This window comes from Betta splendens, chromosome 1 (assembly GCF_900634795.4).
Source record: "Betta splendens chromosome 1, fBetSpl5.4, whole genome shotgun sequence".
In the NCBI taxonomy this organism is placed as follows: domain Eukaryota; kingdom Metazoa; phylum Chordata; class Actinopteri; order Anabantiformes; family Osphronemidae; genus Betta; species Betta splendens.
The window spans coordinates 3,989,473-4,195,087 of NC_040881.3; the positions used below are offsets into that span (position 1 = coordinate 3,989,473).

The 205,615-nt window shown below is 46.8% G+C and overlaps 5 protein-coding genes across 12 annotated transcripts; 1 reads left to right on the forward strand and 4 right to left on the reverse strand.

The window, feature by feature from the left end:
* Positions 1–587: 587 nt before the first annotated feature.
* On the reverse strand, positions 588–4,534 carry LOC114858446 (cytochrome P450 3A40-like). Of its 2 annotated transcripts, XM_029155716.2 has the most exons (14): positions 4,443–4,534; positions 4,096–4,275; positions 3,912–4,005; positions 3,477–3,529; positions 3,278–3,377; positions 3,080–3,193; positions 2,896–2,984; positions 2,660–2,808; positions 2,375–2,502; positions 2,221–2,287; positions 1,977–2,137; positions 1,472–1,698; positions 1,206–1,368; positions 588–901 (listed from the first exon to the last, which is right to left on the reverse strand). In XM_029155716.2, exons 2-14 carry the CDS (start codon positions 4,164–4,166, stop codon positions 812–814), a joined length of 1,506 nt encoding a protein of 501 aa, XP_029011549.1. In that variant the 5' UTR covers positions 4,167–4,275; positions 4,443–4,534; the 3' UTR covers positions 588–811. The 2 variants fall into 2 exon arrangements, with proteins under 2 accessions (XP_029011549.1, XP_040928121.1); XM_041072187.1 differs by having other exon boundaries at positions 3,080–3,377.
* Positions 4,429–8,055, forward strand: LOC114858441 (cytochrome P450 3A30-like). Of its 2 annotated transcripts, XM_029155692.3 has the most exons (14): positions 4,429–4,727; positions 4,805–4,898; positions 4,979–5,031; positions 5,215–5,314; positions 5,542–5,655; positions 5,747–5,835; positions 5,964–6,106; positions 6,193–6,320; positions 6,512–6,593; positions 6,668–6,828; positions 6,916–6,983; positions 7,091–7,249; positions 7,476–7,638; positions 7,723–8,055. In XM_029155692.3, the coding sequence occupies exons 1-14, from the start codon at positions 4,657–4,659 to the stop codon at positions 7,834–7,836; spliced, it is 1,539 nt and encodes a 512-aa protein (XP_029011525.1). In that variant the 5' UTR covers positions 4,429–4,656; the 3' UTR covers positions 7,837–8,055. The 2 variants fall into 2 exon arrangements, with proteins under 2 accessions (XP_029011525.1, XP_029011535.1); XM_029155702.3 differs by lacking the exons at positions 4,429–4,727; positions 4,805–4,898 and having other exon boundaries at positions 5,009–5,031; positions 5,215–5,369; positions 5,471–5,655.
* A 924-nt stretch (positions 8,056–8,979) lies between these two features.
* On the reverse strand, positions 8,980–11,116 carry gpank1 (G patch domain and ankyrin repeats 1). The gene is made up of 4 exons (XM_029155772.3): positions 10,363–11,116; positions 10,139–10,280; positions 9,986–10,061; positions 8,980–9,680 (listed from the first exon to the last, which is right to left on the reverse strand). The coding sequence occupies exons 1-4, from the start codon at positions 10,798–10,800 to the stop codon at positions 9,239–9,241; spliced, it is 1,098 nt and encodes a 365-aa protein (XP_029011605.1). The 5' UTR covers positions 10,801–11,116; the 3' UTR covers positions 8,980–9,238.
* A 298-nt stretch (positions 11,117–11,414) lies between these two features.
* On the reverse strand, positions 11,415–16,807 carry LOC114856391 (zinc finger protein 569-like). 2 transcript variants are annotated; one of them, XM_055508737.1, is made up of 3 exons: positions 16,571–16,807; positions 14,839–16,110; positions 11,415–13,856 (listed from the first exon to the last, which is right to left on the reverse strand). In XM_055508737.1, exon 3 carries the CDS (start codon positions 13,820–13,822, stop codon positions 12,356–12,358), a length of 1,467 nt encoding a protein of 488 aa, XP_055364712.1. In that variant the 5' UTR covers positions 13,823–13,856; positions 14,839–16,110; positions 16,571–16,807; the 3' UTR covers positions 11,415–12,355. The 2 variants fall into 2 exon arrangements, with proteins under 2 accessions (XP_055364712.1, XP_029008158.1); XM_029152325.3 differs by having other exon boundaries at positions 11,415–16,110; positions 16,571–16,806.
* Positions 16,808–17,235: 428 nt separating this feature from the next.
* Positions 17,236–189,543, reverse strand: LOC114856379 (protein sidekick-1-like). Of its 5 annotated transcripts, none has more exons than XM_055508735.1 (48): positions 188,005–188,133; positions 181,993–182,129; positions 177,761–177,887; positions 126,071–126,227; positions 123,775–123,881; positions 122,495–122,642; positions 104,740–104,873; positions 88,789–88,815; positions 83,691–83,793; positions 80,917–81,092; positions 78,280–78,363; positions 76,577–76,771; positions 75,487–75,603; positions 75,211–75,378; positions 74,588–74,690; positions 74,336–74,509; positions 71,843–71,979; positions 68,133–68,280; positions 63,417–63,557; positions 60,599–60,780; positions 57,559–57,674; positions 54,614–54,809; positions 53,648–53,746; positions 52,379–52,570; positions 49,525–49,646; positions 49,239–49,351; positions 47,602–47,752; positions 44,158–44,398; positions 43,790–43,905; positions 41,327–41,513; positions 40,436–40,534; positions 37,314–37,508; positions 32,218–32,419; positions 28,947–29,050; positions 28,765–28,835; positions 28,038–28,179; positions 27,480–27,536; positions 27,293–27,394; positions 26,524–26,639; positions 23,456–23,642; positions 23,232–23,369; positions 22,995–23,156; positions 22,762–22,887; positions 22,093–22,257; positions 21,489–21,626; positions 20,078–20,198; positions 19,869–19,998; positions 17,236–19,717 (listed from the first exon to the last, which is right to left on the reverse strand). In XM_055508735.1, exons 5-48 carry the CDS (start codon positions 123,815–123,817, stop codon positions 19,412–19,414), a joined length of 6,174 nt encoding a protein of 2,057 aa, XP_055364710.1. In that variant the 5' UTR covers positions 123,818–123,881; positions 126,071–126,227; positions 177,761–177,887; positions 181,993–182,129; positions 188,005–188,133; the 3' UTR covers positions 17,236–19,411. The 5 variants fall into 5 exon arrangements, with proteins under 5 accessions (XP_055364710.1, XP_040928005.1, XP_029008135.1 ...); XM_041072071.2 differs by lacking the exon at positions 188,005–188,133 and adding an exon at positions 182,551–182,772; XM_029152302.3 differs by lacking the exon at positions 181,993–182,129 and having other exon boundaries at positions 188,005–188,144.
* Between the last annotated feature and the right edge of the window lie 16,072 nt (positions 189,544–205,615).

The window sequence follows — 205,615 nt, forward strand, 5'->3', positions numbered from 1 at the left end:
GTTGGTGGAAATGTATGTAAACTGTGGGACAAAATAACCTGTTGAGCCACCTTTCAACAAAAAACAGACACAATGCACCTGCAGATTAGAGCTACACAATGTTCCCAAGGTATTTTTTCTAACTCGTAGAACTGGTTTACCTGATATTGTGGAGTAAATGTCCCTCTTGAGCTATTACACAGCAAATATACTGGGCAACAGTTTGGGGCTGCTTTGCTGCCTTGAGGCATGGATAGTTAACGCAATAGAAAAACAGAAATGCTGTCAAGTGACTTCAAGAGAGTCATTCATACCATGCATCATAAAAATCAAACATAAAGAACTATCCAAAATGTCTTCTTATTAGGCAGCTTTCATATACAGCTACTGGAGGTGTTTGGTCGAGTTTATTGGTGCCAAAGGTGGTTCAACTGGTTATAATAAATCTAAAGGGTTTAGCTTATTTGTATTTTATGAGTGTGAGTCATGACAACGTAAAAGACAATAAGTGTGTTTTAAGCTGAAGTGCATAGTGTGTCTGTATAGTCTAAAAAAATGCCTAATTTTTGACAAGTATAATGTACAATTTAAAGACAACGTACAGAACATAGGTCCACTCTTTAGTTTATTGTTACCATAAGCTTTGAAAATGAGCTTGTTGACACTCTGTTAAGGGTTGACATTGATAAAAGCTATGACAGTAACAAAAAAGACAAGTACAGAGGAAAATACAACCGCATAACTGCACTTTAACAGTAACATTGTGTCTTTGTTTTCATTCAGCACATGTCTGCGCAGCTCGGTTAGAATGATAAACTGTCATCCTGCCTTTTTAGCAGGAGGTCTCAGATCGTGGCACCAGCTTGAGTTTGATTGGCTGCTTAGGTGTAAGCAGGCCCTGGATGTCCATCTCTAAGGGGATCTGGTAGGAAAGCACATGGAAAATAGGTGTTAACGATGCAAATAATTCAGTATTATTATTGTTAATGTGCAGGTTCTTATATAAAAGCAAAATGCTAAAACAGATGGATGTGTTATTTGTGGTGTTACAGCAGCAATAATATACTTGTGAGAGCTGTAGCGTGTCTTGTGCTGTGTCAGGAAGTGACTTTGATCTTTGGACAACGGCGCATGCTGCACATCTAATATTATGCAACTGTAGCGCTAGCTGTAAATAATAATTGAAATGAGCAATAACGGACGGTGAAATAAAAACCAGGACTCACCGGGGTCTCTTTACAAACGGAAAAGCTGTAACTCTGCAGAATCTCCACCACAGCAAGTTTCATCACCACCAGAGCAAATCGCATCCCAATGCAGTTCCTGGGCCCTGCCCCAAAAGGCATATATGTGTATGGATCTATGGTCTCCTTGTTTTCCTTGCTGAACCTATTTGTAACATACAATAGATTAACAAAAGAAATGAATCACAGATGAATGCAGAAACGTATTAAATGTTCAACCAATGCTTTGGCCTAAATTCATTCCTTACCTCTCAGGTCTGAACACCTCGGGTTCGGGCCACACGTCGGGGTCCCGGTGCATGGGCCACGTGGGGATCATGACAACCATATTTTTTGGAATCACAAGGCCATTTATTTCCACGGTTGCCTTGGTCACACGCTCGAGACGGGCAGCAATGGGGTACAGACGGAGAGACTCATTGATGACGCTGTCCAGGTACTCCATCTGCATCAGCTCCTGGTACTCAACGGGAGCCTGAGCAAACACACGACACACAAACTCAAGATGAGCCGAAACCTGGACTCCAAAATGTCACAATGACAGGACCCTAACTGTATATTTTTTTTTTATTTTGGTGCAAGTTTCTTTGTATGATTGACATTTTTCCTATCAACAGCTGCTGTCAGTAAAGACGTGTTCTGCAGAGGTTTGTGCTGAATCACAGGGTTGGGTTGTTGTGGGATTCTCCTGACCCCCTAGAGGCCACAAACCAAACAGGTACAGCAGCTTAAATGAGCTGTTTGCAGACGGACCTTGTTGGGGAAGGTGGAGTCAATCTCCCGCTGCAGCTTCTTCATGACATCAGGGTTCCTCGCCAGGTTGTAGGCCAAGAAAGACAGAGAGCTGCTGCTTGTTTCATATCCAGCAAAGATGAAAATCATGGCTTGCGAAAGGATCTCGTGATCGGTCAAACCTGAGAGGAGAGCGGTGAGCTGTGATTAAGGAATGTTTTACGGCGTGGAGTCGTGTGTGTGAACGCGTGGCGGAGTAGCTCACCCTTTTCCTCCACCCCCCCATTGTTTTTCTGGGAGTCAATCATCAGCTGAAGGAAGTCCACTCGACTCTGAAAGCATAAACAGTCTGTATTATTTTTCTGAATCTGCTGATGAAAGCATCAGTACGTTTGGTCAGAGGCCACTAAGAGGCGTACTGTTTGCTTGCTGCTTTCCCGGTTAGACTTGATCTTCTGCAGTGCAGCGTAGAAGAAGTCGGTCACAGACAGTGGAAAGAAGGAAAAGTCAAATTTGGTCAATATGGGACCCATAAAGGGGAAGAAGGCTGTGGAAAGACAGACAGTAAGACATTTGTCAGGGACAGAGAGAAGTCAACCGCTGCATTCGCTGATGTAAACGTCCACTAGGGCACATTTATATTTCCAGTCAGTAAAATGACAAAATTAAAAATAACAAATGAAAACCTAAACATTGAACCGTACCAACTAAGAGGAAAAGAGGGTTGAAAAAGTCAAACTTCAGCATCTTCTTGATGTTGGCGACGAACGGGTCCGAGGGGTTGTTGAGTGAGTCTATGTCAACGCTGAAGGCTGTGCTTGTCACTACATCCATGCTGTAGGGCCCAAAGAACCTAAGAAGCAGGAGATACAGGCCACACGTCACATTACACGTCACATACACATCACGGTTCATTCAGTATCTGGTGCTAAAGTCTCACTCCTTCAGCTCCAAGGGCTCATCCCTGTCGGCCTTCTTCTTCATGCTGCTAACCAGGTTGGCGGAGTGGTGCTTCATTATGCTGAACATCTGAGACAGACATGGATGGAGAAAAGAATGGGGATAAAAACTTTGTTTTTACAAATAAAAGACTTTTCCCAAATATTGGGAGAGAGCATTTGCACCTCTTTCAGTCTCCCAGAGGTAAAGGATGGAGAAAGGACGCTGCGGATCCTCCTCCACTGGTCGTCCTCAGCGATGGACACGGCGTCGTACAGCGGCCCGTTCAGCTGGAAGTTCTGTAACAGGTTTGAAGCATTTAGTTCAACTAAAAAAAAAGCAGCAATAAAGGTGTTATTGATGGCGTGTGTGTGCGTACGTACTCTTCGATTGGTGAACAATGAGTAACACTCTTTTATCAGAATAGTTTTTATCATGGCAGGGTCTGTGATACACAACACAGCCTGGCGCCCGTCAAAAATGCTGAATATGAAATGAAAAAGAACAGATGGTGAGTCGTAAAATAATAAATCACCAGTAAGAGACCTGTAGACACAGTTACTGTACAACAAACACACTCACCCCCATGTTTTCCCATATTTGTCGAAGCACTCCTGATCAAAGTTAACAAATCCCTAAGAACAAGAGAAGTAATATTATTCAATAAAAATAAACTCTTTAATAAACCAACATACTTAAACAGTCTTCCAAACTTTTATCATTTAAAAATATAAACTTTAAAGCAACCTACTCACAATAAAGTAAGTTAACACATAACACAGACTTTGGAATATTTTATAAATAGGACAAAATACTGTATTGTTGTATTATTACATCAACATGTTTAATAGAATTTCTAAATGAAATTTAATGAAACTAAAATGTTGTCATTGTAATTTTATATAGGTTTAAGTATGGTTTACAGTATTTACAAAGTCAGTTTTATATTCATTTAAATGTTAGATAATAAGTATATTAAATAGCACAAGTAAATTGTAGAATACAACATTTACCAACCTTTTTATACGCCAGCATTGTGCCTATAAACGGCAGAGGTTTGGGACCAGGGACGCCCATCTTTTTAAACACTCCATAGGGCCAATAGGCATACCTGTAGAAAACAAACGGAGATGGAAGATCAGACGACAGAGAATGCCGGCAAACTACAAATATTATACAAAGCCAATTTCCATACACTTACACAATTATTAGTGTGATTAGGGCGACCAGGAGGGTCCATGTCTCAGCAGAGAAATAGAAGAGGGGGCCCATGTCTGCTTGCTTCTTCCCGTTGATGTTTGTCCTCTTCTTGTCAGCGGTGTTGGGAGTGTCTCTGATTTCTCAAACCACGGCCGGAGCTTTTATGTCCTCCTGCTCCAACCTGTTGCGTGAGTAGGGCCAGTGTGTGAGAGTTGAACCAATGAGCGGAGGGGTTGTGAGGTGAATCATTGACAGACAGAACAGACGCATTAACAGTCTAATAACTTCAAAAAGCTGTGATGCTTTTCAGACCTACATACAAACATTTGATTTCCAGGCTGTACTCACACAAGGACATGTCCAGGCAAAACTCCACTGGATATTTCAAACTCCAGCGTTTCAGCTCTCGTCTTTCTTCTTATTTCTTTCTAAATCTAAACCAGAACAGGAAGAACAGGAAGTACCCGACCACACTCTTATGTAACACAGGGAGACCCCTCCTCCAACACAGGCACAGAAAGCAGGACAGGGATCATCTCACTTCGGACCAACACAGAGAATCATGGGGTTTCTTCCTTTCTTCTCTTTAGAAACATGGACTCTGCTGATCACATGTTTCTGCCTGTTTGTAACGTAAGGGTTGGAAAAATGCACTAAGGAACCAAATCTGTGCTGACTTTAAGGCACGTTCTCATGTTTGCTCTGCACAGGTACGGCTACTGGTCATACGGAGTCTTTGAAAAGTTGGGGATCCCTGGTCCAAAGCCAGTCATGTACTGGGGTACATTTGGTCGACTCAACAAAGTATGTATCACTACAAGTATAGACACAGCTCCCAAACACAATTACTGTGTGTACAAAGTAATATGTGTTCTCTGTTAAAGGTTTACTACTTAGCCGACGTCGCGTGTGCTCAGAAGTATGGAAGAGTGTGGGGGTGAGTCTACGCAGCTTAGAATAAGTCAGAATATGAGAAGCTACACATTATTAATGTTCCAAGGGACATTGTTCATCCTGTTTTGGATGCTCTCTCTGCAATGTGTCATCTGGAAATGCTCTATCACGTAGAAATTTACACATAACGCCCACAATCTGAGTGTGTGTCTATGTGAATGTCCAGCCTGTATGAGTTCAGGACGCCTGTGATGGCTGTGATGGATCCCGACATGTTGAAAACCATACTGGTGAAAGAATGTTTCACCTACTTCACCAACCGGAGGGTGAGAACACGCAAGATTACGCAGACTCAAAACAAAAAGTTGGAGTCGGAGTCAGGTGAAAAGTCCTCACTGATGTCGGTCTACTGATTTAATTAGTGATTTAATTGAATTAGTTACAATGAGCTAACTACACATAACCTTCATTTCCTGCTTCAGGCTCGACTGTTAGTTTTACTCCAAATGCTACTTAGCCAATACAAGACGCTACCTCCTCTATGCTCCTGCAGAACCTGCCTCTCTCAGGAGACCTCTCTGATGGGGTGTCTCTTGCTGAGAACGACCAGTGGAGGCGGATTCGTAACACCCTCTCTCCTTTCTTCAGCTCTGGTCACATAAAAGAGGTAAAAGTCTGCTCAGATGTGAGTGGATTGAAATATTTCGCCCTCAGCTTTAATGCATTTGTGTTTATTTTGCACTGTTCTTCTTCTTAAGATGTTTGGCATTATGAAACATCATTCCAAGAAACTGACCCTCAGTCTGCGGTCCAAGGTGCAGGATGGTGACACTGTTACTATGAAAGAGTGAGGAATCCACCCAGGGACTAGTTCCACACAACTTAAAAACTTCCATTATGTTGAAATTACACTACAGTTACAGTAAAACCGGACTGAAACAACAACTTCCACTGACTTGTCTTGACGTGTCTCAGCTTCTTTGGACCCTACAGCGTAGATGTGATGGGAAGTTGTGCATTCAGTGTGGACATGGACTCGATCAACAACCCGACAGGTCCCCTCATCACCCACGCCTCCAATCTGTTTAACATCTCCAAACTGCTTGTTATTGCTATAGGTACTGTTTCTGTTGACACGTCTTTCTACATATGAACAGTGATGCTTTGGAATTAAATGAATTGTGAGCTCTCTTTTTCTGTCCAGGCTGCTTTCCCTTTGTTCTTCCTCTCTTGGACCTGCTGGGTGTCTCGATTTTTCCCAAATCTTCCACCGCTTACTTTAAAACACTTCTGGAGAAGGTGAAGGGAGAACGAAATGACGTCTTGAATCAGGTTCGAACAAAACACATTTATCGTAAGAAAAAATGGTTTAATGTTCTGTCTTTGGCTGCATAAACCAGGTTTATAACCTAAAATATGAAAACGCTGTGAAGAATCAGCAACAATGCATTTAGTCCAAACACACCTCAATCTAAAACGTACAGTAAGAAGCTAGTAATTAAATGTATATCGCCTGCTTTCAGAAACTGGGAGACTTCCTTCAGCATATGATGAACTATCAGAGCACCAAGATGCATGAACCCATGAATGAGAAGCAGAGGAACGGTAATTCACATCAGCGATTTGACATTCACTGTCGTCTGCCAGCGTGTTTGAGTTCGTCCTGTCTGGGCCGACAGGTCTCACTGAGCACGAGATCCTCTCTCAAGCAACACTGTTCGTGTTCGCCGGATACGAGACAAGTGCCTCCGCTCTCGTTTTCCTGGCCTACAATTTGGCCACAAATCCTGAAGTCATGCAGCGTCTGCTGAGGGAAATAGACTCCACCTTCCCGAATAAGGTGTGCTGCTGTTATTTCAGTCCAGAATGAAACAACCTTTTAAAATTAGTGCCAGAAATCAAAGTGTGATTTGCTACAACGTTCTAGGCTCCAGTTCAATATGAAGCTCTGATGAAGATGGAATATCTGGACAGTGTGGTCAAGGAGAGTCTGAGGTATTTAAATCTGGTATCTGGTATCTGGTTGCCCACTGCATATGTGATGTCCATGTTAAACAAATACATTGAAATTAAATAATGACACTAACTGACCTTGTGAACAGGCTCTACCCTTCAGCTACACGTCTGGAACGAACTGCCAGAGAAACTGTGAAGATCAATGGAATCACAATCCCAAAGGAGATGATGGTCATGATCCCAGTGTTCGCTCTGCACCGTGACCCAGAGTTGTGGCCCGAGCCCGAAGCCTTCAAACCCGACAGGTACCGGCAGGATGTGTGCCTGGTGAAACCATACTATACAGTGAGGCTGAATATTGGTTTTTATAAACTTAAAAACACGTGAGCTGTTACATAATGATCTCATGTGTCTTTTCAGCTGTGTAAACAGAAATCTCACCTTTGAAGTGACACTTTTCTCAAAGCGCTGAACGATGACTTTGCTTTCCAAGATGTGGGTTGATTTTGACTTATCTGTGTGTTCTTCCAGGTTTAGTAAGGAGAACAAGCAGAACATTAATCCATACACTTACCTGCCCTTCGGTGCTGGGCCCAGGAACTGTTTGGGGATGCGCTTTGCCCTGGTTGTGGTCAAACTGGCCCTGGTGGAGGTTTTGCAGAACTTTGTCTTTTCCGTCTGTGAGGAGACAGAGGTGATTCATTCATACTCATATCGACACCGTTCACATCTTTGCTGTTATTTAACAAAGCACTTACCAAGTCTCTGTGTGCCATAGATCCCCCTGCAGATGGCTGCCACAACATTTATTAGTACTGCACGACCCATTAAATTAAAGCTGGTGACACGATCCAATGTCTCAGAGAACGGTGAGAAGAAGAACGAAGAGTGAGCGTCCTTTTTTTGTGTGAAAAGCTTGTAAAACCATGAAACAAACAAGTGATAGAAACACGAGATCATGTTAAAAGCGAAATAAATAAGATGAAAAATACTATGAACTGGGGGTGCTCAATAAACACATTTTGTGGCATTTACAGACTTATAGAATAGTGATAAGCCTTTGTGAAGAGGTTTGTAATGTTTAAGGAAATAAATCATTTTAAATTTAGAAGTTTCAGTGGTAATTACTGAGGAACAACACTCTTTAAAGAGGTTTCGGCCACAAATGATGACAGTACAACAGTTCCATGAAGGCATCATACAAGACTCAGTGTGATGCGTCACAACTGTGATGACTCAGGCGTTTTATGGATCTTGTTGCTGTACTTTGCCATAGGGTCCAGTTGGGTTGGGTCTTGGTTTGCTGTATTTCCCTTCAATCTGTGAGGGTGTAATAAAACATTTACAGTATATAGAGCAAATACATTATATGTACATGGATTCTAAAAATTAATATCCCCTTTAGAAAGCATTGTACAAACAAGTTTTATTACATGCCTGTTGAGGTACAATAAACAGACATTTTCATTATCATGATGTAAAAAGCTTTAAGTAATTATTTTAATGAGGGTGTTTATTTGAGTAGATAAAGCTACAAAGGGTGTCACGCAGTAGTCCTGGAAATTTCATGGGCTTATCTGGGTCACCGGTCGTCTACAGCTGGCCTTTAAAACACAAATGTGGCACTTGTCTATAATACTGAACTCAGTTGAGTTGATTGTATTTGACCTTTAATAAACTTGCTGAAATAACGCTTTTAAAAGCACGTCTGATCCCAACATGGAACCACAGGAAAAGTCCAGATTATAGCACTCTGCTTTGGCTGAACGAATGGCTGGTAATGTTTTCCTTTGCTAAATGTAAGGAAGCAAGATGTCGTGAGAAGGCAGACGTGTGGAAACATGTGACTCACTGGTCACATGGGATTTTAGGCATGTGCTACAGTAGGTGAGAAGGTATCTGCAGCTGCTATGAAGAGAGCTCACAATTGATTTGGATAGTTATGTAACATCATCTGCAAAAAACACAGACAGTCAGTTACAGCAGTTAGTGCTATGAATTACTCCTGATTTACTTTATACAAAGGCTCAGAAAATAAGTGGAAATGTTTTCTATTTTTATTATCATATAAAACAATCTGTAGAACATCACCCAAGTCACAGAGTAAACACAGGTGTGATAAAGACTGAAGAGACCAATGACATAGTAGGACATTACATAAGAGTTGGTGCACTCTTGCCTTAAATGGACTCAGTAGCAGCTTTAGCCATAAACGTTATCAGGTTTCCTCCAACGAAAAAGTCTCACAATAACCTTCAGCCTTTATAAATAAGTTGACACAACATAGAAAGAGTTCAAAGATAAAAAGAGGCACGAAAATCTCTTTCCCAGTTCTTATCTCTCTGCTCCTTTAGCCTACCTTCCTCCTTCCTCTTCCCTTTCCCTAGCCTCTCCTCTTTATCCTTGAATGGTAGTTCGACAGCATCATGATCTCTGGCTTGAAAGTGAGTAACTTTAGCCCTTTTTGTCTGTCCATACCCCAGACCTTTCTGATCTCTCTTCAGCACAGTTGGCACAGGCTGTTTTGGTCCCACTCCCTCTGGTCCCAGACCTGTCCCTGGTTTCCATCCACATCGGACCATCATCTTGTAGCTTTTGCTGGAAGGGGGAAGACAGTAGTACGGGGTGGGAGGAGGGCGCCGCAAACTAAACTGATGCAGAGTAGATGAGTGATGTGATGACAGGCTGCCGTGGTACTCACTACAACACACACTGCACCACTCAGGCTGTGGGGTACTAAAGTCAAACACAAGAGAAGATGACATGAGTGAGGGAACAGATGACAGTTTTTTTAAAACACCTTTGAGCTGACGAAGCAACTTAACACAGCACGAATTAAAGGAAAAACTGGAGCAAGGACAAACTGCCTCAGTACTGATTGTGTGGTTTAATACAGCTGATCAAATGCTATAATTACCCTCGTGAAGTTGAAGCTTAATTAGAAGTTAGAATAGTGACAGGATGAAAGCAAAGGTTGATTTAACTTTATTAACCCTCACGTCATGTCCCATTTCAGTTTACTTCAACCTGGCTCCTCTCACCTGGAATCGGTTTGTGTGTCTCTCTGTGTACTTGTTCCCCAACCGTCCAACTCCTCCAGCACATCACCGTGACCAGCTATGGAACAAAACAGAATGAATCAACTCGCCTGTGCGCTGCATGTTGACCTACTAATGAGAGCTGCGTGGTTTTACCTTCTACGGCCAGGTCTCGGGCATCCCTGCCCTGTGTATCCACCACTCCAACCCAGGCCGCTCCACGCTCCAGCAGCAGCCTCACCACCGCCCTCTGTCCTGACCAGCTGGCACACATCATGGCCGTCCAGAAGAACGTATCCTAGTGGAGAAAACACAAAGCGATTACAGTAATGCTGACCGTATGCAGTTCATATGGAAGTGACACAGCGGCAATATTGTACCTGGAAGTTGATGTTGACTGCCTTTGTGAGCAGCTCTTTGACCCCAGAGACGTCCCCCTCGTGGGCGCAGCGCAGCAACCGAAGCCCCTGGAACTCCTTCAGCCTCTCGGAAGAGCTGCTTTCTCCTCTCGGTCCACCTTCACCTTCACCGACTCCTCGTTGCACCAAAGAGTCACGTTGATCCTGATGCGTCTCAGTCCTGACTCTCCTCCTCCGTCTGCTACACACGGTGCTTCGTTGTCTCCGCTCTCTGCCGTTCACTGTCTTGATAATCGCACCCGAGGACGCGCATCGCTTTTTGTCACAGTCTGTTACGTTTTCGTAGAACAGCCTGGCCTCTTCGCCGCTCAGAACACTGGTGGGTTTACAACGGGATTGTTCCGTTTCAATACAAAATACATCCTGCTGGCTGGCAGGAGTGAAGCCTAACGTCGCCATCAAGTCAGTTGCGTGTCGAGTGGCTTAACTGCAACAATTTCACATTTCAACTAAGACTATATTTGTTAATGTAGCAAAGTTAGCTACAAGCTAATGTGGCTAAATAGCGACTTCAAATTTACTTTACTGTTCAATAAATTCGGCTGGTGAGGGCTAACGCTAACTAGTAGCGTAAGCTAACGAGCTTCAACATAGCGTAGCCTCTTTTAACATCGGTATTATACTTCAAATACACCAAAGCCTCGTATATCAACAACAATACAAATAGTCACCTCCACAAGCTGACACTACGCTTCCGGTTTATGAAACTAAGAGGAGCAAAACATGCATAACTGTGAATGCTGCCACCTGTCGGCCTGGATGCTGTACAGCTACCGCTAAAACAGAAAATAATATGGTGTCATAAAAGGCCTTGTTAGACTGGATTTTTCTGTTATACTGTGAACCAGGGAGTCTGACCCACAGCTCTGCTTTGATTATATTGGACTAACTGATGACATGTCATCAGTCCATCCCAGGGTCACATATAGTACAGTTGTACAGTATAATAGTAATTACAACACAGATTCTCACCTGCCTGAAGGTAAGAAATGACATCACCTTACATGAAGTAGTCGTGTGAATAACTGCTTTATTTTATAGAACAGTTACAAAATGTTTGGTTACATTGAAACAAAAAAATAAATAAAATAAAAGAAAGAACACGACAACTAATCAATTAGTGTCACTATGATTGTATTGGCGGCAGACTTTTTGGCAAAATTTGATGTGAAAATTCCACATGCTGGCCAGAGGTGAGTGAGATAAGCTGCACCCTCATGCAAGAGCTTGTGTTAAAGAGGACTGAAGTGTTTTGTTGATTCAGGTAATGAAGCTTGCAGAAAACAGCAAGGCAAAATAATTTAGTAATACTGCACAACCTTTGACACAATACAGCATTTTACACGTCCTCCCCCAACAATCATTAGGTACAAAATGCACTGCTTTCCTTGGCTTTTCAAGTCATACAAGACATTAAAATCATAAATCACAGTTCTTATTGGACAGTCTGCTGCATTAGGTGGCTGATTTACTTCCTGCAAATTCACAAAGCAGTAAACAAAAAAATCACCTAATTTAGGAAAATTCCAGAATGATAACTTTACATCTGAAACTTCAATGTCTTTTACACATAGCTGGTTTTTGTTTATGTTAAATATGTTTGTAGCACCAATAATCTAAAATGATCAAGTGTGGAAAGCAGATTTATATTTCAACTTGCTTCATGTGTATTGGAAGAGATGTTGACTGAACATTCTTCGTTTTAGTAAATTTAAGAACAAACATCTTTATAAATGTAGTGCTTAAAGTAGGTTACATCTGCTTATGTTAGGCTTTCAGTATAGTTTGGACTCTTATTCCTCCTTTACAATATGGCAAATTCGCATCTGAATATATTCTTATGCTACTTGCCCATATAAACATGCAAAAAAGGCAGTATGATTATTTAAAAGCAACATCATCTAGAGTAACACTTCAATTGGAAATGCAGTGACTGAGTTAGTGTGGTATCACATTAGTGGCATTTACTTATGTGTCTATTTCTGTCCCCAGTCTGTGTAAATGTCTGGCCACAGTGAGGGCAGGAGTACGGTCTTTCCCCGGTGTGAATCCTCATGTGAACATTCAGTTTGTCTTTGCTAATAAAGCGTTTGCTGCAGCAGGTGCATGCGTATGGTTTGTCTCCAGTGTGGTACCGCTGGTGCATCTTCAGCTCGGTCATGCGGCCGTAAGTTCTGCCACAGTCGGGACACTTGTAGCTGGGCCGCACCTCCCAGTGTTGTCTGCTGTGCAGCCGCAGACTGCTGTTTGACCTGAAACACTTGCTGCACTGCGGACACTGGAAGGATTTCTCGCCTGTGTGGACGTGCATGTGGAGCTTGAGGCTGGCGGCTGAGGGGAAGCCGTTGCCGCAGATGGAGCACAGGTGGCGTCGCTCCCCGGTGTGGATGGTCAAGTGCTTTTCTAGCTTATTCTTGTTCAGGAAGGTCTTCCCACAGATGGGGCAGTTTTGTGGCTGCTCTCCCTCGTGCATTGTCATGTGCTCCGTTAGCTCCATCAGTGTAGCAAAAGCATAATCGCACCTGGTGCATGAGTACGGCCTCTCCTTCTTTAACTTCCTGTGTTTGAGGCAATGTTGCTCCAACATGCCCTTGTCTTCGAAGGTCTCGATGCAGCAGGTGCACTGGTAGGGTCTCTCTTCTGTATGGGTCCGCAAGTGATATTTCAACGCTGTCAGCTGTAGAAAAACGCTGTCGCAGTAAGGACACTTGGATTCTCGCCTGTCGTGGACCAATATATGCCTCTTGTAGTGTGAAAGCTTAATGAAGTGCTTGCAGCACATTGCACAATAATACTGTTCGTGTTGGTGGCTTTGCTCATGTTTCTTCAGCGCATACTCCACCTTAAACTTCTTCCCACAGGTGTTACAAGCGTAGGACTTTTCATGAACTCCCATGTGCGCCTCCAGTTCCTCTGGGCTGTTAAAGGTTTGGTCACATTTTGGACAGGTCCCATTGTTCTCCTTCAGATGAATTTCCATGTGTTTGTTAAGGTCTTGTGGAAAGGCGAAGTTCTTCTGACAGTCAGGGCACTTGTAACGTTCACTATTTGCTGCTTTACGATGGGTCATTATGTGTCTTTTCAAATGATACATGCGACCAAACACTTTGCCACAGTCTCCACAGATGAGGCTTCGAGGACTGGACTGCTGGACCTTCTTGTGTAATTTAAGATGATTCACAAGTGTTGCTTTGTCTCTGAACTGTTTTTCACACGCAAGACATGTCAGGCCTTCCACTGCATGAGTCCTCTTGTGAGCTTTCAGTTCTAGCCAGCTACTTAGATTTTTCCCACATTTGGGGCAGATGTACTGGCCCAAGCCGTGCTGCTTCCTCAGGTGTCGGGTCATGTGGTAGGACTGGCTAAAGGTTAGAGAACAGACAGGGCAAGTAAACGGTTTCTCCTTTGTGTGCGTTCTCATGTGTCTGGCAAGTTTGTTTGATCCTCTGAAGCACCTGTTGACACAGATGGGACAGTAATGACCTTTTGTTTTTCTCTTAGAAAAGACCATTTTAGCCTTATTGCCTCCAGATTTAGCTTTATCAGATCCTTTGTCTTCTGTCTTAATAACGTTAGACTCGTCATCTATAGAATCGCCTCCACCAGAATCTGCATCACCTTCAGCAACATTGTCATTGCAATCACCACCCACATTTTTACTCAAATGAATTACACCTTGATTTATTTGCTGGAAGCTCTGTCTCCCAGTCTCTGATTGAGTTTTGTCATGTGTTTTGATGTGGCTTAAAAAAGCAACATCATCAGTGAATTTTTCATTACAGTTTGGACATGACAAAAACTCAGAAATGTGCTTCCTTTTGTGACTTTTTAGCTCTGCAAAGCTCCCAAAACTGATCCCACAGACAGAGCAGACATGTTGGTCTGCACCGTGCTGGTTCCTCAGGTGGCGGGTCATGTGGTACGACTGACTGAAGGGCATCGCACACATAGGGCAGCGGAACGGCTTCTCCTTCGTGTGCATCCTCATGTGTCTGGCAAGTTTGTGGGCATTTCTGAAGTGTCTGTTACAGATAGGACAGTGAGGACCTTTGGTTGAAGTACTGACTAAGTCTTCATTATTGTCACCCTCAACAACCACATTATTTCCACCACTGTGCTTACTAGATTTATCACAGGTTTCCTCAACCACCGTTTGTGATGATGATGATGATGAGGCCTCATTACTATCACCATCAAGATAATTGCTGGTTTCATCCAGACTAGTCTCATCCGCACTCTTGGATACATCTTCATTATCGTCACAAAACAAATTATCACTGCAAGGATTGTCTTTGTGTGACGACGGTTTTGTTGGCGCTTTTGTCAAGCTTGGTTTTGCTTTTATCCTCTTCTCTCCACGCGGAGGCCGTCCTCTCTTTCTTTGTAGGGGTGTGTCTGAATGGTCTCCAGTATCTGCACCATCCAAAGATGACATACCTTGAGGCATATGCGTCTTCTTGTGACTTTCCAGCTCTGCAAAGCTTGCTAAACTCATCCCACAGGCGTTGCAGATGTGCCGCTCGGCACTGTGCTGGTTCCTCAGGTGGCGACTCATGTGGTACGACTGGCTGAAGGACATAGAGCAGATGGGGCAGCTGAACGGTTTCTCTTTTGTGTGCGTCTTCATGTGTCTGGCGAGCTTGTTCCCATCTCTAAAGTGGCGGTCAACGCAGATAGGACAGACGGGCCCTTTTGAGTTGGTGTGGGATAAAACAAAGTCTTCATCATCAGAATTACAATCACCACAGGTCTCGTGAAAGCTTTCTGACGTTACCCTCTGAGGTGTTGAAGAGGCCCCATTATGAACATTATTTCTGGTTTCACCCAGACTAGGGTCGTCACTATCACTATAATATAACATATCGTTGCTGTAATAGTAGTTGTCTTTGTAGCTGGAGGGTTTTGTGGGAGCCTTGTTCAAAGCCGGTTGTGTTTTTGACCTTTCCTCTCCACGCCGAGGCCGTCCTCTTCTGGATTTTTTTTTGGCAGGAGGATCTAAATCATCTCCAATGTCCACACTGACCTCATGAACACCTAAGGGTTCGGATTCATTTAAAGCAGATTCAACCTCTTTACTGATAACCAATGCCATAGCCAAGGTCAGAGTGTCTTTCTCTGACAGAAGCCTGTCTCTGAGCTGTGGGCAGTTTGTTTTTGCAATCAGATGATTCAGTAAAAGTTTTTCTTTCAAGTCTCCATAGTTGCAGTGAGTCAGCAGTTCTTCTAAGGCAGAAACAAACTCATCCAAAGTCTCTCCAGGCATCTGGGCTCTCTGATGAAATTTGAGACGAGACATCTGAGATCTACCATCAGAGCTGAAATAATCTGTCAGCACTGAAATGGCTGCTGTGTATGTTGTTTCACCCTGGATCAGTGATGTGAAGATACGCTGCCCCTCTGGGCCCAGGCAGTTCTGTAAAAGCGCACACTTTGTGGAGTCCACAAGCTTGTTCTCACCAAGTACTTCGACGTACTGTTCAAAAGCTTTAATCCACTTATGCCAAGAGACAGTTGGTTCCCTGGGCACAGGTAAATAAGGAGGAGGTGGGGACATGATTATGAGCAGTGGCTCTGGGAGAAGCTCCAGAGAGCCGTTGTGTTTTGTTTTTTGTGTATTCTCATCTTGCTCCAGACTCGCATCACCCATGTTTGTGCTGTATGGATTTTTCTCCTCCAGCAATAGTCTTACTATTAGTCAGCCCAGAAAACCTGTAACACAAACAAACAAACACAAGGTCAATTGAACCAATGCTCAAACCCTATGCTGTTCAAGTACCTACAAGTCTAATTACTGAAGAGATGTTATTCTAACCCATAACATGCAGAACGGAGAGATATTATACAACGTATACGTCTAATACTGCTACTGTGTTCTGGAGAAACTACTCAGTGGAGCATGTAGTGGCTGGGCCCCCTTCAGGGGGCGGGGGCTCCGGGGCAGACGCGCTTCCTGACCGCCCCTGTCAACGGACACAGAAACGCCAAACTGCAGTATTATAAAAACAAAGCAACCACGTGACGTCTCTTCCGACGCGTTCAGCGCTTTCTAACAGTCGGTCCAGCGCACGTGACAGCGGCCTCTCGCCAACACCGCACAACCGCAAGGTGTGTTTACACACGGAGAGACACCGTTTGACGCACAACCGAGGAGGAGGAGACGAAAACTCACCGCAGCCAAACGGAGTCACAAGTCACACACGCGGAGCGGCGTCAGCGGCGGCTGCAGGTCTGCGCCGGGACGGGGCTCATTCCAGCGCCGAACTCTGATTTTATGACGGACGACGCTGCTGCGTTGCACCCGGACTCGCGCAGAAAACACAACATGAGGAGTAAATACACCCACCATGCTTGCAGTCCTTCTTCCGGACCCTACAAGAGCTCCGCGGGGTTTGTTACGCCGACCCACAGCGCCCCCTGTGGCAGGGAGGCGCAGTGCACGCGCGTCTCTTCATACAGAATTACATGCCACATATTTCTACGGGATTTCTTTACCACCATCACCTTTTTCTGTTTAATTATTTCGCTCGCGGTTATTTGATTAATACTACACATATTCAACTTCAATTTATTCCAGTCTGCTGCAATGGTAATCCGTCGAAAACTATCTGTCAAAAAATAGCTTTCAAATCTTTGTGTACATTTTTATTAATTCAATGAAATGAAAGCTTATTTAGTACTGCAACAAACAACCCCCTGAAAAAGTCCAACGCTGCCCCATTTAAGGTTTCTGTAGTTACGCCACTGGTTTCATCAGGTCTGAAAAACTAGAATGAAAAAAGCAGATACAAAACAAATGTTAAACTGCAACAATAGAACAACAACAATGAAACATAATCCTGTGAGATGCCATTTTATTACAATTGGACCGACAAGTAATTAGAGATTTTATGCTAAATAGTCTGTCTGTTATTAGCCAACATGTAATCAGGATCTGAGAAGACGCCTCTGTGTGAAATGAAGGATAACACAATCTGAATCTTCTTTACATAAATTAACTTCATTATTTTAATTTCTGCTTCGGGCTGAAACATAATGTGCTCTATTCAGATCATTATTACAGTCTGTCAGTGAGAGAAACATGTTTATCATTAGAAGGTCTGCATGTTTGTATTCAGCATATTGTAATGTTTTCATTCACACACGACTAAAAATACCCATAAACCCACTCACCAGTGTCTTGATTGTTATAACTTTGCACTGGAGATTAATGCTGGGGGCCTTTTGACTAAACACTTTCTCCACCACTCTTCTCATCATGCGCTTGTACATCTCAACATTGCAGTAAATCACTCACTCTGCTGAATTATCTCTGACATCACTAATTAATAAATCAACTACCTGCTGTCATTGCTTTCCATATATTTACAGCATTAAAATGATCTCACAAGCACTTAACACTGTGAAAATAAACATGAAATACTTGGCGATGATTAACAGACAAGATCTGATACAGAACTGATTAATCCTGATTGTCCTCAGGATCAGCTCAGGGCTTGTCATGTTAATGTTGGTAACACAGACCACACAGACACACGGCTAAACAATGACCATTTATTCACACACTGTATGGGACTCAAAACAAGCGTGACGGAGTGAGGGAGGCTGCTGGCGGGCTGGTTGCGTGGGCGGAGGACCGATAAATTAGACATGAGCATAAACTCACACATGACTTTAGTTTGCACTTGAACACAAGCACATGTGTGATAGTGTCTTTGTGGTTCAAAGTTCAATCACACTCCGTTTGAAGGGTTCTCTTACTCTTGTAATCGCATTCCACACTTCCCTCCGCTGCTGCTTTTACCTTTGAAATACACAGACGTGGGCAAACTACATCCAGCACATGTAAAAAGGGTGTCTCTGTACAAAATCCATCTCAAAAATACAAACAAAAGTTTAATGGCACACTTTTTTTGAACAACCGAGACCCACGAACAGGCTTCTGAGCTGAGCGTAAAGCCATTTAAACACACATGCTTCTGTGCACATGTGTCACACTCGCACACACGCGCGTGCTTGAACTGGTAAAAAATCACACTTCAACACAATCGAGATGAGATGTGTGGGGTTTGGCTCAGTGCAAGCATTATGGCTTGGGAGGCTGCGGTACAAGGAGCACTGACGACAGGCAGTAGAGCGTAAAAAACACGTTTTCCTATATTTCAAACCAGACCCCAAACATCACACATTGCTCTTAGGAAGCAGTGAAACCAGGCAACACTCTCACTGAGAATGTCTTAAGTGCTGAGGAACCCCCCGCCCGGACTCACTCGCCCTTATCAAGTTCAAAAAAGTAGTAATTGATTGTTGTTTTTTATCTTCCTCTGTGTGGTGGTGTTTTAAAGCTGACAGCTCCGCGCTTGTGTTCATCAGCCAGTCTGTCAACAAGAGCTGCTCCACTCAGTGCTCTCTTTTAATAATTCTCCACATCCTTCAGGTTGCTCTCTCCCAGTGGGAGATGCTGATATAGTGGATCAGAGAGTTCACGTGTGTGTGTGTGTGTGTGTGTGTGTGTGTGTGTGTGTGTGTGCGTGTACTTATGTGTAAATACAGCAAACAGAGAAGATGGGTTGTGCACAAGTTCCACGTTGCACTAGTTCGAGGTTGAATTCTTTCCTGGACAATTACACAAACTGAGTCATCGAGCCCGTAGCTGTCAGTGGAGAGCCTCTACAATAGATGTGAGTGTGTGTGATACCACCAGCGTAATGTTGTGTGTAAGGACATGAGAACAGTAACTGTGTGTGTAAACACAGTGACACAGAGGCAGAAAAGAGAAGGAGAGCACACACTTGTCGACACAGTGAGGATCTTTGTGAACGAGGGGAGAAGGATTCATTCTTAGTGCGTGAAGGTCCGTTTATGACGCGCTCCGTCCACCGTCGCCTCATCTCGTCCTCCCTTCTCTGCAGCCGCCCGTTCTCTCTCCTTTAGTCCAAACACACCGCCCTCCCCCACCGTTTCATTTTGTGTACGCGTGTGTGTCAGCTTGTGCAGATCGGGTCTCTTAGAGTCAAACGAAGGAGGAGAACCCTGTGACTGGGGTGCGTGACCCCGGCGGGTTGGTGTTGGGGTTGACGTGCGTGTGCACAGGCTGCCCCGTGGGTGTGTATGTGCCCACTGTGTTGTGCTGGGTGACCACGGTCTGGTAGTAGGGCTCCGAGTCTGCAGTGGCACATTCCTCGTAGCCGAACGAAGTGCCGATGGCTTTAAGGCCTTTGGGCTGCCGCTTCCAGGAGTTGTAGTAGGTGGGGTCGCTCATGTAGTGGTTGACGAAGGAGTGCTTTGGCTGCTCGTCCTCATAGTCGCTGTCTGTGAGCTGGACAGAAAACACACACTAACACAGTTAGTGTTAGATTCAGCTTAGAAATAAAACATCTGTTCACATGAAGTGACATTCAGAGCAGAATCTGGAGCTGGTACTGGTACTGGTGCTGGTACTGGTGCTGGTGCTGGTGCTGGTACTGTACCTCAGACTCAGAGACCTCCGTCTGCTTCTCAGTCAGTGTGGTGCTCTCTGTGAGGACGGCTCCGTTGTAGTTGTTACAGATGTCCTCGTCAGAGTAGTGAAGACCGCCTGGACTCGGCCTGGGAGGAGACCTGCACCCACAGACGGACACTGAGGTTTAACCTGACATCATGACTCGACCTCGTTCGAGGCGCGTCGCTGACACTCTACCTGGTGCCATTCTTCTTCAGGAAGGAGTTCTTGGTGTTGAGTGTTCTGCTGTTGAGCTCCAGCGCTGTGAATCCGCCATTGTCCAGAGTTACAGACTCCTCTGCTGTGGACATGTGCTTCCCTGCAGGAAAAAAGGGAGATTTCACACAAATAGTAAAAGGTCAAAGCAGTTCTGACAGTTAGCGGCTGCTCTCTGTTCATGGACTGTATTGTTTCAGTCATTGTGTTTACGAGCAGCTCTCAGTCTAGAGAATAAGAATAGAAAGAACAGAATGTGTTAGATACTAACCAGCAACAGTACTGTCACAAAATATCAGCAAATATCCATAAACAGGAAACAATATTATACAATATATAATTTGTTTTTATTTGTCACATAAATTGTTGTATTGCGTCTGAAATGAAATATGACCTGATGCTTTTGAAAGCATTTAAACTCAACGAGCCCATTTATCGCTCCTGTCTGTTCTCTCTCCCCTCATGAAGCAGCTTCCTCACTCTGTTTGATGCCTCCACTGCCCAGAGGTTGTATCAAGCTCTTCATGGCAACTCAGATTAACACTTGTCCTCATGTAGCCTGCACTAGTTGGACTAACTTTGCTCACACACACACACACACACACACACACACACACACACACACACACACACACACACACACACACACACACACACACACACACACACACACACACACACACACAGCTACAGTGGAAATATCAAAGCAAACCTGAGAGAAGATGAAAACAGAAAAAAGCCTCAACATGAAGGAAGACCAAAGAAGTAAATCACTATTTTAGAAAAATCGCACACACTAACAGTGTTTTTTTACAACATGCAGAAAGTTTGTCCTTCGACCCTCGTTGGGTGATGTAAGTCCTACCGATACAACACTAGTCAGACACTGAAGCTTCCAGCTCCAGGGCTGCTGAGCTCACTGACTGATCTGTAGAGGTGCTGGGAGATCAATTATGAGACAGTATGAAATGCTATGTGAGTCAGTGAGTTAGCCTTTGTCCCATGGGATCTGTTCTAGCCAAAACACTGAGATGAGGCAGGAGGTAAAGGTTTTATACAACAAAAAAGCGCTTATAGCCTTTCTTGTTCCAGTTAAATCACATACAGCAGATTTACAAGTATCATTTATACTTTTGTTATATATAACTTATGTGTTGTTTAAGTGTCTCCGGGTTTGGATGGTCTTGGATCACAGTGACCATGCTGCAATCTTTCAAACAGCCCTTACAGATGGCAGAGGAGCAGTAGGAGCAGGACAGCTCCAGGCAATTCTGCTCTACATACGGCGGCAAATGAACTAAAAAGACAAAACATGGGGTGAAGTGTATCCATCCAGCGGAGGCTGCAGCTGGAGAGAGACACACACTGGCACAAATAACAAGGAGCTACAAACCGGTGCCACAGGCCTTGTACTTGGTGCTGTGTCCGTGCAGCAGCAGTGTGAAGACCAGGACCAGAATGAGGATGAGCCCCACCAGAGCCATGACCAGCAGGAACCACCACTCCTCGTAGAACGGGCGCTCCGACAGCGCTGTGGGCGTCAGAGACATGTCACGTTAGTCTGCTGTCTGTCCCGTGTCCTACAGGACCACTCCTCACAATCCGTAACTTCATTTGAGACGCTTTACTGTTAAAGAGCCGAGTTTAGGCAGATGTGATCTAATAAAGAAGAGCCATGAGCACATGAATGCTGCTTACAGACTGTTGGCTCTCTTCATTTGTTAAAATGAACCTCCTGGGTTTTTAGCGCTGCCTGTGTCTCGATGGACTGCACGATTATTGCAAGTGTATTAAAGTGTCAGAATTTATTGGACTGAATTAGGCTAAATTTGTTTATAGGCTGTCATTGGTTGGGTGGGTCCGGTGTACTTTGGTGACTCTGCCTCTAGATGGCAGCAAACTCAAAACCGCAGGTTTTGCACCACATCCACTTAACAGTCTTCACCCTGGGTTTGTTCACTAATGAGCTCCAGCAGCGTGAGTGTGGGAGGGTTTACCAGCGAGCGAAGCTGAGGGTGTACTGGGCTCCCCGTAACCATAGCGATTAACAGCAACGACCCGGAACTCGTAGCTGATCCCTGACCTCAGGCGCTCCAGTGGCACTGAAATGGACCTGCTGCTGGCGGGGAGGGGTCGGCTGAAGGATTCCCACAGGCCTTCATCTTAAAGTCAGAGAGTGAGCGAGAGAGAGAGAGAGAGAGTCAGCATTGATTGATGGGTGAACACAAACAGAGCGAGGAAGCCCCATTTGAAAATTAGCCCCTTTCAAATGTCATTGAGATTCAGGAGAATTATAAATAGTCAAATTATACTTAAGATGATAATGATGATGATAAGTGGGTGATGACTTGGTAATGATCATGTATTAATATTAGTAAAACGGAATTACACCATCGTGTACAATCACCCCTGCAGAGAGTTGAAACAGTTCCTCACAAACATCGTCTCACCGTGTCACGTCTCTGCTAATCTTTATTAGTAAATTACAGCTGACTTGATTTGCACAGCAGGTCTTAATGAATCCTGAGAACGCTGTACTAAGTAGCGAGGCTTAGAACAGGGTAGAGCCTAACCTCCTTCTTGATTAATGATGAATGGCTTAGATGATGAAAGGTGGGCGTCAGCTAAGCAATGCCTGCGTGTGAGGCGTTTGCGTGTGAACTCACCCGAGGGACGAGCTTCTACCACGTATCCGCTCACAGGGGCTGCGCCGCTGTCGCCCTCAGACCAGTGGATGTTCAGCTCAGAGGACGTCTTGGTTATGGACATGTCCACAGGTGAACCCGGAGAGCCTGCACGGTGGAGGAGGGACACAGCAGAAGGGCCCATAACTGGACTGTGTGTGTCGGCGCGTGTCCCCGCCCTCACCCGGCACCACTGAGGCCTCCAGCAGACGTACCTTGCACAGGGTGAGCAGTCAGGTTGGCCTGTAACGGGGGTCCGTAGCTGACTGTGAGGGCCTGAACACTGAACATGTACGTCGCTCCTCTCACCAGGTCCCGGACCTTCAGCGACCGCTGCCAGCTCCCCTTCACGTCCACCGTCACCACTTTACTCACGCCTGCTCCCACACAGACAAACCCAGTTACTGTCAGCATCCTCCCCGACGTTCCCTTCACTTCGTGTGCGTCCGCACCTTGCACGGGCGCCGTGGGCTGGTAGATGACCCTGTAGCCCTCCAGCTGCCCGTTGGGAGCGAGCGGAGCTCCCCAGGACACGTTGGCGCTCACGCCTGTCACCTCCGTGAAGGACAGGTAGCTGGGCTGGCTGGGAGCTGCACACACGGGGCACGACAGGCGCATTAAAGCAGATGAACCGGCCGGCGCTTGGCTTTTACAACAGCCCGCTCACCACTCGTACCGGACTGCATGGTCTTGGCTCCACGGGGCTCGCTGGGGGGTCCGTCTCCAGCCGTGTTGAAGGCGCTCAGCGTGACCAGGAAAGGCGTGAAGCTGCTCAGGTTGGTGAGATGCACGCGAGTGTCCGGGACGAAGATCACCTTCACCTTCTCAGTCTGGTTCTGTTTGTCCTTCTCCCAGTAGTGGATCTATAAAAAGAACCAGAAACAACAAACGGATGCTCCCGGTTCACTACATGAAGGATTCTGAATCTGTCCTTTGCTCTTGAGCTTTTTTTATCCTTCTATAAAAGCCGTCACGGCAGCTTCCACTCTGTGTATTTGCAGACTTCAGCAGGAAGTGGTAATTACCGACGTGACCATTAAGTTTCATGACATCAGCCAGTAATAAAGACACACAGGCTGCTTTGTTCAGCTCCTGTAAAGCTGACAGAACAAAGGTCAGCGCATTATTAAACTGTGTGACGAGATCAATATCAATATCAAGGTCTTGCAGCAAGTGTTCAATTGCTTCTTTTCTGTATAAAATGTATTCAAAACTATGATGAAGCAGACTTTGTGTTGGTTAATATTGAGGAATCGTGTTTCCATGGCTTTTTGGGCAAACATATTAAAATCTCTACGTGTGATTAAGAAAACTAACTGTGATATAAATCCGACATTGTTTTGATGAGACAGGCCGTTAATATAACACAGGTGAGTGATATGCTTCATCCTCCACCTCAGTAAACAGCCTGTATAAATGCATATTGAGGAGCAGACCCTGGCTGATGTGCTTAAACAGCTTGTGTCCTGCTCATAATGGCTGTGGACAGGTGCGCACCCACAGCAACGCTTCCTCTCCCGCCACCTGCTGTAATATATGACTCTTAACAAAGCCCTGGGCTGAATTTAGAGCGAGCGAGCACAACAAAAGGGGCCGTTTTAGCCCGGACCACCTCGTCTTCGCCTTCACATGCTGTCCAGCCGCGTCTGACGCACACAAACAGTAAAACAGAGCCTGTTGAGCCTTTTAGAGCACAGAACCCAGAGACGCAGCCAAGGGCAGCTGCTGAAGCTACTGGTTATTTTAGGCTCGAAGGTTTTTAGCTTCAAGTGCAAAATTACTGAACAGATAAGTTTTAAAACCTGCACAAGTGCAGCACATTGACTTTTTCCTTGACGAGCACTTAGTGACAATCAGCCCCCCGGGTCCCTAATCACAGAGTACATGATTCGTCGGCTCAAACCGTAATCAGATCATGAAATTGCTGCATTTATAAGCACAGACGGGCTGAACATTTTGTCCGTAAGCGCGGTTCACCGCGACAGTTCACCGGCGGAGCAGCGGTCAACCAATAACAGGGACATAAAGTGGAAAAGCGAGCGAGATAAATAAGTGCGCTGATGAGCTGACGTCACTGTCATGGGAGCCAAAAAGCAAGCGTACGGGAATACGACGTTCCCACCGACGCCCTGCATCAGCCGTCAGGAAGAGACACGTTCAGTTTGCAGCAAAGTGGGCGAATGCACAATTAGCAAGAATGGGTTTATTGCTCATCAGTTAAGAGGAAAGTTAAACCATCTGTAATGTTCTAACGCAGCATGTTTCTTATTACAGTACTGATTATTTACAGTAGTTAATATTTACTGTTCATTCAGCGGATTTCTGTCTGGAATATAAAGTCAGTCTGTGCAGTTCGAGTGATAAAGTAAAACATCAGCCAGGAGCTACTTTTTCCAAAAAGGCCCATTTTGTTATTATTAACCATAAGTTATTTTTCCCCTTCCAAACGTGGAAGCAGCAGCTTTTGAGCAGCACTTGAGGGCAGCATTAAACCATCTCTGCTCTTACAGTAATGAGATACAGGATCACTCCATCCATTGGCTCGGCTCGAAATCATAATGTCTTTCCCTCAATAGAACAGGAACACTTTGTTTCAGAAAATAAAAAATAGTCATTGTGAGAAACATTTACGCTTTATCAGACGACTAATTACAAGGCTCTGACTTGTAGAACGTATTATTTTCAACAGCTACGGATGTTTTACGGGGCGAACCGCATTTAATGGGCATAGTCCTGGATGAAGGTAAGTGAACACATATTTATGAAACAGATCTATTTTAGAGTTCACCAGCAGACTTAAACCCTGAGGATTAGTTGACAAAATCCATTTTAAGTTGCCACAAACGATTCTGACATGGCTTAAAAAGCTGATTTAGATGTGAAATGAAAGCGACACGGAGCAGGCGCATGTTTTTAATCTAAGCCATTTAGATTTGTATTTGTGTCAACAGCATTCAACAGGAAATGGGAAGAAGCGTCTGAAAAGACGAGAGTGCGTTGTGTGCATCAAAGAAAGTACGAATGCCTAATGAGAAGTGAAAAGTTGTGTTGCAGTGAGGCGCGTTTCGTCGTGAGGTTGGTTGGAGGAGGCTGCTGGAACCTCTTGCCTCGCGTGCAGCGTGTTTAACGAGCCCGCCGAGGTTTCAGTGAACTCCACCCATCAGCAAACACTCATGCACCCAAGTTTACCTTCAGTCCTACCTGCTGCCTGTGCTGCTCAGCTAACCGAGTGCAAGTGTTAACAGGAGTCAGAACCTATAAATTCATTAAACATTCTTTCTTTGCTCTATTTCCCCCGTCTTAATCTCCTTAACCCCCTCTGTCTCGCGCTCTCCTCCCGTGTCCAACCATCGCCATATTCCTTCAATCCGCTCCTGTAATCAGGATTCTGCAGGGATCGCTTGCTCATCTCATTCCTCCACTCTGCAAATATTACATTCTCTTCTTTCTTCTCCATTCCCTCTCTCTGCTCCTGCAAAAATCAATGTGTCTAAAGCAGGACAGATAACCTTGTGTTTGAAGTACTTAGAGCAAAAGGGTGGGACAGCGGCGGCTGAGAGGCACAGACAGACAGAGGAATGATATTAAAACCATTAAATGATATTCAGATTCTTCCTCTAATCTTTCTCTCGTCTCTATAGGACACTTTAAGGAGCAAAAGCCCTTAAACTACGGAGCTGAGATCATTTCTGTCCAATACCTTATTGTAGCTTATCCTTGAGTGTGTGTTTGTGTCTCTGTCACCTTGTATCCTTGGATGAGTCCGTTCTGGGTCTCGATGGGCGGTGAGGCCCAGGTCACTTCCAGGACTGAGGGAGACACGGCTGACACTCTGATCGACTGAGGGGCCACGGACGGAGCTGCAGCAGGAGAAAGGTGTCAGTGGAGCTGAGCGAAGGTTCAGCCCTTTTCAATTACAATGAGCCTAAGGCACAACCTTGTTACTGCGCTGTGCCACACATACGCATGAATACACAACAAGGTGCACCTAAGGCTAGAGAAAAGGCCCTATCTCCCTGTTTCATCATCCCCCTACAGGCATTTCCGCCTCCCGCGCCTCTCCTCAACCTCACCTCTCAACCACAAACACACACACAGCTGGAAAATGAATGCAGCACTTCCTGAAAGGAGTGTGAGATTGTTAAACAAATTAGAGAAATGTGTAGATGGTCTGCCTTGTGATTCTGGCGTGACCTGGGGTTTATACCTGTGTGTGTGTGTGTGTGTGTGCGTGTGTGTGAGTGATATAATTTCTGTATCCTGGGTGTGTCAGGGATCCATAGGTCCCTCTCTGGGGAGAGGTTAAACAGAGGTTTGGCCACTGCTGCACAACAGACGACCTTGTGCAGCGCTTCACAACAACACACGCCCTCGGCATGTCCACACATTCACCAGCACAGAGTCACGTGCGCAGACGGTCCAGAGAATGAGGACCCGCGTCTGCCTGTAGACGTAATGCCTCAGGTTTGAGTGTGCACAAACGCACTCCTCCTGTGGCCCCGCTCTCACACACCTGCCTCTCCGACAGAGACCTCCACCGGCGCCGAGGGCGGACTCTCCCCGATGATGTTGTAGCTCGTCATCACAATCTGGTAACGTCGGAACTTCTTCAGCTCTACAAAGAAACGAGCGGACGTTTGTCGGTAGCTGAGCTAGAAGGACACGTGGAGCTTCACTCCGTTCCGTTAGAGAACACTCACGCGTCAACTCGAACTCCGTCAGCGAGGCACTGCTGACGGTCTTGAAGGTGCTCTTGGCTGTGGAGAGATCAGAGAGCGAATCAGTGGATGTTGTTGAAGTTTAACAATGTATTTGCAAACTGTGATGCCATTCGCACTTTGTTTCAGTCAGTTGCCTCAGTGGACGAACACACGGTTGTCCATCTGTCAGTGTATTCAAACACACACTCTTATCGACTCTGAAGCACCTCAGGCTGCATAGTACATAATATTTTATTATTGTAGTCTTACAATGTGGGTGACCTCATAACATTTAAGAACTCTGAGTAAAATCTTTTAAAAACACTGCAGAAAGGGTTTATTGGAAATTTCAACCTTGAGCTGATGCACGAACAATTAAACACAGTCTTTTTAAAAACACTCAAGCATGATACTCTGGACACAGAACTATTCAATAACTGTAAAAACTATTCAATACAGTGGGTTCCGATCATACAGACGCTGAACAAGGTAAACCATTGTTTTCTTCATGCACATCTATTATCAGTGCATGAACGTTTACTGACTGGCAGAACTCACTGGTGATGACGGCGCTCGTGGTGGTGTTGCTTTTCGTTGCCTGTGCTTCTGCTTGGGTGGAGCTGGAGCCGTTTGCTGGAAGCTCTCGGTAATAGAGCCGGTATCCAGTCAGAACTCCGTTGGTGCTGTCGTCACTGGGCCGCTGGAAACATGCAAACAAGCAGACACAGGAACATAACGATCGATTGAGCGGCCCTGAAATCCGTCTGCATTGGGCTGCGCTCCCCTCCCTCACTCCAGCTGACTGACAGGACATTGGCCGAGCGGCCGAGCACTATTTCATCAGCACAGTCCACTTTAAGGGGCTGCTGGCCAGTCCTGGCTCCAACCCCCACAGATAGCGTGACGCCTCAGTGGGTTTGGCACCCTTGTTATAGAGGAGGAAACTGCTGGTGGCTTTGTTTTGTGATGTGTATTTCTGCTTTGACACAGGGTTATAAACAGTGAGAGATGGCATTTCCAAGCTGCAGATGAAGAGTGACAAGCACTAAAGCTGCCAAACGGCATTTACTGCCTGTTTAGATGTGGCTGTTGTTACAACCACCTTCACGCTACCAAGTCCCCTTTCCTTTTCTCCCTCCATCCCGGTTCAGGGCCCTGTGCTGACCTCTGACCTTCCTCCACACAGGGTTCAAACACTGAATTAAGGGCGTCGGTGTGGGTCTTGCTTTGAGTCTAAGCGATGTGTACATCAGCGTGCATGCTTGGATGGCTGACAGTACAGTACCTTCCACTGCACCAGGACTGAGGTAGTAGTTGTAGGCTTCACTGCGAGGATCACTGGAGGTTCATCAGGCACTGAGAGAAACAGGCAGAGAACAGAGTGAGCCCGGCTTGCTGTCTACTCTCTTATGTATAGGAACCCATGTAGCGCCTTGTCTTCCCCTGCTCCATCAGCCAGCGTCTCACCATCCTGCAGAGTTGTAACGGGCTCTGTCTCTTTGCTGAGGAGGCTGTCTCCTATGTCGTTGGTTGCCAGCAGACGGAACTTGTAAGATGTGAAGGGCTTCAGCCTGTTGAGACACACACAAACAGATTTTTATAATGCCATTACAAAACTGAAAGCATCAGCTTAAGAGCTGACTTTGACCTGTCTCAAAGCTGAGTCGGCTCAATATGAGGATTAGTAAATTCAAGCCCTAAATAACTTCACTGTAAACAAGAAGACGAGTTTTGCATCAAAGGTGCTTTTTCTGTTTAGTAACTCATTTGTAAAGCTTCCTGTTTAAATGGGGCTGTGGTGTTTTCTTTCATACTTGCAGCCCCACGATATGAAAACCCGCCAGGACCTCTGACAGTGTGGGAACAACTTCCTAGTGGAAGCATAGTCTCCTCTCAAAGACAGTTTTGTGCTTTCAGTGGACTTTAAAGATCAAAGTCCTAAATAATAATAATAATCCTATTAATCTGACAACTGTCACCCTGTCAGTATTTTGCTGCCATATTACCACAACATCTTATCTGAAATTTTCCAGAGTGGCGGCATTAACAAGAGTTACAATTTACATCAGTCATGTTGAAAACAATTGACTCTAGAGCCACTTACAATCAGGCCGACAAACACGCACCCATGGTTAAGGACTGACTGAACAAGTGTGCGGCGCGGTGCCTTATAGCATGCTAATCGTTTACAATTACCCTCTCCTGCACATTGTGGGAAATTGATTAACATTTAAAATGGACAGATGGCTGCAAACAGTCATTTCCCCTTATTTCTAATTGTTATTTCCTGTTATTAATGTGACTTCGCAAGAGCAATTTAATAATTTGTTACAACTCAACTCCAGCTTGCGCGTCTACCTGCAAGGTCCTTCTTCAGACTTTATTTACTGAGTACCCAGGAGACTGCAGAGGACCGGTTAGAAAATCAGCAGGCAACAGGAGAACTGCTCAAGTGTCTTCTTGTATAATAATGAGCCGGGACCAATAAGGGACAAAAAAAGGCCCTGTGGGGTTGTGGGTATCGCAGGAACAGCACATCAAAGGCACGGAGCTCTAAGAGGGTGGGGCAGCAACAGCTCAGGGAGGATGTTAAGGACAGTGTTGGGAAGCATGTGTGTGTCTGCGCATCAGCCTGGGGACTTCAATGTTTTGGTTCCAAAGATGTCTCAGTGGAAAACAACAATTAAGGGTAGAGAACAAGCCAGTGCGAGTGTAAGCATGCAGAGATGTGAGCTAATTCCTCCATCCGGTGCTGTAATGACAGCATTCAATGAGAGAATGAGCTCAAAAACAGCATCAAAACAACAGCAGCGGCGCCGCCATCACGGCAGAGAGCGTCTCTCCCCGAGGCGGCTTGAAAGAGGCTGAGGCAGACACGCTGAGAGGAAGCTCTTCAGCATCACAAACAGCCCTGTGATAGCTCCACAAAGCCGGAACACGCCAGCGCCGTTCTCTCGCCACCCAGACGGTAGGGGGCCGTTGCAGTAGTCGTCCAGTCTGACCACTATCACCAGCTGCCTCCGTCCAGTCTGACCAGTCTGACCACTATCACCAGCCGCCTCCATCCAGTCTGACCAGTCTGACCACTATCACCAGCCGCCTCCGTCCAGTCTGACCAGTTTGACCACTATCACCAGCTGCCTCCGTCCAGTCTGACCAGTCTGACCACTATCACCAACTGCCTCCGTCCAGTCTGACCAGTTTTACCAGCTGCCTCCGTCCAGTCTGACCACTATCACCAGCTGCCTCCGTCCAGTCTGACCACTATCACCAACTGCCAGCATTCAGTCTGACCAGTCTGACCACTATCACTAGCTGCCTCCGTCCAGTCTGACCAGTCTGACCACTATCACCAGCTGCCTCCATCCAGTCTGACCAGTCTGACCACTATCACCAGCTGCCTCGATCCAATCTGACCAGTCTGACCACTATCACCAGCTGCCTCCGTCCAGTCTGACCACTATCACCAGCTGCCTCTGTCCAGTCTGACCACTATCACTAACTGCCTGCATCCAGTCTGACCAGTCTGACCACTATCACCAGCTGCCTCGATCCAATCTGACCAGTCTGACCAGTATCACCAGCTGCCTCTGTCCAGTCTGACCAGTATCACCTTCTGCCTCCAGCCTGGCCATGGAGACGAGGACGTCACATCCACTGGATGAGTGGATGTGATGCTCTAAGTCTGTGAAGGAACTAAATGTAAGTCTGATGGTTTCTGTTCATCAGTGAATGGAGGAAGGAGAGAAGAGGTAACTACAAAAAGGTAAAAATAGAGAGATAATGGATAAACAGGACGCACGAGATGAAAGCATTAGGATGGAAGGAGAAAGTCTAAAGAGAGAAAGAGGGAGATCATTTCCTGCTGGGTTGTGATTATGTGACTAAGATCCTCCACGTTCTGCAGTAAATATGATTACGCTCCTCTTCCTGCTGTTCCTCTGCTTTGTTTTTTTTACTTCACTCACTAAATAATGTTTCCCTGCTCTAATCCTCTTTTGTTTGCTCCAGAGTTCACACCGTCCTTTCTCTGTCCACTTATCTTCCCACAGATCTGTACACTGTACAGGAGTTTATACAAATCCCTTTAACTAATTCAAGTTCAGCGTGTCGCAGCAAACACACGTTCTCCACGTTCGTCACAAACAGCGACGTGGGGCGCTTCTGTCCTCGTTTTCCAGTACGACTAAAACGCCCCAGCTGGTCATTTCCAGTTCAGAGCAACTGCAGCGCTGCCACTTAACTGCTTAGTGTCTATGTCAGGAATGCATTCAGATTTCAGACAGCACCAACAACCTGGGAGCCATCAAATGATAACCATCGCAGGCAGATTGAACCAGAACGTCAGCTGGAGGAGAACACTGTCCCCAGAAAACGTTCTGCATCCAGACTCTAATGGGTGCTTGTATATGATGCTACACTAACAGACACCGGCAGCACCCTCACCAGATGATTATATCAGAGGACAGGGAGGCATCAAGCAGCATTGTTCTTGCAGTAGTGTGTTGACTCAGACACAGAAAATGTTAAATGACACTGCGCTTTCATTCCAACCTAATCCTGATTAGCTGCTTATCTCACAGTCGGACTTTTCGCCAGTTCACATATTTGTCGCACGTTTTGCCAAACCCTCTAAACGCCTGCGAGGCTGAGCTGCGACGCTGTTGTGATTGCTTGGCGGAGGCTGTGGCGCGTGGGAGTGGGAGTGGGAGTGGGAGTGGGAGTGGACCGCTCCTACCGGTCCACGGTCCAGGCGGTCGCGTTGTGTGGGATATCGGCGGCGTGCACGCTCCACTCGCCGCTCGGCAGCTCCTTGACCTGCAGGGTGAGGTAGCGCAGGGGGGAGGAGCCCGAGCCGCCCGTCACCCAGTGGAGGAGCAGGTGGCGAGACTCAACGCCGTCCTGAGGAACCGACAGCTTCCTGGGCGGCTGCGGACGCTCTGCGGGCGAAGCGAAGAGAGGAAGGAAAGGATGGTTACAAGAACGCGCATTCACACCTGAAATGATGGGCATTTGTGGATTCTTGTTAAGAGAAAGAGACTCAATAAAGCAGTCGAGTCCATGTAATAAAGGTCAAACATCCGTCACCTTCTGTATGTGGACGTGTATTATGATGCCTTTCACTTTATGTATGTGTGAGGTGGGTGATTTCACACATGGCAGCTTCATGTCACACTAATGACTCTACTGAGATCAGAACAGCTTTACTCAGACACTGTGTTCTAACGTGTGGCTCTCGTTGCTCGAGCTTCTGTCAAGTCTTTGTCATCCGCTCCGTCTGTAAAACACTAACTTTAGATTTAAATGATAACTCTAGTTGATGAAGTAAATGCATGATGCAATACTGCACAAACTTGGCTCTCAGTTACTGCTGCACATCTAAAGAGTGGCAGAAGTGCATTGATCAGTCTGGAAAGGTTATAAATAATTTCCAGGGCTCTGGGGCTTCACAGCAAGAGACAATATCTACTAATAGAGAAGATCTGTAACAGCGGATCTTCCCAGAAGCCGACCTTCCAAAATCAGCCACACAGCGACGACTCATCCAGGAAGTCAGCAAATATTCTTTGAAAACATCCAGGGAAGCGCACCTGAGTGAAGGTCAGTTATCATGACTCACTGTCCGACAGGCGCTGGCGTCTATGGGACTTTATTAGAGCACGGCGCTACGGCCCATCTGAGCCTCGCCACAACACACGTACACAGAATGCTTCGTGGGCTGACGGAGTCAGAGGTGCCGCTACATCTGGTGGAAACCAAGCAGAGAATCGTAAAAAAGAGGCACGAAGGCGAGGATCCCGCTGGAGAAAACCTGAAGTCCCTGATTCAACCTTTTCACCAGCAAAATACAGTTATGATTAAAACTGTATTTGTTTTGTATTTAGTCTGAGGACGAGACACGTCATCATCAGTGTGAGAAAATCAGGAAGGGGTGGAATACATGGCCAGCAGAGATCCAGCTGAGAAGCGACTTTTTCCTGATCTCCCACCTCGATTTCAGAGGCAGCGTCATGAAGCATATGCTGCAAATACCTTGTGGCACAGACTTTTACACAGCATATGCTTAAATAAAGCAGAACGTCTAATCACAGCACTAGAAAGTACTTTTCATCAGACAGCCGCTGCGCGCGTGTGTGTGTGTGTGTGTGTGTGTGTGTGTGTGTGTGTGGGGGGGGTTGCTCTTCAATTAGCGGATGAGAGATGGTTCTGGGCGTCAGTATCTTTGTACAACTGCGTTGGCAGCGTCCGCGTCGTTAGTAGACGTGTGCGTGTGCTCACAAACAAAAACACACAGTTGGGGGCATAACTGTTTCATTTCAGGCCCATCAGGTTATCGATTAAGTCCAGAAATCACTGAATTATTGATTCTCTCTGAAGTTTAATTAATCTGCACTTATGTTCCTAAACAAAGGCGCTTGGCCGCCTTCCTTCCTCCTCATTGCTAGTAATTTAAGCCAAGTTTATCCATCAGTCCCGTCAAGACTTCAGTATTCTTCCACTCTTTTGTTTTCCTGATACCATCAGCATGTCCCTGTTGGCTCTCCCTTTGTTGTGTTGCTCAGTAAAGATCACATTCTGATAATAACCTCATAATGGCTGAAACAAGTGATGGCCTTTCAACACTTACACAGGCGTTCAGTGCTTCACGAGGGGAGAGGAGAGGAACGGGGAGGGAGGGAAGGGATTCACGGACTCACGGTTGCACTAGACGGAGTGTGGGGAAATAAACTCCACTAAATATGCTCCTACATGTTATCCATTAACTTATCACTTATCAGCCTCTTGGAGACAAACATCAGCGTAGACGTGTCTCTCTGGAGGGAGCTGCACTTTCCTCTGTAATACATGCATGCGTGTTCATTCAGCCTCACAGGCGTACACACCCACACACACTCAAAAAAGCCAATTTTCTTCTAGTAGGGATTAAGTTGGTCTCTTCAGCATCATCTGAAAGAAATCTCTATTAGGCTATTCTGTCTATCTCACAGTGAGAATGGGCCATTATGCTACTGAAGTGGAACAGGGAACCACTGATTTCTGTTCTAAAGAAATCCTGGTAATGATGCTGCAGATGTTATGATATCTGATCCAATTAAAATGCACTACACAAGCGGATGGCTCAGAACAGAAGCGCTGACATCATGATTCCAGGTTTCTATAAAAAAAAAAAATCACATTCACACACTGTCACATTTTAATATAGGGACTTTTGTAGCATTTCACCGCTTTAGTTGACGTACACGGTGCTGGCTGACAGAGAAAATTGGAGAGAGCGATCAGGGATGACATATATCAAAGCCTGCGAGCTGCGTTCAGACCAAAGTTATTCATGCGTTAGCCTACAGTGACACCAGCAGCACAGGAACTCTTTAAAAGTGATGTTTCACTTCTTGTACTGTACTGAAGCTCAGAAATGGTCAAATGGTTTCCTCACGCCCTGAAATTATTTCCCCGCTCCCAGAAGATACTGGACCACTAATGGAAACGCATGGACGGAGTCACGTGGAAGCAGACATGATGACAAATAAAGGCTGCCCTCACACACTCTCTTGTTATGATTTTGAGGGATAAAAGCCTGATGAATGGGACCCTGTTAAATATTCCTCCTCTTACCCAGTGATGAGGTCACCAGCTGCTAAAATGAGATGAAACGTTCAAGGAAAAATTCTTTCTGCCCTAAAAGACAAAATTACCATAACAGCAGAGCACAAATAGAACTATTGATCACACCTAATTACTTTGGGTTGAGAAGAGGAGATTTATGGCGTGCAGATCTCACTTTTCACTCCCCCCCTCCCCAGAGCAGCCGGTAGCCGGTGTTGGCAGACAGTTGATGAGAAGGGCTAATATTCAACATAACAACTTAATTCTCTCTGACCTTTCCAGTAAGTGTTGTAAACATGCTTTTATATAATGTAAACCTGCTTTGCATACGTCATTATTCACTTCACAAACCTCGGTGCCCTTTGACCTCCCTTCCATTACACAGACTATACGAAGTTTGTGAGACTGCATTCTCGTTACACCCTCGCAGGAGGTCTAATAGCTGGTTATTTCAAGACCCACTTTCACTGTCAAGCAGCTCTTCAACTGCAGTAATTTCTAAATGTCATTTTGTCTTGCTGTATGCGAAGTGTCCCAAAGATTGAAAAGGTCAGCCTTTTTATCTGGCGCAGTGTTCAGCAGTGGAGGACTCCACGTATCCAACCAGAGGCTGCCTTGGTTTGATCACCTGTCCTAACTTCGCACCTTCTGTCTCCACGTTATCGCTGCAGGGGCGTCAGTGACCACAACCTATTACGGCTCTGAGAGGAGCTCATCCAAATTTAAAACGCTGAAGTTTCACCTGACCTTTCCAGACTCTTTCACACTGGAATTATTTGAACAAATGACAATGTGGTAATAAAATACTAGGAAGCCTCCTGTAATAGACCGACAGCACCTAATGGAAAACATTATGAAGATTGCAGGTGAAATTAATGACATAAATCAAGTCAGCCCCCCTTAAAATGGGCTTATTTGTAGAATCATGTGACTAATCCAGTTTATTTAACACATTTATTTCCTTATACATCACTGGAATTGAATGTGAGCTTCATTAGAGGTTATTACATTGCTTTGGGATGAGTGTCACAAAAGATACATGACACATATTTACATGTAGCGCGTCTGCAGGAAAGAGGACATTTTACTCAGCATTAATCAAGGCCGCTGAGCTTATACTTCATTATTCGTGTTGAATTATCCAGCAATGTAGAGATGTATTTTTTATAGAAACCAAATGAACACACTACTTTTACAGATTCCATTAGAGTCTGATTTAATACTGTTTAAAAATTAAATCACACTGTTACAGTCCTTACCTTTCTCAATTTCAAGGAGCAGGCGGTGATGTGTGAACACACACACACACACACACACACACACACACACACACACACACACACACACACACACACACACACACACACACACACACACACACACACACACACACACACACACACACACACTGCAGTGTTCTACATGTTACTGTCCAAGCAACACACACTGTGGCGCAAACACAGGAGCGGTTTCCTTTTCATCCTCCGGATGTTGTGTCTCAGCGAGGCAGGAGAAGTATTGATGCAACTAATAATAGTTATGATGACTCTGTTTCATTCTGGACCATCAGCTTCACTGCTGGGTGCGTGTTCAGAAGCGTGTCAGTAATCGCAGCCCTGCTGCAGCACACGGGGACTATTGACACAGGCTCTTTGTTGGCGTTTATAACCACATCTTGCAGTTTTCCTCAGCATAACTCTTATCGATACTCTGATAAGAGCGGCGGCGTCACTCGATCGGTTCCCTGCTCTTTCTGCGTGTCCTTGGGCTAATATCATCAAAAAACGTTACAACACTACAAGGTAATGCTGAAATTAAAACGCCGAGTGATGCTGAAAGAGACTCGCTCATCAGTCCAGTCCCCTGGTGTATTCGCTCTGAAACTACTGTCAAGCCGGCGCTTTGATAAACGAACCCAGTTAGTTTTTACTCAAGCAGGTTTCATGCACTCGGAGTAACAACACACTGTAGATCTCATCAACGGCACGGAGCCTCGCGCACTTTAACCCGTCATGTTCTCCTCTTGCTTCTCTGCTCTGCCACCTCCCAGTGTCTTGAAGTACACATAAAAGACCTGACCTTAAAATACTCAGTTTTAATAATTCAGAAGCATTCAGGGTCTGATATTTTTGGGGCAGCCTGAGTGTTTTTCCTCGGAGCGGCTCAGAGCAGACGCTCAGAGCAGACGCACAGGGCAGCGCTGTTGAAGTGTGTGTGCGTGTCTTGTACCTCGGCGTTCCGTGGTGACGACCACCGCCTCCTGCGCGTCGCCCCAGCCCACGGCGGTGCGGGCGGTGAGTCGGAACACGTAGCTCTGCTCAGGGGAGAGCCCTGTGACGGTGAACTGGCGACCAGTGGAGCCCACCTCCACTGTGGTCCAACGCAGAGGGTCCCTGCTGTCGAGGCGGTAGGAGATCTGGTAGCCTGGTGTGCAGCAGAAGGAAAGACAGGAGGTGGAGGAAGACAGTTGATATTTGTGTGAAATTCCTGTGTGCGAGTGTGTTCCTGTGTTGCTTTGTGGCCTACTTTAGATCACAGAGCCCACAGGAATCAAAGGCAGCACAATATGAGAGAGGGAAAAGCCTGAGACGTAGCTGCACAATGCCCACCATACCAACCAGCCTCATTTCCACAATAAAACACTCCTGAAATGTCCAGATCCTCTTCTTTTCTTTTGGTTCCTGTGTATATACGGAGCTTTTACACTCTTTACTTCCCAAGCGTAGTACAAAGACAGGCATAAACATGCCATTGAACCCAGCACATACACACAAAGCTCCCCTTTACACACATACAGTAGGTTATACATACAACCTCTGCTCGGCTCCCTTGGCTGTGACCCATGGTGTACACAGCTCGTGTCTGTTTTTCTGCCACATGTTCAGCAGGCCATGTAATAACACTAAAACCCAAAGCACTGATCCCCAACCGAGCTCTCCACAGGCTGCTGGCCCCTCACAAAGACTCTCTATATGAAGATTGTGTTGTGCACACACTCAGACGGGCATGTGTGCTGATTGGTTTACAGTAAAACTGTCAGGAGGCAAATCTGCTCATAGGCGTTTAATCTGGCGGTGTGTGTGATAATCCCATCAGGTAGTCTGATTGTGTGCTAATGTGAGAGCGGCACATGGAAGATTACTCACGATCCTCACAACTGGGTCAGAGCGTGACATCACTGGACGATGAGGCTGCACGTCACGTCAGTTAAAACAGAGGATGAGCTCACACGTCCCCTACAGAGGCCCAACGAGACAAGCCACGGCAGAGAGCTACACAGACGCCAATGCAAATCATAACAATGACCTGTAACCTTTATGATCTCACTTAATATTCCAAGGATTAAGTGTTTAATGGATTGTTTTGCATTGCATTTCAACTGCGTTTTAAATTGAGCAAACACAGAAAACGCACTAAATGCCCAGAATATGAATGCATTAAGGGAACTAAGTGAGAATAATGATGACGTGATTTACTTTACTAATATACTCCTGTGTTTACTGCTGCAGTTTTAATTTGTAATACTTTTTTCTTCCTGCTTGTTTATGTAAAATAGCCATCCATCCAGCCCTGATTAAATTACCACACTAATAGTATTGGAACCGCAGACTAGCGCACACCACTCTCTCGTTCTTGGAGCCAACACAACCTCCATCACTGTAGCTTTTTTTCCTACCATATATAAAATATTACATACAAATGGTCTAGTTTAGACTTTCTGACAAGCCAGAGCCAAGCAGCCTTAAGAATATGGACAGCAGTGACGCCACAGATAAAGGCACCGTGTGCACAAACAACCGCATTACTCCACTAAATTATGTGAATGTGCTTTGTAGGAATGAAACCCAGACAGTTGAGACATGCAACTATGTGATTCTGGATTTGAGTCATTGCTTTTAGATCATGTGTGTGGAGTCTGTATGTTCTCTCATACACAGTCGCATCCACACTGACCAGTGCCTGGTCTGGGTGCGTATGTGTGTGTTTCCATGAGTCAGCACGGTGATGGACTGGCGACCTTTCCGGGGTTTATGCCACCTCTCATCATCTGACAGCTGGGGTGGGATTCAGCCTCCACCCCTGCAACCCTCAACAGGGAAGTGATTGAGATTGTGGATTTTCGAAATTAAACTAAAACCCAGCACAAATCAGCGGCAGCAAAACAAAGACGAAGAGTTTTTTTTTTTTTTAAACTTTAGTTTCTTACTTCGGTTTATGAACACACAACTTACAAGCATTTTATTATAATTAGGTAGCGGCATGGAAATGGGATGCAGGTCTATCATTGGCTCGTGGCTGTTACATTCACAGAGAGGGCATGAGAGAACACAAACGCCTGGCTGCCTTCCGCTAAATTAGATTGTGCACCTTCTGCAGTCTCGTTTCTCCTCCGTCCACCTTCTGTGTCAGTCCCCCATGGGTTGGGAGCACAAGGAGAAATGAGGCATTTATGAGCTCTAAAGGAAGCGGTACACTACAGCGGTATTGTATCTGCATGAACACACACACACACACACACACACACACACACACACACACACACACACACACACACACACAGCAGGACCGCGTGTCTGTGAGATGGAGGAGAGAAATTTGCCCTCCCACTCATCCTTCTGTCACACAGTGGTGTCGCACTAAATGTCCTCCCTTTACAACACAGACTCACATCACTCACAGAGTCCTGCTCCGCTCCCCCCCCCCGTGGAGCACACACACACCTGTCCCTGCTCTCACCTCCATACGTCTCCTCTATGCTGCCTCTCCCCTGTCTTTAAAGCCCAGCACCTCTCACGTTGCTCCTGGCTCTACTTCCCTCCTCTTCATTAATCTGTTCTTTCTGATTCTCTCCAAATGCTGTGATTTGCAGGTTCAGGAACAAGTGATATGTGTGAATTCCACTTTGTTTGAATATGAGCCTATGTACGCATTAGGGAAGGTGTCTTGCTTCAACAGCTATAATAGCTTTTTTCCCCAGGTATGAACTTGATGACTGACACACACACATACACACACGCGCATACTAATACATAAACACTAACAAACTAGCAGTGAAGTAGAGAGAGGAGTGAGCTGACCTCAGTTTGAAAGCTAAAAACAGAATCAGCGCTTTTCCATTTTACAGCTTTTACGTTCTTCTGTCCTTTGAAAGATCACAGTGTGCAGGCGTGTGCATGTGTGTGCGCTAACTCATTCGCTCTGCAGGCCAAGCTCTGTGTGTTAGCAATTGAAAATAAATCTATTGTCATTACAAGCATAAAACTTTGGATTATGATTTAAAGGTTCAGACAAATTGTGTGTGTGTGTTTGTGTGTGTGTGTGTGTGTGTGTGTGTGTCTTTGTTTTCTTACCCAGTATGTTGCCATTGGGCTTCGTGGGTGGCTGCCAAACCACCCTGACTGATGACAATCGAACCTCTGGGAACACCATCCTGACAGGGGGGCCTGGGACTGCAGAGGTGAACAGAGGAGAGAGATTTCAAGTGTAATAATCTATATAAAGCAGCAAAAAATAAAAATACCTAAAATAATACCGTCAGGAGAACAAAGGTCTGTCAAAATCAAGCACTTACTCCACAGATGTTAGTGTGATGAGCACGTGCTCGTCTCGCACGCACGCGCGCAAGCACGCACATACACACACACACACAGATGCTCGTCTCATAGATTTCTCAACAGCACTTCTAACAGGCACAAAATGCAATTTTCCCCCAAACTTCAACTCTGTCTCGGTTGGTGATAGAACTACATGTTCTACATCGCTTAATACATGTCAGTGTGTGTGTGTGTGTGACTGACAGACAGGATGGAGGTTCATTATACAGTGCCAGGAACTGGCTTGCCCATTCTTGTTTCATCCTGAAATGAGAAAAACTTTTCAAACGTGACACTGTTTGATAGAGGATGTGTTTGTGTGTCTGCATGCGAGTCTTTTGGTATGTGCAGCGGTGTGTTTGTGTGTTTTATTGTTGAAAAAGAGCAGAATGGGCTGCTGGCATCCTGAAAACCCCAAGCTGACGCACACACACACACACACACACACACACACACACACACACACACACACACACACACACTGTTCTCTGAGGGAGGGCTGGGGTGGGGGAGGACAGACCGATGGCTGACAGCAGAGGTGTAAAGAGGTGAAAACCATCCGCAGAGGTGAGAACAAGGCAAAAGTGTTGAACAAACTGCTGGACAGGAAGGTCAGCGTTCACACCGAGGCGCAGAGCCACATCCTACCGTCCTCTCTGGTCCAGAGCAGGATGGCGCTGCTGGGAGGGCCGTCGCCCATCCGCGTGTGTGCCAGCACCTGCAGCACATACGCCGTGTACTTCTGGAGACCCTCGAGGAGCACGGAGGAGCTGCCCTCTCCTTGTGCGTCGCGAACTCTGGGGGGACCCTCCGAGTCTTTCTCGTTGTACAACACCTAGGACAGACACGCACATGAATCCACAAGTGCAGCCATAAACCGACCGGCTGTAGCTCCGCTGCAGCTCTGTTGAGTCAAAAGTAGATCAAATGTTATATTTTAACCGACGTGAACACACACTCGCTCCAGCGATGATCCTAAGCGCAGCTTGGAGGACCACCTCCAAGGAAGGAGCTGCCGGGGAGGAACCAGAGCCCTGGCTCCAGGCTCTACAGAGCCGAATGGCACCTTTTAGCTCAGCGGGTCCATTTCCACGACCTTTGTGTTCTGCTTCGGCGTCTCCGCTTTCAGAGTGTCACACACAAGTGACACAACGGGCAGCGGTTTTTAGCGGAAGAGCTCTAAAAGCTGCTCCGCAGCGAGCCGACCACGTTAGTGAGTAAATAGAGCATTTAGCAGGGAACCACAAATCCACATATTTCTCTCACACTGTAACAGAGCTAAAGGTCCAGTTGATATTACAGTTATATCTGCCAAATGGCCAGAAATATATGTGAATAATATGTGTAAATAATCTGTCAGCTAATACAATAATAATAATTTACAAACATCTGACCAATGCAGTGTGTGTTGTTTAACCCAGAGGCTCTTAGAATGTGGATTTACTGTTTAACTGCACATTTTGGTGTAGTGGTGTGAATTCAGAGGACGACTGTATGTATCATAATCAATATGATTTCATATGGCCTTAAAATCTGCACAGCATAGAGCCGTATAATTAAGGAAATGTCTGCACTGCAGCGCTGACGTGTTTTCAACAACGACGAAGGTCTGCAGCACAGAAGATTAGCCTCTATCACTTTAGCTACAGGAGCAGAACCTTCCAGCGTTTTGGGCTTTTCATGGAATTTGTTGACAATAGGAAAATATAGATTCTCACAAGGCCCATATTTGAACTCAAACACCTCCTAAACTGGTCCTGAAATTCAAATAATCCCTCATCAGCACACACTGTAATTTCACTGACAACAGGATCCAACTTGAATATGTGTGAAGGGCTGCAAGTCTTTTCTTCACGTCCTCTCTATTTTTTTCATGTTCCTGAACTCTCAGCCACACTCGAAGCCATTTTGATGAAAAATGTCAGCGCTTAAGCGTCTAAAAACAGACGTAGTCACAAGTGGTGCATGGCAGGAAGCGGTGGAACAACGCAGCAACTAATAAGGGATGGAAGGTGCCGAAGCGCTGCTGCTGGCGCACGGCACGGCGCATCCTCAGGAGGGCACGACAAAACACACAGATGGGAGATAAGTGCGCTCTGGGTACGGTCCATGAAGACCTGGATTCAACATATTCCTAAAACCTCCCAGATCATATCGCACAGCCTGTGGCTTCTGTGCACGTATGTATTTATAACACAATCATAAGCACACCATTGAGGACAAATCCCCTCCGCTGAAGATTCGCTCCGCTGTGCTTTGTCTGGGTGGAGATTCAGAGCTCTGCTCAATACCACGTTTATTAGCGAGACCATTCTGCATCTGCTTTCCTCTATGCCGACATTGAAGGGAACGTGCTGCCTACAGGAGAAGCGACGCTGCAGAAACACGAATATGTTCCTTCGCAGTAAAATCAAAAAACAAGCCGAGTACATTGTGCTACGTAGATTATAATAAACCCCTGGGGAGGACGCATGGGAGCCTGTAGCTGGAGCCACGCTGAGTGTACAAGAAGGGGTCTACCTACACGCAAGTGCTTCAATCAGGGAAAAATTATTGCGCCTCACACGTCACCGTCAGCAGGATTTATCCAGCTTTTCTCAGAAGCCTGCAGCTCAGAGTGGGTCAATTATCTTATCATCAGTGTTGCAGCAATTGGAGACCGACGTAAAGGCTGAGGTCTAATTGGGCAGAGGTGGATCGACTGTAGGCTATGTCGCTCAAGTCGGGACTGACATACTAATGTAGAAAGTGTTTTATTGCATCCGTTCATCCTGCCTCCACATCAGGTAATGTAGGAAACATTAAATATTTTATATAATTAATAATCCAGCTATTGTTTCTTCTACAATGTGACATACAGTAAGCAGTTTGATGAAAGGTATTAGACATTAAGGCCTCAGTCAGTTTCCGCCTTCAAACACAGATATCGGAGATCAGTGCTTTTAAAACCAGTTATGCAGGAAGGATATTTCAGGACATTACATCATATTTATCTTATATCACATTTTTGCATGAATGCGTGTGTGTGTGTGTAAGGTCTCAGAAGTGTGATAATCAGTTGAGGGGTCAAGACAAAATGCCAGGACGGGGCTGTGTGTGTGTTTATTACACCTTATATCCCAGGATGACGCCATTCTTCTGGGCCTGAGGGACCGGGGACCACGTGAGCAGGATCCTGGTGGAACTCATCGCCTCAGCAGTCACATTCACCGGTGATCCAGATGGAACTAGACAACACACACATACACACGCGCTCAGTACCACTTCGCTCCCTAAACCAGCCTTCGATTTTATCTCAATCAAGCCCCCCGCCCCCCCTCTGTCCATCAATCCTACCCTGACAGAGAAGCAGGGCGAGTGTAGAGGTCAGAGAGAGTGAGGGAGTGAAAGGAGGCTGAGGGATGTTTATTTCTTCTCCATCTGTCTGCTAATGCTGCTAGTGCGGGTAGCACACGAGTGAACGACATCTGTGTTTGTACCAGATTCTGCAGTGCGTGCAGCGACAGTGCCGCTCCAGGGTCCGGGTCCGATGGAGTTGTAGGCCTGTATCTGAAGCTGGTACTGGGTCCAGGGACTAAGACCCTCCACGGCGTCCTCGCTGGACTCCGCTGCTCCGTCCACGTCCTCGGTCCTGTCGTCCCCCTGCCCGTCTGTCCTCCACACGCGCAGCCGGTAGCCCACCGTGTCCGGGCTGCTGTGGTACTCAGACCTTTGAAGAGGCTGGATCATAAAAAAGACAATGAAAGGTTTAGAACATATACAGGTGATATACAGGTGCCGTAGATGTAGTTAGAGTAAGATCAGCAGGATGCTCCACAACAGACAGAGTTTCTTCCATGTGTTCCTGGAGCTGCTAGCTGTGAAGCTATGTTTCAGGCTATTGCTGTATCCTGCTGGAGAAGCCACAGCGGTGACAGAACGCCACTGGACTCCACACTGGGCACAAAGTTTCTCTACAAATCGCTCCTGATAATCTGGTATTTTCCTTGTGCCCCGCACAGAATCAAGGGAGCGTAAGCGAATTCTTAACGCAGCCCCCTTCATGTCTCACAGTGGGGATGTTGTTATGGTCTTTGAAAGCCTCATTGTGTTCTCCTGTGAACACAAAGCTGCAGTGACTTAACAAAAGCCTCTAATTTGTTTCATCTTTCCGAAGGACACTGTCTGAGAAGCGCCGTCAACAGGCGATTCAGGAAACTCCAGTCCGTCTTCCTCTTCATGGTTCTGCTTCCAGAACCCACGCTGCCACGTGTTACTGCTGACTGTTTTATCTCCTTCTTGGAGGTCAGCGCGTATCTCTGTTAAACTTTTCCTTGTTTTTTCCTCTCACACTTTGAACTATCTTGTTCAGTCCTTCAATTTTGCTTGTCCAGAGAGGTTAGCTACGGTCCCGTGGACCTTCAGCCTCTTTATAAGAGCAGCTGTTTGGAGATGGGCTTGTACCTTCGCACTGACTCGGCCTGGCAGCTATTTTCTTTTCTGCTATAACTCTCTTTCTCGCTCTTCTTTCTCTTCTGTCCACATTTAGTGTGATTCACACAAAAACTGCATACATACATTGACAACCTTGATTTAAATGTAAAACCTAGAAGGATCATAACATTAAAGTCACCTACATTCACACCGTTTCAGAGGAACTTTTGTGGAATGAGCATTAGCGTTAATGCTATGGATGACAGTGAAACGGTAACGTTTGAGACAAAGCTTTGTTTTCAAGGTTTAACACCACCTACACTTTAACACCGTTTATGTCACCGTATGTCCTTGCTATGTTCCATTTTCACAGCAGATGCTTCATATTGTGCACTTTATTCCTATAACAGCTTAATAAATGAGGGTCAGCGTTGCAATCTTGAACTGCAAGTACTATCTCATTATGTGTCAGCACTTGGCCACACACTGCTGTCACAGCACTTCACACTTAATTTAGACCCTGATTAATGGAGGAAGATCTATCCACATACAAAAAATAAGTGAGAAATCAACTCTGGTAAAACTGTAATGAATAAAATGGTGACGATAAGACGCACAGAACCCCTGCTGCTCCGTGAAACAACACCACACAGTCTCCCACAACTTCCATGAAGGAGAGCCTCCAGTGAGTGGACTTATGAGAAATGTACTTAATATGACTTCCAGTACTTCTGGGGGGAAATTCACACTGCAGTACTCGCACAAACCCACAAGCACCCTTACAAACACACTCCTGCCTAAAAATACCACATCATACGCGACGACAAGCAGATACATACAGCACATAAAACCCTGGACACACAAACATGGCTACATTCAATATTTATGAGAAAATTGGCAATAATTAAAGCAATCTATTATTTATGAAATGTTCTACTCTTACATTTAGCAGATGAATCTCTAACACACACACGCACGCACGCACAAACGCACGCACGCACACACACACACACACACACACACACACACACACCTTGGGGTTTTAAGTGTCTTGCTCAAGGACACTTCAACGTGTGGTCATGCGGAGGTGGGAATTGCACCTCTGACCTGCTCACTGACCCACAGCTGCTCCTCTTCTCTCATCACTGGAAGTTGTATGCTATGAACTAATCTGCTTCACCAAAGCAAGCAGCTTATGATTTAAGTCCGATTGGTTCATCCAATCTAAATAAGTCTTATCTGCTTAAAAAAGGGGGCAAAACAAAAATCTGCAAAGTTCTGTGAAGTTACCAAAACTCCAATAAATCCTTCAGATACGATGAGCTGCCGCTGAAAGACAGCACAAGTAGAACACGTTTAGGTGTTCACAATGCGACACAAACAAAGACGCACAAAACAGTGGAAAAGCATTTTGCAGCTCTGAAGAATATGGGTATTTATGTTACAATGTCGATCTCTGAAAAACATCCTGGAAACCTCTTAGTGTTTTTCCCCTTTGACATCCCATCTACTGAGCCTTCTCTCTCCATCACCGTTCCTCATCTTCCTCATCATCCTCATCTCATTCACCTTCTGCCATCCTCTTTAACTTGCATCCACGCTCATTTCCTGTCACGCTCCCTTTTCTTCTGCTGTTTCTCTGTCGCCTCATCCTTTGGATCCTGAATGTGACCCACCATGTAATTATGCATTATAGCACCAGCCACCTATTATTTAGTGACCTAAATCACATTAAAGGACGTTGTTCACAGTACATGATTCCACAGAAGATTCGAACCAGCACTGGGCAGTGGTTGCTCTGAACTGTGCAACAGATAAAGGAGCAGACACCCAGTCATTTTAAATACCCCCGTGATTTAGCTCAGCTTAGCATTTAGGAGCCATAATACAGAATGTCACATTAGCTTTATTGCCCTTAATATGCAGCTTAGAATAATAGCCTTAGCTAAAACCATTGTGATGGTTCCATTACAGCAGAAAACCCAACATAGCTCAGGCTGGGCCCTAACATGCAGGTGAAATCCCATTAGCATGCTGCACAGGTAGCCCACAGCACCTCAGTGTCTGTGTCTGATTTGACAGGCTCTTTTTCTCATTCCAGCTCTTAAATGGAAAATACTCTGCTCTCCATTTATGTTATAATAGAAGAGGGGAAGGGGGAGGCAGAAAAAGAGGGAGAGACGAAGAGTAGGAACAAGAGCACGAAAAGGAAAGACAGTAAGGAGGAAATTACATTGCAGTTTGTGCTGCTAGTGGCCTGTAGGGAGAATAGGAAATGTGACAGATTAGTGTTAGCGCTGATAACCAGGAGAGACACTGATTACAGGCTGTCAGCCACTTTACCTGTTCAGCTCAGCTTATAGCAAACACACATGCTCCTATGAACACACATGCTGGTGCAAAGCAAAGGACAAACTCAAAAGGATGTAGAGAAAAGAAAACTCTTCATCAGTGATGATGATGATGATGATAATGATGAGCACAGCTTAGGCGTGCATCTGCCTCAGTACCTTCCAGCTGAGGCGCAGGCTGGTCTGTGTGGCGGACAGCAGCGTGAGGTTGGAGGGGTGCGTGTCCGGGGCTGCCTGTAGTGTCTGAATCGTCCTGGAGGGGGCGCTCACAGGACTGGGACCCACAACGTTCACCTGCTGCATCCTGAACCTGCAGAGAAGGAAACGACAAGGTGAAGGAGCATCCCACCGGCTCTGAACACGTCCAACTTACACTCCATGAGGTCACAGCGTAATCTGTCCCCCGTGGCCTCAACAGGCTGTTATCAATTAGAAATGTGGACATTAAATGGTCTTTGCTTTGAACTGGATGGTTGTTTTATTTTTGACAGTCATTGGGCACCACTGTACTTTCTGCTGTGTACTTATGTCAGCTTTAAGCACTTTTCAGAGTTTGACTAACTCAGTAGTTTAAGAATGCATTCTGTTCTTGAATCAACCAGTAATGTTAGAATAGAGAGAGACCAGTGAACTAGACAAGACTTGAAAATGTGAATTTATATGATATTTATATATGTTCATCTGCTTTTTGTTTAGATTTTACTTTTCACTTCTCTTTGTATCCAAGCGGTCTAGAGGTAAACATGAAACCATCTGATCCAAATGCTGAATTGTGCTCAAAATGGAAAAAAAAACTAAACAAAGCACCCGTATACTTGATTCAAAGTCAAGGCAAACCACATAAATGCTGTGGTAGGACCTTATGAGAGCTGTAATAAGGTGAATGTCAAATTACCTCCACCTTTACTTTGTTCTTCACACAAAAGTCACAGAATGAAAAGGAGAAACCAAGTATTGACCTGCTGTCACCCACAACCAGCAGAGTATTTGTTACTTCTCTTATTTCTAAATGCACCTATTCTTCAGCGTTGCTATGACTCATACAACGTGCGTGTGTGAGACTACACCTAGGAGCTGCCGTCCCTGCATTGGGAGATGGAGAGCAGGGTGTGAAGAGGGACTTAAAGCGCGGGATAGGAAACACAGACAAGTGCATCACTTCATCTAACGTCCCAACGGTGTCTCCTGTGACAACATAATCCCTGCGAGTGTACAAAGTGTGCGCACACACACACACACACACACACATCACAATCCCATTACAGATGAAGGTGGAGATACAAAGAAGGAGCGATAGGCAGACAGACTGATACATGCAGGAGATAGGCAGACAGATGGATGGAGGAGAGGAGCGCAGGGAGGGAACGAGGGAAGAGTTGCCGCTGTTTCGAGTGGCGACAGATCGTGTTTACAAACTGCAAGCTCCTGACGGCCCCTGAGCAGGGATTAAAGACGCCCCCCTCTCCTCCTCTAGTTCCTATTCTCCCCGTCTCTTATCCCCTTTGTCTCGTCTTCCCTTTAATGCGCGCTGCTGCCCTTCCCGCTTCCTCATCACCTTCCTTCCCCCCTGCCCTCATCCCTCTCCTTCCCTCAGGCTACTTGTGGGAGGGTAATAAGGATCTGCATGCAGCAGCTGTGGAGGTGCTGACAAACAGAAAAGTCCCAGATAGAACTGTCTCTCCGTGTGTCTGTGTGATTTATCTGACTTCACCTGATTCTTGCAGTACTGCAGAAACTGGCCAAGAGTGAAATGTGAGTGAGTCTGTGTCTGTATGCGTGCTGCACTGGCTCCTTACCGGTACTGAGTGAATGGGGTGAGGTTAGGGATCTCCAGCGTGTCAGCGTCTGGCTGATTGTCTTTCTGATACACAACTCTCCAGGGCTCCTCCTTTCCACGCTCCTTGACCACCTGTTAAGGAGGAAACCTTGTTTCTGCTGTGCTTCGCGATTTAACGGCACCACACGCACGCACGCACATGCACGCGCACACGCACGCGCACGCACACACACACACACACACACACACACACACACACACACACACACACACACACACACACACACACACACACACACACACACCTGTCCCTCTACGATCCACCGTGAGATCGCTGTCTTTCCGTCCGGGCCGGGGTGGAATCGAAGCGTCGCTGTCCGAGGGCTGATGTTGGAGATGACTAAATTATAGGGAGCGCCTGGAAGTTCTACATGTACGAAAGACAGAAAATCCATTTTAACGCACAAATCTCATCCTTGCTTTTTGCATGTTCTTACAGGTAAATAAAGCACCTACTGACACAAAGACGTATAATTGTTCCCACAGTAATTCTACTTATGAAAAGACAAATAATGTGTTTACAAGATCTGTATTGTTCTAACAGTGAAAAACAAAAAACCTCTGGCATTCACTTACAGAAAAAGAATGTTTTCTTTCAACCTGAAAATAGCCACAGCATAATAGCATGGTGAGAGGATGGAAAAAAAAAATAAATTGAAAAATATTTTATTACAGAAGCTTGTCAGTGAGAACAGCCAAAACGTGACTTCTAGTCTCTACGACAGCGAGCTTCTATAACATTAATAAAAGAAAAACAAAGTGAGGAAACTTGTGTCACCAAGTGCGATTTAAGGACCGCAGCAGGTGACCGCAGGCAGTAACTCATGTCTTTAAGGTTGTCAATACAACGCAGAGATCCGTGCACGTCAGCGGAGGCGAGAGGGAAACTGAAGGCACACTTCACCTGCGTCCATTTAAGACCTATAAACGTCTAAGTGTGGCGCACGCCGCGTAAATTAGCTCTGACCTGTTCTTCTAACATTGTTCCGTCTCCATGGCATTTATGACTGACAGGAAAAGGTCAACGTGCTGAGCAGTTGTAAGCGCTTCAACGGGGGAAGACACTCGAGAACGGACACAATTAAAGCCAAAGTTAATGACATTCATGAAATGAGACGTCTTAAAAGGTTTAACTAACTTCACTGCTGCAAGGAGCCAAGTTCAGGAGATTAGTGGTCGTAGTTAAATAGCTCTGAGACCACAACCAGATGTTGGATCCTTAATATGATTTTCCTTATTTTTAGATGATCCATTACGTGATGGACTGAAGACTTGTCCAGGATGAACCAACCACAGACTGTGGCCATTAGAGGAGTTAAGGATCCATAGACGAGTGAATGACTGGATGGATGGAAATGCGAGTAACAGAAAATACAAATGCTCCAATAAAGGACAAATATCAATGAATAAAGCTTTCTGTCAGCTGCAGCTGTCTTTTGTCTCCAGTGCCATTGAGGATGAATGATCGGATCCTTTCATCACCTGGCAAATGGTTCACACAGGAAGTCAAGTGGATGAAACAACAACTTAAAAAATCTAATAATTCCCAGAAGAGAAAAGCTGTATTAGCCACATTAGAACAAAAAGCTGCACTAGATTTGATCCACAACAAGAAACCAACAGACAGATGTTGTTTTGTTATTCTAGAATAAATTGGCTGGAATAGTAAAATGTTTTCTTTGCAGACATCAACCAGAACAAAACATCCCGATGAAAGGTTCACAACGCGATCTTTCAAATGACAAATACACCGAACAGCTGTGAACGGACGTCTTCACTGACCAGTGGCCTGACAGTGTTACTGTTCTGGAGACAAAACCTAAAAAAGGTGCACTTTTCCAGACACATCAACAAATGGAGCAAACAACAGCCTCTTTCCTGTTAATGAAATCAGCATAATCACAAATCATCACAGTCCACTTCTGTCTAAATGAGCTCGCTCACTCACAACACTCCAGTCGCGCCTCTTTCTGGATTGGGTAAGTGCTCCGCTATGATCTTCTGTAATCCATCTAATTCTGCTGGAGCATCACCAGGATCATATTTGCTGAACATGGCAGAGTACAGATCCGTAAAGCCGGTGAGTTAAATCGAACGCCGGGCGCAGCACATCAGCACACGGGGCACAACGCATTCCGCACAACATCTTTGGGGATTTTTATTGTGGAGGCACGACATAACATAAATGGATCCGGTTATTATGGGAACAAGGCAACATTTCTCCTGAATGTACATGTGTGCAACAAAAGACAAATTATAGCTATCAGCTGACATTGCTTTGTGAGTGCATGCAGCAAACTTGTAAGGGTTATAATGTGGAAATGTTGATATGAGCTGCCTCGCTCAGATGAATGACAAAATTCTCTCAACTCCATGAATACATGAATAAATAAACAACAAGAATCCATGCTCCGTGGATCTCTCTCTCTTCCTCTCCCCCCGTCTCTGTCTCTCCTCATTCTTCGGTTCTTTTTCCTAATATTCAGTCCTCCGTCTTTCCTCCAGTCTTTTGCTTTCATGAATTAATGAATAACCTCTGAATCTAAGAACTGTCTGTATCCATCTTGCTTTCACTTTTTCTGCTTTTATTCATAAATTAGTAATCAGAAAATGTTAGGACAAAAATCTTGCAGCGTGAGGCGAGTTTTTCTCTCCTCTCTGTCCCTTTCTGAGTGACTTTGGTCACTTCTTTGTAGACTGCACTTCCTTGTGTTCTCTGTTCTCCCCTCATTATGCTTCTCTGTCTGTTCTCCCTTCTTCAGTCACTTTTCTTTGATTGTCTCTCTGTCTCCCGTCACTGCTTTCTCTCACTTTACAATTTGCAGTTAATCAGCACTAATAATGATTACAACTTGGCATTTGTCCAATCATACAGACTCGTGCACAAAGAAACAAACAAACTATGTTGTTGTTGTTGTTGAACCGTTGTGCATAAATGTGTACAGTACAGTATGTTGGTTGTGTGGGTGATGATTCATGGGCGACAATAAGCGCTCATCGGTCACATTCACTCAGTTAGTACTGTAAGTTTTCTTCAAACAGCTGCTACCTCCACCTCTACTGCATGTGTACACACTTGTATGTTGGTGTCTACTGTACCTGGTGGGACGCCGGTGGAGATGGTGGAGGACGTGACCACGCCCCGTCCTGCGGCGGTGAGCGCCGCCACTTGCAGTTTGTAGGCGGTGGTGGAGGTGAGGCCGGTCACCTGGTACCGCAGAGTGGAGTTGGACAGGGAGCGTTCCTCACGACTCGACTCCACATCAGGAACGTCCCACCACAGCACGTAGCCTGCAGGGTGGAGAACACAGTCCGGGTTAATGACGGCGCTCCTGCATGTGAGCAGACATGTAAACAGTGACGCACACACGAGCACGAGAGGTGCCAAGCCAAGAAGGAGGCGGAGAGCGCGGGACGGATAAGTAGAGCCCAAATCCCTGTCTGTCCCTTCATATCTGCACAGTCATGCATCACACTCCACCACCTTCCACTGTGTGCAGGTGTGTGCGCGTGAGGCAGCCGCCGTGCAAAGCCCCAGAGAGAGCGAACGGTCCCTCATCTGTCTCACAACTCACCGGGTGCTGGATGAAAAGCAGGTTCAGGGGAAAGGAGTAAATGTGCAAGGTGACCTTGATTGAATAATCAGTTTCCCACTGCTCTGGGTGTGTGAGGCGGCAGTGAAGGAGCCTCGTGCTCTTAGACTGGGGTCTTTTGTTGGTACCTGATGAATGTTGAACGCGGTGCAGCCGCGCACACCCACACAAACACAAGGCAGTGTAATGGTTTAATTCACAGGCGCTAGTTGTGTTCACCAGCATCATTGTCTAACAGAGACACGGAGGAGCTGAGGGGGGGGGGGGGGGGGAGTGCCTGGAGGTCTGTGATGTGCCGCACTAACAACACCCTGGGTGTTGTGAGGCGTAGGATGAGGGCATGTTGGAGTTAATATGTGAAGACAAGCTGCAGAGAGAAGACATTAGCTGATGATAAATCCGCTGAACACAGACTCAGTGTTTGGAGGGCAGAGATGGCTTGAAAGGGGAAGGGGGGGGGGGGGGGTCCTATGGAGTCAGACAGAAAAATAAAACACTAAGTAGAGAAAGGAGTCTATCTGCTGCTGCTGCCTAATGAGGCTCCTTACTCACACTGTACCTGTCCACATCAGAAGAATACCTTTAATTAGAACTAATAGGGACATTATCTCTAATCACTGTGTGTTTTACCAGAGATGCTCAAGGTAAGTTAAGCTGCTCTGCTCACAACAGGTAATTAGACTTAAAATGACATGGACTTCAAATAACAGAATAAAAGTGCCTTAGTTACAGATGGAGGATGTGAGGAGATCTTTGTCAGAGCGCTCACACGTACCAGTGATGATGCCATTCTTGTCTTCAGGCTCCGACCAGCTGACTCGAAGGGAGGTGTCCAAGATTTCAGTGAAGCTGAGGTCCCGAACAGGTCCAGGAGCTGAAAAAAACATCACATCATCAACATACACATGCGCACACACACACAAACACGCCTGGCCTGTTACCTAGGTCTTCAGCTCCACACACCACCTTCTAATCACATCTGCATTGACCACCACACATGCACACTCAGGTGCCTGTCGCTTCTCATTTCATCCATGGCTCTGTAAACCTTCTCCCTGCAGAGCAATTAAGCTATTCATCTGAGACATTCAATAACCCCCCCGCCCAAAACACACACACACACACACACACACACACACACACACACACACACACACACACACACACACACACACACACACACACACACACACACACACACACACACACACACACACACACACACACAGCAGGCACAGCAGGGAGAAATCATCAAGCAAGAATTACACCCACCGTTAACCATGCAACACACCCAACATCCAATCAATAACTGTCTGCGGCTCCTGTGTTTGTAGGTGTGTACACATGGCTCCTAATATTCCTTTCCCACTCGATAATTGCAAGAGGTAATAATTGCTTGTCTACGCGCCCATAGCTATTGTGTTCATGTGATGGTGTGACTTTGTGCATGAGAGGGGCAGCTATTATGTTTATCCATGGAACAGTAGGCTTTAAATACCAGCATGCCTGAAAACATATGAATCAATTTCCCTTTAAACAGACACAGTGGAGGGGAAATTAAAGGATTGGCAGTGGATGGGAAACTCTAAACAATAAGATTGGAAAGGAGGTAAGATAAAGTATGAAAGAGTATGAGTTAGAGAGGAATCAGGGGTGTTGGTGTGCAGATGCGTCTTCAACAGCTGTGGATCACGCTGATCCTGTTGGTCTGAGCCTCTGCTGTGGCTCGGCGTGTACGAACCGTCCTCGTGCGTCTGCAGCAGCGTGGGGGGGCTGCGGGGTCCGTCCCCAGGCGTCGTGAAGCAGAGGGTGGAGCCAAAGTACCAGGTGAACTTCCTGAGACCGCTGACCAAGCCCGTGTGCCGCGAGCCGGGGTAGTCGGGGGTGATGGTCACCACGGTGACGTCCTCTGGAGACTGCTCCGGCCACACCAGCAGCTGGGTGGGCGAGAAGGAGCCAGTGAGTCATCGCTGCGCCAAGAATGTCAAAGCCCGCTTGCTTTTGAAACAAAATATATTATTTAGCTCCAGGTGACCAAACCCAAATCTCATTAGTCAGGCTTTATTTGAGAAAACTTACTTACACAGTATGGACTTCGGTGAAGCTTTTTAAATTATGTTAATACCCGAGAGGGGTTTTGTCGGGGAGGTTTACGCTGCTTCTAGTTCTAGAGTATTTACAAATTTGTCAAAGTGGTACAACAACAATATTAATGTGTCTTTCACTCCAGAAAAAACTCCTCATTCTAAATACATTTAAATGTATTTATTGATACTATGAACGTATCACTTAACATAATTCCTGCTAGAGGCCATTATCAGTCATACCATCATCTAAGGACAAGCACGAGGTGTGAATTCCTAATGAAAGGTTAATCTGCTCCTAGTGTAAGACTTCATCTGTATGCAGAGCCACAGTAGTCTGGTTTGCATTATTGCTTTAGCAATGAAAACAAACAGAGGAGAGCATATACTTGCATATTCATAATGTGAGATTAGCTCCACACTTACAGTATATGACAGAAATACTCATAACTCCTTAAACTTGATTCCTTGAGATGCTCATTAGGCAACCAGAATGTTGTGACTAGTATCACTGATGAAGGAATAATTTCTATACATGGGCAACATACAATAGTTACAAATTACAAGGTTTTTCAAAAGAAGCTTTGAAACCCTGAACTATTACACTGTGCATATTTCACGTTAGAGGATCTAGGTCTGTTCAGCATTCGCAAACGTTTGTTTTGTTGCTTGGTTGGTTTCTGCAGTGTAACTGTTTATTATGTTAATCTTTAAAGCATAAAAGTTGTGGTATGTTGCTAATGGACAGCTTCACCTCAACGCTAGAGTCGGTTCCTCCCAGACGTCGGCATGAAGCTATGCTCCGACACTGATAATAAATGTAAAAGGGAGAAGCAGGAGCAGGTTCTACAACCATTTGTCAAACTCTATGAATGTGAAAATGACCACTGTGCAAGTCCACACTAATGATGATTAATAAGCGTTCGCTGCGGACTGTCTGAACTTTAAACACTGAATGTTTGTTGCTGCGTACGGTGGGACGCGAAGGAGTAAATGAGAGAGTGAGTTCAGTAAGAGAGCTAATTAGATGTTAATAATTTGTTTATTGAGTTAATTTTATTCAAACCAATTAACCACACTGGGTTTAGGGCATTTCAGATTGCAGCAATATTATGCATTGTGCTTAAAGAGGAGAAACGTTATGTAAAAACTCCAGACGCAAGGAACAGAGGAACCTTTAGAGGTTAATGCTGTTTCACTACACGCGCTGCTTTTCATTAGCGCGACAATCTGCAACGTGAACCTAATCAAAAACACCCACGGCGCTCCTATTAGGAAACCGCCTGTGATAGCGGAGACAGTCGAGCGGCTGCTTTAAACTCTGCCTAAAGCGAACTGCTCTGCACCCAGTTTGTCATGGTGAAATAAGGCTTTCTATTGTCATTCATTATCAGCACGCTACAGTTTGGGTGCAATAAAAGAGTGCTGATCTGGCGCCCTCGAGCATCTGATGCTAGTCCACTTTTAAACAGTGCTGAGAAGATTGGTTCTGCTGTTGCTATAGTAACATGTGCATTTTAAACCCGATAATAATAGCAATCTAAAGTGCACTAAAGAAGCCATATGGCCCAGTCCTCAAATGAACCGGGCCAGTTCGGACGGAGCAACACAGGTTCAAGCGCATGGAAACGGAAACGGTTAAATGTGTGGAAGTTGCTCCCACGTCCTCAACTATATTATTACGGGTATCATATATAATCAGTGATCTGTGGGGGGATGAAATTAGGCTTTGCTTCATATCCTCATTTAATTAATATCATTATCTCCTGTCCTATAACCAGCACAACAGCCCATAAGACACACAGCAACAGCAGAGGGAGAGGCCCAACCGAGGTGGAGCCTGCTACATGGAGACAACATCAGAGCCACATCAAACAGACGGGAAGCCATATAGTATTTATCTAACAACACACACACACACACACACACACACACACACACACACACACACACACACACACACACACACACACACACACACACACACACACACACACACACACAGCCAGTGACGCACAGCAAGAATGTGATGTGTTTTCTTTGTCATGATAATCAGTTCCTTAGGGGTTGGTTGCCACTGTGAAGCCAGGAATAAATCACATAGCACAACTAGAACATATACTGTAGATCAGTCCCAGTGCTCAGGCCTGCTCCTATCATTATTATCCTGCTCATAGGATTCTTTATTATTACCTGTTTCTTCTCTCCTGTTTCATAAACACCCTGTTGGTGTTCCGGATCTAATCCCCCCTTTTTTCCTGCGCCTCACTACACTTTACTTCACTAAGTTTATCTGTAAACAGGAGCGAGGCAGCGTAGCCTGGGAGCTTTATTCCTACATCTCCACATATCTAAACGTTAATGTTAAACTGATGGAGAGAATGTTTGGAGAACCTGGATGAAAACTATCCATAGGTTTTCAGATCTAATAGTTGAGTATGAATAAAGCGACTGTTGTATTGTGTGCAACGCTTCTAATTCGTGCTTCCTGGCAGGGAATGTTTCTGTCAGAAACCAAGAGGTCTTTAGTCTTAAAATAGTACTGGAGGCATTGTAACACTGGAACAAAGATGTTTTTATAACATACACAGACAAGGATTACCTTGTAGCCTTGATTGATGCCATTAATAAACTGCTGAGGTGGAGGGTTCCATGTGAAGCGGATGGTTGTCGAGTTGATAGCTACAACTTCCACTTCCTGCGGAGGAGCTGTGGGAACTAAACACACACACACAATATTTAGATACAAAGACTGTGACACTGTGTTTACTAAGGTTACTAAGGGGAAGAGGAAACTGCTCAGATACACCGATATAAATATAAAACAGACAAGGAGCCCTCAGAAGGATTTAAGTGTTTCACTGTACTCTTACAGAGACTAGTGTGTTAAAGGCCTTTTAGTAGACTGCTTTAATATTTCATATTACACATTCAGTTCATCTTTTTTATTAAAAAAATTCTGCCTAGCTTGCAAAAGGGAAATGCCAACCCTGCCCCTCTGTTCTTTGCCGTAAAATGACCTAATTTCTCAATAAACTCCTTCCAATCAGTCGTGTTTTGCATTCCATGCATTGTGCATATTAAAGCCTTGGGAATGTTTAAGTGAGATTAGTGTGCTGACCCACCAGCGACTTCATTCAGAACAGCGGTGGATGAAGAAGGAAACTAAGATGCCCTTTGGAGAAACCTCATAGATAGAATATAAAACCAGGACATTTGATCTATATTAATATTTAATTTACAACAGGAAGCTTCTGCACTTTGTTATGGTCACAATCAAAACAGCAGAAGGCAGAATATTCTATATTTCAGCTATTAATATCCCTCAGCTAGCCTACTATGCCCCATTTCCTTTCAACAGGAACGTGAGGCACTCTACTGCTGCTGTCTTCAAACTCGACTCTACCACTTTGTAATGTCAGCTTTCCCTTAAAACAGTGTCAAACTGAAGCTGAAATAACTGCAGTGACATCACTGTGAGGCCATCACGATTATTTATTTAAACTTTGAAATCTCCCTGTAGAGGCACAGATCGCAAACAGCTTTCTATGGGGTGAGCAGGAGCAACTTTTAGCTGATAAATCTGTACCATCCATGTAAAACGCTCTTTCGTATGATGTTTACAACTGTGGCACACATGCATTAGGAGTAGGTAGTACTCACACTACGCTGTACAAAGACCATGAAGACCATTTATACTGCATGCTGTGCTGTAAACTACTGTATGATCATCAGGCTTCGTGTTCAACTTTGAATCTCAGTTCATAGATTTATCAATCAAAAATCCAATAATAAGAATATGGAGTCAAGCTGAACTAGATCTGTAATAATTTACAAAGTCAGCTTGAAGTATGTACAGTATAAAGTGGTTTATCAGCCACCCGAGACAAAGAAGAACACGTGATAAGGAATGTCTGACAAGAGACGCTGTGAAATATGAAGTGCCTTTTGTTCCAGTGTTATTGGTTCAGTTAGAAAAAAATAAATGACTAGAACACAAATGATAAACAAGAACGGAGCAGGTTGTGGTTGGATACGTTTCTCTTCACTGTTCTTTCTTTCTGTTCTACATGTGAATTTGACTGAACCCACCACTGGTCAGTGAAAGCAGTAAGAACTTAAAGGCAGGAGGGGGCGCGTGTTATGGAGATTAAACTGTAAGGGGTTTAGGTTGACGCCAGGAAGCTGCAGTGTGATCAAGCGCTGCTGGATGAGGCCAGTGCCCGTTAAATGTTAGAGTTGGGCCAAACAAGCCTCACGTCGGAGTGGACAGCAAAAAAACGCGCTAAGAAACGGAAGGGGAGTGACAAACGCCATCGAACGCCGACTCATCGAATCATCCACCTCTTCTCCAAAATCCTGAGAGAAAATGTTCAATCAATCGCAGCCACTCCCCTCAAAGCGCATTAGAATAATGAGCCCAACTTCCTCCTCCGAGTCTATAAACCTGTCCGGAACTCTTGTAATAATAGCCAAGTTTTATGTGTGTGTGTGTGTGTGTGTGTGTGTGTGTGTGTGTGTGTGTGTGTGTGTGTGTGTGTGTGTGTGTGTGTGTGTGTGTGTGTGAGAGGAGGGGGGGGGGGGGGCGGTCAATCTTTAATAATGTTAATTTACTAGTCGAATAAAAGTCACAATGAGAATAGCACATGTTTAAAGAAGATTTACCCCAACAACCACCTCCTGTCATCTCCCTTTACACTCCACGCTTACATTCTTCCCACTTTTACAACCATGTCTATGATTTATACTGGAGAGAGCTGTGTGTGTCCCTCTGAGCAGCCATGTTTATTGCGATAAACTCACTATTATGCATCATATAATATATTTATAGAGCGAGAGAACTCCCCCTTCCCCCATCCTGCAGCATCCCAAGGTGCTCCTAGGCTGACGGGAGATGTACAGTAGTCAATCCAGCATGTCCTGGGTTGCCCTGAGGGTTTTTCTCTGAGTTGGCTGAGCAGGTAAGCCTTTGAGGGAAAGCCTCGGGGGTTCCTTTAACATACAGCTGAAACACATCAACCAGCTCGTCTCAAAGACTTCCTGGTGCTGCTATTGAGAGCGTTTGCAGCCTGCGGAGATGTGTCATCCACCTGCCTTTAAATATGATCTGAGTTGTTTCATCACAACTGCAAAAAGCAAGGGGAGGAAGGTGTATCTGGTCTTATTACACTAGATACTGTACATCTGTGTTGGCCACTATGTGGCTTTAGGGATGTGAAAGTCGCTCCATCACCTCTGAAATTGCATGAAAAGCAAACGCATGGACAGAAAAGATTTTATAACCAGAAGTGTAAAAGTGTCAGAAACTAGGAAAGATGATGAAATCCAGGCTGCAGTAAAATGTGTGGTCCTCACACTTGCTCATACAAACACATGTGGAGGAATATCACAAAATCTAAAGGTGATCCACCAGCTAACCTCTATATAACAATGCACATAAAGGGTTAAAGTGTTAAACAAGAAGCTGCTGTTCTGGAAAACTAGAAATCTGACCTTCACACTTGGCCTCATACATAACTGAACACCGTGTATTATAAGTGGTTTTGGGAGGCTCCTCCCGGGCTAATGTCCTGGAAGAGCTTGCTACACTTGGCATTGGCTCGATGGGTGAGCGGTGAAGCTGTGTGCGCGCCGCTGCTCACCTCCCTGCAGAGTGTACTCTGTGACAGGGCTGCTGTAGACGCCCAGGCCCGCTCCGGTGTAGGCCGCCACCTGGATCTGGTATTGGGTCCAGATGATCAGGTCCTTCAGCAGACAGTAGTTAGTCTCTGGGCTGCTGATGTTTTTCTCCTGGTAGTCTCCTGGCAGCCCTGCAAGACGGTACCTACACACACACGCACACGCAAACACGCATGCATACACACGCACGCACACCCGCATGCACACACGCACGCACACACACAGGCACGCACACACACGCACGCACACACACAGGCACGCACACACACGCACGCACACACACAGGCACGCACACGCACAAACACACGCATGCACGCACGCGCGCGCGCGCGCGCGCACACACACACACACACACACACACACACACACACACACACACACACACACACACACACGTAAACGCTCGGTGGTCATTTTTTAAATCCTTGCTGTGTTTGTCAGGTTGTTGTGCAGATCATCATCAATCGTACTGCAAGTGTTAAAAGCTTGATCTCTGGCTGATTTGCATATTTATCTGTTCTAAGTTATCATCATTAAATCATTACAGCTCCTGATACATACGTGTTTATGTCCTGGAATAAAGTCAGCTGCTCTGACAAAAGCAGTTATTGAATTTATGTCCCTGCAGCCTGGAAATATTTTGCATATAACCTAAAGCATAACTCTGAATCTTCAAGTGGGTCTTGCAACAAAAGTTATGTTCTCTAATAAAATCAGAGTAGTTGTTTCTTGCTGTTTTTATTCCTTTGAGTGCAAAACTATTTTAATGTGTGTTTTAAAGCTAATTGGTTGTAATTATATCAGGTGAATATATTCTATTCTTATGTCCATTCAGTTAAAGTAAAAATGAGGTACATGTGCTCTAAAAAGGACACAACAGGAAATTATCAGTGAGATTTAATCTCAGCATCTTTTGGAGACTGTATTTATACGTATATACTGCAAAACCTTGTTCACTAAAAAATGAGCATCTATGTTTAGGGTATAATTAGTGTAATGTTTGTAGCCATGCACCTCTGTGTCATGTTGACAGAGGCTCTTCTTGTTGGGGTGTCATAATTGTGAAGAATAAAACCTCCATTCCCGGCTCGACTCCGAATCGTGCGCCTTCAAGGACTTCGCTTTCGTACACGTGGCATTAATGTCGGCCTAAAGGGATTTACGACCCAGCCAGACTGGGAGGCGTAATTCCACTCAGATTCTGTACCTACCTGATGGAGCTGAATGGAGTAATGTCAGCACTTTAATACAGAGCCTATTCACTGTAACAGGATATTTCAACATTTCGCCAGCTGAGTCAGCTCTCCATCACACACGCACACACCCAACGTGCCGTACGCGCAGACACAAATGGAGGGGGAGCCGCCGGCCGCCGGTGGCGAGGAGCCGCCGTAGCCCCGTTACAACCAGCCAATCCAGAGGGAGGCCAGCGAGAGGCGGGGGCTCCATCCTGTAACGCTGAAACGAAGCAGCGCTGCGTTTCTAGTTCCAGCTGGTTTCTGAAGCGGGGGCGATAACGCACTGAATCAGGATAAAGACCGGATAACTTCTACCACAATTATATGCAATTTCGTGCGAGGCAGCTGATGGGCGTTTGATTGTGCACGGTTTGTCACACTTTCGTAGACATGAAGGAGGAGAGCAGGGGCCCAAGGTCAGTCAGAGTATGTGGGAAGAGCACTTGTGTGTGTGCGACGCAGACGGAGAGTGGAGGAGACGTACAGAGGGACAATTTCTGCCTGTTACTCAGTTACAGTTCACACAGTGTGTAAGAACACGTCTGTTTATGATCCACTAAGCTGACAGCTCTCAATATAAAATATTAAATCTAAATACAAGCAAATTACAATTGTGTGTCTAACAAAGAGTTCAGTGATTGTAGCTGTTTGTTTAAGTAGTTGTTTTCCTTATTAATCACTTTTAGAAACTTAAAACAATGACTGATACTGTCACATGATGTGTTCCATGAAATTAATGGTGTCAGTGCTTTACGTACCTACAGCATCTATTAATCTATCAATAGAAACAGGTTAATCTATTTCTGCATGTATCATGGTCCTAATTTAAAAACACCCACGTTCTGGACAACAGCAAATAGGCAGACGCAGGAATAGACACAGTCGCAACTACTGAGAGACAAAAGACGCAGCTTCATTAAAACAGGTGTACGCCGTCGTGCCGTCTGTATATCTGGTTCTTGAACGCATCACAGGAGACGGAGTGTAAACGTCTGCACAGAGCGATAGCCGTCCTCAACCGACATGAAGGAAGCGCTAGAAAGGTGTGTAAACAGTGGAAGCGAAGCAAGCAGACGGTGTGATGTTATTAGCGCCGTCCTCTCTTTACTCCTCGCTGCAGCAACGTCCAGGTTCACAAAAACATTCAACGCTTTCATTTCACTTTCAAGCCGCTTCTCTCTCCAACTTTGTTTTTGTAAAAGCAGCATCTCGCTAACGCGTTCATACTTCATTTACACTGTCAGCTTGCTTTAATCCACAGCTTCAATCAAATCCATTCGTCCATGCTTTAAAATACTGCAATAACTCAACTGAGCAGGTGAAGCGCCAGCTTTAAGGATAAACTACCGTAGTTGAGTGGCACGGTTCACTTTGATTCAACCTCCTGCTGCAGCAGAAACCGCTCCACATAAGAGGCCGTTAACTGTCCATTAGCGAGCTTGTTAGCTCCGAGTGCTGCGTGATGAAAGATGACTTGCTGGGGGCCGTGGCCCTGGCTGGACCCGTGTGCTGGTGCCTGTGCCACCGGAGCCTGCAGGTTTACCTGAGTACGTATCCTCGCAGGACTCCGTTGAGCTGCGGTTCCGGCGGAGGCTGCCACTGGACCATGATGGACTGGTTCGTCCGCCCACTGGCCACGATATTCTTCGGAGGAGCACTCGGCGCCTCCTCTCGCAGCATTAATCTAAAACACAGGGAGAACGAGCAGCAGACAAATGATTTTGATTAAGTTGCTTCATGTCTTGTAATGAGCAGCGCTGAAGGAGCGCGTGAACAAACTGCTCTGGCTTTAAACAGGACTGGCAGCCTGAGAGGAAACTTTATGCTAATCCCGCGGCTGGAGCATTCGTCTTGTCTGGACCGGGGTCAGAGCGTCTACAAACAAACGAGCGTGTTTGTCACCGCAGACACGCGACTTATTACACAGCATCATCCCAGCGCTTAAGCAGCGCTGATGAATTCTGACTGGAGTCCGCGCTCATCCCTCCTCCTCCTCGTGCATCTTGCAATTCTGCAATTTCATTTAATGCATCTGTTTTTCATCTCTGGCTCTGTTCCCCATTCATTTTAAACAACGGCCGCCGCTGATGGAAGCGTTTAACACGTCGCATCCAGTGAGCCGGTGCTTTTCTCCTGGGAATGATGGAGCTGACAGTGGGTGCTTAAGACAACAAGAGCGTGAAAACTCGGCGCGAGTTGCTTTTTTGTTGCCTGAAACTCTCGGGGAGCAACAAGCGGGCGTCTACTGTCTCCGTGTTACGGGCCATTGTATGTGCTGCTCCTTTTATTAATGCGGTTTTCCTAATTATGTTTCATTTATTCTCCGCTAACCACTGTTTGGACAGTTTCTATTTCAACCTTACCGCAGTATCCCCAGCAGAGCAGCCACGAGCAACAGCAACAGCTAGTTAAATCACTATTAGTGCAGAATGAGCTAAGAGCTGCTCTCTTTATTTCCGGCGGGACACTGTGATCCGTCACCCTCTCTGCCCCAGAACCCCCCCCACCACCACCACCACCACCACCACCCTTCACCCCCCTCTTTTGTCTCTCGGAAACTTTTTCCCATCTTTCCTCTGACATTTTGAACTATATCTCATTTCTTCTCCCCCATCTGCAAACTTTCACCTTTCATCTGTCATGTTCTTTGGCCTCAATTATTTCATCCTTCTATCTTTCACTCATCTCTTTTCCTGCCCCCCCCCCCAGCACGGCCCCAGCCGTGATTAAGGGTCCCTGCCCTCTCACGGATGGCAAAGCACACAAGCTGAGCTGGTCAGCCTCTGGTTTTACAGTAAGCAGCTCAGCTCACATAATCACAAGCATATTTGCTCACACACACACACAAACACACACACACACACACGTGCACACACCAAACAAATTTCCCAGCTTAAGACAGGCAGCTACATCTGATGGTCTTTTCGCTTCCATGGATTATGTCTGGAGATTTACATTGCCTTCTCCCTCCTCTCCCCCACTTCCCCCCGCGCCCCATCTCTCTCCGGATGATTCCCTATAAGCCACTGAGCCACTAACTGTGGCGCAGCTCTCTGTATGTGCCTGAATCTGTATGTGTGTTTGTGTGAAGGAAGGCTGGTGAAAGCTGTTAGCCGCGGAGCCGCACAGACGGATATATGGCACACGCCAGTGATTTTACAGCTGTGCTTTACTTCCATTAGGTTAGACACTGTCAGACTGCGCCAGGTGTTGTGGGCATGCACGTGTACACACATGCACACAGAGGCTAATGGGGCTTGTGTGAATAAGATGGGCATTAGTGTAGCCATCTGGAAATTGGATATATATAATCCCAAACTATGCCACTGCATTCGACGCAAATTGATGATGCACATTAACACACCTACACAAACACGGCAGCCAACACACGCGGCCGTTCACTCGAGCCGACACAATTTTACTCGACGCCAGACCCTCGTTGAGAACAGCCTCAAATCTCCCCGACCATTTACGAGTAAATACTTTTTACAGTGGGTTCAGCGTGAGGACATCCGCCTCATGCGGCAGATCAAACATGCAGACCCAAGCCGGCAGCTACAGCCGCGTCACAGGCCAACACTCAGCCCTCGGCCTCACCTGCTGCTGACATACATTGTTCTGCCCCCTGTTCTGGCAGGAGATATTAATGAAAGACAGTGAAAAGGAGGGGGAGCCTGTTTTTTTGCAGTGGAAATTAGGGAAGTTTCTTTCTGTGTCATTCTGCAAAGTTTAATGCCCGCAGGCTTCCTCGCTAATTCCACACCAACTCTACAAGAGGCTCCACAAGTTTCCCTCTATTCAAACAGGATAGTATGATTGCAGAATGATGCATGAGCACGAGACTGCAGGAATAACCGGCAGAGAACGGAGCCAGATGTGACATGATGGGGTACATGCAGCCGAAATGAAAAGAAATGAGCTTATTTTGCTGTTTGACATTTTAAGTCTCGTCTTCTCCTTTAAATGGTGTGATGTTTTGCCAGAGGCTAAAAGCTGCACAAAAGGAGGAAGGTGACACACTAAAGACACTGTCGGGGAAATAAAGAAACTCTATCCTCTATTTCCACAGAGAATCGGAAACAGCTGCATCTGAGCTTGTCAATTTAGGAAATTAACATTATACATTAAAAGTGTTACTTTCATGTAAATGTACACAACACAGAAGCATACAGTGTTTTGTGATGGGGGCTTCATCCTGCCCTCAGTTCTAAAAAGTGCTTGTTTAAAAGCTTGGTCTGGTCACACCACAACATTCTAGCCACATTCTCTAATGTACTTAAATAATTTTTAATACATTCTAACAAAAGGAACAGACTGATAGACATTATGTAGCTGTGATATGAGCATAATAGTGTTTTTTGGTTCTGACTGAACATCTGGAATAAAAAAGGAAAACGGAGACAGATGCTTTAACGCTGTGTTGACGCCCGGAGTTCAAGGCATTTCTGCATAATTTGTCCTCGTTCTGTTGATGCTTCCTCTTTAATAATAATAATGGTGTGACTTTAAGCTGCGAGTGTGTGAGAGTCTGTGTGTGTCTGTGAGAGAGAAAGAGAGGCTCCAGATGGTTTCACTGCATTCTTCAAGAGAGTTTCTACATCTTGTCGGTAACGCTCTTCATCCTTGAGCACATTCTGTCACGGGCTCTTACTGGGTGTCCATCTCCCAGGACATCTTGTCCTGGTGCTTTATTCCCTCAGTGAATGAATAATCAGACGCAACAAAAGACAAGCAGGGAAAGGAGGGGAAAAAATTAATGCTGTTATGATAAAGATCCTAATCGGGAGGAGAACAAAATGAGCGAGCGCAGAAGCAGCTGGAAGTTCAAACTTTAATAAGGGCCTTTTGTCATCAATATTACAAGCTTCGTCTGTTCCCCCACTCTGTCCACATTACTGCAGTTTGTCATGGTTCTCACCCTGAGCCTTTACAGGACATTTTAGCACATGCTCTGGCATCTGTGCGTCTTCTTCAGGCAAGCGTCCAGCAGATGAAATGCAAACTGTTATGTGTAAGGCAGAGATGCCTCCGTGTGCTGCGATGCAGCGGCCAGCGATGACTGGCCCGACTGCCAGTCTTTTACTCGGGGAGCATCAATCCAATCTATTCTCCAGACTCTCTAACGACCGACGCTGGACTGTGCACTACTGTAGGAGAACGTCCTCTGAATACAAAAAAAAAGGAGAGGAGTAATGACGGAAACAAAGCACAGAGGGGAAGTGGGGAAGACTTTGAATGGGGAGAGAGAGAGAGAGAGAGAGAGAGAGAACGAGCAGAAAAAAGAGAGAACAGGAGAGAGGAAGAAGCCGAGGGGCAGGAAGCTGAAAGGAGGCTGTGAGCCGAGGTGCGAATGTGCGACGGCCGCGTGCACAGCCGAGAGTCTCTCTGGCGCCGCTACAGCTGGCACCGGCCGGTGGTCGGCCGGCGCCGCCAGACAAAGCCGTGTTGTCGTGTGCGTCCGCTACACAATGCGCTGCCGCATCTGCTGCATTGTGCCGCCCCTGGCAGCGGCCCGGTGTGCGCGTGCGTCCGGGGGCGAAGCGGTGAAGAGGCCTCCTCCAACACGCTCCTCCTCCGTCCAGGCCGTGATTACCCCCATTAGCGCTGCCTCCTGGGACAAACACGCGCACGCAGACGTGCGGCATCTGCGCGGCAGCTGCACGCGCTCACGCAGTCACGCAGTCACGCCCACGTTCGTTTCGTAATTCTTTCTACTTAGTTGACTGTGAGCAATGGGAGGGAAACGCACGCGTATCCGCACGCAGACATCTACAGCATGGATGTAATGAATATAAATTGCTCTTTGCAAAGTAAATGGATTTTAAACAAAAAAGGGGCTCTCTCTTCATCCGCCTTGTTAGAATCCAGCGCTGTTTCATCCCCATTCTGAGAACCATGTTCCTATTCATGCCCATACAGCAGCGACGCACACTCTCACACTTAGCCACACACATTAGAGGCTGTGGGGGAGCCCACACTATGTCTTTAGATGGCAGAAAGGTTCCAGTTTATTCATTCCCAGTTTGGGTAAGAAAGTGTGACCAAGTCCATTACACAGAGACGGAGCAGGCAAAAAAACTCAATTTCACACAAATCATAGCGTGTTCTACATAAAAAATTGGTTTTCATTGTGTGAAAATGGTGGTGTGGCATCAAAGGAAGCATTGTGAAATGTGTGTTTATTAAAGCTGGTAGCGGTAGGTTTGAGTCCGAAATGTGTGTCAAGAACTAAAAGCGCTTTTTGTACGTGCTCGCTCACCTCTGAGTCTCTGAGCTGTACTGACCCCGGCCCACCTGATTGACAGCACAGAGCCTGAACTGATAGGTCCGGGCCGGCGTGAGCCCGCCCACCGACACATTGGTCACAGCTGGATCCACCTCTGGTAAGTAGACCTTCCATGGGGAGTCTAGGCAGAAGACACAGAGATTAGAGGCCGACAGTCCACAGTGTCTGGCTGCTGCATGAGGCCTAAAGTCGAGCAGAAAGGAAGGAGAAGATAAAGGAAAAGAGGAGAGGGCTGGATGGAAAGGACAAAAAGACAAAGCTTGGAGTAAAGGAGAGGAATAACTGCAGCTGAATACTGTTGCCCTGCTTTTTCTTTAGAGTTTCTTCCTCCCGATGATGCAGCACCACATACAGATGCACCATTATCATTATAGCAGGTGGATACAGAGTGAGCCTTTAGAAGCAGGTCTGACTCTAGTACTTTGTGTACAGTGGGCTATTCGCTCTAAAGCACTATAGAAAACGTCTGGTTTACAATAGGTGGCCACGCGCACTCACGGCGAGTAATCAGTGTGCACAGAACTATCATCCATCACTCACTTGCAGTCTTGGTTGAAATCAACATTGGGCTCTCTGCATTCTCACTTCTTTTTCTCTCTTTATAACACACAATTTTCTGCCGGTGCTGGAGAACAGCTGGGAGAATCTTCTGATTCCGCTCAGAAAGTCAATAGAATGAGCATTACTTAACACTAGAACTACTGGGTTTTCTAAATATACCCATTCCTACTAGAAGGTGGTCAAATGATCTGCTCGGCTAGCTGAGACCCTGAATCATCTGTGAACAGCTGCCTTTGTTAGGTAAAGAGGGCCATCACTGACGCACTCTAGGTGGTGGGTTGCGTGGGCTTGCTGACCCTGCTCCTGTCTGCAAGGCTGCACAGTTCCTATGAGTCTATGAGTGACATCCACTGTTACAATGTTCCACCGCTATGTGCTTGGATTTACAACATGAAAGGATGTGCAATAGGAGCAAAAAGCAATAAGAGACATCAACAATACAATAAGACAGTTTTAGATCCTTCTCAGATGTGGCGAAGTTCTGTTTATTTACTAAAAAAAAAAACTAGTTCAAATATAGTTTGCACTGTAACGTCACCAAAAATTACAGAAAAGATAACAGTACATCCATCAAATTTTAACACATGTGCAATAAAAAATATAAACAGAAAACGCTTGAGAGCGTTTCCGTTTTATATTCCGTTTATTTCGTTATTACTTCTTTCACCTGTACCACATAAAGTCATTGCAGAGCTACAGCCGTGTTCCTACAAAGTTAACCAGCTGTTTATTTCGTTATTCCCTCTTTCATGTCCGTCTGGTGAATGAAAGTGGGCGTGGCCATCCACGTCCCAGAGCGGTGACACTGGGGGATGGGAAACACGCATCAACACGCAGCACAAAGATCTGCGTTTCTCTGCTGCTACAGCCTCGGCTGCGTTGGGTTGTTAGTCTCCCTTTCACCTCTACCATATGAAATGAAATGTGTTCCTACGAAGTTGATCAGCCGCTTTCAGAATCAGTATCGTGTTTTTCCCCAGCTTTGAACAGGGAAAACATTTTTTTATTTACAAAAGAATGTTTGTCAAAGTTATTGTCACCAAAAATTACAAAAAAAAAACAGAAGAACAAAAGTACAGCCATATAGTTTGAACAACGTCCGTCTATGACTCACTGCTGAAAACGGCTGGTGAAACATAGCTGTAACTCTGCAATGACTTTATGTGGTACGGGTGAAAGGGGAAATAACGAAATAAACGGAATATAAAACCGAAACGCTTTCAAGCGTTTTTGGTTTATATTATATTTTTAATTACACATTTGTTCAAACTATATGGCTGTACTGTCGTTTTTTTTAATTTTTGGTGACAATAACTTTGACAAACATTCTTTTGTAAATAAAAAAATGTTTGCCCTGTTCAAAGCTGGGGAGGAACACATTTCATTTGGTACAGGTGAAAGGGAGACTAACAACCCAACGCAGCGAGGCACTTTTTATGTGTAAATAAACGGAATATAAAAACGGAAATGCTTTCACGAGTTTTTTGTTTATATTATTTTTGCACATTTGTTCAAACTATATGGCTGTACTTTTGTTCTTCTGTTTTTTTTTGTAATTCTTGGTGACAATAACTTTGACAAACATTCTTTTGTAAATAAAAAAATGTTTTCCCTGTTCAAAGCTGGGGAAAAACACGATACTGATTCTGAAAGCGGCTGATCAACTTCGTAGGAACACATTTCATTTCATATGGTAGAGGTGAAAGGGAGACTAACAACCCAACGCAGCCGAGGCTGTAGCAGCAGAGAAACGCAGATCTTTGTGCTCCGTGTTGATGCGTGTTTCCCATCCCCCAGTGTCACCGCTCTGGGACGTGGATGGCCACGCCCACTTTCATTCACCAGACGGACATGAAAGAGGGAATAACGAAATAAACAGCTGGTTAACTTTGTAGGAACACGGCTGTAGCTCTGCAATGACTTTATGTGGTACAGGTGAAAGAAGTAATAACGAAATAAACGGAATATAAAACGGAAACGCTCTCAAGCGTTTTCTGTTTATATTTTTTATTGCACATGTGTTAAAATTTGATGGATGTACTGTTGTCTTTTCTGTAATTTTAGCATTTGCATTTACATGTTGTAAATGAATAACGAAATTAACCAAATCTACGTTTGAAAAAACTGTGAAGAGTTCCGTGTCTACATGAAAGCGGGCAGAACAACGTCCGTCCATGACGCACTGCCGAAAGCGGCTTGTGAACCTCTGTACTGTACTGCCGTCTTTTTTGTTTTTCTGGAAACGCTACAGTGCAATAATTTATTTAGTTTTTTTGTAAATAAGCAAAGCAGCAAAACTGTCTTATTGTATTGTTGATGTTTTTCATTGCTTCCTTCGGTGAGACCGCAACAATGACACTCGTCCTTTCACGTTTTTAAATCCAAGCACATAGCGGTGGAACATTGTAACAGTGGATGTCACTCATAGACTCATAGGAACCTGAGTAGGAACCCTGCTCTGCCTTGCAGGCAGCAGCAGGGTCAGGAAGCCCATCCGTCCCACCCCACAGAGTGCGTCGGTGATGGCCCTCTTTACGTAACAAAAGCGGCTCTTGGCAGGGTGCCAGCTGGAGCGTGGCGGACAAGTGATCACCCAGCCGTAGTTAGGGGTATATGTAAAGGTGTACGTCCCTTAGTAGTTCTAGTGTTAAAGCGTCAAACTACGCTCTCGCGTGACATTTGTCCTTCAGTGGCGCTCCGGCCCTCGCCCGCTCCTGGCTCTGCGTGTCGCAGTCGGTCCCTTCTCCTCAGCTTACAGCAGGTGCAGGTCTGGCTCCAGCAGCTCCCTCCAGTCTGCTTTCCCTGTCACTCTATTCCTCAACACTCCTCTCATTTGACAGAGAGCCAGCCTGCTGTTAAAACATCTGTGGCAGTGAGGGTGAAAGGCAGAGAGTGTGAGAGGGAACGGGAACGAGAGGAGGGAAAGGAGCAGTGGGAAATGAGAGTTTATTTATAGGGGAACCTGGATGAACATTAACGCAGCAGCACCATTCTCCATATGTCTGCCTCTTGTAAATGAGTGTGTGTCAGAGCCTGGTAGACAGCGAGCGAACAGCTGTTTGCCACTCAGGGGCTATAAAGAACGTCCAGGGACACGCACGCACAGACGCACAAACACCTACTGTTCTCAGACAGCTCCAGCACGTAGTGAAGGAGAGGGGAGTTCCCGTCGAAGGGTCGCAGCCAGGACAGGAGGACGGAGCGGGAATCGGAGTCGTTGAGGTGGGCCGTCAGGGAGCGAGGGGAGTGTGGCAGCTCTCTGAACACACAGAGACCAGACCAGAACGCATCACATATACAGTAGGCAGGAGTCTCACCATCACTACATTCAGTCGTTAAACACATGGAGCCAAGCAGTTTTAAAGGTGCAGGATGTCAGGCCTGGCTCCGACTCGATGCTTCATATCGACCAAAGAATGTTAGACATGTCCTCATTTAACTCCCTGCCAGAAATCCAAAAGGCATCTTCCTCAAAATGTTTAAGAATTCTTTAACATCCACGCTTAACCAAACAGCGTGTCTGAACATGATTTTACTCATTTATGCATCTGTATCTTGTAAACAAGTCTGTGACAAACTGTCAAGACTTTCATTATACTGATTTCGCTCCCTCGTCTCTATTGCTGCTGTTCGCTTTGACTTGTGAGGCAGAATGAAGTTGGATCGGGTCCAGGATGCGTTGCAGCAGACGATGTGGCTGTGGTTTGCATATTTTCATCAATATCTATATTCTGTCTATGCTCTGAACCCTCTAAACATATCTCACCATCCATTAAAAAAGAAATACTCCAGACATTTGGTCTGGAGCAACTGAGCAACACATTTGTTCATGAAAGCAATAGAAAGCGTCCAGACATTGGATTAAAGCACGTTAGTGCATCGTAACTCCCTTTAAAACACAGTTTTAAAAACGGAAGCCGATCTCGGGGTGAAAAGCGACAGGTGCTGGCAGAAATAACAGGCTACAACTAACCTACTACTACTACAGTATTAATTGGCCTCATGAGCAGGTTAATGATGGTTGTCTGGTTGTCTGGGGGGCAACAGGTTCATCAGATATCAGTTTTAATGTATGGATTTATTGTTTGAAATATTCAAGTAGCTAACAAATCAGAAAATAAAGAAGGGAATACAGGGAAAGTGAGATGAATGAAGAGTAAGGAGTCCGGGCAGCACCAAAAAGGCCGACAGTGACTCAGGCAAAGCGGGAGCGAGGGGAAATAAGAATGATGTTTTCTTTCCTGAGCTGACAAGATCATATTAATTAATGAACATGCTGCAAGACCGATGGACCAGCTACCTTCCCGCAGTCAGACACACACACACACACACACACACACACACACACACACACACACACACACACACACACACACACACACACACACACACACACACACACACACACACAACACAACGCTTGTGTGCGTCTTGCGGGACTTGAACCAATAACCTGCTGGTAATTAGTCTGTCTCCTCAGCCGCCAGTGTCTGTTAGCCTCCATGACCCACTGATACTGAGCTAACGAGGCTGTCAGTCACACACATGGACACACACACATGTACACACCTCACACCCACAAAATCACACAAATCCCCGCGGTCCCCACGCGTTTTGAACAGCAATAAACAGAGATCCACTCCCCACCTCTGAGTTGAGTTGACATGTGTAACCTCTCATCTCTGTATAATTTAGAAGGATGTGGACTTATGTTCTATCTTTTTCCTACCCTGCAATTGTATTAATATATCATAAGTGCCTTTTATAAATATATAATAGGAGTGTCTATGAATAAATAACTGCTACCTGTTAGTCTTTTCTCAGTGTCTGTAATGAGGTTTTCTGGGTCAGAGAGTCGGATACACTCCAAATGTCTGTGCGGTGTGTTTTAATCTGAGAGTCAGCTCATAGCAGACTCACAACCTGACACCTCTGGAATGTGTTCACTCAAACCACATGAATGCGCGCCGCCTCACAAACACGCCGCATTTTGCACGACTGAAAGACGCTTGTGGCTTCACACAGCGGAGATATACGAGCGAGACGCTTCTACTGCCCAGTAACAGCCCACAGACTGGCCACATTCTCCCAGTTTACACATCTATCAACCCTTATTGGCTCTCAAGTGTCTGACAGCTGATAGAATGGCATTAATAATAGAAACAAGCCATTATTTCATCATGCAACTGAAATAGGCTGACAGTAACGCTTCCTTTACGTTTGGCAATGAGCCAAATTACCTATTTGCTGCTTCTCCTGAATTTGCTCTACACAGGCAATTACTTGTTCTATTTTTTTCAAGTCGCGGCCCCAAAGCGCCCTCGCTGTCAGTCATCTCTGCAGTCTGAATCACTCAGATTGCTGGTTATGAACCAGCTGCTTTCCCGTTTGTTTTGCTGTGCCAAAAATGCCAAAGCCCATGTTGTTTGTAATCACGAGAAACAAACCTGTTTGTGCTTTTTCTGTGTTTGCAACGTGTAGTAGAGGACCTTAGTTTAATGAAAAGATTAACGCTATTCCATTTTCAACATTAACAAGAAAAAACAAGTAGTAGGTTGAGAAAAAACAACTTAGCACAAAGACTCTTAATGGAAAAAGGCTTCTGTGGAACTCACATGACTTCAAGGCGCGCAGAGCGAGAGTCGTTGCCGGCCTGTGATGTCACCGTGCAGGTGTAGTCCCCGATGTCACCTGACCACGTCTGACCGATAGTGAGGGAGCCCTGACGCACAGAAACACGGCCCCCGCTGGTTGGAAGCACGGGGACGCCACCGCGGTCCCACCAGAAGCTGCACCGGACAGGGAGGCGAGCACTATGTTTAGTGTGTATTCACAGAGAAAGAGAAAAGAAAGCCACGAGCGGCCACCTGATATCGACTCGGGGGTCACGCGTAGCGTTGCAGATCAGAGTAGCGGTGGTTCCTTTGATAACTCGCTGATCCGTTGGAGGCACAGAAATGACTGTACGACCTGCAAAGGAGGGCAAACGGGAAGAAAGGATGAGGTCAGAAACACAAAGGAGCATTCTCATCTTAACGTGAAACGGTTTCATTAAAAGGAGGCTCCATAGTAACAAATGAATTACTGCAGTCCAACCTTGACCTGTTGAGGTGAACGGCTCCAGAGCATGTGTATAAGGTGGAGAACTGCTTTATCAAGGCTTGGTTGCTTTTACATGTGACTTATTCAAGAAATAGAAAAGTAATTGCAGCGTATATATGATGCATAAAGATAGGACATGTGGCAAACATGTTTAATCTCATGGACAGTATTTAACCAGAAGATGTCACGTTTTAAATAAAGATCAGACAATAATGAGTTTACAGGTGAATCAATGTTCCACCTGAACAATAAGATGTTAATTTCACCAATGCTGCTTTCTAGCCTTTAGAATTAGTGCTCCACGTCTCTTGGAGCCTGTTTAACAAATGTACATCGAGAAGTAAAATTCCTGTTTCATTTGTGTGGCGTGCATGTTTTTGGGTCTTACTCCACACAGTGAGTGTAGCTGTGGTATTGATGGTTCCCTCTGAGTTGGAGGCGATGCAGGTGTATTCTCCTGAATCCTGGAAGCTGACTGGCTGAATCTGCAAACCGCCCGTCTGCAACAGCGTGAACCTGGGAACCTGGACGGAGCCGCTGGCTAAGACCAGCAATCCTACCGAGAGAGAACGAACACAGCAGCCTTGAGGTGATGGGGAGCAATTGAGTCATTAAGCACATTTTTAATTACAAAGACATCTTGTCCGTGTGTGTGGTCTGGTACCTTTCCTCCAGGTGATGGCAGGCTTTGGGGCGCCGCTCGTCTGGCAGCTAAACAGGGCTGTGTTTCCATCAGTTACTGTTCGGTCAGATGGGGGGGATGTAAATGTAGGGGCCACACCTGAAACAAAAAGTAAAGAGAAATAAAAGTGAATATAAAGGTGAGCTTCCTCTCTGATTAATGTGAGATTTATTCATTACCTAGTGCACATTAACATAGAAGGTGGAGGTGTGGAAGCTCTGTGATGACTTTTAATTATAAACAACCTCAGAACATGGAACATGACTCTACCGAGACAAAGTTTGTGCAAAGTTTTTGCACACTTTCACTGACACACACTGCACTTTTGAGTTTAAGCTGCCACATCCCAGTAACGATGAAACTTGGACAAGGTGTTTGTTTTAGCCCTGACTGACTTTGCAAAAAAAAGAAAACAAAGCATCAAAGCTGGAAAATGATTTTCATCTAAAAGGTAATGATGGCGAACACTTTGCGATGCACAACGTCTGCGTGCGTGGTAGATCACACGTGGAGGACAAAGAGGGGCGTAAAGGAAAACAGAGCTGAGCCACTAATCACCTCAATGCATTATCTTACACACGTTCTCTCATATGGAGGCGTGCTGGAGCCAATCCCAGCTCTTATTGGGCAAGAATCAGGCTCCGCTCTGGACAGGTGACCAGTCTGTGATAGGCCAACCTGGACACAAACTTCACCCAGAGAGGAACCTGGACCCACTCAGGTCCAACCCAGGCTCCTGTGCGTAGCTGTGAGGCAAATGTTCCATCTCTCGCTTTTCTCTGTGCAGCCACTATCAATTTGTGGTTACGGAAAGCAATAAATGATTTTAAACCATCATAAAAGCAAACTGTAGGTGTAGCCCTAATGAACCAGAGGGGACAAAGAAAGTAATTCAAACCAACTGAGGATGTAAAAAAAGAAACAGAAGAGCTAGTTCAGTTCAAAGAGAAGGAAAATGACATAGAAGCAGCATGGAAACAAGCATCTGAGAAAGGCAGCAGTGGCTGCTGGTTGGTATGCTGGGCTGTATGGGCTGTGCGCTGTCTTCGCCGTGCGCGTCGGGCCGACTCACTGGAGACGAGGAGCTGCGTGTGCGCCTGGCTCTCTCCGGCAGCGCTGCGGGCGATGCACTGGAATATGCCCCCGTCCCCCGGCTGCACCCTGCGCACCGTCAGCCCGGCCGCGGCGGTGACCTTGTAGCGGGGGTTGGCCAGTTTGGAGAGAGGCACAGCGTCCTTATACCACTCCACCCTGGGCTGGGGCACGCCTACACGGGTGCATGCGCACCAAAAACAAATAGAAAGAGGAACATTTTTTCAATTTCCTTAATAACACGGCAGCTGACCTCGCTGCTGAGCAAACCGCTCCAACTCCCACTAAAACAGCCACATGCACTCAATCTTTCTTCTCTCTGTTATGCACTCTCTCCCCATAAATATGCATGGAGGCATAATGACTCTTAATAATATATTGATTGGAGGGTGTGGGCGGTAGGGTAAGGGTGGCAGCAAGGGCCAAAAACATTCTAAATAAAAGATCTAGCCGAGGGCAGCACCCGCTGTCGTTACAGTATCAGCACCCACCTGTCGGATGGACACGCCAGATATGACAGGCATGGGCTCGTGCAATTACTCTGGACCCCTGTGTGTGTGTGTGTGTGTGTGTGTGTGTGTGTGTGTGTGTGTGTGTGTGTGTGTGTGTGTGTGTGTGTGTGTGTGTGTGTGTGTGAGTTTACGGGAGGGAGAGATGAATTCCACACTTTCCCTCAATCTGTTGGTGTCAGGCTTTCACAGACATGTGTGAAGTATTTTTCACCCCCCGCTCGCTCCGTCCCTCGTTCCTCCAGCCTCCATCCCTCTCTCCGTACCCTCAGGCCTCTGCTATTTAATTACACTGCCACTGTATCAGATTACTGAGGAGGAACATAAACTCGCTCAGTGTGTGCACACGCGCGCGAGAGAGAGAAAGAGAGAGAGGAGTTTGTTGCAGTTTTTAGTGCTGAGCCCAGCTCACCCCTGCTCACATAAGTGGGTTCATGTAATCCACTTAAAAACAAGAGGCATAAATAAGAGCAATTTCAAGCCTGTTAACGTGGTCACAGTGCTAAAAGTAAAAGTGTCACTGTTCAAGAAGCCCGAAAGGATAGTGAGTGACACCTAACCCCTGCAGGATGTCAGCGACGCTGGGCAGCAGCGGACGAGCAGCATGACTGACTCTGATTCTTACGGCAGAGAGCAGTCGGGCAGTAACACCTTGCTAGTGTTAAACCTGGAGACCAGCGTTGCAATGGAAACAATGAACCCAGGATGCGCTGGCCAAGTCAGTTGGCTAAACTCAAACTTTTATCTTCATTCCAGTTCTTATTAAAAACTTGCTTCAGCGTTTTCTGGGACTTTCTTAATCACATCTGAGCAGAGTTAATTACATCTCGCCACTCTAGTCATGCTTCCATCAAACTTGAAATGAATTTTTCCAAAATCAGCAAAAGAAAACAGTAATTATTGCATTTCCATTTGCTTCTGTTATGTGCATATTGGGAATTGGGTGCACTGAGATAAACAGTCGGTGGCAGACATTCTCCGGGTGCCGTTACACCACCGCAGAGGAGATGATGAAATTAAAAGGCCAGTAAAACCTCAAACGCTGGAAACCAATTTGGTAAATGTGATGGAAGTAGTGCATTTTCTTGTATTTGTGTTAATTTGAGGAACAAATCTCGTCGCTCCACACGGCTGTTGTTGTTTCTCTGGATGACATTTAATTCTAACGTCGTACCTGTAGCAACACACGGGATGTCTACATTCTTGTCGAGCTCCGCGAGGATCTTCGTCTTGGGTTCTGCAGTCAGAGCGGGCGGTTCTGAAAGGGAAAATTTTAGATTTGAAAAAAAATAAAGCGTTAAAACACTGTATCAATATATGAGCTCAAGCAAAACACCAACATCACCGCCGTGAGCAACATCTTTAAGGGAACTACAAAGGATTAAAAAGACTCGATTCATAAAGAAACAACTCAATTCATGAACAAATCCTGAAAGAAAAGAATGGATTGAATAGATTTAATAGAAAATGCATTTGGAGAATAAAACGTTTCCTCCTGAGTGTTATTGAGTACATGCCTCTCTGTCTATATGCCCTTTAAAATGACTGCCGCACACTCAGACAAAAACACATTCTTGGAGTTTCCCAAGGGAAACAATCCCTGTTTTAAACGGCTCCATTTAGCTGCCAATACCTGCCGCCTCTAAACATCTTCACCAGTGCACCTCCAAATGCTGACGGCTGCTCAGAGACAAAACTCCCCTCCATTTGAATCGGAAAATACGCCTCTTGGTGTATTAGAGCGAGGCCACCTTCGAAAAAGCAACGCTCGACTCCCGTAAAGGCTCCGCTCTGTTCAGAAGCATTTGTTATTATTTAGCAGGAGATATTGACAGAGGTTGCTGCTGGTGGTGGTGGGTGATTGGGGGGGTGCAGACTGGCTAATTCATTTTTAGTCTGGCATCTCTGCAAAAGTGGCTCCACGCAGCAGAGGCACCTGTTTGCTGAAAAATGACTTTGCGGAAAATGAAACGTCCAGCGTGTGCGCACGGAGATGGATGTGCGCGCTGGTTGTCACCGAGACACGACTCCTATCAAATAAAAGCAGAAGCCTTTTAATGGAAGATTTATTTCTGCGCGTATTCTAAAACTTCGTACCCGCACAACAAAGCTCACGCTGGTGTTGTTGAAAGAGAGGGAAAGAATAGCGTCTCATGGCTCCGCTCTCTCTCCTTGACACAGCGGACGAGCGGTGACACTGAAGGAAGCTAACTGCAGGCGCGACCCCGCTGCGTGTGAGGACAGCTACACAGCTGCACTTCTTCTCATTCTCCTTGACTCCCCTGACTAGTTCCCCTCCTTCGCCACTCCACGCTAACTTTTAAACCCACACACACGCGCCTCCCGTTCTCGCCGCGCACGGCGGAGTTTGGCACGACTTTTTGACAAAAGGCTGAGGGAAGCGTGCGGCGCGGAGAGAGCAGGAAAACAAGAGATGAATAACAGCCGTGTGGCGTGACACCGATAACACAGCTGCATTAATCCCCTTCAGTCAGGTGAGTGCAAGGAACGAGATGCACAAATACAACGAAACCCATTTTGCAGTGCCTGGGTGGCTGGGCTTAGCGATTGGAGCACTCGTGGAATCCCTGCTGTCTGTCTGCAAAACAAGGATGGAGAACAACAAGACAGATACATGGCTGTTTGCAGCAGCAGTCGTCTGTACAGCGAACAGCACAAGCATCCAGTGTCATACATATTCCGATTAGTGGATTCGGGGCAAGAAAGGAATGAAATTGAATAATGAATACCTTTGGGGCTTTTTCCTTCTTTCACGCAAACACATTCACTATTCTGTTTAAGAATCCCTTTCATTGCATGAAGGTCTGTTGAGCCATAGCAGAAAAAGGGGATCAGTACAAACGTATTCATCAGTCTCTGCGCCTCTGATACATATGAATGCAGTTCCTGCTAGCAGGTCTTAAAAGTGCTGTTGGCCTAATTAAGGAAGATAAGGCTTTCTACCTGAGCCCGGCTGGATAAAAGATATAGAGAGAAGCCGGGTCTTTGCTGTGGGCTCGGGCAGCTCGCTCCGCGCTAGGTGCACCGACAATCATAGCAGATCAAAAAGACGCTGACAAACTGGGGAAGAAAAGTTTTGCTTCATCAATCACACGCTCCCTGCCTGCGTGTATGTTGTTTTCTATTTACACACACATCGAGGACAGGAGTGGATTGTGTCGAGAGCGCTCCTGTTTGAGTGCTTTCAGCGTTCTCTTATTGATTGGCGACTCCAGGGAGCAAAACTAATTTAGCTGCCGGGCACACGTGTTGGCGGTGGCGTTTTTAAGATGGTGGAAAAGCGCCACGCCGTATGCAAATGCACCACACACACACACACACACACACACACACACACACACACACACACACACACACACACACACACACACACACACACACACACACACACACACACAGAGCGTCACAGCTGTTTGTGACGACAGCGGACGCTTTGTCGGAGAGACAACAGATTCAGCTGGAGCAGCGCTGTGGTTGACAGTCCCTGCCTTGGGGGTGTTCACGGTCACGCTTTCAGCAGAAAAAGGAAGAATAAATGGAGGAATAAACAGAATGGAACTGCCTGGAGCAAAAAACGTACAAGAAAAGACAAACGCAAGGTTAAAACAGGAATTAATGGCACACGTTAGGGCCATTAGTCATGATGGGTCAGGCCTACCCGGAATAATCATGGATAATCATGTTAGGCAGTGTGTGTGTGTGTGTGTGTGTGTGTGTGTGTGTGTGTGTGTGTGTGTGTGTGTGTGTGTGAGGGTGTGTGTGTATAAGTGAGCGACTGCCTTGTTCTTACCCATTACGGTGATGTGTGCCCTTGCCTCCGCAGGTTTGGCAGTGCTGTTGCTAAGCAACGCCTCACAAACATATAACCCGGAGTCAGAAGAGGTGGGGGAGGGAATAATGAGCCGACGCCCACCGGCCAGCCAACGCCCGTCCCGTTTCCATGACACCACCAAGCCGTCAAGCGGCCTGAGACGGGAGAACAGAAGAGAGTCGGGAAAAAAGGAAACAAGTGACAGAAGGCAATTATAACATATTAAATCCATCAGTTTACGTGTCAATGAGGCAGGAAATGAATGATGACAGTCTGTATATCAGAGCAGCCAGCTCTAGTCAGCATGAAGAGGCTTCAGTCGCTGCGCGTTGAGAACGGAAATAGGATTTAATGTGAAATGAAATTTAGTTTTGGATAAACAACATCAAAACATCATCTGTGTGTGTGTGTGTGTGTGTGTGTGTATGTGTGTGTGTCTATCCATGATCTAGCGGCTCAATTTTTGGTGCATTCACATTCAAATGTTTCGTTCTTACACAAAATCTGCATGAAAAAGTGCAACTGATTCACGGCAGCAGCAGCTGATTATGTAATCGGCAGCTGGAACCGCCTTCATGACGCCTCTGATCAGGAGCATTGTGGAAGCCGCTGTCAATTGATGGGATTCTCTCGTGGACACTTAGCCCTGACATTGTTCCAAGTTAAAACAGGCGACTGCATCGGTGACTCCATCGCTACACGCTCACGCCGAGGTTCCGATCGAACACAGAGGCTCCTACAAATGTATTTTTATATTAGAGCAACTGCCTGGAATTCTCACGCTCAGGCCTGCGCCGGCGCCTCTGACTGATTAATGGCTAATGGACATGGACAGGGCATGCTTATGGACCACACAGTTGGATTCTCCATTCCCTCCTCCAGTTGTTCTCAGTGCAGTGACTACCTTTAAGTGGCGGCTTCTTTGGAATCAGAAATGGTTTATGCTAAAGTACATGCTCTAAAATGATTTACAGCACTTCACAAAACATATACAAAACAAATTACCTGGTGTTAATTGAAGAAAAAGATGCATATACTCTGCAAAAACAGGCATCCTGACTTTGAAACGTCTGGGGATGGATCCGTTCGTTTTATTTTGAATAACAGTTTATTCCAGATGTTTTTGTACCTTGAGTGCTACCAGTGGTCAAGTGCTAGTCAAGTGGTGCTGGAAAGTATTTAAGCTTTCACCGAAAAAAGTAGCGCGGCGACCCCCTGACTAAATAACCCAATCCAACAAAAACCTTGTGCAAATAGTCCAGAGAGGAACTCAATAGTGCTGGTGAGCAGGCAGAGTGCAGGATATCACCTGTTGAGGCCAGACAACTCAGACTTGTTATCCTCCTGGCTGGCAGCGCTTTTATCTGTTCAAAGCAGCCTGAGTGTCTTTTCTGCATCAATCAGCGTTCACGCTCATTAAAGAACGGACCCCTGAGAGCATTTTACAAAAGGTAAATGCAGGAGGTTCATTTGTAAAAACACGGCTTTCAGAAACAAGCTCAAAAATCCTGTTTCCAGCTGTTAAGGTAATATAAAGCTATTCCATAAGTCATTAACATCCTTTACTTCACGTCAGTAAGGCGCTGAGGAACAGCGGTACAGTATGTGTTCAGACAAAACAAAAGCCCTGATCATCACATTACAGTACGGCTACTTTAACCTGCTGCTTTAACTCATAATTCAACATTTAACAGTGTTAAGCCAATGGGGTTTTATGTGATGTGCTCTTTAGCCATGTTATGTGAATAAGCCCCAGACTTCAGCTTCTTTTTCACACAGAAGGAGAAACATCACAGGTTCTTTGTAGCTCTCTACAGATTATCCATCCTTAAAGTATAAAGACGTACAGTATGATCTGGATACGTTCAGCCCAGGAATCACAATAGTTACACTGAAGTTTCACGTTGTCAGTGATGCTGTGATCTGTGTAGTTAAAAGATGATGCACATCTGCCTTTCCAGATGTTGGTATGTCATGTTTATTAGACTAGATATTTTTCTAGATTGGGAAGCCACCAAAAGTCTCAAAGCGAGACAGGAGCAGGACCACACACAGCTCCGATGCTGCAAACGGCCCCTGACAACTAACAAACAGAAATAAGTGAAGATTGGATGTAACACAGTTATTTGGAGTAAATGGACAAACTACAGGCTGCAATCAAAACAAATGCTGGTATTGTTTAACATAAAGCAGCAACAAACAAGCGTTGCTTTTACGCCTATTTGGGACATGGTGGGAGGTTAGACAGCGTGTAACTCAGGGATGAAGGGAAACTGATTACAATTGACTTTCTGACAACTCGAACTGAAGTAGAGTTTGCTGTTGCTCTGAAAACATCTGTTGAGTCAGACTAGATGTAAATGTGTGTGTGTGTGTGTGTGTGTGTGTGTGTGTGTGTGTGTGTGTGTGTGTGTGTGTGTGTGTGTGTGTGTGTGTGTGTGTGTGTGTGTGTTTAAACAGTACTTGGCAGAGCCCAATGTGAAATTTGGGGTGTGTTTAGCTTCTTTGCTGATGTCAGATGGGACTCTAAACCACCTTCTGTTTAAGTTAACTTGGTTTTGGTGTGTGTGTGTGTGTGTGTGTGTGTGTGTGTGTGTGTGTGTGTGTGTGTGTGTGTGTGTGTGTGTGTGTGTGTGTGTGTGTGTGTGTGTGTTACTGGGAGAAGGGGTTTGAGTTTATATATCATCCACTAATTGCCTTGGAAGAAAACAGCGTCTAGAGAACTCTTCTGTGTCTCTGTGACAGAATCCTACCTCGCGTTAGCGATGCACTCTAATGTGACCTCCGTTCCTGCCACCACTGTGGTGTCTTTGGGTCCAATCACAATTGCTGGAGCCAGAAGTTCAGACTCAGGATCTGTGGCAGAGAGAAAACATGTCAATGATTACTGTCGTTTGAAGCACAGGTCACAACAGCCGCTTGCGCTCACTGCTTTGCTGGTTTTGACAGATTTTTCAAGTTGAATGACGTGAAACTGAAGCTGTGATGTGAATAAACTGAACTTGGCTGCAAAGCGGAATAGCCTGTACCTCAGTGTTTATTTTATGTTTCTGCGGACCTGCACTCAGCTGCTCAAACCTTCACTTTCCTGTCAACCTATCTGGGGCATAAAGAGCCTTTGTCATCGATTGGATTTGCGTTCAAGTGAAATGTGCCTAATGTTGATGTAAGCAGTCAGCTGAGTCAATCTGAGCGACAAAGCAAACGCCTGATGATGGCAGCGCTGCATTAGTTCAAACTGGACGCGACATAACCAGATGGATTAACCACTTAAATGAGTTGTTTAAGGTTACTCTCATGTTAGCACACAGTGCCCTTGTAACGAGCTGGCAGCGTTAGCTCCGATCGCGCTGACTCAGCGAGGACGACCAGAGGCCTGAAGCTGTGTCACCGCCAACTACCAGCTGCAGAGAGGGTCAACGGAACAAACACTGTTCTCTTCACAAACTGCAGCGCAGCAGAAGCGCGTTGGCCTCAGCTTTGTAGACGCGGTGCTAAAGGTTCGAAGGGACCGTCACCTTCACATTCTGATTCCGACATTTCTCCTTCCAGAATCACTGCCAGACGAGTGAGACGCACAAATACAGCGCGGCAGCGATGAACTGACAGAGGTAACGGGAGTTGACCCGACGCTTCCACTCAGCTGCGTCTGCTGCTTGGATGTCAGCGCGGCGCCGGTGAAGCTTCATACAGCGTATTTAACAAAGCTGCAAATCCACAGAAGTGTATCTAAGGCAGAGGTGAGGTTTGAGGAGAGAGGAACAGTGAGCGGCAGAGACGTGTTTGACTGAGACCAGATGTTTGTCAGAGTCTGACTGAAAAGCTCCACAATTCTTTTCAGCTCTTCTAAACTGATGTTGTTTTTTATACCACAAATACTTTCAATCGCACACACGCGCACAATAATCCTCACCTATAAACAATATCATTCTACTGGGTGTGAGTGTGAGAAGAATGATTTATGGCCTAAAAGATGTGTAGGAGAGTACGGTGGTGTATGTGAAGGATTATAACTGTTTGTGTGAGTATGATTTATGGTGTGAGTGGCCTCTCATAAGGAAAGGACACACTAGGATTGTTATCGGTTCGAAATTTGTACAGTAACATCTGCTCAGCAGAAATGTAGAAAAACAGTGGAAGTGGCCAATGAAAAAGTGTTTATGTGTGGTTTTCACAATGTGAGGAGCCTACGCACGTAGAAGCGTCGGACTGTGACTGCATAAGTGATGAATATGTAGGTTTGTAATCAGGGAGGAGTAGGAGTACAAATGAACACGCTGGCTGTGATAGAGGCCGGTGGGGGAGCTGGAGAGGATTTATGCAGGGGAGGAGAGGCGGCGCTTTGATCTCCTCTTTGAAGGGAAGGAGGAAAAGGTGGTAATTGACTCGCTGCTCTTTATTCCTCCTCCTATTCTCTGTCGCTCTCCTCTTCTTTCTTTAATGGGAGAGAAGGCGCTAAGAAGTCAGAGCGCGGTGTCACGGGAAGACAAGGAAGTGACGCGCCGCTCTAATTTTACGGTGCCGCCGAGCCCTTGTCCAGGGCCCAGACGCTGACAGGTCTGGCATGGGAGCAGCACAGCAGGGGGCCTGGAAGTCAGGCAGCGGCGGAGCTAGCGTCCATCAGCGTCCCGCCGCGGGACGTACAGGTCACAGGGGGAGCAGCAGCCATCAGCGCAGCCCTAATGGCAGCGGGAGAGCAGGTAACGAGCAGAGGGGGGCGTGAACCCGGCCCGTTAACTCGGACCGAGGGGAGGAGGGCGCACGGCGGATCAGGACAGGAGGAACACGGGCGCGACAAGACAGAACAAGAGGGAGGATGAGGCGGGAGGCGGATCCGTGCAGATGCTCGTCTTCCTGGAGTGACAGCCACGCCGGTGGAAGCAGGATGCCATATGCTCGTGTGATCCGCACTCTTCTCCGCGCTTTGTCAACCAGTCTAACATCCCGTTTCTCAGGGGAAATTTATGCTTTCATCCCGTCTGTAATCCTTCTTCTCCGCTGCCTAATTTCTCTTTTATTCCCTATCATCCTCTTATCTCCTCCTTTTTGTTGTTTTAACAGGGATTATTAAATTAATCTTCCTCAACTTAAAAAAGGTGAAATATTCCGACTGGCAGACAGTGTGTGTGTGTGTGTGTGTGTGTGTGTGTGTGTGTGTGTGTGTGTGTGTGTGTGCGCGTGCGCCGTGGCAGCTAAAAGGCTCCCTGTAAAGATTTTACAAAGACAGCCCAGAAGTTTAATCTAAAGCTATTGGATTCCTCATTTAGCAAATGAGAAACACCATGTGGCAGAGTGAGGGAGAGCGGCGACGGAGGGAAGGACGGCAGGAAAAAATTGCAGGAGGGTTATAGCAAAACGGAGTAATGTCAGGAAAACCACTCTGGGCTGAAAAGACTCATTAAAGAAAGAGAAATGATAAATGAATAAATCAGGAGTGATGATGGGGCGACGCCGTACGTATCATCTCACACCAAACAGCCAGTGACGCTTGCGTCGTTACAAAGCCTTCGTCAGCGCAATCACCGCTAATTGACAGTAAAGTGGCGCCGAGGTGACGCAGCTGTACGCGAGGCTGCGCGCGTGTTTGTGTACATGTCGCTCAGCTGCAAGCATGAAAATTCCAAATTAAATCAAGGAGGGAAGCGATAAAGAGCAGAGCTGGTAAAAGGATTGGGACAGAGGATAGAGATGGATAAATACTGTAGATAGAGACGGGGAGACAGTGAGGGAGAGATGAAAGACTATTCCATCCACAGATTAAACCCTAATCCGCCTTTGAATGGATTCTCTCAGATTACAGCTTGTTCTCCTATTAAATCTGTCAGTCATCCAAACTCCCTGTAGTGTCAGCGAGGCGGCTGGGATGAGTGTGTGTGAGTGTGTGTGTGTATGATCTTTCTATGACTGGAGATTTGTGTGTTTTAAGCCTTTCAGACAAATCTCTGCAGAGACCTAGAGAGCGGAGGGATTGGCTGAGGGGCACACACACACACACACACACACACACACACACACACACACACACACACACACACACACACACACACACACACACACACACACACACACACACACGAGGAGCTGCTGGAAGATGACTGTGTATTAATAGACTTGTCAGGTACGTGTCTGCAGGGTTCGCAGCCAACTTACACACATCTCGCTGAGACCCTACACACAACAGGGCGACAACGAGGTGGAACGGTTCTGACGGAGAGAGAACAAGGAAGGAACAAGGACAGAAAGGAAGGGCAGTGAAACGAGGGCTTAGGGAAACAGGGGAGCGCTGTCTGAATATTTTAAAGAGTTTTTTTGGACAGCACACAAAAATAAATGAAGTAGGAAAAGGTGATCATGGGCTGATCTCTCCAGGGTGCGACCCAAGTGTGTGAGACTGGGGTGAGTGTTTGTGCGCGTCACTGCGCTCATTAATGCTGCATGTTGACAGCTAAGTGTCATCGTCTGACTACACTTGCCTCAAAATGCCAATATAGAACCACAAGCCAAGGCATGACGCACACACACACACACACACACACACACACACACACACACACACACACACACACACACACACACACACACACACACACGCACACACACACACACCGAGCCCCAGGGGGAGACACACACAGACAATGGGAAGCAGTGAGAGGACAGACAGAGATGCCTGATTTTAAATATTCATCCCTTCCTTTAGCTGCCAAACCTTCCATCTCTCTCATCACTCCATACAATGTGATGGGAAGAACAGGAAGAGGAAGAAGAAAAAGACTGAGCAACAGGACGCGTCTCAGGACCCTCAGGAATGCGCTACGACTATTTGATTCATTCGGAGGATTGTATTAGCTGCAGCATTTCTGCTTGACAAAAGCCACGATGACATAATGAGGTAACATTTCATCATCTCTACAGTAAAATAGGAGTTTGTGCGTTTGCTTTACCCTGGAAAACTTAGTTTGGTAGAGAAGGAAAAAGTCAAATTCATCAACATTTAACGAGGAATGATGTGAAGCTTCTTGGTTAACTCACTGAAGCTCTAGCACTTACACGTTTCCAAGAGTTACTGCTTTAAAAGGGCAAAATCACAATATGCCAATATTTCTGCTTGTAATTATCAGACCATGCGCCCATTAGGGGACATTACAGCCGGCCCTTTGGCTCGCCGTCCTCGGCCACTCAGTGGCCGTACATCAGCACAAACCCACACCTCTGGCATTTACAGCCGCTCGGCGCGACGCGAGTCTGCGGCGGGAGACGCGCGGGCACCTGAGCGCTGGAGATCAGGTGACGCCGCCGCGCGAAGGAGCGGCGAGAGTGAGAACAGCGCTCTGACCTCGTCACACAGTGGAGGATCAGCACAGCCCTCGCTGCTCCTCCACAGTTACTGCATGCTGACACCTCACGTCAGCGCTCAGACGCTCGGCTGTGTATTACTGTCACTGCCCAGTCCCACTGCAGCTTCCCAGTCCAGTCCTTACTGGAAGCGATGAGGATCACAGTCCAGGTGCCACAAAGCTGCACTAACCTAATAATCAATACATCACAGTTTTCCAGTGGCATTTAAATTAAGTGGATGTTTTAAATGCACCTTGAGGTTGGCGGCGGCTAAACTGTAGGTTTTAGGAATGAGCCACATGGAAACAGGTGGAAAATCTTTTCCAACATGTACTCAGCCACTGCGGCCGACGTGACCTTCAGGGGAAGCATTTAGCTGAGCAGCCCTTAGCGCTGACCTTCTGGTGAGAGCTAAGGGTCACCGCAATATTTGTGTCTGTTTTCATAGACGGGGAGAAAGAAGGCGCCAGAAAGAAAGAGCAGGGAAGATAATGTAAATGTAAATGGGTTCTTTACCTGTTGACCCGCGGTTCTTCTTGCCAACTGTCCATCAGCCAGAGAGAATGAGATGAAAAGAAGTGGGATGAAAGGGGAAGGTAGGAGGGGGGAGAAGGGGAAAATAGGAGAGATATAATTAAGATTTCAAGTGTTTCCTCGGGCGGCAGCAAAAAGACACATTTGCCAAACACACATTTAAAAGAGCAAAAGAAAATAGAGGATTTCACAAATCAGCAGCTCTGAGGCATCACGGAGTCGAGGAGGCAAACAGGAAGAGGAGACTCCTGCTCTGAGAAGGAGGCAAAAGCAAATACAAAGAGAAAGCAGGAGGCACAGAAGTGGATGAAAGGAAGCGGGAACAGCACGTTATCATGGGGTCCAGAGGAAGACGAGCTGTTTGCAGCCCATCCATCAACTGCCAGCCACCAAGTTCTGCCCCCCTCCCGCTAACCCCCCCCCCCCCCCCCCCCCCCCCCCCCCCCCCCCCTGCCGGCTTCCTGTATTTGTCATGAGTCCGGTCGTGGCGCGGCTGTAGGCTGCAGGAAAATGATGGCATTGACATTCTCCTGCTGAAAAATCTACATTCACTATTGATGGATCAATACGCTGCCTCGCGGCCGTTCGGCCGCTCGACGCTCCAACGCCGGCTACGTGACGCTTCGGCGCGAGGAGCCGCGTCAGGGCCTTAATTTAGAGTCTGACGCATCGCATCAGCCTCAGTGCAAAGTTCACGCAGACAGCGTGACAGACGAGGCGAGTGATGAGGAGCAGGCACGCAGCCACGGCACAAGAGGAAGAGAGGGGAAAGTTCTGAGGAGCCGCAGCCGAGGGTTCGTCATCACGGCGGAGCAGCGTGAGCGCCGTCGCTAAGCGCCGCCGCCCACGGGCGACGCCCACAGACGTCACCGAGCCGCTACCTGGCTCCAATCACTAATCAGCTGCACGCACACGACTGCAGTAGACAGCGCTGTGATGCTAAGCAGCACTATGGGCTACAGTAAGTCTATATATGAGAGCAGGGCCATCACACACACACACACACACACACACACACACACACACACACACACACACACACACTCAGAGGAGCAGGCACACACACGCACACACACACACACACAAACGAGCAGGCAGACACACACAAACCCGCACACACACACACGCACACACAGAGGAGCAGGCAGGGACACGCACGCGCACACACACACACACACACACACACACACACACACGCGCACGCACACACACACACACACAGGCATTGGTCTGGGGGGCAGACCGTTGTGCGTGTGTATTCAAATGACGCGTCACACTGAGTCATCTTCAGTTCCAGACGGGAACAGAGAAACAATGGGGGCGACAGAAGCAGCGTGAGCGCGTGTGTGCGTGTCTTCACAGCACAGCAGCTCACATTTACAGAGCTGCATCCACTAAACATGTTTTTCACTAAATTTCCCTCGCCCCTCTTTGTCTTGAAACCCTTTGGAATTCCGAGGATCATTTGTCGTCTTAATCAACGTGATGAGTATTTCAGAGCAGATAAAAGATAATTGAAGGACGCCTTAATCCTGTATTTGCCGCACACAGCAAAGAACTCTGGATAATATCATTTAAATGCTAATGATTCAAGCTGTACAATCTCACAATAATTGTATTATTTCTTAGTTCATATTTACAGTGTTCTCTAATTAAAAACAAACTGCTGAGCTTGACTTCATTGAAAACATTGGCGAAGCGTCAGCGAGACGCGGGGGACCTCCACGCAGCCGAAGCTCCGGCTCCACAGGAAGCTGCGCTGCGGCACCTGGGAGAACGCAGCGGAACGCGCGGTCCGGTTCTTTGCAGAACACGCACACTGACAGCAGAGCTGAGCGCGGGCGGATTCCTGAGGACGCGCGTCCTGCAGGGCTCCGTCCAGCAGCACCAGTGAAGGACGCTCCATGTGACTCCGCATGCGTTTTTACAGTCAGCCAGCGTCCACTGCAGCTGCAAACGCTGCGTGGAGGTTGAGTGCAGGTTGGGAGCACGTCTTCGTAATTAGCTGCAGCGTGGATGCGTAGCGTGGGAGACCTCGAGCAGAGACGCATCAGCCGCTGGGACCCACTGTACGTATAAACCAGCCTGTGTCTGTTGCTCACTGTCCCACTCATTAAAACACACACCCTGGTGTCTTGAAGTGGGTTTTTCTTTATGTGAAACATCAGTCCTGACCGAGCGCTGCACTGTTTTATTGTTTGATTTTGTCGTGTTTTCATCAGGAGAGATGCGTGTACTGTACAGTATGCGATGGTTTCAATACACAGTTCGGGCTGATGTGAGTAGTGCGAGTCAAGGTGCGCTGCTGTATCGTGGCCTTGAGTATGATTTGTATTCATGAATTCACTGATGTGTATTCAGCTGCCTGAAGGACCTACAAACAAGCAGGTCACCGTGTCCTCTGTGTGTGTGTGTGTGTGTGTGTGTGTGTGTGTGTGTGTGTGTGTGTGTGTGTGTGTGTGTGTGTGTGTGTGTGTGTGTGTGTGGGATAAGTGCTGGGTTGTGTGTCCGTCCTTGTTGATGCTGCTCTGTGTGTCACGTCCTCCTGCGTTACTGTCGCCGTTGACCTGTGCAGGTGCTGCCCTCAGTCCCCAGCTGTGGGTCACACCCCACCGTGACTCACCCCCTCCTCCCCCCGCCTCGCCTACACGCAGGCAGACACGCCTCCCCCCCGGTGACAGTTCCTTTCCCTGCTTAGCCGCGGGTCCACCCACATTGGCATCCACTGTCACACTTCCCCCAGTCAAACTATTTTTCAGCAACACGTTACCCCCCCCCCCCCCCCCCCCCTCCCCCCCTCTCTTTGCTGGTTGAAACCTAGAGTTCAACCTTAAACCCCTCACCGTCCCAATTTAAGCTGTCAATCTCCCTCGCCCTTCTCTGTGTTCCTGGTTCTGGCTTTAAAACACACACCTATTTGAAATTCATATCAGTGGTTACACAAATGTAACACTCCAATCTTTAAGCCGGGAAACAAGGACGTGCAGACCCATTTATAAACACACACACGCAGTCCAGCCACATAACAAGCTGAGTGGAGTGTTGACCTCACACCTTAGAATTCCTGACGGACCCACATGATACCACTCACGCTCCCATGCACCCGGTCGTCCACCTCTCCCTCACTTTGTAAATCTGCCTATACTTCAGCAGAGCTCATGAGCGGCACAAAGCCAGTTTGCATATTTGATTTTGGTTTCCTACCACCACACACACGTGCTCTTCCTCCTCTTGACTTCCATAAATGTTGACTTTGGGAAGGTTACATCTTCTCGCTGTCTGCCTGTCTGCACCAAGCGCTGGCGGCAGATGACCTTTCCAATTTACCGTGTCAATCATGCTCATACGCAGAGCCAGCACGCGCGACCCAGTCGCCCGTACAAGTACAGGTAGGAGTTGGTGTCAATCATCCTGCTATGGAATCCCAAATGTCACTAGGATTTGACATCCTCTTTGCTCACTCTCAGGAAGAAAAGAGGTTACCATGAATCTGCCTCCCTCTTTACTCCTCCATTTAATTTGTCCTCGCTGGACTTTTTATGCATCCTTAACAGAAGCTTTGTTTGTGTCTCACCAGATACATGCACTCAAATATGCTCTGCTAAACATCACCTCTCATCACCTTATGAGCCAAACAAAGGCAGAAAACGAGACAATGAATAAAACTGTTCCGCTAAAAGTGATAAACAAACATGTGGTCTAAAGAAGAAACAGCGGAGGGGAAATTAAAAAGAAGACAAGAGCAAGCTGCATAATGAAAGTTCAGTTCATACAGTCAGGCTGAAAGTCAATTTGTTTGAATTTCCGATGCAAACACTGCGAGCTGCCTGCATATGTCTGCGGCCGTGACCGATGGAAAACAGGAAGGCTGTAAAGTTGAAACGTACAGTAGGAATATTAAAAGGCGTGAGTCAAAAGGCCTGGACTTGAAAATGCAAAACGGTGGGGCAGCTGTTTCCTCAGCCCCGTCCCCGGCACAAAGCAGCAGACGGAGGGAGCGCGAGCGGCATCATTAGGCCGCATTCAGACGGACTGCGTCGGTGGCTGCGTGCCGTTTCATGTGCCGGTGAGCCGGTTGGAACGTGACCTGGCCTTTACGCGTCCTATGCGTTTAAAACCTCGTTAGGGGAGAGCGCTCGTTAATGCTCACACGTACAGGACGCCGCCCCGCAGCAACAGTCTCCTCTCATCATAACCTAAACCCAGACGGCACCTGGCTGCTGCCATCAGGTGGGGCTGGCGGCGGCGCCCCCTGCGGTGCGCGGACTCTGCCTGAATGAGAACGCCTGTTTTATCATGCGGAGCTGAACTCTGCGTAAACATGACCCTGCTAAATCGGGCCGACCCCGAGCGCTGGCTGCTCCTGACGCAGGGTAATTCCCTATCTCACGCTGCTTCTTCACTGTCACCCCCCCATTGTCTTTATCGCTCTGCCGCTCCTATCGGTTCCCTGCGTCCCACGGACGGGAGACCCTCAGCATAAGCAAACAAGCGGCGTATGTATATAAGAGGATCATGAATGTTAAGAGGCTCCTCTGGAAACGAGTGCTATTGCAGCTGAACCTGCGCTGCTCTGGGAGACGCCTGCCTGTGACACGGCCCATTCATTTGCTGCAGCAGCCGCTGGAGGCGTGTGACGGATCAGTGGAGGGGAACGTGTCCTGGCGTTTCCTCGGGCACTTCCTTGAAGGATCAGGCGTTCGGTGAAAACCCCAGCCTTTGGAACAGAGGGGGAACGATGCACTTAGGAATCCCTTTGGGAGTTTCCTCTGACACAGAACACTGACTCACTTTGTTCTGAACTTTGTGTTGAAGTAGTGTAAATTAGCATTTCATTTGTGGATCACGTGAAGGTTTGGGTCAGTGCTCACTGTCACATTTAAGTTCAAGTTTATTTATACTGTAAAGTTTCTGTTCATCAGACAATGCAGCTACAGTAGAACTGATACGGTGCAAGTGTCACAAACATGTGCCTAAGACCAGGACACAAACAATGAACGTGTGATACGCAATAAATGCATGATGGCTTTTTGTTTGTTTGTCTGTTACTGTATATGTTTATTTACTGTTTAGTGTTTAAACTGGGGATTAAATCTAATAACACAGTGCCTCATGGAGTTTAACAACAGAATTAATAAAACCCACAAACACAACACAGGAACATCTGGAGGCACAAGAATCAATACCCTCTGCATTCAGCCAGACGACACACGAGAGACGCAAACAGCTTCAAAAGTGAGATGAAAGCAGGAGGTAAAAACCTTTTCAGAATCGGGTCAATGTGACCCAGTGGCTGTACAGACAAAATGAGCAGCAATTATTTGTCAGATACAGATCAGATCAGAAGCTGACCACTTCAAATCAAACCAACATCTTACAAATCAAGGCAGAAGATGGAATAATTATACGCATCTTCATCTTGTGTTTTTTATTCCATCAAGCTTTACTTTAACCCAACGCTCAGACGTCTTCTGTACCTGTGTTTTTATGCCTGTATAGATGTAAAGCCATCGCTCATTGGGGCAACAACAGTCAGGGCCTGTGTCTGAATAATGGCTGAATTGATTAAGCGATCCAGAGATGGAGCGGCCGGGCCCGGCTATAACCCAGTCGTTAGAACAGTGATAGATCAGGGAGATGCGGCTGCAGATGTTCCGCCTGGCTCTGGACAGCACGGCCCAGTAATGGACATCATCTGTCTGTCTGTGGATCACAATATGTCCAGGAGCACACACTGGGTGCGGCGTGCGTGCGGTTCCACACATCTCCTCCTTCCTTCAATCACCACAAACAAGCAGACGGGGGCGAGGGAGTGGCAGGGAGGCAGTAGGGATGCAGAGGAATGGAGAGATGGGTGGGAACTATTTTTGGATTAAAAGCCCTGTTGATCTATTCCTGTTTGCAGCATCCCCTCTCAATCTTCAACTTTTATACCCCGCCTCTCTTTCTTCCTGCCGATCCCTCTCCAACGCCCTCAAAGCTTTCTCAGTTTTGCATTTTCGCAGCGCTCGCTGCTGCGTCTTTGACGCCGGCTGGGACCCGATCCCTCCCTGTCCTCGTCTCCTCCGTGCTCAGCCTCATCTGCCTCCTCCGCGTTTCAGCTCTTCATTTCCCACTAATTTACCCTTATAAAAATTATATACACAGACCCTGAAGAACGCAGGGGACAAGAGGACACACACGCACACAAACAAACACACTTATGTATGAATTAGCAAATGGGTGTAAAGCGCAGCTGGCTTTTTAGACAGGCTTCAACAAATAAAGACGCTGCAGTAAAAAGCAACACCCACTCGGTCTTTCAGACCATGGTGTCAGTTCAACACGTGAACGCTAATGAATAAATGGCATAAACGCCACGTGTGCTCCAGCTTAAGTGGAAATTCCTGCGTGTGCATTTGCCAAAATGTTTTAATGGTGTTGAAATTCAAAATGTTACTGTACGAGGTGCTGACAGGTACAAGAGCACTTCCTTGATGCTGGCTGGAACGTGGCACACGTGCACGGCTGCAGAACAGGCTCCACCCGACAGCAGGCGAGGCGGCATGCGGTGCCTAGAAAGGCACCAACAGAGGTTTCCATCCCTGCGCTGCTCCTGGAATGGTTTCATTTCACCCGCGTCCCCCATGTTTGCGTTAATGAACAGGAATGGCCTTGTTTACTGAGGGCATCAAGGCGCAGCAGAGGATCCAGCAGGAGTGGAAGGGACGGCCTGGCAGATCATTATGGAAATAAAATTAAATGTCGTCGACAGTGATGCAGTTTTTAACAAGAACTAACCGCGCGGGTGGTTATTTGTTGTGAAATATTTGAGTATCGAGTTATCGACTCTGTTGTGGCCATAGACACAGACTTAACAGTTTCCCAGTTGGAATCTATGAAAAGCAAAAAACACGTTCAGAAAACAACATGAAAGAGTCCATGCACCTTGGACACGCACAGGCACATGCACACACACACACGCACGCACGCACGCACGCACGCACGCACGCACGCACGCACGCACGCACGCACACACACACACACACACACACACACACACACACACACACACACACACGCACACGCACGCACGCACGCCCCCCCTCCACACACACACACACACACACACACACACACACACACACACACACACACACACACACACACACACACACACACACTCAATCGGTCTGTCACGTTTCCTCCATTATTGAACCCTCCCTCTGCACCTAATCATCTCACCTCCATCTTTCTTCTGTGCCTTCAATCCAATCTTTCCTCTGCCTCCCTGCTTCATCATTCACGGCTCCATTTTCCCCCCTCCATCTCCATTTTTCTCCTCCGCTTCTATTGCTTCAAATTAACATCTGCTGACTGGCCTCCTACTCCGACTGGCTCCTCGTAGCCAGCAGGAAGCACAAACACACGCAAAACAGTATTTAATTCATGTTTGGGGGGTCCTGTGAAATCCTCTGCCCTGAATATAAGCTCATTCACGCTGGCGTGCTGCTGCCTCGCACTGTTTGGAATCATGGCGCAACATGCATTTTCACATTACGATGAGTGTCAAAATGAAGCAGCACTGCTGGAAACGGTGGGGAGGCTGCAAAGCGTGCGTGTGCGCGTGCGCCGCCTCCAACGGGCCTCAGCCCGAGTAAAACTCCGCCTCTGAATATCGGCGGTCACGCCGGCGCCGTGTGAAGGGAGGCAGCGATAAGGACGCCGTGTGACTGACAGCATCATTAGAAGCAGCAGCAGCGCGCTGCTTATCTGCGCACTTGACACCTCATTCAGCAGCCTGGGTGTGTTCCGCGCTCGCTCGTGCATCTCGCCTCCTTAAGAGACGGAGATGGAATCGGCACCAGCACCAGCGCTTCTTCTGCAGGCGGCTTCGCAACTTAGGAAACGGTTCAAACGGCACACACCATTCATGACCGTAGTCATACAGTCATTGTTAGACGGTGCACGGACCGCAGTGCTGGATCAGACTTTAGCATCAGACGGCTTTAGAAAAGTCCAATAAAAGTTTTTTAACAGGAGCTGTGCTTAAGAAGCAGAGTTACGGCGTGGAGCTCTTTCCTCCGCGACCTTTCATTGTGTGGTGAACCACACCCACCACCAGAGCCGCTGCAGACACGGATCAGTGTTTCAGGCAGGAGGGAGCGTCTGCGTTGACCAGGTGAGCGGCGGCGCCCTTTCATGGTCGACCCAAGCCGAGGGGCCGCTGGATGAGGGCGCGGCAGCCGTCTGGAGGACATACATCCAGACCCGCATTAGGAATTCAGCAGCATATTCACAGAGATGGAGCCTCGTCTGCCTGAGCCTGACGAGGGCCAACCTCCACGCTCGAGAGGCAGAGGACAGCGAAGGACGGAGCAGATTAGCTGCCCCCTCCTCTCGAGGCAGGCAATCACTGATGATCCCAAGTTAACACCGAGGCTGTGTGAAAGGGTGAATGTAAAGACCAGGAGTTCTGACAGCGAGCGGGAGATAAACAAAACCACTAGTTGCTTATTTCTCCTTCTGCGTGAGGCGCTGAACCCCTGAAAACACAACTTCAGGTTCAAACTGCTCACAATAGAGACGGAGCGTCTTGGAGTAAACAGAGGTGGCAGAAACCTGAGTCGCTCTGAAACTGTTGCCTTTTCTTCTCCTCCGTTCGATTCCGTTCTCCGGCCTTTTTACCTCCGCAGCCTTGTTCATCGATTCTTGGAAACTTGTTCCATCCAGTGCCGGTGACTTCTCGGTCCATTTCCCCTCCCACTGGACGACTGGTTCACTAACTCCTCGTGTCTATTTGCCTTTTGTTTCATTTGTGAGTGGCAGATGATTTGAAGCCCGTCGCGGCGGGTGGACATCCGTAAAATGCACTGTGACACACGCACACAGGCGCGTCACTCTTCCTTTACTTCATCACACTGTAAACAAGCTTGTAATTAAATTTACAAGTACTGTAGGTGGAGCACGTAGCGCTTCCATACAGTACAGAGCCACACACAGAGGCAGACAGTCTGCTGTCATACTGACACAGTCCATGACTCAGTTTCCTGACTGTCCTTCCATCACGCCCTCTCTCTCTGCCTGTTCACTGGGGTTTTAATTATAGAACTGCAGAAGAGCCTCATTACACCGAGAGCAAAAGAAAAGGGGCTGGGAGACACAGGAAACACACAAAGCGAGTAGACTGGGATCAACAGAGACAAGTCTGATCCCTTTGCAGCTGAAATATTGAATGTAATAATTCCAGACACAAGCAGTTGTAGCAGAAATTAATCAAAGCACAGGCTCATTAGTGAGGCCTCCTTATCAAAACGGATCCAACGCGCATGTGGGTGTGTCACATCTGCACACTTTAAATTACCAGGCTTTTTAAACAGCCGGGATCATTGTAGTGGTAATGTGTCCTCACGCGAGGTTAGAGCATTCAAATTAACCCAACAGGCGAGACGGGAGCCGCGCCAGAGATGCAAAAACATTGTGTAGAAGGTGCACACCAGAAGCCATCCTTCAAGATTTACATGCAATTAAATGCACCAGTGATTCTGTTAAGTGACCTTCAGCGTGATTATCTACTTCAAGGCAACTTGAACGCAGCCTTTCCCCACGCAGTCACCACTTCAAACGTCTTGACTCGGGCTGGAGTGATTCGCGGTGCTGGAAGGTTAAAGATGTCTGCGTTTCTCATGTATGGGATCCTGTGGACAGCAGGTCAGTCTGCAGGTCAGGTGTGATGGAGCCCAAGGTCAGAGGTGGAGGTGTGAGGGGGTCGATTAAACATGTCACCATTATTATGATCACATGCGAATGGCTGCAGACAACAGGTCTGTGACGTTACATGACATAGAATATGCAGCTCTGACGGATGCTCAGGTCGTCCCTGCCAGCTCACTCATCCTGTCCTTTCATTTCTGCGGTCCTTCGGCGTCTCAGCCTGCACACACTGCAGCTTCTGAAGCCCATGTGGTGTTTGCCTTCGTCTCCAAACTCTGTTTTCAGAAGAACCTGTTCAGATATGGTTTGTGCAGCAGCCTGTCTACTCTCCTTGAAGCAGCTTGGCTGAAAACACTTTGCCTAAGAACCTAAATATCAACAAAGTGCCACTTTCTAAACATTTATGTTTTCAAAGGATTTATATAAATTCGTCATTTTAATCACTTTTCCGCTGAGTTTTTTATTGATTAAAAACATTGACTGATTGATTGATAACTGACATTACATTTTATAGGCTCTATAAAACAGTTTGTAAATGAGGTCCAGCACAAGAAGATAAAATGTGTAAGGCTTCCGTCGCAGTCATTCAGCTTCAGGGCTGCTCCCTACACCAACTATTATTGCCAATAAACCCGTTTAACAGCGAGCAAACCACATGGCTTCCTTGTTCTTCTTGGACTCTGATCGCGGTGAAACACACTCTAGCGGTCTCTCTTACAAAATCAAATTAGCATGTACTATTCTGATCTGAGAGCTGCTTGCCAATTACAATCTAGCACCCACCCAAAAAGCTCCTCCATACAAGAAAGTCCCTGTTAGCTAACGGGATAAAAGTCCAACAGACAACATCTGAGCCTGTCTGTGAAATCTCTGAGCCATTTTTATCTTGTTAAATAAAAAATATTGGCAGCTGCTTTCAAACGCTGCCATAGATTCTGCCTGTAATTAATTAAGAGCAGTCAGAAGAAAGATTTAGTGTCATTGCTCAGTGCGCACACCTGCGGTTGTATCAGGGGGTGGTGGGTTGCTACACAACTTCCAATTTGTTTGATGTTAGGGGTCACCAGCCAAAAAAGTCATAGACTGTGTGTGTGTGTGTGTGTGTGTGTGTGTGTGTGTGTGTGTGTGTGTGTGTGTGTGTGTGTGTGTGTGTGTGTGTGTGTGTGTGTCCTTCTCTCCACCTCTCTGTCACCAGCGTGGCAAACATCTGTCTCCTAGGATGCTTCTACACATCTGGAGCGCACGGATGCGGCTGTGACACAGATCATTATGTTGCCATGTCGGTTAGAAAGGTTTCTATGGTGCCGGTGGATGATCGCTAAAGCACGAGGCATTAAAACACACAAGACCCTGAGCACGATGAGAGCCGCAGACGGGGGATGCAGGGGATGCTCTGATCCCGTGTCTGGGCTTTTAAACCAGGGCTGGCAGGTGTTGGGGTTTGCAACACTACAATGCACCAACACGCACACACACGACGTAGAACTCCCCTCACAAAATAAAAACACACACACACACACACACACACACACACACACACACACACACACACACACACACACACACACACACACACACACACAGCCGCACACTCGGCCTCTCCAGGGACGCTAAAATACCTCCAATTAGACGCGCCACAGAACAACTGGGATGGGACCCGGAGCACAACATCACGCAGACACACACATGCCAAGGCGCCGACGCGCACAGTCCCACACAGACACGCAAAGATCCACGGCAGGCTCTCATTTAAGAGGCAGCGACGTGGAAAGGAAACATCTGGAAGGCAGGGAAGACAATTAGAGGAATGACACAAAGACACAAATGAGCAGCGTAATAACAGCAATGTTGCCACTGAGCACATACTTAGAGCAAAGAGGCTCCACTGCGTATCACACCGTTAAATCCAAAAGGCAACGTTCAAAGCTAGAGCGCGCATTTTCATCTCCTGTAACTCTACTCCACCATGACATGCTGTACGTGAACGTGTGAGTACGTCCCGGTTCTCAAGGTCCTCACGAAGAGCTCCTCGACGCAGGCAGGAGCCAGAAGAGGATAAACAGGAGGACCAGAGTGATGTAAAAAGGCAGAGACAAGGGGAGTCTCCAAGGAGGCGTAATCAAACTCAGACAGACTCTCTTCCAATCACCAAGTGGAGGTAATCAAAGTCAGACTCCCCCCCCCCCCCCCCCCCCCCCCCCCCACACACACACACACACATGATTAGGGTTATGAAAGGCCACAGCTCGTGGAGCGTTTACTGTATGGAGCCGCTCTCGTCTCGTCCAGCGTCTCTGCTTCGTGATTGCTTGTCTTTTAATGCGTGTTCCGTATTCAAATACATCAATGTACACATTACTGGACTAAATAGCTGCCTACAGCACCAACTGCTTCTGTTCTTTATTTAGCAAAATCTAATTTTTAACTCAAATCGGCATTGTGCAGAACGTTGAAGCTTCAAAGACAAGCTGCGAGTTTTCAAGAGAATTCCTCCATCTTTTTCTTCCTATTCCACAGAACTTCCTCCAAAGAAACTTTGCTGTGAGGAGTTTGCATTGAGTTCCTCCACGCAGTAATTATGGAGCGAGGGACAATTTTAAAGGGGAACACCGCCGGTTTCTGCTCATCAAGGTCTGCGCGCTAGTTACAGGAAGTGCCGCTCAGCCTGTGAAATGAGTCTGGAAGTCTGAGCAACAACGACATGAAAGGAAGTCTGTGCTGCAGACGTACTCTGACATGTGGGCATTTATGAGTCACGGAGGATTCAACAAAAACATGCAATCAGCTGCACTTAGGGACTAAAAGTCAGTGCATCGCTGCATCTACAGCATCAGTTAAAAACTCGCCTCAGCCCCCAACTTCGCTGAGTGAAATACAAAATTGTTGGAGACCTCTTAGGAAGGACGGACGGAGGCAGCGCTTCGACTGTACCGAGCGTTTCTGAAGTTCAACAGCCATTAACAGGTTTCATTACTGTCTCCTCTGCAGACAGAATAAAGGAAGCTGGTCCAGTACTGGGCCTCAAGTGAAGATAGCTTGTTACAGCGCGATAGCAATAACGTACCAGCACATATATGCATCTCAACCTCATTGTCTTTGCTCCCATTCACCACCCCTCCCCTCCTGTGCTGCATCTCAGCTCCATATGTGGAACAACATTTATTCCACACTCCTTTATCACAGGACCCAGGTCTTTTAGTCTGGTTTATTTCATCTGCAGAGCTCCAGAAATGCCGGATGCCTCCGCTTCGCGTGTGCAGGTGTGCATGTCCGTGCGGCACTCTCCCCCTCCGCAGACGCCGCTCTTTGGGGAAATTTTGATGCTCTAATGCTCTGACGCGAAAATCCACAAAGACCAGCACCACAGCGTAATGAATGGAAGCCCACGGACATGCACGCGCGGTCCCGGGCATCTGGGGGACCGGCTGCCGCTTTGATTGACAGGCTGAGGTGTGTGTGAGCGTGTGAGAGAGAGCGAGATGATAGCAGGTATGCACGAGGCTTAATTAATTGGAGTAGGGATCCTCGTTTCCTGTCACTAACAGAAATACCCCGAGGCTATTAGCAGTCTCCTGCGCTCCGGTGCGAACACACACGCGCACACACGGAATCAAACATGTGCATCGTGTACAGTAACTAATTGAGCAGAGCCGAGCCTCGAGCCTGACCCCTCCTCCCCGGACGGGCCGATGCTGAATGAATATGCGGACGTCTGCCTCACGCGTAACTCCGGCCTCTTCCCAATCTGTCATGTTGAGTCTGCAGCGGTGACGGACTGAAAATGTCTTCCGTGACACCATATGTTGTCTGCGATGATGAAGAGCTCCAGGAGCTGTTTATTTTAGAGCGGGGGCTGTACTCGCTCTGATTGCAGCGCGTGACCTCTCACCAAGCTGTTCAGCTGCTATCAATTGTGGCTGTTCCAGCGAAACCGCGGCTGACAGTTAGTGCTTTTATTTCCAGCGGCGCGGGCCACAGTTACAGGATAGTGGTCAGGGACATGCAGATAATGGATCTGTCAAGTAGGCAGGTTATATAGCGGCGGCAGCTGTGAACCGCGCCACGTCCCTTTGTTCCCACAGACTTTGTGGATTAAACAACAGTCGATCATTAAAACAATGCGAGGCAGACAATCGAGCTGTAAAATCGGAGTTCGATCATTGTTGGGAGGACATTTTGGAAAAAAGCTTGTTTTAAGAATTGAATATTTCAGTGTGCGTTCTCACGACTGTCACATGTGTTTTAGAAATATGCAAAGCGCTTTCTTCCCCATCAGTCGTGACATTAACAGGTTGTTGGTCATATCCTCTGTCTACACCCACGACTCACTTCATTAATTCTTCTTTTCTGTCTCTGTCTCTAGCACTTCTCTCTTTCTCTCGCTCGCTCTCTCTTCTCTGTTGAGCACAATGCCAAATCAAAGTAAGAGAGGGGAGAATAGAAAATAGGTATCTCATTTATTCGGTTGAATTTCTGAAAAGAAAGACAACATTCTCAGAAATAGAAAATTTGACTGACAGCTATGAACTTCTACAGTCAAATCCAGTGCTGGCTGCCTAATGGAAAGGAAAAGAGGGGAGCCGAGAGGGGGAGGGGGAGGAGGCAAAAGGGAGAAGAAGAGGTGAGACGAACAAAAAGCCCAGCTGTCATGTGTGACGTGTGGCTCTAAGTAACAGGAGGTGCAGATCTCAGCATGGCGGTGCTAAGACGGGCACGCGTTCTTTGTATGGATGCTCCAAATGCATTCACGTTCATAAGCGAAAAGGGATTCACTGCTCAACCAGACAGAATCACCTGTTGACTCTGCTCCTCCTTACGTTTGAGTCCTCTGCTTTCCTTCCCAGTCAAAATGACAAATGCCTTCATCAAATATGCGCTTTTATAGCAAACGATATTTTCCCGGGAAATGTTTATAGGAGGAAACACAGAGAGAAGTTTATGGCAGAAGACTGATCACTGGAGCCTAACTATACCCTTACCATTGCTAAAAACACCCAAGGGTGCGCTCCACGCTGACAGCTGTAACAAGGTACTGCGCGCGTATTTATGTGCCTGTGAGTGTGTGCGCGCGTTTATACGTGTGTGTCGTCGGATGCCAAAGGATACGACCCTGTAAAGAGAATCTAATTAAAACTCGACACTGCCCCAAGGGACGGAACATACACTCCCTCGCTCGCTCGCTCGCTCGCTCGCTCATTTAGCCGCAGCGAGCACTCCAGCTGAAGGACTGTTAGACAGCGGAGTCTCTGCTCCGGCCTCCAAGGAGAAACGCTGCGACGGGGGGACGCGGCGATGGAGCGACGGAGCCTCGGCCGTGACAGAGGCAGGAACATAGACTGAGGCTAACAATTACCACGCGCTGCAATTTGCTCTGAAACGAACGAGTGGCTGTTTACCATTCGCTACCAAAAAACAATAATTAAATGATGAATAAATGGTATTCTGCTGAACGCACGACTAATCTAATGCAAATGCAAGTTAAAAATGCAGGACCTTTCGAATTAAGGAGCCTGTCTGACTTAACCCTTTCATGCACAGTACGGCTTTAGCATTTCTTTAAATATCAACGAGTCTGTCTTCACAGACTGATTAACATGTTCCAGGCCACTTTAATCCTTATTAAACTGCAAAGAATAAAGCAAGTTTCTATTTGGTGACATTTGTGCTGAAAGGGCGAGATTGTGAACAGATGTGGAAGGACGGTCTGTACAGACTGAGGCCGAGTGAAGCTGAGCTCAGGTACGGCCTGTACCGCAGCAGTCAGAGTACGACTGGTACAGCTAACAGGAAGCACATGACTCTATGAAAATAAAAAAGCTGTTTACAAAATGCCACAAATGCGCCAGTAAACAGCAAACGCGCGGCTGATGCTGCTCTTATTGTCAGGTTGCAACAGTCTGTTCCTGAAAGCAGATTCTGAACCAACAAACAGTTCACATATTAATTAAAAACTCAAGTTTCATTTTTTCCTTTTTTAATAAACGAGCCTGAGATTTAATAAAATGCTGGGGAAATCTCATCTCTGGTGATCACACAGAGCACCTAATTAAATTCTAAAAAAAAAGTCAAGTAAAATCTAAATTTGAGCCAGTAGCACTTACTTCAGTCTGAAAATTCATCAAATCCACAATCTGTCCGTGTTTGTGCCACATGCACAGGCAGCAGCACGCCATCAGTCTGAACTGATGCTGGTGCTTTGATGCACGCGGGCCTGTATCTGATGACAGAGGTGATTCCTACCTGAGATGCTCAGGTAGATGGCGGGGCCCGTCGCGTTCTCCCCTGTCATCTCGTTCACCGCCTCCACGTGGTAACGCCCCGCGTCCGATGCGGTGGTTGCCAGGACGACCAGCTGATTGTCCAAAGTAATTGCTCTGCAAGGCACAAACAAAGCACACTGCGAATGAGGGATTAGAAAAAGACAATAACAACAAGTGAAGGTACAAGACGTCTCCAACTAAGACTCTGAGGAGCAGAGTATTTGGTACATGGATCATTCGTAAGGGGGAGGAAGCACTGAATAGCAGCATCAGAAAGAAAAAAGGGAGCTTGAATAAATCTCTCCTCCTGTCTCAGATTGATATGTGGCTAATTTTGTGTCTCTTTAATTCTTTCGGACGCTCCCGTCGTTTGTGTGCTGTCTTGCGTTCTGCCTTCTTTACACTGATCCATTCTCATTTCCACATGTAGCAGCAGCAATCGATACGGCACAAACAGGCAGCACACACGCGCTCCCACTCACAAACCCACAGCATGTGACGGCGTCCTGACGCAAAGATAAGGAACGATCGCTCACGAGCAGCCTTTGTGCCGCTGCTGCATTTCAGGGGAGCGTAACAGGAAGTTGGCTGAGGAGGAGGGGGGGGACGCCAGGAGGGAGCGGCGGCCGCTGAAAGCAGATTCACAGCGCGCTTGTGTTTGAACGCGTCTCTGCAAACACACGCTGGCAGGCGGGAAATGCAGAGTGATGCTTTCAGTGATGCCGCTTGTGTTTGCGGCGCGTCAGCGGACAGAGGCGCGGCGAGAGTCCGACCTGAGAGCCAGAAGTGAGACAAAATCAATACGAGCGAGGGGAGAATAAAGCACATTACAGTCAGATGACTGTCGTTCATTCTTATAGGCTGCGTCTGCTTACGTTTGGCTACAGAGCAATCACACGCACGCTTTGCTGCCTTCAGACCAGAAGCCGCCGGGAGATCAACTTTCTGCGGTGTAAATGAACCATAATAGAGGAGCAGGAACGACTGTGAAGACGTAGCAGCACATTGTTATTTGCACTCAAGTTTGGGGGAATGGGTGCACGTTGAGGGAGACGTACGGCGTTTTCACTCCACTTCAATCTGACCACAGAACAGCGTGGCGCTGGTGGCAGGTAAACAAACCAGCGCTCACGCGGAGCCCACGGCGCTGGAGGTGACACAGACGCTGAAGTAACGCTGGGATCAGGTGTCATGGCCGCCACCTCGCACGCCACCTACATTCCAGGCTTTCAAGCGGTTGCTGGCGTAACATCCTAAAGTGGGTGTTTGTATGTGCAGTAAATGGCACAAAAGAAGAGAAGGGAACTTTGATGACACGCAGCTCCACACGTTTCCTCAGGTCTAATTTTATTCAGTGTGATTTCCCAGGAGAACGTCCAAAAGAGCCGCAGCGTCAACCCCAACAGTGACACTCGCTTTGTGAGCGTGTGTGTGTGTGTGTGTGTGCGTGTGCACATCCCAGCCTAAAATAGAAGCATCAACGCAACCTTTAGCCTGCTCTCTCTTGTCCAACAGACCAGACTCGATTGCTGTTCTACAATTAATGGCTGTTAAGCTCATTCCGTGCGTGCGCTGATTAACAGACGGACGTGCCTCCACTTGCCTGCAGCGTCTGTGGGAGGAGAGCGTCTGGGAGGTTGGAGGGAATTTCAATCCGCCGGCATATTAGCACTGAAAGTCAGAGGAGTTCAGTGGGCGGCGTTCGAGCGATTAGGGGAGCAACATTTAAGTTAAGACTATTTGCTCATGTAATATCTGCCCTTATTTGCATATCCATTCATATCCATTTATATGTATTGCTTACATGTGATGACACAGGCTGATGGGGGACGGCGATCAGCTCCAAGCTGTCATTTGTTCCAGACTGGGAGGTCTCAGGCTACACTTCCCATTATAACTTTGCATTCAACTTTGAAAAGTGAGAGAAAGAAATGAAATATGCCAACGAGACGTCAGGCAACATATGTCAGAGGCCCTCGATTCATCTGGAATTCCCTTTAAGAAGCAGTAAAAGCTCCTTGTTTGTTGTGAGTAGCTGCAGGGCGGTTGTACAGGCTCGTCCGCAGACTCACAATGTAGTCAGATCCACAGGCAGACATACAAATAGTTGTGCATGTCAAGCAGCTTACGTGCATCTTTTCCACTCGGACTGAATAGCAATGTAGCAGCCATTTAATATAACATCAATTTAACATGCGACTTTCCTCTCTCTTTTAGCTCAACATTTAATTAAAGTGGGAAAAAAACTGGTCAGACTTTTAATTAAGGACAAACTCATTCGTAACAGTGTGCATGGCTGTGCATGCTTATGTGTGTGTGTGTGCATGTGTGTGATAGTTTATCCCTGGGTAAAAGTGAAATTAAAATACAGTAATCAACTACGCCCCATTCCTCCTCTGTCCACATTCTCCGGCGTGTCCCCCAGCCCTCTACCAATAACACAAGGCCCATACTCTGTCTCAAACCCCATTTTCCATTCCTACTCAGATTCCAATCGGCACATTTCTGTCTTGATTTATTCATATTTTCTTCTGGAATGCTCCCTGTCTCAGGCTGTCTTTCTAACACAGTAACCTTCCACTTCCACTTCACTTCATACAAGTGTCCTGTCTTACGTTCCATCTCTCCCCCCTGACTGATCCGAACCAGAGCACCAAGCCAGATTGGTCTTTCATTAACTCTCCGGCCCCAAGACTCATTTAATAAACACTCTCGGGGGTCTGCAGTGGAAGACTGGCTGCTGAACACGCACACACACACACACACACACACACACACACACACACACACACACACACACACACACACACACACACACACGGGATGAACGTGCCAACAGCTAATTAGCACACGCGTGTCGCAGACCACAGGATGAGTGAGCAAGGCAGAGCAGGTTTTTTGTTTTTAAGTATGTAGGTGCGTGTGAGTTTATGTGAGAGTGTGCGTCGCGTCCGGGGACGGGCTCTCTGCCAGCGGAGCCAACCTTGGCAGTCGGGCAGGGGAGGGACACTCCACCACAGGACCCAAGCCAGACCAGCTCTTTGGCAGACGCACCCCCGGAGCCGCCCTCACGCACGCATGCAGAGCACACCTCCACGCACCGTCACAGGCGCTGCCTCTTCTCAGCAGCCATTTCAAGCAGATGTTTGCTTTCAAATCGCAAGACACATCAACACATTTCCTGTTGGGCCGACTGCTAGTTAACACACACACACACACACACACACACACACACACACACACACACACACACACACACACACACACACACACACACACACACACACACACACACACACACTTCTGCCGACGGAAGGTGTGCAAACTTTACACCAGCTCAAAATATTCAAATTTTCAGCTTTCAAAATTGCCTGTCAGCAAGATGTGCTGTAGTTTTCAGTATCCAACAGTAATTGGTAACCATAAAAGTCAGCTGCAGCGTGAAGCCGGTGCCTTCACTATATCCATCAATAAACGCTGGAGCTTGTTTGTGTTGGTCTTTATATGCAACCGCCATAAACACGCCACAGTGGAGCTAATCACCATCAGCCCCGTCCTCTACAAGTCATCCCAATTAGTAGCATTCGATTATTCTTCCAACCACCGTTCCAGAGCTCCTGTTGTGATTTCACCTACGTCTGCGGGGTTGAACGTACGTCATCCTTCCCTTGAACGAGTCACCGTGACTCAGTGTGAACACAAAGCTGGGAGTTTTAAAAAGATCTGGTCCCTGAGGGGCTGACGAAGTGTCTGACAGCCAGTTCCTGTTGTGGCGCGTTGTTGAGCTAGAAGCTGGAGCACACTTTCTCCTGACACAGTGTTACTGTAATGCAACCGTGCAGAGTGAGGAAAAAGACAAATGATGGCGTTAGCGACCAGAAGACTGAAAACGATGTGGAGAACTTTTAACAACGCTTGGATGTAGTTAGGAAAAAAAAGACAGATCTGTTTTTGTAATGGGATTAAACAGTCTGAGTTAAGTCAGGGAACTGGGCAACTGCCAGCAGCTCTTGACATTCTGCTGCCAGTGGTTTGACAGTGACTGCTTTAGTGATTTTCCATGCAGAGTTTAAATTAAGCTATTGTTAACACAGCCTGGGGTTGAAGATTTGTTTTACAGTATATTTGCTGAACATTCTTTAATCCGCTTATGCAGCCAAACTGCACAACCTCTAAAATTATCTCTAAAAACGCATTTGTTTAAGTCTGAGAATGCTGGAAAAAAAGCTACAGGCTCAATTAAGACGGAGCAAGTTGAATCAAACGATTGTGTCGTCTTTGCTGCGTGTGAACCTGAACAGTGTGCTCACTGGATTCAGCAGCCACACGTGCTCCGTGCACGAACGACTCCTCCATCACTTCACAGCGTGACCGACATCAACACGCATGTCTAGTGTGAACAAAGGAGAAGACTGAAACCTGCTTTTAGTTTTAAACACACAGCGTCGTAACGTACATCTTAGTTATTAACGCGTGGGCTACTTGAAGTTTATAATGTTTATTACTTTCTTATTTCTATTTGTTGTGTTCTCATAAAAGAATACTGTATGTAAATAGCCACAAAGCTCCTGTTTATAAAAATCCAAATGTGTCACTTTACCATCACTGTAAAGAATGTGAAAGTGCCACTGTTGATCAAAGCGACCAGCACTAAAATCTGTGTCCCATGGTTAAAGCTGCAGTTTTAATTATGTTATGAGCTTCAGTATACGCATTGTGTGACATTGTGTGGTACCGCTGCGTCCCGGAACTGGCCGTCGTTCCCGCTGCCAGGTCCATTATGTGAGCAGAAGCCGCTGCTCCAAAGTTCGCTGGAACAAACACTTTAACGCACAATGCCTGCTACTCCTTTGTCTTGTATCTGTATTTAACAAAAGGCAGAGGATGAAAAATCCATAAACATCTCTGTAATAAGTCTGCTGGAGCCGAACCAAATGAGAAGAAATAATGGAGGCCGGCCGCTGATGCATTACAAATGTGCATCAACTATTTAGAAGGCCTGGATCGCGTCTATCTCCATTCAAATCAAGGCCAAACATTTTGGACTACACTAAAATAATAACAGCAAAACATTCCTATTTATTAAAGGCACCCGTCAGGCCCATTTAGAGGCAGCCAGGCAGAGAGCACACGCCAGCGCCTAAAGGTCGAAAACATGTCAGCATCCGAACAAAGAACACGGACGCGCGCGTTTTACTGCTGAAACCAGGTTCCCGAGAACAAAGGAATGTAAAGGACAAGTGTTTTTCACAATCAATTCACCGTTTCTTGGGGCATAAATGCCAAACACTGTCTGTCTCCAGCTCCGTTTTTTTTCCTCTGGTTTGTAGAACTGTAAACTGCAAACATTTGGGTTGTGGACCTCTGCTCAGACAAAAGCTGACGTCTTAAAATGTCAGCTGGCACTCGGAGAAATGACTTCCAACGCTATCATTCAAACTGGGCAGTCAGGCGCTAATAAGGTGCCGCACGCGCAGACCTGTACAGGATGGCGAGAACCGACGGTACCGGATCCCACTTGGCCACGAGCAGCGATGATGTTGGTCTTGTTCAAACAGCCCTCAGCCAAACCGGGCCTGATGCTGCGGCTCGTCCCAGATGAGCGTGGGTTCAGGTGCCGGCCATTCGTTGTGCCTCGGCGTTAGATTACACACGTGTCTACACAAAGTGCTCAAACAAACCCCTCGGACGCTCGGTGGACGCCTCACTAATGGCTGAAAATCCAATCTGAACTCAGACTCTGTTAATATCTTAGTTCTGCTTGACGGAACCCTGCGATCCGGCCACTCGGAGAAAAACGGCCTGCAAATGTGACTGCACACGAGACCAATAAAGAGTGAAAGGGGAGGAGAAAAAAGAAAGATGGTAGAGGTTACCACAGTAATGAACACTAATGTGTTTGTGAGAGATTTTAACAGCCCCTTCACTGACTCAGAAAACATTTCCCTACCTCCTGCCCTCCACACTCTGCGGCTCTGTGACTTGTAATTAACGCAGTGCCTAAATCACAGGCTTGCTTCCTCAATCACCTTTACAGTTCCTTCAAACGGTCAAACGGACGCAGAGAGGGCTTTTCAGTGGGAGCGCACCGCCTTGGCTGGCCGCCACAGCCAATACGTCTTCCATAAAACATGCACGCATGCAGAGGGCACACACACAGCCCAGTATCCCCGTGCCCACACAGCCCAGGGGCTGCAGCCAGGAGTAATTGGTGTGTGCGTGTGCCACGGAGCCAGAGGGGGCCGGTGCACAGACTATATTTGTTTATGGTCCCCTGGCGTGGCCGGAGGGACGGCCAGAGAGGAGTAACGGTGCGGGAAAGCAGAGCAAGCAAGGCCAGGGTAATGGGAGGCAGGAAAGGGGGGGAGGAGGGGGGGGACGGGTTAGATGCTGAGTAAACACGGGAGCGAGACGTTCGCCTCCACTCTGTTTGTTCACTCAGAGCGGCGCCGCGGCTCACTTCCTTTCTGCTCTTTCCATGTACGTCCACATCCAGCCAATTAATCACGTACGCGCACAAAGACAAAAGTGCCTTTTATACCCGCTTTGATATTAGAGCTACAGTGGAAGGCGACATTCTTCTAACAAGGCTCGATAGATGGTACCAGCGTGTGTGTGTGTGTGTGTGTGTACAGCTGACTGACTGTTGTAGTCCCATTAGGTGGATGGATCTCTAGACGAATGGCTATTATCCTAATTAGCACTAATTACGTCTGCTTCCAATTAACCACACAACTGGAGTTGACTTCTCTCCCCATCGCTCCCTCTCTGTCAATCTCCCAGCAGGAGAAACGCACCTTGTTCTCAAACACGATCTCTCCCAGACGCCAGCTGAACTGCGAGGATGCAAATTTTCACACTTTGCACGAAAGCCTCGACTTTATGAGTCTGGTTCCTGCGACTATGTGAACCTGGAATAAGTATAGTGACTCCAGAGGTTGTGGTTTATATTCTGATAGACGAGCAAATGATAAAAGTGTGAATCTATTCGAAAATGAAGGAAAGAAGTCTTTCCTTCGGTCGTTGAAGCACAAAATCGCAGGTACTTGTTTAGAAAACTATGACTTTTAAACACAGTAACTGAAAGTAACTACTGTAGGTACCGTACTGTTCTGACCAGCATGTGCTGAAGGTACATTATGAGGATGGGAATTAACAGGACAGAAGGAGGAAACCAAACCTCAAAGATCTCTGAGCTGGAGCTCAGCTCAGGTCAGATCATGGTGGACGGGCAGAAACACAATGAGTGCTGCGTTGTATCTGCGCTCCGACTAGTTCATGCTTCAGCAAAACTTTGGGAACAGACGCGTCGGGTTCTCTGTGCCGAGACCATCCACAGCGGCAGCGCTCCCAGCAGGGGGTCACCAGCATGTGTGTGAAGGCAGCAGCCAATCAACGGCCAGGCTGGATCCTCAGATCGCAGAGCATCCTGTGCTGTAGGGAACCAGTGGATGCTCTACTGGACAACTTCAGGCTTCATTCTGCCCGTCAGCATGTACTGAAGGCTCCAACCTTGCCTCCAGGTGGTCCGTGTGAACGCTGGAATATGCTGATTGTTTGGTTTTTGTTTTTAAGTCACAACTTTTCTAGAAGCTGGATCCATGTACAGTATTTTGATATAGAGTAATCATTTACGCAACTAGAGCCTGTGTGAGTAAATGTAAATACACAGTGTCAGCTGTTACAGTGGGTTCCTGCTTTAGTAACAGCACTACTCCAACCACAGTTAACGCATCTCCTGTAACACAAAGGCTTTAACTGATGCACCTGTCAATGTATTGACATGAAATTACTAAAGCACAAAAAAACTGTTGTTTCCACTGGCAAAAACATTCTGATTTACAACAAACACACACGCACTCACACTCATAGATTTTTAATGTGCACAAAGCCTGCAGCGACACAGGTCAGTGAACGCATCGCTCACACTGACCTGTGCTTACACAAAGGCCTTCTACGCGACGGCAAATTGTTGTGCGTATTTCCTTCCAACTGGGTAAACATCAGTGGGCACAAACCAGTATGAGCAAACATGTGGCGCAGGGAGCCCCAGTGTAGTAAATGGAAAAGATGCCTTAAAGTGGAAAAGGCAACACAAGAAGATACACCAGAGAGTTCCAAAATCCAACTAGTAACTAGAAACTATGTTGTGTCTTTGTGCTGCCATGCTGTAAAAGCGAAGTGAAGTAGTGAACGCCATCTCATACTGAAAAGGAACCACGGTCGTCATAAAAACAACCTCGACTTAGTCTCCACCCACTTTGACTATGCAGATTTGTGTGTGTGTGTGTGTGTGTGTGTGCGTGTGTGTGTGCGTTACGGATACGTGTTAGTAACACTGTTATTATCTGCTGAGCCAAGGTGATCGTGATGAATAGGAATCCTGTAGCACGACCTCACAGTAAGAGTTGTCGGCACTAAGGATGGATGGCTACGCTTTGGAGCTAAACAACAGAGGACACCGAGTCACCATTTTATACACTGTGAATGCATTTATTTCTTGACCTAAGCCCCCAAGTCATAAACACAAAAGTCCCCCGTGAATACATGAACAGAGAGGTTAGAGCACAGAGAGTGAGAGTGTAATTTCCCAAGAGCAGGAAGTGCTAAAATCTAACCTTTATTTGTGTCTGAGAGAAGGGAAACTTGCGATCTTGTGCCTATTGATCCCTCTCTCTGATCTGGAGGACGTCGTCGGGGCTCAGATTGTAACCAGTCAATCAGTATTCAGGTCTGGCTGGGCTGTGTGGCTCTCAGGTGTGGAGACGACCGAAATGTGCGCAGATAATCTCTTGAGAAATCTGTGTTTGCATCTACAACCTAATTTTCCTTTCCTTCATTTATTTAGTTTGGTCTGCTCTGTGGAAACCACCTGCCAGACGCTAACAGGCTGCCAGAACACAACCGGAGCGTCTGCAGCCTCTCCTCAAGACACACTCAGGTCCTCTTGTCTTCCATTCCTCCCCTCACTTTCCCTCTCTCTGCTGTGTCAATAGGTTAAGAACTCCTTCCAATGACAGATGTGTGTGTACACAGTGTGAGGGTGTGTGAGTACAGTGTGGTCAGTGATGGATGTGTGTGTGGCAGGTAATTAAAAGTGTGATTAGTGCATAATTAAAAGAGGGCTCTGTCTTTAGAATTTCTAATGACTTTAGACGCGGGACATGCTAACACACACACACACACACACACACACACACACACACACACACACACACACACACACACACACACACACACACACACACACACACACACACACACACACACAGCCTGGCAGGTGGGAGTGTGTTGGTTCAGCCTGTAATGGGGGAATAATGATTCCTGATAGGATGTCAGCAGGGACACACAAGTGCTGAGGAAGGAAGGAAAAGAGGGAACACATGATCTAATACAGACGAAGCACAGTGATTCCATTCTAAAATACACATCCACCCATCCAAGTCGTCGCCAGCTCAAGCTACATGTAGCCGCACGCTTTCTTCATGTTGGTGAGTGAACACTTCAGACAGAAGCAGCCAGAAAGTGAAACCTCAACCACATAAAACACACGAGGGAGAAAATAATATGATAGAAAATAAAAACCTACAGTAAATGAATGGCTGAGGTCGAAAAACAAACTACTATGAATTCACTATGACTTCATGTACTGTATAATATAATAATATGTACTGTGTGTGTGTGTGTGTGTGTGTGTGTGTGTGTGTGTGTGTGTGTGTGTGTGTGTGTGTGTGTGTGTGTGAGAACATCCACACACGGATGGTAAATGGTTTGATGGTGATGGTTTCAAAAGTTCGACTTAATGCTAAAAGAAGTGCTATGATTACTGAAGGATTATTCACAGGTGGTAATGCAGAATAAAGGGGTGGTTGTTAACAGCAAGCGCGGCCACAGATCTTGTTGCTCCCCGCCGTCTCCCTCTCCTGCTGCTTGTCTCCTCTGCTCGAGTGTGTGAGGCCGACTAAGCCCCTGTCACTTGAGGGAGTCATTATGTGCAGCTGGAGAGTTTATGTCTATACTACTTTTAAAAACTTTTCTTTCCCTTTGGATATCTGAGAAGTCTGGCTGGTGGAAGACGGAAAATGTGGAACACATTTACAAGTAAGGGACAATAGTTAAGAAGAGATGAGAGGAGTCTCAAATCCATGCGCCAGATATCGAGGCTGTTATCTCAGCAAACAAGGAATCTGACTGCGAGCTGAGGTCTGGAAATAATGGTGCTATCGTGTCTAAAATATCCACCCAATCCTGTCAAGACAGACAGAAAACCTAATTTATTAACCAGATTGTGTTTTTACCTATTGGCATACGTGTGGCTCTACTTATAGTCTACAGATTTGGAAAACACACCAACAGTTTTAAACAAAGCTACAACAAATTGCTTCTGGCAGAATAAGCGATGAATATTCATAGTCCGACAGCAGGCCCTGAAGTGCTGTCTTCATAATGCAATTCCATCCCACTCCACCTTGACAATGAATAATATTACCAGAAAATGCACCGCAATTAAAGCGGGCCCTTATTCCCTCCGTCCCGGTACCACGCGGGGCCCCCTCCCCCTGCAGTACACTGATAACATTAAAAATTAAACATGTCATGTGATTTCTTCATGCATAACATTGTGACGGCAGAACAAGCCGCCTCCGGCCACGCTTTAGCGGCAAGCGGCGCGTCACACGCGCGCAGGCCATGGAATTACAGTACACAGAAGCAGAGGTTGACAGCGGACTCGTCGCGTGTGAGGTTGGAAACCCTTTCTGCAGTTATTCCCACGGTAATTCACTAATGTAGACGATGACTGGTAATGAGCAGCTGAACGCGTACACGCGTGGTTGTGCCGTGCATCAGCACACGCGCTGTCCTCCCCAATGCTTCCACACTGTAAGCAGCCAAGAATTTAGGGATTATTCCATTATGTGATTACAGGTTACTAACCTCCACACAGTCAGGTGTAAACAAAGCGGTTCAAACTGTAGCCGAAGGCAACGAGGATAAAAACAGGGACATAAGGTAGGAAACACAAACTGTGGGTGGGACAGAAGTGGGTCAAGAACAACAAGCTACAGTCACTGTCGCCTGTCTGGGTCCCAGTGGTGTGAACTAGTAAGCTGGTGTGACAGTCATGATCCAAGGCGTGTAGCTTAAAGGATCCATGGCTTCAGAGCACACACATCCTCCAACAGAGCGCACGACGCCGCTGTTGGCTCTGTTGTCTCAGGGCTGTTATCCTGAACAGCTGATCTGTGATTTAAAGCTAATGGCGCGTGGCATTAGTTCAGGCAGAATGCGGATCCTAATCATTTTAACCAGACATTTATTAATACGACTCTGCAGATCTGATGATGCCAAACCAGTCCGCTCCCTCCACACAGCCCACAGCTCTTCCTGGTGTTTGCTGTTGCAATCTGGCTGAGATTTAAAGTTAGATGTGGATGAGCAGCTCCAGCAGAATCCTAAATTCCCCATTCCTTACTTGGAGTGTTTTCATGAGGCCAACACGAAAAAATAGGATAAAAACACATCATTAAAATAAGAGAAGGCAAAACAAGTCACATAAACATTTATATGCTCCCTATCAATTACCGCTCAGATTATTTCAAAGCTCAGTCTTTTCTGCCAAGTCGAACTCCACCATCATTGCCTATGAATGGTCACTTCCTTCAGCCCATAACTGCACTCATTGGCCCACTGGTTAACAGTTATTTTTACCAAGACCTGAGCAAACTTCCTCATAATACACCAGGAAATAAATCTTCACATCACTGCTCCAGTCCTTAATGTATAAAATCTATATGGGCTCCCCTTTAAAGGTATTAGGTGAGCAGAAGGTCAAGTATAGAGGAAAACCTGAATTACCATTCTCTCTTTGAACTGGGATCAACAACCGTTAATACTACCTGACAAGACAGAAGGACAAAGCGAAGGAGAGGGTGAGAAGCGCAAGAGACAGCGAGCAGACACATGAAATGCAGTCCGCGGTAAGATGTGGAAGTGGAAATTGAAGAGTTTACAGTCGAGAATTTTCATTCTGTTATTTGCCGCCACATTAAGGGACCAAAGGAGCAATTCAATTATGGGACTGGATGGAGAGACGAGAGGGGGAAGAAAGAAGGGCAGCAGGCAGAGGAGAGGGAGGAGAGGTAAACTGGAAAATACGGAGTTCAGACAGGCATCAAAAAAGAGCTCCTGTTGCTTCATGTCCTGCCTTTTATTTCCCTCTGAAAAACCAATTATTGTACAACTTTACTGTGAAATTCTAAATGCAAATTCTCCCGTCAGATCACAGTGTTGCATCTTTTAACCTACGTCCTTTCACCGCCATTAGTGACGAGGGGTCTGATCAAGTGCGCGCTCAGATTGTGGAGCAGCCGCTGGAAGCTGACAGCAGCGCAGTCCGGACGTTAAGGACACGCTGACAGAGACTGAACAGCATCAAGCGGCAGCTGATTAACATACTTTACACCTACAGTACAGTGCGACACATGGCGCTTCTATCGCAGACTATGAATAACCAACTATCTCACTTACAAGGTCTCAAACTCCTACACTGAAAATTAACAACACGCACAATGCGAGTTAATCTGTGATTAAAATAAAGCCTTAAAAATGCAGAAATACTGCATTGTGGAAAACAATATGTACTTAAAGTAAGCAAAAAACCCTCTGTTTAGTGAACTCACATGTCTTAAAATCCCACACGTCCGGGATGTTTTTGTAATCCCAGAAGTAACTTAATCATAACATTGAGAACAAAGTCACATACAGTATCTAAGCTCCCGGTGGCTCCAGAGATTAAGTCGCAGACACAATGGATTCACGTGGGCTTAAACTCTTACTCCATATTCATCTGCTGCAGCTTCCTCCATGTCTCCCTTTACTCCTCTCCCAGTCACTTTGATCCTCCCCTCCGCTTGCCGTGAGAAACTCAGTCATTATGAACCGCAGCGGTGCTGTCATGGATGGGAGACCTTTCAAATGGCCGCTTGTCTTTTCAACATGTGGTGGGATCTAAGCCTACACGTCCTTTGAGTCTGCCTCCAAATGATGCTCCCTTTCTCTTGATCTTGCTGTCGTTCCAACACACACGTGCACGTGCGCACCCTCGAACACACACACAACATCTGCTCGCAAAGTTCAGACAGCGAGAAAGTTCCTTCTGCTCAGACCTCTGCTGCGTGCGCGTGATGGAAAGCGGCAAAATAATGAATCGCTCCCTCTGTTAAAGTGGTGTTTGACAAATTAAAATGAATGAATGTTGAGGCACACGCTGCAGCATATGGCTGCTTAGTCCAGGTCTTTAAAGAGGAATATTTCCCACAAGGCCCAGTCCTGACACCAACCACCTGTGACATCTCCGACCCCCCAGCAGCTAAAAACTGAAATATTCATTGTCTGTCACACCATGCTCCTGCATAGATCACTGGCTTTATTTGATCAGCCTGGGCTCCCTGTGTACCTGAAGAAGAATAGCAGGGTCTAATTCTCCTCAGCCAGGCCGCTGTCCTGAAGCTGCCGGCCATCAGAGCCATTTCACATCCATCTGCCACCGGCTTAGGAGCTAATTAAAAGCTGCAGCTCACTCTTAACCTGGGCTGCAGGTCACAGCCCCAACATTAACACTGCGTCAGTGGACAGGATGGTTCCAGAGATGTTTTACTGCCGCCGAACAGTGGAGAAGAACACAGTTCCCCTTGGATCGGACCATGTGAAAATGGGAGGATGGAGGTAAAAACCAAATCAAATAACAGAGAGAGAGATGCCAGAACAGCATGGAGATGAAGGGGCAGGGGGAGAGGACTCCATTAGATTAGAGCAGAGTGTGTGGGAAGTGACAGCTTGTACAGTTCTTTGCAGGCCAGTATTTTGAGTGTGTGTGTGTGTGTGTGTGTGTGTGTGTGTGTGTGTGTGTGTGTGTGTGTGTGTGTGTGTGTGTGTGTGTGTGTGTGTGTGTGTGTGTGTGTGTGTGAGACATGCAGGGATGGGTTGGGAGTAGTCACACAGGGCAGTGGGAGAGTCAGAAAGACAGACAGGGAGATGGGACCGGGGACTCTGGGACGGATGCATATCAGATCAATAAACTTCATAAACGACATCATCAGCTCAGTCACCACGAAAAACAGCCCAGCGCCAGGCACCATCTGGCCCGGTCCCGCCGGACCGCCGGATCAGCCAGCGTGACCCCACACACAAACACTAACGCATACATCCACCATTACGCATGCGACGCTGTGCAAATACCCGGCGCAGTCGCTCCGAAACGCATGAGCGCACACAGAGACGCCGGAGCCAGGTAGACGCAGCCGAGACGGGTCTGGAGAGACAGATTGTGTGTGTCTGTGTTTGTGTGCGCACACCACAACAGTTAAGCAGTTTATACAAAAGCCAGAATTTATGGGCTCTGCATAACAGTATATCCTGTAGCATGATAATGACCATAAAAAGAGACAGAGAGCGAGAGCCCAGCGGGGGAACAAAGCAATATAAAGAATAATTTAGAGGCAGAAAAGTGAGAGACAGAGCAGAGAGGTGAGAGGGGAGATAGACGAGAAGACATGTCTTGTAGAGACAAGAGGAGAGCTGTGAAGAAAGGTGCAAATGAGTATCTTCTGCGCGGGTTCAAAGGAAATGTTATGCATGAATCTTCATCACGGCGAGAATGTGGGGTGCACGCAAATCAGAATACTTTATCCAGATTTAGAGAGACTCATTTCTTTAAGCCACGATACAGATGGCTGTTTGAAATTATGACTATTAAATTCAGTTAGTGTGATTAATTCAATTGAATGACTTCTGCATTATAAATGTCATAATCTTCACAAACCCTCTGCCCAAATAAACTGCTGTAACATAATAATAATAATAGGCTACTATAGACCACACACGTCCACTGCAGTTGGTTGCTACTGTAACAAGTATCCTGAGTGACAGACAGTTAATTAGAGTGTTTAGCCGCTACCCAGTGTGGTTAACGAACCTGTCCCTATGATCAGCTGTTTCGACAAAAGTCCTGCATATGAGAGAGAAATTTGCTCCCTGATTAATTTAGTACTCTGATGTACAGTACAGCTGTGCCAGCTGTTTGCTGGAGGTGTGTATTATGGCACACAATGACTGCTGAATCCTTCCCGCCTGCTTCTCTCTCTCATTCATTTGAGGAAGGGAGGAGATTGTCATCGACACTCAATAGAGATAATTGAAACAAGCGAGGCTTTTATATGAAAACGTCAGGGGACACGTCTTCATTTCTCAGAGTAAAACTGCTATAGAGTCTAAATAAAACATCTCCTACATTAAGAGTAAAGCCTTTGCATTGCGAGACATTACCCCTGCTTCTATTCCCTGAATGTCACTAACATTGTATTTCACAAAAGTGCATTAATTTCTCACGACTTCAGTGGAGGCAGTCAAGTATTCAGCAGAAAATAACACTGTGTGCAATAAATAGCTGCAGCTACATTAGCCATATACAGTGCCTCAATAATGTTTGGAACAAAGACCCATCATTTATCCATTTGCCTGTGTTCGCTAGAGTTGGAGAGGAGAGCAGGGACAAGCTAGCTCACTTACCTTCGCTGATGACACAACTACTGATGGAAGCTGCAAATGAATTCTGAAGTGTGCAGACTTTGCCACATGCTCCAGTTCAGGGTAATGCCTCAGAATTCACTGGTCGGTTTTCATTCCACAGCAGCTAAGTGATCCAGAACAGCAACGGAGCTGCTTTCAAAGCCAGAGCAGTCACCTGATCTGAAGCTGCAGGCCCTGAGCCTGCCCTTCACTGTGCCCAGACTGACCCCTGAAACACACACCAGGTGAAGGTGGCGGCACCACGGAGCCGGCAGAGCATCACCAGACAAAACACGGCCCGCGGACGGCTCACTCCCACTCCCTGCATGCCGAGCACCCGTAATCATGGCTGCCTCCATTTCTACACGACTGTCCCATCATTAGTGCATGAAAATATGATACTGTCAATTCAAATCAGTGACTGTGCACTTTAAGCAGGTGCGATGTGCGCTAATATCAAACACTGGCGCACGGAGGCAGATTAATAAATGATGGGTTTGTGTTGCAAACACGGTGGAAGGGAAGTGAACGCTGACTGCACACAGCAGCACATGCCACAGCATCGTCTCTGTCATAATCAGCTGATTCCTCTGCTGAGTGCACCTGCCAAACTGTGGCAGCCGATTGCTCACTGTCAAATCAGATCGTGGTCTAAATGCTCCGCTAACCCACTCCTGCAACTCTTACATCAGCGCTTACGCTGCAGTCTGCAGCTGCTTGGGTTTCGCCGTTCGTTTCGTCATGTTATACTTTTACAATTAGTTGCATATGTTTTGCTCTATTTCCACAACGGTGTGATGTGCACCATCGCTATGGCTGCTGTCAGATTTGCTGGAGGATAGAAACTTTCCAGAACAGATCGTCACTGCTAAATGTGCTGTTCAGTAACTATACTGCATTTCGAAGGTTTTTGAGAACCTTGAATATTTACTGACAGGCTGTGTCTGCACCACAAGACTCTAAGTCAGGTTATTATTCTGCTGGAGTGATTAGGTCCATATTCAAAGCCTATATTTTACATTACATTACTTCAAGGATACTCATCATCACAATGTAGCCTTTTTAAAAATATGGAAAGAAGCTGTTGTTGCCATGAAACAGTGACTCTCCTTATTTTCTGTTTTTATTATACGGTAACTATTTAGAAGAGTAGTGATGCACTGACAGTAAACACTTTTGATGCATTCAGTGTCCTGAGTGGCACAATATTTGCTGTCCACTATCATTAAGCCACACTCAGCTGAGCGGTATTAGGCTGAAAAAAAAGAGCAATTCCCGTGTTCAGTCAAGTTCAAAAGCAAATTTGAGCTTGATGTGAACCAATGAAAAGAATAAAATAGGAAACAAATGCTTTATGTAAGCTGAATCCACAAAGGTTTCTCTGAAGTACTTCTGAGCCGGTAATTGTCATTAAAGGAGTGAAAAAGTTGCTGCCTGGCCATTTCTGCATACAGAAAGGCCACTGACAATTTCATTCAATAACACGCAGGGGAGCAGTTAGCGTCCTTAATGGGAGGTTAGTTATCTCAGAGTGCGACAGCAGCCTAATAAAACCACTAAAGGTCGGCAACTAAACACCTACATTCACTGATGAGTAGATTAAAACAGGTACATATTTCAAGATGCTGCTTCGTCCATGGCACATTATTCTGAAAGGCTTTTACAGCAACCCCGCAACTCCCTGCTTTGTCACAACAACGCAATTATTAACAAACTGTATTAACATTCTTCAAAATAACGACAGTGACAGGAAAGTAGCAGCTTAGAAAAATAAAAAATTACAGTCATTTGTAAAGGAGCCAGAGAACAGCATTAAACTAAAGGCTGTGAAATACAGCGTACACAACGCAGCCAGGATCCTCATATCTCTGCTCCACAATTAATATAAAGGGACGCCTCATGCACCTAAAACTACTTAATAACCTTGTAGATTTGATCAAATCCATTTTATCTTGTCTTGATAATGTCCGAAGTCTATTTTGCGGCTGTCTAATGAAAAGGGTCACTTATCTGAAAGGCTTATTATAACAACTGGTGAGCGAGGATTAGAAAGAAGACTAATTATTATACCACTGTAGGATAAGAACTGGAGGATGAGACATTTATCTCACGCAGCGTTTGGTACCAGCGTGTCTGTGCGCTGGACTGAGACGGCGGCGGACACCTACATTCGGTTGCCGGGGACGACCTTGTGCCCATCTTTGAACCACGTGGCTACAGGCTGGGGGAAGGAGGCGATGGCGGGCGGGCTGATGACTGCGGCTCTGCCCTGGCTCACTGTCTTCCTCTGCTCCTCAGTGGAGAAGTTCCCCAAAACTGGAGAGAGACGAGGACAGAGAACATGGAAATCCAAAAAGGCATTAAGCTTAAAAACATAAAACTGTATTTAAGGCTAGAAAATGGCACAGTTGAATTCATCAGTGTGTTTTCACAAAATATGTGCTGGTAGAAGCTATTTGCAGGGTAACTATTTGCAGCTCGCTGGTGAAAAACTGTAGTCGGTCATAAAAGTTCTCTGAGCAATTTTCTATCCTTTTTTGTAGTCTGCTGCTTTTTGTCCCCTGGCATTTTGTTCTCGGGATTGAACAGCATTTGATTTAATTATGAGGTAGAGCGAGCTAAACTAATGCAGTCTAATACAAGAGTCCTGCAACAAATCTGGCTTCCACGAAGGGAAAGCAGCTCAGTCCTCGTTCAAAGAGTTAAATCAGCCGTACGGTCAGTTGGGTGGTTGTACTTTGGAAACTAACACAGATACTTCTGTCTGTAAAACAGCAGCACAGAGTACAAGCTCAAATATGGCTGGAAGTGGATGCGATCCATCCACGGTTGTTTAGTCAGATGAAAGGAACGGCAATAACTCCCAGAAGCCAGTGAGCAGCGTCCAAATGTGACGCTGTGACTTGAAGCCGTAATAGCTATAATCCATGCTGGACTCACACACCACCAATTTCCTCAGAGACTCTACTGGTCAACACCAATAATTTGCATGCGGGAGAAAACCACTGACTGTTAAGATTTAATTAGAATGAGCCACTTTAAATGCCGGTGTGACTGGGCCTTTAGTCTTAGCATACACCTTGTGTTCCTGAGTTTAAATGCTTTACACATATTAAGTCAGACGGAATGTTAATTGCATCTTTAGAGAGTGAATTTGAATTTCTGATATGTTTTCAAAGACCTGTTTTCTACTCCCTCCTAATAACAAAAATATTATTATAATTACTTTGCCACTATTTTTCGCTTTAAAAGGGGGATGACTAATTGTGATTTCATTTGGACATGAAGAGCGGAGCAGCCTGTTGGTGTAAATGAAGCTGCCTCCGGTTCAGGCTTCCTCATAAACATCCTCTGTCATTAAAAAAGCTCCTATGCTGTTGTCATTTTAATGGTGAGTACACTTTGTGCCAGCGTGTGTGTGTGCGTGTGCGTGCGTGCTTGTACTCACAGGCCACCTGCACCTCTGTTCTCCTGTGTATTACTGCTCCCATCCTGTTCCTAACCAAACACTGATACAGGCCAGCATCGGTCCTCTTCACAGACGGGATGGACAACCTGAGGACGCACGGACACACACAACAGCAAGTAATGAGTGCGCACTATAAATAAGCCTCATAACGAGGGACTGGGAGGCTTTGGGAGCCATGTTCGTGGAGCAGCGGGACAGAAGGGAAAGGAGGTAGAGGTCTGCTTGTCCATATGCATGTGCTCGTGTGTAATTTCCCTTCATGACCTTGATCTGAGAATGGATTGTGCCTTAGGTTGTTAAAGTTCCCCGCTAACAGAAGGGAAGGCGGCGCGGTGCAGTGTACAGTGTGTGTGTGTGCCGTGTGCGAGCATGTTTGTGGCTGTGCACATGTTTTCTTTTGCGAGCGGGGCTGTTAATGCGGTTTTAATGGACTGTGCTTCGCTAATGGGAAGCTTGGCATAGGATCTAGGTTGGTGCCATGCAGGACCAACACACAAATATACGCACACGTATCGCACACAAGCCGCATAGACACAGTGAAACTGGACATCGCTTTGGGGCTCATTATGAATACCAGCGCAGCCAAGTATTTAACTCCCAGTCTGTCATGGACGCTGCCAACATACACAAACCCACACAGCAACACACGCGCGCCCTCTTCAAAGACTCACACATGCAATTCCATCGGAATCAGGAATGACACATTACACAGCAGCTCTCATCCTGAAACAGATTTCACTGTTGGACCCGCGCTTACATCCTGCTCCGCTCTGCTTATGTTCCATTACGTCCTAAATAAACGGGCCCTCGCTGGCGTCCGGAGCCTTTTTGTCTGAACCAGTAAAGTGTATCTCACCAAACACGGACTTCGGCGTTGTCATTTCTCTGCGTCTGCAGTCCCATGGGATCCGGGGCAAGAGCGCGATCAGTCAGGTGCTACTGTAGGAGAGCGTGGGCTCACATTGACCAACCAGACGCTACATTACAGTCGGGAGGCAGAGGCTGTGATCAGCGCTGCTGGGGCTCCAACCAAGCTTGGATTTAAGTTGATTACAGTATATTTGTTGTGTTGTGTAATGTTGCCAGGAAAAATAGGCATTTTATGCACCTAAATATAAATCTTCTCTGGCGGGAAAGGAAGCGAGGGTTTCCTCTTTTCTTTGTCCAGCTCGTATTAGACAGTGTCCTGTAGCTGAACTGACGCTGGGGAGGGAGATGTTTCCATTATTGATGCTCAGATGCTCAACATAAAGTAATGACTTGTTCTGTCAGACTGAAGGCTTTGTTTAGGATTATGAGCCAATGCTCACTCTTACTGTTTTTCACTTATTGCAGTCTGTGCTAATTTAATGCTTACTAATTCATCAAGTTATTTTTGTAGCTCTATAAAGCAGATGCACTTGAAGTCGAGGCTTCGTGTCGTGCTCAGGAGCACTTTAAACTGCGGCAGGCACCAAAGAGAAAGCACCAGAACCCCGACGGTGAGCAGACGACCTGGCCCCACCTGCCAATCGACTCACAGCACAATTACTCCAGATGGTGTCACACACACACACACACACACACACACACACACACACACACACACACACACACACACACCCTCATCATCCTCAGAACCACGCAGCAGACGCCTCGTCTACCGAACGCAGCGAACGGTCTGAACAATGGCGGCTCGAGCGCTGCCTCCCTCAGCGTGCATACGTTCCCATGATTCCCTCTATGTCTGAATGATGTGAAAAACAATTTTGCTTCACAGCTGCGGTTTGCCGAGAGGGACTGCATCGCTCTTACAAAGCAACACATGCAGGGACAGAAGGGGGAGGAGGGGGAGTCAGAGAAAGGAGCTCGACATATTGATTGGTTCTCCTCTTCATCCTCAGACCATATACATATTTATGGTGCTAATGTAATTATTAATCTCACTTTGACTTCACTGTCTAAACGCTCTGACCTTCTCTAAACACTCCATCACTAATGGACACAGCTCTAATGCTGCAGCTGTTTTTCCATGCCACAAGCAGAACCGCTTGCATGCACGCACGCACACACACACGCACGCACGCATGCACGCACACACATACGCACACACGCACGCGTGCGCACGCACGCACACACACACACACGCACGCACGCACACACACACACACACACACACACACACACACACACACACACACACACACACACACACACACACACACACACACACACACACACGGGACTCCGGATGGGATGGGGAGAGGGAAGGAAAGGTCCCGTGCTGCTAACTGACCTGTACTGCGGCGTCCAGTCGGTGATGTTGCTGTTCCTCAGAGTCCAGCGGTACTGCAGAGGCCAGCTGCCTCCAGCCAGGCAGGTCAACACCAGTCTGTTTCCCTCCAACACCACCTGCTGCCCCAGTCCAGTGCCTTGCAGGTAGGGGGCCACCTCTGACAGAAACACAAAGAAAAATGATTTTCTACAGGAGTCCCTCACCCCAAAACCTCATGTACTGACACACAACCCACTGACATTCCAAAGGCTGTTCTAAACAGTCTAAGTCCCAACCTGAAAAGCTCTGTAACAGCATTGACAGGTGCCATTTTGTAAATGCCAAGGCACATGCTGTATTTGGACATCTGAAATGGTCACTGTGTGCGTTACAGTAATAGTGATCAGAGGTCCCGACACCGACTACTATCTATCCATCTGTCCGAGGCTCTGCAGAGGCGGCGCCTTCGAATCGTACCTGGCAATAAAACACTTCCGCTGGATTCAGGCGCATTAAAGCACTCACACCCACAGGATGACTCTCCATGTGCAACATGTGCATCTGCTTCAGCGCGCCCTATTTCCCAGCGTTGATGTGCATCAACGGTCCAGAAAAGCAGCAGTTCTCTCCCATTTATTCCCTGGAACGACACCTCGGAACTTCGCAGCTTCTTGTGTTTGCGCCGAGCATCTGCCGCGTGGCTCTGGCACCAAACGCTAATGTACAGGCTAATGTACACGCTGCTGTCCAGATGTGATGTGATGCAGTTTGGAGGCTGAACGTCATCATGTAACACCCTGCTACGTGCCACCGTAAACACTGCCTCACACGCTGAATCCGAGCAAGAGCGGGTGTTTCCTCGCCCCGTGAGGCGGCTGGAGGTGACCAAACAGCGCCGTCCGCTCCTTGAATGGTTCAAACCTGGATTCGCACCGCACAGCATGAAGGTCCAGTGACACCACCTGCAGTGAAGGCAGCCACTAAATGCGAATTTGCATATGGGTATGGGATTTAAGGGTTTGCAGACAATGAGATTTATTCAAGCCATCAAGCTCTCGCAGGCGCATGCACACAGAGCGCGGGTGAGACGGGGCCGGCTTATCTGCTTGCTACAGTACGTATGGACAGGTCCATAACTCTAAGGCACAGTTCTACATTCTCTCCTTCTCTCGCTCGCTCTCCTGTCAACTCAATCTTCTCTCCTCCCTCCCATTTCAACTTTCTCAGTCCTGTCTTTCCTCCAGCCCTCTCACTTCGTCTCCATTGTCTCCCTCTCCCTTCCCCGCTCCTCACTCCCGCTGGACGTCTCAGAGCCACCTTTATCTCCTCCTCGCGCCCCTTTCCCCCCCAGTGTTTCACCCACTCCCTCTCTCTTTTAGATTGATAGCTGCCCGCTCTGCACACGAGTGGGAAGTGTTCCATCTACGACAGATTTATATGTGAGTATGTGTGTGTGTGTGTGTGTGTGTGTGTGTGTGTGTGTGTGTGTGTGTGTTGGGGGAGAGAGAGAGAGAAATGGTGTTTGAGTGTGCATGTGAGAGCAAGGATTTATTTGGAATATTCTGTTTCTACGGGCGATGGCTGGCAATGCAGACTCCAATGTCATAGTGCTGACCAGCACTATAACTCACTGCTGCCTGTCTGTGGGTGAGAGAGAGAGAGAGAGAGAGAGAGAGCGAGCAGCCTTAACGGCTTACCAGATATGACCCTCAATTAGAAAGGCTGCTGCACGTACGTACTGCGCAAACAGGAGGATGGCGCTGCTTTGCACCTGCCTCCAACCATTCCACTTATCTTCCATTTTCTTTAGACTTCGTGCCATGTACAGCCTGATGGCGTGTCCACCCTCTCAGCCCCGTCTCCACCAGAGCCCTTTAATCCCTTCTTTCCACTTTAAAGGGAGTCCATTAGGAAGCCCAGATAGAGAACACCACATGTGAGAGGAACAAGGTCAGCTAACAGCATGTTTCAATTACTGATGTCGCCTTTCTCTTTCGTCCTCGCTGACTGTGTCTCTGTCACTCAGCGTCGATACGTCACTCTCTCCCCCCGCGCTCCGACCACCTGTCCCTCTGCCAAGATTTCCCCCTTTCCTTTTTTGCGGCTTCGCTCTCTTGTCGCCCCTTGGTCGGTCTCTGTCAAAGCATGTGGCAGCTCAAGGTCTCCTCTTCTCTTCGCGTGCTGGAGAAGAATGTTGCCTAACAGAGACATCGCCTTCAGAAGTGATGGAGGAGGTGAAGAGGCAGACGCACACGTGTACACGTTTTTTTGTGGGGTTTTTTCCTGATGCAATACTTCAGCTCTCTCGCTGCTTAGGCAGATTCTGTAGAGGAATTCAATTTGCTGGGAGATGAGCGTGATAGGGGAGAGAGGACAGAGAGGAGGAGGATGAATGAACAGGACGAGACGATGAGAAGGGTCACTGCTCCGAGGTCCGCCACCACGCCGTCCTCTCTCTCATCTCCTCTGCGCTTTTACAGCGAGGAAAAATTAGGCCCTAAATGACTTGTCCTTTACAAATGGACCAGTAAAGATCATTATTCTCACATTGCACCACATTAAATGTCCAAAAATAAGTTAAATTTGAGCGCTGCAACGTTTTCACTAGCTCCACATGAGGTCCAGGGTTACGGCATCGGTTTAGGGGATGATTTCTGTAATGGACGCCTGATGGGTGTTGTTTGAATCAGCTGGTGGAAGGCACCTTGCTGTAGGTGGCCCGGTTCAAATTCCGATACGAGAGGGAGCCCCGTGGCGTAAATGCATTTCAGAGGACTGACACGACGGAGTAAAAGTGCAGGAATTAAGCTAAAGTTGAACTCTCATTGCAGAAGTGCCTGTCCAATATTAAATGTGCGAGCGTGTGTGCTCAGTGTGTGGACGTGCGTGCGTGTCGGGTCAGAATTAGGGTCACTCACTCCAGAAAAATCACTTTATCTTCATAGAGCTGAACCCCTGCTGCGAGACAGGGCAGGCAGAACTGGCTAAAGTCTATGAATACTGATTCACTGATAGCCTCACTCACTCGCTCGCTCGCTCGCTCGCTCGCACACACACACACACACACACACACACACACACACACACACACACACACACACACACACACACACACACACACACACACACACACACCCTTCAACATGACTTTTTGACGCATGAGGTTGAAAGGGGGAAAATAACTAAATCAGTCTTTTTATTATAGCATCGTTTTTAATGAATAAGCGGGTAAAAATTGCATGGCTAAGCGTTTTTTCGCCATGCTAACAGCAGTCTATTTGATTACGGAGTGCAAATGACTTCTATTTGTGTTTAATCTAATAAGTCGGCCTGCGCTTGTTTCAACAGGCATTTCAAAACACTTAATTGGACTGACAGTGTGCGAGGCGAGGAAGAATTGTGAGGTAAATTTTTGGCATGTTGCTACCAGTCAGAAAACATGGTACAAAAGGCTAATTAATAAAACAGCAATAAATAGAGGCTGGGAAGTTTGTGTTGTGTAATTGAAGAGTTCAGACGAGATAAAAACATGACATGTAACATATTTTTGCATGTGAAATAGCTTGTAAATTGTGACTGATGCTGTTGAATACGTACTGTGTAGCTGTGTAACAACTACAGCAGAACAACTCGAGTCATGTCATCAGGCATTCAGGAAATACCACAGTCTCAAACACTCCAGCATCACAACAGTATCACAACAGAACCATTACCTGTAAACAAACTAAGAAAACCCAGTTTGAAGGTGACGGCAGACGGAAATACATCAGAAACAAGAACTAGAAAGTTTCCAAAGAGAGCTGGAGGTGAGGGAACTTCACAAGAGTGAGGTGAATTCCAGGTGAGATGTGGCTCTGACCTGAAAGCTGATGAACTGCATTATTAAATAATTCCCCCTCTTGGCCCACTGCAGTTTTTTCTATTTAATATAATGTCTCCCAGTATATGGGGCAGGCTCCACACAAGCTAAAATGTAACCAGAATGCAATTAATGTGCTGTAATCCAGGTGTCCACCACTCAGTTCATTTTACAGGGATGAATAAACTTTATGTTCGCTCCCTATTATTTAAAATGTCTGTTTAGTGACAAGAAATGATGCTGACAGTGATATCCCAGGTGCCGCGAATGCTCCTTACACTTTAAACCTTTATCTATTTTGAAAAGTAAAGACACTTTATTGCAATTAGTATATGTACCTGTATCCAATCTGGTTAATAAAAGCCTGCATCGGCGCAGCACCTGAAACAAATCCACTCATTCACACCTCTACAGATAATGTTTAATGTGCTTATCCCATCTACAATACGATTAACCCCAGAAATGAAAGGTTTGGGCATGTTCTTCATTGGCCAAGTAATGGACACATACTCTGACAGAAGCAGAGTAGCAGTTGTAACTGGTCAGCTGTGAATGAGCGCTTGGGCTGTGGAGAGGAACGGATGCAGGATCTGGCTGTTTTGGCCTTCAAGAGAGAAGCTGGATGCTGCGTCCAGGATGGATTTTGCCTCCTGCACTCCCCTGTCATCTCCACAGACTTGAGCGTGTTCAGCTCCAGGTTGTTTGGCCCAGCTGTTCAGGCTTTCATTGATATGCAGACCTGTCGCTATCTTGGATGAGGCTGATGATGGCCGGTTTATCTGCAAGCTCACAGCCCGGTTTCTGCAGGTGCGAGCGTTGGTGTAGAGCGAGGAGAGCAGAGGGGAGAGACTCCGCCCCTGTCTATGACACGCATCGTCCCCAGCCACTCCTTGTCAGGAAGCTGGTGATCCACGCACAGAGGGAGGGAGGGAGGCGCAGCACAGCTTGGAGGTGAAGCTCTGGATGTATGGAGTTTAACACCAGGATGAAAACAGAAAACAGAGTCACTCACTGACCTGAATGCCCTGTATCAGTGACTCACTCTTTTTTCCATCACTTACACACGCAGCACGCACGCCTAATTGCAGGTATGAACAGAAGGAATAAAGCAGGCAGCTGTGTTTTCTGTAATATTACACTTTGTTCAGATAAGTTACTCAAATTAAAAATGCATTGGCCAAAATGTAATTGTAAAAAGCCTCACACACATGCATTATAGAGAAATAACTGAAGCGATCTACAGACCAAAGAAGATGGTAGTTAAGCAGAAAACACCTGCTGCCTTTGATGATGATGAAATCAAAGTGACTCCGGCGCTAACCCACTAGGCCGCAGCTGTTTCCAAATGGCCTAAGCTGAACGGAAAGATAGTGAGTCCACAGGGGAAGCGAACTCTCCCCACTAGACGTGCTGCGATCGCGTACGGCTCCCGATGAGAAAACAGGACTGCAGAGCCGCGCAGGAGAACAAATGTTTCCCCCGCTTAGCTAAGCTGAAGCCTGGGCCGGCGCGGGTCCACACCTTCCACCAGGAGTCAAACTCGTGGTTTTTCAAGTTGGCAGCTGTTTTAATTGACTGCTGAGATCAAAGCGTCCCTCGCTCAGACTGGGTAACTACCTCCTCACCCCTGTTCCAGCTCAGCCAGCCAATCGTCACTCCCTCCTCCAAGATCCTTCACTGCCTGCTCCAATCACGGCTCCTGCAAGCTCTAACGGACAGCTGTCTGAGAGGAGCTGACAGGTGACTGAGCCTGACATGCTGACTGGCACATGTCAGAGCAAAGGAAAGTAGCCCGCGCCGTCACACATGCACATAAACACACACAGGCCGGGCTTGTACGCAGTACAAAGTCAACATGCTTGACTTTGCTAGTGTTTGCTGTTTCGTGTCAAAGGCAGTGATAGTAGAATGTACTGAGTGCTATTCTGGAGCTCCACAACAAAAGGCTGTCAAGAAGGAACCTATGTGGAAGCAGCTGAGCTCTGCTTTCACAGTCTGGGTTCACATCCAGCCACGCACCACACAGGTGCATCAAAGAAAGGACTGCTTAATTACATTGGCTCTGGCCTTTTGCCAATTTGGCCCGTGCTCATTCTGTGACTGGCCAGTGAGTAATTGTCTTGAACATAAGTAAGACTGGGATGTTAACCAAAACTGTGATTGAGCAGTCTTAAAATGCCACTTTATTGCTTTCTCTGGCATTTAATAATGTCAGCGTAGCTGTGTGTGTTTCTAACTTTCATTTGGTGATGTTTTACTGAGAGCACAGCACACAGTCACAAACAAAAGCTGCCCAGTACATCCACAGTCCTGTGCTGTCGGCCGCTGTGCAGCTCTGCTGGAGCCCAGTTCAGGGCAGCGCAGCTCCATAGGCGGAGGCGGTAAAGGGGGTAATAACTGGGGCAGAACAGTTGTGGGGGTTTATTGGGGGCGTGGTGGAGCGGGATCTAAGGGGAGTGGGGGTAATCAGGTGGAAGAGACTGTGATCAGTGACATTTAAGAAGTGGGGTGCACCGCAGGGCACGATGAAAAACGCTGCCAGCTCCCGTCTCCTGATGAGCAGACCGGAGGAGAAAGGAGGTGAATGAGAGAATAGGAAGGGAGTAAAAAATGCCCCCTGCTGAGACATCAGTGTCCTCTGAAGAAGCACCTCCAGCTTGAATGGCAGACACGGAATCACTGTCTGTTTTACATTCCACACTTCCCCAGCCTCATTCAGTCACAAACATCCCTTCATTCCACAGACAGTAAACTAAGTTGTATTTAGACACACACAGTCGTCAGAGTCTGAATACCACACTGGTATTGCGTGGGGACAATACCAGTTTGCTCCTGAACCTGTCGGACACGATTATCATATCACCTTCAAATCGAGCCCCGGGGCCCTGCACGCCCACACGGACACACAGACACAGACACACAGAGACACACACACACGCTCGACCCAGATCCACAGCGAAACAGAGATTTCACCAACTCCACTGCACTCAGACATGCGATAGTCTGACAACATGACTGCAGCCTCCAGCTCCCATCCATCGTACATGCATACATACGCTACTGCAGGATTTCTCTCTACAGAACAACCATAAAGTGTAAAGGTAATGTGTAGTGAAGTCAAACACTCAGACTCCGTCGGTATCACTTAATTTTTTAATACCCGATTTAATCGTCTCATCTTGAATTCCAACAATTCTTCCAGATTCCAGCTAAAAGCTCCAGTTTTGTCTCCCTCATGTTACCAAAGCTGAGTTGTGTATGTCCATGTGTCTGGGCACCCTCACCACACCTGTCTGTGCAGGCCATCATTCCCTCTGACAGCTGCCACTGTCCCGACCTTGGGCACTACGGGCTATGTGGTTTTGAAGTGACTGACGAATCGTATCCTTTCATTCATTATTGAAAGGCAGAGATCAAAACCACGGCACCTGGGATATCACTGTGACAGACCGTGACCAGACAGAGGTAAAGAGGGGAGCGGGCAGGAGGGGGGGCGGGAAGGTCACCGGAGCAGAGACGTGGAGGCGAGAGGCGGGATGCGGGGACCAGGAGGCTGGACGGACGGTGAAGCATCCTAAGCAGCAGCGCCGCTTCATTCTCATTCTGATTCAAGCACGAGTTCAGGGCTCTGGAGGATCAGTGGTGTCCGGTTCTCGCAGACATCACTTTCAAAGACGGACAATAAGAAACGTATCACACGGCTTTTCTCCACTCACACACAGCTAATAAATGATGGGATAATTAGGCTTCTCTTCCTTTTCAAAGCAGCCGTCACGTGATCGGGAGCCGTCTCACCTGTGGAGGCCACCGCCCACGTCCACTTTCACACCTCTTCCTCCATTCACCCGTGAGTCCATCAGACAACACTCACCCTGTGTCATCGTAGTGAGAGCATCTGGCGGTTTGAATGCGGTTTAAAATAGACACAGCCTGAGCGAGGTCACTGAGCAGACGTGAGTAATGCCTGCTTCGGAACTTTTCTCCAACTTTTTTCAAAACGGCGACTGAAACAACAACGTGTCCCTTCACTTACCTTCGCTAATGGCCTAAACAAAAGAAACAGATGACTGTAAACGCCGTCCTTCAGGGACTCGCTGACGTCACTGGCTGTGGCTAATTTCTGTCCCGCTTCATTTAGACCGGTTCCAGGAAAAAAGTCCTGGCAAACACCGGGAGCACGTCCCCGGCGTCCTTGCTGGGCGTCCACTCTGAACTCGGTCCCACAGCGTTCATCGTTTCATCTCTCCCTCCAGTCTTTCATCAAAAGTCCAGCACCCTCACCTTTTGTTCACCTCCATCCTCTTTTCATCTCTGCTCTGGAGCATTGATTCTGAGCACAGCTCTATTGAAAGGAGCCTGCTGTGTCCTCTGGCAATGCCATTTACTGTACTCGCTACCTGAGCGTGTGGGCGGGTAAAAACTTAATCATTGAAGTTTCACTTCTCCAACTCACTTGCTCACCGTCTTCTTCCCTCTGCTCTCATCTTCGCACATTTAACTAATTTGTTATTGTGTGTGCGCCGTGGTTCCGCCTGTGCATGAGTCCATATGCTCAGGTGTGTGCAAACGCGGATCCTTTCCACAGAGCCAGCATCTGCCACCAAGTGAAAGACACACCATGTCTTCCTCCTCTCCCTGCTCTCCCCCCATCACCCCCCCCCATCCCCCTCAGACAAGGGCAGCTTAGTGACACACCATTTGAAGGACAGACTCCGTCTCAGTAAACGTTCTTAGCGAGTGAAATTAATTCAATAACACTAACAAACGTCCTTGCTGAGATGCAATAGGACTTTCTTTCCTGCCTGTTTACTCACTTCCACATTAGCACACATATGCTCTGTACTGGATATACAGTATACGCGCATGCTGTACAAGGTCACACGCATCCCAGCACAGATGTTTCCAGCAATAGCAAACAAGTCAACCTATAATGACTAAGGAAGCGCCGACAAAGAAGCGTTTGAGGCACATGTGCTCATTGTTTGCAGAATAATTCATTGTTTAGCTTTTCAATTTATCAGCAGGTATTTTTAGATTCCTTTCGGGTGTAAATTTAAGAGATGCCTGCGAGGATGGTCTGAAGAGAAAGTTGTTCAAAATAGTTTTAATCATCTGTCAAAAAGACTCTTTGAGACAAACTGAGTTGTGCTTGTTTGCAAAAAGTCATTAATAGCAGTAGTCGTCCCAGTTTAACAAGCTGGGTGGTGGGCGACTGTTAGTTTATTTTCAGACACACAAAGGCTTTATGAAGCTGCTATGTGGCACAACACTGCAAATCAGTAATAGTCGGGATCAGACTAAAGCACAGGAATGCGCAGCGATTCCAGTGGGGGACATGAGCGTTTCAGGGTGAGCAGACCGAGCAGACTGTCAGGACTCAGGAGGACAAACAAAAAACCCACAACATTTCAAACATGTCCCCAGTCCGACGCAGAGCAGCACGGTCATCAGTGTGTAATGAACAGAGACAGGACAACTCATTTAAACTCTGCATAACCTGAGTTCATGTCAACACAGACGCTGTGAGTCTGCATCTGTGTAGATGAGTAAGGGAATTGCTGGGCTGAATTAGGAAACATGATTACACAACGGCTCATATTATGGTCTATTTCCAACTCTTGTGAAATTGCTCTAGTGCCTTTCAACAGTGGATAATGAGTTTATGCTGTTTGGAAATGACTTAAAAAGATTCACCTTGTTTGCCAAAGGAAATTAAACAGCGCTTCTTCCGGACCTTGTCTTGTTCACCAAGAAATCATGTTAAGAAACGTTTGCTGCTTGGTAAATGCTGGCAGTGCGGCTTCCGGCCTGATTGGATTCTAGCCGTCCCTCGCTTACAGCTTGTGATTGGCTGATCAGCAGTGGGCGCTGTAGGTGAGGGATAATTGGAAAACAAGCAGGACTGAGGCTCTCAAGGGCCAGACGGAGCCACCCCTGCATGCTCACATCTGCCTCGAGCAGACACACAGGCGATGGGGTCACTGTTACTCAGTCACGACAGAGAGCTCTAGTTAGCGGGAACCAAAAAAAAAAGCCCAATTACAAAAGATCCTCCTGTGGGGAGCAGCGGATAGCGCACCTCCTCTATCAGAGAGGGTGAAAGGAAGATGTTTGAAAACTTCAAAGCTTGCCAGGAATTCAAAGTTCAGAGTCTCATCTCCCTGACTCCTCTTGCAATTTGTAAGCCAATGTGCTGTGTGTGTGTGTGTGTGTGTGTGTGTGTGTGTGCGTGCGTGCGTGCGTGCGTGCGTGCGTGCGTGTGTTCACACATGCATGTGTTTCCAGAAAGAGCAAAGACATAGATCATGCAGATGTGTGACAATGAGGCATTCATGAGCATGCAAATCTGAATCAAGCTACGGAGGGAGATGGAGCCTCCAGCATCCGGCTGAACTCCAGTGGCTTCAGGTGAGAACGCGCAAGCCCTCCCCTCGCTCGCTCGCTCTCTCCTCCCTCTCTTTGCCTGCTATTTCTCTGCCCCATCATCTCCATCCTCTCCCCCCGCCTCACTCTTTGCTCCCATGCTGTCATTTAGCATTGCAGCCCGATGATGGAGCGTTCCATCATCGCCCCCACGCAGTCAGCACTTTTAGTCATTCACTCCTTCGGTTCAATCTCTCTAACTTTCTTGATTTCTATTATTTTATTTACTATCTCTGACGAGGTTATGGTGACTGAGTGCACACAAACAGCTCAGGTGCAAAAAACAGCAACAAGTGCATCGGTAGCAAATGCTTAACACGCGTCCACACATAAAGCTAATCTGTCTTCTTTTCTGCTGTGCAAAACAAATTGCTGCAGGTCGGGACCTGCTTTTCCCTCCGACTGCTGATGAGATAAACCAGCGTTCTGTTTCCCCTCCCGCCCTCGCTCTCTGCTGGTGACAACGCATGCCGGTATTAAACGTGACACTCTCGTTAATCCACATTCACCGAGCCACTGCATCTCCTCAACCTACGGATCCAGGTACAGACCTGAGTCAGAGGAGCTCATGAATAGCAAATGGCAGCGAAACAACAACGGTGTGATTTAAAGAGAGCAGACTGTATACGATCGGCCCCGTCGTTGGCTGCTGGAGAGACAAGTGGGAGACAGAACGAACATAAGGGGCGAGAGAGCAAAGCGATGTGTGTCAGAGAGAGAGAGAGAGAGAGAGAGAGAGAGAGAGAAATTGAATGTGTTAGGGAAACAGAAATGAAAGATATTATATGAAGTTATTGGAAAGAGAGAGAAAAAGTAATTTCACATACACCCCATATGCCAGTACGTCTGAAAGGCTTCTGGGCGTGCATGATAAACAAACTTGATAAACTAACGCTCTCACCGAAACACAGGCTCGCCGCCTGCATCCGGGTTTGTTTGTATGAATAGAACGCTGGCGGTTTGGGCTCAGATCTCGTGCTTTGGAAACGAAGGGAAGAGTCTGTGCTACTGTGGTCAACAGGAGGAATCCAGATATGCTGTGAAATGCGTTGAGCCTAATCTGGAGGGGATTTATCATTATGTAGTCTATCCTCACCCTCCTCCCGTAACCTCGTCTCTGCAGAATTTATAGTGGGTGTAAAAGTGTCCAGAACATTCCAATGTTTCGGTCTTTGGCACGGTGACACCTCCAGATCTGGCACCGTCTGACAAGCCACGCATAGCTGGCAAAAACAATGTTCTCCTGTGATTTGAGGAGAGCAGTCAATGAGTGCTCATGAAAAAAAACAGTCTCTCCGCAAACTAGTTATGACAGCCAAAACTCAGACGCATGAAGGAGACGGCTCCAAACTCCGAGCGCTGCAACTCAGAGTGACACTCATTTTGTTAAGCGCCGACGCCGACGAATCAAAACGCTGAAGGATCATTTGCTGCAGTATTTTAAGTAAATCAGTGGTACGGGGGTTACGGGAATGGGGCCGGAACAGACAGCGGATGTTTATTCGAGGCAAACGGCAAAGCAAACAGGCGCGGTGACAGTACAAATCGCTATGGTTACCGGGGCCTCTTTGCATACGAACTCCAAATATCACTTTGATAAAGTCGAAGTCTAATTAATCAAGCTAATCTGCAGGGGGCCTGGAAGCTAGTTCTGCCTGCTCTGCTGGGGCTGCAGCTCTGCAGCAGCCTCGCTGTGGAGCCACTATCGGTTCAGGGAGCGTTCCTGCATATTAAAAAGCCTCTACAACAACTAAAGCAAAACAGTGATACTGTTGAGCAAAATATTCTTTCTTCTGCTGCTTGTGTCTTTATATAACATAAGACCCAGTTGCCTTCAGGAATTGAGCACAGCTTTAAGTGAAAAGCTTTTCCAAAGAACGCACAAAGGGAGGAAACAGCTTGACAAAACCATTTCACAAACACAATGCAACTGTGGCCTTCTCCAGAACGCACGTACAGGTGCTGCCGCAGAAGCAAAGCGCACCAGGGAATAAGTGATGGAGAGTGATCATCCGGAAATGTCTGAAGTGGAGGACCTGTCCAAAAAGTGGAAACGGCAACCAGCACATATTTTAATTACAGATTCAAAGGACACTAGCAGGTTGTCACAACTGCTCTACTGTGGAACAGCACTGCAGAACGCAGACACTGCACTTTGAAGTCAGAGTTGTGCAGTGAGTTGGCAGTTTGACCTGTGCTGCATTATGCTCTGAGGTTTGCTCAGTGTGTGTGTGTGCGTGTGTGCGTGTGATCCTATGAGCCTCTGTCTCGTCCCGTATCGACGCCTGATGAAAGCATGTGCTCATGGCTGTCACATTCAGAGCCTAAAGTGGCCACAGAAACGCGACACTGTTTGAGTTGTGAAATGACGAAATGGCAACACTCGCACGCAGCCGAGTCCTGCGATTCCACCTTCCCAGAAAAAACACAACAACACTTTATGTAGAATCACAGCGCAGGAGGAGTCGCAGCACATCTGTGCTGCTAAAACTTTCAGCGAAGCTCCGAGTCTCCTGGGATCTTTCCAGCAGACGGTGGCACATACAGCGGCGATGTTGCAATCACTCTTGTGCTGTGTGGGTGCTAAAGGCACCGCCACAGTGACAGGGACAACATTTTCATTTCATACAAGAGGCAGACGAATTCAGCACCTCCCAAAATGATTCCTTTTCCTTAGCAAGACCCGTAAAATGTCAAGCGCCTGTTCACTCGCACAGAGGCCTGCGAGGAGACGCGTCACAGGCAGATTAAGCTCTCAGCTGCTGGGTTCATTATATGAAAGGTGAGCAATTACCAGAGCAGGTACTGAGTACAGTTAACACTGACCGGTTCGGTTTCTGGGACAAAGACGAGGCCATGGACCGAGAGCAGCATCATCAACGTGCAAATGGATATCTTTAAATTGTTTATTGGACACAAAATCCAAGAAGTTGAAGCAAAGCAGCTTGTTTGTGAAGCAACTTTTACAAGTATCAACTAATCATCCAATCTCCAGAAAGGAGCTATGAGCGCCAGGCGACCTGTTATCAGACCTCATTAACTAAACGATGCCGATCACGCACTTTTGAATCCCCTAATAAAAACAGCCGGCGCCTTGGAGCCCCGTCAGATGATGATGCTGAGCTGCCGCTGCTAAACCGGTCTTCACGCACTAGCATAAACACAGAGAAGCACAGATTAGAGGAGCGGCTCCAGCTTTCAACCAGGCAGGTATCACAGCCGGGCCTCCCGGGTCAGCGCGGCATAAAAAGGCTAACGCCGCTCTGACCTGCACACGCCACCTCCCTGAGCAGCAATATCCCACGGCGAGCCCTCGGGACGGCACAGTAGAGACAGGTAATAAGCTGCAATCTTACTGTGAATGCAGGCGTGCCAGCAAGACAGAGATAGATGGTACAGTACAAGCACACCTAAACACACACACACACACACACACACACACACACACACACACACACACGCTGTGGAGCTCTGGTGTGACTGCGGCATTGTGAGGATGTATTGCTGACTACAGACTAATTGGAACATTCATTATGGTTACACTGAATTACAGCATTGTCCCTGATTCTATTGATCCCCAAAATGTATTTGCGTGTGTGTGCGCTGGTGTGACTGTGTGTTTTTATGGCTAAACCTCAATCACTGAACAGCCACGGCTCAGCTCTTTGATCTGCCTCTTGACTTTGACCTTTCAGACTGCTTTCAATCAGGTCCTCACGCTGCGGACTGTCTGACAGACACAGGCACTCATCACAGTCGTTCTGTCTCACACACAAACGGACGCACGTGTACGTACACACACACGCGCACGCACACACACACTGACAGGTCTTGTCTCCAGTTGACAGGGTTTTATATCAGCAAAGACATCAAGCTGCCCACAACCGACCCTCCCTCCCCCCGACCCTACGACCACGCCATGATGAGAGATGGGACAATCTGCTCAGTGACAGCTCCACTCATACAGTGACACACACACACACACACACACACACACACACACACACACACACACACACACACACACACACACACACACACACACACATCCCAAAGGCAAACCCACTCCTTATCTGAACGCAAAGTGATGGAGTAAGGCTCCAGTTAATGTAATGTGTGTGTCAAGAACATGCCTGAAATGTGTGTGTGTGTGTGTGTGTGTGTGTGTGTGTGTGTGTGTGTGTGTGTGTGTGTGTGTGTGCGTGTGTGCATGTGTGCATGTGTGTGTGTGTGTGTGTGTGTGTGGCAGCCTCGTAACCGAAGGTTTTGTAAAACTCTTGTTCATCATAACTGTGATGTTGTAGCCCGAGGGCTTAGCGGCATAAAGCAATTTCCCTCTCGTTACACAGGCGTATATTAACCTCCAGAAGCCGTCAAACACACAAACACTGACTCAGATTCACTCGCGCACACGTCTCTCTTGCCATTTATCTGTCGTGTCAAGTACAGCGGGGACTATTCTCCTGAGTAGGTTATTTATAATAGTACTGTGTACTTCCTTATCGGCGCTAGTCTAGCGAGTGAGATCTGTCTCCGGCTGCAGGGCCGATGAAGGCTGTTCCTGAACAGTTGCTGAATGCAAACTCGGGCCGGCTCCAGGAGGAGGTGGAGACAGTGTTAAACAACGTGTCCCCGCTTCCGCCGGAGCCGCCGCTTTGTTGGGTCGGTCCACTCCACAGGCCCAACACTAAATCCAAAACGACAGGGAGAACAGATGCTGCAGTGGGCTCCGCGTTACTTAACATGCCTGCTGCGACTCGGGCTGTGGTCTGCTGAAGCTCGCATCTCGCAGCACTAACTCACACGCCCTCGCTGTTCCGTCAGCCATATTATCACCAAGCAGCTATGAAAACGGAGGAGATGCTGAAGCAGTTCCGCTTTCCAAACTGCCCTGAACGCCCCCATCCAACTAATTCTACACTATCTGTTCCCCGGGTGTGTTTGTTTCTTTCCACTTACTTATCTCCATCACCCCCGGCACCATCACACCCACCTTTACAACCCCCCCTGCACTGTCTTCTATCAATGGTACAGTTAGTGGACCACACACAGGTGATGGAGCAGCCCAGGGAGCATGAGGAGGAGGCATGTGGAGAGGACACATGGACTGGAAGGAAAAGTCTGGGCAGAAAAAATAAAAAGCCCACGCCGCATCCTGTCACCAAAGGAACAAAACACATTGTAGGAGCCGGAAGAAAACAATTAGATTATGCTCGTTCATGTAGCGCACACGTTTGTGTTGTGTTGCTCTAGTCACGGGTCGCGTAAGCAGCTGATCTCCATGTAAACGTGTCGGCTGCTGGTGGGAGAAGCCCGTGGTTAACACTTTAGGTCTCGGCAGACAACCCACAAAACTACAGAAAGCCCCAGACTGAATATGACCATTCAGCCACGCTTTAACGTCTACAGGAGACATTTACCATAAAAGAAGGCAGGTATGTAGAAGCGCCATCACTTCTCCAGCTGCACAAACACTGTCCAGTCCACCGAGCGCCTGATGTCAGCGGCGAGACCTTAAAGATCGACACCAGCACTTCCCACGGTCAGACACTGGAGGTTTTGATTCAGGAAACACTGCGACCTCTTTCTCCTCTACCTCTACCTCCAGCTCCTCTCGTGCACAGATCCATTCATCACACAGACAGGCAGAACGTTTTAACTTGTGCTCTGTGTCACTGGACCCTATTTGAGGAGGAGGAGGCAGATAAGAGACGAAGGAGAGCAGTGTGGTGAACAGACGCAACAGAGCTGTGGCCTTAAACGACTTCACACGCTAATACTTCATAACGCTTATCCATCAATCTGGTGTCATTCTAACACAATAGACTTTTTCATTATTATAAATGCTTCCTTAATTTCCTCTGTAACAGGATGTTAGATGTTCAGATACTGTTATCATTCATTATCTTTTCTGCTCGGCTCAGAGATAAAGCCTGAAATATTTCATAAAAAAATATTGATGGCAATTTCTTTTATGTGCTGATTAAATTAATTCTACATAAAAACCAAAATAATGTGCGCATCAAAATCATCCCACTATCAGACTGTGTGTTGCACGTGTTTACTGTTTGCTCCCGTTCGTAGCCGAATGTCCTGTGTGACTCACTCAACGCTGCACCACTGCGTCACTCCATGCAGTTGTGTGTCCGTGTGTTCACTCCAATTTACAGCTGCTCCTCTCTAATTCCCACACAACGCCGAGTGGTGGGCAGGAGGGAATTACCACTGTTGCATACCCACCAAGCTGATTACATATCGACTGGTCCAAGCGCAGCCTCCCTCTGCGAGCGTGTGCTCTGCACTGTACACATGACACAGACTCATCGCTGCCATCGAGTTCTCCCAGTCGCACAATTCATCTGACAAAGTGAAACCCACCCAGATATTTACCTGAAGGTTTATTAGAAGCAGAATCACAGTCACAACAATCAATGCGGTGACGAGAGGATGACATTACGGGCTGAGCTGAACCCAGGTTAAACACTTATTGGTCGAATCAGCTGCTCAGCTGACACCAGCGACCTCATCACAGAGCCCCTCAGTGAGAAACTAGTCGTCTGGAGTGGACCCGCACAAACACGCGGCACAACAATTAATGCCACAGTGCGTGAAACAAGTAGCAAATGCGGGTCAGTTATTAGCAAATCTTTGATGCCAATCTCCAATCGCTAATTGTCTGCAATTAGTTTCTATTTAACTGTTCTTTCTGCTTGAATACTCCCCATGTCAGCCTGCGGGATTAAAATACAGCAAAGGTACAGTACAGCTACACTACAAAAGAGATAATGGATTTTATCTACAGACATCATAGATTTCAGATTCAACTTGACCTGTGGGGCAGCAACGACACATCTAACAGTAAAGTAAAGTTCGATATGATGTGACTGGAATTTCAGAACATCATAAAACTCCCAAAAACTAAATCAAGCAACAACTGAAATATCATGTATACAAGTTAAACACATGCGACACTATGATAAATGGTGTTAATAAAGCAGCAACACCAGGGAGTTTCTGCAACTCACATGTTGCTGGATTCAACAGGAGACTTGTCAGCACCGGATGGCGAATTTGCATTTCTCATCAACTTTTTAATAAACTGCATCCCTTAGTGTAAAATGTCAACTTTATTTGAATCATGCTAACAGGCAGATTATATCTGTGAGAAAATATTGTGTTTACACCACGAGAAGTACGGCAAACCTGAACACAACCTTTATGTCACTACTACCCTTCGGTTTCAAGTGTGTCAGTGAGTGGAGTCATTAGCGTTTAATTAGAAATGATGCTGCACCAACACGTCCTGATGGCTTTAAAACGGAAGTTGTGAATGAAAGAATCCCAAACGGTGCAATAACGCAGCGCTAATATTACTGCGACTACAAGTAAACGCACACAAATATAGAAACAGGGAGAGGGACTGGATGGTAAGAGATGAGAAGAAGAGGACAAAGAAAGATAAGAGCAGGGAAAAAGTCAAGTGAATAGCATTAGTGAAATTAGATGGAGACAGAAAAAAAATAAAAATAAAAAAAGGCACAAACAAAAAATAGACCAACAAACAGGAGAGAGTTAAACAGAGAAAGATGTGCATTAGCAAACAGTGGAGAAAAAGCCTTTCCATTACTATGATTATATTACCCATTAGGACCGTTCCCTAACACAAAAACACACAATATATTGCAATATTAGCATTTAGTATTAAATGGACTGATAAACTGCAAAAAGAAATGAAAACAAGGCAGCGACGGTCGGGAAAACAGCACAAGAGCCGAGAGGGGGGCGAGGACGCGGCGCATGCTGGAGGTGGAGGCACACAAACACGGGCTTTTAAAAGGTTAACAAAAAATAAACCCAGCGCTCAGGAGCATCTCTCACGCACACGCAACTGTGTCCGAGCGGAGACACTGACACGCGCTGCCCCTCGATTCAATCAAAGCAGCTGCCATTACGTTGGCAACATGCAATGAATCCTGGGATTGATGATGCGCCCTTGCAGAGGGACAAGTAATTTCTACTGCCCAGGAGATGAAGGGAGGGAGAAATGGTGGTGGAGAGAGAGAGAAGGATGGAGAAGAGGCAGACGAAAGGAAGAGGGGAGTTAACAGAATGAGTGGCATCATCTGAGGCCTGGAACCTGCCCCCCCCCTCCTCCTCCTCCTCCTCTTCCTCCTCCTCCTTCATGAAGCACACAGCCCTGAATGGTGGAAAAGTGAAGTAATAGGAGGGAGTGGTGTGAAGCTTATCATAGACGAGCGCTTCATAGATCACTCACACTCTTCCTCCAACAGGCTGTGCATTCGGCCTGTGTTTGGGGAGGAGGAGAAATGTACCACTCAGGAGAGAAGAGACAAACTCTCCTTGTCTTCGTCTTGCTGCGCTTTTCTTTTTTTTCTTTTTTTTTTTGCAGCAGGAGAAATGAAAATTCAAAACTGCACTATTGAATCCGCTTATACATTCAGACCAATATCTCCTCATTTCACACAAGCAAAATGGTGCATGCACAAAGCTGCTGCTGCCGCACACGCACGCACACACACACACACACACACACACACACACACACACACACACACACACACACACACACAGGTAGACTATTAAACCCTCTTTCCTTCAATCCCTGAGAGCAGACCCAAACTGGCCTCTGAGGATTAGCAGGAGAGGGAGAGAGGGGGGAAGGTGAGAGAGACACGAGTGGAGGAATGAAGCAGCAGAGAACATCTTACACAGACGTGTACGAGGAAACGATACACAGCCAATGTCTGCTCCGCTTCCACTCGGTTCTGTGGAACTCAGGTCGGCGCCGGCACCGTGTGTGAATTCAAATGGTATGAACTGCAAAGGTCACGGCTCGCCACTTTTCACACAGCAGAACTGGAGCCAACTCATTTGAGGGAAATCAGGTTTCAGCTACGTTCCGGAATTTAATTCGCAAATGAAGTAGATGGAAACATTTTCTTTAGTTCGCCGGACGTTTTACAGTCAGAGGATGTTTATTATCGCACTGCAGCTGTTAATTGGCTGCTTTAAAGTGTCTATCAGCTAACACTCAATGTCCCAAAATATGTCCTTCTACAGGAAGCAGAAATAGTTCCTGGAGGTGATGTGCGGTGCCAACACCTTTCCATCCACACGCCCACATGCACCAAGACACAGTGAATAATGTTGGTTGAGAGCTGTCTCCTCCTGCGCTCTCTGTTCAGTAACGTACCCTTAATAAAACCCACACACGCTCAGCTGCCAGAGCCGCACGCGCTGCACTTCACAACGCACATCAGCGCATCCAGTCGCACGCGCGCACACGCACTCACGGCAGGTATTAGTCGCGTCTGCTCCCGAGCGCTCGCTTTGTGCTCCGAGTTAAGATTACGTCAGCACAAGCACGGCTCCCATTGATGGCTGCTATAATTTCCTGCAAACATTTGGCTCACACCAACAAGCCGCAAAAGTCAATACTAATTGCCATTAACATAATGACTGCAAATGAACATTTGGGTCTTCGGGTTTTATGACGCTAGTAAAGCAAAATGCTTAGGAAGCCATCCCAAAATCACTTATACATTTTCCATGAAAATATACCCAATTACTGACCTAACGTGGCTGCGAACGTGTTCAGAAGCACTTAAAGCTCCAGTTTGGTCACAGAAGGCGCCCGGTGACCTCAGTGAAGTCAATGCATGAGCTCATGTTCTGTCACAAGGAGCCATGACACTGTGATCAGCACCACGCACACTTTCCCTCACACTAATTACTCACTTTTGTTCCTTCTTCGAGCAAAAATCATTCAAGTGAGCAAAATATAGTTTAACCATAATGCTGACATTTAACTACACTGTAAATTCATATATAAACATTACTTCGACAAATGAGAAGATTGTTTTTTTTTTATTGAAACCTTTACTGTAAAGTGAATATTGTGAATTTTGCCATGCAAACGCTCAGGTTGCTGTAGTTGCCACTTCTCGCTCCCCACATAAAATCACTGAGCTATGTCAAAACCACCCGCTCCTATCAATCCTTATATCCTCATCAAAGGAACTTGCATCAGTGCATCTGTGCCATATGTCACCTCCTTTTCAAAGCAGCTCTCTTTACAGTATATAGCATGAAGTGACGGTGGAGGAGTTGATTGGCCATGACCACAGCTAGTCCCCATCACTGCAGCTCATATACATTTTAATTCCAAGCCTTTAAGACACGCAGCACTGCCACATCACTGCTTTGCTGCTGGATATAAGCGTGTGAAATGGAAAACCTGGCAAGCATCAATGGGAGCCAATGAAAACCAGGACTATAGGAGTTGGCCAAGGTTTCACGTGAGCCAAAAACAACGAGCGCTGCCAACGAGAGCACCGGAACACTGTCAAGGTTACCTGCTCTCCTCAGGGCGGCGCAGATTACACGCAAAAGTCTGATGCATAATCAGCGTGTCTGCATTTTACTGAGCAACGGGGACAAACGTCACTTCGTTTCATTGGGTTACAGGTATTCAGCAGCGATAAATCACTGCCACAGCTATTTTCATTTACAGCAGGTGCTCAAAATGGAACTGGATGTTTCTGAATTGACGACTTGTCGGGGTCTTAAATAAAACACCATATACAGCTGGAGATGATTGTATAAAATCCAGCAAAACACATGTGTGCAGATGCCCTTGAAATTCAGAGTCTAGCACCAAACTGCACTGTAAGAAAAATCCAACTCACCTGAGGGAGCAGATATGTCCAAGCGCACAGCAGCAGCAGCAGCAGCACCAGGCAGCGGAGCAGGGGAGAGAGGCAGGGCAGGAAAGGGGAGAGAAGAGGCAGAATTAGCCTTAGCGCAGTCAGAATTCTGCACATTTACACCATGTGTTCTTTTGCAGGGTCAGAGAAAGAGAGTGGAAAGAAAAACTGCTGCAAATACACGACGAGATAGAGAAATACCAGCAAAATGAGCACAAGGTTGTACGTCCACACAAGCGTGTGTGTGTGTGTGTGTGTGTGTGTGTGTGTGTGTGTGTGTGTGTGTGTGTGTGTGTGTGTGTGTGTGTGTGTGTGTGTGTGTGTGTGTGTCCAGTAGCCAGTCATAAACAAATAATACAGGTCATAAAATGCTTGGTAGCAAAATGTTTTTCATAGCTGGAAGAAGTCTGAGGCACCGACTTCATAGCTCATCAGCAACACAAGGACCGGGAATGCACAGACGATTTCTCATAGTCTGACACAGCTTCTGTGATGCTGTAACAAGAGTGTGCGTCAGTGAGTTTCTGACTATTGAGTCTCCCGGTTAGTCCGAAGAGGAGAGATCAAAGTCCAGCTTCCTCACTTATCAGAGCTGCCTATCACACTGCATCCTCCAGCTACAGCGCACTTTGCTGCCTTTCACTTTCACTCTCCCTCTTACAAACACAAGAGAGAAATGAGACGCGCAGTGAAATAAAAAAAGGAGGTACAGTAGAGAGTGAAATGAAGGGTGTGTGTGTGTGTGTGTGTGTGTGTGTGTTGGGCGGTGAGCCGCAGCATCTGGGGTTGCCATTTGAGACTACATCTCCTGGGTGTAGAGCCTGGCACTGGCAATCTGCCAACACAGGCCTCACACACCAACTGAGCTGGAAACTAACACGCACACACACAAACAGCACTCTGACAAAAGTCAAGCCCAAGGAACACACATCGCACAAACCCAGATTTCTGCCACAGCTCAGCCTCCTACAATGCCACAGGATAAATGAGCCAATCACAGGGCGGGGGTCCTCCCACAGCTTCAAAGAAATCAAGATTATCATTATGGCCCCATAGTGTGTGTGTGTGCGTGTGCATGTGTGTGTGTGTGTGTGTGTGTGCGTGTGTGTGTGGTCGTTGATGCACGGCTGGGATCAATGAGAAAGAGTGAGTGCGTCTGCCGTGCAGGGCCTCCAGCCCATCATGGAGGCCAGTGGCCCCATCAACCTTCCTATCTAGCCGTCCTGTCAAGCAAAAAACACAGGGGTCAAATGCATCAGCGTGGAGTGGACGTGTGCTGCAGCCCAGCGCCCTCTGACCTCTCATTTACCTTCTCTGTTTACCACACGCTCCTGGGTTTTGTCAACCTCCTATTAGCTGTAGTGCCGCGAGGACAAACACACCTCAGTGGTTTTAAACCCATTATGTGAATAAAATGTGTCTAAGCGCTTCCAAAGTTAGAAATGAATGCAATGTTTAACTTCTTGTGCAGTCTTTTTTTACTGCCAGTGAAATTAAAGAATAGAGGGAGTCAAGGCTCCTCTCTAATCTCAAAGACTGATTACTTGTGGAAAGGGTAAATGACAGAAGAGATTTGGTGTTCCTCGGTTTCTACGGCGCCTAATCGTCGGCGGTAACGGGAGTGTTGTGAAAAAGCTTCAGTTCTTCACGGGAGGTGAAGAAACCACTGCAGCAGCTGCAGAGTACGAAGAGTGCCATTGATTCTCTATTTAGGTGTTTAACGGTTTGATTTACATTAAAGGGAGCGAGCGAGGTGGTGATACCCATCTTTAAACCATTTACCCACCAAACGCTGCAGGGATTCAACAATGGCTGAACTAGTCACAGAACCTCAGACACCAGAGGACATCATTCACATGTTTGGGTATTGATTGCATTCATCGTTCCTCCTCCTCCTTTGTGGCATCGCACACTGTGATGACCTGCATCCAGCATCTGGCAGGTGAATTCTGACCCGGGGTCTCCAGCATTGTATGAAGCTATGCAGTAATGCTCTTCACTACGGGAACATTTGAGGAAGGTTTAAAGGCCCAGGACTAAAGCCAACTTCCGATCCTTTGTTCCGTGCTCAAACAGACTGCTCGCTGGTCCCACCTTCCTGTTCTATATACCATCATCCACTGCAAATCCCTCCTCTAATCCAGCGGCGCAGGCGCATGCCCTGCTACGTTCTCGCCACATCGCATGGTGTGACGTGAGAGACTTAAAAGGGACGGCTGATCAGACGAGGCCGGCCCTCTCTTCTTTTCTATTTTAAAATCACCGGTGTCTGAGAGGCTGCTCAAACACAAGTTCAGAAAACCAAATCCCATTTTTAAACTTCCCTTATGGCCTCTCCCCTCTCCCGGCCTACCCTCCTGCCTCCGCCTATTTTCCTCTCTGGGTTTTTAAATGACTATCTTTCTCACCTCTCTGCACCTGCCTTCCCCTCCCGCAGTCAGTAATGTGCTGAAAGCAAAAAACCCCATCGCTGTTGTCGTCTCGGAGCTGCTCGAAACAGGGAGGTTGTCATGAGGTCTCCGCCACAATGCTCTTTGTAGTTGTCAGAGACTTAAACACTGTCTTTAGTTCTGTCACACAAAGAAGACGCACAGGCACACACAATCACTATAATTGACACGCAGCTCTGGACTCAGTTCACTCTGTTTAGTTTGTGTGTGTGAGTGAGTGTGTGTGTGTGAGACGGTGCACTAATATCCTATTCGTCTTGGGACACACGAGAACAATGGTGCTAAAATAGCTCATTTTGTGGCTGTGGAGCCTTTAAGAGGTGTTATAATGAGACATAACAAGTTATGGCAGCTCATTCTCTATGCCCTGCTATACACCACCACATGGACGTGTCGCAGCATCGCTCAAACAGGCACACGCACAACGGTAACCCCGCAGGAAAACCCCATAATGCCATGCACCAGGTCACTTGGCCAGAGGAGCGGGAGCAGATGGGGAGGGGTCACGAGAGGGGGGGGGGGGGTGCTCTGAGCAACAGGTAAAGGAGAGGGAGCCAGGGACAGCTGCTGGGCACAGTGGGGGGCGAAGGAGGACGGCGAGGTGCAAGAAGGAGCGGGAGAGATTCTCAGAGGATGGAGCGAAAGGCAGAATTAAGACAGAGGAGTGGGTGGAGGTAGAGCAGGGCGAGAGCGGGCGGCGGGGTAAAAGCAGGGCAAGGGGTGAGGCGGAAGAAGATGAGGTCACAGCCTCTGAGGCGGCTAATGAAGACGGTGAAATCAGTGCGGGGAACGGGGGAGGCTGCGGGTGGAGGAATGGTCCATCTGCTGCTCAGCCTGCTGGGATATCACAATTACCTCCCTGACTCCTGTTTCCCACTTATACAACCATTAACAAGGGGGGGGGGGGGCGTACGGGGAGGCAGCAACGGCTCCAGGTATTAACCCCTTTATGAAACACGACAAGCATTTAACTTTTCATGGCTGGAACCAACAGTGGTTGTTGAACTGCCTCCAAAAGAACAAAGAGTAAATCCAGGGTCACCCTGACCTCAGTGGCTGTGGCAGCGGCTCTGGACGAGGGCACGGCGCACGTTACTGCTTCATTTTAATGTGCAACATCTGCTTCTGTGTCTGTGGTGTGTATGTATTCCATTCCATTTCATTTCCCCGCTCCTCCTCTTCCTCCTCCTCCTCCTCCTCCTCTGCCAGGGGTCGGTCTCCTACATGTTTTAACGTTACACATCTGCAGCATCGCAGCAGTATTTTTACCTCCATCTTGTCGTTTGCGTTGGGTAAAAACAGAAGAATTCCTTCCGGCCTTGTCTCCAACGTGTGGAGCTGCTTAATCGACCTGTGCAGTACGTTGGCAGCTGACGCTGAGGTAAATGTTGAGCCAGGAAGTTTCTAAGTTTCTATTGGTCTCTCCAGAACTCTTTTTCCCCAGAACCTTCTGCGCTGGCACCCAGCTGTGCAAGAGCTGTGGTTTCATTGGAACTAATGAGAGGTCTTCGTTTTCACAGCTTCTTTTTGAAATCTGTATAATTTGTAGCTCGGGTTATACTGTACATGTTCTAAGTCTAAAATTATTAAAATGATCCTTAAACATGATACATGAAAAGGACAAAGCGCCTGACTACGTTGATGCCCAGACGTTGGAGCAGCGTGTGAGGCTGGGCCACGCCCGGTGGTCAGAGCTCTCAGTCTGTCATTTTTCCCGTGATTCAACACGTTGAACCAGTGGCAGACCCGTTTCTGTGGGAGACGACTCCGTGGCAAATCACTGCACGAGGAGCGAATTGGACCGGGGACTATTTACAGGCCTTATCAAACAGACTCTCACACGTTCTCCTTCTGCTGAACACAGACCAGCTGCTGCAGGAGTCGGCTCTGATGTCAGCTCATGGGTTTGGTGTTTGACAACCAAATCCATGCCTTATATATTATTAATCAGTGTTTAAACAAATGTTCCCAAGCATCAAGCTGTTAAAACTGACACCTTAAGGACAAAAACTACAATTATGTTATAAAATTAACACATCGTATGGTTATCTGTGCCTTATTATACTCGTCTTTTGTAATAAATTGCGATAAACAACTACTATTGGTTCATGAAAAGCTAATTTTCCGTGCCTCCTGTTACATTTCTCTGGGTTTAGTGATGACATCCTGTGCTAAAGGCGATACCAATGCTCTTTGTTTTGTTTTGATTATTAGTCCTCCTCTCTATTCATTAGCTGCAGCTACAATGACCTCTAACAATCTCTTGCCGCTTCATTAGTAAACCTGGAAATATTCTAGGCAAATAAAATAAAAGTAAATTGACTCGAGCCAAACGGTTCCCAAATGTTTCCAATGCGTCCTAAACGAAGCCGACTGAGTAATTTTAACTGGGAGCTGGAAATTACGGGGATTTTTGAGCTAAAGTGTGAATGAGACAGTGTCTTCAGAGAAGCTCAGACAGACGTGAATGAAGCGCTTACTCAGTTTGAACAGCAAATACTGGAACTCGATGTATCGGAAACAATGAAGTACAGACTAAGCACAGATGATTAATGGGAAACACTGCAGGTTCTTCGTTAAAATAATGGTTTCAAAAGGCCACAAAAAATCTCCATCAATAGCGACGGTAAATGTCATCTTATTTGCAGATGGAGCGTTGCCAGTAACAAGGTGAATATCGGACATCAGTGATGTACTGTATGGCCAATGAATCGGGGCTTCCCCACCCCATTTGAAAGCCTCAGTCAGCGGTTTTGGAGGATGCGGTGATTAGAGCCGGACATCTCGTGCTCCCATCGCTCCTGCAATCGCACACGCTTGATACTGCACGAACAGCAAGCAACAGGTGAGAGAACAAAGCGAACGCCCTGCAGCATCAAAAGGGTGCCTGATCTACGCGATTAAACGTTCATTTGACAGGCGTTTGCTAAATCATCCACCGACCTGAGTCCATGACAAGTCATGATTGTTCAAGAGCTTTAAAAGCATCTGTTAGTAGAGACAGATACAGTGAGTGGCTGAAAAACACTGAACAACAGCCCACATGAAGGAAGATGCATTTACCAGCATAGTAAACTAACTAAGTACTGTAAGTAACTGACTAACAGTAACTTACACCCCCCCCCATTCTTCTTCTTCACGTTAGAAGTTAAAAACCCCATCACAGATGCAAACATACACAAACATTCAGTGTCTTCAACTCCAGCAAAGCACAGAAACTACAAGTCTGATGCAGCTTGTGCCGAACCGCTCTCTCCTCCACTGCTTTGTCTCGCAGCTTCCTTCTCAGAGAGCTACGAGGAGTCATTAGACAGTGTCAGCATCATGACATCTTTTTCATTCCTCATCCAATGCCACGAAACACACACTGTGCACACGGGAGTCACACACACACACTCACACACACACCAGCATGTCACATTCTCAAGACCGCAATTTTCCTGGATCTCACCAAAAGCATGAGGTCACCAGGCAGAGTCCAGGTTTTCCCCCGAAGGAATGCTAGCAGCCTGTTTGTGGGTACAGTGTGTGTGTGGGTGCTGTGGTTAACGCTACACAAACACACCCACGCACACGCACAGCGGCTGAGAAAAGAACCGGTCCGGGCGACCTCAAAACATGTGACATTCGCTTCAAACCCTCCCGTCCCACAGCCACTCATAGAAAGAGCCCCCCCTCGAAAACACAGCTACTGAGACTCAGGAGAGGCGTAAAAAAAATCTATGAGACAGATCGTGGAGGGTGGAAAGTGGAGGGTGGTGGTGAGGGGTGTGGATGAAGGCATTAAAGTATGAAATAAGGAGGGGAGGTGGAAAAGTGCTTCGCTGTCATTGAAGCAAATGTAAATACCCTGCTCACCGCTCATGCTACGCTGCCCATAGAGGAACAACACACGGAACAAACACCCCGGTGTATGCGTGCATGGACGTTTGTTTACCTGTGTGTGTCTCTGCAAATCTATAATGTAGTTCTTATCTCAGTGGATTATGCTGAGTTGCAGCTATTAAGGACTTAAACACATTCAAACCAGCAGGGAGCTATTTCTCCAATTCAATAGGCCGTCTGTCACCCTATTGTCTGCTCCGCGCTGTGTGTGCGCGCGTCTGGGAATACATGTGTGTGGAGAGCTATCAAATAAGTGAGGGAGGACATAATGGAGTACAATGAGGGACAGATGTGGAGGATGCAGGCTGTGATAAGGAAGGATGTCAGGGACAAAGAATATGATAGGGATGAGATGAGAGGGAGGCATGAGACGACCACAAAGGGCGAGTCTGTCGCTGGGGTTGTCGGGGTTGTTGACGACAGCCCGCTTTCACAAGAGGCGTAATGAGATTTGATGTGATGGCAAAGCATGCTAGAGATGTTAGCCAGCATTGAGACAGACAGGGCCTGGATCAGTAACACACAGATCACACCGGCGCAACCGCACGGCGGCGGCACTCGGGCGGCGGACGCACGCGGCGCACACGCGTGTCGGCCCGTGGTTCTGTCACTGTGCGTTTACCATTTGATGGGCTCCTCTGAAAGGCATTATCAAAGGGACTTCAAATACCAGAAGATCCATCTCCCCTTGAGAGGAAGAAGGAGAAGGGGGGGGGACCGGAGGAGAGTGCCGGGCCTCCAGCAATGTTTACCCTACTGAGAGAAAGAGCCAGTGTCCTCGCTGGTACAGCCTTCAGCAACCTGCATACATTTCACCCAGCGCTGCAGATTTACGATCACGCAGCGGCCCCATCGCTCAGGCTGCACCGTAGGACTGCGTCAAAGGGACCGGGGCGCAGACGCAGACGTGCACGAGTTACTGTACGCCAGCGCCTACTGTATGCATGTGCGTGCACGTGGCCAGGAAGTTAACCCAGGCGCAGATAGAACAGGGAACGGTGCACATCACTAAAGGTCTCATATGCATATGCATACTAACATAAAGGTGGTCAAAGAAGTCCATAGTGTGATGGATGAGACAGGGAGCGCAATCAATTGTGCAGGCAATGGGGAGATGAAGTCTGCAGTCTGACAGCGACGCACACACACACAGACGCGCACGCACACACATACACACACACACAGACACACACACATACACACAGACACACACACACAGACACGCACATACACACGCGCACGCACACACACACACACATACACACAGACACACAAACACAGACACGCACACACACACACGCGCACGCACACACACGCACACAAACGCACGCACGCACACACACACATACACACAGACACACAAACACAGACACGCACACACACACACGTGCACGCACACAGACACGCACACACACACGCACACACACGCACGCACACACACACACACACACACAGACACGCACGCACGCACACACACACACAGAGACACGCACGCGCACACACACATACACACAGACACGCACGCGGACACACACAGACACATCCACACATACAGACACACACACACACACACACACACACACACAGCTTTAGGAGTCTGTACACACTGGAGTTGAAAAGTGCCTTCTACTTGTCAGAGGTTACTTCATGATGTAATGATAGGTTAGTGAAAGTAAAGGGTCTGAGGCAGAGCGGTGGGGGGGGGGGGGGGGGGGGGGGGGGGGGTCTGGTGGAGCAAAAGCACTCTGAGGAGTTAGGAGCCTGACTGACAGGCTGAGCGTGAATGCAGGTGTTCAGTACCTGCAGTTATACTATGAACTATGAATGATTGAGGTTAGAGGTCATTACTAAGAGATGGAGCTGATAGCAGGAAGTGCTAAAATGAGGACCCCCATCTCTCGCTCCATCTCGGTCTGTGCCCAGCCGAAGGAGCAGCTGTTAAATCATTAAGGTTAAAGCGACAGACTCCAGTGGTCACAATGTGCTAAAATGGCCGCTCTCCGGCTTGGCTCTGGATCTACATTCATTTCATGGCGGTTTGTATAAAAATGTCTCCTCTGCATTCTTCTGTGACAGGTGTGAACCACCTTTCTCAGCTTTCTATTTTGGTGTGACAGAAGCACTTTAGCTCTCAAGTCAGGAAAACAGCAGGAAAATACATGAAAAGATGTACTGGGTAAAGAAACAGACCTAAAAAAAGCAGTCAAAGGTTTAAAGGATCCGGTGAATTCGTGAAAATTAGCAGGTCTTTACTTTTTGAGAATCACAAAGCTTCAGACAGCTCACAGTGATGTCATCAAACAGCAAAGCAAGAGGACGCTTCATTGAGAGTGGATTAAAGACCAGGCTCCTCGGATGATGGGAAAGCACAGAGGGTGATCCTCCACATGTCAGCTCATCTTCATGTGAAAATACAAAAATGTTGGGTTTAGTGGGAGAGGAGAGAAAAGGCACCTTTTGATGAAAGTGAGGTCACAGTCTGAGCTTTAAATGTTTTATTGTCTTTATTGATTGTAGCTTCAGCAAAGAAGTAATTATGCTCAAAGAGATCAATAAAAAAAAACGCCTCTGAAATATATTATGATGCATTTTAAGTGACCTCAAGGCATTTTGTCCTCAGATATTGTACATAAAAACATATTTTATTAGGTTCACACTGACATTTGGCTTGTTGTACAGTGAGTGTGTGTCTGTGTTTAGTGCATGCGGCTCTAAAGAGGTGAGGTTATTCATTAATACATTTTAATGATTTGGAGACGTGAGCATGCAGAAATGCTCGTTCCCTGAGGCTCCGTACAGTGTAATTATGTAGTTTTATGTGTCGTTCTCGCTGGCATGTGATTTCCAGGATCCACAGGATGGTGGTAATTGGGCTGCTTTGTTTTGCCGCGTGCTTTCAACATCTTTTCAGACTGGGCCGCTGACATCATGAAGCCATTCATCAGCTACAGTGTCGCCCTGGGAAATTCTCCCAACTTCAGTGGTAAAATTTGTCTCATGAGAATATATAAGTTTCAGGTGTAAACTTTTATTGAAATCTCTTACTTGTGTCATTATTAATCCGTTTGCTTTGGAACATATATAAAGAGCACATTATACAAAGGAACGACAGCATTTCCAGCTGATGTAACCGCTGTGACTCAGTCAGCCAACTAATATAGAAGCCATCTTTTTTACAGCCTGTTATCTCCTGACTTTACACTTGCAGCCTTCTCTCACTTTGATTCAGAGGCTAAGTCTGTTTTTGTGATTGCAGCTAATCGCTGGCTCTCCACCGAGTTGCCAGAAGCAGACGCGCTGAAATATCGTAATGACATGACATCATCGTTATTGTCATTAAGTGCTGGGTGAGAACAACGCGAGGCGCTAAGCTTCTCCCAGTCCGCTAGAGTGTGAGATGTGAGTTCAGTGCACCGGGGAGGAAAAACCTGAACCACAGTTCAGTTCACATTCTGTTATCAGGACGAATCACTGCACGACTTTAAATTCAGAATAAACTGTACAAACACTTGGACATGGAGACTAATAGAAACCCCCACAAACCCTACAATGAACTTCCTTTCAGCAGCTGGGATGGCTTCACAGAAAATCTGAGATGAGAAACTGTGATAGGATTTAGTGAAACCAAGTAAGGGAATGGGAGCAGTAATCGGCTTCCCCCTTAGATATGGTAATTCATGCTAATCTCCATTCAACTACATAATCTCCTAATTGTTTTAATTGACATCAATGACAGTTGAAGCTTGCCTGATATACTAATGTCAATAGCAACAGCAAACATCAAACATGGCTTTAGAAAGTATTCCGATCCCTCCACTTTCATAACAAGGCACTGAGATGCTTAAATATTCAATGCAAATATATGCACATTATCTGCACATACAGTAGTAGAAGATATTCCGTTGTCGTGTCAGCCACTCATGTGCCGAGGAATAAACCAAACACAAGCAAATCCCTTCATTGTCTGTGGTCTTTAATTAGAAGAGTAAAGAAAAACGGGAACAAAGAGGCGTAGATTCACTGTTTCCCGTTTCACTTCCTCACAACCCGTAACTTCTCCCGCTTTGCTCTTTGGGACCGTTTGTGAGTCTGTGTGTGTCTGACTGTGTGGTGTCAGAGCACGAGGGTGAGACAGAAAGAGGAGTAAACAGATGCAGATTGAGGCTTTTTCCGTATAATTTGCTGAGACAAAGACCGCTATTGGACTGGACTATAATTTGACTTAAGGTCTGTGTGTCCTACTCGCACACATGTACACAAACTCACATGTTTCTGTGCCACACTGCGGAAGCCAAAAACATCTTTCAAGGTTTCAGTTGCGGAAACAGGATTGGATGCAGCGAGATAAAAACATTAGCATAGACTTAAAACACAATACAAACTCAGGGTACAAGACGATGCACACACAGTGTGTGCAGTGCTGCATGGGTAGGCAGAGGATACACAAACACACCAAATCAAAAGAAAGCACCCATGACCCTGTCATCTCCTTTGTTCTCTGCTTCTTCATATTTCCACTATCACATCCCACTCCCTGAAGAGAGGGGAGTCCTCCCACATCTAGGAAACACACACAGACTGAGATAAAGCTGCAGCTTTAAACCGTGCTGCAAAAACAAAACAGTGGAGGTGTGAGCTGCCACGGATTTGCTGTTTAGACCGGCCTGATGTGAAAGGACAGAGGAGTAACAGAGAGACAAAGACTGTAGGAGGTACAAGTACCCACAGCGACCTGGAGGCCAGCGGCCATCTGACCGGCCGTTTAACCTCAAATAAATTACACATTCTGTGTGTGGGTGTGTGTGACAGTGATGTGTCTGTCCTGTGATGAATCCATCCTGTGCATGTGACCTGCTGATTAAATCACCTCTACAAGGAAACTGATTACCCAAGCCAGCAAAGATGGCAGGAGATCCACACAAACACGCTCACATGCAGAACACACACACACGCACGCACGCACGCACACACACCCACACACGCACACACGCACTCAGAGCCCTCACAAACACCCACAGACACATCATCTGTGTTATCAGGAAAGGTCAGGTATTGGTCGTTGACCTTTGAACTTAACCATCACTTACACAGACATGGTGGTGATTTACCCCGTGTGTGTGTGTGTGTGTGTGTGTGTGTGTGTGTGTGTGTGTGTGTGTGTGTGTGTGTGAGATAGGATGTGTCTGCTGACGCCAGGTCTGTGTCAGAGCAGCCCCCTCCTTTCTTTCTCTCATAAATTACCTGTCAAGTGCAGAACAGATCGAACCAGTGAGACGGAAGGTGGCTCAGGCAGAAAGAAGCTTTTATGCCTCTTTTTAAACAGTCAGAAATGCTCAACTGTGACAACAGCATCTGAGTACAGGCTTAATTAAAACACAACCTGCATCATGGTTAATTAGTACACTACAGGTATTCATCAAATAAGACACCTGTCACACAGACACATCTACAGTAGTTTCTTAAGAAAGAACACGCGACTGAAAGGAGACATAAGAAAACACAACAAAAGGCAAAAAGCCATTATTTTTCACTCACTGTACAAAGCAGTTATGAGCTGAAATTAACATAACAGCACACAAAAGAAACGATTATATTCCCACCAAAGAAATAGGAGGCAATGAAAAGATAGAGTAGAATAGTGGCTGTTTAAGAGACAAAGGTGGAATCATATGGCTCAGGTCCCATGAGGCTGGTTCTTCTGCAGAAAAGACAGGGCCGAGTAGGAGGAGAGCACACGAGAAGGAAAGAGGATTAGTGTGTCTGACAGTTAGGAGAAGAGAGACACAATGCAACACAGTGCAACACCGCCCATTATTACCACACACGCAGACACGCACCACACAATGTCTGAGTGAAATGAGTACAAGACAAGTCATGCACGTACATATTGGTAAGTATCAATTTACAACTGAGAAAAATACTACACTCCACTGTAAAACATGAGGCACTGTGGGTAATTCTGAGTCGCATTTTCAGGCAGTGAAACTGTCAAACAGCCGGCAGCAGCACAAAGACCTGGAAACGAGAGGTTGCAAACATCAAGAGAGGAATCTATCACTATCAATAGCATAATCACCCATCTGCCATTACCACCAGCGAGCTGACCAGTAAACGGACCTGTGGAAAATAAATCCTACCAGTCCATAAACTAGTAGGACCTGTGTGCTGGAACAGCGTGATTTATGGAGCTGTTATTACTGCCCAGTTGAGCTGCTAATGTTTCCTAATGAGGCATAGCCTCCAACTCAGCACAAAGGACTAAGTAATATAGAAGATTGTAGACAGTGAATGTTGCATCACCCTCAAGAAACAGGAACAAATGAGGTGACCCAAATCCGTCTTCTGGGGCAAGGACAAGAGAGACACTTTGTAAATATTAAATGTATCATTCAAATGTACAGCTTTAGGAATAAAGCACTTTCCAACAGTGACTGTTGCATCAGTCTGTCATGTTTGTGTTTCTGTCGCAAGTCAAATTCAAACATTTCCCTTGATTCCGTGAGTCTACACCGCTTTGTTTACGCCAAGCTGGTAATCATAAATAAAATGGCGTCTCGGAAGTTCTGTGAATCAAACGGGGGCTTTCAGGACGTATGTAAATTATGGAAAAACAATTTCCCAAGTGCTGTTGGACTTGTGTGCCAAGCAGGTTCAGTGATACTGCCAGGACCGACAGCTGCCGGGGACTTTATGACCAAAGAAAACACCAACAGCTGACTGTAAAAAGGCAGCCATCTAGCTGATGACGGTAACAATAATAATGCAATAGTCAGGATGTCTGATGGATGGACAGAATAGAGGGAGAGAACGACGATCAGCAGCACCAAAGCATTAGTAGGAGAAACAGGGAGACAAGATTCAGCGGGGCATCAAATGGTGTGTCTGAATTAATCCCGACCATCACACTTCCACCGGCACACACAGACAGACACACCCCCTGCCCCGCAGCAACAGATGCCGGCAGCCCCGGAGGCTTCCTCCACCTCTCCCTCCGTCTCTGAATCGCGCCACTGCCATTTTTCCTGCCTGCTCTATCTTTGTTGCCCCGCTCGTCCTCCAGATAAAATGTCACTCATCCCTCGCTCCAGTTGTAAACAGCAAATGAGGGCAGCAATAGAGTAAGAGGAGCCCAATGGGCAGCGGGGGTTAGACGAGGGAAGAGGGAGTAAAAGAGGGAGAAAGGCAGCGGCTATTTGATAGTGTCAGCTGTATAGAGGAGATACAGACAGGCCATTCATCTCAATGGATCAGATAGCAGGCACACACACACACACACACCAGCACAGAGATGCAGACTCAATGAAACTCGCAGACACACAAGGACATACACACAAACCAATCCTAGTTTAAAGCTATAAAAAGCACCCTGGGGCTGCGAGCGCTGAACCTAGTCTGCCAGAGAGTTGCAAGAGAGATTGAAAAATGGCAGCAGCGAAGTTCACAGTTTTTTTTGAGTGTGAATACATGAGAGTGTGTGTGTGCGTGCGTGCGCAATGCTTTCCATCCTCTCAGCGAGACATGCGCCAGGATGAACCAGGGAGGGACAGGCAGCACAGGCGGAGAGAGACAGAGAAAGTGAGGGACAAAGAAAGTGTGAAAGCCTTTGCATGAGTCACAGTTTTCAATTTCACATCACAGAGGAGGCGGCGGCGTGTGCGTGTTGCTGCCCGGGCGCTCTCACACCCGCTGCCGGTATTTAGAAGGCTATCTCTGAACTTCGACACGCAGAGAAGACGGCCATTGTGGACGTGTCAGCCATAACAGGCCTCTCTTGGTAAGTTCATAACGACTTCAGAGGACGTTGGGGCCGAGCACAATCGGAGCTGCCCACGAGACGTTCAGCCGACACGTAATTACGCCCGTCCTCCTCAAACTCTCACATGCACCAAACTACAAACTTTTAGATCTTCCACAGAAAAAACACACACGTGGATAGAATCTATACCAGAACATATTCTCTTCCCCCCACCAGGCTGTAGCAGCTTATCGGTGAACAAATGAATGAGACATACAAACATAAAGACAACTATAAACGGAGCCCAACAGATAAATACAAGAGTAGCCAATAAAGAGTCCCATATCTCTGATTATCATGTACTTATATTCTCCATCACCCATCGAATTGTTTGTACAGTTTGTTTTCGGCTACGGCTCTAAAAGTCCAATACACAAGTAGAGATAAGCGAGCGAGAGAGAGAGAGAGAGGACTCAGATAGAAAGTAAGATACAGATTGCTCATATTAAGCAAGCCGCGGTGCAATTTACTGCCTGCACAAAAGCAGTAAACAGACACCAGCCCAAACAACTGTCAAGCAGACATGATGGGGAGAAAGACGCTACAAAGGAGGAAGACAGGAGACATTTAGCAGCCGTGCAGCAGCACGGCGCTCCCGCTTCGATAAAGGATGAGGGATAAAGGCTGAGAGCAGGTGTCCACGCCGTCTAGACGGCCGTTTCTGCCGCGCAGCGGGAAAACACATTACGCACTTACAGGTCCGCTTTGTGATGAGCACATATTTATGGTCAAACTCATCTACACAGGAATGTTTTTGTCTGGTACCAAGCCAGACGGTCTTTCTGATCCGAGCTCCCGATAGCGAGTAATGGCAGGGCTCAGAGTTGGAAACTGGCACCGCCAATTCACACAGCGAGGGGAAAATATCTCCCTCAAGAGCCGAGGTGGGAGGTTAACAAAGTACATATTAATTTGATGGTTACGAATCATTAAGCATGTCCAAGAGATGGATTATTAAATTAATTTTAGGATTATGTCCACTGGGCATGTGTCCGACTTTGCATGTGTGTTTATGGCTCGCTAGATGAGCAACCAAGCTCAGCTGCCCTCATTCCTTCACTCGCACAAATCTCTTCCTACCGCTCGCTCCTCATCTTCCATCCTGACTTACTGTATTCACAACAAATCCAGCCTTAGCTTCTTAAACAAAAGCCTGGCCTCAGCCCAATGCTCGGTTTCCTTCCACTCCTTCTACAGTATCTACCTTTGTGATGGGTATCTGAGGAAGAAGGAGCATAAGAAGTAGTAATTTGTGCATTGACAGTACACAGAAAAAGTACAAAAGAACAAAGCTGATCAGAAAATACTGTGGGATCCAAAAGTTTTTTCACAGCCGCTGTATGTGCTGCATGTGTGTGTGTGTGTGTGTGTGTGTGTGTGTGTGTGTGTGTGTGTATGTGTGTGTGTGTGTGTGTGTGTTTGTGTGTGCCTGCGTGTGTGTGTGTCTGTCTAGCCTTTGCAATCAGGTCTAAGGCTGTGTGTAGGAGATAAAGGAAGTCATTAGTGAATTCTGCCTCTTAAGACCCTCTAATGCCTTGGATGGGACCCCGGCCAGAGGTTAGGCTGTGTGTGTGTGTGTGTGTGTGTGTGTGTGTGTGTGTGTGTGTGTGTGGCATTGTAATCCCATTCCTCTGCCAGCGAGAACCCTGAAAACTGTACACATCAGTAGTTGCTGTAACTTCAGCAACTTTTGAGTCAGCGCTGCAACAAGCCTTGTCCGAAATAAATTGAAATGAATGCCCTGTATCACCGGATCATTGGAAAACCTATTGTGCTCATATAATATTTCAGCTGCCTGCTGTAATAGCATACACGCTATATTAGAAGATTCAGGATTCGACGCAGTTCAGAGTAATAGTAAGAAGAATGATGGAGCCAGTAAAAAGACTGGGGATGGGGGGTTATGGGCTCGTAATGTATCAGAGGACCTTTTGATCAGCGTTTAGTAGGCTTAACACAGCTATAGATCAATATAACTGCTAATAGATGCATTGATCTGCATCTGCCGCTGCCTGACCCATATTATGACAGACACACACACAAATGTGAGCACACTTCCACACATGGACAGAAATAAAAAAATAAGAAATATTAAGAAATAGGCATGAAGGCAATCACCATAGTTACTGACAATGGTTATGAGTCAATCAGCTGCATAGGGTAAATAGTAATACAACAAAAGTTCATGACTTTCACACACAAACATGAACTCTAAACACACACTTACTATATATGCTGCCAATTAGATGTCCAATAAAACTGTCAACGACTGCAGCATGAACCATAAAGTACAGTGCTACAGCTAATGAATGCTACAACTGAAATATGCAAATACACACGCACGCACACACACACACACACACACACACACATATAAAGTAAATAAATACATGTAGATATAACACACAAAAACACATGCATAGCGCGTCATGCACCCGAAATAAGCCAGGCATCGCAGCTAAAGATGTAAACAGCTACATCCACTAAAGACACACACACACACACACACACACACACACACACACACACACACGTCTGCTGAGGCATAAATAAGCTGGACTTCTCAGCAAAGAGCAAACAAATGCTGTCGTTTAAAATAAACAAATTAAAATGATTGCAGGTTTAGCTGGGAGTAAATACAACACTTAGCTAATTACTCTCCCTGTGTCTGACTTTGGCTACGCCCTCACAGACATAAAAAAAGCAGACGGTAAACAGACGCACGGAAACACTTTCAACCGTTTGAACAACAGATGAGTAGGAAGTGGCCCCTTAAAGGCAGGAGAATCAGGTAAACGCAAAGCAAAGCGTGCAAGAACACGGCTACGCTCAGGAAGTACGGGGAGATGGGGAGAAGCTCCACCTGGGCACTTGCCTTTTACAGAAAAGCTTTATATCCACATGATTTCCTCCTGAGCTTGATTTTCCTCTCCTGGGTCTAGGGAATAGCAACATTGCGGAATACAATTTAATTCGGCACATGAGACAAACAGCACACGGGCGCGCACACTCCACAAACTTCATCTCAAACAGTCAAGAAATAGTCCACAATCACATATCTCTGTGCTGATTTGATGCTGAGAAAAAGCAATTTATTAGGCCGCCTCTTAGGAGCTGGACTCAGACTAAACTGCTACGCTGGCCTACTTAGAGAGACACACACAGCAGAAGAGACGGAGCCGCTTCTTCCCCACCGACACGCTCATTCACACTTTCATACCGACTTTAAAGAACATCATTAGTAATCTGGTGAATATAGCAGCTAATGGATGCTGCAGCCCAGTGTAATTTGATGAGATCCAAACTGACACTAACAACCAATCCCTGTCCCTACACACACGCCGGTCCATGGGTGGCCCTGTTGCTATAGCTACCAGAAGAGCAAGCCAGATCCTTGTGACAGGATCTAAACTTTTCCCTGACCTCTTCGTTGATTTCTCGAGCGAGCTCAACAACCCGACACCACTCCTCCACGCCGGAGGAGAACAACGTTGGGACGAACGCCCTAAAGAAGGGAAGGTGAGCTCCCACCATGCACCGATACGTTCATTTAAGGCTTTAATTGAAAGCTGGCGAGAGAAGGGGGCATGCGTGTGTGTGTGTGTGTGTGTGTGTTTGTGTGTGTGTGTGTGTGTGTGTGTGTGTGTGTGTGTGCGCGTGTGTGTGTGTGTGTGTGAAGGTGCGAATGTTGAAGACAGCGTGAGAATGAAAGCCAGATTGTGATGAAAGCAGTCGAGCAGGAAGACAGAAGTCTAAATCTGGTCTGATCCTCTTATATTATACAGAAATACGGCGCAACATCTTCACTCGTTAACACACACACACACAGTTGCACACATAAATCACACAGACGCGCAAACACACATTTTATAAATGCTCTTGCAGACGGGACACAGTAATATCCTGTTGGATTCATTAGCTCAGTCATGCAACCAGAGCGAAACCCTGTAGCACATAGATGCACATATAAATAACACGCGCACACTTTTTATAAACACTTGCAGGGGACACACACTAATATCAGGCTGGATTCATTAGTTCAGCCATGCAACCAGCACAAACCCTGTAGCAATTAACATCTGACACGAACTACTTACTAGAAATCTGGTCACAGACACACGCATGCATACATTTTTAATACACATCAGCGTATAGAGACACATATACGCACACAGTCCCACACAAAACACCTCCTAATTTCATTCCACTAATACAGTCTCAGTATTTACAACCTGCTTGAGATAACATGTTCCTGCTTAATTAGATTAAACATGAGAGTGCGCGACTGCGTGTGTGTTTGTGCTGGTTTACATGCGTGGAACAACAGGTGAGGCAGGGAGAAGCCTCTAGACGACGCAAAGACAGACGGAACGAAGGAGTGGAGGAGAGAAGGAAAGACTAGACCTTCATTCTGTATTCAGGGAGGTGGTGAAGATCGTTAGCTAAATAAATTAGAGCCTCGCGGCTGTGGATATCACACTGCCATATGTCAGAGAGATGGGAAGAAGAGGAGGAGGAGGAAGAAAGGCACAAGACTGGTGGAGAGGAAGAGAGGAAAATCTGTTTGCTGCAGTAAGTGTGAATAAATACATACGAATGGCAACAGAAACAGATGTGGCCTCAGCGAAGATAAAATGCGAGGATGGAGGAAAAGGAGGGGACGGGGTGACAAGCGGAGGGGACAGCAGCTAATCCAGCAGAGTTGAACTGAGAGCGGAGTTAAGCACATATGAGCTCGCCCTGGGACTTTACAGCACCCACACCCGGAGGGAGCGAGGGAGAGATTCATAAATCACTATAAAGCTTTTGGATTAGTGCGACGGTGAGAAAGTGACGGTTGAGAAGTTCAATGACTTTGTCTTCAGCTTGGCTTAGTAGACTACAAACCCAGCTTTTAGTGCTGCACGAGCCCTAGACCCTAAAGCACCTGGACCGGGTGATTTTCAGACCAGTGGCACACAGAGCCTTTCTACCACTGAACCCATGATGATGGTTGATGACGTTTGACCAGTGATGTGGTTTCCCATGTGTGACTAAAACAGTTGAAAAACAATGGACTAGGACATTGAAAGCAGGGGAAAATGATTCAGATTCAAGATTCAGTCAAGTGCCTGGAAACACTAAGAGCCAGTTCAGTTCTCAGTTTATTTCATGAATAGATGACTTCCTGAACATGTGACAGCCATTGTCTCAGCAGCCGAAGCTATGAAGGCCCTACAGTAGAACTAGCATTTCACCAATAAGAGAAACTGGGACAATACGTGTCTCTCACCTGCTTGTCTTGAGCTATATACAGGGCTGCTGCCGTTGTTATTCCGGTGAGACCGGACTGTTGTTCTGAAACTTTAAAAAAAGAGCAGGACTCAGCAAAAGTTCTAATTCGAAACCACTGTAGGTCCAAATCATGGACAAGCACGCTGCACCATAGAGCAAACTGAGTGAGCTGCAACCCAGACTAAGCTACTGAGACCAGCGATTGTGCCCCATGCACCTCACCTGAGTGAGATCTACACATCGGTTTAAGGTTCACTTTTCCCCAGCAGCAAAGAGTACCTTAATACAGGAGACGAAACCGAGGCACATGTAGGAAGTAACATACTGGTAATGGGACATAAGAGCAATAATAGTAATCTCCTCTAATTATGGCTCTCAGCTCCCAATGCTACAGCCCTTCTAGATGTTTTCAAGTAATGGGCCAAATCCAGGAGAAAGAAGTTCATTTCAGAGATTGTAAGGCTCAGAAAACCTGTTTTTGTTAGTATAAAGCATTATTTTCTCCTTAAGGTAGTTAAGGTAGTTTTGTTTAATCATTTAATGTGTTGAGTGAAGAACAAAAGTTCATTAATACAATCAATAAGTTCAAGGTAAAAAACACAAATTAACCAGAAGGGTCTGATGTTTAAAATTAAAAGGTAAATAAATTCTATTCATTGAAATAGTATATAGCTTTAGTTATATTTTTTAATATAATCGAATAGCTTTTTTTAAAAAATATACATGTTGTAAACATGAGTCATCATGAATTGTGTCTCTCACAAAGAACAAACATTGACATTGACACGTTTTTTTTTATAAAAGCATGAGTCAAATATTATAAGAAGACCTTGAAATGTGCTGGACTTTAACTTACAGTGCAGTCCGACAACAACACACCTTCAATGAGCCAACACGCTACCTCACTCTAAGCACTTCTATGAGCGGGGCCAATTCATCTGTCTACATAAGTATACACAAACAGACTCTAAACACATTCTATATACAGTTCCAGCTGTCAAAAAACTATTTCCTTAAACTCATTCACTGGACTGCAGCATTTTCTTAAGACACTTTCAGCTTTTCATTTCCTGTAAAATGACCGATGCTGACAGTCACGTCAGACTCGAATATCTCCGGCGCTGCATGAAATCTTTATATTGCATTAGCAGCCTTCAAACCCTGTGATGGGAGAAGCTATGCTGGTGGCATCAAAGAGTTCAGTGGCGGTGTGGGTTTCGTTAAAGGCGGCACTCGATGCGAGGCGAGTGACGTGCCAGCGTCTGTGGAGCATTATGTTCATCGACTGACAAAAGTTTGTACCTTGATTCACACAGAGAGGAACATGTCACATCACAATAAACACCAGGGAAGTGAACCGTGAATCATAGTATAATGACGTTACAGAACATCACAAGCATTGTAAACTGTGAATCAAACACATAAATAAGTCTCAGATTTGTATCAAATCAACAACTGGCCTCTATAGAAATACCTATTTCTACTTTGAAGCATATTTTCAGCCGTGGAAAATTAATCATCACACATTCAGATTCATTCACAGAGGTTCTTTGTGGAGGTTAGAGTGCCTTTACCCCCGTCTTTGTTACCTTGACTTCCCTTATTTTCATTCTGTGCCTGTGTGAAATACAAGGACACCACAATCAGACAGACACACATACGTACGTAGCTGCTCCCAGACACATAGCTACACAGCAGCACAGCATCTAGAGGGGATTAAACAGCTTAGACATTGATTAGACACACCTGAACCCAGGAGGGAAGGAGGGATAGACAGCACAGGAGGCAGGAGGAGAAGATGGGCAGGGGGTGGAAGTGTGCGGGGCGTCTAAAAGCATGGTGGGGAGAGACAGAACAGGGGAGAGGGTGGAGAAAACAGCCACTGACGCAGGCAAAAAATATCCCACGAACAGAAGCCGGGTGTAAATGTCTGAGAACACGTCCTCTAGGATGGAGTGAGTGATGGAGGCCAGAGGAGTGAAAACGCTGCCTGCACACACTGCCAGGGACGTTTTAACACTCCTGTTCGTGTCCAGGGTGTGAAGACTCACACAGAGTCGCTTCTCCTCGTACACACACACACACACACACACACACACACACACACACACACACACACACGCACTTAACCCAGACACACACTAACTCGCATGCAAAACCTCAGAATAAACCTTTTCCACAACAATCAAAATGCAACCCACAACCATCCATACATGAAAAGACCAGAATAGAGCCAGGAGTCAGTGATGCACACTGGCGTCTATTTATAAAGTCCTGCAGCCTACACTGGATTGCAACACAAGGAAGCAACCCCCCCCCACCCCCTGCATTTACATCTCCTGACTCTTCCATCACCCTTTTGCTCCCACAAGTTTTTTTTCTTAAAATAATACCCACTTCCTTCATCTTTCCACCGTCTAACTTCATGTATTGACAGATGGAGATTGTTAGAAAAGTCAAAGACAGCGCCTATTTCAATTTGTGTGTGTATAAATAACTGGCAACGCATTCATTTGCAGGTTCATTTCATGCTGCTTTCTAGCAAATGTGAAGTGAAAATCCCAAGAAATGACTGCCTTCCTATTAGGGAATTACTGGCCTGGAAAGCAAAGGGAAGGAAAGTTCTCCATGTATTATTCCTTTTCTACCAAGAGAAGCCCGAAAGTTTTATTTGAGTTTCTTAACTTGTTTTCCACTTCTTCTCCTACGAGACTTATTTGAAAAGAGGGGAGCTGAAATTATCCAGTTTCAATTTTCTTGTAAACATTCGACATTATTTAATTCACACACACACACACACACACACACACACACAAACACACACACGTCCTTGTGGATACATCAAACTGGGGTCTCACCATTGACATAATATGTAGCGTAGCCCCTTACGCTAGGCAGACTTTTAACTGTTGCTGTAATCCTAACCTCAGTCCTACACTCCCATCTTGAGCCTCAAACAGGCCTTCAAAGTTGTGAGGACCAGCCAAATGTCCTCACTTTGGTAGGAAAATATGCACTTCGATGCAAGTACAAGTACACACATTGAGTACGCATGTCGGCAAAGACAGCGGTGTAATAAAAATTAGCTAGCCAGACATAAGTGGGCCTTCATAAATGAATTCATGAGTTATTTGTATATTTATGGATGCTCCAACTAGAAGCAGCTGGTAAACACTGCAAAGTCAAGAGAGCGAATGTACTTAAGAGAAGCATAAATACTGATTTACTTTAAGCACACAAACACACACACACACACACACACACAGGCCCATGCGCAAGCACAACCATGCTACCGTGACCCAATTTGTTTATGCAGATCTACGGTCGGCCGGCTGCACGGACCACGTTCCTGCTTTTACCTCTTTATCACATGGGCAAAAATGATGGCTAATGTACTTACAATCTGATGATGTAGTTATATAACGACTGTTGCTAATCTAACATTCTCTCTTCTCTGAGACGATCGGCGATTTATGCCTTAAAAAGAAAGTATAAAGCAAACGCAATGGGTGAAACGAACTGTGAGATTAAACTAACCCTCCTCCACGACTCTCTTCCTCCGGTGCTCTCGCTCACCCTCCTCTCTCAATTATCTGAGAGCTGTAATTAAAAAGTGCACTTTGGTTCTTGGATGATGCTAACAAGCAGGCCAAATGCACACATGCACACGCACAAATGAACAGTAAATTAAAGGTAGTTGAAGCTCAGCTAATCATTTGAGTCTATGTATAATGAGGGCTACAAAAAAGCTCATTACTGTAAGTTTCTGAATTAAAACAAAGTCATGTAAAACACTTAAGTGTGTGTGAATATTCACTACAGTGTCTCCTGGCTGTCATTTTGTCTTCCTCTAATCGGAACATACGCAATGAAAAGATGTGAAATAAGATCGGAAAGAACCCGAGATGTGACTTTTGTGACGCCTTGTTACGTTCCGTTCTCTAATGTTGCTGCATTCGCGTCTAATTTACCGTCGCCCTCAAGCATAAAATTCCCACTTTAAGAAAAATCTTTGTAAAATGTGTTTATTCACCAGCAGACCCAATGTGTTTTGCATTTTACCCCAAAATACTCTTGATAATTTTAAATTTGCATATTATTATCCAGTACTACAACCAGAAAAAAAACCTCATCAAGACATCAAGAACAACATCAAGCCCTGCGTGATAACGGGCTAAACACATGCGGCTTCATCCTCCTCAGCTACAACTCAATTACTTGTCAGCAGTTGGCAAAGCATGCTGTGCTGATCTACCCAAACAAACAATCCAGCTTTTGAAGACAAACACACTTAGGTTGGTATTGCTGGTCATGTTTCAGTCCACAGTTTGAAACACCTGAATGGCCGGACCCGCATAATCCTATCACGGTAATCGGGAGAGAAGTTCTCCCTCTGTCTCAGGGGGATTTATTGTAAAGCAAAAATTACATCCTACCTGTCTCTTCCTTAGCTTCTCTGGAGACACACAAAAAACCTCCCTTTTGTCAGCGCCATGATTCAACCTCATTCATATTTGCTATCAAATGCGTCGAGCCCATACTGCCGAGTCTCCTTTGAAACTTTTACAATGGCTTTGCTACACAGGCTTGATAGATACTAGACAATTCAATCCAAGGTCCAATTATAAGCATCAGGGAGGGACCGGTGTGTTCTTATGTGTTCATCATCTCTTGTTAGGGAACAGAAAAGTAGGATTGCATTGCTGAGGAACCTAATTATTTTGTCTTGCATGGCTCAGTCTGCAGCTCTTGAAAGCTGGCAGCTGTCATCACAAAAAAATGTTTCATATCCAGCTTCCTCGTGATTTGACCAGTCTACTGTATGTCCAGATATCCACTATATAGTTTGGAAAGCATGGGGCCCTTAGCAAATATTCCCTATATGGGTATATATTACTGTAGCCAACAGCAATTACTGTATGCAGCACAGCGTAATGTTTAAAGGTCACAAGTTACAGTTAGAAATGAAGCAGATTTACAGCAGACATGCACTGACACTGACTGCGGGTACTGCAGTTGAGATTCCAAATACTACAAGGAGACTTGTTCTCTGAACCTTCTTGACCTTGCAGGATGCAAAGCAGAGGACACCAAACAGCACAGGAGCAAGAGCTGGAAGGAGATGACAGGTCCTGCATGGTCTGCAGACTCGTGTGCTGCTCCTCATTGCACGTTAGCATGATGGTGATGAGCGTCTTACTTACACGACTCGAAGAAACAGCTACCTTATTTCCACTCTCTTAATTCAGACATTTAAATCCTAACCATGTAATGTCGTGTGGTGGCATCTGTGTGTTTGGATAAGAGTTGTAAAAACATTTGGGGATTGGTTGGAGGCCAGCAGGAGGATTAAAGTGGCGCAGTGAAAAAAGTTGGGCTGAGGCTTTTTCTTTGATTACAAAAATCTAATATGTGCCGTTGCTCGTGCTGCCGTGGCTTTAGATGTTGTTGCTGCGTGTTTGTGGGTTTATGTATGGTGGCATGTTTACAGATTCTGAAGATGGGGCAGCGCAGCAGTGCACCGGTCCCACTGCCACCTCACAGCAAGACGCAGTGTGCAGTTCACACATGTCTGTGTGGGTTGCTCCATCTCCTCCCACAGTCCAAAGACGCGTTAGCTACTGTAGGTTACAGAAGGTTGCAGCTAATTGTGCCTGTACATGTGAGTGCTTTTCTATAGGACCAGCTGCTCTGTGCAGCTCGTCCCCCCCGCCTCTCACCCAACGGCAGCTGAGAGTAGTTTCAGACCCAAAAGAGGTTCTGGAAGAATGGTTTCAGCGTTCTACACAAAGATCGTAAACCAAACTTTCAATGGAAGGTGCTTCTGCTGCAGCAGAGAAGGTCCTCACTCGCTGCATAAAGCGTCCTGAATGGTAAAATGATGTGTAGGATGTTTTAGTTAAACCTGTGATTGCCAAGCTCTCAAAACTGTATCTGGCTGATTGAAGTACACCGGTGACTGACTGCGTGAAGAAGCTGGAGACTTATTTTGGCCTGATTAATGTGTTTTCTCCAATGCCAATTAAACACTGATTACACAAATTAACAACTCTGGGCCACCATAATCACTAAGTGCTCACACAGGGACTGGCGTTGATGGAATGGGCTACCGCCATTCACACACACGCACACACACACACACGCACGCACGCATACACACACACACACACACATACACACACACACACACACACACACAGTTGCAAGGCACCACACCCCATTCGTCCTTCTATCCTTGCCCTGTCAACTGCTGCCAGGCCTGGCAGTTGTTATAACATAATGCTTTTAGCTGCATGTCATCCAAGATAGAGTTACCAACCACACTCACCAAACGGCCTCTCCTCTGACTTACTCACACGCATACACTTCGACCCTCACACAGACAGCTGATGCCAAAGGGTCCAGTTAGTAGATCCCCCCTTTGGGATGTGCTTCCACCCTCTTCTCCTTGTACGGAGCCAGAGGGAGTGAGGGACAGCGAGGAGGGAGATTAAAGGGAAGGAAATGGTGACAGGAGAGGGTGAGAGGGAGGGAAGTGACGGACAGACGAGTGGGAGAAATGAAAAGGAAAGTTTCTGCAGACTGACTGTAATATGACACCACGGGGAAGTTGTGGGGGGGGGGGTGACAGCATGGAAAGACATGGTCATATCATGAGGGGAGAGAGCACAAGAAAGGGAAAATGAGGGGGGATTTATAAAACTCCTTGAAATTTGGACTCTACTTGAAGTGAAAACCTCATAAGCCATAAGTCGTTTTATCTCTCCTAATGCTCGTCACCGCGTGTTAGATGTGGACTCACCCAGTTGACAGTTTATTAGGGACACCTAGCCCAGCTTCACCTGGGCCTCGTCTGTTCAGCACGGCCCTACTGATTCACATGGCTTGGGGTGGAATCAGGGTTTAGTGCAGGTGGAATTAGTTGTAGCTCACGGTGCAGAGCTGCCATCTCAGGGCACGCCTGTGTTCTGCTTGTGGCTTCAGAGACACACAAATGAAAAATTAATGCTGTTATGGCTTTGCTAACCGGAGGACGACACCCAAATTTGCGCCTCGCGCCTCGTTCAGCCGATAAACCTGCGTTTGGAACGGGTGTGCTGCTCGTCTAACTATTTGTGTGTGCGCTGCACATTGGTTTGTTCTTTTGGCTTATTTGTACTGCAAAAAATTGAAAAACTGAACAATAAACCTGTTTTGCTGAATTCAATTGGATCCACATAAAGTCCTCTTAAACCGCTTAGGCTTGGCTGTACAGTCACGTGTGTCTCCGTCTGCAGACCTGCAGCACTGTGCTTTCACTCACGGTTGGCCTATTCATAAATTATGCTAATTTTTGAGACGCATTAGCTCCGTTTTTCTATTTGTCATTGTGTCAGGGAGTCACTGCTGCAGGGAAATGTGAGGATACTAGCAAATAAATTGACCTTGCGTTACATACACTATTGTTCCGTCAGCAGCACAAGCTCCTTCCTGCGTCTGCCTCGCTCAGTTCATTTATGACAGTATATTTGTATCCAGTGTCTGCTGTGTTAGGGGAGTGTGACTGTGTGCGGTGAAAAGAGAGAAAGGCCCAGCTGCATCACTATACAAGCCGAACACATCCATGATCCAAGCTAATTAGATTTAAACCAACAGTGGACAAGAGGAGGGAGAAGGAACGAGATGCAGCCGATCTATAAATTCCTTTCAGTATTTCAGCACTGAGTGAGCAGGTGGTTTAGCTCATTCACATACACAAACATTATATTCATACACAACACTGTAATTATCTCCACACCTGACAAAATGTTCAAATATACGCAGGCCCACACACCTTGATGAGCAACTGACATCCTAATATGCACTGTGTCACATAAAGTGAGTCTGAAAGCACGTAATCAAGTAGATTTTGCCAAGAACTATACAGAGCAGTGAATTGGGAGCCCAACACAGCCACACACAATGGCCATTCAAGGTGTGGGCATCGGGCAAAACAAGTTGTTTAGAAGTGCTTGCAATAATCAACATGCTTGCCTGGAGTCATGGACTGACATTTACAACCGTGGATTATTGGAGCTAAACCCACACACTGCCTTTCAGAGAACACTATCATATTATTACAGACCTATTATAGATTACTGGTATAATACCAGTGTTGCACTCGCCACATGAGAATTCGCAGTTTCACTGTGCAAGTCAGACCTTGTTTTGTCCAAGCATGACATATTTACCAGAGATTGGTACAAATTGGCCCTCAAAAAGTGAGCAGGTGGGTGGCTGTCCGTGAATGCAGGACAGAAAGCGGCGCTGAGAGGAAACGGTCCACATGGCTTCACTTAAAAAAATCATGTCAGGAATGTTAAGGACGATAGGACAGGTTAGATTGTCCTACTGAGCGCGCCGAGCGGTTTCACTGACGTTTCCTCAATAGCTGTGGCCAATAATCGACTTTTGCCTTGAGCTGTGAACGAACGTTTTTGGATGGCGAAGACTCATTTTCTCTTTTAAAAAATTCCTTTGTACAGTTGCACCTGTGATTTTAGACACCATGGTCTTTTTTGGCCATTTTCATATTAGTCAAGATGAAAATGTGTTTTTGCAGAAGGCGACTGACTTCCTGTTTCGTTGGGTAACGGTTAACTGACACCGTTGACATGTTACTGTAAATTTATGATCAGAATTCTTACCTGTGCACACGAACTGACATCGCTCCCCATAACTCACACTGTCTGTACAGTATGTGGCATCCTCTCACCCACATGTGTGGCACTCTCTCACAGTATATTGCATGTTGTAAGTGTTAGCTCCCAAGTGCTCTGTGTCCAATAAACAGGAATGAGTTTAAGATGAACCACGCCTTCAAGTTCATCTTTATTTGGTTTAATACCCAGTCTCACAAGTTTTCATCTCACAGTAGCAACTGCGGGTGCAGCATTCAACCCTTGTTTAAATCCCATCAACTGTTACTGTAGGTGTGAGTAATTCATCTGCTAATCTACAAGGCCACAGGGAACATTAAGTGTGCTGCTTAACACACGTCATCGTTATTGAGTTATACATGTCTCACTGTTTTAACTCGGTCCTGTTCTAAAACAGTAGCAATGTGACACGCTGACTTTAATTTTGTGAAATGAACACAAAGCGATACTAACCAGCCCCAGCCATGAAACCACCTGGTAGCTCTAATGTTGTGACAGACAGGGATCAGCTCGAGAATAAATGAACGCTGGCCATAACCTTCAGGTGTTAGAATGCACAGCGCATTGTTGCAACAGACCAATCAAGCAACAATTCTGACCCTTGTCCACTATAATATTATAGATTTAACGTTCTCTCATTGGTATTCACACTATAACTATATATTATTTTTCAAAACAAAAACAGTGCAATGTTTACTAGAACCAATTTGAAGAAGACAGACCTGAGTAAGTATAGTATATGATTATTACCTGCAGTACCAGCAGGTGTAGCTGATGTAGGCCTCATTAACAGCTAATTAAACCAGGGCCTATCATCCCTTTTATAAACAACGGACAGTTTAATGAGCCAAGAAGAGAGTGGAGGCCACATTCTATGAGGAACTACTGGAGTGACAAAGGACATCCCACATATTCCTCTGTACTACAACTATTGACATAAAGCAAGTCAAGGGCAGAGTTTGAGTTGAATTCATAAGAAATGAAATACGTGTAATATATTTAAACACAACCGTCTGTTAACTCTGTTACATAGGTTATTGTAAAAGATGCATTCAACAAGTCAGCTATGTCAACATTTCCATACTGACATTAAATGCATCACAGAAATACAAACCAAACAGTGGTGTGTTGTTAGAGCCCATGTCTGATGCCACAGTAAAATACAACTCATCATAGAATCACAGCTTGAGACTGAGAAGCCACAGATCGGCGCCCAGACGAGGTTTCTACCTTGTGTCAGGTGTAAGAACGGTACAGAGGCAACATTTGAAGTCTGCATTGCATCAATAGAAACAAACGCATATTTTATAAAACAATACTGTGCTGTCATTTGGTTCATTTACAGCCTTTTGACAATCAAGTGGTTCATTTGATAAATTTCATGTCCTTTTTTATAAAGGGAAGATAATTGAATGTAAAATTCATTAAAGACTGTTATTTTCTTGTCATGTGAAAGCAGAACAAGATGCATGGTGCAATCGAGTTACAGCCTGCATGAAAAATAGCATTTTACGTATTATTATTATAATGGCAATAAAGCCTGTATTATCATACAAAAGTATCAATTAACAGTATCAATCAACAGACTTAAAACAATGTCATATTCATGACATTGTTGAATACAACAATTACAATTTTGATAAATCTACAGATATTGTTTTCTACTGGTTTGCTATTAAAGCATAAAATTAAAAATAAACAGAATGGTTTGGACATGTAATTCAATCTCCAGTAAATAACTGTAGTTTAGTCTAGTTTCTAGTTTTTTAACTGCTTTATATTGACGTTAACACAATTTAAAAGTTTATATATATATATATATATACACACACACACACACACACACACACACACATACATCACATATATACATACACATATGGTGTGTATATTGTACTTTATACTATATTGCATATTGTGAGCTAATTCTTTACATTTAGAAGATGTATATGTTGCCTCGTGTCCTTCTCCCTGTGGGATCTTTGGCCTTTTCATCTGGTATTAGTAAGACAAATGCAGGTGGATTGAGATCAGGTGAGTGCCTGTGCCAGCAGAGGATATACTATCTCTTCACCCCAGAAGCCTGTTTGCTTAGTTTGCCTACGTTTGGGAACATTGTCTTGCTGAACGAGGACACGTCTGAGCCCACAGAATGCTCCTGCGCACCCAAACACTCATCCAGTGGTTTCTGTCAGGAATGAAATCATCAATAAATGCCAGTGTGCCAGTTCCAGTGGCAGCCAGACTGTATATCCCCAAGCCAAAACAGAACCAGCACTATGTTTGACAGATGAGGTAGCGCTTTGGGACATGAGTTTTTTTCCTCTCTGATTTCCGCACATCAAACCATTTCATAAATCCACTGGTTATGTTTTGCATGTTTTTATGGCACCACCTGGACTTTGCATTTTGTAGTATATGCTCTGAGTTTTGGTCATGAAGACGTCTCTTGTTCACCCACAAGGAAACACGTTTGCCTACATTTTGCAGTTGTTCATTACAATGCAAATGATTTTACAGCCACCCACTGTGCTGCTCAGTCTACCGGGTCATTTGCCATTTGCTAGTTTCCCTGTGTGCACTTGATTTTTAAGAACATTAATTTTGGCACACCAATTACCTTTGAGCTCTCCAATAGATTTCTGCAAGCCTCTTTACTGGCATGGTCTCCTCTACTCCTTATATCGACAGACAAGTCCTCCTCAATCTAGCAGGAAACTCTGAACTGTCAATGATCCCTTGGTCAGCTGTAAGCATAGTAAAAAAACAAACAGCACAGACCTTTACTATAGTCAGTACAGCTCAAGCACAGGGGCAGAATATAACTCAAGCAGACTGAAGGTATGAGAGTGTAGTACTATACTTGTGTGCTGATATGTGTGCAGCCTACAGCAGCCCGGCACAGGGTACATCTGAAGGGTTTGCATCAACAAACAGGATAATTAATTTCTCTCTTTCGCTTGAACGCTTTCATTTTATTTTCATTTGTTTATTGTTTCTCTCATTCTCCTCCCACATTCACAAGATAAAGTGAATCCTGTGAGGGGAGACTTGTGATTCAATCCACACACACATTCATTTTACTATAGGATTAAAAAAAGTCTGTGTGTTTTGTGCACTTAATGAGATGAATGTGTGTGACTAGACCTTCCCAATTACAGAGAGTGATGGAGGCAAATAAGTGGCGAAACCGGAGAAAGATGTAACATGGGATGGAGGAAAGGAAGGATGTGTAATGAATGAGAGGAAAGATGAAGTGAGGAAGATGGGAATTGAAAGAATGGTAACAAAACTAGATAAAGTGAGTCCATTAGTCCACAAAGTGTTTTCTCTCTTCTTAGTCTTTGAGGAATTCACTTCATCTGTCTTGTGTAAACATCTTAGCCTGTTTTGATTTTATCTGTTTGCTTCTGTGGTCTTCTCATTTATCCATCGTCACCACTGACTCTATCACTGCCTACTCTTTTATTCTCTCTCTCCTGTTGAATTGCTTATTTGCTCTCTCTGATCACTTCTCTTCATACCAGCATATGTTCTCATTTATTTGTACCCATTCATTCCCTCGGGCTTCAATCAATACCACCTTTATTCTCTCTATTATAAGAACAGTTCATGTTGATCATCATCTCTTCAGCCCGGTGTCAGTCAACACGTATGTTGAATCACACAGGAACATAATACCACGCTTCTGACTGATTTACTCATTTAAATGTGGCACAGCAGTCGAAATCCAAAACACTGATACAGTGCTTCTAACGAAAATTGGTGGCTCATGTGCACTTAACATTAAAACAGTTGCGTTCCACCCGGCTCTGAATGAGGAAAACTCCACTTGAGTTGTGGAAAGAGATCCCACGGATAGTTAAAGCTTTTTATTAGCGCTTTACTTAAAATACTGATAGGCATAGAGGGGAATAAAGATGGACTATAAAATTAGAAAAAACACTAGTACAACCAATGAGTGAATGCACTCATGGGAACAGAAAATGACAGTTAATTTACAACAACACCATCCAAGCCATAATCCAGTTGATCTGCTGCAACCTGATAATAGTGGCTTTGTATAAATCCCCATCCTTTTACATTGCTTTGCTATGTACAGCTATGTCAGACATATTTACCTGATCAGCACAAAGGGGTAAAACATTGTCTTTAAACTGCCTTCTTTACAGGCTAGTGTTGTGATGGATAAAACCAGAAAGTAGAGGTGGTCAACTCTACAGTCACTGTATGGAGTATTGATCTAAAATGAGATTTCCTCATTATTTTGATAGAAGGAGATTTAGGGTTTGTTACAGTGTGATTAATGATTATAAGAGCTGATGGTGTTCACAATGTCAGTTCTCTGGCAGCACTAATGTAATGATTCACTTTTGCAGAAAGCCTCTTATCCCTGCATGGAACTCCAGAAATGAAATTAACACACTGGGGTGTACATGTAAAATTACAACGGCAGCACCACTGTGCAAAAGCTGGCGGTAATAAAGTGAGCAGAATTGGCATCAGTTCTCAAGCCTGTACATCCCATTTTGCATTTCATAACTTCCTGCAGTAGTGTGTGTGTATATATAAATATATATAAGCAACGGGTTGCTAACAGGCTGTCTGTGTGAATGTGCCAATCCCAGTAGAGTAGCAGAGAAGAGGCAAAGAGAGACAATCACATCAATGTATTCCTGCAAAATGGAAGGAAAATTGATTTGAAGCAGTTTAAGTGCCTACTTCTAGAAAGGCATTATTTTTGTGAATTTTATAGTCTAGCATATTTTACATGTATAATGCGAATTACTTAAACATTCATAGCAATTGCTATGCTCCTCAAGTCGTTTGAGATAACAAGTGCGGTAAAAACAGAGGCATAAGCTGACGGCACAGCAGGACTGTCTGAGCGGACGGTGAGCAGAATTAAGACGTGCTATTGATGAGGCACTATGCAGAGCAGCGGGCTTCTGGCTTCGTGCTACAGACGCTGTGATATTGCTCAAACTCGGCCACCGCTCTTTGATTCGGGCCGTACACCTTTGTCACGCAGCCTCTCAGAGCAGACGCACATGCTTGTGTAGTGAAAGCCAGGTCTCCATACTGCTGGCGAGCTCCTCACAGAGGTAGGCCCACCTCTAAGTCGGATCAAAGGAGCTAAAAACCGCTGGCCAGACACACACACTCACACACACACACACACACACACACTGCAGCGCTTCCTGTCTATTGCTGGGTGAGATCAAAAAGCCTCTTTTATTTTGCGCCTATAGCATAAGTATCCATACACAGACAAATGTGCACACAGAGCGCCACCCTCTTAAATACCTGTGGCAGATCAAACGCATCAAGCTGAGAACACACACCTGCAGCCGAGCGGAGCCCTGGGACTGAACAAGCCAACCGTGCTGCTTTAATAAACACACAATGATGTGCACGCCTGGACTTCTACACAACTCAGGCTGACCTCGGTAAAACTGCATGACTGGTGATTCACTATGCAAAGATCCCATTCAAATAGCTTGATGGCCCCACCACAACGGAGACAGAAACAAAGGCAGGTGCATTTGGTAGCAGCGACACAAGAAGGGAGGGGACACGCTGAACAACCTCCACGTTATATTACAACACTGCAATGCACAAAGAACAAAACACAGGTCTGTAAGAGACACAAAGACTAGCAAACCACAGTGTAATCCAATGAGAGCTTTCCGGCTTGAATCCCAAATCCATAACTGAAACGATGAAGAGACACTGTCTTTACCTCACTATCAAAGTGCTTCAGAGCCTTCAACGCATCTTCTGGCGCCATTAAATGACTGGCAGTACAAGGCTGGGTTTAAAGTCATTTCCCAGGTGTTGGGGGAGAGAAAGTGTGTGTCTCTTTGATCTATCTCAAGCCACCTGCTATTTTATTTGCACCAGTTGTTGCTGTAAAGGAATATGTTGCTGGATTGCCCTGTGTGTCACAAAAGCCTGAAATCTAAACACAAACTCCACCGTATCAGCCTCATAAATGTTGTTACCGCCCATAAATCTAAAGAGGAAAACATTTAAATTCACTATATATATTTCATTTAGTCAAACATATGGACTGCAGAGTATCAGTAAAGGTTATTCAGCATTTACATAAACTGTCAAAACTGACAGCCTGTAAAACTCATGCAAATGTATCGGTTTATGTTTCTCAACCGTACATTTTTGTAAGACACATTTCAGATGATTTGTCTGTTTTCCTTTTATTTCAGAGTCTGACCTCATGTAATGGTGATTTATGATATGTCGTGGCCACGGGACGCTGTGACAATTGTACACTGCTCCACATCATCTGTTCATTCAGTGTAAAACAAAACTTCCCAATCATGACAGTTTTGTTTTGTTACGGTGTAAAACCTGACTTTCCTGTCGTAGAACAGGAACATCCCTGTGATGAGCAATTTATGCAGTCACTTCCGTATCAAAGTATAATATTAGATACCAAAAGATCCTGTGATAGACAAACACACATTTCTCACTTGTTTTTGTTCAAAGCCACAGATCGCATACTTTAGGCCATATTACTGCGCCACGCTTTTAATAATATTAATAATATGGAACCACTACACGAGTATCACCAGAAGCTCTCCAAACATCTATCTCACTGAGCATGACCTTAAGGAGAGGTCAGAAAAGGAGCAAACTCTGCAGTACAAAATCAGCAGTACATAGGACTTTAACTACGGTAACATTTTCATGTGGAACCCATGTAATTACTGCTTAGAGGGGAGATTAATCCTCATGATACTGTCTGTGCTTCTGATTTAGAGCCATTTCGCTGAACGCTGCTATCACTAGGTTGAAAGCTGTACTACCATTAAACCTCATAAAACGTACCGCATATGATGAAAGTGTCACATAAACTCTTGGTTTCCTTTATTATCCCTTGTCTCGTCTTATTCAGGCTGCAGTGTCTCCTTAAACACTGAAAACAATCTTCTGAAAAGGCTCTAACTTTGTTGCATAAAGGCCATCTGAAACACAGAACAAAGTAGTGACATGGGATAAAAATATTCTGGTGAACAAGGCTTCACTGTGTCAATGTGAGAGTTTTCTGACACGTTAAAAATATACATACTATACATTTTTCTACATTTGACAAGGTGTTTTATAACTAGTTTATTTTTTTTGTCTGGAAGCTTTAGTTTCACTACTTCATGTTTTTTAAATCAAATGCTGTGGGAAGAAAATCCCCAACGGTCTCTTTACACAAAACTTCAACGTATGAAATATGTTAATTAAGTAAGTAAGTAAAATAAATAATAAAGTTACTGTGTGCGTCACTTGACATAAAACTGTCACTGGCACATTTAATTACATACAGTATACAGGATAATACAATGTACATATTGTATGTATTTACGCACACACTATTTAGTACTGTACATCTCTTACCGATAAATCCTTCCTTGTAAAGCTCAGTGGTGCAGTGGTTGTTGTCAGGGTGGTGTTGATTTGTTATGAGGCCGTAGTAAGACAGGATGTTCACCTGATTGTGTTATATTGACAGATTTAATTCTATTCAATAAGAAGACAAGATAAAGAACGACATCTTTTAATATTGTTGAGAAATGCCAGTTACCGTGTATGAACAATGTAAATGCCTTGTACTGTATCTAAAAGTTCATGAACAAAATGCTCACAAGTTGTAAACAACAAGTGGGGGCTGCCAAGTCTTAATAAATTACTGCAGAAGAACTAATTAATGTGTAAAGCAACCAAAAAAAGTTCTGTTCTGTATTTTTACTCTTGATAAAAACATATTTACCATTAGTTTACTGCTTTCAAGCATCAGTAAAGCCTGTTCAAACTGTAAGAGACCTGCTTTTCAAGGTTGGCCATCTTTTCTGAAGAATTTAACATGAAAGTCAAATATCACAGGTTCAGCACTACAAAAGAAAAGGCTGCTTTCAGATTCACATTGGGTAAAGGATGCTCCTCGCTTACAATGGCTGCATTGATAGTAATCCTCTTTGCATTTCACCAGAGCTGCCTCGCTCCTTCTGCGCTCCGTTTTGGTTTAATGAGCTGGTGTTTTTCCACACTGTACCTCCGTCAAACTTTATTGACACTTCAATTATACAATGCTTTTCATAGGGCTGGATTGATTCATTCATGCAGGGCTCTATCAGCAGAAAAAAACATCCATCCATCCATTTTCTACCACATAGTCCCCTGCAGGGTTGTGGGGGTGCTGGAGTCTATCCCAGCTATCTACGGGCGCCCTGGACAGGTCGCCACTCTATCACAGGGCAACACACAAAGACAGACAGCCATTCACACACACTCACACCTATGGGCAATCTACAGTGACCAATGAACCTAATGCATGTTTTTGGACCGTGGGAGGAAAACCCACGCGAACATGCGAAGAACATGCAAACTCCACACAGAAAGACCCCCGGTCCGCCCTGAGAATCGAACAATATTATTAATTTGTAATATTATCAATTCACATAATGCAGTGAAGTAAATCATTCTAAATCAACAGTATGGATTGATATTACACTTCCTCTGATAAAGAAAAGTTGTGCAGGCTATGAGCACCTTTCAAACAGTGTCTGTATTAGGCCCACTCCAATACAGTCAATAAAGTTCATGTCTTGAAAGCTTTCTGTATTTGAATGACTCGCTATAGAGCCATCTTGAAAAGTACAAGATGAGCTTTTGTGTAACCCCCCCATCGCACACAAACACACAGCAGATCAATAGCAACCTCTTCCCCTTATCTTACATAATAAACACCAAGGCCTAAACAGAAAACAGCCTCCATTCCACCTGTGTGGCCTGCAGCAATGAAATCTTTAGTCCCTTATGGAGAAAACAAGAAAGAGACATGGAATCAAGAAAAAAAATCTGAAACCAAAAAAGTGCGATAGTGAGAGAACAAACACGAAAAATTGAAGTGCAAAAAGAAGCACGGCAGAGAGGGAAAGGGAGACCAGAGAGTATCCCACTTGGCTCATATTTCAAAGCTCTGAAGGATGTTTTTGAGGAAACTTCCTATAAAATGCATTTTCTCACAGATACTAAACCTTTTGACTGGATGGAAACTCACATGTAGATAGTTCACACTAACCTACTGTAGATCTATAACATGTATTTAAGGTTTTAATCTGACCACAGTAATAGCACGGCAGCACAAAGGATCCATCTGACCCCTTAATGACCTCGCTAATCCCACTGATCACTCACCGAAAAAGTACTATCCATGACAAAAGCCTGTTCAAAAGAAGATGGAGTGGGTGCACCTGCTTTCCCCTTCTTTGTACACACACACCCCTTCTCATGCAGATACACAGGTGATTATTTACCATCAGAGTAGTAGAGTGCAGTCTGAAGTCCTGCCAAGACTAAAATCTCTTTCAAATACCAGGTCTGCACACACACACACACACAGACACACACACACACACACACACACACACACACACAGAGCCCAGCATATCAGGTGGCTCTGGAAATGTGGTGATTTGTTCCTCCTGACAGACAGGAAATAAGGGAGTCGACCAGGGACCTCACTTCCTTTTAGACCTGACTAAAGTGACATCTATCACACACTCACACATCCACGCACACACACTGTCCTCACTGGTTCCTCTCCTTCTGTATGCACACGATCCATCAGACTCTCAGTCTCTCCTGAGGCTTCCAGAATTCAATCTACACTAATACGGGATCTCATTTATGTCTGTGGGGCAGAAGAGAACATGTGTATGGCTGTGTTTTAACTAGCTGGAAATGTATACTTTAAAACCAATTTAAAATCCTCGGGTTACACACTGAAGTTGACAAATAACCTTTAATACAAAGCGTTCGCAGCGGCTCCAAAACTACAGAGTTTCTTAAGCTGCGAGGTAATGGAGAATTCTGCAGAGAACAGTAGAAACCTCAGTGAAACATATGTTACCAACACAAGATTCATATTGGACTCAGAGAGGTGGAAAAATTGTGGTGAGGTTGTGCAGCGTGGGCGAAGATAATTAGTTAGACAAGGCTTCTAATGTACCTTCGCTTTATTACAGGATGGTTAAGCAAATTTCCGCATCGGCTTAAACTGTTTGACACTGATGAGAGAGAAGGACTTTGTGTGTCTGAGCGTGGGTGTGTGCACGTGTGTGAAACTGCATGCTCGTCCGTCCGATTTGGGATTTTCTCATGACACTCAGAACTCCCCCAGCCTGCAGCCCACCACCAGTGGGCTCCATTCACTTAAGCATGCCCAGTCGCCCAAGCAGTGACACGCTTTGGCTCAGCTGAACCAATGATGTTTCGTATTAAACTTAATCGTGGTAATGGATCCACTATGTGGGTCAACTTGGTGATGCACGTGGCTTAGATTAAGAAGAGCCTGAATTTAGGCAAAAAAAATACAATTTCAGAACCATTTATTTTTTTATTCCTGAGATAAGTGCAATGGTTTAACAGCTGGGCTCAATTTTTATGCAATTACCTTGGACAAGGTTGGCAATAATGACTATCAAAGGTATTTTTCATAACAATTCGACTACTTAAAGAGCATTATCATTATCCATGTTAGAAAATGGGACAAAACCATTTTCATGTATCATAAACCCAATGATGCATATTACTGTTGTTATGTGAACTCCTTCTGACTTTGAGCGTTTTTATGTTTTAAAGTCATTCAAAGGCTCATGTGGTCGTTGGCGATTTGGGTTTATTCAAATGTGAATAAAGGACTCATGGCTACGTGGCCATCAGGCTGCAACAAGGCTGTTTTCTGAAATACCTGAGCAGTTGGCAAGGTTTTTTATCGCACAGTCAGACATTCAGAACTCTGCCTGTTAGTGATATGGAATATGATTTACATTTTGAAACACACCGAATGTGACCCATCCTTGACTTCGCTCAGAATATAAAGTCTCCGTCTGTATCCACGCTGGAAATGTGAATCAGTCAAACAGCTGTGGAGCAGAACCCACTCGGTGACAGAGCGGCAATAGGGGCCCCGCAGGATAAGTTATGAATAAAGAAGGGAGCGTGGAGAGGTGAGCAGATGAGAGGTGGGGAAAGAGGAGGAGGAGAAAGACAGTAAAATGCTGCTGTCACTTAAACTCTAAAATGAAAGATCGATGAGCTTATTTAAATGTGCTCCCACAGTCGAGAGTTGGCTCATATAAAGCCTCACATTTATGAGGAGGGGTGTGGGCATCGATTGACTCAGAGCAAGCGGGGGAGAGAGGAAGAAAAGGAAAGGGACAGGGGGGGAGGGAGCGAGGGAGGCAGGGGGAGGCAGGGAGAGATCAGAAGGATCAACCTTGGCTCATGAATTTCATCCTTTTTCTCCTAAAATAAAACGCCCTAATAAATGCTGAGGATAGAGGGGTCGGAACCAGGAAAATCTACAGCCTTCGATTGGCCGCCTGGCACAGCTTATCAAATCAATAGCTCCAACCCCTCCACCTCCAGGAGTCTCATCCCGAATCCGTTTCATTCATTTCCAAGTCAACCCCTACTCCAGCACGCACGCGTTCACGTACGTATGCAAACATACGCAAACGACAGCCCCCCACCAGACCGGTGGAGGGGGGGGGGGGCGCTGGTGGGCCTGAGGGTGGGAGGGGTGGGAAACTCTGGGAGTTTAAAATTAGAGGGGGGGCTGAAGGCTCCACGTCGCCGTCTCCCACCTCCTCCTCTGTGAGGGGGGGGGGGGGGGGGGGGGGGGGGGGGCTGCGAGTGCGACTGAGAAACGAGGAGCGAGCGGAGCACCTTTTGACACACGCCGCGCTGTTGTCATAGCGTTATCATTGATTGAACTGCAGGCGCAGCTCTCTGAGTGACAGGCACAGTGCGTTGCATTCCCCGCTCACCCCCCCCCCCCCCCCCCCCCCACTCCACTCTCTCTTCTCACCCTCATCCTGCCACTCCCCCTCTCCCCTCGCTGCCCTTTCTCCTCATCCCTCCTCTACTTGCACCCGTCTCTCACACTCAGGCACTTTTAGCACCACATGCTCACATTCACCCCCCCGGCACTAACTAACTTGCACAGACATTCCTGAGACCCCCTCCTCCACATAACCCCAAAGTCGGCCCACCACGCCATCTGTGACCCAGAGAAAGCCGTGAGCCGACACCAGCTTGACCTTTCCAGCACTTTTGTTTTCCAGCCTTAAGATACACACACACACACACACGTCTGCACCTTCGCTCCATCACCTTCTCACTGTAGCTGAAGACATGTGTGTTCTATGCCAAAGCTCAAATCTATCTCCATTGCCGTTACTGCATTCACCACCGTGAAGTCCCACCACTACAAGTCACACACACACACACACACACACACACACACACACACACACACACACACACAGTAATCTGGACACCTGCCAGTACACAGTCGATACTAGACTAATGAGAGACAACTTAAATTAATACACTGTGTGTGTCTGTGTGCATTTGTGCCAAACGAAGAGCTGCAGTTAAGCAGGTCATTGACTAAGAGGGGGATTACGAGTGCTTCAAATCTGTAACACCCCCATAACACCAATACACATCCTCAATACCTTAATCCTGCCATCATCAGACCACAATCTAATCATCCTCAGAACATTAACAACTCACACACGCTCTCCCCCGTTCTCCAGCTCTCACAAACAATCAGCAAGACTTAATTTAGAAACAAAACATGGTTGTAATTCCCCTCCCACCTACAGTACTAACACACCGCCATCGTGGCTTTATTAGACACTTGTTTGCATTTTAACAGTCATCACGCACCGTGCACGCATGGATGTCAATTATAAGCACTCAGAATATAAACGAATCTGGACTGCGCTTAGGTGCGTGCTCTGACACGGAGCCCCGGACTCCCAGGAGTTCAGCTCTTACCTTGGCCGTGCAACATGTGGCAGCAGCTGCCGAGGAGCAGGAGGAAGAGGAGCACACACCGACTCCCAGCCGGAGACGTCCCCGCTCCCGTCGCCATCATCCGCCGGCTGCACGCCGCGGGTCGTCCCTCGCGCTCCGGGGACCCCTCGGGGCGGCACATTCCCGGTTGCATCTCGCGGTGGAGGGGACCGACGGGGTCCGTGTCCGCTCGCGCTCTCTTGCGGGAGGATTTCCGAGAGGGGATGAAGCCGGATGCGGCCGCGGTGGCTGCGCGCGTTCCCGCCGACGCGGAGATCCGAGCTCCGGGACTTCACGGCTGTCGCTGCAGACTAGCTTCCCGGCACCGGTGTCCAAACTCGGCAGGCTGCGGGAGGAGGACTGAGACGAGGGGGGGGGGCTCACAAAGAGAGAGTTTCCCTCACTTGTCTGGGTTCACGGTGCAAAGGAAGGGAAGCCTCTACCTGCTGTGGCGGAGCCGCTGTGCTTCTGCGCCCCGTCATTTTTAGCTCACAAAATCAATACATTAAAGTGTGTTTTGGGACTTATCGGCGTATTCTCCGCTATCAGCCTCAGATCCGCGCGTATTTTACGTCTTCGACAGAGATTTGTCCTGTAGATCATTGAGTTGTTGACACCATTCGATCAATAAACACGCGTCGTCCAGCACTGGTTCGGCTCGTGCGCGCTCGCGCGCGCGCGCTAAAAATCCATCCACTAATTGATCTCGCGGACGCCTCTTATTTTGCCTCCACGCAAACCGGACGGCGCCGCGCTCCGAGTGTTTGTTTTCCCCCGACGTGCTGATGGAGAAGCGGCAAAAGTTGGTGAAATATCCCGACGCAGCCGCGCACAGCTCACCCAAAGCGGAGAAATTAGCCGCCGCCGCCGCGCTCCCAGGAGGCGGATACTGGATATGCTAACTTGTCGTAGTGCGCCGCGTCTCCGGTTACACGGAAAAACGACACAACAGGTTAGCGAAAGAAAAAAAAACACAAAGGCGGGACAAGTTTCCCGGCGACTAACGAGTTTTCCGCCCCAACGTCCAACTCTACGGAGGGAAAAGGTGAGGGAAGGAGCCGTGAAGTGGAAACGGCCGTTACGGAGACGTTACTCTCGCTGCGACACCGGAGCCTCTCGCTTCATCCACACTCTTCAACGGTCCCGCGAAACAGTCCAGCCGCACACGACGCCGCCAGAGCCGCCGCTCCAAACGCCCGGCGCCGCCGTCCGCTCGTGCTCACTGGGGTTCGCGTGCCCGCTCGGCCGGGTTTGGGTCGCTCTGCTGCGTCCGGCGCCCTGTGGAGGTTCGGGGAGCCGACCGAGGCGATGCGTCTCCCTCAACTGAGCACCTGCCACCCGCCTCTCCTCGACACACTCGTAGCCAGGGGAGGGGGGCTCCTGCTCGGCAGAACTCCGCAAACCACGCCGCTCTGAGTGCTCTGTGGGAGAACGGTCTCTATATGTGGCTGATTTTAATAAGTTCCCCTCAGGTGCCGGTTCGACCTCACCGTTAATCACTCCTTTCGATCTATCGCAAAGTCTAAGACTAAACTTTATTCATTATCATCCCTTCACCGTGATTGGCCAATTAGAATGCTCCCGCTGTTTCTATTGGACAGACCAAGCAAGAGGGCGGGTCCCGATGCAAGCACTGGTTGCTTGGTGGACGGCGCCCCCAAAACCCGCAAACCTTCACGGTAAGAAGTGTGATGTGAAAATACACAATCAGTCTGAGTGTGTAGTATTTACAAACTCCACATGCCTAGTTTGGTATTATTTATCACTTGATCAACAACCTGTAGACTTGGCACAGTAAGGAAGAATAATGGTTCTTGTCTTATCCCAGTTCTCCTGTAAGATGTACCTTCCCCTCATCCTTCACTGTTCTTACAAGCTTCATTTATCATGTTTTATCATTTATCAAGCGTTTATATCACCTTTCCTTATTGAGTAAGTTCAATTTATATTATCTTTAACAAAAGTTACAGATCACTAATTCCAGGTTGTATTAACATTTTATTTCTGTTTCATTGACTGTAGTTTACTGGCTTTTCTTTATGGCCGAGAAGAGAAGAGAAAATCGAGAAAGACCAACTGAAAGTAAGGAGTTTGTTTTTGTTTCCATAAAGAAACATCTGATTTTCATTTGAAAACTAAAACAGTAATGCACATTGTAAATAAAAAATAATACATTTAAACACTGTAATTAAACAGGATTCACGTACCATACTAACTATAAGACAATGAAACTGGTTTTACACATTGTTCACTTTAAGGAAATTATCTGACTAATATTTAACTGAGGAGTGGCTCCTACAACCACCACTGGTGGTTCAGCAGCACACAGACATGTGCCTTATTAGCCAATAACTGCCGGGAGCTGTATCTTAGTACTAGTGATAACCTAGTTTCTTCTGTAGCTAGGGTCATTAAATGGCACATTAATATTAAAGCCTACAACACAGTGACCTTATCTTTTATTGCTTCAATAAATCCTCAGCGACAGATTTTCCATCCCCTTAGTGGCCAAATAGTCTCCCTAGCTGTCCCTGACGCACTCTCCTCAAGCACCTTCACCTCAGCACATCCATTTATCTTTCCATCCAGGCTCATTTGGCAACTGGCTTTCAACATTCAGTTTCCACTGAAATGGCAATGACGTTGCTCTGAGTTTCCATGAAAAGGTTCTGCTGCTCAGCCCACGGTGCCAAACCACAGAGCCCAGTCTGGATTCTGATCACTCAAATCCCCACGATTTAGCCATGTTACTATCAGAGTTAAATCTGCATGTGGGTGCTGTCATGAGTGGTGCAAGGGCTGAAAAGTATTCACTCACTTTGTCTTTAAGGGGCCCGAAAAGTTCCTATGCTTGTTGTAGATCATCCTGCACATGATTAATAGAGCAACAGAGAACACGTGTTGACCCTGTTACACATCAGTGGACAGTCCTAACACACAACTGTTCACACCTGTCTGTATACATTACATGCATACATACATTTAGTTGCTGCCGTGTCGCTTGGATTGAAAGGTCAAAAGGTCACTCTCACAGTTGTTACATCTGTCTGTACCGAAAATGTGTATGATCATTATATTGTACTGTACTGTACTGTATATAGTCAGTTTCCTCTGGACAGAATCACCGGCCAAGAGGAGATTAGTCATCAGATTTCGCTGGCACTCAAACACACATCAGTGTCTCTCCAATTTGCCTTTTTGTTTTTTCTGCATTGCGAAAATATTTTCCCCGAACAAACAGGCAATTAGTTTGACACACTGTCCATGTGTGAGCCAATCACCCAAACATATACAAAAGTGTATCATTGGTCCTGATAAATAATGTGATTATAGACACATTTGTTTTGTACATATATTCATGTGCTATTGCAGCGACAGTAATACTTATGTTGATGCTGATGTTTTGGAGCTACATGGATTATTAATATTTGAAATTTGTAACAGAATTTCACATTTTTTCAGAAAATGCAACTAAAATAGAAATTCCCAAATCCTTCAAATTTTGACTATTTCTTCTATTACTTCCACTAATCTGACAGTCTTTATGTACACTGGCTTTTCCACAGGAGTTTGATTGACACAGGCAATGATCATCATCCCGTGTGAGGCCTAACTGCTTTCTTGTCACACATCCTTATGTGAGGGGACCATTTTTACCCGGCTGCACAACACTCTACAACAGCTTTTGTGCCGTACTCTACATTTCCTCTGAGATTCTTTTCACAAATTCAGTAACCGCACACTTGCCTGACCTGTTCCGCCCCTCTGCTCACCCTGTGGGCTTTGCACCTTTGTGTTCTGGCCTCCTTGTCGCCCCCTCAGTCACCCATTTCCACCTATCCCCACACCAGGCAGGCAGCGGCGTGTTTGAAGTCAGTGACAGGCTGCTCCTAAACTTTGGACATCAGCCAGTTGCTATGATACGATCACCATTTTGTCAACCTTCAAGCTTGCGCACACACAGCTTGGATTTTGTCTGTTTTTGTGCAGAGTGACTTTCTATTGTTGGTGTCTAAAATTTTTCAAAATGAAAAACCATCTTCTGTCCCACTTTGTGTGATGCCCTTGAATTTGGGCAAGGTATTTTTGAAATGGAATACATTTCCATGCTTTAAATGCAGTAACGCTCCCGGTCACCTCTGACCTCTACTTTCACTTTCTTAAAACACTTTCTCATCTCTTTTACTTTCTTTATGCTCTTTTTCTGTAAACCTACAGTACATTTCTAACAAAGCTCTGCAGTGACACAGAATTTCTGTGCTTTTTTTATTAACACAATATGTATTCATTAACAACAATAACAAAATGTTGTCAGCGTAATCAAAGGCATTTCTGTTATTCATGCTGTCACCTGTTGCTAATCTCCTTTACCAGAAGTGCACAAACTAATATTTGATGAAAAATAAAGTGCAATAAATACCAAAGGTGAGCTAAATTACTTCTTCAATATAAAATTTACACCACATTTTTGGGTTTATTCTGTAATGCACCCAATTTTGGTTATTAATTCTGGACATTAAATTTTCCTGACATTAATGTGTCCACACACGCACACAAACAGCGGGTTATCAGGTCCCAATACACAGACTGACTGAGTGCTCACAGGTTCTAATTCTGAAGCCAATCCAGCTTCCAATTACCTGTGTATCCAGCACAATTACTGTTGCATTTTCTCCCCTCCATCCATCTATTGCTCTCTATCACCAAGCATCCTGTTATGGCTTCTCACCCACAGTGAGACACATATAATTACAAACAAACAGACACAGCATTTATAAGTTCACCGCAGCAGGACATTCAGTCTGACACGAGCATGGATACCTCAGCTACATCAATGTGTGTGTGTGTGCGTGTGTGTCTCCCTCTGTGCTGGGCTGAGCTCCCACTCCCCACTCGCTCTTTAACGCACGCGGTGGGATGACCTCCACAGAGGGCTCTATCATCGGGCCGAGCTGCGACGGCAATCTCTGCTCCACTCTCAGAGGTAAACATTGGGACTGTACCCTGTCTCTTTAACACCTGTTTGACTAGGCTAATGACTTCCATCCTGCAAATCAGCACGGCCGCACGCACACACACACACACACACACACACACACAGGCACATGTACAAGCACAAGCACACGCAGGGCTAATGAGCGGCGTCCTGCAGCTCGAGCTGTCATCGTGGTGGAGTCAATATTAACTGACCTGTCACAGAGAGTGGAGTGCTGGGAGGATGCACACAATAGGAAAGTGGCTGCAGACAGAGAGGGAGACGCGAATGTTAAAGCGCAGCTGTGGGACACGTGCGATGCTTTTAGAATCAGTACAATAGGTGTTTTATGCTGTAAACTGTTTTTTTTATGGTAAAGCTAGATATTAGTCACAACTAACCCCAGATATAATAAGTGGACCTTTTCTTGTTTGCTGCCTGTTGCTTTGCTATTGTCGCCCGTCGTTCTCATTATTCATCCAGTCGGTTGAGACACATCAGCCTGATTCTGCTTGAGGTTTCTCCTTATTTTTGCTGCTCATGTGGGATTTCCTGGGTTTTTATATACATTTCTATACCTTGTATATTTGTGTTCTATAAGGTCTTAAACATCACATTGTAAAATGAACTGAGCCTTTAGGCTGAAAGATTTCCTGCATTTCATTCTCCAGGGTGGCTTCACTCCATCAAACCTCACCCATGTCCAGGATGTAAACAGTGGAGAGCGGAGTGGATGGAGAGGTACATAAAGAGCCATCTATGTTCAACAGAAGTGCCAGACTCCAATTTATCAAACTGCCTTTTCAGCCATCCTCAGGAATATCAAGGACACTTCACACATCCCCTGGCGAGGCCACAACTAATGACCCGTTACTGGGGGTGGGAACGCTTGTAAGAGCTGTGACGTCGGATCCTAACAACTCTCATTGAGCCTTTCTATTGTCCACCTAACAAGCTATTCAGCTCAGGTGAGAACTAACAGCACCTTGGGGGATACATCCAAGGTCTCACACCAACTCTCCTCCGACTGAAGAAGCTCCTTGGGTGAGAAGTGAAACGGGTGGAGTGAACAAAAAGCCGATTGCCGTGATTTAACTTCTATTTGACCTCAGCGGGTGACGCCGTCTAAGCAGTCCAACCAAGTCCAACGACCACAACAGAACAGTTCCACCCATCTCGACCCGAACCCGCTGCTAAGCAACAAACGGCTGACCTGTCAGAGCCACTAAAGTAGCGCGGTGTCAAAATGTGTGCCAGAAAGTGAAGGGACATCAGGGGGCAGCGCTGCATAAGTGCTGGTTGTTGGGACAACAACAGAGAAGCTAACAAAAAAGGTGTCGTGACTTCTTTATCTGCCTTTCTTTGTTTTCTTCTCATTTTGCAAGAAAAATAATTACAGAGGAAGATGAATGGAGTGAATGAATAGAAGTCCAATTTTCTAATCAGAAACACTCAGAAAGGCTTCAGTTGATGGTTTGTTATCCTTTCTTTGTCTGTGTGTGTGTGTGTGTGTGTGGGGGGGGGGGGGGGTTAGGTTTCATTGTGGCTCCGGTTGATGCTGAATTCTTGCATTTCAGGCAGATGGAAACCTGATCCCTGTAAAGCAGCAGCTCCACCTGTTATCCAAGCTATCTCCTGGGGCTCAGAGAGGAGGTGAGGGTGCACCGAGAAGAAAGGGCAGGAATGAGGGTAAGCTGGTGGTAGCAGGAAGCCTTTCATGTGAAAAAAAGAGAGCGCGGAGGAAATGAAGAGGGAATTGTAAGGAGTTAGGTCACACCTGTACAGGACTGAAAGGGACAGGGAGGGATGTGGGGATAAGTCTAACACCAATGGGAGAAAGAGAGGAGCGCTGTGGAGAAGGATCACTTTTTAGTGAGTCAAGCAGATAGAAAGGGGTGTGAAAATCACAGTCTAGGCTTTCAGGGCTCTTTTAAGGAAGGAGAATGACGGAAAGTAAGTGAGAAAGCAGAGGGAGTGAGGCCATTGAAGTAGGAAAAAGGGAAAATATAACCAGCAATTTCAGGGTCGTCTCGTGGACCGGTTGGAAAGAGCGCAGGGCGAAATGGAGGAATGAAAGGCTCCCACCGCGGAGCGTCCATTTGTTTGTTTGACTTCCTCTGCGCATGTGTTTGCTCGACCTCCGGGCTCCCGCCACGCGTCATCTGCCGCGGCAGCAGACGCGGCGGCGGAGACGGACCTCCAGTCGCCTGCCCCCCCCCCCCCCCCCGAGCGGCCGCCCCCCCGAGCGCCCGGCCCATCGGATGGACCTCGCAGCCGGTCGCACCCGACATGTGGGATCGCAGCCTGACGCACCTGTAATCACACGCAATTATACAGCCTCACACTGAGAGGGGGGGAGAGGGGAGGAGGGGGAGACGGAGCAAACACCACTCCAAGTGCTCAACATAACAGCCCATCACGGACGGCCTCTTTATTAGCATTGATGCACAGGTCTGTGGAGGCCTGAACGTGCGTGCGTGCGTACGTGCGTGTGTGCGTGCGTGCGTGCGTGCGTACTTGCGTGCGTGCGTACGTGCGTGCGTGCGTGTGCGTGCGTGTGTGCGTACATGCGTGCGTACGTGCACGCAGCGATGCCCACAGGCAGTCACTCCCAGGCCTGGTGTTACAGTGATCTCCTAGAAAACTGATGCCATACCCTGAGGGAAACACTCCATGAGCTTTGATATTCCTCTTCCATCCAGACCCCCCCCCCCCACCTCGCTGCCCTTTACTCGTCCTCCTCCTAACTCACTTCTTTTTTTATTTTCAACCAATTCCATCTTTCCGCCAAGTATAAATTTCCTCCTCCCTGTGGAGATGAAAAACACAGAGACTCTTTATCCCCCCCCCCTCATATTTCTATTTTCAATTTCTTGATGTTTCAGTCCGTCTCAGATGGGCTATCATATAATGTTACACAATAACATATAGTGTGTGACACCTGCATATAGAGGAAGCTACAAACTTTACGACCATGAAGCAGCGTGAAGTACGGCGGGTATAAAAACTGATGAGTAAGCATTACCTGGGTGATTTAAAACTAGCTTTAGTGACTGTGCTTGGTTTGCAGTAAAAACACAAAAACACCTCAAAATAGAAACGCTGTCCAACACAGCGACAATAAAAGTCCTTGTATTGATTATAGATGAGGGGAGTCTGAGGTGAGACCAGCGCAGCTCAGTGGTTGCAGTCTGACGTCCTGCACAGAGAAGTTGGAGGCTTCACAGGGTCCTGACATCTGATGACTCATCATATCAGCTGCACAGCTCTTCATTTGCTTGGTGCTAATTACTGGGCAGGGCCTGCTTTCATTAGAGCAGGTCGTTGTATCGCTTCATTTTTGTATGGGTCCCGTCAATGCGAGGTCGATACAAAGTAGAGCTGTCCACAATCACGTTTTACAAATAGTCCATGTCAAGCCTGGAAAAGTGACCAAAAGAACAGCACAGCCTTTAATGGTATACGCAGAAATTTGTAGTATTAATATTGTGAAGTGTAAAATGGATTGTGCAAAGTGGACATGCTAATTACGAGAGCTATTTTTGTTCAGACACATAAATGAGGTGAAGAAGATCAAACAAACATGAGGGTGGAAATTTAGATTCACACACACAAAAAGCGTTCCCACACAAGAACATCCCCGATCTTAAAAGCATCCCAGAGAAATCATTAATTTTAATACTGCAGCTAAAAACACAGATGATGAGATGAAACTCCAGAATGTGCGCTTGATGCGCTCTAAAGGGAGCGGCTCGACTTTTTAGGAATGCCTGCTTGTTAGTTTTCTGGTAAAAACGATGGATGGCTGCGCAGCGGAGCAGAGAGAAGCTAGCTCCTCTTAGCACCAGTACAGGAACCAAAGGAAACGGGAAGCCAGAACTCTGTAAATGAGTCTGCCAGCGCCTCTGACGCTCGCTAACATGATGGATGCGCTGATTTTAGACGCACAAAGACTTTACGTGCGTGTAAACAACCATTTTAAGGAGTTTGGGACCATTTCTAGGCACAGCGGCTGAAAAAGGAGGTTCCCGTCATAAACACAAATAGGAGCTTGTAAAATGGCGACTAGCGGACCCTCGACCCCCGTAAAGGTAAAGTCTGAGAGCAGAGAGGAACAGGCTGGACCATATGACCTTCATGTGTCAGTGCTGCGTGTAGAGACATCAGACTGGCGCCCAGACGTTACAGGATAGTACACGCGTGTTCACATGTGTGTATGACTTTAGGGTGTATCACACACACACACACACACACACACACTGAACATACTTGCGCTTGGCTGAGCTGGTCACTGGTGCATGTGCACCCCTGACATGTTTTCTATATGCACATCTATCACACATGCAGCTCCTTGTAACACCCCATCACTACACACACACACACACACACACACACAGAACAGCCCATCAACAGATGAGTGCAGTGATACATTTCAGTATTTCTCATAACATGTAGTCACTATACGTCCTCGTACGTCCTGTTCCTCCCTCTTTGTCTGCAGTGTTGTGCATCTATAAACCAAACACAACCTTTATTACTTCCTATTCTCGTCCACGCTGCTTGATTATTATATTTAAGATGCTTCTGGTTTCACTGAGCTCTGAGATAAGAGCTTATGAGGCCTTGAAGAAAGCTGCAACAACAAAGGGAATAGGAAGATGAGAGAGTGACACATCTGTCCTGTTTCTAAAGACCGTCTCATGTATGAAGCCCAACTAAAGACACAGAGAGAAAAAGAAGTTACAAGGTTAGGAGACAGTGGTGTTATCGGCTCCATCGCTGGCCTCCCCCTGGACCACAGAGCCACACTGCCCCCCTCAGGCCAGCTGTGAACAGGGATCCCCTCACACCCACCTACAGGTTTAGCGTTGGGGCTTCACGCAAGCGTGTGTGCTTGTATTTACCAAATCAAATCAAAACCCTCGACACGTGTGTTTGCGTGTTTGTTTATGTTGAGTCGTCCCCTCTCCGCCGAGCACGGGAACCAATCAGAGCCTGAGCTCAGCTGAGAACCTGACCCTGACACATTACCAAGTGTGGGACAGTCGACCGATAATGAAGTGGAGCTACGGCGCGACCTCACACTTTATTACTCATACATGCGCACACACGTGTGCACGCACGCACACGCACGCACACGCATGCACTCACAAATCCAAATTAGCTGCCGTTCCACAGCCGAACACCTGCCCTCTCACCCAGGAGGAGATTTGATTGGTTTTGGTTTTTACAAGCATTGGGTTTAACATGCAGCTGGAAAGTGGCAGAGAGAGAGAGAGAGCGAAAGAGAGAGCGAAAGAGAGAGAGAGCGAGAGAGAGAAAAGAGAGAGAGAGACAGAAAGAGAGCGAGGAGAGACAGAGAGAGAGAGAGAGAGAGTCTCAGCTGCACCGAGAATCAATTCAGTTAAAGCACTTTTCACTGTACTGTACATCATTCTCTGACTTTTATCCTCCTTAACTCGCTTTTGAATTCAACGCGTCTCACATCTCCAACAGGTCACTGGCTAATGGCAAAATGTCCAGTAACAAAGGCTCCGCTGATTTCCCTTCTTGACGTCTATAATCAGGAACTTGTTCACACCCGAGGCACAGGCGGAAATTGTTGGCAGCACAAAAACACACTCGCACATACAAAGGAACGGCAGCTAATTGAAAGTGTTGCGCTTCAACATACTTCCTTCTTCTCAGCGGGACAGCTGGAATAATCAGCCCATTCAGGCCCAGCGCTGCCTCTGGACGGGGTCGCGGCGCCGTGTCCTCACTCCACCCAGGGCTCCAAAATGGCTGCACAGGCGCTGATGCTGTGAAGCCCAACAGCAATGACACTGTAACTCGTTCAGCGGCGTGAACTACCGGGCCGCCTGTTTATCTGGTATATAAAAAGCAGGAGAAGCTGTCAGTCAAGCATCCACAGAAACAGGACGGTCTCTCTGTTTTGACTGTGACTGAGACACGCTATCAAACAGAGGACGGTCCCATCGATGGCGCCGTCTCCTCGCTGACCTCAGACTTCGGTTCCTGATGAACATAATCACGCCGCTTCGTCGTCGGTGCAGTTTCTGAGCAGCTGATGAATGTTCCACCGGCGCTCGCTCTCCTTCTGCCTGCGCTTGGGAAACAGAATGACAGAGCGCGGAGCTGCGGTATTTTCAGCGTGGACGGATGAATGACGCCGCCATCTGACAGGTGAAGGACAACAGCGTCGGCATCAGCTCACGTTCGCTGGTGATTCGCACATCATTAGCTTCAGGGTCATGTAGAAATAGTTTACCAAAGCCAGGTAGAGCCATTATGAGCAGCCGGCTTTACTGTAAGGTGGTTAAAGAGGATGACGCTCAGACTGGAAAGACTGGAAAGACTGGACAGACTGGACAGACTGATAGACTGATGGACTGGACAGACTGACAGACTGGACAGACTGATAGACTGACAGACTGGACAGCCTGATGGACTGATAGACTGGACAGACTGACGGACTGGAAAGACTGACAGACTGGACAGACTGACAGACTGGATGGCCTGATGGACTGATGGACTGGACAGACTGACGGACTGGACAGACTGACAGACTGGACAGACCGACGGACTAGAGAGACTGATAGACTGATGGACTGGACAGACTGACAGACTGGACAGACTGACAGACTGGACAGACTGATAGACTGATGGACTGGACAGACTGACAGACTGGACAGACTGATAGACTGACAGACTGGACAGCCTGATGGACTGATAGACTGGACAGACTGACGGACTGGACAGACTGACAGACTGATAGACTGATAGACTGGACAGACTGACAGACTGGACAGACTGATAGACTGGAAAGACTGGACAGACTGACAGACTGGACTGACTGATGGACTGGACAGACTGGACAGACTGATAGACTGAGACTGGACAGACTGACGGACTGGACAGACTGACAGACTGGACAGACTGATAGACTGATGGACTGGACAGACTGGACAGACTGATAGACTGACAGACTGGACAGCCTGATGGACTGATAGACTGGACAGACTGACAGACTGGACAGACTGATAGACTGATGGACTGGACAGACTGACAGACTGGACAGACTGATAGACTGGAAAGACTGGACAGACTGACAGACTGGACTGACTGATGGACTGGACAGACTGATAGACTGACAGACTGGACAGCCTGATGGACTGGACAGACTGACGGACTGGACAGACTGACAGACTGGACAGACTGACGGACTGGACAGACTGACAGACTGGACAGACTGACAGACTGGACAGACCGACGGACTAGACAGACTGATAGACTGATGGACTGGACAGACTGACGGACTGGACAGACTGACAGACTGGACAGACTGACGGACTGGACAGACTGGACAGACTGACAAACAAAAGCCCGCTTAGCTCTCCAGCCGCGTAGATCTACGAAGATTCTCTTCAGGCATCATTACGAGTGCCACGTTTGCTCCACGTGAAGCAGGCAGCGTCCACACAGGAACGGGCGATTAGTCACAGCCTCTCAGTCGGTCATTATGCATTCAGTTACCTCCTGTCACGCTGCTTTTAAAACACCCTCCATCCCCAACAAGGGCGTTGAGTTTATGTTTTATCAGTCAGCAGGTGGTGGGGGTGGAGAGGAGCTGCATCAGCTGGATCCTCAACAAAGCAACATCCACACGAACCCTGCATCCGTTTGGGACGTGTTTAATCACACTTAGGCTAAAACTGAGCAGTCTGATCACCTTGTATTGATCTTCAGCGACCGCTCCCTCTCAGATGATGAGTGAAGCCAAACCGAGGCAGGAAACCGTCCTGGTGCTGGATGAGGACGCGTTCATTTGTTCAGGTTAAACCCTTCGTTTGTCACCAGCCCATAGATCACAGCTCTGTGTTCATTTATTGTGTCTGTGGGCCACCGTGACAGAAAAATGAGTCATTTAAGTAACAAATAATATTACACATATGAAGCATTTAGTCTTTTATTGAGTCTCTACTACATTACTTAATTACTCACTGGTGGCTTTGAATTTATTAGCGATCATTAGGGCTGCTTGAAGGCAGCGGAGCCGCGTTCGGGTTCTCTCTCCGCCCGTGGACCCCACGTCTGCGCCGAGCGCCGGGCTGTGATGTATGGTCCCACTGTAAGCTCCACCAAGTACTGAGAGGAAATGATGGAGGGCATGTTTGGATGACGAATGAAGCAGGGCTCAGGATTAAGAGCCACCGACACCGGAGGGAGGGAGCAGGCGTGATTTAAACCTGTGTTTACGCAACACAGCGAGGCTGCGCTTTGCAGGACTCTCTGGATTGTGAGCAGAAGTAATAAAAGCGCCGCTATTATGCAGCGAAGGTGTCAGGAACTCGGGCGGGCAGGCGGCGAACCCACATGCACAGCACGGAGGCGATATTATAATCCACAAAAGGGTTTATTCTCAAAGGCACGGTCAGACGGTCCAGGTCATACACAGAAAAGGCTCGGCGAAAGTACAGACAGGGAACAGGCAAAAACTCACGGTAAGTAGGTAATCCAAGGTCGGGCAGGATACATGATACGGGCAGGAACAGGACACGGGAAACACGAACACTCAGGGAACTCAACTCATCAAACACGAACACTCAGGGAACTAGAATGCGACAATCTGGCAGGGAACTAAGGACACAGGTGGTGGTTAAATACACAGTGACTTGATGACTAACAGAGTGCAGGTGTGGGTAATGAGCAGGGACAGCTGTGACAAGACAAGAAACCGGAAGTAAAGCTAGAACACAAAACAGAGACCGGGAGACTACCAAAATAAACAAACGGAAACTGGAACCAAAATAAGACAAGCAGGACATGACGTGAAAACAGGGAACAACTAGAAACAAAGACACGGATCATGACAGTACCCCCCCCCCTATGGCGCCTTCCACGGCGCCTACGGAAGCCTCCCCCCCCAAACCAGGGCGGGCGGAGGGTGGTCCCAGGCGGAGGGACCGAATCCCTACCCCTCAAGGTACATGAGCAGGGTGGGTGGAGGGAGGACCGGAGGAGGGCCAAAACAAGAGTCCACACGAAAACCTCAAAGTCCATGAACAGGAAAAAAAAAAAAGTCCAGGGATTCCGTCACGGAGGGTGACGGCGTGGCGAGATCCTGCTCAGCAGCCGCTGAGCCAGGATGGCACTCTTAGTGCCCTTGAGCTGGGACGATGTCCCCGGGGACCACCCCGCATGGCAGCGTCCACCAGGCGGACGCTGATCCAGGCGGTTGAGGAGTCGAGGCGGACGGCGCCGCAGGAGGCAGCGCCATCCCAGCAGCAGGATGCGCCGAGGGCGAGGCCACCAGTCCGGCAGCAAAGGCAGAGACGAGGCAGGAACCAGCGGCGTCCTCCTTGGACCACCGCGACGAGAGACGTGAACCAGCGGCGTCCTCCTTGGACCACCGCGACGAGAGGCAGGAACCGAAGCAGATGCGGCCGGAGCCGGACCGCCAGGGACCGATGCAGATGCGACCGGAGCCGGACCGCCAGGAACCGATGCAGATGCGGCCGGAGCCGGGCCGCCAGGAACCGATGCAGATGCGTCCGGAGCCGGGACGGGAGCGACCCCCTCCTGGAGGTCGGCAGGAACTACGGAGCGACCCCTCCTGGAGGTCGGCAGGAACTACGGCGGGAGCGACCCCCTCCTGGAGGTCGGCAGGAACTACGACGGGAGTGACCCCCTCCTGGAGGTCGGCAGGAACTACGACGGGAGCGACCCCCTCCTGGAGGTCGGCAGGAACTACGACGGGAGCGACCCCCTCCTGGGGGTCCGCCGGGACTGCGGCGGGCGCGACCCCCTCCTGGGGGTCCGCCGGGACTGCGGCGGGCGCGACCCCCTCCTGGGGGTCCGCCGGGACTGCGGCGGGCGCGACCCCCTCCTGGGGGTCCGCCGGGACTGCGGCTGGCGCGACCCCTCCTGGGGGTCCGCCGGGACTGCGGCTGGCGCGACCCCCTCCTGGAGGTGCGCCGGGACTGCGGCTGGCGCAACCTCCTCCTGGAGGTGCGCCGGGACTGCGGCTGGCGCAACCTCCTCCTGGAGGTGCGCCGGGACTGCGGCTGGCGCAACCTCCTCCTGGAGGTGCGCAGGAACTGCGGCTGGCGCAACCTCCTCCTGGAGGTGCGCAGGAACTGCGGCTGGCGCAACCTCCTCCTGGAGGTGCGCAGGAACTGCGACTGGCGCGACCTCCTCCTGGAGGTGCGCAGGAACTGCGACTAGCGCGACCTCCTCCTGGAGGTGCGCAGGAACTGCGGCTGGCGCGACCTCCTCCTGGAGGTGCGCAGGAGCTGTAGCTAGCGCGACCTCCTCCTGGAGGTGCGCAGGAACTGCGGCTAGCGCGACCTCCTCCTGGAGGTGCGCAGGAACTGCGGCTAGCGCGACCTCCTCCTGGAGGTGCGCAGGAACTGCGGCTAGCGCGACCTCCTCCTGGAGGTGCGCAGGAACTTCGGCTAGCGCGACCTCCTCCTGGAGGTGCGCAGGAACTGCGGCTAGCGCGACCTCCTCCTGGAGTTGCGCAGGAACTGCGGCTAGCGCGACCTCCTCCTGGAGTTGCGCAGGAACTGCGGCTAGCGCGACCTCCTCCTGGAGGTGCGCAGGAACTGCGGCTAGCGCGACCTCCTCCTGGAGGTGCGCAGGAACTGCGGCTAGCGCGACCTCCTCCTGGAGGTGCGCAGGAACTGCGACTGGCGCGACCTCCTCCTGGAGGTGCGCAGGAACTACGGCTAGCGCGACCTCCTCCTGGGGACCGGCGGGCGCTGCGGCTCCACGGGTGACGGGGACTGGAACGACCGCTACAGGGCCGACAGGAACGGGGACTGGAACGACCGCTACAGGGTCGACAGGAACGGGGACTGGAACGACCGCTACAGGGCCGACAGGAACGGGGTCAGAGACAGGGGTGACCTTTACTTGGCCTACGGGAACGCCCTCTACTTGGACTACGGGAACGCCATCTACTCGGCCTACGGGAACGCCCTCTACTCGGCCTACGGGAACGCCCTCTACTCGGCCTACGGGAACGCCCTCTACTCGGCCTACGGGAACGCCCTCTACTCGGCCTACGGGAACGCCCTCTACTTGGCCTACGGGAACGCCCTCTACTTGGCCTACGGGAACGCCCTCTACTTGGCCTGCAGGGACAGGGACTGGAACGACCTCAATTTGGTCGGCAGGGACAGGGACTGGAACGACCTCAATTTGGTCGGCAGGGACAGGGACTGGAACGACCTCAACTTGGTCGGCAGGGACAGGAACTGGAACGACCTCAACATGGCCGACAGGGACAGGAACTGGAACGACCTCGACATGGCCGACAGGAACTGGAACGACCTCGACATGGCCGACAGGAACTGGAACGACCTCGACATGGCCGACAGGAACTGGAACGACCTCAACATGGCCGACAGGAACTGGAACGACCTCAACATGGCCGACAGGAACTGGAACGACCTCAACATGGCCGACAGGAACTGGAACGACCTCAACATGGCCGACAGGAACTGGAACGACCTCAACATGGCCGACAGGGACAGGAACGACCTTTAACGGATCGACAGGAACTGGAACGACCGCAACATGGACGACAGGGACTGGAACGGCCTCTACTTGGCCGACAGGAACTAGAACGGCGTCCTCCTCTGAGGAGCCGACAGGAACTGGAACTAGAACGGCCTCAATATGGCCGACGGGAACAGGGACGGCGTCCTCCTCTGAGGAGCCGACAGGAACTAGAACGGCCGCAACATGGCCGACAGGGACTGGAGCGGCGTCCCCTCCGGAGCTGGCATGACAGCTTACAGCTGCCGAGCTCGACGGGGGAGACGTCGGGCCTGATTGGGTGGGGTTAACAGTCGTCAGACGGACGGCGCCCTCTGACGGGGACAAGGACGGAACTGGGGTCAGGGCAACACACGACTGATCTGGGGTCTGGGCAACACACGGCTGATCTGGGGTCTGGGCAACACACGGCTGATCTGGGGTCTGGGCAACACACGGCTGATCTGGGGTCTGGGCAACACACGGCTGATCTGGGGTCTGGACTAGGTTCGACTGGGGGGACCTGGAGACGACAGGGCTGCACCGGGGCATGAGTAACACACGGCTGACCTGACTGAGAGGTGGGGCATGAAGCGACCGCTGGCTGCAGGCCCGGGAGTTGCAGGGCCTCACGCAGGACAGGCTCCCTCCGGACGAGAGCGGCTGCTTCCTCGAACAGTTGTTCTCTCGCCCCTGGTCTGTAGCCGAATTGGCGGTGTTCATGAGGTGGGCGAAGAGAAAGGCAACTGGAGGAGAGCAGAGGAGGTGGACCCGTCGGGCGACGCTGTCTGGGATGCCTGTTATCAGAGGGACACAGTCAGTCAGAGAGTTAAGGGGCTCCTCTGTCGGGGAAGAAGGCTGCTCGGTCCCCATGACCGAGACCGCGGGACCCGGGATCCTGGACCTGCGCCGCCGCCGTCGCCGTCCGGAGCAGCTGCGACTGTCCGTCGTTTGAGGCGCTGGGCGCGGTGTGGACCGGACCTCTGTACCGGGATCCGCATGGTGAAACGGGGCCGCGGCGTCTGGAGCTTGGGCTGGAGACTGGGGAAAACACGATTGAGCAGGAGACTGGGC

Bases quoted from the DNA above. Each gene is read 5' to 3' on its own strand.
- LOC114858446 (XM_041072187.1), bottom strand. From the start codon at position 4,166: ATGGGCCCCCTCTTCTATTTCTCTGCTGAGACATGGACCCTCCTGGTC. The intron at 4,006-4,095 runs GTAAGTGTATGG...TGTTTTCTACAG, and splicing joins CTAATCACACTAATAATTGT to GTATGCCTATTGGCCCTATG. The intron at 2,503-2,659 runs GTACGGTTCAAT...GTCTTTCCACAG, and splicing joins CCCTCTTTTCCTCTTAGTTG to CCTTCTTCCCCTTTATGGGT.
- LOC114858441 (XM_029155692.3), top strand. From the start codon at position 4,657: ATGGGGTTTCTTCCTTTCTTCTCTTTAGAAACATGGACTCTGCTGATC. The intron at 5,836-5,963 runs GTGAGGAATCCA...GACGTGTCTCAG, and splicing joins GACACTGTTACTATGAAAGA to CTTCTTTGGACCCTACAGCG. The intron at 6,984-7,090 runs GTATTTAAATCT...CCTTGTGAACAG, and splicing joins GTGGTCAAGGAGAGTCTGAG to GCTCTACCCTTCAGCTACAC.
- gpank1 (XM_029155772.3), bottom strand. From the start codon at position 10,800: ATGGCGACGTTAGGCTTCACTCCTGCCAGCCAGCAGGATGTATTTTGT. The intron at 10,281-10,362 runs GTACAATATTGC...TTTCTCCACTAG, and splicing joins CAGTCAACATCAACTTCCAG to GATACGTTCTTCTGGACGGC. The intron at 9,681-9,985 runs GTGAGAGGAGCC...GTTTGACTTTAG, and splicing joins GACACACAAACCGATTCCAG to TACCCCACAGCCTGAGTGGT.
- LOC114856391 (XM_029152325.3), bottom strand. From the start codon at position 16,048: ATGGGTGATGCGAGTCTGGAGCAAGATGAGAATACACAAAAAACAAAA.
- LOC114856379 (XM_029152286.3), bottom strand. From the start codon at position 188,176: ATGCAACCGGGAATGTGCCGCCCCGAGGGGTCCCCGGAGCGCGAGGGA. The intron at 27,395-27,479 runs GTGAGTGTTCTC...GTTTCTTTGTAG, and splicing joins GACGGAGTTCGAGTTGACGC to AGCTGAAGAAGTTCCGACGT. The intron at 21,627-22,092 runs GTAAACCCTCCC...TGACGCCCACAG, and splicing joins ACCCTCAGCTTCGCTCGCTG to CGCTGTCGGAGCGCCCGTTC.